This window comes from Scomber scombrus, chromosome 23 (genome assembly GCF_963691925.1).
Source record: "Scomber scombrus chromosome 23, fScoSco1.1, whole genome shotgun sequence".
NCBI lineage: Eukaryota > Metazoa > Chordata > Actinopteri > Scombriformes > Scombridae > Scomber > Scomber scombrus.
This window is the reverse complement of record NC_084992.1, coordinates 1,172,380-1,453,204: the sequence shown is the minus strand read 5'-3', so window position 1 is coordinate 1,453,204 and position 280,825 is coordinate 1,172,380. Positions and strand designations below refer to the sequence as shown.

Sequence of the window (280,825 nt, the reverse complement as noted above, 5' to 3'; positions counted from 1 at the left end):
CTCCTCAACGTGGGCGGGGTCGTCATAGCACGGCTCCGCGAAACTGCCGTGACTTCGTTTTATACGCGACACAAACAGATAAACAATGGAGGACATGGAGGCGATGGTGTACTTGCTGCTGTATGAGGCTTTCTGTCTCACACAAAGCAAGAGAAGAGAAACTAATCTCTGTAACGCTGTTGTTGGTATTTAAAAATGCCGGGTTTGATTCTTGTGTGGGACGGCTCATGACTCTTCCAGTGACTCTCTGACCAATCAGTGGCCGGCAGTCTGTTGACGTTAGATTTAGTATCGGCTCGGCTCGCTTGGAACCTCGGCAGAGCAGATACTAAAAAAGTACCAGGTACCAGGTACTATCCCTGATGGAGACGCAAGAAGTCGAGTCGAGTCGAGCCGAGTCGTGCTGGAACTGTGTAGTGGAAAAGCAGCATTAGTTTGACTTCGGCTCTTTATTGGTTGTAGGGTTACAATGTTGGACCATTATTTTGGTACAGAGTGAAATATATCAACAACTTTTCAATAGACAGACTTTAGTTCTGATATTATTGTTGCTAAAAGCATTTCATCTACCTTTGATAGTTCTGCCAGCACCTTAGTTTATCAGTGGATTCACTCACAGAAGTTCAATAAAATTTTGAGTTAAAGTCATTGACACTGTCCACATGAAACCTGACTATTAGATTCAAGCCAAATTTCTGCCAGATTGGTTGCTGTTTAACTTTCATTTTGACATCACAGCACCTGATTAATTGATCATTAACTGTTGGACTATTAGCTGGATTGATTTCAGGTCTAAGATCAGATTTCCACAAGTCTGTCTCCTAGAAATGATGTTTATGTTCTACTAACAGCAACCATAATACAGTCAGGAAGGAACCGTAATTCTGAGTATGAACCTGAACATCTTCTGCCAACTTAATGAGGAAATGCTGTTAATTAACATGTGTTGCAAGTCAAGACAATACTGTAAAATGTTAGGGTGGGGGGGGTTTCCCACCAAAATATCTGATCTTGCAGCACAATACAGCTAGTAAACTGTTTTATGGTTATGTTTAGACTCCTGCTTTAGCATAGAGAAAGATGACGGTGTTAGCTATTAAAGAAGTCGTCTGCAGTGACTTTGGGTGAGAAATCATGTGTTTATTGACATTTAAAGGACAAGTGTGTAGAATTTAGTGTCCACCATGTTTCTACAGTAGCCCAGAATGGACAAACCAAACACTGGCTCTAGGGTTAGAGAGTCGTTTACCATTGTTGTAACCTCCGTAGCTTTTCCTGCATCTAGATCTCACTGCTAGATACCATGAAATCCTACAAACTGGTCCTTTCACTAATGTTGTCTGAGCCTGAACACTCACTGAAACAGGATGTTAACTTCTCTGTTTTCAACGTCCCTTCAGTGAGATAGCACATAATAAAGATAATTGAGGAGACAGAGTTTGAACATTACAGCTGATTACAAAAACCTACATAACTCTCATCCTCTCCACCAACACTTAAAGTGGAGGTTTTAGGTTTCATGTTGGACTTCTTCTGGCAGATCTGACCTCTCCTTGAATCCTGAGACCTGAACTGAACCAGAGTTCACTAGTCGACCTCAGCCTCAGGTCACTGTGGTGGAAAAGTCCTGCGATCAAGAAATAAGAAAACATGAAAGGAGAGGAAGAGGAAAGGTAGCTCGAGGTAAAGTTAACAATTGGTAAACTGATATGTGAATAAAGTGATTGTCTCTAATGTGTGTGTGTGTGTGTGTGTGTGTGTGTGTGTGTGTGTGTGTTTGTGTGTGTGTCAGAGACGTTGTGTATTTTTCCGCGATGACTCTGATTAACCATTGGAGAGCACGGAAATGTTGGATTTTTTGGTGTAATGTTCTCTTAAAATACAGATTTTTGTTGTTGGGGGTTTACTCTAGTTTCACTTTATTTGACTTTATTTTTTACATCCATTTGGATTGACTTGGATTGAGGAGAGAAAAGTGTTAGATAGCTTTGTTTAAATCTGGAAGATGTTAAAGTGTACAATAAACACAAATACACTCACACAAAGCCGTCCACCGTTGTCATTGGGTTTCTTCTTCTTCCTCTTCCAATAAAATGCTTCTGCAACCATCTGTTCTGTCAGCGCTATGCCTCTACAAAGCCCGGTTTGTCCTGAACACACTACAACGTCAAGCCAACGCCTAGTGTTTTCACACTCTAAAAGCTCAGTTTTTATGAGGATAAAATTGCTACTTTAGTCTGGACGGAGGAACCAGCATGAGAGAAGAAGGTGCATATCTGAGAGTGAGATAAGAAAATGTTGAGTACATAGTTTCTTTGGGTTTGGTGAGGTTGTCGAGTTTTGGTATCATCATATCTTGGAATTAGCACCAAAGCTGGAGAAGCTATACAGAAGTACTGGGTGGATGGATACACTGTTGGGGTGGGGGCATTATCAAATTCTGCCTCTGGCCCCCTAAAGATCAGGTAAAAACTGGTCTTTATATTAACTTCTAATATTTTACAGTGGTAGAGATTAAGCCATTGATTTATTTTTACACACTGTGTTAAACGTTCGGTTCCATTTAACATCATCACAACACTGGCTCTGTTATTTTAATATGTTTTTAGTGCAAAATTGTCAGAAATGTTTTGATTCTTGTGCAAAAAAAATTGCATATGACATTCAAAAGACCAGACACCAGTTATTAACAATCAATAACAAATCATGATATGTAAGTTTAAAAAGAGCAGATTATAACAAGCTTCAGTTTGGGAAAATAACCCAATGATAAAATAAAATAACACTAAAACTGGTTCAAAACAACATTAACCAAGTACTGTCTTGGTGCTATATTGAAGCTAATTGGGTCAAACTTTAACCCTTTTATAGTGTGTTCTCAGCTGGTTACTCAAACACAGAACAGTGTGATGAAAATGAATAATGTCAAATGTTTAAAAATAAAGTGTTAAACCGGAAATAAAAACCTAAAATTGAATAAGACAGATGTAAGATATGAATCAAAAGCCTCAAACTGGATTTAAAAGAACTGAGAGTTGCAGCAGACCGGACTCTGGGGACAGAAAGCAGACCTGTCCCCAGACCACCTGAGGGGTCTGGATGGGTCATAATGTGGCCCTAAACTCGTGGAGACTCAGTATATGAAGAATAATTAAAAACAAACTACACACATAGTTTCAGCTCGTTTTTATAGGCGGGTTGTGTTCTGTTTAAATAAAAATGATTTTAAGTTGCACTTGGCTGTAAAGTTGTGAAAAAACAAACCGGACATCTTTTCTCTATCCCCCCTCCTCTCTGTATCGATGGCTGCAGGTGAGGGGGGGGGCGCGGGTATCGATGTGCACGAGGGGAGGGGAGAGGGTTGGACCGGGTGCGCGCATGGCAGTGGAAGCAGCCTATAAAGCGGATCAGGGTCCGCGTGCATCCTTCACCTGTCCTCATACCTGCAGTCAGGACGGGCTCGTGCACCATCTCACTCTGCTCACCTGAGAATCCACTTTTATATTTTGGTCTCTGAAACAAACGGCTTTGATTTACGTTTTTTTTTGGACACGAAAGAGAAAAAGGAATCAGAAACTGGACTTTAACTCAACAGCAGCAACAAGCAGGATTTATCTGTGAACGTTTATTCTTATTTCTGCGCCTTTTTAAACATATTTTAGGGGAAAATATCTTATACTGCAAACAACAGGTAAGACACTTTTCTTTTAGCCTTGTATTTTGATATTTTAAAGGAACTTCAGTTTAACTCTAATGTCACAGATCCCCAAACATGACTGTGAGATCACGTTTTTCACATCCCAGAATTATTTTTAAAGCTTTTAAAGTTTCCAGAAACATTTGGATTGTCTTTAGTTTGAATATTTCTGATTTTACTGATAAAGATATGATTCATTTGAAAATTGTTAAAACATAGTTTCAGTGAATGTGATGTTTATTTAAGAATACATTTCAAGGGGAAATGTTCTCAACAAGAGGAGTTAAAAAAAACATATTTTGGACTTTTGAGCACACTTTTTCAGTATTCTTTTAGGCCATATTTTGCTATTTTAAAGGACGTTAGACTTAACTTTAAAGTCACAGATACCCAAACAACATTTAAATGGTTGTGTGACATTACGTTTTTCACCTCCCAGAAAAGAATTTCTTTAAAGACCTTTAAGTTTCAGAAACATTTGTCACAAGAAAGGGTTGTCTTTAGTTTGGACAGCCTAGTTCTTAATTTACCGATAAAGTTACGATTCTCTGAGACTTGAAAGATGTTAAAACAGTATCTAATTCTCAGTTTTCAGTGAATGTGATGTCAATTTAATAATATATCTCTATCTACCACAACCACACAAGTGAAAGAGAACCAGTTTGAGGTTATAAACGTGTATTTTAATAGACTTCTGAGCCCGTTTTTCAGTATTTAACACGTGTTTTTCCCTCCATCAGCAGTGATGACCGGTCAGGTGGTGCTGATGGTGTGTTTCGCGCTCCTTCTGCTGGTGTTTTCCCGCTGCGGGGAGGCACGTGTCAGACTCAACTCCATCAGGACGGTGATACTGCGAGAGGGTCACGCGCTACCGATGAACAGGAGCACGTGGGAGCCGAGCGTGGACCTGACAGTGAGTGTTTCTGACTGTTTCTCTTGTCTCCATTCAGTCATTTTTAGACTTTTAGATGTATAATAACGGTGTTTGTGTTTCCCTGCAGCTCTATCAGTGTATGAGCGACCTGGAGTGTAGCGAGGGGAGCTACTGCCACGCCCCCACCAAAGGTCCCGCCCACTCCCGCTGCCAGACCTGCCGCAGGAGGAAGAGGCGTTGCCATAGAGACGGCATGTGTTGTCCCGGCAACCGGTGTAGCAACAGTAAGATGGTCTTTTACTTACCAAAAAAAACACACAAGTCCGAAACTTTCATTAAAGTCTGAAATGCAAAGTTTATTGTCCCCTCTTGGATTCAAGCTGATACATAAATAAATAACCTCACACACAAAAAACTAAACAAAAACAACACATAGAACATCCACATATTATATTGGTTAATGTATGGAAGTTCATTTCTGCCATGAAAATAAAAAAGAAAGATAAATTAAGGACAACAAAACTAAAAAATACTCATTAGAAGAAGAAATAGTATGCTTTTGTTAAAATTATCACTTAGCATCACTTGAAAAGTCAGAACTTTGAGTCGTTATTTCATAATTTTATCTTGACCGTGACTTTTCTTTTCATTCAAATCATGAGATACTGATTTTATATATATATCACAATAATCTCATACATTTAATTTAACAGCTGAATTAAAAGTAAGTCTCATAATTTTGATTTAGTGTTTCATTATCTTGATTGAGTACTTAATAAAACTGACATAGTAAATCATCATCGGGGCATAATATATCCTAATCTTGTTGTAGTATCTCATAATCTTGACATAAAATCTCTTAATCTTGATGTACTTGTTCATAATGTTGATGTAGTATCTGACGTAGTATTTCTTATTATCAAACTTCATATTACCGTCATCCAACACTCTTCTATATACACAGTTTCTCTGTTTTTGTATCAAACCTCGTTGCTACCAGTCTTTTTTTTTTGTCCATGGACTCAACTGTAAATTAATTCATTTATTCTTCCTTTTTCTTTCTCCTTCAGATATCTGTGTTCCTGACGTGAATAGTTTTGTGTCTCAGAGGATCCCGGACACAGATGAAGAGATGAATCCACTGTCTAAAAAGAAAGGATGGAGAAAGAGAGGGAAAGTGGACACCAAAGGGCCTTCTAGTAGAGGTGAGTCTAACACTTTCTGTTTCATCCTAACCAAATCATCAGTTGTACCTCAAGTCGTATTTTCTGCTCAGAAGAAAAAGTCTTTTTCATTGACGTTAATTAGATTTTTCGAAAACTTAACGCATCTCAACTTTGGCAAAAATATGTACTGAATGTTGCAGAGTTTTATAGTCATACTCTATAATAATGTATAGACTCATCTAATCCCCCGTCTTCATGTATTAATGGCATGTCTTCGGCTTTAAGAGCCAGTTTTGTGGCTAAAAGAAATATTTATAATATAAGTACGACTTGGAGTCAGAAACAAGGAACCACGAATTGAAAAATCACACTGTCCTCTTGTTAATAGATAGATAGATAGATAGATAGATAGATAGATAGATAGATAGATAGATAGATAGATAGATAGATAGATAGATAGATAGATAGATAGTACTTTATTGTCAGACAGGTCTGAAATTGTTCTTTCGTCCATCAGCAGCTCCATTGCAAACACAAACATGCAACACCAATACACAAAAACAGTGACAACAGACAAAGCGGTGACACCTCAAACTCTACAAAGAACATACACATTAGTGTCCCTTCACCTGGTCCTTGATCTTGACTTAGATTCAGTGTTTAGCATAAGGATCGATTGCTGTACAAAGGATTGCTTAAGCCTGATCTTATTGAATGAGGATAACCGTTGTTGTGTCTCTCTCTGTGTTTCCAGGTCAGGTCGGGGATCCTTGTCTTCGCTCCTCCGACTGTTCCGACAGTTTGTGTTGCGCTCGTCACTTCTGGACTCGCATCTGCAAGCCGGTCCTGCGGGAGGGACAGGTTTGCACACGCCAACGCCGAAAGGGAAACCACGGCCTGGAGTTGTTCCAGCGTTGCTCCTGCGGTGACGGACTCAGCTGCCGCACGCTTCGGGACCCCAACGCTCAGCCTCCATCATCATCATCATCATCATCATCATTGTCATCATCATCATCACTTCTCGCAGCGGCAGCAAAGTCCAAGTTTGCACCGTCTTCTTCCTCGTCTCGCCACTCTTCTCCTCACACGTCGCCGCTGTCTTCATCCTCCTCAGCTTCTTCATCGTCGTCAAAGTCATCGTCGGCAGTGGCAAAGACGAGACTTCATGTGTGTCAGAGAAACTGAGGATGGGTGGGAAGAAAGAGACTGATTGAAAGGACGGAAAGACTCTCTCTCTTTGCCGATGACCCACCCAAGAGGGAGTGAGAGGCAGACCGAGAAAGAAGAGAGAAAGAAACGGAGGGAGGGGTGAATTACCATGTCTGTGTACACCTGTGAAAGCTCCTTGCGACCCCTCCCCCTCCTCCTTTAAACTGCTAATTAACTTCCTGTCAAGCTGCATTCACACACAAACTCAGTGGATGTGAAACTCTTTGTGGTTCAGATCTGGTTTCCTCCTCCTGTGTCTAGACGGGCAGAAACTGCTTTGATATCCGGTTTGAACCCATTTACACCAACAGGAGACGCTTTTAATATTGAAAACCTGATACCTGTCTGTTTTGTAATCGTCTTTGGTGGGTTGTTAACGATGTGCTGTTGTTGTTTTCAACATCACAGAACAAGGTCTGACATAGATTGTTATTCTATAAACAAGAAGGAGTGCAAAATAGTTTCACTAGTCTCTACACCGAGTACATCAGTGGTTTTAATCTACTGTTTCAACATAAATTCAGCCCATTAATTGTCTAAAAAAAGAAGATATAAAGATATTTTGATCCATCTGTCCACTGATGTATGATGAATACAGAATGCTCTGTAAAAGCACCTCAAGCTAAACACCATAATTACAGGCAAGAAAGAAACACATGGATTCACTAGTTTTAAGTTAGCTTAAAATTGGAAGTTGATTTTACAAAGCAAAAAAAACAGACTTTGACTTATAGCTCTGTCAATTTTTGCAATCAGTAAAGACAAAAGAAAAGTTAAACAGCTCTGATGGGTGTTGTAATGATATAAGCTTCAGTTTCACTGCAACAGACAAAGGCGATCTTTGGCTTAGATGCTAAAAAGATGCTAATAACACAGAGGACTTTCAAAACTTCAAGGAGTCATTTAAATAAATGTAAACACTTTCTAAATGTATGTTTCTTTTAAATTCAACATCAAACATCTCTTCTTCTGTCAACACCTATCCTGCATTCCAACCAAAAGTCAGAAATCACAACTGATGCATTTCTGGTCCAGGTAAAAGAAATTATTTATTCAAGTGTTTTCTTAATCGGACACAAAAACAAAGGAAAACCGAGGATGAGAAACTAAGTAAGTTGGGATTCTGGTGAGGAAAAGAAACTGGGCTTCAATAGAAACTCGTTCACATCCTTAAACTGTGAAAAGCGCCTTTTTTAAACCAATACTGTCCTTTCTCTGAGGTTTGTCCAGACGTCTTGTTTGATTGCACTGTTGTTATTGTGATAGAGTTATTTTTCTATAAGTTGTTGATGTATTTCGGATGAATGTCGGTATAATTATTTACCTGTTTTTGTTATGCGTCACTCTGACAGTTTATTTTGGGGTTTATTTCCATCACGATAAGAAGGAATCTTCTGTTTCTGTAACGTAAGACAGTCTGTCAGTCAATCATCAATCTGTGTTTTTATGATTAAAGGATTTTTCATTCAAAAAAGTTTCCGTATGTCCGTTGTTGTTCTTATTCACTAGCACATTCAGCTAGCTAGTAAATAGCTAACGTAATTCCTTGTGAATTTAAGCAATGGTTATTCTATAGATTGCTGCTTATTTGATAAGTCTTCAGTGTTGCTGCAGCTTGGTATGCTAATCTTATTACGTGCTACAGTTGGGGCATAAATCACATCTCAGACCCTTTTTTAGGACTATAACGATGAAAGATAAGCTTGTTTATATTAAAAAGCTACCAGGATGGACGCCTGCACTAAAGCAGCTCTGCAGCAATTTCAAATAGTTTTTTTTGGCTCAATCATTTTCTTGAGATAACAACTCAACATTTATGATTTTTCCGTTTCTGTTTGTGGACAGATAAAACAAACAAGATACAACCATATTAATACGTGAGCATTAGAGGCATTGGTAAGTGTTTTTTTTAAACTTTGGAAAGAGCCAGAGGAGCCAAGAAGCTGTTTCCGCTTGTTTCTAGTATTTATGCTAAGCTGGGCTAACGTTAGCCTGAGCCCAGCTTCATACTTAACGCACAGACATGAAATTTATATCAATCTTCTCTTCTCACTCTTGGAAATAAAATGTAAGAAGCTTGTTTCCAGAAAAGTTGAACTACTCCTTTAACACAACTTCCCAAATTAAAGATTCAATATCTGAGACAGAGAGTCTTCCATCTGGTCGGACCACATGTAAACCAGGGGATGTTTTCCCAGTAGCCGGTGGTTGGTGATAAAATTAGCATAAAGGAAAAGACGTCCCCACAGGCCTGTAACGACACGGGGAAATGATTCCATCTGTGTAGATAAAAGTTATTTATGACCACAGAGTTAAAAACTCACCCACAGATGTTTTAATTGTTTGATGATTTAAATATCTGTCGTAGGGATAACAGGTGATTTCTTTCTTTGTCCCATAGTGAAAAACAGACTGTGGGACATTAAAAAGTCAATCTTGCAAACACCAGGCCTTTAAAAGCATCAGATTGTCTTGTATGTAAGTTCATGAGGTCTCAATTTCAACATTAACATTCCTCCTGTTCATACTGATTATTACTACTATCCTTCAAATGTGCTTCCAGTGTTCAGTGATGGAGGACTGTATCACAGTGTGTCCACACAGTCATTTAAAGTAGATGATCAGCTTCTATTGAGCTTCATCAGTGTGAGTTATTATATCAATGATATCTGACACATTTACAGTCTTTTTAGCATCAAATTCCCTGTTATTGTTTCCCTGTTGAGCTGTGGTGGAAGTATAGTAACACAAAGACTTTGGCACTAAAAACACTGTAACGTTCAAACATAGAAGACTTGAAGTTTAAACAGCAGCAACCACAGAGTTGTTAAAAACACTGCTGTAACCCCAAAAAATACATCCTCTTATAAAACAGTTTGAAAATGATAATTCATGTGAATCGGGTTACTCTGTTGGCACCTATACAGGTATAGGACCAGCAGGAACCATGATACCTTTATTCTTTGGTTTGCATTTGAGGAATAAACCTTAAGAAACACAAAAAACTTTGCATGGACACTAGGGCTGGGAATCGTTTAAAAATGTATACCAATGCCAATCCAAGTCCCCTTAAAGTGATCCTGATACCAACTGAGTACTTCATTAGATACTCATTAACACATGTAGGTCTCTGTCTTTTATCCGGTGTATCAGGCGTGTAGTGTAGACACACTTTAGAGCAGGCATGTCCAAACTATTCCACAAAGGGCCATGTGGCTGCAGGTTTTCATTCCAACCAAGCAGCAGCACACCTGACTTGACTTATTTAATCAGCTGATCTCAGTCTTCAGACATTTGTTGATTGGTTGGAACAACAACCTGCAGCCACACGGCCCTTTGTGGGATAGTTTGGACATGCCTGTTTTTGGGGCGTTTAGGTGGCATCTTGGCTGCTGAACTGCTAAGCGCGCTAACTCAAATTCACCACGACTTCACCACCACAGACGGGTCGTAGCTGCTGTGGCAGTGGACCAATCACATGTTGCATTAAAGAGAAGAATGCTTGCTGTTGATTGGCTGTGAGCAAGTCCATACAAATAGTCATATTTTCAAGTTCTGGGTGCAATAAGTATTGATTGCAGGTATCGATTGATGGGAGACGTTTCGATACTGATACCCAACCTTATAGACACTGGACTTGATGACTTAAGTTTGATTCTTGACAAATGGCCACTACAATGAGTCTTTGTCCAAGTCTTATTTTTGACACACAGCTTCACAGAGAGTCTACAACGAAGACAAAACCTCGCTGGGCATGTTGCTGATGAGTATAACTCTGTATGTTCATTGTTTGTTTCCCAAAACCTTTCTGACAAAAGCCTTCACAAGAGAGAGTGACTGTTTTCTCTCTGTGTGGCTGATAGCTGTTGGGCATCACTGTACTTAGTTTGTTTGTTATAAAAATAACCCACACACACACACACACACACACACACACACACACACACACACACACACACACACACATACACTGTGTTTTCCATGCTTGTGTCACTCCTCCATCCGTGTCCCCCATCCATGTTTCCTTGTTGCCGCGTGTTCATTATTGTATTACGCACACAGACCTACTCGCATCTGCATTATCGTCACTTTCCCATCAGTGTTTCCTCATTTCCTTGATGTCAGCATATGTCACCGCTTTGTTTAACACACTCACTTTTCCTTGAGGCTGTGACGGTGATGTGATTAAAGCAATAAAGTGAGTGAGTTTCTGCTCTCAGTCAATGTAAAAAATAATGTTGAATGAAAATCTGTGTGTTTGTGTGAAGTGTTCTGGTGTTTATTATTAAATGTGTTTCTGTACATGACTTCACAACCAAACTGCATCTCACTAAAGATTGGGAAACATCCACTAGGATCTCATTTCCCCCTGGTCCCAAGCTTATTAATGGAATCTTTTATTTATTTATAGATTATTGATTTTTGCTTTTTGTTGGTCAGGCTGGTTTTGAATGCTGCCTTTACATTAATATTAAGTTAGTGTAATAGGGAATGCATTATGTCCATGAAAGTCCTCTCAAATATGGTATGAACGTTTGTTTGTGTTCAAAAAGTGGAGGTCGTCACATACTTACACGACAGAAAACACATCCACATGCTGCTGATCGGCTGATAATGTGCAGGCAGTCTGTTAATGATAATAAAAGCTTCAGATTATCTTATCTCTGTGGTTTCAGACTCCGTCAGGATAAACTGTGAGCAGATGATATTTCTCTGCAGCAGCCCGAGGCGAGGACAGCTTTGACTCAAGCTTTATTTACACAGAGCGCGTTGACAGGGTGCCAGATCCGACATGTGTGATGATCCCAAAGATACTGACAACATCCCGGCAGGTTCAGGTGAACGTTGTGTTAAACATTATTATCTCATTTATATAAGAATATAATCATGAGATTAAATAATCATCCTGTTTCTCGTCATAGTGAGAATTATAAGAAGCTTATAAGAAGTACGAGATGTTATTTACCTTCCTCCCGGGTCAAATTGACCCCGTCTGTTTTGACTGTTCCTTCTTTCCTTCCTTCCTTCCTTCCGTCTGTCCTTCCTTCCTCCCTCCTTCTCTCCTTCTTTCCTTCTTCCATCCCCCTTTCTTACTTCCTTCCTCCCCCCCTACCTTCCTCCCTTCCTTCTTTCCTCTGTCCTTCTTTCCTTCCTTCCTCCCTTCCTCTTTTCCTTTCTCCCTTCCTCCCTCCTTCCTTCTTTCTGCTGTCCTTCCTTCTTTCCTTTCCTTCTTTCCTTCCTTCCTTCCTTCCTCCTTTCCCTCCCTCCCTTCCTTCATTATTCTTCCCTTCCTTCCTCCTTTCCTTCCTTCCTTCCTTCCTCCCTCCCTTCCTTCCTCCCTTGACTCGAGGACAACAGGAGGGTTAGAAACATTCTTATAAGTATGAGATACTTAATTATGAAGAAGCTTCTCTTGTAACCATGACTGAGTAAAACCTATTTATCATATAACTAATTATCTCAGTATTATGAAAAATGTATCTCTTAATTTTAAGATCATAATGTAAGTTATCATTTATATTAAGTCTTATAATTATTATGAATGTTACTGTTTTATTATTTATCTTATTCTTTAATACTTACGAGATGTTAAAGTTTCTCATAATTATAAATCTCATGAATAAAGCTTCTTTAATGAAGCATTGAACTTTAAACACTTTTATTTTGAAAAACTGGGTCATCCCTACTTTCCTGTTAACGTAGTCACTATTTGGGCTTTTATTTTGGAATGAAACTAAATTCATACCTAGTTTCCTTTTAACAAACATTGACCATAGGTGGGTTTTTATTTTGAAAAGACTGGCTCATGCTCACTTGCTCTAGGTTAAAGCTGCCATAACAGCTTTTATTTTGAAAATCTGACCAACCACAGGTTATTATTACTTCATAATTATGAGAATGTTGATACTGAGTTATAATTATTAAATTAAAATCCTGGTGGTGGATTTTATTTATGGCAGCTTTGGGCTTCCATACACACACACACACACACACACACACACACACACACACACACACACACACACATACACATATACACACACATACACACACACACACACGCACATTTATCTTTAAGGTCCTTTTAAATCCAAACTGCACGGATGTTTGTCAGTTTTACAACATAATAAAACTACAGAGCGAGAGACAGATGGACAGTACTGGTTACTGTTTAACCAGTAACCACCCCTTCCTTGTTCACACACACAAACACACACACACACACATTAACTTCCCATATCAATAAGTCCAGGAACTGTGTCTCTGTTCACGTCTAGAGTTCAGGTAAAGCAGGTAAGGATTTGCTGTTTTGATCATAATTATATTTTCTATCTTTAGATTTTCATAATGACCCACCTGTAAAGTCAGGCTTTAGGGTTTAATCCAAATAAACAAGAGTCTGTTGACTGTTTGATTTAGTTTAGCATTATTTCCATTTACACTATAGTGTAAAGTCTGAATGACAACAATTATTTTTACTACATAGACCAAAGAGTTGCATAAATAAATATAATTAAGTCTTTATTCTTCGCTAAGTTATCAGGTAATATAAACATTTATGTTCTGTTTCAATGTCAGGAAAAATATTTAAAAATTGATAAAACAACAGAAAATGTTCAGGACGTGAAGTCAAACTGCAAAACTTTAAATAGAAAAATTATTTCTTCCATTGTATCCTGAGATGGATCCAAGCACAGGACACGGTTACCATGGAAACAACCTCTTCAGCATCCTCAGCAGAAGCAGCAGCGAGAGGAAGGTGCTGACGCTGAACGTGCTGTTGCTAGGCGACAGACAGAGTGGGAGGAGCTCTGTGGGGAACGCTCTGATTGGTCGGTACTTCTACAGAAAGAAGTTGATTTGGACTAAATCTGCAAAATTTCGATAAAAACGGACATAAAACACAACATTTTTATCGGTAAAATTTGTGTTTACAAATTCGTATGTTCGGTAGGTGGACAGGAATTCCAAACGGGTGCCTGTATTTCTGGCGTTTCCATGACAACGGAGTGCCGGCTCCTCCGACGAAATTTCCCGGGGTATTTCAGGAGGCAGGGGGCGGAATCTGACCTCACGCTGAGGGTGATCGACACGCCCCCTCTGCTGCCCCAACCACAGAGGGTGCACGAGCTCTGTCCCGAGGGCGTGCACGTGGTGGTGCTCGTATTGAGAGCCGACCTGCCGCACCTGAACACACACCTGGAGGAACACCTGGAGGTAAAACACACACTGTACACACTGTGGTGGAGGTTTTGTCTGTGATTTTACGTATTCTTTGTGTGATTTCATTGTTTTTATGTATTTTCTGATGAGATTTTATGAATTTCTTTGTGTGTTCAGACCCTCTTCGGTCCAGAATGGTGTCGTCACACCTTGCTCGTCCTCACACATGCTGACCACCTGAAGGAGGCGGAGCTTCAACCGGCGGTTTACTTAACCCAGACCACTGATTCGCTGAGAGCTCTGGCCGAGGAGGTAGTGGGCGGGGTCTTATTCTTGGACAACAGCTGTGATTGGCCGTCGATCAGAGGGCAACCGCTGAGAGATCGACTGCTCCGCCTCTCGGCCAGGAACCATCACACAGTTCTGACCGTCAGGACGGAGGTCTCAATTTGACTCTGAACTCTGATTTTAAAGTTTAAGTTAAAATTTCAAATCACCAATTACCTCTCAGAATCTGTGAAAATGTGAAAATAAACGTATGAATAACTTGCACACATTCTTTTTTTGTGGACCCAGCATCAAATTTCTGCTTTTAATCCATTTTGAGAGAATATATTAGAGGATCAGGCAAAAATGTCTAAGTGGTGTAACCATAAAAACTTTGTACCAAATAATAATATATGCTTAAAAACAGTAAATTGTCAATAAAACACCATATCAACTAGTTTGGCATGATCTTACATTATAACTTTATATTAAATAAAGGTAATGGAATACAATTGTTCTAAATATCACATTATTTGATATTTATCATTCTTTTGTGGTTACACCATTTGACATTTTCAGGAGCATTCAGTCTTACTTTTGGTAAAAAAATGGTGCAAATGTCATTTCAAATGATATAAAACCAACAAAAATACTAAATGTACATTTTAACAAACCTGATGCTGCTTTTAAAACTATTTTAACTGATTCATAATTAATCATCTTACCAACCCTTATAGTCACTGACTCAATATAACAATCAAAACCTGGTAAGTGGTGGAAAAGTTTAACTCTCAGGTTAATCAGTGACTTAATTATCAATACTTTAATATATTTATACCGGTTTAAAGGTACAATACAACGTTTTTAAATTGCTGCAAGATTTAAACAGACTCAGTTGTTTTTTTACAGAAACTGAAGTCTGAGCAGAATTATGTCATCACTGCTTATTCTCTCCTGTCCAATGAGATGAAAGAGGAGGCGGGCCTTCTAGTCTTATATTAAATAATTGAGTCAGACACCAGAGGAAACAGATTATTGTTTTTAATCAATAAACAACAACTTTGAAGCATCTGAACTGAAAACAAGTTTTCAAAAACATGTTTTTCCTTCTTTGGCTTGCCGACAGCTGATTTTGCAGTTGTCTGTCAGCAGAGAAGGTTTTTCAGGTCAAACATGCACATCTTCAGACGGGGCCCTTTGCCGTGTCTATCTGATGATGCAGTTGGTGAGAGAAGGGGCCCTGCACAGACCCTTCCCCTTCACCTCGAACCCACAGCCTTTATAGTTGGCTACACCCTTGCTGTCCACCTGCAGGTCGGCCTGAAGAAGCTCCCAAACCCTCTGCTTGGCCTGCAGCTCTCTGTCCGGCTCGCCTGATCACACACAGAGAGAGAGAGAGAGATAGAGAGAGAGAGGGAGAGAGAGAGAGAGAGAGAGAGAGAGAGAGAGAGAGAGAGAGAGAGAGAGAGAGAGAGAGAGAGAGAGAATGTTAGAAAATCCCAAAAGTCACTTCTGCTGCTTTGTAGACAACCGACCTAAACTTTGATGATGCTGACCAATAGCAAGTTGTCCTAAAAGTGTTGAAATCTGAGGTAATGAAGATCTGGAGAGTCCCAAATGAAAGATGCTCCTATATTAGCTTTGTCACATCAATTAATTGAGGCTAAAGGACCTTAAAGTGCTGCTAGATGCTTCAACTGACTCTCAAAAAGCATCAACTTCTCTCTAGTAATACTGAGTCAATCATTGTTTTTTCAGTGAGTCATTTTGGTCTAAATCTATAAATTCAGCCCCTCTAATAAGTGTGCTAGTCGTCACTTTAACCCTTTGTAGGTCTACTCAACCGCTTGGCAATCTTTAGCACTTGTATGAGGTATGTAATGTCAATGATAAACGATATTAAATGTACAAACTATTGAGCGGTAGTAACGGTCAATCAGTGTAAACATGGTTACCGGGGTAATTGAGGAAAGTGACTCTGTCTCCGGGGGTGGATCCGGCGGGCGGGGCGAGCAGCTCGATGTGGTCGTCATCGTCGGAGCAGCACATGAGGCGAGCCTGAGAGACCACGCCTCTCAGTTTACAGGCCTTCACGTTACACAGCAGCACAGCGAGACCGCCCTGAAGCTGCAGAGGTAATTATATAACGTTAACAAGTCATGAAAGAAAGAAGAAATTCAGAAAAAGAAGGATTAGAGGCAGGAGAGAAGGAAGACTATGAGAGAGACCATTGACAAGGAAAGGTTACAGGAAGGTTCCTTTCTCCCTCAGATGTTCGCCCACTTTGAGTCTGGTTCTGTTTGAGGTTTCTTCCTGTTAAAAGGGAGTTTTTTCTTGCCACTGTCACCAAGTGCTGCTCATGTGGAAATGTTGGGTCTCTTTAACCCTTAAACAGGCAACATCCACCAGGAGATACCTTACCCTAACCCATACCATGATTAGTTAAGGTGGGTTAACATTAGTATGGGCCTTGAATTGGTAGAACTGAAGCTTGTGGTTGGTCTATACTTTGATATAAACTGTAAAATCAGGTTATAAACTGGTATTAATGAGCAAGAATGTATCACTTCTCATTCAATTGTTTACCATTATGACCTTTTAAGGGCAACATATCCTGGTGGAGATACAACTCATGAAATCCCCAAGTCTATTAAAAATATTTAGTGCCTTGAGATGACTTTTGTTTTGATTTGGCATTATATAAATAAAGATTGATTGATTGAAGAAAGAGGGAATGAAGGAGATCAGAAAAGACGAAAAGTAGGGAATGAGAGCAGATGATTTATTAAGGGAAGTGTTGTTTTTTTTCAAAATGTGAGAGCATTTTTATTTATTTTTTGGAAAGGTCAGGCATATTCGCCAACCGTGAATGTTCTAAAAATTCATGATTTTTTGGGGGGGGAAAAATAAAAAAATTCTTCAAAGGTTAATTCAGAAAGTAGGAAGTAAGCAGAAAAGTCAACAAAAGATTCAGGGTCCTCGTATGCACATGCTAACTCAATATCAGGGTTTCATGGTTTACGGGGACGCTTGAATAGAGCAGAACTATTGTTAATGTTATAAGTTGAACCTTTCTAAAGAGTAAAAGGGACGAGTTAAAGAGGAAAAGTGAAGAAGACTGAAACAAAGAAGGTCAAAGAAGAAGAAGAGAAGAAAGAAGTAAAAGTGAAAGATAGATACCTCCTCCAGGTCTGTTTTTCCTCCCAGCTTACTGACCACCTTGCGGGGGGCGTTTTCTCCAACGTCCACCTCCTGGACGGAGAGCGTTTCAGCCAGCGGGTGGCGCCGGACGCTGAGGATCCGACCGACCCTGAGGTCCAAGCGTGACGCGTTGACCTCAGGCTCGACCACGAGGCAGAAAGAGTCGGGACGAGCTGAGAAAGAAACGTAACATCAGTCTTTAAAGTCTTTTATTTTACTTTCTTTTACCTCATTACTCCCTCTTCCCCAAACTTACCCTTCTTATCTCCTCTCCTCCTCCTGCTATGTCTCTCTCTCCGGTCATGTGACGAAGAGGAGGAGGAGGAAGGAGACGCAGCTGTCGCACCAGCAGGAGAGGGAGCTTGATTGACAGCTGTGCCGGGGGCGGGGCTACACGTTGAAGGAGGCGGCACTGGCGCGAACAAAGCTTTGGCTAAAGATAGAAAAAAGAAAGATGGTAGGGCTTTAATTTAATGTATCTGGATTTTTTTGGGAATTATTTATCTTTGGACAAAACTCCAAAATATTTTGACTTAATTAAGTTCTAAGAAAAAGATTTCTCCCTGTAAGTAATCCACTGTGGTTTACTGTTATTTAAATCTGACCACAACCAACACTGAAGCTCAGAGGGAAAGAAAAACATCTGCAGTTGTGTGTGTTTGTACTTTTATATTTATGAAGACCAGTTTGAGTTGTAGACCATGTGGGGACTTTTTTTTAAAAAGAAAATGAGGAAAATTAAACGGCCTGAAACTGGAAACAAAATGAAATAAAGGCATTTTTCGAAATAGTAAGAATAGCTGTCAAAGTATGGGGATTTTGAAAATGTTTTTGGAAAGTAAGGATGAAGGAAAATATTCTGAGAGTAAATAATCAACTTAAAAAGGCTAAAAACTAGAAATGGAAATTAACTATACTAATTGGAAGCGGGAAACTTTTTGAGAAGTGAGAATAATTCAAAAAGTGAGGAGATTTTTTGGGATATTTTTTAGAAAGTGAGGAGATTTTGGAAAATTACATAACTTTTGACAAGTGAGGAACTGATATTTGAGTTTTTAAACTAGAATCTTGAACTGGAAACCAATGATATCAGTGGGAAAAGTGACCAAAAAAAATTCCCTTTTTTGGGAAGTGAAAATATTTTTCCATAAAGTAGATACAATTTTTAAAAAGTGAAAACATTTTATATCATACCGGTGCGTCTCCTCTGTTTGTCCTGAAGCTGGTTTCTCAGCTGCTCGATGTCTTTCTTCAGTTTGCCGTTTTCCACCAGCAGTTTCTTCTGATCTCGGAGTGACGACTGCAGGACTGAAAGAAAAACAAAAACCATGTCATGCAGTTTTCATCTCGTCCGCAAGGGGGCGTGTTACCAGCATTTGATTGCCTGGATAAGAATTAGTTGCAATTTCTTGTTTCTGGAGTCTTATAAAACATTATATTTAAGTTACAGACACATTATCCATGCATTAAAGTCAGAAATAAATATATTCCTTAACGTTAGTTGACTGATAATAAATCGGAAGTCAGTTATTTTGTGTCTTACGTGCTTTCTCTCTCGTCAGGAGGGCGTGAGTTTTAAAATACTCCATGATCTTCTCGCCATCTTCTGGATCGAGCTTCATCAGAGCTTCTCCCAGGCTGAGAAACAGACAGAAAAGTTATTAGCCACGGAAAGTCCAAATGAAACCAGAACTACGAACAACATATTCAAAATACCATTGATGTTTTTAGACATGGTGAAAAAAATAAAAATAAAAATAAAAATCCAGCCTTGAGCACAAGTTTTCTAAACATGATGATGTGTGATTTACTCCACATGTTCAATTAAGGATTGTAAATGAAAATAAACAAAATACCACATTTCAAAGACAATATTTATACATTTAAGTAGGACTTGCTTTACACTGAAATATAGTCATTTAAATTATGTTGAAACATCAGTCACATCTGATGCAGAAGTCCAAAATCTTTAACTTTGAACCTGTTTTAAACAACTAAACAATTAATAAAACACATGTTCTGGAAAAAGAGGTTATTAAGAAAGGAAGGATTTTTTTGTTTTCTAAAAGTGATAAAAGGCATTGTTTGGAAAGTTAGGACATATTTGCCAGTTGGGGATATTTTTAGATAATTAGAAACATTTATGGAAAGTCAGAAAATTCTTGAAATCAGGAATATAAATATAACGTCACACATATCTGAGTTATGTGTTTATTGACATTAAAACTTCAAATAAAGGGCTATAATGTGATGATCTGATCTGTTTACAGTGTCACTGCGGTGGGCGTGACTAAAGCAGTGACATGACTGACAGTATACAAATCAGACAGGCAGTGATGTCATCAACTCACTGATCAAATGTTTATATAGATGATATCTTGGGAGGAAAGGATGTGAATGTTTTTGTCATTGCCAGAGGGCAGCAGACACATTCAAACACACACGTTGTAAAATGTCAGAAATAATTTTGTAGCAAAACAGAAATGAAATGAATCCCGTTGTCTCACTTCACTTCAAAGCACTTCCTGTTTGACACCTGATTGGCAGGTGGATTAGAGCACACACCTGTATGGATGTTTAAATAAGCAGCTGTTCGCTAACATGGTGAACGTGTGGACTTAAAGGTGATGTCAGTGTTGTGTTCACTGCTTGTTTCTGGTTAAAACTAGTGAATGAAAAGGTTTAATTGTTAGAAGAGACTTTAAAATGTGGTGCCGCAACTCACAAAATTGCTGTTTGCACTTTCAAAAAATATCTTTCAAGTCAAATTAAATCTTTGTGACTCAAATGAGAACCTTACATCTACAGCTCAAAACTCTAAACAGTCGTATTATGTTCAGTAAAGACTGTAGTCAGTTGCATTACTAGTAGTGGAAGAAGTATTCAGATCCTTTACTTAAGCAAAAGTACTGCAGTATTATGAGTGATGTAGTATGCAGTATTACAGTAAAAGTACTGCAGTATTATGAGCGATGTAGTATGCAGTATTACAGTAAAAGTACTGCAGTATTATGAGTGATGTAGTATGCAGTATTACAGTAAAAGTACTGCAGTATTATGAGCGATGTAGTATGCAGTATTACAGTAAAAGTACTGCAGTATTATGAGCGATGTAGTATGCAGTATTACAGTAAAAGTACTGTAGTATTATGAGTGATGTAGTATGCAGTATTACAGTAAAGTACTGCAGTATTATAGTGATGTAGTATGCAGTATTACAGTAAAAGTACTGCAGTATTATAGTGATGTAGTATGCAGTATTACAGTGAAAGTAGTGGTTTGGTTCTCTGACTGATATATTATTATTATGACATCATTAGATTATTAATAGTGAAGCATCAGTGTTAGAGCAGCATGTTACTGTTGTAGCTGCTGGAGGTGGAGCTAGTTTACACTACTTTATATACAGTTAGCTAGTTTAGTCCAGTGGTCCCAACCTAGGGGTGGGGCCCCTCCAAAGGGTCAGCAGATAAATGTGAGGGGTGGTGAGATGATTAATGGGAGAGGAAAGAAGAAAAAACACAAATGTGTTTTCAGTTTTTGGATTTTTTCTCTAATCTTTGATTTTTGCTGAAATATTGGGTCATTTGAACATTTATTGAAATGAAAGCATGTGAGAAGTTTAGAGGGAAAAATCAGTATTTGGTGGAGCTGTTAACAACTCATAGACATCTGAAATGTGAGCCGACTACACACTGCTGTTTGGTTTCATCTTTAACAATGTGTTGTATTTATAAAGCTTGTTATATTATCCATTGTGTCAAATCTGCATCTGAAAAGTAACTAAAGCTGTCAAATAAATGTAGTGGAGTAGAAAGTACAATATTTCCCTCTGAGATGTAGAAAGTAGCATCACATGGAAATACTACAGTAAAGTACAAGTACCTCAAACTGTACTACAGTAAAGTACAAGTACCTCAGACTGTACTACAGTAAAGTACAAGTACCTTTTCACCCCTGTGTATTCCAAACTAAGCATTTAAAAGGTTACAGTAGTTTATATCTGATAGGTTTTGTATCTGATAGGTTTTTTAATCATACACAGAAAGACTGAACATCAGTGAAATGAACTGAGACATGAAAGCATAGAAAGAGCTGTCAGTGAAGTTTAGATAGATGTTATCTGTGATGAAGGAAGGTTGTAATACCATCAAAGGACACACACACACACACACAGAGACTATTTGAAACCAGCCTATTTGCATAACGATAAACAGAAACTTACTGACGCACCCGTCCGCTGGAAACCTGGTGAACATTTACATACACAAACACACTCGACTGTCACTGCCACACTTCTCTGTATGAGCTCATTATTAGAGTGAAAATCCCATTGAAACACCATCAATGTTTAAAAAGTAACAAACAATAACAAATGTGCTCCAAATTTTAATCTCTTCTGTTTCTTAGTTGAACACAAAAAGCAACAGATTTCATTTGTTCAATGATGAACAATTCTGGACACCAGGGGGCAGTAAACTAGCATGTTTCCAGGTCTTTATGGAACAAATCTTAGAGTCTTCAGCCATCTGCCAGAGCAAATAAAACATGAGCTTGCAGATTTGTTTGGTTCCCAGGTTAGTGGACATTTACTAATTAGTACATTCGCCAATTAACACGAAGTACAGATTAGGCTGATTGTAATGTCTTTGAGTTTTGGTATTTGGTAATAAATCAAAGCAGTGAACAAATTAAAAGTTTAACCAGATGATGGAATTACATTAAAAATGAGTTATTACAATTTATTTTATAGGGAAACATGAACATGTGTGCTACAATTCTTAGCAGGCTATCAAATATTTATTGAGATATTTCGTTTAAAAACACCATAAATGTGAAACTGATGGTGGTGTAACAGGAAAAGTCAAATTATTACCAAAATCTGTAGAATTCATCCGCTTGGGATCATGAATGTTTAAACAAAATTTCATAAAAATCTATCCAATAGTTGTTGAGATACTTCAGTCTGGACCAATATTAATATCGAATCACATGACGACGCTAAACTGGTTTTTGTCACTTAGGAAGACATTACATTGACTTACACTGATCCACTGGACACTAAAGCTCAAATTACATTAAGTGTAAATCATGGTCCTTCTCTATGTAGCTGTGAGAGTCCATGTGACAGAGCTTTCATCACCTGTTCATGTCATGGACGTGTTATTGGGCAGGCAGCCCAAAGTTTATTCCTGTGCACACACGTGAACACAAATTTACTGTGGGACAATGAAGACCATCTATCTATCTATCTATCTATCTATCTATCTATCTATCTATCTATCTATCTATCTATCTATCTATCTATCTATCTATCTATCTATCTATCTATCTATCTATCTATCTATCTATCTATCTATCTATCTATCTATCTATCTATCTATCTATCTATCTATCTATCTATCATGTCCATGTTTACAAACACCAAACGTAGTATATGTGACAGACTATACGAGTCTGTTTAGTAATGTATTTTGGGCCTTTATTTGGTGTCAGAGCCCAAAATATGTCCCTAAATTAAGGCCTGGTGTTTGGTCAACTCTATCATGTAATGGTTTGGTTTGGTTTGTGCAGACCTGTTCTTTGTCCCCAAATGGGAGTATAGTCCACACAATGTGGGTGTGTGAACAATTTATGTCCTTACAATGTGATTAACACACACGAGCAGCAGCTGCTACACCACTGACATGCAGAGAGAGATGCAACAGCTGCAGTCAGGCCTGCTGCTATAAATAACACGAGCTGCTTCGACACAACACAACACACACATAGGAAACACTGCTCTTTAATACTGACACCAAACCAAATGATTAAGAAGAAACTGAATCACACACAGAAACAATACATATATTATCGTTTCAAGTTAAAAAAAAAAATAAACACATAAAATAATAAAATATTAATATAAGTCCCTGTGTCTTTTCCTCAAGCAAAAATAAAAATGTGCACTCAATTCTCCACGAAATGTTCCCTTCAGCATATGAAATAAGAAGACCATGCTGCAAGAATGGGAAAAACAAACAAGAAGAATTTATCTTGGGGAGCAGAAATGACACGTCTGCCGCTGTGGAAGCTAAAAATCTCTAAAATTCACTGGAATAAAAATCTCCTGTACATCAATACAAATGATTCTTTTAGACAACTTGTGTAGCTTTAATAGAAAACTTCTCCAAGCAGACTGGATGTCTGATCTAACCTTGAAATGATCCTGTTATTATCTTCATTTAAAACTTCAGCTCAGCCCTTAAACTTCTCAATACAAAGAGAAGGACTTGAGTTTGTAGAATAATCAATAAAAGACGACAGCAAACACACACAGACACACATTTAGAGGTCGTACCTGGGATGAAACAGGTTGTCGATGTTGTCCATGTTGGAAGATGTTTGTCGGTCCGACGGTCAGAGACAGAAAGCTCAGAGTCAGTCTTCAGCTGAGACTCACACTCAAACTGTCAGCTGTCTGCTTCCATCTCCAGCAGGAGTCAGCACCGTTTGTGGTTGGAGGTCAAAGGTGAAAATACCTCCTTCTTAAAGACTCAGAACAAGGTGATGTGACTGATATGATATGATCACAATGTTTCAAATGTGTCTTAAAGTGACAGCCAGGAAACCCAATTGACATTTAAAGATTTAAAGCTGTTTATCTTGCTGTAATGATTCCTCCTGTTCATACTGACCATTAGAAGATCCCGTCATAATAAACTTACAATGAAAGTGATGGAGGACTAAATCCACAGTCCTCCTTCTGTGTAAACATGGATTTTATACGTTTATCTGAAGCTAATATGAAGCTTAAACTTTTAAAACATTTGAATAGGTACCCAACGAACACACAATGTTTTGGTTATATTTTATCTCAAATTTAATTAATTCTTTACTTGTGAGTTTTTATCACATTTTATTATCATTTTTATTATCATTATTTTATTATTATTATATTACAGGTGAAGAAAGGGAGGAAGAAATAAAATTCAGTGTAATTAAAAAAATTATTATGCAGAGTGTGTGTGTGTGTGTGTGTGTGTGTGTGTGTGTGTGTGTGTGTGTGTGTGTGTGTGTGTGTGTCAATAGATACATACTGTATATAAATAGAGAGACAGCACTGTGTTGGGTGTAATGTGTTTAGTTTTTCAGTAGATAATTAGCTTCCTCTAGTGGTTAAAAACAGGTACTGCAGCCATAAACACACTAATTTTACAAATGAATTTACCTGTTATGTTATATTTTCTGTAAATTGGACCTCATAAAATATCAATTAATATATTGTTGCCCATTTTTATTTTCTACTTTTTGTCTAAAACAGTCAAATTAAACTCTTTCTAGGAATCCAGAATCAGCCTTTTAAAAAAAAAACCTCACTACATGTAATTTAGGTGTAACTGAAGAATGTAAACTTCCCCTCAGGCAATATAAAACCACAGATTCTCAGAGACTGTATTGAGATATTTACCCTGGGCTATAATCCATTTGAAGATGCATTTAGTTGTGGGAGTTGTGGGAGTTGTGCCAGACAGGAAGTTGGTTTTAAAATTCAGACAGGTAAGTATTCCTCGAGTCATAAATATCAGAGCCATCAATCATCCTGTAGACACCGTTGACTCAAACAATGAAAGTACTTTGGTATGATGAAGACTGAGCCATCTGAGTTCACTGAAACTCAAACAAGAGGCAGAGTCAGTCTCTATATGATATCAAATCATGAGTAAGAGCAGAGCAAGAGAACAATACACCTGACATTTTTAACTAAAAACAAATGTTTCCTTTTGCTATTAGGACATCACGTAAATACAGATGTTTTAACTGTTGTATACTATATTTGTTTGGGTTTTTTTTTTTGCAATAAATGAAACCTTGAAAACTCATGGTGTAAATACAATTATTGATTTTTTAATATAAAGTCTTTGGTTCGGTTATAAAACACCTTACACATCACACACTTGTCAAAATACATATAAACAAACAAAATGATGCATTTTAAATCAAACATGACATACAGCGATACAAAAACACAAAATGCTAGTTTACTAAAACAAAATTATGTTATGGGAAGTTAACATAATGAGATAGTAAGTCATAAATGTTGACTTACTTTCATGATTCAGATTTAGTATCTCACTAGTTTCGATTTAAAAAAACAAAAGTTTGACTATCTTATAATTTTAATTAAGCCAACTTTACAATTGGTATCAACCAAAATCAAATAACTCTGATTTGAGAATTTGACTGACATATTTTTTGATTTAGTTAGTCTTACACTTTGGTTTTCAGTAAATGTATTGTTGTCAATTTGTCTTTTTCTTTATTTATTTTTTAGACATGTTGATCTTTTCACTTTTCCCACTCCCCTCCACTTAACGGGAACAGGCGACTCATCCCCGTGAGACCGGGAGGTGATTCAACAGGGCGGGACAGCGGGATCCAAATATGGGCGGGATGAAGCTTGTCGACGGAAGCTGCCGAACCATATTTGGAATGCAAATAGCCATTGGCGGTAAGCGCGAGGACGGACGGTTAAACAAACACACACACACACACACGTACACAAAGACGCTCGCGGCAACACAGAGGGTTCCACAGCGCGTGAGGAAGAGGCGACGTTCTAAAAGGAGAAAAAGAGAAAAGATTTGATTTAAAGAGGAGGAAAAAAGCACTTCTCCTCAAGAGGTGAGTTTGTTTTTATATGGCTGAACGCAGAGAACGAGGAGTTTATTAAAGTTTTCTCTCCTCTGTCCGAGAGCAGGGAGAAGAAAACCGGAAACGTACCTTTACCTTCTCACAGGTGTGTTACTGTCGAAAACAAAGATGAATTTCACGTTTACAGCCATTTATTGTGGTTATAAAGAAAACTTTCTAACGTTGTAGTGCTGCAATAATACGTCCCTTAACTGATCTATCGATATACTGAACATTTATTGGGCTGATAGCAGGTTAGATTCTGATAAACGTGTAAGTAGGTTTATTTGTTGTAAATCTGTGTAGAAAACTTTAGAAAAAGAAAATGTTAGTGCAGAAACGATCAGCTAATCAAATAATCCATAGCCTAAATAATAGAGTTGCTTTTCCTACATTTGTTTATATGTATTTTAGTTGGCACAGAAAACATTTACAACGTTTAGCTTCTTAAATGTGTAGTTTTGTACTTTTTCTGTTTTACATATTAAAAAAAGAATTGTGTTACTTCCATTTAACACTGAAACAATAATACAGGTTTGTCAGAAGATAAATCCACAACTCTGTTGGTAATCGATTAATCAACTTGTCAAGCAAAAAGACAGATTTATTGCTTTTCTTAGGTTTGGGAATGTTGGTTGGACAAAACATTTGTATTGTGAATACACCTAATGGACAAAATGAATAAATTCATAAGGAAAAAGATAAAAAAGTGAAGTGATAATGAAATAAAGCTAAACCTCAGCTGTGCTTTTACTATCAGTCAGACAGACCATGTGTTAAGCTCCAGCTTCAGCCCCCCTCTCTGTCTTGTGTTGACAAATTAGGGAAATTGAAATCCCATGGTCTTTAATTTAATTAAGTACATTTCTGTTAGGGGGCTGTAAACAGGGCGTGACGTACACATCATGCAGCAAACAGCCTAATGATGAATGATGGTCTTAACTGTGCAGAAAAAAACACTAAATATCTTTCAACAGTTGCTGTAATGAAAGTAAAAGTCAGCAGCTTGCAACAAATTTAACAACAAAAATTACAATTTCAAGCAGCCAGGTTATGTACTTTAAATACTTTTTTTAGTACTAAACAACTGAAAAAGAATAAAAAATGATAAAATACTGAAAGTTATTCCCTTATTTAACTCATTGTAGTTTAGTTTTATATTTAACTGCTTGTCATGTAGAAAAGACTATTTGAATACTTCTGACAAATTTTTAACGCCAGGTGTAGTTTTGACACTTATGTTTTTATAAATGATGAGTCTATCTGCAGGTATTTAAGACAGAGCTGTTGTAACATGCTTTAAACTGTGCAGCCAGTTTTCTCAGTCTTACACAAACAGACACATAAAGCTTGCGGTGAATAGTAAATCAAGTTTAGACACTTTTAAACTGACAGAAACAAATCTCAGGAGTTTACAGTTTATGAAGTGAATTAGTCTAAATATTCCCAGGTTGCAGGTTGTCTCTGTGACAAAACGAAAGTTTATTTATTTTCTTTGTGTGTTTGTGCAATGAGGTTTTTACAGTCCAACAAACACACACACGTATATGCACACACATACAAGCTTGTGTGAAATGTTGTGAGCGAGGCAGCAGGCAGTGGAGGTATTTAGCAGGAGACGGAGACTCGACTCCCAATTTAACTCCATCTGCAGAAGTTTGAACACATCAGTTCTGTCTGTGTCTGCAGAGACTTTCACTAAACATTCACAGATATGAGATGCTGCTGTTTCTCCACTGTTTGTGTCTCAATAAGAAACCAGACCAGAACTGTGTTCAGGGCTGCAACTATAACTCATCGGTTGATTAGTTTCACACCACATTGAATAGTTGTTTGGCCCAGAAAATGGTTAAAAAGGTCCAGAAAGTCCAAGAAGACGTCCTCAAATATCTCATTTTATCCACAACAAAGATATTCAGTTTACTGTCTAAAAAAACTATAAAATATTCACATTTAAGAAGGAATTCATTTATAAACCAGTTATTAGAATAGTTGGCAATTCATTCAAAAGTTGGCAACTAATCAATTAATCAGCTAATTGTTTCAGGTCTAAATGTGTCGTTCCGTCTCAGTTCTGTCAGTAAATCTTTGTTTCTTTTAACTTGATGTATTTCTTGTTAATGTGTTATTAGAGGTTCAACGATTAGTCCGATTAAAGGATTAGTTGTGTTTTTTTAAATTGTGAAAACAAATAAACCAAAATAAAGAAGACATCATAGATTAAACATGGCACCAAAAACATATTTAACACGTGATGAGTTTCTCACACAGGTGGAATTCGTTGGGAATTAGGTGCAGCTGAAACGAAGCTGAAGTAAAGGAGTGTCGCAGTTAAACTTCTGATAGGTGTGTCTTTATGAATGCCGTGTTTTTATATGCTGGAGAAACACTCTGCTATCTTTACTGTGGGAAGTTAAATATTTCCAGCCTGAAGTGGAAACAGCTAAATGTCTTCCACGTTAACGTGTCATGCTGTCTGACTGGTTTTATATCGGTGTGTGTGTTGTGTGTGTGTGTGTGTGTGTAGGTGTGTGTGTGTGTGTGCATGTGTAGGTGTGTCTGTTTGTCAGGTTGTACTTCCCTATGGTTACTGGAAGTCAAGCACTCAAGATTCAGCTCTCAATCGAGTGTATCAGTCAGTCTGTTAAAGCTGATGAAAGATGATTTTTGGGTCAGTGGTTAAGTTTAAGGTTAGGGTAAGTCTCCAGGAGGTGAATGTAAGTCTATGAAATGTCCCCACAAGTGATCATGATCTGATATATGTGGGTGTGTGTTTGCCAAAGGCTATGTTTAGGGAAAAATGTCAGAGTGAAAACCAGTTAATTGGGGACAACTTGTCCAATGGGGACAATAGCCTTATCTGCAATTGGGGGAAAGTGGATTTTTGGGTCAGTGGTTAAGTTTAGGGTAACTCTCCAGGAAATGAATATAAGTCTATGAAATGTCCCCAGAAGTGACCATGGTCTGATATATGTGCCCAAAAGTAGCCTATGACAAACACCACACACACATATCAGACCATGGTCACTTAGGACCAGTTGGGGACACAAATAATTTCCCCAGTTGAGGAAAAAGCAGAATTTTAGGTCAGTGCTTCATGTCTAGGTAAGTCTCAAGGAAATGAAGTGACCTACTGAACTGGATTTACTGCAGAGATAAGAGCATTCCTGCACACAATCATTAAAGATTGTGTGCATAAAGTGAAACTAATGAAAAACCACCTTGTTACAGGTTCCCAGAGTCCAGGGTGACGTCTTTAAATTGTTTTCCAACAGTGTGTCTGCAGGTGTTAATGTTGTTACTATTAAAGTTATTATTACGAATATTTAGAGGGTCAGATGACATGTCCACCAAGGATTTTAGTTTAGTTTTATAAATCAGAAGTCAGACAACATACAGTCTTTGAAAAGTAAATGTTTGCTTCAACCTGCTTCTGTGATGTTTATTTAACCTCAAAAAATTCCACTAAACTAAAAAAGAAGTTTAAATATTTAATATAATAGACCCCTGAACAATGTGGATAAACTTGATATGAAGCCGACAGTAAAAATGTGTGTTGTTGTTTTTCAGGTTTGTGCCGAACCATCCTGACCACACCTGATCGACCAATCACCTGCTGAGTTTCTGTTATTCATCGGATCACTGATCTGCACCAGACAGACCGATCAGTGATCCCAGCCAACAGCAAATCAGACGCCACCAGGAATATTTGTGAAACTTTAACCTGCAGAAACACAAGCAGCACATTAACGTTTATTTTGTGACTGTGGTGAACTTTTTCCTTATTGATCAGACAATCAATAAGTTTTCCTTAAGGGGGGAAATAAAGATAATCAATGGCGGCTTCCGAGCTGATCCGCGGCACCGACGATGTCCGCCCTCATGTGGAAGTTAACGTAACCGCAAGCACCCTGCCTTTGACTCCTCATCCTCCCAGAGTTGCCAACGGTAACCCGGCTGGCCACACGCACTCACCGCCGACCGCCGGCGACGCCCACGATGGCAAAAACAAGCACGAGCGCAGCAAACTGAGCAGTCTGCTACAGAACCAGCTGATCCACTCGCTGAGCAGCGGCCTGAGGCGACAATGCGACTACGTGAAGATCTCCGTTCCCGAGGAGCGAGCGGACCGCCTCCCCACAGAGTGGTGGAAGACAGCCGTGGCCTTCCTCTATGCCCTCTTCAACCTCGTCTTCACCACTGTCGTCATCACCATCGTTCACGAGAGGGTGCCGGACAAATCGGTGAGCCCGCCGCTGCCCGACAAGTTCTTCGACTACGTGGACCGGGTTCCCTGGGCCTTCAACGTCACCGAGGTCAACGGGCTGATCCTGGTGGGACTCTGGTTCGTCCAGTGGATCTGCCTCAAACACAAGTGAGAGCTGCTCCAGCTTCAGTACAAACAGTGTTGATTAGTCCAACAATCAGCAGATAATTAATCACCAACTAGGTTCACATTCAAATAATCGTGTTAAAATACCAAATAATCAGCAACTGCAGCTTCTCAAAGTTGAAATTTGAAGCTTTTCTTGTCAAAGTTATGTCGTAGACGAGCACATCCGGAATAAAGATAGATAGATGATAGATATATACTTTATTGTCCATGAAGGGAAATTTGTCTTGGACTCTGAGTGCTGAGGCAGCTGCCGCCATAGTTAAAAAGAACAAAGAGTAAAAGTAAAGTTGCACATTTGCACAATAATAAATTATACAATGCTACCTGTTGCCTCAATAAATACATAAATATAATAAGTACACATATTGCACATTCCCACAAATTTCCGTACAAGGTAACAGTAAGGGGATTACACTAATCATAGCAGACAATAATGCACCTCACACTGTTTACAGAGTCTTATTTATTATTCTAATGGAGGTAGGGATAAATGAATATTTAAATATGTTAAACTTGCATATGGGGATTCTGTAACGTTTACCAGATGGTAGAAGTTGGTATTCTGGATTGAGGATGTGGGCAGAATGGGAAGAAGCTCTCTGAAGATCCAGCTGCTGGACCAAAGAACTAAATCTGTAAAGGCAGAAAAAAGTCAGCACACTTTAGCTTTAATAGGATATCAAGAGTGATATTTCGAGCCTCTTGCTCTTCTTCAGACTAAAACAAGAATGTAAAGCAAACATCTTAAAAAGATAAATACCCAGGTCACCTGACAGGCACATGATGTGTCAATCCCACTCTATATTTACAGGTGTATCTATAGGTGTAAAGAAGATACTAGAAACCATAACAGTAGTACTACAGTATAACACAAAAGAAAGTTTCTTCTTCTATAGTATGCAGACTTTTTTCATGCCAAACTGAAACAAACGAGACATTTGAAGATGTTGCCTTGAGCTTTAATAAATTATAACATGTTTTTTTCTTTATACATTTTATCAATAAAACAATCAATTAGTCGTTAAGACGGTCGGCAGATGAATTGATAATTACTTCTTTCAAAGAAAACCAACTCAAATGTGTTTGAAGTTTTTCTTTTTCGTATGTGACAGTAAACTATTTGGGATTTGGACAGTTGGTCAGATAAAAGAGATAAGATTACAGCTGTCATGATAATTACGTCATCGCCTTATCGTACAACTCATGGACATGGCCTTGATCACGTTTGCAGACCTTGATATTACCCGTTGTGTTTACATGCGTGTTTATTTACTGAAGAGAAGTGTGAAAGCCTCATTTAAGGTGGATTATCTATTCTCATTGTAGTGACAATTTCAGCTGCTACTAAACTGAGAGAGGAGAAATATCTGGCTGCTGAGTCTCTCTTGAGATTTGTCAATTTGTTTTTCTTTTCTTTTTTTAAGACAAACAGAAATTGACTTATGTGTATGATGTTTGCTGTTTGATGATGTCTCTGTTTAATGTCTTCCTGTCTTGGTGACATTACTCCTCTGTTCATGACCAGCAAACACACAGAAAAACCTAAATGATCACTAATTAAAATCGACTTTTACAAAGCTTATAACTGTTTTGCTGATACTGTCAGAAAGGTGATAATTCTACTTTATTGAAGCACTGAAGATAATATTTACCAAGCTAACAGAACAGCAATCAGAAGGAGTCATTATTGTTCATTTTTATCAAAGTTTAATAAAGTTTTTACTGTTCTTGTCTTGCAGATCGATCATTGGTCGTCGCTGTTTCTTCCTGATCGGGACTCTCTACATGTATCGCTGCGTCACCATGTACATCACCACGCTGCCAGTGCCTGGGAAACACATGGTGTGCGCTCCCAAGGTAAACACACACACACACACATACACACACACACACACACTCACTCTCGTTTACAGTTCACCATCAGTAACTGTTTTATTGTTTCTCACCTGTGCAGCTTTACAACGACTCAACTGGCAAAATTTGGAGGATTCTGAGGCTGATTTCAGGAGGAGGTAAAAAAAACACTCAAAAACCAACATTAATTTAAAAAATGAATGCGTCTGTTACTTTATTTTTTGCTTGTTTTTGTTGTGAAAAAGATCATTAGTTCACATTTTATTGGCAAATTTAAAAACAGGGTGTCTGCAGGTCTTAGTTTTTTTCTTCTTTAAAAAATAATAATAATCGCAGATATTTAAAAATGTTAAGTTTCATCCACAAAGGTTTTTAAATACTTTTTTCTAGCCTTTCATAGACAATGTTAATTATGAAATGTTTTTTATGTCATTTAAGCAAAACTAAGCTGAAAAATCCACCTTTGTGTTGTTCCAAAGCTCACTTTAAATGAATTGGTTAATCCATCAATTCATTCATCTGTTATTAGTCTGCTGCTCCTGATTCATGAGTCATTAGTTATCTTATTAAACTGCTAGGAAGTAATGCCAAAAATATTAAACACATTTCACATTGGTAAGTAATTCTAGCCGTTATCAATACTAATAGTTTTTATTGATTTTTCATACTTTGACCATGTAACAGGTATTAAATTAAATTATATGTGGTATTAAACTCTTGAAATGTAACTTGAAACCTGCAGAAACTCTGTAAAGAATAAAGTTGAAGTCAGTTTACGTTGCATCATGTTGACAGTAACACCTGTGTGTGTGTGTGTTTGTGTTTGCAGGTTTGTCTCTGACCAGTTCCCACATGATGTGCGGTGACTTCCTGTACAGCGGTCACACGGTCATGTTGACGCTGTCCTACCTCTTCATCAAAGAGTGTGAGTGGATACTTCTACTGTTTAATCTGGTTGTTGGGTCATTAGTGGGAAAATGATTAATCCGATCTGACCTTTAATGAGACACTTTGGTTGGTATAGTTCATTATTATCATTTAAACTGTCCTGAAAAACTTGAATCTGTTAATATTTCCTCTGAATCTGTGTTGGATATTTTCTGAGATGATCTGAGTTTGACTCCCGGCTGTTTTGTTTTTTATGTGCTGCAGACTCTCCTCCGTGGATGTGGTGGTATCGATGGTTCTGCTGGTTTCTGAGCGCCTCGGGAGTCATTTGCATCCTAATCGGCCACGAGCACTACAGCATCGACGTGGTGATCGGATACATCGCCACCACCAGGACGTTCTGGTGGTACCACACCATGGCCAACACACACGTAGGTTCTTCTAAATGAGACTTAATGTCTGCTAACGTGTACATTCTCATCACTGTTATTCATGTGGTTGTTTTAGGTGCAACAAGTGTGAAGTAGAAGGAAAAAAACTTTAAATTTAATTATTTAATGGAAGTAAAAATGTATTACTTTTACATTAGTGTGGTCCCCGTCTTTGGATCAGCCTTCCTGAACACCCGAGGGCAGCAGAGAGTGTTGACATTTTAATCAAAAGCAAATTTAAGACCTACCTTTTTAATCTGGCTTTAAATTAGACTTTATTTTATATATTCATCTGTCTTTTATTTTATGTTTTACCCTGTGTTTACTTCATGGACTGTCCTTTTTATTTATTTTACACCTTTTATGTGTTTTCTTTTTAATACCCCTCCTCACATTTCTGGTTTTACCCACTTTATTTTATTATTATTATTATTATTTATTATTGTTATTTATGAGATTTTTTGTTTTATTTATGAGCGTTATGATAGCAATTAATCAGTTCCTCTTCTTTGTAGTTTTAACGGTTAATTAGTTTTAGTTCTTTAATTAATTGATTGATTGGATAATAGAAGCTTATGTACATTAATTTAATATTAATACTTTATTTTTCAAAGAAAAACCTTAAGTAATTATTTTGTGTGTTTGACCACGTTGAAACACTTTCATCAAGTTTTAAGTTACTTTATTCAAAACACTTTATTTTTAACTCAGCAGGAAAAAATAATATTGGATGTTAGTGAAACAGAATAACAGAAATAACTTATTTTTGGAAAAGCATTATCTTTTTTTTTAATTGGCTTAATTGGTAGTTTAACTTATAATATATATTGTGTAATTTCCTGCTAGTATAGAGTAGTTAAGTAAGTTGATTTGAGCATACCAACTGTAAAAACACAGATTTTCAAAATGTTTCATCTGTGCAAATAAATGTATTATTTCAGACTGATTAATGCTAAATTTGTTATTAATTTTATTTATTGTTTCCTGCTCAGACTCTGCGTGATGCGCCCAACAACTACCTGTCGAACACGTGGTGGAACGTGATCTTTAACTTCTTGGAGAGGAACGTTCAGACGAAGGTTCCCGTCGTGTTCTCATCGCCAGTGCCGCTGCCGTCCTCCTGCAGGCAGCGCTACAGGATGGTGGAGGGGGGGAGGGACGAGTGACAAAAGAAGGGGAAGAAGATGACTAAACTTCCCTGAGCTGAACAAGCCTCCATCCTGAAGAGTGGACCGAAGGATGGATGGACGGACCGAGGAGTTCAACAACAGTTTATTTATTAGAACTGGCATTTACACCTCACTCCTGGCTCCTGAGGAAGAGGAGCCACTGAGAGGTGGAAGAGGAGGAGGCACAAAAAAGGTGTTATCAAGTTTACATTATTATGACCACCTGGTGTTTATTTATAGCCAAAGTAGTACGAATGCAGCCAGTGGAGGGAAAAAAGAGGTAAATTAAATGCCTCCATCAGCTTTCAAAAAACATCAAAATCTATTTGATTGTCTTGGTTTGGACGACAGAAAGAATAAGTATTGTTGTTAATGTTAACTGTTGTGCATCAGCAGGCTACATGGCAACAGAAGACACACTTTTAAAACAGAACAAATGATAAAAGGAACCACGAATTTAACTTTTGTAAAAACATCTTCAAGATCATCAAACTCAATACCCGATTAGGGCTTGAAGCTTAGATTTGAAGTGTTTGATTAGTTTCGGATGCTATAAAAAGTCTCCAGAAAAGTGCCAGTAAAGCGATTTCCAAGGTGCGTAAAACCAAACTACTGTCCAGCAAGTTATGAAGGTCCACGATCTCCTATGACCTGCTGCAGCTTCTCAGATGGACTTCAGATGTAGATGTGACGAGCATCTCTCACATCTCACATCTCTCACACACGAAGCCAATTAACTTTCTCTTATCAGGAACAACCAACTTTGTTAACTTCAAATGTCCGTACAGCTGATTTTAACAAAACAAGAATGAATCAGAGTTACTGAGCGCTCACTAAGGCAATGAAACTCTTTTTGATACCTTTTGAGAATTATTAACAAGAATACATCCAGACGTGATTTAAATCAGGAACTAAATGATCAAATGAAATATAATAAATTAAACTAATTGATGTTAGATGATGCTTACAAAGTGCTAGCTAGCAGTTAAATAATTGCTGTCACTAAAAACAATAATGTTTACTTTTCTTTCCCTGTTTTTGATGTTTTGGTGCCTTCCTGCAAAATAGCCTAAATCTTACATGCTAGCAGGCAAATGGGAGATTCTGAGACCAGATGGGGTAAAGATGGATGAGAAGGGATCAATTTATAACTTTGATCCCTGTAGCGAAACCTCGACACATCTCAAATTAAAGTTCCTGTCAAAGTGCCAACAATTTTCTTGGGAGATTTGACCTAAATAATTGTTTTGATAAATGCTAAAAAATACATTTAGCATACATGAAAGGTACATTTGCTGCCTCCCAACAAAGAAAAATGTTTAAATATTGTTATTATTGCTGATTATTAGTATTATTATTATTATTATTATTATTATTAGTTCAACCATTTCGCCACAAACATGTTCGGTATCCATAAAAGTGAAATGTACCTTCAAACAAAGAAATATGAGAATAAATTTACTGTTTAGTCTGAAAGTCAGCCACATTTATTTTAGACCTTAGCTAAACCGCTCGTTACTTAACATTCATGATGCTAATCGCGGGTCTTGTGTTGCGTTATTAGGTTAAATTAACCACATGCTAGCTAATAATTCATAACCATTGTTTTGATCATACCAACTAAATAAATAAAACTTTAAGATGCATAAAAGGTAAATGAACAAACTTCCAATTAAGAAATGACGTAAATACATGATTATTATTATTATTATTATTATTATGTCTCGTGGTTCATAAGCTAGCCAGAGATTTACGATATTTATTGATTGCTAAACCGCGATCTTAACATTGCCAGTGCTAACGTGACTGTATTCTTCGTCAGTGTGAGAGTTCATGTGTGTTGTTGTGTGTGTAAATATCTTTCTATACTTGATTATTGTTGTTAAATTATATTTTTATGTTAAAATGTGTAAGTGAAACACTGAGCTCACAATGGTTTTTGTTTTTTTAAATTTTACACCATTGTTTATTGTGAAAGGAATCAATAAAATAACAGCATTTAAATTTTGGATTCCACTAAGAGTCCCTAAAAATAAAAATTTAAAAGTGCTGCTGATTTAAAGTCGGATTAATGAAGGCGGTCGTTCCATAAACCCAAAGTTACTTTCATGTTACCCAAAGTTCTCTACAACTCTGTGTTCTCACAGTCCCGATATGTCTTTGTTCATTATGTGACTTGAACACTGTTTCACATTCTGTTTCCTGCAATAATAAAAACATATATTTATTTTCAAGAGCAAGAGTTGATGGTTGTTGTAAGCAAGAAAACGTGTGTGTGTATTTATTACTGAGCAACAAACATTAGATAGATAAATATTTGATTTGTCATTAGGGAAATTCATGGTGCAGCAGATGGAAGTCGTCAGATAATTATAAAGCTACAAACATCTACGATCCAACAATAAACCCCTACGACAAACATCAATACCACCAACTACTCACATTACAACAGACCTTCCTCATAAAAAGGGAGGTTCAATTATTCATTTCACTGTTTGTTCATCAGTAACATTGTGGTCTGTGAGTCCTGTTGGTTCAGAGCAGGTTTATTATAGTTCACTTAAACTAGCAGTGAACAAATAATTTAGTTAACTGAAATAAAAATAAGAGTTTTGTAAAAAAAAAAAAAAAAAAAAGGAAGGAAAGGAGGAAGGAAGGAAGGAAGGATGGAGGGAAGGAATGAAGGAGGAAAGGAATGGAGGAAGGGACGAATAAGGAAGGAAAGGAGGGAGGAAATAAGGAAGGGAGGAGGGAGGGAAGGAATGAAGGGAGGAAAGGAAAGAAGGAAGGGAGGAATAAGTAAGGAAAGGAGGGAGGGAAGAAGGAAGGAATGAAGGAATGAAGGGAAGAAAGGAAGGAGGGAGGGAGAAAGGAAAAGAGGGAGGGAGAGGAAGGAAGGACAAAGGAAAGAAGGAAGGGAGGAAGGATGGACAGAAAGAAGGAAACAAAGGGGGATGGAGGAAGGAAAGAAGGAAGGGAGGAAAGAGAGAGAAGGAGGGCGGAAGAAACAGTCAAAACAGACGGGGTCAATTGGACCCGAGAGGACGATACCAGGGTTAATAAAGCCCATGATCGTTGAGTCATCTGCAAATTTAATAGTAACATGATCAGATGTGTTGCTTCTACTTTCATTGGTAGAGTAAATAAAACTGGGGAAATAGCGCCCCCTGGTGGAGGGTTAGGGTTAGTGATAATGGGACAAGACACTTTGACATTATTGGTGTTTTGGACAAAATTAGTGTAGTAAATATAAGAAGATAGAAACTAAAAAGTTATACAAGTTGTAAAGATTTTAGACCTAAAATCTGAAACTTTTTGCTCTGATCTCATTTGACAGATAAATGTGGCAGAAGTCAGGAGCGGTTTTCATAGCTGGTGATTTTTTATTCGCTGTGATTCAAGTTTGAGGCGTCGCAGCGAAACATTTCTGACAACTGTGCCGGAAAAATCCAGAGGCAAACTCACCCCTGACACACCCCCAAAACCTGGAGGGGGGGGAACAGAGAGAGAGGGGGGGAGGGGGGCAGTAGAGGTTAGAGGTCAGAGTGTAACAAGGACAGTAGGATGGAAGTCAGTAGGAACAAAGGAAACCAAATAAAACCTAAACTATCGGCCGATACACAAGCAGTCAAAGCTAATAGGCTGCCATTTTTGGGGAAATATCTTCGGGAAGTTGCTGTATTTGTAGTAAAATCAGTTTGAGATTACACAAAAAATGTACATAATGTGTAAAATGGTGATCTTTATTTATTTGCTGTCTCTTCTATTTGTATCTTTTCTATTATTTATTAGGGTCTACAGATGCAAATTAGCAGCTTTGATATAATCCAACATGTTTACAGAGATGTTTAACCCTCCTGTTGTCATCTAGTCAAGGAAGGAAGGAAAGAAGAAAGGAAGGAAGGAAAGGAGTAAGGAAGGAAGGAAGGAAGGAAGGAAAGGAGTAAGGAGGTAGGGAGGGAGGAAAGAAGGAAGGAAGGGAGGAAGGAAGGAAGGAGGAAGGAAAGGAGGAAGGAATAAAGGGAGGAAGGAAGGAAAGAAGGAACAGTCAAAAGAGATGAGGTCAATTTGACCCGGGAGGATGACAGGAGGGTTAATATTGATGTTCATAATGTGCATTGTCCCTATCCAAAATTAAAGCATTTATTATTATTATTCTTATTATTAGAGGTGGTCGGAGCCAGTTAACTACATCCTGGTATGAGATGGATATCCTTCTTGCTGTGTGAACACTGTAATGCAACTGTGTACTTTAATTTCAACACTTTACAGGTGAATGTACATTAGACCATAAACAGACGTAAATGTAAATGTACAAACCGTCTTTTACAACCAAACCCAACAGCAACACCTCCACCTCCTCTTTTATGAACATGAAGATCTTTTTTAATTATGACTATTTTAAAACATGACTTTTATCCAGGCCTACTCACTTTAAATTGCTATGCACTAATTTAATTTGTAGTATTTTTTCTCGTCTGTTATGGTAAACAATAGTTGTCTTATCTATAAAAGTCCATAATGAAAATGAAAATGACAAGATTCGAAGTAATATTACATCATCAAATGATACATTAATAAAATAGTTGTGAAATTTTGTAATATAATCTGTTTTATTATGAGCAGAGAAAAAAACCCAAGGCAGAAAATGACTGACTGACTGTGTGTGTGTGTGTGTGTGTGTGTGTGTGTGTGTGTGTGTGTGTGTGTGTGTGTGTGTGTGTGTGTGTGTGTGTGTGTGTGAGTGATTGTGTGTGTGTGTGTGTGTGTGTGTGTGAGTGATTGTGTGTGTGTGTGTGTGTGTGTGTGTTCATAAACATCATAAACATGAGTTCATCCCTCCAGTCTTTAGAGTCTGATGATGTGAGTCACTTCTTTCTTCCTCTCCGCTTGTTTTCAACCTACTTTTATATTTCATAAGTTATTTTATTATTATTATTGTTAGTAGTACTAAATAACTTTATTTTTTTTATTTTTTACTTTTTCTAGTAAACTCAGTTAAAGAGTTTTCTGTCTTTTCTTTCTCGTGATGAAGCAGATGCTCAGCAGAGCGGTAAGTATTTTTTTATAATCTTCATTAATATTTCTTTTTAGATAAAATCCAATTTAGTGTAAACATATTTAACATTTAAGACACAAAATAACTGGGGCAAAAATTATATTATTACTTATTTTATTTTGCATATTATTCTATAAAGTAAACAAAAATGTGCTTAACCAAAAACATGAAAAAAACATTAATATCAAATGTAAATATGAATATGTGCAAAATGTATTACTTTATACAACTTATCTGCTTTTACTTTTTAACTTTATAATTTTATTATTGTTTTTAATGTAGTTTTGTCACAACACTTTACAAAACTGCTGAACAAATACAATTATTAATATAATTATTAATGTGTTATTATTATTATTAAAAGACACATTTGTGTATGTTTACAGTTAACCTTGATACAAAGTGTTTGTGTTTTTATTTTAACTATTAGTAAATTAATAATTGTTGAGATTTACATTTTCATTTATATTGTCATGCAGCCTAAAAATTGTGTATATTTATTCTACATCCATACCATTTTTTTATTTAAATTGTCTGCTGATTTACTTTTGTTTTTGCACGGGTATTTCTGTATTGAATATGCAAAATAAAACATTTATATTATTATAACATTCACATATATCACATTGCTGTTGTCATTATTCCAAATGTACTTTTTAAGATTACTTATTATTAATGTCACAAATATGACGTATTATTATTAATCACCAGAAATCTGTTAATTAATTCAGTTATTAATTCATCATTCAGTTCTGTTTCTGGTTTCAGGAGATCGGACTGATGAGCGGACAGAACCAGAACCCTGCAGGACCGAGCTGCGGTACGCAAACTAAATATAACTAAAACTAATAAACTGACTAATAAAACTAATAACTAAATATCATCAATGTGAGCTGAAGGGTTTAAAACAATGAATCTGTCTTTATATTTATGATAATTCAGGTAAACTTCAGATGTTTGACTCGTGTCCGCCTCAGCTGCAGTACCAGAATCTGACCAGCGGGGGGCGACACAGCACGACAGACACTGCTGTGAGTGGACGGCTGTGTGTGTGTGTGTGTGTGTGTGTGTGTGTGTGTGTGTGTGTGTGTGTTTGTGTGTGTGTGTGTGTGTCCTGCTTTCCCTTCGAGCCAATATGTTCCCCTTCTAACAGGATCAGTGTTAAATGTGACCCTGAGAGTGTGAGGTCTCCACTACCCCCAAGGTGTGTGTGTGTGTGTATTTGTCTTATTATAGTACATTGTAGGGACATTGTGGGGACTCGCCTCCCTTTTGGGGACATAATGTAATTTAGGGTGAACACTTGATTTATGTGTAGGGAAGTAGTCTATAGTAATATACGTCAATGTAATAATGTCTTCTGACAACTTCTTAGTGTGTTAGCTTGTTTAACCCTCCTGTTGTCCTCGAGTCAAGGAAGGAAGGAAGGAAGAAGGAAGGAAGGGAGGATGGTAGAAAGGAAGAAGGAAGGAAAAGAGGGAGGAAGGAAGGAAGGGAGGAAGAAGGAAGGAAAAGAGGGAGGAAGGAAGGAAAGAAGGAAGGGAGGAAGAAGGAAGGAAGGAAAGGAGGGAGGAAGGAAGGAAGGGAGGAAGAAGGAAGGAAAAGAGGGAGGAAGGAAGGAAAAAAGGGAGGAAGAAGGAAGGAAAAGAAGAAGGAAGGAAGGGAAGAGAGAACGAGGGAGGGAGGGAGGAATGATGGAAGAAAGGAAGAAGGAAGGAAAAGAGGGAGGAAGGAAGGGAAGGAGGAAGGAAGGGTGGAAGGAAGAGAAGACAGGGGGAAAGAAGGAAGGAAGGAATGAGGAAGGAAGGAAAGGAGTAAGGAGGGAGGAAAAGAGAAAGGAAGTAAGGAGAGGAGGAAGGAAAGGAGGAAGGAAGGAAGGAAGGAAAGAAGTGAGGAAAGAAGTATGGAAGGAGGAGGGAGCAAAGAAAGAGGGAAGGAGGGGAAGAATGAAGGAAAAATTAGAGAAAGAGGGAGGAAGGAAAGAAGGAACAGTCAAAAGAGATGGGGTCAATTTGACCCGGGAGAACGACGGGAGGGTTAATCTATCCTAGATATTTGGGATGAATCTCTTCTCTTTCTTTCTCTCTTTCTCTGCAGTCATCCGTCCATCCTCTCATCCCTCTCCTCCTCTACAGCGACAGAAACTTCCCTCAGTCCTCCCCGTACAGCCAGCCAATCAGTGGGGCCAGTTGCAGGACACACCCGTGTCACCATGGTAACGGCGTCTCCAGGTGAGTGTTGTTCAGGTGGCTTTAAAAATCTGCTCCTTTCCTTCTTCTGTAGTACGACTTTAGTATTTGATCTCTCTCTCTCTCTCTCCCTCTCTTCCTCCCTCTCTCTCTCTCTCTCTCTCTCTCTCTCTCTCTCTCTCTCTCTCTCTCCCCCCCCCCTCGTCCCTCAGCAGCAGGCCAGGTGTGCAGGTGAAGAAGCCTCTGAACGCCTTCATGCTCTACATGAAGGAGATGAGACACAAAGTTCTGCAGGAGGGCAAAGAGAGAGAGAGCGCCGCCATCAACCGCATCCTGGGACGCCGGGTGTGTGTGTGTTCTTGTTTCACCACCTTTATGGAGACCTTATTGAGTTTTAGACATAGACTGTATATAAGAAATGGACGTAACATCCATGACGTCACCCATTGGTTTGTGGACTGCTGCTCGGAGGCCAATAGTTTCGGATCTGAGCAGCGCCATCTTGAAAATTTCAGGTGCATGCTGGGAAAAATAAAAACAGGGATTCTACTTATATGGGCATCAGGAGGAGCATGAGGCGCCCTCCTGAACCTGTGAACCAATCAACCTGTCAATCACCACGTAGCCACGCCCTAATGCATACCCTGCTTTATCGTCACATATAAAATCAGGGAGGCCAAAATGTCCCAAATGAACATCATACTGCATTGAAGAAGGCTTTAAACTAGCGATTGAGACCATAAACACATTTTGAAAACGTTTACTGAGGTTAGAAATCAAGTGAGAAGTTGGTGAATTCTCCATTGACTTGTATAGAGACGGAAGTCCTTTTGACACCAAAACGGTCGCCCCCTGGTGGCCTTTTGATAGAATGCAGTTTTAAGTTACTTCTGCGTTGGCCTCATTTCAGAGGACCGGAACTCCCCACCTGGTTTTACATTTTGGTCTCCTCCCTTTGTAGGTCTGCTCAACCGTTTGGTAGAAGTCACTTTGTGTCATGATATCTATTGAACCCATTTAACTTTTAGGTCAATCTTTAGCACTTGTATGAGGTATGTAATGCACAGACAGACCATCAGATTGTGTTATGGTTGCTATAGATACAGGTTGTTCTATGGTTGCTATAGATACAGATTGTGTTATGGTTGCTATAGATCCAGGTTGTTCTATGGTTGCTATAGATACAGGTTGTTCTATGGTTGCTATAGATACAGGTTGTTCTATGGTTGCTATAGATACAGGTTGTTCTATGGTTGCTGTAGATACAGGTTGTTCTATGGTTGCTATAGATAAAGATTGTGTTATGGTTGCTATAGATACAGGTTGTTCTATGGTTGCTGTAGATACAGGTTGTTCTATGGTTGCTATAGATACAGGTTGTTCTATGGTTGCTATAGATACAGGTTGTGCTTTAGTGTATAAACGAAGAATAACACAAATCACTGCTGACATCAGAGATCCTGCTGGAGACATTTTTGAATCATCATCTTGTACATGAACAGAATGAGTCTCTAACATGTTTTTTACAGAAAAGTTTAGAACAAATGAGGTGTGAATGAGTCATAAAACATCACATTTAGGCTCAATGAGACAATAAATCCATGTTTTATGTTGTCATGGCCTCAAAGAGGAAAAGCAAAGAAATGATTTTTTTAAATAGCACTTTCTTGGTGTGACCTACAAAGCGTTAAAGGGCTGTTTTAGGGCATGTGTGTGCTAATCTGACCTATAATATATGCTGCCATGTTCTCACTGTTTAAAAAAAGTACTGTCAACATGTGAAGCTGACTTCATATGATATATTAAACAATGGAAAAACAGTTAAATCTGCTAAAAACGAAGGTAACAGAATCAACCTCTGAATAACTCACCAATGAACATGTTGCATTTTGTTTGTTTTTAATATTAAAATACTAAATTCAGATTATTGTGCAGCCTTTGTGGAGATCTGTACTGTCTCCTTTTATATGATTGTATCTATAAATGTGTCTAATAATAAATAATGTGTTATTCGTCCACAGTGGCACGCTCTGTCGCACTCTGAACAGTCTAAATATTACGATCTGGCCCAGAAGGAGAGACTGCTCCACATGCAGCTTTACCCTGGATGGTCGGCCAGAGATAACTACGTATGTACAGATCATCCATCGTGTTTACTGCGTCTACAGTGTGTGTGACAGAAAGCAAGTTAGTTTCTTCTTTTCTTTTCTTTTCTTTCTTCCTTTCAGGGTAAAAAGAAAAGGAAGCGGAGCCAGCAGTCAACAGAAAGGTCTCCCAGGTCGGGTTAAAAGAAAGAAACTCTACGTTAACTTTAAATAAATGTTCCTTATTCACTCTGTGACTCTTTCTGGAGACTCTTTCTTTCTAATGTCTGTATGGTAAAAATAAAGCGACAGTCTCACTTGGTTTTTAACTATTTCTGCGTCTCAAATCACTTCTGATAGTAACTCTGTGTTTACTGTGTCTGCAAATATCAACAGGTTAGATCAGGAGGTCAAACTCATTTACATTCAAGGGTCACAAACAGACTGATTAGATCTCATGTGGGCAGGATTATTAAAGAGATGGAAGGAAGAGAAGACAGGAAGGAAGGAAGGAAGGAAGGAAGGAAGGAAGGAAGGAAGGAAGGAAGGAAGGAAGGAAGAAAGGAAGGAAGGAAGGAAGAAAGGAAGGAAAGCGGGAAGGAATGATGGACAGACAGAAGGAAGAAAGGGAGGATAGATGGAAGGAAGGACGGAAGGAAGGAAGGGAGGAAGGATAGATGGAAGGAAGGAAGAGAAGAAGGACAGAAGGGAGGAAGGAAGGATAGATGGAAGGAAGGAAGGGAGGACAGAAGGAAGAAAGGAATGAAGGAAGGAAGGAAGAGAAGACAGGAAGACCAGAAGGAAGGAAGGAAGAGAACACAGGAAGGAAGGAAGGAAGGAAGGAAGGAAGGAAGGAAGGAAGAGAACACAGGAAGGAAGGAAGGACAGAAAGAAGAAAGGAATGAAGGACAGAAGGAAGGAAGGAAAGAAAGAAGGAAGGACGGAAGGAACCAAGGAAAGATGGAAGGAAGGAAGGAAGAGAAGACAGGAAGACAAGATGGAAGGAGAGAAGAAAAAGAAAGGACGGATGGAAGGAGAGAAGAAAGGAAGGATGGACAGAAGGAAGAAAGGGAGGAATGACAGATGGAAGGAAGGAAAGAGGGAAGGAATGATGGATAGACAGAAGGAAGAAAGGGAGGATAGATGGAAGGAGGTAAGGAAGGAAGGACAGAAGAGAAGACAGGAAGACAATATGGAAGGAAGGAAAGACGGAAGAAAGGGAGGACGAATGGAAGGAGAGAAGAAAGGAAGGAAAGAAAGAAGGAAGGAAGGAAGGAAAGAAGGGAAGAAAAGAGGGAAGGAATATAAGTATAAGTGTTGTTAAAGTGTTTCCTGTGTCGACCTCCTGACTTCGTTGTGTATAAATCGCTGCGAGCTGAGACTAAAACGATCTGTTGTTGTTTTTCCTGCAGCTGGACTCTGAGCGCTGCGTGAAGAGACAACATGTGACAGACAACTCCTCCGCTTTGAGATCTCCGTCCAGTCAATCTAAAAATAAACGACAACACAAACACAGCTTTATGTTCCTCTCTGAATAAATCTGTTTTATACGAAATAAATCAAATATTATCGTAGTTTTTATTGTCTTAGATTCACTTCATCTTTACAAAACACTGACGAGGTTTATAACTAGAAGCACGAGTCTCATGTTTACATAGACGATGAGGTTTGTTTACATCAGGGGTCAAACATGAGGCCTGAGGTCCAGAACGGGCCGCCGAGGAGTCCAATCCGGCCCACTTTCCTTCCTGTCTTCTTTTCCTTCCATCTGTCTTTCTCTCCTTCCTTCCTTCCTTCCTTCCTTCCTTCCTTCCTTCCTTCCTTCCTTCCTTCCTTCCTTCCTTCCTTCCTTCCTTCCTTCCTTCCATCTTTCTTTCCTGTCTTCTCTTCCTTCCTTCCTTCCATCTGTCTTTCACTCCTTCCTTCCTTCCTTCCTTCCTTCCTTCCTTCCTTCCTTCCTTCCTTCCTTCCTTCCATCTTTCTTTCACTCCTTCCTTCCTTCCTTCCTTCCATCTTTCTTTCCTGTCTTCTCTTCCTTCCTTCCTTCCTTCCTTCCTTCCTTCCTTCCTTCCTTCCTGATTTGATGAATCGTTCTTTTAGAGACAAATGGATTTAAAAAATACTGTATAGTATACAACATGAACATAGCATTAAATAGCCTGAGTTTGTTTACAATGATACTAATAATAATAATAATGCATTATATTTAACTGAAGGATCCTTGCGACACATAACACAACAACAACAATACATCAAACAATATAAATCAGCTAACATTGATGTGGAAGTTCAAACTCAGCAATAACAGTAATATTAAAAAGGATTAAATCCAGAAGATGGAAATGTTTACAGATAGGGATTTTAACTCAGAAATAATGAATCACAAATTATTACTATTACTTGGGGCGGAAGCGGAACTATTGTGTGAACAGTGATGTTTTCTAATGGGGCGACATTATTGGTTGCACCGTAAACAAACTCACGCGGAAGAGACTCAAATTTAAGACTGTTTATATGTAAAATGGAGACTGAGAACAGGATGTATGAGTTTATAATGCCCAAAGCAGACATAGTGAGAGGAATCATCTCTGAGAAAATGACCACAGCAGCGCGGGAAATCTTAGCGGTGGTTGAGAGGATCGTAGCCGGGTATGATGAGGAGGCTTCGGGCTTCAGGCAGGAGATCGACCGGCAGAGGAGACAGCTGGAGCTCCTGCTGCAGCCTCAGGTCAAACTCTGCAGGATAGGTCTGTAAAATATATAAATACTGCAAGAAGAAAACAATCATTATATATAATAATATATCAGAGGGACCAAAACACTACTTTTACTGTAATACTGCATACTACATCACTCATAATACTGCAGTACTTTTACTGTAATACTGCATACTACATCACTCATAATACTGCAGTACTTTTACTGTAATACTGCATACTACATCGCTCATAATACTGCAGTACTTTTACTGTAATACTGCATACTATATCACTATAATACTGCAGTACTTTTACTGTAATACTGCATACTACATCACTATAATACTGCAGTACTTTTACTGTAATACTGCATACTACATCACTCATAATACTGCAGTACTTTTACTGTAATACTGCATACTACATCACTCATAATACTGCAGTACTTTTACTGTAATACTGCATACTACATCACTCATAATACTGCAGTACTTTTACTGTAATACTGCATACTACATCACTCATAATACTGCAGTACTTTTACTGTAATACTGCATACTACATCGCTCATAATACTGCAGTACTTTTACTGTAATACTGCATACTACATCGCTCATAATACTGCAGTACTTTAACTGTAATACTGTATACTACATCACTCATAATACTGCAGTACTTTTACTGTAATACTGCATACTACATCACTGATAATACTGCAGTACTTTTACTGTAATACTGCATACTACATCATTCATAATACTGCAGTACTTTTACTGTAATACTGCATACTACATCACTCATAATACTGCAGTACTTTTACTGTAATGAGTAACATAAAAATATAGAAATAAGTTCTTCATGTTTGGTTAAACAATATTTTTTTAAGCTTTCCATGTGCAGATACTCATTTACAGCATTTGTATTTTATTTCTTCAGACACTGAGGAAGAGGAGGGTGAAGATGATGATGAAGAGCCAACACAGTCCAGTCAACAGAGTCCCAGTCAGGACCAGAAGGATCAGACATCAAACACAAGGTTCTAGTATGATATAATATCACTTGTTAATATGTTTCCTTTGAAGTGAGACTGAAGTATTTTCTGAATAATTGGTCGATGTTTCCTTTATTTGTCTGTTTTCTTGCAGAGGTCTTTCTGTGAAGAGGAAGCACCGGAAACTAGGATCTGTAAAACTCAGAGTCTGTCTGATAGAGAACTCTGCGATCAGCGTGCAAGATCAAAGGTCTAAAGGTAAAGGCCTCAATTCTCATTCAGAACAAATAACATTAAAACTGAGTTCATATCTTCAATGTTTTCATGGATTTGTTTGCGTTTCAGTGTCGAAGTCGTCAGTGCAGGACTTGAACTGTACTCGTGGTCTGGAAGAAGCCGACTTCCTGAACCTGTTGAGATCCAAGTTCCCTCAGCTGACTGGACAGTTTGACGTCTTCACAGCCGACGCCACCAACAAAATGTCCCAGCTGGAAGTTGCAGCGCTGACGCCAGAAGCGATCCAAAAGTCCCTTCAGTCCAGCGGGAAAGGAAGATCAGTGCTGTACATCCAAGCAAAGGTAGACTGTCTGAAAACACTCAAACCAACAATGAATTCATCTTTTAACAAGTATTGTGTTTGACTCCAAAGTCTAAAGTATCTTCTTATTTCTCTCTATTTGATGACAGCAAGAAAGATATAGAGTTATTGAAGCTGGAACCTGTTGGAATTAGAGAATTTAGACACATTTTTCAATGATTAATTGGTTGTCAAAATTGTCGGTGATTGATTTGTTAGTTGGCAACTAATCATAGCAGCTTTAATATTGATTTATTTACTTTTTTCCAGGTTGGATGTGAAGAGCAGACGTGTGTGAAAGAGAGAGAACATGAACACACAGCAGAGATGACACAAACAAGCAATGACACCATGAAACATACAAGGTAACTCTAAAGGAAATCATCATTACTACCTGCTAACACATACTAACACTGGGTGGCGGTATGAGAGCATACACAAGATAATTACTAGAAATCAGATATAAAGACAACAGACCAAAGCATTGGTGAGTTTTATGGAAACGTTACCTGCACTGTCAGTAGTGCTGGGTATCGGTACTCAATACCTTTTAAGGTATCGACCAAAATAAATCGATACCAAGTAGTATTGAACCGTCTCTCGTCAAGCGATACCTGCAATCGAACCTTTTTGCACCCAGAGCTACAAAATATGACTGTTTGTATGGACTTGCTCTCAGCCAATCAACACAATGTGGAGCAGTGGTGGCATTTTATGCAATTTAAATGCTTCTGTTCATGATGGGTATCAAATGAAGTACTCAATTGGTATCGGTATTACTTTAAGGTCACTTGGATTGGCACTGGTATTGTAATTTTTTAATAGATACCCAGTGCTTACTGTAAGTAAAGCTTTCATGGGAGTACGTTGGATAAGTTGATAAGAAATGCTCATAACCATCAAACATTGTCCGTGTTTGTAATGAAACTTTCTTGTTCCTGCAGCGATCCTCTTTCAAGAGTAGAGATCAACAAAGAAGATGCAAGAACACAGCAGATGGAAGCCGAGGATGATGATGATGATTATTACGATTATGATTATGATAACAGTGATGATGATGTAGGTGGGCGTACTTTCCTAGACACCAGTGACCTTGATGATGATCACGTGGACCATGACATAAATATGTACCAGAACCCGACGAAACTCGACGAAAGCGCTACTGACGCCCCACCTCCATCTTTCATCTGTGCATTGGACAGCGAAGGGGAAGTTGATGATGATGATGACTGGAAGCCAGACGGGCGTGATGAAGCTCAATCGTCAAACACAAAAACACGACACTCGCTGCAACTCAGGGTCTGCTTACTAAAGGACATGCAGATCAGTGTCCTTTCAAAAAGAGGTAAACAGTTTAATTCCGCCCTAAAATTCAAGAAAAGTAAATTGAGTCTAATTTAGTTTAATGTGTCTCTTCGTCAGCTTACAAACATCGAGTGCAGAAGCTGAATTGTCCTCGTGGCCTAACGGAGGCTGACTTCCTGGATCTGCTGAGGTTCATCTTCCCTGAGCTGCCTGAAGGTGACCGACCCTTCGACGCCTTCTTGACTGACAAATGCAAGAGATTACAGCCGCTGAGAGTAAAGACACTGACACCCGAGGAGATCCTGAGGTCCATCAAGTCCACTGGGAAAGGAGGATCAGCTCTTTACATACAACTCAAGGTAGTTTGTCAAGTTGTGTTCCTATTTTGAGCAAGAGGTGAAGGTCCAAATGAGATGCTGAGTTTGTGGCTCATTCAACAAACTAAGCTGCAAAACGAGACCTACAGCTGGGTATCGGTACTCGATACCTTCAAGGTATCGACCAAAATAAATCGATACCAAGTAGTACGGAAACGTCACCCGTCAAATGATACCTGCAATTGATCCTTTTTACACCCAGAGCTAGAAAATATGACTATTTGTATGGACTTGCTCACAGCCAATCAACACAAGTGTTCTTGGATTTAATGCCACATGTGATTGGTCCACTGCCACAGCAGCTACAACCCGTCTGTGGTGGTGAAGTCGTGGTGAATTTGTTTAAAAATCTTATCATTTAGATGTGGAGGAGTGGTGGCATTTTATGCAATTTAATGCCTCTTTTCACATGATGGGTTTCGAATGAAGTACTCAGTTGTTATCAGTATCACCTTAAGGGTACTTGGATTGGTACTGGTATTAAATGATTTTAAATGATACCCAGCTTTAGTATCAGGATGCAATCAGGCTCAGTGTGACCGTCTGCTCTGCCTACAATAGAACAGCATGTTATCACTTAATTAAAAGTTTTGATTAAGTTATTACTTTATGAAATGATCTGTTTCAGTGTATGAAAGTAAGTACTGCAGCTATAAAAGCAGATAACTAACAGTATTTCATAGATGTATTGTAAAACTAGGGGGCGCTGTCATGAAACCAAAATGTTTCCCTTTTGGTTTCTGATTTTTTTTTGTCAAAAGAGAACACAGGCCAAGTGATTTACAGAGTAGGTATGTTGTGGTAGTAGAGAAAAAAAGTGCAATTTAATCTAATTTGGACTTTAAAATTCGACCCTTTACAGAGAAAAGACGAAGCCACCAATGACACTCTGTCCACCTCTCCAGCACTGACAGGAAGTGATGAAACCAGACTGCAGGCAAGGTGAGTCACAAAAGAAGCAGACGACCTCTTATCATTAAACAAGTATCTTCAGTAATGACGTTTTGATACTGCCAAAGATGAAGGAACATGTAGATAATCAAACTCCTTATTTTCTTATATCAGTTCCCACAACAGACGGCAACATCACATGGAAACAGAGGACGGTGATGACGGAGAAGATGGTGGATTATCAGAAGCCCTTTCTTCTGAAGACCTTGAAGCTGAGAGCAAAGGTGACGACGATGATGAGGAAGATGAGGAGGAGGATGAGGTGATGGTGGATGACAGAGATGGCGACTGGAAACCAGACAAGAGCGATGAGGAGCAGGAAGAGGGTGAACCTGAACTAAACTCATCCAAGACGACGAGGAAGCTACCAGTCAAAACTAAGAGAAGCAAACAGATGCGGTCGACTGAGAACAGTGACGCTCCTCTCTCTTGTAAAGTCTGCACAGTTCTGCAAAGGTCGACGAGCATGTTGGTAAAACATGCCTGGAGTCATGTGGACGATCCAGAGAGTGTTTGTGGAGTTTGTGGAGAACATTCGGCGTCTGCAGAGGAGCTGAAGAGTCACCTTCAAAGCCACCAGAAAACTCACAGCTGCGACATCTGCGGAAAGTCTTTCATCAACTTAAGCAGCCTCAAAGAGCACACAGCCGGACACACGGGACAGAAAACATATCAATGTGACATCTGCCACAAAGCTTTTCATCTGAAGAGAAAGTTGACTTTTCATCAGCATGTCCACATGGAGGATAAACCATTCAAATGTGACTTCTGCCCGCAGTCTTTTTGTTTCCAGCGCCAGCTGAAGATTCACAGAAGACGTCACACAGGCGAGAAACCATACCTCTGCAAAGTTTGTGGCACATCTGTTAGCGACTTTCGAGCTTTAAGCCGACACATGCTTATTCACACCGGGGAGAAACGTTATAGCTGTCAAGTCTGTGGAAAATGTTTCTTAAGTCCCGAAAAAGTGAAAGAACATGAGAAAATCCACACGGACAGAATCAAACCGCACCTCTGTGACGTTTGCTGCAAATCGTTCCCCACGGCAGGTCAATTAAATGCTCACCTGCAAACACACAACAAGAAGATGTCCCACACATGCAGCGAATGTGGGAAGGTGATGTCCACTCTGGGAGGTCTGAAGAGACACATGATAAACCACAGCGGGAAGAAACCATACAGCTGCTCAGAATGTGGACAATCCTTCCTCTTCAGGAATATTCTCATAGCCCATCAGAAGTTACATTTGGGCTTAAAACCGTTTGTTTGTGGGGTTTGTGGGAAAAAGTTTGCCAGAAAACACTACTTGACTGTTCACATGAGGACACATAACGGGGAGAGACCGTACAAATGCTCTCTGTGCGACAAAGCCTTCACTCAGAGCCACTGTCTAAAAACACACATGAAGATCCACAAGGAGGAAAAAGAGTCAGCAGTGGATGGCCTGATGCTCAGTTGATGGACGACTGTTCTACAGCTACAACTAACTATTGTTTTCATTGGCAATTTTCTCGATCAGTCAATTAGTTGTTTGGTGCATAAAGCGGTGAAACGTGTCACTGTTTCCCAAAGCGACGTCCTCAAATGTCTTTGTTTTGTCATCACCCAAATTTTACTGTCTCAGAGGACGAAAGAGACCAGAAAATATTCACAATTTAGAAACTGGAGTAAAAGAATTTGTAAGAGGTTTGTTTTCTTTAAAAAAACTCAACTTAGAATGGTTGTAGAAACTCATTATCTCATAATTGTACATAATTGAATTAACATTTTTTGATAAAAAAACGAATAAAAAGTGTAATAATGTTGACCCGTGCATGCCAACCATAGAGTTACCATTCAAATGCAAATCACATACAATTGTTCCTTTATGCGCATTTTCTGTGTTTTATGAACTGAAATGATGCAGACTGTTTTAGAACCGCAGGAAAAGATAAATTGGCATTAATTCATCTTAAAGAGAACAGATGCATTGCACCTGAGTATAGCCATTGTATAGTTTCCATCTGCAGTCAGACACAAGACCTACAAACACTAGAAAGAATAGACAGGCATCAGTATGAACGGATAGCTCAGGGTCGCTAGATAGACATGAGCAGAATACACATCAGGAAGCGTAGGAGAACAGATTAGTAGGCACAAAATGGCACAAACAGTACTGTAACAACAGCAATGGCAATAGACAATCAATACAACAGCAGCTAAACCATTAAATAGACTTGTAGACGCTAAAAACCCCACTGATTATTGATTGTTGTAGTGGAATAAAGACTCATATGTCCTGGTTGAATATTGTGAAATATGAGTATAAAGTATTGTAACGTCAGTCTAAAAGATAAACTTTGTAAGAAAATGTTCTGGTTCTCTACTGAACGTTAAATACAATTCCCAAGGTGCATTATAGCAAGAAAACTGCCGAGCTTAAATAGTTTAAACTTGTGAGCATCATATTGGACAATCGATCTGATCAGTTGTTCACAAAGTTTTCAGAGTCTCAAAAATCACCAGGAATCTTCAAAGCTGAAGGCAGTAGAGTTTTATTGCCGGCAACAAATCCTGCAATCAATACACACACAGACAACGTCCATGCAGCATGACACAGTGTTTCAATGTAAGTGTCACTACACCCAAAATAATGCTGAGGTCCGTGGGGAAGTGTCAGCTCCCCAACGGCCAGGTTGATTCATCCAATCATCGTTCTGTCAAAACAACTTTATCTTCTTAGCACCCAGTAATATCCTTGTGCAGCTTTTTCGTTTTTGTCTCAGCTGCACCTGGTCTCTAATTTTTTTGGAGCTATTTTAGAGCGTGAGATTCTTCATTCATCATCAGTTTTAGAGACTCAGACCTCAGTTGCTTTAAACTTCAATTTCTTAAGTGCTTTTTCATTTAGTAAGTGCAGAATAACACATCTCTTCCTTTAAATCTCCCTTCTTCAAAATACATCATTATGTTTCAACCCAGAAATATACCATTATGTTTTGCCTTTTCTATTACTGTATTTTTTAAGAATAAAGTAAAATGATGTACATTTGGTTATATGTTTCACAAACATTTCTTTTGTTTACGTTTCATATCTATGGGTTTCATTACAGAAAACTCAATCAGTAAGTGCTCTCTAAATCAGCAGGTGTGAAGTAAACATATTTCATCCTTAACATTTTATATTAATTTTTAGTATAGTCATTATCATATCTACTTATCATCATGAGTATAATTTTATAAATATATACCTGAGATACTATCTTTACTAATATTGAGGATATCACTGAAAGAAATGTTGAAATTAGTTTAGTTGCTATTATTCATTCATACATGTAATTAAGTATTTCATGTATTTGTGAGAAAGCCAAAGACTTTATTAATGGGAGTGTCTGGGTAACCCTAGATCTGTGATTGTGCTCGTTTTAACCAAATTCATGGTCCGTCTTTACTTAACCCCAAACCAGATACAGGATTTAGTTTTGTGCCTAAATTTAACCAGACATGAACCACGTTAAGTATTATGAGTGAAGTAGTTAAAGTATTACAGTAAAAGTACTGCAGTATTATGAGTGATGTAGTATGCAGTATTACAGTAAAAGTACTGCAGTATTATGAGCGATGTAGTATGCAGTATTACGGTAAAAGTACTGCAGTATTATGAGCGATGTAGTATGCAGTATTACAGTAAAAGTACTGCAGTATTATGAGTGATGTAGTATGCAGTATTACAGTAAAAGTACTGCAGTATTATGAGTGATGTAGTATGCAGTATTACGGTAAAAGTACTGCAGTATTATGAGTGATGTAGTATGCAGTATTACGGTAAAAGTACTGCAGTATTATGAGCGATGTAGTGTGCAGTATTACGGTAAAAGTACTGCAGTATTATGAGCGATGTAGTATGCAGTATTACAGTAAAAGTACTGCAGTATTATGAGTGATGTAGTATGCAGTATTACAGTAAAAGTACTGCAGTATTATGAGTGATGTAGTATGCAGTATTACAGTAAAAGTACTGCAGTATTATGAGTGATGTAGTATGCAGTATTACAGTAAAAGTACATAAGTATTATGAGTGATGTAGTATGCAGTATTACAGTAAAAGTACATAAGTATTATTATATGTGATGTAGTTAACGTATTGCAGTAAAAGTACATAAGTATTATGAGTGATGTACTTTTACTGTAATACTTCTAATACTGTAATACTACTTTTAATACTAACTACATCAATCTTATAATACTTTACTTTTACTTGTAATTAAGTATTTTTACATTGTTGTTTTTGGTGCTTTTACAGAAGTAAAGGTTTGAGTACTTTTTGTGTGTGTTTTGGCGCCATCTCTCGTTCCTCTCTCGTAGTGTTTTCCCGCCCTTTCATCCCCTCACTTTCTGTTTCTACCCGGACAGTGTTTACTGCTACACCGGTACCCAGCCAGTCCCCGCGCTGTGATGCTGCTGAGCTGGAGCACGATGGCGGCGGAGACAGTGGACAGCAGCCTTGGCAACAGCCTCGGTACCAGCCTGGCTAACATGTCCAAAGCAGACATAGTGAGAGGAATCGTCTCAGAGAAAATGACCACAGCAGCGCGGGAAATCTTAGTGGTGGTTGAGAGGATCGTAGCCGGGTATGAGGAGGAGGCTTCGGGCTTCAAGCAGGAGATCGACCGGCAGAGGAGACAGCTGGAGCTTCTGCTGCAGCCTCAGGTCAAACAAGAGACAACAGGTCTGATCGTCTCTGTTCATTATCATAAACACAGAGGGGAGAAAATGATGCATTAAAGATGTTAATTTTAAGAGTGAAACCTGCTGATATTAACCTTTAATATCAGGCCTGCACACAAACTCACTGTTGATAATGTGCACAAGTCAAACTAACTTATACTGACACATTTTAATGATATTTTGAGTTAGACAGACAGATAAATGCTCTAATGTCGTTGCATTTTAAATATAACAACACTAGATGAGGCAGCAGTCCACTTAGCAGCATGCATAAAGAATATATCATACAATAATAATAGTCATAGTTATATATCACACAGAATGAAAGCAGTAAACAAAACTGGAAAAATAATAATAGTAATAGTAATAATATGTTTAAATCACACACAACAGAAAGTTAATGCGGAAAAGTGAGTTTATATTAACCTTTAATATCAGGCCTCACTGCTGTTAATGTGCACAAGTCAAACTAACTTATTACTGACACACTTTAATGATAGTTTGACTGTTTTAATAACGTGAGTTCCTTCTGATTTTCTCCTTTTTTAATACAGATAGATGCTTTAATGTCATTGCATGTTAAATACAACATAATTTAGCATGTATTTAAGAAATCATATAATAATAATAATAGTCATAGTCATATATAGACACACAGAATGAAGGCAGTAAACAAAAATTAGGGAAAAAAATCATAATAATAACATTTAAATCATACACAACAGAAAAGATAAAACCAGTTAAGAGTTAATGCAGACAAGCAAGTTAATAAAAATGTGTTTTTAAAGTAAGTCGGCGAGGTTAGAAGGTGAATATCAGCAGGAAGGAACAGCAAAAGCTCATCAGTGTCCTTTAGATTTACAACGGACGTTTCGATACAACTTGGTATCAATTTATTTCGGTGGTATTGAGTACCAATAACCAGCTTTAATCACGTCTGATTTTCATTAATAATGGTGGTTATTTACATACGGCCAGTCTGGGCAACTGAAATCTAGTTTGTCCAACGCAAAAAAATATGAAGTTACGATGTTTCCACCCGACAGTTATCCAATCAAGATACTTAAAAGTTGTTTCCAAGATAGTTTAGTCTCATAATCGACTGTTTTATTTATCAATCTGTCGGCTGGGCAAGTGATGATTGGTTAGGAGTAGGTCTGGGCAATATATTGATATTATATCAATATCGTGATATGAGACTAGATTTAGGATATCGTAATATTGCGATATGTCATCAGAGTTGTCTTTTCCTGGTTTTAAATGCTGCATTACAGTAAAATGATGTAATTTTCTGAACTTACCAGACCACCACCTGCCTTTTTTGGACTGTGACATACACCCACACACACAGACCAATGCCTACTCTGTGACTCACACCACCCACTGGAGCACAAGCTGGGTGTTATCAGAACCCTACAGCACAGGGCTGATAATGTACCAACCACCACTCAGGCTCAAGATAAAGAACAAAAACACCCGAGGGGGGCCCTGAGAACCTTTGGCTATCCTAGTTGGACCTTTTTAAAAAACAGCAACACTGAGGCTGCTGAGGAAACATATTCATTCCATATGTGTCTCTGGGATAAACTCAGGAGGATTATTAACAAAGACCAAACCCCTGTATGTTTCAACCCCAGTAACACACTCAGACAGAAACCGCACACCCAGGAAAGTAATCCGATATGCTGTTTAATGCAGCGAGGAATGTAATTACTTGTATATTGGCGAAACTAATCAACCTTTGAACAAACGCATGGACCAACTCCTCAGGTCCTTGCTCAGCTGTCTACTTACACCTGAAGGAAAATGCACATTTATTTGAGGACAGGGAGGACAGCTGGTTTGAAAGAGGGGTAAAAGGAGCCATCTATGTGAAAGTGGAGAAACCATCTCTGAATAGAGGAGGGGGTCTACGACACCACTTATCCCCCATCTAAAAATCCTTTCATCTCTACCAGGAGGTTCAACAGCTCAGCCTCTAAGAACAATGGTCGTTCACTATTGGCCTCACGTGTCTCTCAACGACTGTCGTAGGAAGCATCACCTGAGCCACACCTGGAGCACTAACGACCACTCTAGTGGCTTTTGTGAACTCCTCCACAGAGGTTAAATACCTGGTTCCTCCACCAGTTAGTCAGACTATTTATATATATATATATATATTTTTTTGTCTTGGCCCACATGCGTCCTCCAACCTCCAGAGTCCTCCAACTCCTTCTGCCTCTCTTTCCGCCAACCAAGACCAAATAGGAAACAAGACCACCTACTATGGATAGAAAAGGGCATAAGCCCTGAGCTATCCCTCCAGGCCCATGATCTTCTAATGTAGTCTAGTTAGTCATACTAGCCCAGACTAGTCAGACGTGCATGAACTGATGAAGCCTCTTGGATAAGAGTCGAAACGTCTTCAAGTTATACTACTAGTCCAGTTGCTCTCGATTGAATTTCCCAGAGATAACTATGACCTGGACCAATGAGAACTTTCACAGACAGACTGTTCTAGCTGTTCTGTTATTTACTTTTTACCCACTTTGTCATTATATCCACATTACTGATGATTATTTATCAAAGATTTCATAGTGTAAATATCTTGTAAAAGCCCCGACAGCCATCTTTACAATATTGTTGCAATATCGATATTGAGGCATTTGGTCTAAAATATCGTGATATTTTATGTTGTCCATATCGCCCAGCCCTAGTTAGGAGGTCACAATGCACTGTGGGTGAGTTGAAAAACAATCATGTAGTGGAGAATGAAACCAAAAGCCGAGCACAAAGTGTTAGAAGAGGCTAAAATGAAGAAGGGATTGGAACATATTAGTATCATTTAAAGCATTTCATTGTCTAAACATGTTTTTCATTTTACACAAACAACAATCATTAAAAAACTAAATGTCCGTCTCGATATCCAGACGACGAGCAGCTGTTTCCTGTCTGCGAGCCGCTGCCGGAGGAGGCATCTGGAGGAGGTGAAGAGGACGAGGGGCAGTACAAATATGAGCCGAGTACGTCTTTCATTATCAGTGTGTAAACAGTTCATAACACTGTAATGTAGTTATCAATACTTGTTTTCTAAATCACAGCTATGTCTGGAATATGTCCTAAAATTGAATTTTTCAATATCTACAAATTACTCAGGATTCTAGTAAATCAGTATAAAGTTGAATCATATCATAGTTTGTGCTGTTTTCATGAATAAACACCAATTTTTGTGATAGAACAGAGTGAATGCCATGAACTGTTGGTGTGTGCAGGTGTGGAGGACAGCGAGAGTCTGGGCCTCGTCGTCTGCTACGCTGATGAACCGGAGGAGGAGCAGCGAGCAGAGCGGAGCTCCACAGAGGAGCACGAACATCTCACACCGCTGGAGTTCGATACGGCATCAAGGTAAAAAGAAAAAAAGGATGTTACAACCATAGACTGTATATAAGAAATGGACGTAACATCTGTGACATCACCCATTGGTTTGTGGACTGCTGCTCGGAGGCCAATAGTATCGGATCTGCGCAGCACCATCTTGAAAATTTCAGGTGCATGCTGGGAAAAATAAAAACAGGGATTCTACTTATATGGGCATCAGGAGGAGCATGAGGCGCCCTCCTGAACCTGTGAACCAATCAACCTGTCAATCACCACGTAGCCACGCCCTAATGCATACCCTGCTTTATCGTCACATATAAAATCAGGGAGGCCAAAATGTCCCAAATGAACATCATACTGCATTGAAGAAGGCTTTAAACTAGCGATTGAGACCATAAACACATTTTGAAAACGTTTACTGAGGTTAGAAATCAAGTGAGAAGTTGGTGAATTCTCCATTGACTTGTATAGAGACGGAAGTCCTTTTGACACCAAAACGGTCGCCCCCTGGTGGCCTTTTGATAGAATGCAGTTTTAAGTAACTTCCGGGTTGGCCTCATTTCAGAGGACCGGAACTCCCCACCTGGTTACAACTCAAAAATATGTGGCGACTGACTGAAAGCCAGATGTTTTTATACAGCTGTGAAAGGCAGGACAGTTTTAAATAGTCTTTGTTTCTTTCAGGTCTTCGTCTCCCTCAGTTCGGCCTGACAGGCGGAGCGCCGGCAGACGTCGGATCAGTGACCGGCAGGAACCCGTTGTCCTCCGTATCCGCATCCTGGAGGACTCTGAGATCAGCGTACTCTCGACCAACGGTAACAATCAGGAGCTTTAAAGCTTAAAGTTAAAACAGACGCATGAAAGAATGTGGAAATGTGGAATATTTGTGTTTCTTGTCTCTGCTTAATTAAATTATTTTCATTATTGATTAATCTGCCATTTATTAACTCAATTAATATCATAATATCAGAAACAGTCCAAATCTAAATAAGTTCACTTGACTGTCGTTTATTAAACAGTTTAAATGTTTTTGGACTCTGACTGAATGAATAAATCTTTCAGTGTTTCAGAAATACCCGCTGCAGGAGCTGCAGTGTCCTCTCGGCCTGCAGGAGGCAGACTTCCTGAACCTGCTGAGGTCCACCTTCCCTCAGCTGGCTGCTGATAAACCTTTTGACGTTTTCATCACCAACAACAGCAGGAGACTGCAGCCGCTCAGTGTGGAGACACTGACACCAGAGCAGATCTACAGCAGCATCAGGTCCACGGGACATTCAGCCCTCTACATCAAACTGAAGGTACCAGACTAGATCCTGTTTGTGGTTTTTATTAAACCTTACATATTATGCCCCATCACTGTATTAGAGATTCCTAATACACTGTATTAGGAAAAGAGGAAGGGAGGAAAGAAGGAAAAGTCAAAACAGACGGGGTCAATTTGACCCGGGAGGACACGAAGGTTAAGCATCTCTGTTTTTTACTGTTTTGAAACTTTCAGGCACCAAATGAACCGCCGGTCGCTGACAAAGAGCTTCATCTCTCACAGACCGAAGACGCTGCTGTAGATTCTCCGTCGAGCTCCAACATGATCACAACCAATAAAAACAAACAGCACAAAAGGTACAAACCTGCTCAGTATCATTATATTAACATCTAGTCGACTGCTGGCCAATCAGAACTCGTCTCTTATTCTGTGTTTAATCTCCATCTTCCAGGTTTTTGTCTCCCAGAGCTCGGTCTAACAGGAAGAAGCGTGTGAAGCGGCGGCCCAGCGAACCACAGCAGAACCGGGTCGACCTCAGGGTTTGCATCCTGGAGGACTCTGAGATCAGCGTTCTCTCGTCCGGTGGTGCGTTTAAACCTTCATGTCGAAGACAAATTGTCCCTGTCTGTTTTGACTGTTCCTTGTTTCCTTCCTCCCTCTTTTCCTTTCTCCCTCCTCCCTTCCCTCCTTCCTTCCTTCCTTCCTCCCTCCCTCCCTCCTTCTTTCCTTCCCTCCTTCCTTCCTTTCTTCCTTCCTACCCTTTTCCCTTCCTTCTTTCCTGCCTTCATCCCTTCCCCTACCCTTTCTCCCTCCCTCCCTCCCTCCTTCCTTTCCTTCCTCCCTCCTTCTCTCTTTCCTCCCTTCATACTTTCCTTCCTCCCTCCCTTCTATCCTCCCTCCTCCCTTCCTTCCTTCCATCTGTCCTTCCTCCCTCCCTCCTTCTCTCTTTCTTTCCTTCCCTCCTTCCTTCCTTCCTTCCTTCCTTCCCCCCTCCTTTCCTTCCTTCTTCATCCCTTCCTTCCTCTTTCCTTCCTTCTTCCTTCCTTCCTTCCTTCCTTCCTTCCTTCCTCCCTTCCTTCCTTGACTTGAGGACAACAGGAGGGTTAAAGAGTGACTCTGGCCAAAAGCAGCCAACAGTTGATCTTGTTTCAGGTTTCTCTGACTGGATGAATAAAAGTTTCTCTGTTTGTGTTTCAGTGTTTCAGAAATACCCGCTGCAGGAGCTGCAGTGTCCTCTCGGCCTGCAGGAGGCGGACTTCCTGAACCTGCTGAGGTCCACCTTCCCTCAGCTGGCTGCTGATAATCCTTTTGACATCTTCATCACCAACAAAGGCAGGAGACTGCAGCCGCTCAGTGTGGAGACGCTGACACCAGAGCAGATCTACAGCAGCATCAGATCCACAGGACAGTCGGCCCTCTACATCCGACTGAAGGTACACAACTCTTCACACAAACACCTCTGACCAGGACGATTGACAAACTGCACTTTTAATGGACACTACTGTCTGATATCAGTATTTCAGGTGTACGATTTCTTTCAGTTCAGAGATGTTCCGATACCATTTTTTCCCTCCCGATACCGATTCCGATAATTGTGCTGTGGGTATCGGCCGATACCGATACCATTGTGTTAAAAAAACAAAAATTCATACTACGCCTGCATGACTGTGATATGATTATCATAGTGGTAAGGCCTGGCTCAGGTTAAACCCTTTGTAAAACATGAATGAATACAGCAAATGGAAGCCATTTATTTTTAAAAAGAACGGTATAAAACAGTAGTGCAACAGCAACTTAACTAAATAAATATAGGAATAATTATTCACCGTCTTACTGGTGGGAACATCCACTGTGAAGTACATCCAAACCGCCGACATGATTTGCTAACGTTAGCTCCTTGTAACAGGTGTCAGGCGTCAGGTGTCAATTCTTCTTCGCCCCTTTAAAACAGCAGCTGCCGTAGCAGCACAGCGCAACTGTTTTAAGAGCGGCGAAGAAGAACTGTGTCGGAGCTAACGGAGCTAACCAGTAAATAGATTCCTATTTCTAATAAATTACGTGGTATCGGATCACTGCCTGGACTCCAGTACTCTCCGATACCGATGCCAGCATTTTCGGCAGTATCGGAGGCATTTCCGATACTGGTATCGGAATCGGAACAACTCTATTTCAGTTCACTTTGAAATCTCTACAATATCAATATTACACTCAGAATATTATCATTCTGACAACACCAATATTCCTCTTGTACAATTGTTCTTTTTGCTTGTTTACTTATTATTTATTGTTCTTTTTCAGTTAATGCTCTTTCTATTTGTACTAATCACTTTGCTGCTGTAACCCTGTAAATTACCCCATCGTGCGATTACCGAAGAATTATCATATCGTATTTTAATATTACTAACATGAACATGATATTATTTGGTGTGTGTTTGTTTCCGTAAAGAACGTGTCACTGAACGAATCGTCTGGATATCAGACTCTGCAGTCCGTTGATGAAGAGCTTCAGCCGGCTCAGACAGAAGCTGCTGACTCTCAAACTGGACACACGAGGTGCTTCAACCAGTCGACACTGTTAAACAACACATCGTTCGTCTTTACTGCTTCATTCTGTTATTAACCTGCTGACCTCCGTGTTTCAGGTTATTGTCTCCCAGAGTTCAGTCTGACAGGAGGAGCACTGGCAGGCGCCGGATCAGTCAACCACAGACCCACGTAGATCTCAGGATCCGCGTCCTGGAGGACTCTCAGATCAGCGTGCTGTCGACCAACGGTACATTTAAAGAGTTCATTCTGTGTTGAGATGTTCAGCCTTTGGGCCGTCTGAGAGACACTTGAAATCTTTGGTCATCAGTCACGTTGCAGAGCGCTGATACGACCCACAACTACACAACTACAAACCAACCAATCAGAACCATAGACTGTATATAAGAAACAGAGGACCGGAACTCCTTTTTTTCCCGGCATGCACCTGAAATTTTCAAGATGGCGCTGCTCAGATCCGATACTATTGGCCTCCGAGCAGCAGTCCACAAACCAATGGGTGACGTCACGGATGTTACGTCCATTTCTATACAGTCTATGGAAAAACTGTGAAAAGTCCCAAACTCTCTGAGTCTGTTAACTCTTTAAAATTTAGTTGTGTTTGACCAATAGTCCAAAAACCAAAAGATAATCGAAATATTATTAATATCATCATCTGCACATCTGTGAACAATAACGTCAAAATGTCCCCAAAAAGATGTTTCCTGTCAGTCAACCAATCAGCGCAGCTCTCTGAGTCAACACCTAAAATTATGCCAAACTATCTCAAAAAGTGAAGAATGTTTAGTGACCAACAATCACCTTCTCATTACTGTTCCCTGTTTGTGTTTCAGTGTTTCAGAAATACCCTCTGCAGGAGCTGAAGTGTCCTCTCGGCCTGCAGGAGACAGACTTCCTGACCCTGCTGAGGTCCACCTTCCCTCAGCTGGCTGCTGATAAACCTTTTGACGTCTTCACCTGCGACAGAAACAAGCGTCTGCAGCCTCTGACGGTGAAAACGCTGACGCCGGCGGAGATCTACGGCAGCATCAAATCCAACGGAGCCGGAAACTCAGCACTCTACATCAGACTGAAGGTTAGAGCTGGGCGATAATTGCAAAAATTTAAATTAAAATCACGATTAATTGAACTTTTAACCTCGATTATGATTAATGAACGATTATCTCCTCCCTTGATGAACAATGATGTATTTTCATAGTATCTTTAGTTTTGTATTTTACACTGCTGCCCTCACACATGAGGATCTTTAGGGAGTGAAGATAATGATGTTTTAAGGTGTGACGCTGTGGTTAATGTCTAGTTTACTTGATTAGAACTATGTAAAGATCATGGTTTGGGTTCAAATGATCTTTAAAGATATGCAACATTTACTGTCATGGCAACAGTGAACACCACCATTAATTGACATGAGCAAGATTAAGTCGAGAGTTTCTAAATGTCGGTTTCGATTATTTTTCGATTAATTGCCCAACCCTACTGAAGGTACCTGACTGCAGTTTTTGTCTAAAGCTCCATTCAGACGGTTTCTCTGTGTGTAGCAGAGATTGGGAGATTTGAACCTGCCACAGTAAACATTAGCTGCAATAAACAACTCTTCTAATTAAATCCTGCATGTAGTGACGTCCTTGGATTTGAGCTCCATTAAGGAATAACTGATCTAATGTGCTTTTGTAATATCAACTTCATCTTGTTGTTTTTTGCTTTGTTTACATTTGGTCAAATAGTTTCCATTAAAAGTGAGTTAGCTGGGAGAAGCTGCTGTCTGCAGTGTAACATGATGAACAACTCAAGACTGAAGAAAATGTGATGTGATGATTTTATTTTCTTCTCCTCCTCCACCTGTGATGTTCATCCTGTCTAAATGAAGCTTTATTCTACTAAACATCAGATTTAGTCCTGAAATATCACTCTTTGTCAGTCACAGATTTTCTCAAACTAATTTTCTTTTCAAAGTTTTGTCATTTGCTTTTTTAACCAGTAAAAGTCATTCAGTGTCACTGGTTTTGGTGAAGACATAACTTGAAATGTAAACTCTTCTTTCAGCAGCCGGAGGAGCTGAAGAACAACGATGCTGCTGCTCAGTTTTCTGCGTCTGCCGCCGATGAAAGCAGCCTGTTCACAAGGTCCGTCAAAAACAAAGAGATGGGCTTAAATCATGAGAATGAGCTTGTTATTTTTCTGATATTAAAATGTTTCCAATCTCCATGTTTTAGGTCATCATCTCCCACAGTTCAGTCTGACAAGAGGAGCGCCAGCAGACGTCGCATCACTGAACCACAGGATCACATAGACCTCCAGATCCGCATCCTGGACTCTCAGATCAGTGTGCTCTCGACCAACGGTACATTTAAAGAGGAAATATTACAACACACCGCAGACAGACCTTGGGAACCTAAACGTAGCGAGAGTAAACTGTCCAGGAGATCTTCAACTCTCACCTCCAGAGGAATTTCTCCTGCATCCTGGGGAAGGTTAGGGACATGGAGTGGGACATGTTCAGGTCACCAGTGTCGGTCGGGGTGGCAACCCGAGAACCAGCAGTACAGGAGGCCTTTAGGGCCTGGCGGGTTTGGGGTTCTCCTGAAGCAGCAGACAGGTTTCCTCGGGGGGCTGAGATTCACACTGAGATGCTGAAGGTTCTGGATATTGTTGGGTTGTGTGGATGACACGCCTCTTCAATGGTGCATGGAGGTCAGGGACAGTACCCATGGACTGGCAGACAGGGGTGTTTTTAAAAATGGGGACTGGAGGTGTGCTCCAACCATCGGAGGATCACCGTAATCAGTCAGTTCCGTCCTGGTCGTGGAACAGTGGACCAGCTCTTCACGCTTACAGGGATACTTGAGGGGTCATGGGGAGTTCACACATCCAGTCTACATGTGCTTTGTGGACTTGGAGAAGGCTTACGGCCGTGTCCCTCGGGGGACCTTGTGGGAGGTGTTGTGGGAGTTTGGAGTACCAGGGTCTCTGTTGCGAGCCATTTGGTCCCTATACAACCGCTGTGAGAGCTATATTCACATTCTCTGCAGTAAGTCAGACCTGGTCTCAGTTGGTGTTGGGCTCCATCAGGGCTGTACCTGGTCTCTGATCCTGTTTGTGATCTTCATGGACAAAGTCTCAAGTTGCAGCCGGGGGGGAGGAGAGAGTCCAGTTTGGGGACCTCAGAATCACCTCTCTGCTTTTTGTGGTTGATGTTGTTCTGTGAAGACCTCCAACAGGCTCTGGGACGGTTTGCAGCCGAATGTGAAGCAGTCGGGATGAGAGTCAGCACCTCCAATGGTCATGGTGCTCTGCTGGAAAAAAGTTGGATTATCCCCTCAGGGTTGGGGGGTTTCTGCCCCAAGCAGAGGAGTTTAAGTATCTTGGGGTCTTCTTCACAGTGAGGGTAAGATGGAGCGTGAGATTGACAGGTGGATCGGTGTAGCATCAGCAGTGATGCAGGTGTTGTACTGGACTGTCCTTGTGAAGAAGGCGCCTTGGGAGCCCCCAGGAGGAGCTGATGAGCTTCACTGAGGAGAGGCATGTCTGGGTTTCAGTGCTCAGCCTGATGTGACCTGAAAATGGATGGATGGATATATTGTTCTAATGTAGTATGTTAAACACGGTCAAAGTTTCAAAACTTGAGGTGAACGTTTGTAGAAATGCGGCCAAACAGAACAGAGTCAGCTCATCAGGATGGGGGCCTTAAAGAGACAGGAGCTAAAACGGCCTGTTTTAGACAGAGGCTGAACTGAGGGGCTGCATAAAGGACCAGTAGAAGATGCTACAGGTGTGGTGATGCAGAGACTTCTTCCAAGTTGATCTTACATCATCATGTTTTGTGTCTGTTTGTGTTTCAGTGTTTCAGAAATACCCGCAGCAGGCGCTGCAGTGTCCTCTCGGCCTGCAGGAGGCAGACTTCCTGGACCTGCTGAAGTCCACCTTCCCTCAACTGGCTGCTGATAAACCTTTTGATATTTTCATCACTGATCAAAGCAGGAGACTGCAGCCGCTCAGAGTGGAGAAGATGACACCAGAGCAGATCTACAGCAGCATCAAGTCCACGGGACATTCAGCCCTCTACATCCGACTGAAGGTACACTCTGATCCAGTTTTGTTTTTGTCTGAACCACAGACCACAGGAACCTTCTTTGTTCTTTTCTTCCATCCTTTAAAAAATGCATAATGTGTTTCAGTTTCTGTGTTCTTGGCTGTTTTATTAAAGATTGGGTCTTTGCTTTTGTTGGAAATACGATTTAAGAACAAAACTCTTGTTCCAGGAACAAAAAGAAACTCACCATCTGCATAGACAAATAGATTCTCCATCAACTTCTGATCAAACAAGCCTGAACACAAAGTAAGTACAGAAAACATCAGATTTGTCATATTTCACAGAAAACGCCCAAAACGTTAATCCCTTCTTACATATGTGACAATAAACTCTTTACTTCTGTTCCTAGTTCCCACAACATCCAAGTTGAACAAACACAAGAAGACATGCAGATAGAGGAAGTTACTGATTTTTCTACCCAGCCAGAATCCGCTAAAGACTTTATGGTTCTGTTTGAGAGTGAAGCTGAAGGTGAGGGAGACGATGACTGGGAGAAGATCTCAGTGAAGACAAAGAGACGGATCAAACGTTCTGGTGTCAAAACAAAAAGCAGGAAGTCGATCCCGTCGTCTCCGAAGGCGCCGATCGAGAAGAGTGACGTTCATCTGTCGTGTAAAGTCTGCAGCATCCTGCGTGGGTCGATGAACATGTTGATAAAACACGCCTGGAGTCACGTGGGCGACCTGCAGAGCGTTTGTGGAGTTTGTGGAGAACATTCAGAGTCTGCAGAGAAGCTGAGGAGTCACCTTCAAACCCACCAGAAAACTCACAGCTGTAACTTCTGCGGGATGTATTTCATCTCCGCCAGCGGCCTCAAAGGTCACATGGCTCGACACAGAGGAGAGCAAACGTACGGGTGTAAGATTTGCCGCAAAGAGTTCTTTCAGAAGTCGGCGCTGAAGAATCACAGCTGGGTCCATGTGGAGGACAAACCTCACAAGTGTGAGTTGTGTGACAAATCATTCATCTCGAACTTAAACCTCAAAGTTCATATGACCAAACACACGGGCGAGAAGCTGTACCACTGCAGCGTGTGCAACAAGTCCGTCCGCAGCTTTGAGAGTTTGTCGCAGCACATGAAGGGTCACTCGGGTTACGCGGTCCAGGAGAAAGTGTTCGAGTGCGACATCTGCAATAGGAAGTTTCACACGAAGCATCAGCAGCAAGCTCACATGAAACATCACTTCAGACAGAAACCGTTCGCCTGCAGCAAATGCAGCAAACAGTTTTCGGCCCGGTGCAGTCTGGCGACTCACATGAGGATCCACACCGGAGAGAAACCCTACAAGTGTCCGGTGTGCGACATGGCCTTCAGTCAGAGCCACTGCGTGAAGAGACACATGAAGACTCACGCAGTGGAAGAAAACATGTGGATGAAGAGCTAAAAAAAAAGAAATGTGTCGGGAGATTTCAGATCGTCACCGCTTCTGTTTGCACAAATTGTTTTGTTGTTGAATTTGTTTCATTTGTACCTTGGTGCCTGAAGCAACTTGAAAGTCAAGGTTGGTGTTAATTCTTCGTTTTTCTCATCATCTCTCGGTACTTTACCGTCTCTAAGCATGTTTATTCATTTACTATAACGGCCTCCAATTACCCAACATACAACCAAAAGTTCACTGACCCTGATTCATTGGTTTTAGTCCATTTTATATAAATGCGTGAGAAACCCGAGCTCTACGGTGGCAGCAACCATCTGCCTTGACTGGTTGGGGTTGAGCGAGAGAGAGAAAGGGATAAGGAGAAAAAAAGAGGACAGAAAAGGTTTTAAAAGGTTTTGATGTCTGGTGATTTTCTGTATAATTTTAGCAACACATCTCGATACTTTCGTCCATCTTTACTGTGTGTCATTGGTTCCTACTGACACAGCTCACAAATATGTAGTTTAATGTTTAAAGTAGTCCTTCAGATATCTACACGGAGGTCCAAACCCACGACTAAACTCCAAATCAGAGGCTCACTGACCCTGATTGTTTGGTTTTAGTCCATTTAGTTAATTTTTCAAGAATAATTCTGGTTATTTTAATCTGGGCAAGTGTCTGGAGCATAGACTGTATATAAGAAATGGACGTAACATCCGTGACGTCACCCATTGGTTTGTGGACTGCTGCTCGGAGGCCAATAGTATCGGATCTGAGCAGCGCCAATCTTGAAAATTTCAGGTGCATGCTGGGAAAAATAAAAACAGGGATTCTACTTATATGGGCATCAGGAGGAGCATGAGGCGCCCTCCTGAACCTGTGAACCAATCAACCTGTCAATCACCACGTAGCCACGCCCTAATGCATACCCTGCTTTATCGTCACATATAAAATCAGGGAGGCCAAAATGTCCCAAATGAACATCATACTGCATTGAAGAAGGCTTTAAACTAGCGATTGAGACCATAAACACATTTTGAAAACGTTTACTGAGGTTAGAAATCAAGTGAGAAGTTGGTGAATTCTCCATTGACTTGTATAGAGACGGAAGTCCTTTTGACACCAAAACGGTCGCCCCCTGGTGGCCTTTTGATAGAATGCAGTTTTAAGTTACTTCCGCGTTGGCCTCATTTCAGAGAACCGGAACTCCCCGCCTGGTCTGGAGGCCATGTCTTTGTCCTTTCTCTTGACGTTGATAATGATCTTTTCATGATCAAAATTGATTGTTGAAAATAAGGAGAGAAAAAAAACAGGAAATCACCAGATTTATCCTTGAAGGATTTTATAATTATGTTTTAGTTTTAGTACTTTTTACACCGAAATGTCCGAAAACTGTGAATTAGTTTGTTCTTGACTCAGTTTAAATACGGAGCTCGGACTGAATGTGGGGAAAAAAGGGTTTTAAAGGTTCCTAAGAAAAGAAAAATGCTGATTATGGTACTTTATTGAATCTTTACAAGTCACCAAACAAAGAAAATGACCGATAGTTAAATAGATTGTTGGGATGTTTGATTCATACATTGATGCATCTTTCATCAGTGATGGTGTTGCTATTAAGATAAAATAATACACCAAAACTGATAAATACTGTCATCATGTTGTTGAGTTGAATTATGAGAAGAAACATCGAACAATATAAACAAATGTTGCTTTTTCTTTTTAGCAAAATGTTTTGTCATTTTTACATTTGATCATGTTTCCGTTGTTTTAAAATACATGAAGGTTGTTTCTGAATTATGTTCAATGACATTTTTATAATGTAAATATATAAAAACTGGTGGTAAACTCAAACTGTGTCGATGATTCAATTTTGTTATTTTTTTCCACTTCATTATTCTGCTGCAATCAATATACATATACGTAGTAAGAAGTGAATTATTTGGTCCGAAATCAAGCATCTACTACTTGTACTTTACTGTAGTATAGTTTGAGGTACTTGTACTTTACTGTAGTACAGTTTGAGGTACTTATACTTTACTGTAGTACAGTTTGAGGTACCTGTACTTTACTGTAGTACAGTTTGAGGTACTTGTACTTTACTGCAGTATAGTTTGAGGTACTTGTACTTTACTGTAGTACAATTTGAGGTACTTGTACTTTACTGTAGTACAGTTTGAGGTACTTGTACTTTACTGTAGTACAGTTTGAGGTACTTGTACTTTACTGTAGTATTTCCATGTGATGCTACTTTCTACATCTCAGAGGGAAATATTGTACTTTCTACTCCACTACATTTATTTGACAGCTTTAGTTACTTTTCAGATGCAGATTTGACACAATGGATAATATAACAAGCTTTTCTGTGCTTATTATGTATTGTTGTATCAGCTGCACCTGGCACTTTTAACCCAAGACACATTTCCTTCAGGACAATAAAGTTCATTTAATCTAATCTAATAAATTTAGTTTCTCACTGTAAAGCACATTGAGCTCACATGCTATGAAATGTGTATTATAGATAAAAAAAACTGTTATATTTTCTAATATCTTTGAGGACCAGTGCAGAAACAGCTGTTTTTGTTTCTGGTCGGACACCATTGAGCAGCTGTTCCTGTAACCCGGAACAGCACAGTCTGCGGATGAAGCTGCTCTGCACAAAAAAAAAAACACAAAATAAACGGAATTAAAATGTTTTACAGCATGAGGAGGAGCTCAGGTAACTCTGAGACTGTGGACAGCATGGGGAACATGTCCAAAGCGGATATAATGAGAGGAATCATCTCAGAGAAAATGACCACAGCCGCGCAGGAGATCTTAGCGGTGGTTGAGAGGATCGTAGCCGGGTATGAGGAGGAGGCTTCGGGCTTCAAGCTGGAGATCGACCGGCAGAGGAGACAGCTGGAGCTTCTGCTGCAGCCTCAGGTCAAACTGGAGAGAAGAGGTGAGAGAGGGATTTAATTAAAGAGAAAGTCATTAATTACAACAAATCACAACTATTCTGTTAAAGGGAAAGTTGCAGGAAGCCGATCTTCCTTTAAAAAAAAGGTGATTTTAAAGTTTAATCGCTCTGTGAGAAACCTGCAAACACCTGAGAGCATAAAGTAAAGGTTTGCACTCATGTTAAAGATGTTATTTATAATTCGGCTTGAGATTAAATACAAAAAAATACAGCCAAGTTTTATAAATTCAGTGTTAAACTTTCGGTTTGATGTTAACTTTTGCAGGTCTTTAACTGCATTTATCATTATTTCTCCCTTTATTTGTGTCAATTTACATTAATTCTATAGTTTTTTGGATAATTTTTGAACCTTTTATCTATTTTTTTCTTTATTTTGGTCACAAATTACGTTCATTTTGTTAAGTGAAGTTGCAGGAAGCCAAACTTCGTTTAAAAAAAAGGTGAATTTAAAGTATAATCGCTCTGTGAGAAACCTGCAAACACCTGAGAGCATAAAATAAAGGTTTGCACTCATGTTTAAGATGTTATTTATAATTCGGCTTGTATTTAAAAGCCAAAAAATACACCAAGTTTTATAAATTCAGTGTTAAACTTTCGGTTTGATGTTAACTTTTGCAGGTCTTTAAATACATTTATCATTATTTCTCACATTATCTGTGTCAATTACGCTCTATTTACATTAATTCTATCATTTTTTGGGATATTTTTTGAACCATTTATCTATTTTCTTTATTTTGGTCACAAATTACGTACATTATGTTAAGTGAAGTTGCAGGAAACCGAACTTCGTCTAAAAAAAGATTAATTTAAAGTTTAATTGCTCTGTGACAAACCTGCAAACACAGAGGGCATAAAATAAAGGTTTGCACTCATGTTAAAGATGTTATTTATAATTCGGCTTGAGTTTGAATACCAAAAAATACACAAAGTTTTGTAAATTCAGTGTTAAACTGTCAATTTGATGCTAACTTTTGCATGATTTTAACTACATTTATCATTATTTCTCCCTTTATTTGTGTCAATTTACATTAATTCTATAATTTTTTGGATAATTTTTATAATAATCTATTTTGTTCTTTATTTTGGTCGTAAATTGCATTCATCCTGTTAAGTGAAGTTGCAGGAAGCCGAACTTCGTTTTAAAAAAAGGTGATTTAAAGTGTAATCGCTCGGTGAGAATCCTGCAAACATCTGAGAGCATAAAATAAAGGTTTGCACTCATGTTAAAGATGTTATTTATAATTCGGCTTGAGATTAAATACCAAAAAATGCACCAAGTTTTAATAATTAATGTGTTGAATATCGGTTTAATGTTAACTTTTGCAGGATTTTAACTACATTTATCATTATTTCTCCCTTATTTGTCTCAATTTCGTCAATTTATATTAATTCGGTAGTTTTTTGGATAATTTTTGAACCATTTATTTATTTATTTTTTCCTTTATTTTGGTCTCAAGTTACATTCATTGTGTTTAGTGAAGTTGCAGGAAGCCGAACTTCGTTTAAAAAAAGATGAATTTAAAGTGTAATCGCTCGGTGAGAAACCTGCAAACATCTGAGAGCATAAAATAAAGGTTTGCACGCATGTTTAAGATGTTATTTATAATTCGGCTTGAGATTAAATACCAAAAAATGCACCAGCTTTTATAAATTCAGTGTTAAACTGTCAATGTGATGCTAACTTTTGTATGATTTTAACTACATTTATCATTATTTCTCGCTGTATGTGTCAATTTACATTAATTTTATAATTATTTGGATTTTTTTTTTTACCATTTATCTATTTCTTTTCTTTATTTTGGTCGTAAATTACGTTCATTATGTTAAGTGAAGTTGCAGGAAGCCGAACTTCGTTTAAAAAAAGGTGAATTTAAAGTTTAATCGCTCGGTGAGAAACCTGCAAACATCTGAGGGCATAAAGTAAAGGTTTGCACTCATGTTAAAGATGTTATTTATAATTCGGCTTGTGTTTAAATACCAAAAAATACACCAAGTTTTATAAATTAATATGTTGAATATTGGTTTGATTTCAACTTTTGCAGGATTTTAACTACATTTATTGTTATTTTTCGCATGATTTGTATCAATTTCATCAATTTACATTTTGGGGCCATTTTCTGAAGTATTTTCCTTTATTTTTGGTTTAAAATGTGAAGCTCGCAACCCGGACCTAGAAGACCCTGAAATGATTGTTTTGGATGATGATGAGGAGGAGGAGGAGGAGGATGAAGAGCAGAAGCACAAACAGCAGCAGCCAGGTACATTTTTGACTTTAATTAAATGTGTTATAATGATGTGAATCTCTGTTTTTTAATCTAAACACATAAAGAAGGAATTAAACTTTATTCTATAAGTATTCAGGAGTTATTTATCACCTCTGATATGTAGGGAGAACGGGGTTGGTTATCACATTAATCAGATCTCAGTCCCTAGAGGGCGCTATTGTTAAAAAATGTTGACACTGAAAGTTTCAGAGTTTAGGTGAGAAGTTACTTCAGAGATCATTTCTGGAGTAAACTGCTTGACATTGAGGTGAGAGGACGTTTAGTGTTTTTCATGTGAAAATGTAAATATCCAACTCTTCAGTGTTTCTCTTCTTTTACACAATGAGTTTATAATAAAACATCAATACCATTAAAAAGTATGAAGAGAGAGCGATAGTTAGGTAAGTTTTTTTCTTAGCTACGCCAAAACATGTGGTTGGTAGCTTTACTGGTAGCAACAAATCCCAGTTGGGGATGTTTGTCACATGTTGGTATATATACATATATAGTGTGATATATCTAGTTCTTTCTTTGTTTTAAGATAGAATGAGCAGGAACTTTCTCAGGAAGACAAACAAGGGTCAGACTCCTCCAGATGTGAAGTTCAGAGCAGTCAGAGAGATAAACTGTATAATATTGTTATATAAGGACAAAAAAAGGCACTTGAAGGAATGATTGTTCCGGTTTATGTTCTCTTGGTGCAGAGGATGTATTAGGTTGTTGTATTTCAATGAAACTAATCATTTTAAATAATTTTTTTAGACTGTCTACATTTTTTATTTTTCTCCATTAAAATAACACTGAGACAACCAACATCCATGATGTCTTACTACCAACCTCCATGATGTCTTACTACCAACCCCACGATGGGGACGGTTGTCACAAGTGCACAAGACATATTAGACGGTTCATATCTTTAGAACAGAATCAGCTGAAGGAGAGTCAGACCTCTCTATTCCTACCTGACACTTTAGACTTCAATTACAAATTAAAAGAGAATCTATTCAGTATAAGGTTTATGAGGAATTAAAAGTAAAGTAAATAGTGTGACTACCAACCCCGTTCTCCCCTACAGATGTGTCAGATTATGACATAAAAAGACAAAATAAGTCAAATTAAACTGGAATTATTCTCCTGTTTTTGTCATTATCATGTAAATAAATGAGAATAATCAATCGTTGGATTCATGATGTTTGTGTTCAGGTGTTCAGGAGGAAACGGGAAGTCTGGGTCTGATGTGGTACGATGATGAAGAAGAAGAAGAGGAGGTTGAGGATGAAGAGCAGCGTCTGTCTGTACGACCGACGGCAAACTCCAGACAGAGACGAGACGACCAGAAGGATCCGGATTATCAAATACCAGCAAGGTTAGAAATCATAGTTAATAATTATTGATGGAGGTTTTTATAGAAGCAGGATCTCACTTCTTTTTCTCCTTCTTTGTTCCAAATGTTCAAACTTCCCAAATCACATCCGTACATGTTGGAGATGTGGAAAAAAACCTTAGTAACATTTATATCAGTGTTGGTAACGTTTAAAGAAACTTAGAGCAGGTTGAAGCTGAGTTTTGACTTGCAGGCAACATTTTTTACATATATTCACTTCAAGTTTTGGAAGTATGACTTTGTTTATTATCCAACATCATAACAGGATATTAATAACAGAAAATTGTTGATTATTTTACTATTTAACTTTTGTGTCGTCCTCCCGGGTCAAATTGACCCCGTCTGTTTTGACTGTTCCTTAATTCCTCCCTTCCTTCCATCTGTCCATCCTCCCTCCCTCCTTCTCTCTTTCTGTTCTCCCCCCTACCTTCCTTGCTTCCTTCTTTCCTCTGTCCTTCTTTTCTTCCCTCCTTCATTCCTTACATCTCTCCTTCCTGTGTTCTTTTCCTTCCTTCCTTCCTCCCTCCTTTCCTTCCTATTCCTTCCCTCCTTCCTTCCTTCCTCCCTCCTTTCCTTCCTTCTTCCTCCCTTCCTTCCTTCCTCCCTCCTTTCCTTCCTTCTTCCTCCCTTCCTTCATCCCTCATTTCCTTCCTCCCTCTTTTCTTTCCTCCCTCCTTTCCTTCCTTCCTTCCTCCCTTCCCTCCTTCCTTCTTCCTCCCTTCCTTCCTCTCTCCCTTCCTTCCCTCCTTACTTCCTCCCTTCCTCCCTCCTTTTTTCCTCTTCTTCCTCCCTTCCCTCCTTCCTATCGTCATTTTAAGCAGTCAGACCTGGTTTGTTATTGGTTGTTAACCTGCTGCTCGTCTTCCTCTTTCAGGGTTTCTTCTCCCAGAGTTCGGACTGACAGGAGGAAACCCGGCAGACCTCGGATCAGTGAACCACAGAACCACGTAGACCTCAGGATCCGCATCCTGGAGGACTGTCAGACCGACGTTCTCTCCAAAAGAGGTACGAGTCAAATATAACAGAACATCTCGAACATCTCTCGAATGTTTCAGGTTTCTGGACTTCCTCCTTCCTTCCTTCCTTTCTCCCTCCCTCCTTCTTTCCTTTCCTCCTTCATTCCTTCCTTCCTTCCTCCTTTCCTCCCTTCCTTCCTCCTTGCCTTCCTTCTTCCTCCTTTCCTTCCTTCCTCCCTTCTTTCCTTCCTTCCTTCCTCCCTCCTTCTTTCCTTCCCTCCTTCCTTCCTTTCATCCTTCCTACCTTTTTCCCTTCCTTCTTTCCTGCCTTCATCCCTTCCACTTTTCCTTTCTCCCTCCCTCCCACCTTCCTTTTTGCCTCCCTCCGTCCTACATTCCTTCCTTCTTTCTTTCCTTCCTTTCCTTCCTCCCTTCCTTATTACCTTTCCTCCTTACCTTCTATCCTCCCTCCTCCCTTCCTTCCTCCTTTCCTTCCTTCTTCCTCCCTTCCTTCCTCCCTTCCCTCCTTGACTCGAGGACAGCAGGAGAGTTAAAGAGCGACTCTGGCCTAAAGCAGCCATTTTAAAATGTTGACAGTTGAACTTGTTTCAGGTTTTTCTGACTGGATGAATAAAAGTTTCTCTGTTTATGTTTCAGTGTTTCAGAAATACCCGCTGCAGGAGCTGCAGTGTCCTCTCGGCCTGCAGGAGGCAGACTTCCTGAACCTGCTGAGATCCACCTTCCCTCAGCTGGCTGCCGATAAACCTTTTGACGTCTTCACCTGCGACAGAAACAAGCGTCTGCAGCCTCTGACGGTGAAGACGCTGACGCCCGAGGAGATCGACAGCAGCATCAGATCCATCGGAGCGGGAACGTCGGCGCTCTACATCCGACTGAAGGTACAGACTGAACCTTTAAATACTTTATATGACTGATTTTTGTTGTTTAATTTGAGTTTCACTGATGTTTTAAGACTTAAAGACGTTAGTTTGTCTTCAGCAGAGTTCTTCAGATGTTTTGTTTTTGCTTCTCATGAAGGAATGTCGAGTCTCTTTAATTTAAGTTCAGTCTGAAGCTGATCTGTTTGAAAAGTGCCTCAAGATAAGTTTTGGTGTCACTTGCAGCTTTATTCAGTTGGAGCTGAAACACGAGTCTGAACTACACGATCATAAAAACAACATCTCATCTTCTCATGTGATGCTCAAATCAGTTTAATAAACTATAAAACACTGAAAGATTCTTTTCATCTCGTCTATAAAAACAAAAGAAGGTTAAAAACTCCTCGTAGTCTTCATGTGTAGTCTTCCTCCTCTTCCTCTTCATCCAGGATCCTTGTAGCCGAAGTGAAGATGACGTCGTCAGAGACTCTCCGTCCGTCTCCACGACGACCAATCAAACAATCAACACGCTCACCAGGTGATGACATCACAGATCATTTATTAAAACAGGATTTTTAAATATCATCTCTAAACATTTTCCAAAAGCCTCAAAACTCAGTATTTTAAAACATTTACATCACATTTAAAATATATATATTTTTAATCACAGTGTCAGCTCAGACAATCAGATGGGTTTTTTTTCATGTGGCGCCATCTGCTGGCCAAAAGTTAACATGACGCTCCAGCTGCAGATGTTCCAGATGTTTAGATGTGAATAAAAGAAAGAAGCATGAAGAGGGAGCTGATGATGGTTGGTGCTGAAGACTAAATCAAAGTTATTAGCATCACACGCACCACGATCAGTCTCCAGATGCATTGTGAGTAATGTAGGCAGCAACACATGGGATTAAAAAAGGGGAAACCTGGTTCTGCTGCAGCAATTTGATCCATAAAAATACAAAAACTGTCCATCGTGTGAGATTCAAATACATTTATTTTACATAGGTTAAAATGTATGTAATTGTTTTTCATATAGATAAAAAGTTTTTATTGTAACCAACATACAGACTGAACGGCACATTTTACAGTAAAAAACAATCATTTTGTCAGCGCTCTCACCGTTAAACTGTATTTAACGGTGAAACTTCTAAACTTCCTCAAACCTGCTCTGAAATTTCTGATATTTACACTCAGTGATTAGTTTATTAGAAACATCTGTTTAACCTACTGTTAACCAACACAACCTGTTAAAAACTCAACTATTACTCTAGTGTGTGAAGCTTCATCAGTCTGGCTCATAAATCATCTTCTTGTCTGCAGAGATCTGTCTGAGCGGAGGCGGCGTGGCAGACCTCGACTCGGAGAAGAACCGAGACATCACTTCGTTAAAGTCTGCATGCTGGAAGATTCTCAGTCTGAAGTTCTCTCAAAACACGGTAAACCTCAAACATCTGAACAGACTCCTCCTGTTAAATATGTTTAATCTAAAACTGCAGTGATTTTATTCTCTCTTGTTTCAGTGTTACTAAAATCCCCGGTGCAGGACCTGAAGTGTCCTCGTGGTCTGCAGGAGACGGACTTCCTGGAGCTGCTGAGGTCCACTTTCCCTCAGCTGGCGGCTGATAAACCTTTTAACGTCTTCAAGTCGGACCGGAGCCGAAAGCTGCAGAGACTCCGAGTGAAGACGCTGACGCCAGAAGAGATTTACAGAGCGATGAAATCCACCGGAGTAGAAAAATCTGTGCTGTACATCAGACTGAAGGTAAATACTGCAGTAAAAGTACTAATACTGCAATATATAAATACTCCATTACAAGTAAAAGTACATAAGTATTATGAGTGATGTAGTTAGTAGTTGTGTAGAATGTTCTTTCATTCATGTCTTTATACTTTAAATTGGATCAAGATTGAGTTTAAATTTCAGCCTTTTGTGTTAGAAGTTTCTTTTATACACTGTAGACAGGAGAGGAAGAGGAGGATGAGGAAGAAGAAGAGCTTCACCTTTCACAGAGAAATGATGACGACACCTACGAGTCTCCAAAAAGTGACGAAGCCGAACTCTGTTCAAGGTAATTCATAAAGAAACTGAGAGTCAGGACTTTAAAATGTAGTTTTATTTCATTCAAATCAAATATTTTCATTTTAATCACAAGAAAAAGCCTAAAAACAGACTCTGATGTGTCCCTGCAGCAGTCAGCAGACAGACGGCAGCTCCACATCACAGCAACATCACCTGAAAACTGAGGAAGCTGATGATGAAGCCGACGTCAGCGGCGCCGACAACAAAGACGGAGATGAGGACGACTGGAAGCCCGACCCTGAGCCGCGCTCGCCAAAGACGAGGAAGCGACGAGCCAAACGCTGCGACGTGGACGGGAAGCTGGCGGAGAAAAGCAGGACGCCATGTAAAGTGTGCGGCATGTGGTACCGTCTGCTCGGCAGCCTCGTCAAACACGCCTGGAAACACACGGACGAGCCGCGGAGCGTCTGCGGTGTCTGTGGCGAGCAGTTTGAGTCCGTGGACGAGTTGAAGCGACACCTTCAGACCTACCAGAAGATCCACGAGTGCTCGTACTGCGGGAAGTCTTTCTTCACCGTCTCTGGATTGAACTGCCACACGACGCTGCACACAGGGAACCGACCCTACAAATGCGACGTCTGCCACAAAACCTTCGTCCACCTGTCGAGCCTGAACATCCACCGCTGGATCCACGTCGAGGACAAACCGCACAAGTGTGACGTCTGCCTGAAGGCGTTCGGTCTGAAGGCTCAGCTCACAGCTCACATGAAGGTCCACACGGGGAGAGACAAGTACCACTGTCACATCTGCGGGAAGTCCGTCTATGATGTGCGATCTCTAACCCGCCACAAAGCCACGCACTCCGGCGAGCGGCGCTACGGCTGCGAGGTTTGCGGCAAACGCTTCAAACTCGCCGACACGTTAAAGTCCCACGCCAAGATCCACACGGCGCGAGACCGGCCATACCTGTGCCACATCTGCTGCAAGACCTTCCTGTCGAACTGCGGCCTCACGGCTCACATGAGGACTCACGGCGATGAGCGGCCGTTCGTCTGCATCATGTGCGGCAAAGGCTTCCTGTCCAACGGCGAGCTGAAGGTTCACATGCGCGTGCACACGGGCGAGGCGCCGTACGGCTGCTCCGAGTGCGGACGCTTCTTCAAACGTAAGACTCACCTGACCAACCACGTCCGCACGCACCTCGGCATCAAACTGTTCGTGTGCGGCGTTTGCGGGAAGGCGTGTTCGAGGCAGGAACACCTGACGGTTCACATGAGGACGCACAACGGAGAGAGACCCTACAAGTGTTCCCTGTGCGACAAGGCCTTCACCCAGAGCCACTGTCTGAAGACGCACATGAAGAGCCACCAGAGGGACGAAAACATGTTCCTCAACGAGTCCACGTCCTGAAGAGACACCTTCAGACCTGAATGTTGTCTCACGGTACTCAAAGTTCCCCAATTTATCATCTATTAAAAGTATATAAACAGTTACAATGAAAAAGGTTTGAGGTAGACCGGAAGAAAGAACCAAATGCTGGACGAAAACACTAAATCTGTAAAGATAGAACGAAGTCTGCACGATGTAGCTCCCAATGCAGGTATCATTTAGATGATACCTCTCCCAATGCAGGTATCATTTAGATGATACCTCTCCCAATGCACCCCATCAGCCTTTTAAATGATACCTGCATTGGGAGAGGTACAATTTAAGTTATACCTGCATTGGGAGAGGCATCATCTAAATGTTTCCTGCATTGGAACCGTTGGGCCTTAACTATTTCGACAATCAAATCATCGCTTTAGACACCTTTTTAAAGCAAAAACACCCAAAAAATTAGTTTGTTCAAGCTTCTCAAATCTGATTTAAAAAAAAATGTTTTGGTCTTCTGCGACATTAAAACTGCAACTCCGAAATGAGACATATAAAGATGTCATTATTTTCTTACATTTTAAAGACTTAAAAAATGACTCGATAATGAAAATAATTGTTAGTCGCAGCTCTAATTTCTTAATAAATACTTAATAAAACACTATAATGCAGCTATAAGAGTATTTAAACAGATTGTAACGGTGTATTTAATGTAATCTGGAAATATATATAAAAGTTATTGCTTTAAAAAAGTCAATTACACCAAACTTTAATGAATATATTGAGATTTGTGGGTGAAGGTACATTTACTCAAGTGTAATTTTGAGGTACTCTGATTTCAATTTCATGCACTTTATATAATTCTACTTAAAATAGTTTAATAAACTATCAATCATACATGTGATTGCACATTATAATGCAGTTAAAAGCAGATATATCTGTTTATAACTACATAAGTGTGTTATAAATGATGATTATTGATGATAAATTGAGGAAATTAAAACGAACCTTTAATTCTTTTATTTCTGTTGAACCAAAAGTTTCAATCAGGTTTTTGATTTAAATGAAAAATGTTTAGTTTTGTATTTTATTTACATTTTTGCTGCTGGTGTTTAAACAATTAAGAAACTTTGGCATTTATTTTGTTTTAATGGGAAAAAAATGTTTTGTGTTTTTGCAGAAAAACGTATTTAAAGTTTGTTTTATTTGTGTTTTTTTGATACTCCAGCTCTACTTTTGGTTCACTTTTAATTTAATATGTTTGTTTTAATTTTGATAATTATTTTTTTTTTTGAGGCAAAAATACAAAACATGTCGACTAAACGATAATGAAAATAATTGTTAATTGCAGCCCTGATTTACAGAAAATAATTGTTATTTTTTAAATAATAATTATTAATTATTTATATTTAGTAATTTTAAGTTGCCAATATTTGCAGGTTTCAGTTTCTCTAATGTGAAAATTGTCATATTTTTTTCAGTTTTATATGATTGTAAATGAAAATAATACTTAATATAATCATCAGCTGCAGCCTTAAAAATAAAGTTTATTATGATTATTACAAGTTTAAAACATTGTGTAATTTACAGTTAAAGCAAAAAAAAGCTCCCATATATAAACGAGGAGATTGAAGTTAAAATATTAATCATTTTACATCAAAAATGCCTAAAAATTAAAATAAGTACGTTGGTTTCAGCTCCGATGCTAATTTTTGAAGTTACGGTTGTTTTATTTTGAAAGTGACGTCCTGTTACCAAACAGTTCTTTAGTCCGATCTCTACAGATCGGTCGTGTAGCTCAGTCAGTAAAGCAGCTATCCGTTTATATCGCGTTGTGTTCGTGTTTGTCGTGTTTTTCCGACGGCTCGTTAAATGTGTTAGAAACTGTTCAGACTCCAGACGTTAAAGTTGTTCATTAAGAATAAATCTGAAACTGTTGTGATGATACTTTAGTTGTTTCATTAGTTTCATTGTAGCTAATGTTGCATTCAAGGCTGGTGGGAAATTTCACAATTAGCCTTAAACTGTGGAATCAACTGCTCAATTTTTAAAAATGTAAATGTTTTGGTACATCGGTGGATTTAAAAACACTTTACAAATTCCCACGTGATCCTGAATGCAGCATTTGGTGCCTTAACGTGCATGTTTCTGTTTCTGTCTGTGAACCGGAGTTACAAACAAGTACAAAACACAAACATCCTGGTTGAAGTTGTTTTACTTGTGCAGCGTATGTAAAGAAAAGCAAACTGTTAACATTTCTGTACTTCAGTGTTTAAAAAATAATACAAAGTGCTCGTCTGCTTTGACATGCGTGACCAAAACATAATAAACGACTTTCTGAGAAAAAAAGTGTATCTGAAGCTATACTGTTGAGATTGCTGTGTAAAGTTCACTCACTGCTCTGTATTTGTTATCTAGTATTGTAACTTAGGACTTCTGGTTTGACTCTGTACCCAGTATAGCAATTTGCTGAGCCGTCAACAAGCTGTGTTCTGGAAGTACACTCCCCCTAATCGGTAAGTACTGTCTTTTGTGTGGGCGTGCTTTCGGTGCAATCAGTCCTTATACCAGAACAGCTGGAATCAATTACCGGTCAAGCTACATCTGGAGTGCAGATCCTTGAAGCGCAGCCCAGTGTGCAGACGGTCGAGGGTAAAGACAAGCACGTCCACCGAAGCACGGACACCGAACAAGGCAAAGGCAAACCTATCTTCCTTTTCTCACCCCGTACCATCCCTGACAAACGTCTTGTCACTTGGGTACAAGTTGATCATAAGTGCCCCTCAAATATATGTCTAATCCATTTGTTTTACAAGAAATAGCTAATTTCAATCCCAACAGCTTTTGAAATAATGTTTTGGTGACAAACGAAACTGCTGAAAAGCATCATAACATTCACAGCTTGGTAAAACCCACTGACTCAGTGTTTGCAAAGCAAAAGTCTTGTCGCCTTGTCATATGATGAACCCAATCCTAGATTACAGCCTCACCTGTGACCAATAACTGATCAATCAATTAGTGGGTGTGTATATGAAGAACCCCAGCACACCAGACCTCTGACAACATGCCTAAGATTCACCCTGAGACCAAAGCGTTGATTATCAAGAGGCTGAAGACCAGATCCACTGCTGAGGTGGCTGACACCTTCAATGTGTCTCAGCGTCAACTACAAAGAATAAGACAAAGATTTGAACAGACTGGAGATGTTTTTGACAAGCCCAGGTCCGGCAGACCCCACAAGACAACTGCTCAGGAGGACCGTTTGTTGGCCAGCCCTTTTTCCACTGCAGCAGAGCTCCACCAGGCCTGGTCACCTCAAATCCCCATATCAACCAGAACAGTTTGTAGAATTCTGTCTCGAAATGGCCTCCGTGGTCAAATCACTGCCCAGAAACCAGCACTAAACAAAAGGCAAGACACCTAATGGAGCCCGCATGGATCTGAGATTCACCCAGAAAACAGTTAAGTTTGGTGGCGGAAAAATCATGGTCTGGGGTTACATCCAATATGGGGGTGTGCAACACATTTGCAGGGTGGAAGGCAATATCAACAAGTATTAGCTACCTCTTACATTCCCAACCATCAAAGGGGTCACATTTTGCAGCAGGATGGTGCTCCATCGCATACTTCCATCTCTACATCAAAGTTCCTCAAGGCGAAGAAGATCAAGGTGCTCCAGGACCGGCCAGCCCAGTCACCAGACATGAACATCATTGAGCATGTCTGGGGTAGAATGAAAGAGCACTACTTAGCAGTATGTATTTATTTATTGTTACACTAATGTCTCTGTTGCAATGTAGCTTGAATGTTATTCTCCCTTGTGAGTCGCTTTGGATAAAATCGTCTGCTAAATGACTAAATGTCAAATGTAAATGTAATAAAGGGTAAAAAGTCTTATTTTATTCCTGCATTTATAAAGTTTCTTAAAAGTACAGTGCTTATAAAAAAAAAAGTGTATTGACACAGAAATGTAGCGTCAGTCAGTGTTCGTGGTTTTCCGACATAGTTCACTTCAGTTCGTACAGTCCAGTCGTTGATTCGTGGCGTTCAGGGAAGCTCCAGCATGTCGTACTCGCTCAGGATTCGCTGAGTCCGCGTGTGCACCAGCGTCAGAGCGTGGATGATGACGCGCAGGACGGGCGCCGCCTCCTCCGTGCGCTCCACACACACCAGCTGCAGGAAGTACTTCCTGTCCGGCAGAGCGAGGAAGACGAACTCTGCGGCCTGACGGAGCACCCAGGGGTGATGGGGGGCCAACGCCACCCGGTAGGCGTCTCTGAAGAAAGAGGCACGATGAGATTAAAACCAAACTGAGAACTTTAAATGTTAACATTCAGATTCGAATACAAACAGATGAAACACGGAAACAGACGTTAAACTCGAGAGTAGATTTACAAAATGTGCTGCTGATGAAATTAAAGTCAAATTCATACTTTTATTTTATTATTTCTGAGAATCTTTGAATAGACTTTGGTTGGAAGGAGAAAAGAAAGAAGAAAGTAAAATAAGACAAGAAGGAAGGAAGAAAGAAAAACAAAAAGAAAATACAGGAAGGAAGTAAAGAAGGAAGGAAGGAAAGAAAGAAGAAAGTAAAATAAGACAGAAGGAAGGAAGAAAGAAAGAAAGAAAAACAGAAAGAAAAGACAGGAAAGAAGGAAAGAAGGAAGGAAGGAAGGAAAATAAGACATGAAGGAAAGTGGGCCAAATTGGACCCCTCGTCGGGCCGGTTCTGGCCCACAGGCCTCATGTTTGACCCCCCTGCTCTAAAGCCTGTTACAGCGAATAAAAGAATGATGATTATCTAATGAAGAACTCAGCTGGTATCAGAATCACTTTAAGGATTCTTGGATTGGTTTCAGAACTTCTTTAACGAAACTCAGCTCTAGTTTAATTATCTTTTTTGCATCTTTCTGAAGATTGAGAGTCAAATTCCTCCAATAGGTAAACATATTTGGCCAATAAATCTCTTTTTTATATAAATGTCTCTTAACAGGCTCTGAAGTAAAGTCACTATTTATTGTTTTGTTTCTGCATTAATAGAAATATAATAAAATAATCAGACAGTTCAAACTGAACTAACTCTGTCTCGGTCTCACCTGCTCAGCTCTCCGGGGGTTTTGAAGCGTCCGTCAGCGTCGGGTCCTTCAGACAAACCCTCCAACATCAGCTTCAGCCACAGCAGCGAGCGATGAAGCCGCAGCAGCGTCCGGCAGCCAGAATCTGTTCGGCGAGAGAAGTCGACCAGGCCGGCTTTAAGCTCCGCCCCCACCATGGAGCGAACCGAGAGGTACGCCTGCAGAGGGAAGAAGATCAGGGAGGAAGTTAAAGGCACGATGCCAACAACTATTAACAAGAGGGAAGGAGGGAAGGAAGGAAGGAAAGAGAGAGGGAGGGAGGTAAGGAAGGACAAACAGAAGAAAGGAATGAAAGATGGTAGGATGGAAAGAAAGAAAGAAAAAGAAATATAAGACAGGAAGGAAAGAAGGAAGAAAAGGAAATAAGAAAGGAAGGAAGGAAGAACAAACAGAAGGAAGAAAGGAAGGAAAGAAGGAAGGAAGAAAGGAAGGAAAGAAGAAAGGAAGAAAAGAAGAAAGAAAGAGACACAAGATGGGAAGGAAAGAAGGAAGGAAGAAAGGAAGGAAAGAAGGAAGGAAGAAAGGAAGGAAAGAAGGAAGGAAGAAAGGAAGGAAGGAATGAAAGATGGTAGGATGGAAAGAAAAGAAAAAAAGAAATATAAGACAGGAAGGAAAGAAGGAAGGAAGAAAGGAATAAAAGAAGAAAAAAAGAAAGACAAGACGGGAAGGAAAGAAGGAAGGAAGGAAAGAAAGAAAGGATGGAAAGAAGGAAGCAACAAAGGAATGGAAGATGGTAGGATGGAAAGAAAGAAAGACATAAGACGGGAAGGAAGGAAGAAAGGAAGGATGAAGGAAGGAAGGATGAAGGAAAGAAGTAAGGAAGGATGAAGGAAAGAAAGAAAGAAAGAAGGAAGGAAGAAAGGAAGGATGAAGGAAGGAAGGATGAAGGAAAGAAGTAAGGAAGGATGAAGGAAAGAAGAAAGGAAGGAAGGAAAGAAAGACAGAAAGAAAAAGAAAGAAGGAAGGAAGAAAAGAATGAAAGAAAGGAAAATAAGGAGAAAGGAAAGGAAGGGAGGATGAAGGAAGGAAGGAAGAAAGGTTTTAATAAAGTTCATCTAGACTAAACGTGCTGCTCAGATTAGAGATTAAACATAAATTAGACGAGTTCGTATCTAACTGGGTTTTTACGTCTCACCGGCGTTTTTGGTCCAGAGAAGTCAGGCGGACTACGTTTCCCATGAGCCTCTCTGCTGTGTTTGAGTGACAGCTCTCGTATCACCACCATCTTTTCTTTCACCTTCTGAGAGAATAAACTGACCATCGTCCCCAAAGACTCCATGAAGCTGAAAAGAAGAAGAGAAGAGACGAATATCAGAGTTTCTGAAGTTTTAGAGTTTAAGGTTTTAATACTTTATTTATTATTTCTATCGGTGGTTTCTTCTTTAAAGGGTTGGACAGTCAGATATTAGTTAACCCTTAAATACTGTTCAATTCTGACTCATTATTAGTCTCTATACACCAATTCGGATTCATTCATTCCTCATCAGTCATTAATAGATATTTGATTATAGATATTATGGAAAAAAGACAAAATCAATCACTGTTTTATAGTCCAGGAGAACATTTTATACAAAATACAACAAAAATATTTTAATGCTGATTTTTGTTTTTTTTCTAAAAAATAAACACAGTTAAAACTTACATATTACAACTAACATATTAAAATGTGTATCAGCTTTACATAAAATAAAATAGTATACTTTGGGTCCTATCTGGAAATGTGTTTAGGAGGTTTTTACTGCTCTTTAATTTTAAAAATGGGACAAATTTGACCCTGAACAGTATTTAAGGGTTAATGTAATTAATGGTCATCATCAAAACAAAAAAATGCAGCCTGGGAAAATAACCTTACAAAAAAAAGTAAATTAAAAATTTAAACAATAACGGTAAATTAAAAATATTAATATTTACTGTACATTATGAGGTTATCGTCATAGTTTGAGGAAAGAAGTGAACTAACTTGTTTACGGAGTCCTATTTAAGTATATTAAACAATCATACTTTTGAATTATTTGTAAATTATACACTGCAGCAGATGAGTTATTATAAATGTGCTCAATGTTAAAATAAAAAGGGTTTTGTGTTCGTACTTGATGAGTTGGTCCCAGCTCTGGAGGTACGGCTCCAGCAGGATGTCGTTGTCGTCGTCCGACAGGCTCGACTTTAAATAAAGCAGCAGACGCCAGGCCTGAAACGATTGGCCGGGACACTCCTGGATGATGGGCGGGGCTTTGCCTGGCCCCGCCCACTCCGCAGGGACCAATGGAGGCTCGGGCTGAAAGCAAAGAAAAACATGAGTTACTGGAAACAAGTTTTTTAATATAACTTTATGTATGTGTGTGTGTGTGTGTTCCTGTTTATGTATCAAAGTGGGGACCATAGATTAAAACCACGAGTGAGGACATTTTGCCCATTCAAGTGATTTTGTAGCTGCACTATATATTAAAATAAATAACATAACTATATTAAACAAGAGTAACAAAAAACAAAAAAAGACAAGTCAGAAACTAGCTACTCACCACTATATTATAAAAATATGAAGTTTATAAATTAACAATTATAACAATACACATGTATTAATAAGAGACATCTGCATTCCTCTACAGACTTACAGTATATCTTTGGTAGCGTGGAGAAGGTTTTTTATTTAAAGAAGGGTACAGTTCTGCTTTAAAAGGCTTTTAGAAGGTTAAGACTTGGTTTCAGAGTTTAGGTTGTCAGTGGGAGTCCTCACTAGTACAGAAGGACTCAACTTTAAATGGAACGTCTATGAACATCCTTTTAATTAAGACCAGGCCTGTTCATTCTAGATTGCCACTTACTTATTTTAATTAGCACTTTTTTTCTCTTTTCTTTTAAGGTAAACTTTATTTAGTTTTCTTATATATGGAGGTGCATAATGAAAAGGACAATGTGTGTGTGTGTGTGTGTGTGTGTGTGTGTTTGTGTGTGTGTGTGTGTGTGTGTGTGTGTGCGTATGTGCGTATGTGTGTGTTAGTCTTACTGCTTGGCGGTCAAAACTCAAACATGGCTGCCAGGCGCTGCCACACTCTCTGACTCCACCCTGAGCTGAAGAGAAACAGAAACAACAACAACTACAAATACAGAAAATGCATTTATAACTTAACATTGAGTCAGATTTCTAGAATAAACTTTCTGTTTTCATTAAAGCAGCTGTTATTGGTTGTTGACATCCAGAACTTTGGCTAGCGACCAGATTTCCATCAGTGTTTTTTCTCTTATCCAGTAAAAAATATCTTACATGTACTTCATAGATTAGCAGAACATTTTATAGACATTTAAGCTTCCAAAACAATGAATCTTAATGAATATGGTGAGGCACTGACTTCTCCTTTAATGCCACCAGCATGTTCACACTTCGGGTTTTACAATATTAAAAAAAAAAAACAACTCTACCTTTACTCACCACTAGGGGGCGATGGCGGTACAACTCATGTACTTTATAACATAAACCTATAAAAACTATTATTTTATCAATCAATCAATTAGTTGTTTGGCCCATAAAATGCTATAAAGTAGTTAAAAATGTCTTGTTTTGTCCACAATCCAAGAAATATTCAGTTTACTGTCATAAAGGATGAAAGAAACCAGAAAATATTCACATTTAAGAAGCTGAAATCAGTGAATTTTACCATCTTCCTCTTACAACATGACACCAAACAATGAATTATCTACACTATTGGCAATTAATTTAATAGCTGGCGACTGATTGATTAATCGACTAATCGTCACAGCTGTAAAATTCATATTATCTCCATGGTAACGGAACATGGCCGACCAGTTTCAGCAAACACTCACGTAGCCAGATGGAGCTGATGAAGAGGAGCAGAGCCAACATGGCCGACAGCAGCAGGTAGCGAAGCAGTCTGGTCCGTCTGAGGAAAACCATTGTGACCGTAACACACACACACACACACACACACACTTTCTAAACCCTAATACACATAAATAAGAGTTAAAATACACACATTGTCCAACATGCCGGTACAGAGCGCAACACTCATCTGACTACAAACTTTGACCTTCGTCCCCCTGGTGCTTATCTCAGCTCGCTTTATCTCTCTCACACACACACACACACAGTAAACATGGTAGTATAAAGTGACGTCTTTGATTTGAGGGTTTCCGAGTTCGGAAATCGTAATTTGGGTGAAAGGTCAGATTGAAGCTGAGGTTTCTGTCTCAGTTATTATAATAAAAAAGTTCCTGATTTCCTGATGATCAACATTCAAATAAAAGCTAAAATAAATCAGACTTGGTGTTTTTAATAAAGAGCCTAAAAAACAGACAAATATATATATTTTTTTTGTTGTTGAAGGTCTTTTAACCCAGATTTAAAGTTTGTACTGTTATATATTCAATGGTGAAAACACATTTGCTCCAGTATTTGTATTTTAATTTAGTATTTAGTACTTTATAATTATACTCCAGCTGTTTGAAAATCCAGCTTTTACATAAAATCTCTGTGGCGGTCACTAAAAAATCCCAGAACCGTGGTTACATCAGTGATTCAGCACATAAAGAGGTAATAAATCATTTATAACACACTGTAATGCAGTTAAAAGCAGATATAATGAAATGTTAAAGTCCTTATTAATGTACAGTATATGTCAGAAATTATAATTTGACATGTTTTATATGATTACAGCTGTGTAATCTATCTGTATATAGGTCAGGGGCCACATACAGCTGAATTTGATCTCAAGTGGGTTAGAAAAGTAAAACCATTGCATAATAACCTATAAATTATATATATATAATATGTAATATAACTTTACTATAATAAACCATTTATTTACAGCCTGGTATGTCTTAGAAAAATGAGCATTTCCAATGATATTATGTCTCTAATCTGTCTTTTTTCAGATTATTTTGCACAGAAGCTGATGTTCAATATATAAATGTTTTAAATACCTCATTAAGGGAAAAAACCCTCTGAAGCAGCATTTTATATGAAGTAGGATCCTCACAGTTTAACTTTAGCTCCTGAAACCTGGCATCATTCTTCTTATCAAGTGGGCCGGGTTAGACCTCTTTGGCGGGCCGGTTCTGGCCCACTGGCCTAATGTTTGACACCTTTGATCTAAAGAATTACCTTGACTCTTGTTTAAAAGAAACCTTAAGATTGATATTGTATGACCAGCAGAAAAAGACTGACTTAAGTATTATGCAATGATTATAAGCCAGACACATTTGATCTCCTCTAATTAACATTAACATTAAACTATATGATGGTTTAATTATCAGGACAGTCGTGAGTCTGTTCAGCAACATTAAGGAGGTTTCTATTAAGTAAAAATGGGATTACTTCAGGCGGGGAGTTCTGGTCCTCTGAAATGAGGCCAACGCGGAAGTAACTTAAAACTGCATTCTACCAAAAGGCCACCAGGGGGCGACCGTTTTGGTGTCAAAAGGACTTCCGTCTCTATACAAGTCAATGGAGAATTCACCAACTTCTCACTTGATTTCTAACCTCAGTAAACGTTTTCAAAATGTGTTTATGGTCTCAATCTTCTTCAATGCAGTATGATGTTCATTTGGGACATTTTGGCCTCCCTGATTTTATATTTGACGATAAAGCAGGGTATGCATTAGGGCGTGGCTACGTCTTGATTGACAGGTTGATTGGTTCACAGGTTCAGGAGGGCGCCTCATGCTCCTCCTGATGCCCATATAAGTAGAATCCCTGTTTTTATTTTTCCCAGCATGCACCGGAAATTTTCAAGATGGCGCTGCTCAGATCCGATACTATTGGCCTCCGAGCAGCAGTCCACAAATCAATGGGTGACGTCACGGATGTTACGTCCATTTCTAATATACAGTCTATGGATTACTTACGTCCTTTGTTCCTGTATTATATCTGGCAGAACGGCGCCCTCTGCCTGTTCGATCATTAATGACACAAAAGTCTCCAAAAACTGAAGAGAAATACGATTTATTGATGGTAAACGACACATGTAGCACCTGTAGGTTTCATGAGGACAATGATCTCCAACACATCTGCAACTCTGATCGATCGATTGATTGATTGATTGATAGACTGATTGATTGATGTCTTTGGTGTAAATGAGTCAGTGTGCAAAAATACTTGTGCATATGTGTGTGTGCATTTTTTTTTAAAAAGGTAAAGCTAAAGATTAAAGGGGGTTTTCTACAACTTCAGGACATCAATTAGGGAACCCTTTGTGCTGTTAAGGGTAAGTTAGTAAAAGTAAGGGTCTGTTAAGAGAGAATTAAGGGTTATTTTAAAGTTTAGTAGATCTGCGTTTCAGAGAATTTAATTCTGTTAAACAACAAAAATGTCTTGAGGTTAAATTGGATTCATTAGCAGAAATTGAGGGATTAGTAAAGGTTCAAAAGTGAGTAAAAACGTGATAATAAAAGTGGAATAAAGAAATTGTATTAATAAATTTAGGCAAAGGGTCGTGTTAGAGGAGAATAGTGCAAATCAACACTTAAATGTGGAAGAAGAGGTTGTGTGAAACATTTAAGTGTAAAATAAAGTGTTTTTCCGGCTTTCGTAGAGGTTTCTATGTTCCTGGAAGTTCAACTCTCATAACTCGAACATTTCTGTCAAAGAGCAGCAAAGAAAACCGGCGACCATCTGATGAGTTCATACTTTCTTCACTTTACCCGTAACAAATGTTATAACCTGCTGAGTGACTGAAATGTCAGAGTTTTGGGAGTTTTATTTCCATCTTTGTGAGGTGTAGTTTGAGTTTTAGACCTTTGTTAGAGAGGACATTGTGTCTGGTCCTCACTGTGGCTGTTTAAGGGTTTCACACACTAGGCTTTAAAGGTTGGATTTACAATTAAATGTCAGATTAGTGGTTTAAAGGTTTTCGTGTGTTGAGGTCAGCAGCATCCATCAGCTTTAACCTGCAGAACGTCACACAGGCCGGGACGCTTCTGAAGAACCTGAAGAACAAACATATATAAATGGGTCAGTGACAAATAAGGGTTGGTAAGATGAGCAATTCAAAAATATGTTAAAAATAATTTTAAAAGCAGCATCAGGTTTGAAATGACATTTGCACCATTTTTTTTAACCAAAAGTAAGACTGAATGCTCCTGAAAATGTCAAATGGTGTAACCACAAAATAATGATAAATATTACATATTTTATCCTCCTAGAGAGAAAGAGAAAAGGGAGGAAGAAAATAAATGATGAAAGAAAAGGGAAAGAAAGAAAGAAAAGAGAGAAAGAAAGAAAAAGGTGAAGAAAGAAAGAAAGAAAGAAAGAAAGAAAGAAAGAAAGAAAGAAAAAGAATGAAAGGAAAGAAAAAGAGAGAAAGTATGAAAGAAAGGAGGGTAGAAAGGAAAGAAAGAGAAAAAGGAGGAAAGAAAAGAGAGAAAGAAAGAAAGAAAGAGAAAAAAAGAAAAAGGTGAAGAAAGAAAGAAAGGAGGGAAAAAAAGAAAGAAAAAAAGAAAGAAAGAAAAGGAGGAAGAAGACAGAAAGAAAGAAAGAGTAGAATGATAAATATTACATATTTTATCACCTACAGTGTATTTAAGTGGACTTATACTAATAATGACTTCATTTAAAACATGTAAATGTCTCCTGATCTCCATGGTAACCAGAGTAAATGTAATATTTAGAACAATTGTATTCCATTACCTTTATTTAATATAAAAGTTATAATGTAAGATCATGCCAAACTAGTTGATATGGTGTTTTATTGACAATTTACTGTTTTTAAACAAGATGAATTATTTGGTACAAAGTTTTTATGGTTACACCACTTAGACATTTTTGCCATAATCCTCTAATATATTCTCTCTAAATGGATTAAAAGCAGAAATTTGATGCTGGGTCCACAAAAAAAGAATGTGTGCAAGTTATTCATACGTTTATTTTCACATTTTAACCCTTTAAATTTAAACTAAACCACATGGACACAAACAACCTCATTGACCCCTGTATACACAACATAAAACACAGTATGATGTCTTTAATCTTATGTGTTATAAAGGTTTTATTATATAACACAAACTCACCTTCAGAGTGCCGACAATCTCTTCAAACAGGTGTTGAGCTTCCTGAGTGTCCGGCTCCTCAAAGTAATCAGCCACTGAGACCTCGACCACGATGGACCTGATGTTCTCACACACACCTGCAGACACACACTCTGTTAATCAGTTACCTGTCGGGATGATAATCAGTACCTGTGTGTGTGTGTGTGTGTGTGTGTGTGTGTGTGTGTGTGTGTGTCTCACTGTGGAAGTGCAGGATGGCTTGCCCGCTGACAGGTGTGTGTGTGTGTGTGTGTGTGTGTGTGTGTGTGTGTGTGTGTCTGTGTGTGTGTGTGTATGTGTGTGTGTGTGTGTGTGTCTGTGTGTGTGTGTGTGTCTCACTGTGGAAGTGCAGGATGGCTTGCCCGCTGACAGGTGTGTGTGTCAGGATCAGCGTCTCCAGACTCTCTAGTCCAACTTTGCACAGCTCTGTCGCCGCCTGCAGGCCGAGGTCGGTAATACGCTCCAACTCCAACATCTGGAGGTGAGCACAGCTACGCACTGCTCACAGATAATAAACATAATGTGTCCATTATTTTACACATCGCTACCTTCTTAAATAAATGTGAAAAATCAAGAAGGAATCACTTAAATTTATCTGCTTTTTTTTTTTACTTTTTAACTAAGATTTACCTTATGGAGGATTTTATTTAAACTGTGTCTGTTATGCAGTTGTTTTATTTGTGTGATTGTCTTTTTATACCTTCTGTGTACAATAAATAAAAATTGACAACAATAAAATTATTATTACTATTATTTTATAATTGTGTCTGACCATTACTTTGACTGTTAACTGTACTGTTATCGCTGAAACTGGAAAACCTACTATACTATATAAAATATCACAATGTTTTAAAGTCAAATTAACCCTCCTGTTGTCCTCCGGTCAAGGAAGGACAGGAGGAAGGGATGAGGAAGGGAGGAAAGAAGGAAGGAAGGAAAGGAGTAAGGAGGGAGGGAGGGAGGGAGGGAGGAAAGGAGGGATGGAGGGAGGAAGGAAGGAAGGAAGGAAGGAAGGAAGGAAGGAAGGAAGGAAAGGAGTAAGGAGGGAGGAAGTCAGGAGAGAAGGAAGGGAGGAAGGAAGGAAGGAAGCATGGAAGGAAGGATGGAAGGAAGTGAGGAAAGAAGTATGGAAGGAGGAGGGAGCAAAGAAAGAGGGAAGGAGGAGAAGAACGAAGGAAAAATTAAAGAAAGAGGGAGGAAGGAAGGAAAGAAGGAACAGTCAGAACAGACGGGGTCAATTTGACCCAGGAGGACGATAGGAGAGTTAAACAGTATGAAGAAGATTAATTATACTCATGATTTGTATTTGAATAGAATATACAGACAAGTGTGACAGAGAATAAGTATGAGTAAAAAATCTCAGCTGTCACTCACCAACAGCAGCCAATCCCTGAGTGCCACAGCCGCCTCCGCCCACACACAGCGAGCGGAGGAGGGGCCAGCATCGACCAATCGTCTGCAGGCAACGGTTTCCGAAACGAGTCGGCTGTTGGCTAAAAAAGAAAAGAAACACTTTGAGAACTGATAACTTTAACTAAAATGCACAATAAATGGTTAAAATCCAGCAATAACAACAGAAGTGTATCTGCACTGACCAGGGGTGAGCCGGCGCCACCTGCAGGCTGCTGATGTTCCTGCAGCCTGCACCCAGAGCCCAGAGGACCTCATGACCGAGAGGGTCTGAAGAACTCCTGTAAACACACAGGTAGACAGAAGGGATGTGCATGAGCTCATGTTTTCATGGTGGGTATAACCGACGAATAACCCAATATTCATGCCGACATTCACAAGAGCTAAACAGATAATGCATCAAAAAATACCTTTTAATATTCATAACAAACAAGCTTTAACTGCTAAACTTATATTAATTTAAATGATATTCAGCCTTCATTTCTTTACAGAAACACAATAATTAAAAGAATAAATCTTACAGGCTTACAAATATAACAGCGTGGAATTTTTTCTCCCCGTCATAAACAACGCTGAGCATTTCCTTTACCATCATGTTAGCAATGAGAGACGTAACGTTAGCTTTTTCTCTGAGACTTTTGTCACATTTTTGAAAAGCTGTTCAAAATGTTGACCTGACTAGTTTGGTGATTAGCGTCAGGTCCGTCTCCCTCAGTAACCATCACAGCAGTTTTTTGTCCATGTGAAACCACCATAGCTCAACTCTGCTCCACATATTTCACACCTGACAACATTATCCTTTACTTTCTGGAAGTTTCTCTGAGAACAATTATTTGGCTCTTTGGTTTTAATGCCACATCCCCAGTAAACAGACAAGTAACTCACCTGTATGTCAGGGTGTTCAGGTTCCTGCAGTAGCAGCTAGCGAGCCACATCGTCCTGTCGGTGAGGATGTGAGGACACTGAGTCACGGATAGGTGGAGCAGACTGCCACCTGCTGACCTCAGGAGGGCCTCCACCCCCGGCTCCACACTGCCTCTAAACACACACACACACACACACACACACACACACACACACACACACACACACACACACACACACACACACACAGTTCAACTACAATACCCACAATGCAACCTGTCCAACCTCAGTAACGTCTTCATTAATGCCTTCAGCTTCACATCTTTATCTACTCAGTTCTGACCAATCAGACGACAGCCAAACTGAAATTAGATGCAGTTGCCACAGCAACACGCATATTTTTGTCATTTTAATAAGATAAGAAAAGCTGTTAAATTCCCCGCTTCTGAGCGTTAATCCCTGAGAACTGTGTGTGTGTGTGTGTGTGTGTATGTGTTTTTGTGTGTGTGTTTTACCGTGTGTTTCTGTGGTAATCCTCTCGCGTCTCATCGGCTCGTCTGCTTCGAGGTTTCAGGTTGTCGAGAACCACCAACTGAGTCTGAGTGCACCACTGAGAAAGGGTGGTCAGGAACTACACACACACACACACACACACACACACACACACACACACACACACACACATTTAGATTAAACTGTAAAAACCTGATGTTATAAGTGACAGCTTTATGATGACCATGATGATGATGAAGATGAAGGCTCCTCTACCTCCGATGACACTCTGGCGTTCTCCAGGCGGAGTCGCGTCCAGACCGCCGGGTGACGGGCGACGAACCGCCAATCGGAGCACACCTCGGCCGCACGCAGCAACGAGCGCACGTCCAAATACGGGAAGACGCAGAAGAGCCCCGCCCTCAGCCTCAGGGTGTCCGCGACCAGCTGACGGTTACCGTGACAACGGGAGGGGGTGGAGTTGAGGGAGGAGAGGATGTCCGATCCAGGTGTGTGAGTCCTGGCGAAGACGAGCTTCCTCATCTCAGTGCTGCTCCATAAACCCTCCTCGTCTTCATCTTCGTCGTCTTCCTCCTCCTCTTCTTCTTCCTCTGTGCTGTAGTGACGTCGGCCTCTTTTACTCCACGTACCCCCCCATCCTCCCTCCCCAGGCCTGAAAGACAACAAAGGAGAAAAAGGACAATGATGTAAAAGACGATGATGCTTCTTCTACTTCAAAACCTGGTGCCTACATTTCCAACAATGCAGCTCTGTGCTTCATTTGGATTGGACTATATTTATGTATTTAATCTCTTTACATACCACTGCCTCTCTCTCCTCACGTCTCCTCCTCTGTCTCTCCGACACCAGGAGGACGGAGCGAAGTGATGGTGTTGGGAGTGGTGGAGGTGTTGGGCCGACCCACCGTCTCCGTCCCACCCCCCCGAACCCAGAGACAAGGTCCTCATTCGACCTGAAAGACTGCTGGAGGACAAGGAGATATGTGTTAATGTAGACTGTAGGTATGGGTGTGTGGACCATGTATGTAGACTGTATGTATGGTGTAAATGATTAAGGTGAAACTAGTGGTCTTGGCACCTCTCAAATAGGAAAGTATTTATGGTATTTAAACCAATATTACCACATTAACTGCAATTGTGGCATAAAATAGTCTAAAAATGACAATAATATCGTTTATCACCATTATTTCTGGGAGAATATATCGTCCAACAGAAGTAGTTATGGCCTATGTTATTGTACCTGTAGTGATGGTGGCTGTACAGCTGCTCTCCCAGTTTGTAGGAGCCTGAAACACTGTAACTCCTCTGGAGGAAGAACAGGAGGGCGAAGAAGAAGAGCAAGAGCAAGAGTGAGAGAGAAAGGAGATAATAAGGAGAGTTAGAGTTAATTCTGATCGGCCATGGACCATTTTATATGTTTCAGCCAATCAGCCCCAACTTACACATATTTAACATCACAATCAACCATTTTCCTAAATCACATCATCACTTTTTATTTATTTTATATTATTTTTATATTCCAGATGTTAAGGTTTTCTTCTTCTCACCCGGTTGCTGAACGTTCCCTGCATCTTGTTCGTGATGATGTCGTCGGTGCTGCCGTCCAGACTGCGTCCCACTCGGCCGGGTGTGGGTGCGTACGGGTCGGCGTACGCATCCGGGTGTGTGTGTTTGTCGTGGCGGTGTGTGTAGTGATGGTTGTGTTGGTGTGTGTCAGAGCTGAGCAGCAGTAAGTGTTGCTCGGCTCGGTCGGCGCGCTCCAACAACGTCTCGATGAAAACCTGAAACCAAAACAAAACGCAATGATATTTAAAACGTATAAATAAATATGATGCGCTGGCTCCAAAGACTCCAGGAACAAAAAGTAGCGTTGCCATGGAAACAATGTGGAAGTCGAATAGCTTTAAAAGTTTGCTAACATGACTCAATCTGTTGTAGCCACTAAACAAAACACTAAAAACACGACTCACCTACCTCAAACCAAATTATATTAACTGCTAAATGGTATTTGCTATCCCTCTGTCATACCCAGTAAGATTTACTGTTAGCTAACCTGAAACTGTTAGAGCTGCTAAACTTTATACTTGGCTATACTGAACCAATCTGTATTTGCTGTTAGCTTAACTGTACTGTTAGCTAACGTGAACCTTATAATTTTAACTGCTAAACTGTTCGATTAAGCTAAAGAACATTTAACTCACTAAACTGAATTGTTAAACCAAACTGTTTATGTTGTTTATCCTAACCGTTAGCTAATGTGAAACAATCTGTCGTAACCACTGAAATGAACTGTAAGCTGAACCAAACTAATTTACTTGCTAAATTAAACATTAAATATTACTTCTATTAAGATTAATTATTCAAATAAGTTGTTGCCACTAAATTGAACATTTAGCTAACCTAAACATATAAATGATATATACCACACACATATAAAATCAGGTAAACAAGATATTGAAGTTTGATATATAATTTCTTTGTAATTAGTTTATATTTGGGAAGTTATAAATCACAATGTGTTGTTGAAGTTAAATGAGCCACGTATCTCTGGAGAAGTGTAAAAGCTGAATTTCACTACTTTTGAGAGCTGTTGTTATTTAAAGCTAAATTAAGCTAATCTGACATCCATGAGTTTGTCTCACGCTCAGTAATAATAACAACAACAACAACAATAATAAAAAAGCATTTTGCCCTTTAAGTAACCAGTATTAGAGGATCTGCAGCTTCACCTGCAGTCTGGATTTGGCTGCAGCTTCTTTCTCTGCCGTCTCTCTCAGAAAATGCTCGATGTCCACCATCTCTCTGTAAAACACACACGTCAAAATGTAAAATACACTAACACATACACACAGAATCACTGATAAATTAACATGAAGGGGAGGACAAAATAATAGGAACACCTGATAATGTGTGGTGATTCTGCACAAACACACAAAACAGCTGTTTAATAATAATAATAATAATATATGTCTTATGTTACATAATTCATTATTCTTGTACAGATAATAACAAAACACAGCACGAAATGTCAACAACAACATTTAGATGCATGCAGATACATGAAACCCGCTGACCTCACAAACACACACACACACACACACACACCCCCCTCAGGGCCAGTGTGCCTCACTGTCATCTTATATTTATCATCACAGCAGACCACAGCTGACAGTGTGTGTGTGTGTGTGTGTGTGTGTGTGTGTGTGTGTGTGTGTGTGTGTCCAGTGAGGCAGACTAAACATGACGTGTCCTCTGTCTGCATCATGTTGTGTTTCTCTGTTCGGTTCATTAGGAGCTGCAGATCGCTGAATATTCATACTGCATAATGATCCAGATGTTATATAAAGATATTATACTGTTGACTGTTGTTATTATTATTCAAATTAAATGTGGTGCTGTAGAACAATCCAGCATATTTTCAGTTGTGCCGCTGGCTCATAATCAAAAGGCTGATTATTCTAATTATATTAAACAAAAATGAACAGAACATTGGATCCAGTGGTGAGTTACTGACTGTTGTCGTTCAATCAGCTTCTTTTCTTTTCCCTCCAGGTCGTTCTTTAATCTCTCCATCATCTCCATGGCAGCAGAGACCTGATGGAACAATAATCACAGTGTTTTTTAAATATTATCTGTCCAGAAACATGTATTTATATTATTTCTCACAGCTCCTCCCACCTGTCTGAACAGGAACGTCGCCCTCTCCTCCACTTCCTGTTTCTCTCTCCTCAGTCGCTCTCCGTCTCTCTTCTCTCTCTCCAGCTCCGTGTCCCTCCTCTGCAGCTCCACCCTCAGTCGGCCCACGCGCCGGGTCACCCTCTCCTCCACCTCTGCGAAGGTCCGGGCGATTTTCCGATCCAGTCCCAGCCCGAGCCTCTCCTCCAGCCCGATCCCCACCGACAGCCCGAACTCCAGGCCCAGCTGGACTCCCAGCTCGCCCAGATTCTTCCCAGTAAAAGGCTCCAAAGAGCCGGGGAGAGCCAGAGCAGTGGAGGGGTCCTCTGTATGTCCTGAGGAGGTAGGAAGAGCGCGATCTGACGGGCTGAACATTTCCCTGAGCAGCTGAACCGAGGCGGATGACGAGGCCAGATCCAGGCAGGCCAGCGGCAGGGGGAGGCTGTGGGGCTCCATGTCCAGAGAAGAGCTCTGATTTTGGGATACAGCAGGGCCGGGGAGTGGGAGGAGAGTTCCAGGTCTGGAGCTCCTAACCCGAGTCTGAAATGTGACAAAGGTTAATGCTGAGAGGTCTGTGGTTGGATTAAGGTTCAGTTTGGTGAATTGATTTATTCTCCTACTGTGTATTTACTGTTTAAACAGAGACATGGTTAACAAATACATAACAGATACAAGACATATAATCATTTGATTGTCATGGTAGGGGCTGCACAAATTTGAATTTGCCAACATAATTCAATATTTAAAAAACATTTTTTTAGATTATTTTGAAGGATATTTTTGCCTCCATTTACTATTTAATAAGTGGATTAATAACAATGTCTAGTGTCTTATAACAAAATCTGAGCAGGTCTTAAACAGTACTAGTAACAAGTTAACTAGCCTCTAGTGTTTGAATACTGACCTCAATGATCTTAGTATTTATTTGACTTTATTTATTTACATTTTTATCACTCTTATTTTTAATTATTTTTGCTTATTTTCTTAATGTTGTCACTTGTTCTGTCTTATTATCAGCTTGTCAATCAACTGTGAAGCACTTCAAATACAACATCGACCTGTATGAAAGACGCTATATAAATAAAGTTTGATTGATTGATGTGACCCATATTTTAAACAACAATAAACGCCACATTGTATCATTATTATCATCAATATGAATCAGCTGTGGGAACCGGCTCACCTGTGAAAGCACCAGCAGGGTCTCGTAGGTGTGTCGGCTGACCAGGTGAGCGCGAAGCTCAGGTACGGACGAGAACCGACACTCGTCGCCACAGCGAGGACAAAAGTAGGGCAGCTCGGCGGAGGAGGAGGAGGAAGAGGAGGAAGTGGAGGAGGAGGAGGAAGACATGATTCACCAGGGAAAACAGAAGATGAAGAAGCACAAAAGACCTGAAAGATAAAAAAGAAACAGAAAACAATAGAGGCTCCAGTTAGTGATACAATAGAAGAAAAAAACAAAAGGAAATTGTGTTTTTATTCAGGTTTCTCTTTGACGAGGCGCATGATGTTCAAGAAGGAGGAAACCTGAGTTAAAACTGGGTCAGTGGGTGTGTGCTACATAATTGATTTTGTGGATATAAAGATTTAATGAGACATGAAATCTTTAGATTAAAAAACAGTCAGAATGTTATGTATAATTATTGACATGTTTGAATAAGATGCACACACATGTCCCACTAATGTCAAATCCAACAGGCGAGGGTCCCCGCCTGTTGGATTTGACATTAGTGGGACATGCGTGCGTGTGTGTATTTTTGTGAAGATAATTGCTAACTGAAGCATGCATGTTCCACCCCAATGACTGGCTGACACAGGATATAAATATAAAAACACACACTTGCTGATGATGCCCCCATCCAACCTCAACCCCCACCCCCACCCATGCAGAGGAATTTAAAGTATGGATGGATGAGCAGGAAGAAAGAAATGTCTGGGGTGTGGACACATCATCGCTCTCTATGTTTACCTTGTTCAACCCTCGAGTTATTACACGGTTAAAGAAACAAATAATAGTTTTAAAAAAGGTAAGGTAAAGGAGTACATTGTAGATATTTAACAGTTAACATTGTGAGAAAAAACTTGGGTTAAGTTGGTGCTTTTAAACCTGCGTTCTCTCTGATGGCCAGCAGGGGGGTATACTACTACTACTACTGGCTATAAAAAAGAAGTCAATATGATCAAGTGACCCAACTTCTCATTGGATTTATTAGCTCAGTAAAATACTTTTTTAATCAGTTTATGGTCTCAATTGCCAGTTTTAAGTCTGGGTCAATACATCGTGATGTTCATTTTTGTAAATTTTGTTCCCATTTAGAGTAAAATAGACGTTAAAGGAGGGTATGCTTCAGGGTGTGGCTATGTTGTGATTGACAAGTCAGTACCACAGCTATATATAGCTGTCGCTATTTCAGTGTGTTTTTAGTTCATAATAGTTATAATATTAATATAATAGTCTATCCATCCATCTATATCCAATAACATTCATGTACTATTAATGCATTCAGTAACCTACACTTCTTCCCCGGAGTTGTTGATAGTTAATTGTGACATTTTGGTCGCCTAAAAAAGGTCTTGTTAAGTGTTTGGTTGAACTATAAGATAGTTTTTCCATTAAGCCTGTTTTTCGCTAGTGAAAACTAGCATAAGCATTATCACAATTAACCATAGAATGTAAATGCACCATGATAACCAATCTAGTACTTGGTTACTACCTTCTTGTCCAAATATGGACACTTCTGGCTACAGAAATCCAATATGGTGACAGTCAAGTCACCAAACTCGAAGCTTCAAAATGGGGCATCACAGTGGCTACGTCCATTATTTCTGTTACGATCTGTGGTAAGTGTTGACTCTTTTTATTAGGGTTCATACGCAGGTGTTTGCAAAAATAATTTATTCATAAGATTCATTCAAAATGATTTAACAAATAGTTTTCAGTGCGTAGTTTTGTCAATCTACTAGTATATTAGGTTTTCTATAATGAGTGCACTTCCCGTATAATAGAAATAGTTACTATTACTTAAATGCTAAATATGTGTGAAAAAAGAAATTAAGTATTTTTTAGAGCTGCAACAATTAGACAATTAATTGATTTGTTGATTGATAATTTTGATAATCAAATGGTGAAAAATGTCTGTCGATCCCCGTTTCCCAAAAGCTCAATCTGGTGTCCTCTAATGTCCACAACCCCAAAAAAATCTGTTTACTGTCATAGAGGACAAAATAAATGAGAAAATATTCATATTTAAAAAGCTGGAATTGGAACATTTTTGCATTTTTTCTCAAAATGGCTCAATACAATTAAATCGATTATTAAAACAATTGGCAATTAATCTTCTGACCAGCAACTAATCGATTAATCAACCACATTTTAATCAGTAATGCCCCACAACGTACTAGTTACAGTTACTCAAATGTGACGATTTAATGCTTCTTTGTCATAAATACAGTGACTCCTGGGTGGTAAAAAGACATTTGAGGGCAGAACCTTTCACTCTAGGAAATGATAACTACTAGAAATAATATTAGGACTGATAAAACTTTGTGCTTACAGTCTATTATTATTGTGATATGAAGCACAACAAGCTAATGAAGCTGTAAACAGAACAGCGTTACTGCACATTCTCAGTAGTGTCTGCTTTAAACAGAATTATTTTCAGAGACTGAAAACATGATCACTGTTATTAGTTTTTGGAGCCATTTCTAAACAACAACAATATTTTTTGGACAACAGCGGAAGAATAAGATAGTAGAGATGTAGAGGTGGTTTTGGACTAGAAATCATCAGTATTACAGCTAATCTGTTATTTAACATCTGATTTTAAATGATTGTTTGCAGTTTTTTGCAGCTACCTTTAAGAAAAAACATTTCCCACCAGCCTGCAGACAGTGTCAGGTTAAAGGTCAGCAGCTCCACAGACTGAGATCACAGTAAAGACCACCAGCTATTAAGATTTTAACCTTTCTAACAGACATTAAAACATTTAAATAAAATATGTTTTAATTAAGTGGACTTAATGTAGTTAATTCCAACAGGAGCATCAGTGTGACTGTATGTAAAAGGAGGTTCAGTGTTATAAAAGCATTAACAAGCACAATCTGCACATATAAACTATTTATTTTATTGTATTAAGTCAAATTTAACACATTCAAAACAAACTGTCGCTTATAAACAAGCCTGCGATGCTGTTACATCACGTGACCACTCATCCTGTGGGTGCACCGGGTAAAAACACCGGTAAAATAACCGGTAAACAACTTAACTGTTACCTGTTCAGGATGGTAACGTGTCGGTGCGTCACTCAGGTCAGCAGCAGTCTAAAATCCGTTGCCATGGTGTCACGAGCCTCCCGCCCATAGAATAGAATCCTGCTCTCGTGCTCAGAACGTTCGATCGATCCTGTACTGTAACTGTCTCGTGCAGCAGCCTCGGTAACGTTCTATGCGCGCGCCTGTGTGTGTGTTTCAGCTGCCACACCGCGCGCCTCCTCCCCAGCCTCAGCGTGCTGCTGCTGCTGCTGTTGCTGACGTAAGCGTCGCGTGACGTGGAGCAGAAGAGGCGGGTAAAATCTGTTTGTTTATCAGTTAAATATTAATAATAATTTCCCTTTTAATGATATTATATTTTTAAATGTATTAAGAGGATACAGATCAGTATCTGTTAGTTTAATTTGTCACAAAGTCTCATGTTTTTATCTGTAAAATATCAATGTTTATTTATAGTAGGGTGGAGTAGTGTGATCAGTGCATTTATCCCTTTTTCTACAACATTGAAGTGAACATGATTGGTGTTGAATCCAAACAGGTGTGTCATGTAATAGAAATCATGTGACTTTGTGTCTTATATCATAAATGGGGGCAAAAATAGCTACACACGAAGTACCCCTTGTGAAGTCCACGTATAGGTCAGTGACATAAGATTTATACAAAATCAATATTAAGGATATAAACCTTTCATGAATAAAACAATGTTCCTAATTTTTAAATTATGTTTGAGGTGTATTTGTGCATCAAATGATGCATAAGCCTAAAAACTAGTGCCCCAGACTTCAGCGCTAACTGTCCCACATCAGAAAATCCACAAATTCTGAAACCATTTGGCACAAGGAACACTAATATGTGTCACTTTCCCTTTGAGTACAACATCTACCAATTACCTTCTGATTAAACAAGGAAACATCTTGAGGATTTCGTAATGATATAAGGTGTTGATATAATGTATTGGATTCATATATAAATATAGTTCACAAGTCAGAATGGCCAAAAGTGTCCCACATTACCGTTCTCCACCCTATTATTATTAACATGAATATTATAATACCTGTTTATATAATTATTATTTTATATTTATTCATTTACAAAATAAAACCAAAGTAAACTATTTAAGTTAGACACAAGAGTAAAAGATACACATTTAGTGTAATAAATAGCCTACATGCGCCTCAAAATTATACTTAAAGGATAAATTCATAAAATAATACTCATGTACTAGATATTTTTTGCTAGAAGTTTCTCTGAAGAATCACAGATGACGGAGTGATGAATCTGTCTCTCTTACTCATGCCAGCATGGAGAAGGACACACAGTCATTCTACTGAACAACAAACAGTTTCAGCTTTTATACTGTAACTCCTAGTGGTCATTTGAATAAGAGCGGGTAATAAAGTAATAAAGTAAAACAGTAACAAAGTCATAAAGTAATAAAGTACAGAAACCAACCAATGAACACTGCCAAACCCTTGCTGACCCCCTACGAAATTAGTCAATTCTAATACTGGTTGTCTTGTCTGATTTAACAAAACCCGGAGGCTTAGGCGTTTACAGTAGTTAATACACAGACATGACACAATAAACCCCTCACACTCACATGTGTCTGTAATCATCCTTTCAACTGGATTAATGACACATAAGAAGTATAAGAAAGTAATGTTCTTTTCTATATATATATGTTTACAAACCATTGGATATGTATAGAAGCACATAGTATTGACCAGTGAAACAACTATAGGCCTTATCTCTCACAATTTAAAGATAGTAAAGTCATAGTTACAGTTTTTCTCGATATCTAAACACATTTCTTGACCCATTTCCCAAAAACTCCAAACACAAACGTTTACCTGCATTCATCTTTTATAAAAAAAACTTCAAACTTCCCTGACTCAAAACCAAAGTAAAAAAGAATCAAACTTTGCCTTCAGACATCACACAGAAATCATCAAATAAACAGAAACACTACAAATCAGTCGTCACACCCCGCTGAGATCAATTCAGAACACAGTCTGTACATAAAGAAAGAAAATCACATTTATTCTGCTTCATGTCTTTGTGGAGAAACAAGTGAGTGACCCATGTTAACCTTTGTTATCATCTATCCTGAGGTCCTGATTGGTGTGTAGATGGCGTCATGGTTTGGATGTTTAGTCAACAGGCCCAGTTATAGATCATCAGTGATTGAGAAGAACAGTTTTGTCATAATAATGAGATAATAGGGCTGGGCGATTATGGCAAAAATCTAAATCACGATTAATTGAACTTTTAACCTCGATTATGATTAATGAACGATTATCTCCTGCCTTGATGAACAATGATGTATTTTCACAGTTTCTTTAGTTTAGTATTTTACACTGCTGCCCTCACACATGAGGATCTTTAGGGAGTGAAATTAATGATGTTTTAAGGTGTGACGCTGTGGTTAATGTCTAGTTTACTTGATTAGAACTATGTAAAGATCATGGTTTGAGTTCAAATGATCACTGGAGACAAGTTTTCAAATTCCTTAAAGATATGCAACCTTTACTGTCATGGCAACAGTGAACACCACGATTAATTGACATGAGCAAGATTAAGTCGATTAGAGTTTCTAAATATCGGTTTCCATTATTTTTCGATTAATTGCCCAACCCTATGAGATCATTTTCTTTAAGTTGATTGAAGTGTGTTTATATGGTTGACTTTATCCTAATATTACAATAGACAGAAGCTACAGAGGTCAGCTGTGACCCAGAATACCATCTGATTGTTCACTGGCTTTAATTTAAAAGGAAAATTCTGGTTTATTTCAACCTAATGTATTCCCCCATAAAAGTGGTCATTGTGTCTCAATGCTAACATGGAGACACAATGCAATCATCAGCTTACATTCAGGGAAACAAGGACTTGGGCTCAATCTTAGGGCCGTGTTATTCTTAATTTATATTGATGGTCAATGTTGTGTTTTTTGAAACTGGCATCTAATATTTTATTTGGTGACAACACAAACATGTTGCTGTCTGACGGCCATAATGATGTTTGAGCTTAATCATATATCTAAATAAGCTGAATAAATAGAGAAACAGATGATGTAAATGTTTAATTATATAATGTGCTTTTTAGGTTTATAAAGGATGATAAACAGGATTTCCATAAAGACCATCAGCACACTTATAATAGAGATTAAAACCATTATAACTCTTTTATTATTATTAACTAACCTGCTGAACTACTACTGTGACCTTTGACCCCTGTGATCAGTTATAATGATAAAATATATAAAACAGGAAAGAAGATGATTCAACAGTGTAAACTTACTTCTTCCCTCTTGGCCTGTTGTAGTTGTAGTTCTGCATTATGACCACTAGATGGCGCCAACAGCCTGCAGAATATAAACAAATGTGTGTTTATGGACAGTTTGTTACTGCAGCTAAAATCATCTGTAACTCTGATGATATCTCCTCCAGAATTATACACAAGAAATTCAGAGTATAAAAACTAATAATACATAAATAAAGGAAAGAGGCGTAATTAGTAAACCTGCTTCTGTATTTGATTTGATAATATGGTTTAATTTAAGTTATTAACTGAAAACTGTCTATTTCAAATAAGATGTTTATGTTGATCATCTCATTTCATTAGTGTCAAAATTCCACATTTAGACAAACATCCAACAAATATACAAACGTAATGTTTTCAAGTGAGATTTAAAATCCAACCTGGATGCACACAAAAAAAGTGTGTTTTCTTTTTAGTACTACCTGTCCTGTGTGCTTTTTTCTTCATGCTGTTCTCTTATTATCTGCTATATGATGGTTTTTATTCATATATAAAGCTTTGTTACAGTTACTGCTTCTATATATTTCATCTGTTAACCCTGAAATCTTACACATGGAACAATCTGTAAAACCATCAACACAGCTTCAAAAGCCTCATTTCAGACCTTGTTTAATTTGATTGTAAATGTTTTTAACTTCACAGCATCTTGACTATTTAACTGTATTTATTCATTGTTTTATTTTTCCTAATATTTTCTTTTATTCCTTTATTTCTTTTGTTTTCTTTTACCTGATATTATTTTGTGTTTTGTCGTGTTGCTGTAAATGTTGTAAATGAGGACTCGAGGTAAAATAAAGGTTAATAAAATACATTTTGACCTACTGATGAAAACCAAATGGTAACATTTATGTTTAATACTGTTCATGGTCCCTTATAAATTAAATAAAATAAAATAAAATAAAATAAATACATAAATAAATAAAATAAATACTGCATCTAAAATCTAAAGCTGTGAAAACTTGTGGAGTGAATTGTAATTTATTTGTATTATATTTTAATTATTTTTGCTCTTTCTTGATATATTATGGTCTGTTCACTGCCTCAGTCTTATATTATACTGCTTTTTAATTATCTAATTGTCAAAATAACGACTCAAAATACTTATTTTTATCCTTTTATAAAAATAAAACTTAAACTTGAAATCACTCACGGCTGAAACTTCAGCCTGCCGTTGCCATGACGACGGAGCCTTCACAGCTCACAACACTGGACGAAGCCAAAGTGACAGGAACAAATCTGACCACGTGTTGCCTGGCAACAGCAGCTTGTTGATGAATGGGACAGGAAGTGCAGAGAAATCTGCGCTGCTGCTCTCGGTGAGGAAGAGGAGGAGGGGGAGGAGGAAGATGGAAAAATGTTTGTGATAAAGGCGACGATGATGAGGAGGAAGATGAAAATGAAGAAAATGCTGCTCTAGTAAATGAGATGAAGATGATGAAGATTCACAAAATGATGATGATGAGGAAGATAATTATATAATGAGGAAGATGATGGTGATGATGACTCTTAATATAGCTGATGATGATGATGATGGTAATAGTGATGATGATGCTCAGTGATGAAGATGACGCTGTTTGTGTTGACCACGAGAACGCTGATGCTGTACTCGATGATGAAGATAATGCTGGCGATGAGGAAGATGATGGTGATGATGACTCTTAATATAGCTGATGATGATGATAATGATGATGAAGGTAATAGTGATGATGATGCTCAGTGATGAAGATAAAGCTAATGACGATGATTAAAATGATGAAGATGATGCTGTTTGTGTTGACCACACGAACGCTAATGCTTTACACGATGATGAGGAAGAAAATGAAGATGATGGTGATGAAGATGATGCTGGTGATGATGCTCACGGTGATGAAGATGATGGCAGTAAAAGATAAAGATACTGGTCTGTGATTCTCCTGACAATGATGAAGGATGAAGATGGTGAAGATGATGCTCACAGTGATTCTCCTGACGATGATGAAGGATGAAGATGATGAAGATAAAGTCACTCATGAAGACAAGAGTGGTAATGTTTCACAATGTGATGAAGATGATGGTGATGCTGATGAAGATCATAAAGAAGCATCAGTCTGGACTCCATGTAGTTAATATAGCTGATGATGATGATGATGATGCTGATGATGGTGATACTGATGAAGAAGAAGCATCAGTCCGGACTCCATGTATTACTTGTAGTTATTTTATTGACAGCAGCCTCCATGCAGCAGAATGAGGGAACAGCCACGTGTGCTTTAACACTACAAATCCCACAATGCATCAGGGCAGCAACCCGCACTGTCATCAGAACCACGTTTATATAAAGTTCATTCGATTTACAATCATAGAAAAAGTGACATCATCGCTCTATAAACATAAACACTGTGATAATAAAGGTAAACAAACATTTAGAAAAATAGAGATATATATTTTTACAAACATAGAAAGACGTAAAAATATGTAACAACATTCAGTTTCTTCTGTTTCATGCAGAGAAGTGAAGATTTTACAGACTGCTCCTTTAAAACTACAGCTCCCACAATGCACCGCTGCAGCACACATTCAGAGTCACAAGCATACAGCTGTTCCAGGATCAGCTGTTCCAGCATCAGATTGTCTCTGTTTCCCCAAAATCCTTCCTGTAGGTGAGGTGCACATGCACCTCCAGAGATGACCTCTGACCCATTCCTGTTCAGGCTTCATCATGACGTCACATGGAAACAGACGGTTTCCGGTTGACGGTTCAAATCCCGAAGCTTTAAACTTTACTCTTTAGCAGCCTCATCGGCCGGGTTAACGTGCACGCACTGCTGTTCAGACTCCAGGCGCGTTCAGGGCCAGCGAGTACGCGGCCATCATCTGTGCGCGCAGCTGCTGCTTGACGTGCACGCGCCCGTGCCTCTTCCTCTCGTCGCTGCGCGCGAACCTCTTGCCGCACACATCGCAGGAGAAAGGCTTCTCCCCCGTGTGTGTGCGCGTGTGCGTGGTCAGGTGGTCGCTGCGGCTGAAGCTGCGTGCGCAAATGGTGCACTGGAAAGGCTTCTGTCCGGTGTGGATGCGCACGTGCCTGTTGAGCTCGTCCGAGCGCGAGAAGCGCCGGTCGCAGCCTTGCACCGAGCACGTGAACGGTTTCGCCTTGAGGCCCTTGGCGGGAGATCTCCTGCCCCCGCGTGACAGTTTGGGGGCTCCTGTCGCGTGCACGCTGCTGAGGTTGACTATCGGGAACGCGCCCTGCAGGAGGGAGGACAGGAGATGCGCGTCCAGGGTGGAGGGTAGGGAGGGGAGGGAGGAGGGGGGGCTCCCGGTCTGCACGAGCTCCGTCTTCACTACAGGTCTGCTGATGACGTAGCTACCGGAGTCTCCCCCGGTAACCGGAGCCGCCGCTAAGCTCTTCAGCCAATCCTCCAGCCCCACCGGCTCCTGCTTGATCTCACAGCCGGGCTTCAGCTCTCCCAGGCCGGCCTCAGAGCTGAGCAGAGAGTCGATAAAATCAGCCACATCCACCTGTTGCTCCAGAGCAGACAGCGGGAGGAGAGAGTCAGAGTTGGCCGGGTAGAGCGCATCATTCCCGGTCACTGCAGAGTGTCCACACCCGCTGCTGCAGCTGGAGGTCACAAACTCGCTCTTCACCACCACCATAGGCTGAGAGGTGGAGGCTGCGGGCAGGGAGGGGGGGCTCATGTCGGTGGAAACCACTGCTGGAGATGGAGCGAAAAGCGGGGGCGAGATGGAGGCTGCGGGCGGGGAGGGAGCCGCAGAGGCTGGGCTTGACTCGCTTTGCTGCTCCATCTCGGTGCAGATACCGACGATCTCAGTGATCATGTTGAGGATGGCGTCCGCAGTGCTGCTCAGACCCGCCGGTACCGTCTCCGGCTCGGTGAAAAAGCTGCCGGTGTAACCGAGGGAGGGGGAGAGCGTGTCCGAGGAGCAGTCGCTGAAGTCGGAGAAGAAATCTGAGTCAGAGGCGTCAGTTCCCGGAGAGAAAACTGTAGAGAGAGAGAGAGAGGGGAGAGAGAGAGAGAGAGGGATGGAGAGAAGGAGGGAGGGGGTGTTATTGTCATTGCATAATCTCTCCTCAGTGGGCAGCAGCAGCCTACACAGATAACATCTAGTTCATATGATGAAGATAAAAGAGCAGCTGCAGCTCCAGACATGCAAACAGCTGCAACATGCACCAGTTACATTAGTATTAATCAATAATTAATCACATTTATTATTATAATCATCATTATTATTATCATTATTAGCAGGTGCTGGTTCACTTGTCCTGCAGCCACCAGTCATGCAACAGATGCACATTTTGCACCAATTATCATAATCAATACTTTGTTAAATTAGCCTATAAGCTCATTGATTAACGAACACACACCTTGGCAGAAAGGTGATCCCACGTCAGAGTCAGCTGCGTCGCTGGGGCTCGAGCCCACGCTGTCCACCCAGGCGCTGCACGCGTCCTCAAACTCCGACATGAAGCTGTCCTCGCGCTCCAGAAGCATCGTTATTGATAGGTGTGTTTGTGTGTTTGCAGCGCGTGCCAACAGTGGCAGGTATGTGTGTGTTTAAAGCTGGGTTGTTGTTTTTTTTTTAAAGCTCTGCAGGTGTCAGGGATTCCCTTCCTCGCGCTGTTAAAAATCCCGTTAATAATCCGCTCGTGGTGCTGCCGGTGTGCTCGGTGAGAGATGCTCGTGCTCCCTCTCTGCTCTCCGCCGGTTTTTATACTCTCCGTCTCCTAGGTAACTCCCGTCCCCGTCTCATTGGTCGACACCGGCGCGAGGGATTCCCCCCGCCGCGAGCTTCGTAGCAGCCCAAACATGGGCAACTTCCGGTGGTGACGGCGGGTATCCCCATACCATACAAGGACTGGCGGGAGAGAGACGTAAAGCGCGAGAGGGGAGCGGGGTTTCCTCCACTGCGGCAACCGAGACTCAGATTATACAACCAGGTGAGCTGATGGCTGAGGAGGCTTTCACACACTTATCCTAAAGGTTGACCCCCAAATACCTGCAAGTGATCGATTATTGGAGCCGATCAGAAAGGATCAATCAGTGATAATCTGCAGTCTGAGAGCATCTTCATGTGAGAGCTCCTCTAGCACAAATGTTTACAACACCTGTAGAGCTAAAAAAAAAAACATGTTCAACTTTTACATCATGTTTTTTTAGCCTTTTATATAAATTTATATTTTTGCACATATTAATTTATTTTAAATCATTTGTGTTTTGTAGCTGTGCATGTTTGTAATGCACCATTTAATTAGCTACATAAATAACATTATTATCATTATTATTGACAGTATCTGGAACAGTATTTGATCAGGTTTCCATTGAATAATTAATTTAATGTAAATTTAAGATCAGAATCACACTGGAGTAAAATATACAAACATTTAATGACATTTAAAGGAGAACATGTAGAAAATATGCTGCTTTTTAAGCTATTTTTGAACATAATAAATCACGTGTTGATGGAAAGAACGACAGAAAAACAACAACAGTCTCTCTCTCTTTTTTTCACAGCCAGTGTCGCACTGACAGACTGTCGTCGACAGTTTCAGCACCGCGGACAGATCTGCAGTGCTGCAGAGAGAGAGAGAGAGAGAGAGGGAGAGAGAGAGAGAGAGAGAGAGAGAGAGAGAGAGAGAGAGAGAGAGAAGAGAGAGAGAGAGAGAGAGAGAGAGAGAGAGAGAGAGAGAGAGAGAGAGAGAGGAGAGAGAGAGAGAGAGAAAGAGAGGGAGAGAGAGAGAGAGAGAGAGAGAGGGAGAGAGAGGAGAGAGGGAGAGAGAGGGAGATGAGAGAGAGAGGGAGAGAAAGAAAGAGAGAGAGGGGAAAAGAGAGAGAGACAGAGGGAGAGAAAGAGAGAGAGAGAAAGAAAGAGAGAGAGGGAGAGAGAGAGAGGGAGAGAGGACAGAGGGAGAGAAAGAGAGAGACAGAGGGAGAGAAAGAGAGAGAGAGAAAGAAAGAGAGAGAGGGAGAGAGACAAAGGGAGAGAAAGAGAGAGAGAGAGAGAGAGAGAGAGAGAGGAGAGAGAGAGAGAGGGAGAGAAAGGAGAGAGAGAGAGAGGGAGAGACAGAGGGAGGAGAAAGAGAGAGACAGAGGGAGACAGACAGAGGGAGAGAAAGAGAGAGAGAGAGAGAAGAAAGAGAGAGACAAAGGGAGAGAAAGAGAAAGAGAGAGAGAGAAAGAGAGAGAGAGAGACAGAGGGAGAGAGAGGGAGAGACAAAGAGAGAGGGAAGGAGAGAGAGAAAGAGAGAGAGAGGGAGAGAGAGAGGAGGAGAGAGAGAAAGAGGGAGCGATAGAGAGAGAGAGAGAGAAGTGTGAGTAGTATACTCTTATCTGATGTGTTTACTGATATTTGAATATTATATTTATTTGTAATCGTAGCTCGATGTTAATAATCGTCTGATCTGTTCATGTCAATAAAGGTTATTTGAAGAAAAGGGGAGGGAGGAGGGGAGGGGGTTACAGAGAGATCAGACTGACAATAATATAAATAAACTAAAACTAAATATCATAAATTCATTTATTCCAGTAAATGACTTTTCTTTTTATTATAATTAATATGTGAGCAGATTATCATCATAACACCAACATGTCATCAGATCCTCAAACTATTCATGATTATATGAAGTCTGAAATCCAGCCGTACTTTCACTTTCACATGATCTGTTATTTAAAGTTTATAAAAATAAAACTTCATACTGGACTAACGTTATTTTCTCACTGTCTCACCTTTAAACATTTCCTTCATTCCTCCCTTTCTTCCTTCCTTTAATCCTTCTTTTCCTTCTCTCCATCTGCCCTTCCTCCCTTTCCCTTTATTCCATCTGTCCTTCCTTCCTTCCTCCCTTGCTTCTCTCCGTCTGTCCTTCCTCCCTTTCTTACTTACTTCCTTCCTCCCTTTCTTACTTCCTTCTCTCCATCTGTCCTTCCTCCCTTTCTTACTTCCTTCTCTCCATCTGTCCTTCCTCCCTTTTCGTCATTCCTTCCTCCCTTCCTCCCTTTCTTACTTCCTTCCGTCCTTCCTTGCTCCCTCCCTTTCTTCCTTCCCTCTTTTACTTCATTCCATGTCCTTCATTCCTACTTTCCTTCCTTCCTTCTCTCCATCTGTCCTTCCACCTTTCCTTCCTGTCTCCTTTTCCTTCTATCCCTCCATCTTTTTAATGATCCGGCCCTCATCAGATCATATTGGGCGTTTGAATGAAGATGAGTTTGACTCCTGATCTACACTGAATCTGTTTATTGCTTTTTCCAGTTTAACCTAATAAATCTGAAGTCTCAACATATTTAGATTCAACTTCTGGTCCAGTTAGTCCCAGTTCAGGAAAAGTAGTTTCTCTACGACTACGACTATATGTTCCTGCAGTGTTTCTACCGACCTGAAACCAAACAGAGATACCACTGAAGACCAGGACCTGCAACATCCACTATTATCCACTACACTTCAGTCCTGTACATCCAGTCTGGATTCCAGGCGGGGAGTTCCGGTCCTCTGAAATGAGGCCAACGCAGAAGTAACTTAAAACTGCATTCTATCAAAAGGCCACCAGGGGGCGACCGTTTTGGTGTCAAAAGGACTTCCGTCTCTATACAAGTCAATGGAGAATTCACCAACTTCTCACTTGATTTCTAACCTCAGTAAACGTTTTCAAAATGTGTTTATGGTCTCAATCGCTAGTTTAAAGCCTTCTTCAATGCAGTATGATGTTCATTTGGGACATTTTGGCCTCCCTGATTTTATATGTGACGATAAAGCAGGGTATGCATTAGGGCGTGGCTACGTCGTGATTGACAGGTTGATTGGTTCACAGGTTCAGGAGGGCGCTTCATGCTCCTCCTGATGCCCATATAAGTAGAATCCATGTTTTTATTTTTCCCAGCATGCACCTGAAATTTTCAAGCTGGTGCTGCTCAGATCCGATACTATTGGCCTCCGAGCAGCAGTCCACAAACCAATGGGTGACGTCACGGATGTTACGTCAATTTATATACAGTCTATGGTCTGGATCCATGTGTCAAGGTTCTTCCAAAAGCCACAAAATTAGAAGCTGTAGTCTAAAGATGATTTTTTTTTTTTTTAAACACAAAAACAAAACGTTCAATGCTTCAAAAAGTCCCTGCTGGTAATACAAAGGTAAACCATACAACCATCCAAGCCCAGGAGTAGATCTAACCTGAAACTGTCTGTTTTTATTAAAGTAATATCTACTAAATCTGTCTATAAGGTAACGTTGAACAAACTGTAATCTAAAAGGTTGGTGATCTCCTGGAAAGATACACTAAACCATGTCCTACTTCTTCCTTGGTAATAAAAAGTAAACTCAATGAAACTCATCCCAGAAAAACTTCAAGTTCAAGTGATTAACAGGTTGTACTTCCTGCAGTCCGCCTGTAGGTGGCTCCATACAAACCAGTTTATACCACAAACTAGAAGAGAGACAGTTATGTTCTAATCACTTTCACCCTCTCTAATCATCCTTCACAGTTTTTCTTCACTACATCTTCAACTCCCAGAAAAACCTCAAGATATTTCAAACCTTTCTCTTCCTCCTGGGACACAAACCAGGAAACCAGCTTCACACTGTCAACACTTATTTTTTTAATTTATCAACTTCTTCCAACAAAAAGATCATCAGCTTAAGCCAATAATTATCGGTTATACAGAAAGGTAATGTATTTTTGATCATTTTTCTTATTTCAGGTTTAATATACATGTACATTTTTTTGTGTCTTTTTGTCATTTAGTTAATTATAGTTATCTATAACTCGAGTCAAGGAAGGAAGGATGGGAGGGAGGAAGGAAGCATGGAAGAGAGGAAGGAAGGATGGAAAGGAGGGAGGAAGGAAGGAAGGGAGGAAGGAAGAAGGAAGGGAGGAAGAAGGAATGAAAGGAGGGAGGAGGGAAGGAAAGGAGGAAGGAAGGTAGGAGGGAGGGAGGAAAGAAGGAAGGGAGGAGGAAAGAAAGAGAGAAGGAGGGAGGGAGGAAGGAGGGAAGGAAGGAAGGAGGGAGGGATGAAAGAAGGACGGAAGGAAGGAAGGGAGGAAAGAAGGAACAGTCAAAACAGACGGGGTTAATTTGACCCGGGAGGACGACATGAAGGTTAAGGGTTCATTGAAAAAAATGTATGTTCATATTCTTTACATAAAATGATCTAGTATTCATCGATAGACATTTTTTTACTGCTTAATATCGGTATCGGCTCCAGCCCCAAAAAATCCAGTATCAGTCGGGCCTTATATGCTTTGTGTTAAAATAAAATAAAACCAGACCATCGATACAAGAACATGTTTTATGTAACAGTGGTTCTATTGAAATGTTATACAACCCTCCTGACATTCAATAACCCTGCTGTATATCTCTACTCACTTTAAAAAGGTCTACTAAACACTCTCAGTGTCCTCATACATTTATTTGATCGTGGTAATGAAGACAAACCTTAAGCTTCCAACGGTCAAACACCTTTTCACAATCCAATGACAAGAGACTAGTTTCTACACTGAAAGAACTTCAAAAATATCTCTGATTAATGATATATAATCAAAGATCAACTAATTAGTCACACAGTATGATTGGTCTCCATGGATGATGTATGTGATCACTTTTCTTGGACAACAGTTTATAATCAGCACACAGTCCGTAGACGGGTCACCAGTTCTTTATATCCTGAATGTCACTTCTTTTTTTGGTGGGTAACGATCAGGCGGGGAGTTCAGGTCCTCTGAAATGAGGCCAACCCGGAAGTAACTTAAAACTGCATTCTATCAAAAGGCCACCAGGGGGCGACCATTTTGGTGTCAAAAGGACTTCCATCTCTATACAAGTCAATGGAGAATTCACCAACTTCTCACTTGATTTCTAACCTCAGTAAACGTTTTCAAAATGTGTTTATGGTCTCAATCGCTAGTTTAAAGCCTTCTTCAATGCAGTATGATGTTCATTTGGGACATTTTGGCCTCCCTGATTTTATATGTGACGATAAAGCAGGGTATGCATTAGGGCGTGGCTACGTCGTGATTGACAGGTTGATTGGTTCACAGGTTCAGGAGGGCGCCTCATGCTCAAGATGGCGCTGCTCAGATCCGATACTATTGGCCTCCGAGCAGCAGTCCACAAACCAATGGGTGACGTCACGGATGTTGCGTCCATTTCTTATATACAGTCTATGTTAACGATGCAATGATCACTCTGCTGCAGCTCTGTGACTATGAAGTGTCATTAAAATGTTGTCACAAAGCCCAGAAAGTTTTAAAAATCTCCACCAGAAGTCTGTTAATTTGGGGGCTCGTCCGTGCTGGACAAAGACTTTAGAGAGAGTACTGCAGAAAGAGTCAAACAACACGTCATCTTCCTCATATTCATACAGCTGACTGTAGATATTCACAGCTCTCTGTCGTATATCAATAAACTGAGTCAGCATCTGTCCTGTTTCAGAGCGCAGGGCGTGGATCTGCCTGCTCGGCCCATTTTTCTTTTTCTAAATTGAAGAAAAACTTCAACGTGAGGATCTCAATTTGTCCTCGTTTTCCTGTGGACTGTATTGAACTTTGAATTTCCACTGTTTCCATCTCTGAGTTATTTATACGTCTAATAATATTACAAGCGATCCTCAGCCAGATTGTTGGTGCAATTTCAACTTTTCCATAATCCCCACCGTTGTGTTAAAGATGCAAATTCAAATTTTCTGGATCTAAAGTCTTTCCAAAAGAATATAAAAGTGTCTTTATAAGTATCACCCATAAGAAAGGCAGTGTTAAAATGCAAATATCCACTTTTATGTTTTATATTTGCAACAAAAACATGGATCCAGTCTAGCCACATAAATGATACCACCCCTGCTGTGTAACCATGTACGTCAACCAGAGACTGTTTTTACAAACTGAGTCATTGTACGTTTTGAAGCAGCATGACATCATTTTCTGAACAAATAAAATCTCCTCAGCAACATTTCTACAGAGGAACAATCATTTAAAATGGTGCCAATTTCATTTAAAAATGTACCCTTTCAGACTCTGAGATAGAGCTTTAACTACCACCAGTCCACCATTTATCACCTCCTCTACAATACAAGACTGTGATAGAAAGTCTTTGTAAGAAAGAACAACCACTCCTCCACTATTTTTCTACTCAGATGACTCAGAATAACTTCATCATCATCCTCTCTTCCACTCCATCTCATTTGAAGCATCACTTAGTTTTTTCTTGTAAAAAAATTCACACTCGAATGTCTCAGCTTTAACAGTTCGAATAAACGTCTTCCTCACGTCTTTTGCTCCATTAAAGGTTAAGTGTCGTAACCAAACATTTGACATCTGGGACTGAAAAATGAAGCCAAAGCTCAAGAGCCTGTGTTTTAATAGTCGGTCAGAAAGAATAACCGAATATTGGCTGCATGCCGACGAATATTCATAACAAACAAGCTTTAGCTCCACATATTTCACACCTGACAACATTATCCTTTACTTTCTGGAAGCTTTTAAACCATGCTGGACTTTAGTGTGGCTTTGTCTGCATCATGTTCCCTCCATTCAGCTAGCTAGCAGGCTAACTTACTACCAAGCCAAAGTAGTAAAAATTCACTCACAACACAAGAACCTTAAAGCTCCTCCTAGTGGCTAAAAGCTTAAAGCTCCTCCTAGTGGCTAAAAGCTGTTGTTAATGAACCCGAATACTAGACTTCACAGCTCAACTCTTGATAAAAGTCTTTCAATTAAAAAATTAAATGAAAAAAAAACGCACAAAAGGTCAAAGTTAGTCCTGCGAACGATTATTCAGTTGTTCGGTTTTAGTGAACCATTCCTTAACTTAAGTGACAAAAACTGCAGTTCCTCAAATGACCACTCGAGGCTCCAAAAGCGAGTTAGTCCCCATAAACCCCTTCACCTCCACATTATAGTTACTTCACTATTCAGTTAATTTTGTACATATTCTTATGTCACATATTCTTGTACGTCAGTGTTTTGATAATTATTAGTGATGTTAGCTACTTAGTTTAGCACCAACGCAGATCTTCGCAGTTTTAAGGCAGGACCACTGTGGCTCTTTATTCTTTTCTTTTTTTACAGTGTGTTTCTAAGAGCTGCTAAAACTGAATAACTGAATATTCTACTAGAATGAAGAACTACGTAAACATTTCACATTTTAAATCTGTAGTTTAAAAATTATCTTTTTTAAATAGTTATATACATATTTTTAGTATTATATACATTTTTTTAAACAGCAAAATCACAATTCTTGTTTGTAATCTTAAATAATTTAACCTATTATTTAGTTACTGACTACAGTGTTGTAATGTTATATGTTTGTGCATTTCTTTAAACAAGTCTTTACCTACACTTTGCACATTTTTGGATTTTATTTCACATTTGCTTCGTTGATGTAAATGTACGTTTCTTATGTCAAAGCCTTTGAACTGAACTGAGAGAGATTATCACATATTAGTGCCTCACATCTGACACTCATTAATGCATACATACAACATTCAGCTGCTGTGATATTGTTGCCATGGAGACGGGAGGAGATTCAGGTCAGGCGTTATGTAGAATGCAGTCAGGAGTCTTTGAATATTTTTGTCACTTATTCTAATTGTTTTGTTTCATTTTACCCAAAATCAAACAAACATTTTTATTGTAGTATATATTTTGCTTAATTAATACATGTAAATGACAGAGTTTTTCTAAATTGAAAAGAGGAAGATTTAGAGGATATTTATTTTAGATTTGCAAGAAACAAAACACTTTAAAAAAAACTAATTTGGACAACTGGAGAACCAAAAAAGCTTCAAATAAAATTTAAAAATTCAAATTTAAAAAGTATAAGTAGACCAAAGTTATTACAATTTGTCATCTGGGGAATAAAAACGCCTGAACCAAATTTCACAGTAATCTATCCAAAAGACACATTTAACTCAAAACTATAGTAGTTAACATCATGGTGGTGCTAGAGGAAACGTAATTTGTTGAGATATTTCAGTCTGAACCAAAATGACCGATCCACATTTTCATCCTTTCGAGCTCAAAACATTTTTAAGAAAATGTTTATGTCTCATCGAGAATTTAAAGATAATGCATGTGCAGGTTTCTTTGAGTTTCAGTCGGTGCGCCCTCAAGTGGTCGACTGAGGAACTGCAGCTTTTAAACATCTCACTTTTCTGTTGCATCTTTGTGTTTTCGTGCTGGTTTCTCTTTACGGTCATCTCACATCATCATTCAGGTGGTGATGACGTGTTTATTTGCGGTCAAACTGACAAAAATAGTGTCAGACCAGTCAGGCTCGGATCAATCACAACAACATGTGATCAATCAAAAGGAGCAGGTTGTAATTTGTGCCGTCAGTTGATGAATGACGACGCAGCACAGAGAGAAACCCCCCCTCTCTCGGTCTTTCATCGAGAAGCCAGAATGATGGGATTGAATATGTGGGGGCGAGGTAAGAGAGGCTGTTGCCATGGCGCTGTGCCACCTTCTGTTCCCTCCACCTGTTACAAGCACCAACATTGCCGCTCTCGAATACAGCTACAGGGACGCCATGAGAGCGCTGTGGCGTCAGAAGCTCTCTATCCTTTAGTTTCTATCATCTGCGGTCACTGATTCACACTTTATATATAAATAAATGATAAATATCTCCCAGATAAATAAATGAGACAGTCAGGGATGATGAGCTTCATGTAAAAGGCATTTAAAGTTGATAAGATGGCAAAAATGTTGTATTGTACCCCTAAAATATTGTCAGACCCTTGAAAAAAAGAATAAAAAAGAAGCAGCTATTTTAGATTTGAACCCCCAATAAAGTTCAGCATTAGTAAGTAAAGTAAAACATTTAAAGCAGGGCTGAACAATTAATCCACCAGCAAAAATCACACCATGTTTTTTTTCAATAAAAATGAGAATAATGGTGTAAAAATGATCATTCCTTCTAATATTGCAATTGTAATGAGTCTAAATAATTGCACTTAGATATCTTTTTAAACATGTTAAACCCTATTTTGAACTATGTTCTGTAGGACTGAAGAACCGCCACTCCAAGAGGTTCAAATATTAACTTAAACTAAAATAAAGTTCAACAATGGTTCCTTCAGCCCAGATAAAGTCCTCCAAACAAAAAGGGAAGTGAGGGTCAAAGTGTCTTTCAATGAGCTGACCGACCAGAAAGGCTTCAAAAATCAAACCAGACGAAAACATCATCAATGGGAGGAAAGAAAAGAGAACAACTGTGTGTATTTCTAAAAGCTGAATACAAGAATAGCTGTAGGTGATTTATTGAAATTAAACCATGTGAGAAGTTTAGAGGGAAAAATCAGTATTTGGTGGAGCTGTTAACAACTCATAGACATCTGAAATGTGAGCCGACTACACACTGCTTTTTGGTTTCATCTTTAACAATGTGTTGTATTTATAAAGCTTGTTATATTATCCATTGAGTCAAATCTGCATCTGAAAAGTAACTAAAGCTGTCAAATAAATGTAGTGGAGTAGAAAGTACAATATTTCCCTCTGAGATGTAGAAAGTAGCATCACATGGAAATACTACAGTAAAGTACAAGTACCTCAAACTGTACTGCAGTAAAGTACAAGTACCTCAAACTGTACTGCAGTAAAGTACAAGTACCTCAAACTGTACTACAGTAAAGTACAAGTACCTCAAACTGTACTGCAGTAAAGTACAAGTACCTCAAACTGTACTACAGTAAAGCACAAGTACCTCTAACTGTACTACAGTAAAGCACAAGTACCTCAAAATGTACTACAGTAAAGTACAAGTACCTCAAACTGTACTGCAGTAAAGTACAAGTACTTCAGTATTGTACATAATTACAGGACTTGAGTAAATGTAATAAAACGGTTTTATTATTCAGTGCTGTTCTCTTTGACCAGAAACTGACAGATGGAGCGTTGCTGAAGAGTTAAAATTGGACCAGGCTGATGTTGTCTTTAAGGTTTCCACGGCAACCGGTGACATACAGGCTGATAACACCAAGGTCGGTTGATAAACACACACACACACTCACTCACACACACACACACACACACACACACACTCTCACGAGTAACAACAACACACACTCGTGACCTCGGACTTCTCCAAGGCCTCTGTGTGCGTTAGAGAGAGATTCAAATCCAGAACTTCAGTGTCTTCAGTGTCTCTTCATCGCAGCCATGTTCAGCTTCATCTTTCCTTTCTCCTTCCCTCCGTCAATCCTCCTCATCATCTTCATCGTGGTCTTCGTATTGCTCATGGTCACACGTCGGTCCCTTCCTGGCACCGACCCCCCGGCTCAGGGCTCCATCCCCTGCCTGCCTCGGCTCCCCGTCCTGGGCAGCCTCCCCTGGCTGGGAGGAAGCGTCCCTCCGCACCTCCTCTTCACCCAGCTGGCTCGTAGGTGAGAAAAACAAGACTCTCAAAAACTCCTGAACTGAACAGAAGATGGTGTCGATGTGTTTTAGGATTAAGTCTTTAAAGTTTTAGTCCCTGCTGATAATCTTTGAATGAGAAGTTGAACCTCTTTCCACCCGGATGCTGATCAGGTGACTGTGAGGTGAATATAAAGAGTGTATTTGTTGACGTGTTTGTCAGGTACGGGCCTCTGTTCGCTCTCTACCTCGGTCCTCACTACACCGTGGTCGTCAACAACCATCAACACGCCCGAGAGGTTCTGCTGCACAGAGGGAAAGACTTCGCTGGACGGCCGAGCATGGTGAGAAATACACGTTAAATATATCTGTGTTCATTAAGACTATTCGTTAATTTAAGACTTGATTCGGGCCCAACTGATACTGGTCCTTTGGGTTAATGCCGATATTAGGAAGTAAAAAAATTATGATAAAGATATAGCAGCTGATAATCTTATAGGATATAGGGCTGGGTGATATAGACAAAATCAAATATCACAATATTTATGACCAACTACCTTAATATCAGGATCGCAGGGGTGACTATTGGTGAGGGTTTTGATAATAATCATCAGTAATGTGGATATAATGATCAATAATATATGTGGGTACACTCATAGTTCACCTGAAAATAAGAACTGTGTGTTTTCGTGACCCTAGAGAGGAGCTTCAGAACCAAAACTCATTAAATATCTTACTGGCACCGACATCAAATTAGTTTTAAATGAATCAGACTTCAGTAGATGGACATCAGGTTGTTTAAACATAACAGCTTTCAGGACAACTTTAAAAACACATCTTGTTGGTTCGTCCTCAGGTGACGACCGACCTGCTGACCAGAGAAGGTAAAGACATCGCCTTCTCAGACTACTCTCCTCTCTGGAAGTTACATCGCCGCCTCGTCCACAACTCCTTCACTCTGTTTGGAGAAGGAACGAGCCGACTGCAGGACATCGGTACATCTGCTCCATCCATCCATACATTTACCTATTCTTTATCTCTCCACCTCTACATATAACTCAGTTTCCTGTTGAAGAAGAAAGCCTCCTCTTAGGATCTCTGCTGTTCCTTCTTCAAACAGGACAAACCAACACTGGTACCTCCTCGCATTACTGTAATTATCTGCAGTCACCAGTAACAATCCATCTCTTGGCTGTCACCAAATCAGCTACTTGAACATATTTACTATTTAGTAACCTTGTGAACTCTAAATATTACCAAGCAGCCAGCTAACAGCTAAATCACAGAGCTTGGCATGTTTAAGGGACTGTTTCTTTGAGCCTCTCTGCACCATTAAATAACCAGATTTTAAAACCAGACATTGTGGGAAACATTATGTTTAATAGCAACTCTGACTTCTGACCTCTCATCAGGAAAAAAATAACCAAACAGCCCAACTCCAAAAGTTACCTGTGAACATTATAGCTCTCAAACTAACATAATAAGTAAACTTCTTCCAGTAATGTAACGAACAAAATTGCACCTTATGCTTACAAATAATCACAAACTGTGTTCACTTCATCAGAATAAAGGTGCATGACAGCAGCTCAACCACACAAACAGCCAACATTATCAACATGTGCACATCAATAACCGTTTGCACCACATTAACAGCAACATACACAGCAGCAGCAGCAGCAGCATCTGGCACGGCGGCCAATATTAGATTAAAAAACGTACCTTCTAATTATCACATTGATGAAAGTTGAAGCCTTTTATCTCTGGTGGGTTGATGGGGTTTCTTTTGCCGACTAGCTCCAACTTTTAATGACAAATTAATCTTGAAAAAGGCGTTACTAATCCTTTCTATCCACGTTTACTCCCGGTTTGTTTATCTGATTTATTTCCCGCTCGTTTGTGGTTGTGTTCGCTCCATTTGAGGACGCCGCCCTACCGATGAGCACGTGACATTACCGGCGAAAGTCCGGTGAAACTGTTAACAGTAACGTTAATCTGTCAGCTGACAAAACAAACAATAATGTCGACCTGCAGGGATACAGCCATGTTAACTTGATTTTAATGTAAGCCTCATTTCTGTCTTATCGACCTAATTTGACCTGTTTAGGTCAGTGACTGAATCATTGACTGAGCGACACGCCTCCACTTGTTCCTACTGCTATAAAAAAAAGGTGAACTGAAGACAAAATATCTTTTATCTCGGAGCTGACATTTTGGTTGTGTGAGGTAATTTGGAGCCAGAGTCCATCAGCTGCCCCAACAACCTGATGGAGAGCGGTTACATGACAGCAACACATAACTAATTAAAAACGTATTAATAAAAAAAAAAAAAGGTTATATTTCCCATTGGTTAATGTGGAGGGGCGGGACATTACGTATACTGCAGCCAGCCACCAGGGGGCGATCGAGATGTTTTGGCTTTTCTTTTTTGGAGTTGTCACAGTTTTTTGTTGTCTACTTCCATACTGTTTGTCAAACATCAACATTTAGATCTTTTATGGAGTTGTATGCCATTACTTCAGTGATTTTACATAATAACACTTTTTCTATATGTCCTCTCAGTTTTGTCCTCGGTGGACAGTCTGTGTGCTGAGCTGTTGTCCTGTGGGGAACATGGCTTTGACCCGTGTCCTGCAGTGACCAGAGCCGTCACCAACGTGGTGTGCATGCTGGTGTTCAGCGCTACCTATCAGCACGGTGATGCTGAGCTGCAGGAGGTGATCCGATATAACGATGGCATCGTAGAGACGATCGCCAGAGGAGGACTGGTGGACATCTTCCCCTGGATGAAGGTACAAGGACCTAAACTTAATTTAACACTTAACCCTTTAAATAAACCTGAAACAGCCGTTTGTAGAGATGAGGACATGCAACAAAATAAAGTGTCTTTACTTTAATAAAATTCCTCACTTCCTGAAAATTTTATGACTTCAAAAATGTTTTCTTTTCTAAAACACCCCCAATCTTCTGAAATCAGAAATATCCTTACTTTATAAACATGTTGTCCATTTTTTCTGACTTTTAAGATTTTTTTATTTTTCTAAAAAAAAATTCAGAAATATCTTCACTTTATAAAAAATGTCCCCAGTTTCTAAAATATCCTTGTTTAAAAAAAATACTAACATTTTCTAACACTTCCACCATTTGCATAAATATCATAACTTTATTAAAAAAAGATCCCAGTTTTAAAAAAATGTCTTCAAGTTTCAGAAACAAAATTCTAACATTTCCTCAATTTTCAAAAATGTCCCCACTTTATAAACATGTCATCCATTTTTACAAAAAAAATAAAAAATTCTTTATTTCCAAAAATGCCCCTAGTCATCTTGTAAAAATGTCCCCAGTTTTGCTTTTCAAAAATGTTCTTTTTCTGAAATTTCCTCAATTTTCACAAAGGTCCTTACTTTATAAAAAAAATGTTTCCACAATTCAGAAATGTCCCCAATTTTTAGAAGTGTCCTTACTTTATAAGAATGTCCCCAGTTTTTTTTTTTATTTTTTTAAATGTCCTCATTTTCAATTTCAATTCATTTTACAGTGTAACCCCTCTCCAAAAAGTCTTTGTTTTCCAAAAATATATTCACTTTATAAAAATGCTCCCACAGTTCATGAATGTCCTTATCTTTCAGAAATGTCCTCACTCTCAAGTTGTAAAACACACATTTGTCCTCACAAAGACAGAAGTTCTTGAACCCACACAGTCATTAAAAGACTCAGATACTAACATCTGTTTCTGTCCTTCAGGTCTTTCCTAACAAGTCTCTCAGTAAACTAAAGGAGTGCATCACCGTCAGAGACCGACTGCTGACTCGGAAACTGGAGGAACACAAGGTGAAGTAAACACACACGAAGCTTTGAACACTCTCACAAACATAAACTGAGTGATAAAGAAACATGTGACGTACCAGCAGATGGCGCCATCTTCCCCAACAACCACAATCTGACAGTGTTACACTCAACTAACAACATCCTGATGATTCAGCTTTTTCTTAGATAATTACCAGAAGTGGAAGTTAAAATGTAAAGGAACACTCAACAGGGTCAACAAAATAATTAGGATTCAGCTTCTGGAGATCCTGAATTCTCACAGCATGTTTTCTGACAAGATATCTCACTCTGGACCAAAGATCTGGGCACACTTTTTAAATTATTTGCATTTATTTGTGTATATTGATCTTGTACTGTGTTGATCGTACAAATTCATTCTGAATAATTGCACAAAAATCCAAGTTTTCTTTATTTGTTCCGTAAACTAAAAATGTTTAAGTCATAAATATGAGCGTCCAACTGGAGAAAAACATCAGCCCCCCCTGGTGGTGATTACAGGTAGCACATGTGTTGGACTCGCAGGTCAGTCTCTGAACACTTCACACATACAGACATATAGAGGTCTCATTGTTAAAACTGGGTTAAACAAGATATTATCCTGTTGTCCTCAGGTCAAGGAAGGACAGGAGGAAGGGAGGAAAGAAGGATGGAAGGAAGGAAGGGAGGGAGGGAAGGAGGAAAGGAGGAAAAGAGGAAGGAAGTAAGGACAGAAGGAAGGAAAGGAGGAAGGGAGGGAGGGATGAAGGAATGAAGGAAAGAGGAAGGAAGTAAGGAGAGAAGGAAGAGAGGAAGGAAAGAGGAAGGAAGTAAGGAGAGAAGGAAGGGAGGAAGGATGGAAAGAAGGAAGGAAGGAAAGGAGTAAGGAGGGAGGGAGGAAGGAAAGGAGGAAGGAAGGAAGGAAGAAAGGATTAAGGAGGGAGGAAGGAAGGAAAGGAGAAAGGAAGGAAGGAAGGAAAGAAGTATGGAAGGAGGAGAGAGCAAAGAAGTATGGAAGGAGGAGGGAGTAAAGAAAGATGGAAGGAGGGGAAGAACGAAGGAAAAATAAAAGGAAGAGGAAGGAAGGAAGGAAGGAAGGAAGGAAGGAAGGAAGGAAGGAAGGAAGGAAGGAAGGAAGGAAGGAAGGAAGGAAGGAAGGAAGGAAGGAAGGAACAGTCAAAAGAGATGGGGTCAATTTGACCCGGGAGGACGACAGGAGGGTTAAGATAAACCTGTTAAACTTTGAGTCCACCTCTCTGACTCGTATTCAGGCCTCGCTGGGTGACGGTGACCCCCGTGACCTCCTGGATGCTCTGCTAAAGGGCAAGACGGGCAGCGGTCGGGGTCAAAGGTCGTCGGGGTCGGAGGACGAAGGGATCACAGACGACCACGTCTTGATGACAGCAGCTGAGGCTTTTGGAGCCGGAGTGGAGACGACGTCCACCACGCTGCTGTGGATCCTGGCCTACCTGCTGCACCACCCAGAGGTCAACACGCCGTCAATACTGATAGACAATAATAATAATAATTAACCTTCGTGTTGTTCTCCACAAAGCTTGTGTGTCAGTTGTTTCTCTGGTATTCATAAACTACTGCTACCACTTATATATTTACAATTCGAAATGTTCGAACACATCTAAAGATTACTGCTTTTGGAAAGTTACAAATGGGAAGTTTCAGATGTTGTTCGACTTTGGATGAAGTGTACCGATTTATGAGATCTTTCAATCATGAGATAGTTTTATCAATTACAAGAAGCAGATTTCAGACTTAGAAGAAAAAACCTCTTTTTCTTTACTGGATGCAACATGCTTCTGTAGGTCTTGATGATTATAAATGATCACTGTCTGAATGTGTTGGTCACTCGATGCCCCCCCCCCCAGGTCCAGGAGCGTGTGCAGAGGGAGCTGGACGAGCACGTGGGTAGCGATCGAGCGGTGTGCATGTCGGACCGCAGCCAACTGCCGTACCTGGACTGTGTCATCAACGAGGGCATGAGGATCCGACCGGTCAGCCCCGTCCTGATCCCCCACACCGCCATGACCGACAGCAGGTACACCTACACCTTCATACTTCAATACACAACTATATTATACACATGTGAACATAAAGTATTTATATAATCACACTTATAGTAGATAAACATTATATATTGGATACTGGCAAAGTTACTAAATACATATACTCAAGTACTGTACTGTAGTACAGTTTGAGGTACTTGTACTTTACTGTAGTACAGTTTGAGGTACTTGTACTTTACTGTAGTACAGTTTGAGGTACTTGTACTTTACTGTAGTACAGTTTGAGGTACTTGTACTTTACTGCAGTACAGTTTGAGGTACTTGTACTTTACTGTAGTACAGTTTGAGGTACTTGTACTTTACTGTAGGACAGGTTGAGGTACTTGTACTTTACTGTAGTACAGTTTGAGGTACTTGTACTTTACTGTAGTACAGTTAGAGGTACTTGTACTTTACTGTAGTATTTCCATGTGATGCTACTTTCTACATCTCAGAGGGAAATATTGTACTTTCTACTCCACTACATTTATTTGACAGCTTTAGTTACTTTTAAGATGCAGATTTGACACAATGGATAATATAACAAGCTTTATAAATACAACACATTGTTAAAGATGAAACCAGTGGTTAGTTTGGTACTTTTACTGCAGTAAAGGATCTGAGTAATGGATTTTATGACTAAATTAAACAGCTTCTTTCATTCTGCTGTAGTATCGGAGGTCACTCGGTCAGTCGTGGGACTCGTGTTTTGGTCAACATGTGGTCGATCCATCACGACCCGAAACACTGGGACAAACCGGACCTGTTCAACCCAGGTAATTATTATTTATGATAACTTAATTTTGTGTATATTTGGACTGTTATTCACCTCAACACTAGGGTGAGTACAAACCTATTCGGCATAACATGGTCCTGATTCTGATTTTCAAATGAACACCTGTTTTCCTGCCTCTCCAGATCGTTTCCTTGACGACCAGGGTCAGCGCGTAACACCCTCCTGCTTCCTGCCGTTCGGGGCGGGGCCTCGGGTCTGCGTTGGCGAATCATTGGCCAGGCTGGAGCTGTTCCTCTTCCTGTCCTCTCTGCTCCAGCGAATGAGCTTCAGGCTGCCGGACGGTGCTCCCCCGCCCAACCTGAAGGGGCGGCTGGGTGTGGTCTTACAGCCTTTACCTTATAAGGTTGTCGTCTCGCCGAGGTCAGGGTGGCAACGAGGGGCGAAATAAAAGACGGGAGACAGATTGACAGCAAAGCTAAAAGCTAGGAAAGAAAACCTTCAATTAACATACAATAGGATGTAATCTGTGAGTTGGTTATTCTACAATATTAAACTGAGTTTTAAAGGTTTAAAGTGGTCACATGTTTTCTAAGACTCTAAGTGTGTAATTGACTTTCCTACTACTAGATATTAATCAATAAATGATTGATCTTCAGTACAGTATTGGTGTTTTGTGTTGTTTTAACCTGTTGGATGATTGTGGTTCTGCTGTATGAACGGACACACAGGTGGCAGATTTGACGGTTTTATTCAGTATATCGTCACACACTTTTAGAACAGGCTGGTTTAGTTAGGTCACACACACATCCACACGTACACACTCACTATTAATTCAGTAATACTAATAATTAGCATCGTAATCATCATAATATTACGGGAGTTTAAAGACCGATCTCTTCTCTGCTTCCTTCCACTCGTCCTCCGACAGAAACCTCATGCAAAAACAGGAAGGACAGAAGAGAAGAGAAGAAGAGAAAAACATTCTTTAGACAGAGGGAGGGGCTCCTACAGTAGAAGGAACAGACTGACGTTTTAGTAAATTAAATAATTTCGTCAAACATCACAGGTGGAGCTGCTTCCAATCTCCTCATGGAACAAATGAAAGTTCATCAAAGAAAAACCAAATAAAAAAAAAATCTTGTTGAGGCCAAAGTTTGACTGGGTTCATGTCTGAGGGTCAGCGCTGGTTTTACAGAGCAGGAAGATTAATTAATTAATTAATTAAAAGACGAGTTAGGGCTCTGAAGTGATTATTGGTTGCCCATGGGACCAGGATTTGGCTGCAATTTTGCCTCACCTAGTGTTTTTTCTGAGTGAAGGACTAACCCAAAAATTAAAATACAGTTTATTGTCTACTCATCATCACAGCTTTATGTCTAATAACTGAACTTAATACAGTTCACCCTGATGTGCAGCTCTTCTTTTACAGCAACAAAAAGCATAAAGCGTCCATCAAATCTCTTCAAGCAGCAGCTGCTGCAGATCTAATGATGGATTTCCATTTATAGCCCAGATACCTGCAGTGTGATGCACCACTGGCAACCGTGACCAGAAGTCATCATGCAGTTCTTTCCACATGACAAACAAGTGAAATGCTGTTGCTTGTCTTGATAATGAACTCTCTTGTGTCAATATTCACATTTCTCTTCAAAACTGTTGAGAGGGTGACTTGGCAGAAAAATCCCAGAAATCTAGACTTTGACCAGTTTTATTTTCAGTCGCTGACTTTTGTGTCTAAATCATTATTTTCTACAGCTGCTTCACAGTAAAAACCCTTCCAACTGTTCACTAATGGGCAGCAGATATTGGTGTGAGTAGAAAATAAAAATGTATTTAATTTCCGGGAGAATCAGTTCCTTTAAATGTTAGTTAGTACAGATTTATGTCTGAAGAAATCACCAGAAGAGGACGATAGACACCAGTTTGAGTAGTTGATGCTACTTGAACTTTCCCAAAGAAAATACCGAAACTTTATTTGGCGAAATTTAAAAGGTAATTTCAGGATTTACACATTTAAGGCAGTACGATATAGCTTTTAAAGTATAAAGTACTGCAGTCAATTTTGGGTTAAAACCAAACCTCTGACCTGTTGATATGAATCCAGTCAGTTTATCAGTGAGGATCATTTTTGAATATTTTGATCCACCAACATTTGAGGAAAAACTAGACCTGTTCAAAAAAACAAAACAACAAAACCCAAACCAAACAAAAACAAACAAAGAAAAAGAGATAAAGACAGAGTCCCCAAAAGTGAATCTAGCCCTAAAATCAGCCAGGAGATCGTCTGAGCTACTATTGGTCATTTGGTTGAAGATTTTACCCGCAAAACGCCTCACAGCACCAGGAGTGTTGACATCTTTACTGTCAGGGACATCCAGTGGAAATTGAACCCCCAACCTCTGGCAGTGCTGGTGCCTTACTGGATCCACTGAGCTGAACAGACACTAACAAACCTCCCTCAACCCAACTCTTCTACGTCAGTCAGTGATTGATTAAATGTCCAATGATACTGATATTGGTGTTGGTGAATCTGTAGATATGGTTTACTTATTATTGATGTGGTTTTACTGGTTTAGTGGTAAAACAACACCAATGGCAAGACGGCAATCATTCATTCTGCGTCGACTCCTTCAGACAATGTCAACACTCTCCTGGTGATGTGAAGAAATGTGGATAAAATTTTCAATGAAATGTCAGAAGCAAAATCAAAACGGTTTGCTTTTCCCTCCACAAGGCTGATCTGAGAGCTGCAGAGCCTTTGGGAACCTGAGCTACAGACAGATTTTCAGACATTTCTCCAGTCATTCTGGTCGAAAGTCCACACCCACACAGAGCAAGAACAGCTCAATCTAATGCTAAGTAGTAACAGTTGTCAAGTAGAAATGGCACTCTGTAACCATGGAGATATATAACCTTATTAGTTCAGATAAACAAAAAACACCATCAACCACAACATCAACCACAACATCGACGGCTCGGTGTCACCCTTGAGCTTTCTTGAGGAGGTCCTTCAGCCTCTAGAAATGCTTCATTCTCGGTCCTCATGCTCAACTTTGGCCTCAATCGAACAAGGCCTGGTTTTTGACCTCGTGTCTGAGACGACTCACAGACGTCATCAGTAAATCTGTTTGAGCTCTGTCCAGATGGGCTCCAAACCAGATTAGTATTTCTGTGAATTTAACCACAAAGGCTTAAAAAAAAAGACCGGATCATGTTTGTATCCTTCAATGTATGAATCCAATCTTATGCATGTTGGTTTCCAAACTGAATACCGCGACTTCTGGAAGTCCAGAAAACATCCAGCTGTCAATCAAGTTTGAAATGAAACTGTCCGCTCTGTTGCTGCCATTTTATGCTAGTCACATCCTGACCAGGGCAGCCATATGCTCTTCTCCCAATGATGTCTTGAGTCCAACAAAGGTTTGTCCATCATGGGTATCTGTATGGATACCACTGTCAAAAAAGCTGTACCCATCATCCTTTGCAACAAATGGGTACATGAAATCCTTGTTGTAATGCAGCATGGACACAGGGTTTAAGGATCATTCAACCAGACTCAACATTTTCCCGTCTGAGAAAGTTGAGATAATGATATATGTGACTGAAACAATCGTCAGGTGACCTGTTCTCATAGTTACACAGGTACCTGAAAGCATCACTTTCTTCCAAGATGATATTGCCTCAAGCTCTTCTGTCTTTATCCTCAGTAAAGACAATATTTGAAGATTCCCACTTTGAAGAGTTCTATTTCCACCAATCATCTGCCTTTACAATCTGATGATGTCACTGCACACTCTGCTTATCATTGGGTAAGGCTCAGACTTTACTCCTTCTGGTATCTTTTCCAACATGCTCCAACATCAAGGCCCATGTTTTTCAAACTGCTAACAGTATAATTTTGAGCTTAAGTGAAAGATAAAAGCACTACTCACAAAATTTTTAATTTAAAAAAACTCTCAAATTCAAGAGATGCTTCCAGAAGACAGAAACAGAGGTCAGAACATACTAGTGGATTAGGGTTTTATTAATTTCACTTGCAAATTGATGCAGGAGATATTAAGAATCTCCCAAAAAAACATAAAAAGAATTAACAATATGGGATATGTAGGATAAATCCCTGTCTCTGATTGGCTGTTCCTGTTCTGAGTATACATTGGGTCAATCACTTTTTTTAAACTGTTGTTGGCTCTTATGAAAACTCTTAAGTGTAATTCTTAAACAGAAAATTCTAAGGTTTGATGAATATGGGCCCTGATTTGGACGCCTACATTAACAGCTGTGAAAACAAGTGCACTTTGTAGGAGGAGGTGTAAGATAATCTGACAGAAAAAATACTTTTCACTTTGACAATCCGGCCGACTCCAGTGTTGAATTTGAAGTTCTAACAAAGTGCGAACTCACAATATCGAAATATCACAAATGTGTGATACACTTCGGTCAAGCATTGGAAATGACACTTCTCTTAAAAACTGCATCAGTTACAATCATTTAATTGCTGTTGTTGAGTGGAAAAAAATCTTTGTTTTCCTCCTGACAACAACACATATTTTAGTTTATCTAGAACCAGATTTTTGTCAGGCAAAGACGCACAGGAATCGCCCAAACCATAGAGGATGCTCTTATCTTTCTTCCCAAATTAAAACATGACAATCACCTAAAAACTTCACCAAAAATGACTCCTTACTTTGCTTCTTAAAGCAGTTGTATTTTCGGGGGCTTATTTACACACAGACTCTTGCTGATGAAAAATATTGCTCTTCACTAATTTCAGATTTTAAGGTGGATTGAAATACACCAAAAGGTACTATACAAATGTTACTAATGCTCTGTCATTGACAAAATATACTCTACCTTTATGTCTTTCAGTCACAAAATATCAATCACAATAATGTCTATTACCTGACAGTGTACCGAACATCAATATGTTACAACAGTGGCCTAGAAATTAATGCTAAATGACATAGTTTCTTCCATTTTAAGGCCCTGAAATAGCTTGGCTTGTTTAGTGAATTTTGTGGGGATAATGTAATTGATCAATGTGTCATTCAATAGAATTTAGGGATTTCTAAATGGTAAAGGAGAAGAGGTGTCTATGAATGGAGAGATGCACAAAGTAAAGGGTTTAGACTTGGACTGAAAGTAGCTTGTGTGGTGTCTGCAACGTACTGACCTCAAATTCAGGGAAAGAGACAGAAAAACAGGGACGGTGGTGATGACGCGTTCAATGTTCTGTTTGATGCTTTGTTCTGCCTAAAAGTCTCCATTGTTGATTCGTAATTATGTAAAAGCTTTTTTTCTGCCGAAAGACCGACGCACAGGAAGCCAACTGTTCCATCCACCATGAAACCTTCCCATACAGGATCAACTGGTTACCCAATTGCCATGAATGCATCTAATTTGATAAACTGCTTTTCCTATTTCATAAACTACCCACTTAATTCCGCTCTCCTGACAGACTTCTACATCAAATGTCTCCCCTACTGAATGAATCAGTCTTCCCTCTGTCAGTCAGAGTGAATCATCCTCCTACATCAGTCTCTCTTCATTTCCAAAACACCCAAATTGTCCCCGGCACGTTTCCAAATCTCCGTCATCACCCGAGACAAGCGAGGTGTCTTCTGCTAAATGTTAAACTATTTTAAGTTGCAAAAATTGATCATAAGTGACTTGAGATTCTGGGTGAGATGAGGCGCACAAGTTTGTTTGCTTTTTAAGGCATTCCCTTCTTGTTTAGCGTCTTGTTTGATATATTAGGCTTGAAGACAAAACTTGGCTCTCACACAGTATGGACTTTAAACATCTAAATCAACTGTTGGTGGCAGTAATTTGCCACAAACAAAGCAATGTGCCAGCAAACGTAAAATGTAAAATAGTATAACAGTTTAACAAGGAAGGAACTGGACTGAACACATTTGTCTCTCCACATGGATACAAGTGTTTTGGTGAGAAAAACATAATCTAACGCAATTGTATGCCTTTAACTGACGAACGAGACACATCACAACAAGCTGCCCCAGCTACCTCTCAGTTCTTAGCCAATGATAAAGATACTGACATTCTTCACAAATAGACAACTCTTCAATGTTATATGATGGCGGATTGCTAAATGTTTTTTGAGACAACTGTAAAACTTATGTTGGAATCAAAATGGGGAAAGGGTCCTGTTTTTCTTGATATCCTGTAGTGCAGTAGTTGTTAAACTTTGCCAACCCCGGACACAATCTCAGTAGATGCTTCTCCTCTTATTAAATCACACAAGTACTCGCCATGCAGACACTTGGACCCATGGCTGATTAAAAGTCCATCTCATACTTGAAGAAACCACGTAGTAATGAGCTAATGCCTTCTGTTGCATCGCAACCTAGGAAACATCCTATACTTGTGCTGGTCTGACTAACAGCTGTTGAACAAGTGACATTTATTAATGTGACTTAGCTCCAAAATCAGGACCATATGCATTCATATCCACCCCAGACAGAACGATCTTCAAAAACAGTTTTAAGAGTGGAAGCCACCTTTCACTTCCTGTTCATCCCTTGTCTGGATGGATTGAACTGCCCACTTTTGTAAATCACACTCTCTCCATGACAATGACGACTTCAGCACTTTCTTCAGACGTTGGCGTAGTGGTGGAGGTGGGGTTACACAGTGTGAGTCCTTCCCCTGTGGTAATCTGACCTCTGGCAGGGCAGTCCACACTGTCATGAAGATCAGTGTTTCCACTTCCTTTTTTATCCCTCTCCGCTACCCCTCCTCTCCTGTCATCCTCCTTCTCTTCCACCTCCTCCTCCTCTTCGTCCTCTTCATCCTCCTCTTCCACCCGACACCTGCACACCTCAATCCCAGAGTCACCGGTTAATCGGCGGTGTCTATACTGACTCTCATCGGCTCCCATGTCCTCCTCTTCATCATCCTCATTCTCCCCCACCTCCTGGTCTTCTTCTCCCTCCTCCCAGCTGGGAGGTCCTGGTTCAAAGATGTCAACACATGGGGAGAAGAGAGTCTGTTTTGGTGGGGACTGAGTAGCACGAGGAGACGGGGAGAGGGAGGAAGTGTGGCCAGAGGAGGATCCACCTTTTTCGGACTGGTGCAGAGCAGTAAGGGGGTCCAGGAGTAAAGCAGGAGCTGGTAAAGAGGTGGAGGTCAGGGCTGAAGGGGAGGGGAGGGAAGGATGAATGGGAAGGGATTGTGGTGAGGATGGGGAAAGTCCTGCACGGGGAGACTGAGTGGGAGCAAAAGAAGATGCAGACTCTATGGTTATGGCTGGGCATAAGGAAGAGGGGGAGGAGGATGCAGGTGTTGGGGTAGGAGAAGACAAAGGAACTGATCTAGAACCAACACCAGATCCAGAGCCAGGACTAAAACTAGCCTGGACATCTGATGGCACTTGACTGATAAGGTCAGACTCTGGAGATTGAGACAGGACCAGAGAAGGACCTGAATTGGCTGGTACAACAGCCTGATGTAGACAAGATACAAGAACAGCAACAGCCTCTGGGTGTTGGGGCAAGCTTGACCTTGGGCTAGGGGGAACCAGGGTTAGACTTGACCCAGGAGACAGTTCTGGGTTCTGGCATGGGGACAATATAGGTGAATTAGGTGCTGTATCTGTAGCTAGGGTAATGTTTGAATGTGCAGTTTTTGGACTTAGAATAGGGCTAGGTGTGGTATCTGGAATTAGGTTGATTTTAGGTAATGAGTTTGGCACTAGGGTAAGGTTTGAAGATACTGGGTCTGGAGCTTGGGTAAGGTCTGTCGGTATTGGGACTGAAGCTTGGGTATGGTTTGACTGTACTGGGTCTGAAGCTTGGGTAAAGTCTGTCGGTACTGGGCCTGGAGCTGGGGTAAGGTTTGTAGGCACTGGGACTGAAGCTTGGGTAAGGTTTGACAGTACTGGGATTGAAGTTTGAGTAAGGTTTGTAGGCACTGGGACTGAAGCTTGGGTAAGGTTTGAAGGTGCTGGGTCTGGCGCTTGGGAAAGGTTTGACAGTACAGGATCTGGAGCCGGGGTATGGTTTGTAGGCACTGGGACTGAAGCTTGGGTAAGGTTTGAAGGTGCTGGGATTGGCACAAGGCTAGGATTTGGGTCATGGGTTGGGACACCAGCAGAGCCTGTAATCAGGGTCAAAGTTCTGCCATCTCCTGGGGATGGCACTGAGGTTGGGCTACTAGGGATATTAGCTGTATCAAAAGTTCTTGTTAGATTGAGGGTTTCAAGGGTTTGGGTGGCTGTAAGGCTCTTAGAAATGGTAGTTGTTGGCGTAGAGGGGCCTGATGTGGAGCCCTCAGCTGAGCCCTCAGTGCTCATTATCTGGATGGAGGGGACTATTGTGTTAACAATAGTTAGATCAGGATGTGTACTTGGGCTACAGGCGCTGACTATCGAGGAACATGGTGATAGGTCAAGCTGTTGCTTTATGGGAGATGTAGATCCAACAGGAAGAACCACCTCTGAACCAGGAGAGGCCAGAGACTGTGGGGAAGCTGCCCTGGTAACTACAGCTACAGTAACAGTCTGGTTGGGAACCGATGAATCCGTGGCACTTGGTTCTTGTCCTCTTGCAGCATCTGCATCCTCAATGTCAATGGCCACAGTGGCAACCATCCTCTCAGAAGCAAAACGTGTCTCATTTACCTCCAAGCAGGTTGCTGCAGCAGCAATGGTCTCCATGGTGACATCAAGAGTGAGGGGCGCAGCTTCGCTTGGCGTGGAGGCGTGGCTCGTGTCAGTCTCGTAGGTGACAGGTGCTGATAGGGAGGAGCTACACGGAGAGGAGGGGCAGCAGGAGTCGCAGGAACAACTGGAGCTACAGTAAAAAAGTGCATTATTCATCTAAATGCTAAATGTGTATGACCACACTTCAGTTTCTTCTTACTCTACAGCTTAACATACACCAACATTTCAAAGAAGCTTGCTGTCATCTCTTTGAGTATTTTTCATACATACCAGAAGACTAATCAGTACTTGTAGCAGAAGTTGAAGCAGGATTACTAGTAATCAATGCAGCAGTAGTGGCCTTAGTAGTATAAGTGTCTCATTTATCAGTCTTCACATCAGTATTACCAGTGTTTCTAGTTGTCCTAGTGATTTTCATTAGTAGTATCCCAAGTAGAGTTACCAGCATTACCAGTAATATCATCAGTGTTTCCTGTACTGCTAATATTTCCCAATATAACGAGTACTCTCAGTAGTGTTAGCGGCATGCTTACCTGTTGTCGGAGCTGAGGGAGGAGGGCCCGTCGCTGAGTGGCCTGTGCAGCAGCGGGCCATGCTGCGTGAGCAGGTGGGGGTCAGCGGCGCGGGGGGGCTGTGGGTATCGTGGGGTGGTGAACACAGAGCTGTAGGGGGGAGGTGGGGTGGAAGGCTGAGCTGCCACCTCCTCATAGGACGGCAGCTTCAGAGAAGCTAGGAAACCTGAAAGATGGATAAAGAGTGAAGTTGAAGAAATGCTGACCCAGTTGATTCTTGTTGTACAATATTTGATTTATTGCATTTAAATATTTTCCATGCAGACTCATGAAAGCTGAAATATTCAGGGGAAATTCCCCTTTAAGACTGAAGCTGAGCTGTATTTTTCCACTGGCTGACAAAACAACTGGCTGCATTGTGTGGACAATGGTTTTAATCTGTCCACGAGGGAAATCTCATTCAGGAGGGCTCTAGGGAAGGCTGTGTTTGTCTGTCCACCTCTTTGGTCCACGCTGAAATATCTCCACAACTGCTGGATGGACTGCTATCAAAAAATGTGTGCAGAAATCCATTGTCAAAAGATTAATACTACAAATAAACTGTTTCTATAGTACCACCATGAAGTTGATATTAATGGTTCAGAGTAAAATATCTTGAGTATCTCATGGATTGACATGACATTTACAACATATATTCAGTGTTCCCACAGGAAACACTAACTACTTTGGTGATCCTCTGACTTTCACTCTAGTGCCACCAGCAGTTCAAAGCTTTTACTGTTACACTTGATGGATTGGTACAACATTTAGTTCACATGTTCATGGTTCTCTGTGATGTTTTCAACTGACTTTCCCTGTCAGTGCCTGTTTAGATGCTAACATGTTTAACCACAACGATGAACATCATGGTGAACATCATACATGCTAATACATTATAATGTGCAGATGTGAGCATTCTCTTCTTTTGAAATCAGTAAAGTTATGACAAACCACTGATTATAATTGTGTGCATATATTTGAACTGTGATGGTGATATGAATGGTTGCAGGACATAAAAGGAATAAACATGTTGTCTGCCTGAAAATCTGAGAAATTCCCTTTTAAGGCGAACGCCTCTGCTGTAAATTTCCACTGCTTTGTCACAGCGACAGATTAGAAAAGAGGCAGATCGCTTGACAGTCGAACGTCAGTCACTTACAAAACAAATCAAAAACTGACTTCATTGTGCTGACGTTGGAAGAGGAGTTTAAAATGAGTCTTAGACAAACACAGACAGAGAGACAGGTAGGTGTCTTACTGAGGTCCAGCATGGAGGAGGGATATGAGTTGGCTCCATGGTAGGCAAGCAGGCTGATCTCTCGCTGTCTCTGCTGCTGCTGGACTCTCAGTTTGGCTCGACGGTGTCGGTAAGCACAACAGCAGCTGAACAGGATGAGGACGGTCCACAACAGCCAGAACCCTGAACATACAGGCTCAGTAAATATTACACTTTACTCAGATAAACAACTACTTTTACAAGAGGCGCTACAAGTACCTCTATCAATCTAGAAAAATCTGTAGCCGGACACTTTAGTCTTCTTCTAATTTCTTTCAGATCTTTTATTAAAGTACCTTTTTATCATCCTTCTAGATTTTAGATTTTAACCTAGAGTGAGGTACAAACAACCAGTCCTGGTCCCAAAACCTCAGTAACCCGGTGATGTACTAAAGGAAGTAGTACCATGTAGAGTAAAGATGTCAGTGGGACCTTTTACAGACTCATCTGGCCTTGCACAACCCTGCTGTTCATCTACAACTTTTTAAATATTTAATACTCTCTGTAGTGCTGTAGTGGTGCTTAATGCTGCCTGGCTTATGTTTTACATCAACATTGATCTCACCATCTCGATTTTGGCTTCCCACAATCAAATTAACGTGATTGAGCGATATTGAAAATGCAAATAAAGCGTTTTCTTAAACCCATCCAGCACACAAACACTCGCATTTCATTCTGCCAAAGATATGTGTCCAATAAACACTGAGGATACTGAAGGCTTCAGGAAAATGGTAAAAACACTGGACAGAAGATATGCTATCCCCTCACGCAATTACTTCTATTTATAAATTCATTATTATAAATACATTTTAAATATTTATATTTTTCTTTAAAGAGATGCACTAAATGTTGGTGAGTAGGAGGACTCATTTATTTTGATGTAAAGATTTGCACATTCAGTCGCATAAGGACCAATATGGATGTGAAAGCATTTACATTTTTTGTCATTAAAATCAATGAATAATCATTTCTACAATATCAGATCCTGACAACTAAAGTATGATTAACATTTTGATTGCAATATTTGGCCAACTCATTGAGGTCTTGGATGGCGATTAGTTTAACACTTTTTACAATACTTAACCCCAACTATGATATTTCTTTAACCTCAATCAAGTGGTTTGAGTCATCTAAACCTAACATCAGGTGTGAACCTTCATTATCTGGTGTCTGTCCATCCTGACCACCGCCACATGTCTTCTGTGCAGTATGGGCACTTTCTGGGTTGCAAAAAACATTTCTAGTGAATGTAATCTGTTCCCACATGGTCTAATAAAGGTCTGACTTGGTCTGTAGACCATAACTAGAGACGAATCATACAAATAATGATCAGAGTGACAGGAAAGCACCAAAAAAATGAAATTACACTCTATACCTCTAAGATCTAGCATAATTACTGCAAACCACATTCAAAGAAAACATCAGCACAACGAGCTCACAGGAAGTTAAAACCAACTTACACCAGAGCTCGTAGTAGTAGGTGCAGCAGCCGGTCTCTCCGCAGCAGTGTCCCGTCTCACACAGGTATCCTCCGTTAGCGTTGGCCCCGGGGCAGTACCGCGGTCTCCCCAGCAGGGGCAGGCTGCCACCGGAGTGGTACTCCATCGCACCCCTGCTCTGCCCGGACTTAGCCCCGCGCCACCGCTACCTGCTAGCCACTAGCGCTAACTAGCTGTTAGCCGCTGAACACGTAGTCCTTGTCAGAGCCCAACTACATTTTCAAAGTAAATTGTTTCCAATTGAACTTTTGAAGCAGGGTTTGTTTGGTTTGATTCAAACTGCTATGCTAGCTGTTAGCTGCTATCTGCAAGTAGCTTCAAAGTGAAGCTAATCTACATTTTCAGAGCAGCTGAACAGTTTCAGAGTCATTTTTATGACAACAAATAACTGAACTCATCACCTAGCAAGATTACTAGGAAGGATTCAGGGACCCCGAATTTTAAGGGGCCCCCAGAAGTCCCTGTAGCACTCAAGCTAACAAGCTACGGTTGTCATTCCAGGTGCTTGGTGCCAAATTGTGTCCATACACAATTAAAAGGGTCTTCAAATCAGATAGAAGAATGTTAACAGAGCGGTTATCCTCCGCAGCCTCAGAGGTCAGAGGTGAGCTGCAGGGTGGCGCCCCCTGCTGCTGGCTCAGAGTCTGAAGCTGCAAAGTCTGGTTTAAACCTCTCTGATGTTTCACTGCACCTCAACTAGCATCACAGGTAATAGTGCTGACGACTGCCACTAAACCCTGCTGGTGCTGCAGCTGTGGTGGTGAACCGGCTGGTGGACTGAGACAGGACGGCAGCCAATAGGAGATCCTGAACTGTAGAGAGAGAGCGAGAGAAAGAAGAAAAGACAATAGTTTATTGATAAACAGCTCGACAGTACGTCACACACACAGCTGAAGCGTCCACTACTACAGGCCTGTTTGATATTCATCACTGCACCGGCTCAAACCACCAGCCGGCACAATGCTCCCTCTCTCTCCATGTCACACACACATATCTGCACTTCTATCCCTGTGAGGACCGACACTGACATCACACCTCGAAGTTTAACCATCACAACGAGGAACTGCTTCAAACCCCAAAATCACCAAAAGATCAATTCCAGTTGGTGACGTCATTGTATGTCATATTACTCTCCTTATTTCCTGTCTGCAGGGCTGAAAAGTAACTGAGTACATTTACTCCAGTACTGTATTAAAGTACAATATTGAGGCACTTGTACTTTACTGTAGTACAGTTTGAGGTACTTGTACTTTACTGTAGTACAGTTGGAGGTACTTGTACTTTACTGTAGTACAGTTGGAGGTACTTGTACTTTACTGTAGTACAGTTTGAGGTACTTCTACTTTACTGTAGTATTTCCATGTGATGCTACTTTCTACATCTCAGAGGGAAATATTGTACTTTCTACTCCACTACATTTATTTGACAGCTTTAGTTACTTTTCAGATGCAGATTTGACACAATGGATAATATAACAAGCTTTATAAATACAACACATTGTTAAAGATGAAACCAAAAAGCAGTGTGTAGTCAGGCTCACATTTCAGATGTCTATGAGTTGTTAACAGCTCCACCAAATACTGATTTTTCCCTCTAAACTTCTCACATGCTTTCATTTCAATAAATGTTCAAATGATCCAATATTTCAGCAAAAATCAAAGATTAGAGAAATCTGCATACTACATCGCTCATAATACTGCAGTACTTCTACTGTAATACTACATACTACATCACTCATAATACTGCAGTACTTTCACTGTAATACTTTAATTACATCAAGCTCATCAGCATATTTATGTTCTCCACTGATTTCTAAGCAGATTAATGGAGGTTTTATTTGCGATGCACATCAGAGATAATGATATCCTCGGGAAGTGTAAGTGACGCTGAATCTATAAATATGTTTATTGCGTCTGTGAGTTCAGATTTGACTGAGTTATTATGACTCAGAGAAGGAAAGCACAGAATTGGCGCCAATTGCAGCAATCTGGCACAAAGCGTTTAAAAATACCTTAATTGCTTCCATGAGCTGCTCGAACTGTTAAAGCAGCAGCCAGACGACAATAAACTTTACCTTTTATTTCACAGTGTCTTTATCTCACATCCTGAAAGCCTTTAACTGTAATTAGAGCTTCAGCTAATATTGTTTTTAATTAATTGATCACTTGATTTGTTGTAATGAGTGTTTGCAGATCGTGAAAGATACACCTAGCTTTACCAAAGCCAACGTTATCGTAATCAAAAACCTTCAAGTTATTTCAATAGAGGACTAAAAATACAGCAAATATAACATTTTGTAGATCAGAAACCAGCAAGTTTTTGAGATTTTTGCTTAATAAATTAAATAAATAATTTATAGATTTTCTAAATAGCTTTTACTAACTACTAACAATTTACTAACGAGATTATATGTGTCAGTTTAAGCTCATGTTAAACGATGATTAATCAATCATATCATACATTTGCTTTGTAGAAAATTGTCCGAGCAGAGCATCACAACATTGGGGAAAAAACAGGCGGGGAGTTCCGGTCCTCTGAAATGAGGCCAACGTGGAAGTAACTTAAAACTGCATTCTATCAAAAGGCCACCAGGGGGCGACCGTTTTGGTGTCAAAAGGACTTCCGTCTCTATACAAGTCAATGGAGAATTCACCAACTTCTCACTTGATTTCTAACCTCAGTAAACGTTTTCAAAATGTGTTTATGGTCTCAATCGCTAGTTTAAAGCCTTCTTCAATGCAGTATGATGTTCATTTGGGACATTTTGGCCTCCCTGATTTTATATGTGACGATAAAGCAGGGTATGCATTAGGGCGTGGCTACGTCGTGATTGACAGGTTGATTGGTTCACAGGTTCAGGAGGGCGCCTCATGCTCCTCCTGATGCCCATATAAGTAGAATCATGTTTTTATTTTTCCCAGCATGCACCTGAAATTTTCAAGATGGTGCTGCTCAGATCCGATACTATTGGCCTCCGAGCAGCAGTCCACAAACCAATGGGTGACGTCACGGATGTTACGTCCATTTTATATACAGTCTATGGAAAAAAACAAAAAAACGTTTGATCCAATAAACACAGACTGATATCTGCTCCAACGACTTATTGACACAATGGGTATCATGTGATCGATCTAGTTAATATTTACATTAAGCAAAAGAAATAAAAAACGGTTACAGAGACGAACTACGATAATTTTACTGAAGTACGATTTTTAATGTACTTGATTATTTCCATTTTATGCGACTGTACTTCTACACCTCTAAAATCCAGAAGGAAATATTGTACTTTCTCAAATTTCACAGATACAAATTTTACAAGTAAAACACCTTATCATTAACACACTGTCTATATGTGTAATTAATGTAAGTCACTTAGTAGGAATCTGTTTTCACTTTGACATTAAAGGTGACACATTGTACTTCTTGTGGTTTTCTGTTATTTATAACCTGTTCTGATGTTGGATAACAAACTTGGTCAAAGTTCACAAACTTAACATGAACATATATAGAAATGCTGCCTGCAAGACAAAAGTCAGGGATCAAACCCGCCCTTAAACACTCAGGCTGTGTCCGAATATTTCTCTCTATTATATATATACAGCGCTCTACATTTAACCTCTGCCATTTCATCTGAGTGTCCACATGCTGAGTGTGTAAATATAACCACTATATAACATTAGAGCCTTAGATATTCCTCCAGTGCTGCCCAAGGCATGTACACTCCCATGCTGCACATTTTAAAGATGTGAAAACGACCGTCACATGACTCTACAGCTGATGGTGACGACACACAATGATGATGATTAGTTAGTGTCTGAAATCTTGATTTGCTGAAGAATGAGTGAAATATTCAGTGTTTATTATACAAGAAGAAGTGATGGGTGAATAATGGAGAGATTTGGGACACAAGCGTTAGTTTACAATATTCTAGCAAAGCCCCTGAATAAAAATACACTTGGAGATGTGCAGAATGTGTCGTATATAAAGGCTCATTTTCTGTTTAAATACCTTTCTGTTGTAAAGCAATGAAACAAGCAGAATTTCAAGGGTCGTGAATACGTTTTATAGTGATGTATAATTCAGTATAATAAATATTCCACTCTGTATGATGAGTTCTTCTATTTTGCAACTAAAACTTGCACATGTTATTTCTACTTTTACTAAAGCAACAGGTCTCAGTAGTTCTTCCATCACTGAGTATTAAGTGTGAGGTTCAGTAATCACTTAGCATCTACAGCTGTTAAGAGGGTCTTTAGTTCACATGGTGTTCTACCTCAAGTACTCTTTACTCATTGGACGGCACGTATATGAACACAGCAGGAGCCAATCAGCTGCTTTGGCTGGTTAATCAGTCCCAACTGGAAACTGCAATTTTGTCCTTGAAATCTCCAAATCAACAGACGCTGGTGATTTTGACCAACTGTTGCATTTCATATTGTAGAAACTTTGATCACTGCAGCTCATTCATGTGGAAGACGGACAAATCTCACCTGAAACTAAAATCACCACCAGAAACCTGAGCTAAACAAGTCAATGTTTGGCAAGAAAGTGGAAGGAAACTGTTTTTTTTACTCCTTGTAATATTGTGCAGAAATCTTCACTTTTCAACCACAAATCTCATGTTTAGAAAATAATGTAAAAATCAACAAGTTGTTTGTCATATGCAGTATTTTCCTCAAAGGAAGTGATGACACATGAACCTTCATTGGTGGCATCTTTTTAAAAATCGCATTATTTTCTAAGGGTGCAAATGTTTCCCCAATTCCTGCAACTTTACTGCAAAAAGAGAAAACATCATGAAGCGTGTCAAAGTTTCTGAGAAAAATGTGTTAAGTATGTTCATTGTGAATAGAGGCAGTAGTGTCTAAACGTTTAGAGGATAAAATCACTATTTGGTGGAGCTGTTAACAACTCATAGACATCTGAAATGTGAGCCGACTACACACTGCTTTTTGGTTTCATCTTTAACAATGTGTTGTATTTATAAAGCTTGTTATATTATCCATTGTGTCAAATCTGCATCTGAAAAGTAACTAAAGCTGTTAAATAAATGTAGTGGAGTAGAAAGTACAATATTTCCCTCTGAGATGTAGAAAGTAGCATCACATGGAAATACTACAGTAAAGTACAAGTACACACAGTACTTAAGTAAATGTACTCAGTTACTCTCCACCACCTGCTGTGCTTCATCTCTCTGTTAACCGACCAGTCAAACAGGCGACTGGTCTAAATGTCCTCATCACTGACCAACAGTCGCTGCTGCAGAGTTCAGCTGGGCTCACAGGAAACGGTGGTGGTCTGTACAGAGTTTCTCATTGGGCCAAGTTCTGCCTGCATGCTGCAGTGCTGCACACACACACACACACACACACACACACACACACACACACACACACACACACACAAACACATGCACGCACACACGCACATCAGGGGTACTGCTATCTGCTATGCAATGACAGCCTTGTGGTAAACATGTTGGCTTATGGTCAGTGAACGCAACACACAAACACACATATATAAATAAATATAAATATATAACATTACAGCTCAAACAGGCTCTGTACTGTTTATAATACTATGAACATATTTATCTACACAGCCTCCATTTCCTCACAAATACACACAGACGTATTATTGTAGACAGCAGCAGTCTGAACACACTGACTGGACGTGTGTGTGTGTGTGTGTGTGTGTGTGTGTGTGTGTGTGTGTGTGTGTGTGTATTCTCAGCTAACCAGCCTGCAGACGGACCCTCCAGCTGCCGTTAACGGTACAATCCTCCGGTAACTACACAGCAGAATCAGCCGTACCGTTTCATCCCGCTCCGTGGTGCTCAGTGTGTCGGTGTGTCGGTGCTCGCAGCCGCCGGGGCCTCCTCTCTCTGTCTGTCCGGTTCCCCGCCTCCTCTCTCGCCCTCCTCGGTGCGACCCTCCGCGAGCCCCGCCGCCATCAGCGCCAGCGGCACGTCAAGCACGCGACACCATAGCGCGCGCTGCCGCCTCTCGCTCGTGCCGTTTTCAACATAAAAGCCCACTACCTTTAATTTAAAGAAAACAGGTTCACAGTTGTGTCTTAAAGCAGCCGGGAACCCAAATGAACTTTATTCTATCCATAAGTAACACAATGACAGTATAAATGATTATGTTGCTCTTTGGTTTTCAATTTCTGTAATAAAACATCTCAAAGTAAAAATCTTCTCAGATGAGGCTCTGTGGTCTGAGATGGACCATCACAGGTGAGATGGACCCACCAAATTTGGGTCAAAGAGCACCAGACCTGCCTTCAGACAGGTTTCATCATCGTTCATCAAGGGAGGAGATAATCGTTTATTAATCGTAATCAAGGTTAAAAGTTCAATTAATCGAGCAGAGCATCACGACGTTGGAGGGAAAAAACACCCAAAAAACGTTCGATCCAATAAACACAGACTGATATCATTAAGAAAAATAAACCGGCTAGTCCTAATCATATCATACATCATCATTAAGAGACGAGCCGGCCTTCAATTTAGCTGTCCGTGAGACTCTTCTAGACTTTCCAAATGTTATCAGACTGAATGGAGAGTTTGATAGTGAACCAGTCATTTCGTTGGGGTTGTGATCCTCAAAAAAATGTATCAGATGCTTCTTTGACCACTAGCCACATCCTGGGGGCTTGAGTGAACCCATAGATCTACCTTCAGAGTCTCAATATCTACACATCACATCCTCTTGGTAGGTTTTAGTCATGAGCAGTGAGTTTTAGGGTTGGGGGGTCGGGGGTGTGATGTGTAGATCTGCAAGACTTCAAATTGACTCTTCTTGAGTAAACAGCTTTTAAACCTCATCAGTTAGAGAGACGCCTTCAAGCATGAAGCCCCGTTGTAATGTAGATTTAAAACATCCCTGCAGCTCTGCTCCACGTTATGTGCTTTTATTTTGTAAAGCAGAAACAGAATTCACTTCAACCGGAAAGTCAGTGCGTCCCGGTGTGTTCACACTTAACACCCCCGCCATTACAGCCACCAGCCAATAACAGCACCGAGTCCCCTGCAGAAAACACTGGATTTTATTATTAATTATTGTGTCATTGTAATGTCCACGCTGCTTTTCCTTCACTGCTTAAATTCACATGTTTAAAGTCAGATATGTGCTCACAGGTGGATCAGCAGGTATTGATCAGTGAGAGGATCAATAATGAAGTGACTGAGCAGCACAAACAGCCGCAGACTCATAATAACGCGGTGTTGATAATAAATCGTAGTATAGTGATGATAATAAAAAAAAAGGGGGGGGGGGGGGATTATGGATTCTCATGGCGGACGCACTGGTATCTGATTGGCCCGAGGTGACAGGCTGCGGGCCAATCAGAGCGCACGTTGCGACAGGCTGCCGCTCCTAGCAACAAGAGGGAACTTTTATTTTTTATTTTTTAAGCTGCCGGAAACGATAAATGTGGACAAACCGCCACATTAAAGTTCAAGGTACTTATACTCCAGTATTTCCGTTTTTTTCCACTTTTACTTTACCACATTAAAGAGAAACTATACTATGTTTATGTGTCTCCTATTTTACCAGCAGTGGTTAAAAAAAAAAGAAAGTACTCAGATACGCTACTACAGTAAAAGTACTGCAGTATTATGATGTAGTATGCAGTATTACAGTAAAAGTACTGCAGTATTATGAGTGATGTAGTATGCAGTATTACAGTAAAAGTACTGCAGTATTATAGTGATGTAGTATGCAGTATTACAGTAAAAGTACTGCAGTATTATAGTGATGTAGTATGCAGTATTACAGTAAAAGTACTGCAGTATTATAGTGATGTAGTATGCAGTATTACAGTAAAAGTACTGCAGTATTATAGTGATGTAGTATGCAGTATTACAGTAAAAGTACTGCAGTATTATGAGAGATGTAGTATGCAGTATTACAGTAAAAGTACTGCAGTATTATGAGCGATGTAGTATGCAGTATTACAGTAAAAGTACTGCAGTATTATGAGTGATGTAGTATGCAGTATTACAGTAAAAGTACTGCAGTATTATAGTGATGTAGTATGCAGTATTACAGTAAAAGTAGTGGTTTGGTCCTCTGACTGATATATTATTATTATGACATCATTAGATTATTAATAGTGAAGCATCAGTGTTAGAGCAGCATGTTACTGTTGTAGCTGCTGGAGGTGGAGCTAGTTTACACTACTTTATATACAGTTAGCTAGTTTAGTCCAGTGGTTCCCAACCTAGGGGTGGGGCCCCTCCAAAGGGTCAGCAGATACATGTTAGGGGTGGTGAGATGATTAATGGGAGAGGAAAGAAGAAAAAATTAAGTTATGATATGCAAAGCTATCAAATACATGTAGTGGAGTGGAAGTATGTAGTAGCATCACATGGAAATACTACAGTACAGTACTTGAGTAAATGTACTTAGTTACTTACCACCAATCTTCAGCTCTCTATGGTTGTTCAGCAGTAGGCAGGTGTCGCCATCTGGTGGCAGACAAAGAACTGCACATTAACTACAGAGTGAGAGAGACACAGAGAGAGAAATACATTCATTCTTTTCATTTAATAACATGTGTTCACTGATTACTTAGTCAGGGTTCTTGATTTATGAAGTTAGACTTTATCTCTAACATCAGTCACTTTCTGATTCATGGTAAATAAAAAACATCTGAAACTTGATTGAATTATTTCAGGTTTGCAACAAACTTTGTTTATTAAAGTTATTTTTTTTCTGATTCAGCAACTTGGTTTCTTTGAGACATACACAAAGGGTTAACTAAAGCTTTCATGTGACTGCTAATAATATGAACTACGGTAAGTTAGTTTCCAGCAGAGTAAACCACACAGCAGCATCACACCTACAAAGGAAGGAAGTCGTGTTTAACTGCAGTGAACAACCAAAGTCATTCTCACATCACCGAGAGGCCGAATGGACCAAACATCTCTTCTGTGGCTCTGTGAGTACAATCTGTACAATCTGTACTGTCCAGGTTTAAATAATTATACTTATAACACCTTAGCTGAGTTATAGAAGAGAGGATGAGTTATTCATTTAAATTACTTTATAATTATCTATTAATATATCACATCTGTGTAAGTTTAGTGATGATTTGATGTGTTTCTGGTTGGTTCTTTTGTCTCTTTAGTTGTGAGCTCTCTGCTGTTCTGCACAACAAACCAAGGTTAGTAAACTTCTTATCTGATGATGTAAAGCTGTTGAAGGGTCACTCTGCTGATGAATATCAGTTAGTTAGTCCTCCTCAGCCTCTGGAAACAGCTGGATAATGTCTTATATGTGTATAAAGGTCTGGAAGTAAAGTTTAGATTGCAGGAAACAACTAATCACAGCTTTAGAATCTGGTCACATGTGCTGCTAACAGCGAGCTGAAGCTGAGAAAACTGATTTTACATCTACAGACTGAATCAGTTCAGCTTCAGTTTCTTTGAGTTTTTTTAATGAATTCAGTAACTTTGGTGACTCGTTTCCTCTGAATTATGAAAATAAAGTGTCAGATTATTACAGGATGTTCTACGTTTATGTGGCCAGACTGTTTTTCTTACAGCAGAGGCATTACTGTGCACACATACTGTAAATGTACCCTGATGACTTAAATACAACCTTTAAATCAACTAATTAATAAATATGTCAAACAGATTTAACCTTAAATCATAAACACTGACGTTGAACATCCTTCCTGCATCAAGTAAAACTAGCATCTTCACAGACTCTCAACAGTTGACGAATTTTTATCTTTATTCATTAACATTAAACAACTATAACCCTAACCCTTAAGTGTAAATATGGTGACAGCTTCTGGTCATGCTTCACTGCAGCATTGAGAAACATTAACTGTATAACAAGATTCATGTTGTTGACCTACTGAATGTTTCTGTGTTACATTAAATGACTCCTCATGTTGTTTCCTAAATATAATAAATCTCCTCTCAGTCTCTCTGACTGTGAGTCCCAGCAGATCTCAGATGTTTAAAGGACAGTTTGTCTATCTGAGCTGTGAGGAGGACGACAGCTCTGCTGGATGGAAGCTGAGGAGGAACACAACCAAAGAAACCAGGAAGGAGTGTGGAGACGGCTGGGGAAGATCAGCTGGTTCCTCCTGTGACATCAGCTACATTCAGACATCAGACAGTGGAGTTTACTGGTGTGAGTCCAGAGAGGGAGCAACCAGTAACAGCATCAACATCACTGTCACTGGTAAGATCAGACTGTGGAGTTAGTATTGATGAAGCTGAGTGTAAATGATGAAATGCTGTAGTTTGTCTCTGTGTTGAGGTGGATCAGTGATCCTGCAGAGTCCTGTCCTCCCTGTGATGGAGGGAGATGATGTCACTCTGCGCTGTAAAACAAAGACCTCCAACCTCCCAGCTGGTTTCTATAAAGATGGCTCCCTCATCAGGACTGAGCCTGCAGGTCACATGACCATCCACCATGTTTCCAAGTCTGATGAAGGCCTCTACAAGTGTAACATCAGCAGTCATGGAGAGTCTCCATCCAGCTGGATCTCTGTCACAGGTGAGGAAGTTAAAGCTTCAGCAGTGATTCATAGTGAGAGAACATTTCTAACTCTACTAACACTGACTAATGAAACTGTGACATTTATCAGCATTTAACCCAAAATTTAACATGTGATCAATTTTGTTTGATTTTAGAGAAACCCACCACATCTCTACCTCCCCTCCCCTCCACCTCTCCTCCTTCAACATCCTCCTCTCCTCATCTCTCTGTGCTGTGGTTTGTTCCACCTGTCTGTGGTCTGGTTCTACTGGTTCTACTGGTTTTACTGGTGAGACGATGTGTTCAGAGGAAACCTGAAGGTCAGACACAGACGTTTAAACTTCACAGTAAACATTTAACTTTTCACTTTTTAGCATTTTAAAGTTGTGTTTTACATCCATTTACTACAGTTCATTGTGACATTTTTGTATTTATTAAGTTATAATTTCTGTTGATTTGTATGTTAATTTTCATAAATTAAATGTCATTAATATTCTTATATTAATGACATTTTGGTTTCTTCCAGCTGCTGAATTACAAGTTGGAGAAGATGACATCACTGATGACATCAAAAAGTCAAACAGACTTGGAGGTAATGTGTTAAATTTGTATCTTTGTGAGGACCTGTCTGGGTTTACAAAGTGGGGACATTTAGAATTACGGGGACATTGTGAACACTGAGAAAGTTTAACATTTTATTGCATTCATATCAACAATTGATACGTTTTCATTTATTCATAAGAGCAACAGACCAGTTTGGTTTCTTCTGGTTGATGACAGAGTGTGATGTGCTCTCGGTGTGTTTTGTACTTTGTGGTGAATCAGTGAACAGAAGCTAGCAGCTCTGTGGTCGTCCAGCTTCCTGTTTCTGATGGAGACAGTTTGTCCTGCAGCTGTTCTACATGCTTTATAAATGTGCATATTTTAATATAACTGAACATGAATATTTTTACACTAAGCTATTTTACTTTTATGTGTTTTACTGAAACATTGTTATTGACATTAGGTCAATTCATACTGTAATCTAACATTAATGGTATCACCTGTATTACTGTCAGTAATGTATTTTATATGTGTTTTATCTTTCAGTGTATTATTCAGTTGTAGTTTACTCAGCAGTGAAAACAACAGAAGACGTCAGTGATGGACAAAGAGTCGTCAAATCAAACAGGACCAGAGGTACAGCTGCTCTGCTTTGTGGATCAATCAGTTTTTTTGTGGTTGTCATTAGTTACAAAAAGAAAAACATCTTAGTCTTGCTTTTTACCAACTATACACACAGACAAAAGCAGATCGAGTTTATAATTTAGGCGTTCTTAAAACTGTGCATATTAAACCACAGCAACAACTTCCTCATTGATTCCAGTGAAGTCTGAAGCTGGTGAGGTTTTTCTCACTACAGTGCAGCCTGGTTTCAACTTTAGTTTTTCTGTTTTGTACGTTGTGGTCAAAGTGCAAACATGTTTTAACAGCAGCGAGCAGCTCTGTGGTCGTCCAGTTTCCTGTTTCAGATACACACAGGCTCAGTTAGCTGCTATTTGTAATGTCCATAATGAATCTTATTATAATGCTACATGAAAAAAAGACATTAATTTGCCATAAGAGTAGTATTAATATTTATATTCCATTTGCAACATTACTACTAACAGTACTGGTTAACATGAATGTGTTTTATGTTACAGATTATGATCCAGCTGCAGCTCACTCAGTAGTGAGAAGAGCAGAGAGGAGAGAGGTAGGTTTAATGTTGTCTCTACAATATTGATACAATCAGTCTGTTATACATTTAAATTAATAAATTATGTTTAAAGAAAAGAAAAATACAACTACAGTACTAAAAAAGAGAGGTAGTATCATCATATAAATAACATTTACAATTAAGAATTAGTAAATGATCAAGCATTGAAACATCTCTGCAGCTGCTAAATATCATCAGGAGTGATTTCCTGAGTTAATCCTTCTCCTAAAACTAGGACCACAAATGTGTGAATGATTGTCCAGTTAGGAGAGATTTCCTGCTCTGAGAAGCTTCATGAATTCAGGTCCAGAGTTCACATCTCATCACAGACCTGCAGTGAAACTTTGTCTTTACATGAACTGTCACCAAGATCTTCCCTGACCTCAACCCAACTGTAGTTGCCATCAGTAGATGTTGGAAAAGACTTGTTTTTTCTACAACTGTGTCTCAAATTGTTTGAACTGTGTGTGTTCAGTGTCTCCATTAGAGCCAGAGGTTGTCTACTCTTCACTGAGGTAGACCTCCACACCTTCACACCAGTCCAACCACTGACGTCCAGCTGGCCTGTTACTGGTCTCCAGAGCCCCTCAGACAGTAGTACATTCATTTATATAGTTTATATAGTTCATGTTGTTCACTAAATTACACTCATGCAGCAACAGAAAAACAAACCGCAGATTTATTTAGTGAATAAAACAGTGAAATGTAAAAACTTATATTGATACATTTGTTGAAATAGTATCCATTATGATAATAATATTTTAACTTCAACAAGATGTTTCTGATCTCATGATGACCAGTTAGTTGCTTTGTGTTGAATGTCCTCATTAACTTTACTGTTATTAATGTTTATATAATATATAATATATAATATATAATATATATTTGTAACATGCTGTTGTTGCAGCGGCATTAACTTGTTTGCAGGATCAATAAACTTTGTTCTAGTTTCTTTTGTCCGTGTGGTTCTGTGGGTTTCATAAAGCTGTGAGATGGAACATTTGACTTGTTCAGGTTTGGTTGTGGGTAACCAATCAACACGTATTTCTCACTATCTGCTTGTTTGCAGCTCTGCAGAGCAACAAACCACAGACTATAAACAGCAGGAGCGCCATTGATGCTCAATGATGATGCTGATAAAGTGAAGCAGAGCAAAGTTAGAGAGGTTTTAGTAGAGGCGTGTTTAGGCAGAATCTCCAAATTAGCTGTTTGTAATGATCTCAAATGTGATGTGAATCTAATGTAATGTGAGTAATGATCTCAGCTAATAAGCATCAATATCTCAGGATCACATTGTTTAATTTGGACAGTTCATCCCTCTATTGAAAGGGTTCAACCTTCATTAAGAAACGTCTTTGGGTAAATCTGTGTCAGTACTACACTTCAACCACTAGATGGCGACATAGACAGTGTGTTCACATTGATGGCTGGATGGAGCCTGACTGCAATAATCTGGACTGTAGTTATTGTTAACAGCAGGTGTGAAGTTCAGTTCATAGTTCATTATAACAGCTCTGGTTATTCTTACAAGTCTTATGGAGTTATATATGTTGGCATCCTGCCTTTGATGGTGCATTTCTGTGTTTCATGGTGTGTTACAGTGACCTGTGTCAGTGGAGTAATGTAAACCATCAGCAGGACTGTGTATCCAGTACAATCACAACAGAAACCCTCCAGTGAGAACGCTGCTCTCTAGCACTAGACCAGATTCCTGTTTCTTTCCTGTAACATGGTGACTACAGGAGGTTAGGACTGCTGACAGTGTGGAGAAGCAGAATCACCAGGCTCGGTTTATAGGCTTTAAAAAATGATGCTTCACACAGCATCAAGTTTGAAGTCATCTGAATGTAATGCAGGTCAGACTATGAGCTTTTGTTAGCAGCAGCACAGCATTCATGAACCAACTGAGAGAATAGATCAACTTTGTAGAAAAGTCACCATGATGATGTCTTTAAATAACAGCAGACTGCTTCATAGTAGCTCTGTGGTTGTGTGACTGTGAGAGCCACAAGCTGGCCTTCACACATGCTCTGATAGAGAGCCAATGGAAGAACAGAGGAAGCGGGCTTTAGGCTGCTACAACCAATCAGAAGCTGTCTGAAAACAAAATATATGGATATATTTTCTAAAATGTGTTTGATGGCTTAAATGCAGGTTTGCCAGCCTCTGTCATCACTGATGAACCCAGCAGTAAAGTTTCTGTTTCTATGAGTTAAAATGGACTTTAAAGTTTGCCTCCACTGAAAAAACAGTGTTTTAGTTGTTGCTGACAGTGAGGTTGATCTCTTCACAGATGAATCTGCTTCCCTGCAGAATGAAACAGTGTAAATACAGCAGTAGTCTTCTGCTCAGTAAAGACAAACCTTCACACTGTCACTCACAAAGTAAATGAAACATCATGTTAGCAGTAATCTCTGAGATGTTGGAGCCAGCAGACTTTTAGTAACTTCATGTGTTTGCTGCTGATGTCTCATTGTTTCATTGAGAATACATAAAGGGTTAACTCAAGCTTTCATGTGACTGCTAATAATATGAACTACGGTAAATTAGTTTCCAGCAGAGTAAACCACACAGCAGCATCACACCTACAAAGGAAGGAAGTCAGTTTAACTGCAGTGAACAAACAAAGTCATTCTCACATCACCGAGAGGCCGAATGGACCAAACATCTCTTCTGTGGCTCTGTGAGTACAATCTGTACTGTCCAGGTTTAAATAATTATACTTATAACATGTCAGCTGAGTTATAGAAGAGAGGATGAGTTATTCATTTAAATTACTTTATAATTATCTATTAATATATCACATCTGTGTAAGTTTAGTGATGATTTGATGTGTTTCTGGTTGGTTCTTTTGTCTCTTTAGTTGTGAGCTCTCTGCTGTTCTGCACAACAAACCAAGGTTAGTAAACTTCTTATCTAATGATGTAAAGCTGTTGAAGGGTCACTCTGCTGATGAATATCAGTTAGTTAGTCCTCCTCAGCCTCTGGAAACAGCTGGATAATGTCTTATATGTGTATAAAGGTCTGGAAGTAAAGGTTAGATTGCAGGAAACAACTAATCACAGCTTTAGAATCTGGTCACATGTGCTGCTAACAGCGAGCTGAAGCTGAGAAAACTGATTTTACATCTACAGACTGAATCAGTTCAGCTTCAGTTTCTTTGAGTTTTTTTAATGAATTCAGTAACTTTGGTGACTCGTTTCCTCTGAATTATGAAAATAAAGTGTCAGATTATTACAGGATGTTCTCCGTTTATGTGGCCAGACTGTTTTCTTACAGCAGAGGCATTACTGTGCACACGTACTGTAAATGTACCCTGATGACTTAAATATAACCTTTAAATCAACTAATTAATAAATATGTCAAACAGATTTAACCTTAAATCATAAACAACGTAAAACTAGCATCTTCACAGACTCTCAACAGTTGAGGATTTTTTATCTTTATTCATTAACATTAAACAACTATAACCCTAACCCTTAAGTGTAAATATGGTGACACCTTCTGTTCCTGCTTCACTGCAGCATTGAGAAACATTAACTGTATAACAGGATTCATGTTGTTGACCTAATGAATGTTTCTGTGTTACATCAAATGACTCCTCTTGTTGTTTCCTAAATATAATAAATCTCCTCTCAGCCTCTCTGACTGTGAGTCCCAGCAGCTCTCAGATGTTTAAAGGAGAGTTTGTCTCTCTGAGCTGTGAGGAGGACGACAGCTCTGCTGGATGGAAGCTGAGGAGGAACACAACCAGAGAAACCAGGAAGGAGTGTGGAGACGGCTGGGGAAGATCAGCTGGTTCCTCCTGTAACATCAGTGTACCAGCCCTCTGGGACAGTGGAGTTTACTGGTGTGAGTCCAGAGAGGGAGCAACCAGTAACAGCATCAACATCACTGTCACTGGTAAGATCAGACTGTGGAGTTAGTATTGATGAAGCTGAGTGTAAATGATGAAATGCTGTAGTTTGTCTCTGTGTTGAGGTGGATCAGTGATCCTGCAGAGTCCTGTCCTCCCTGTGATGGAGGGAGATGATGTCACTCTGCGCTGTAAAACATGGACCTCCCACCTCCCAGCTGATTTCTATAAAGATGGCTCCCTCATCAGGACTGAGCCTGCAGGTCACATGACCATCCACCATGTTTCCAAGTCTGATGAAGGCCTCTACAAGTGTCACATCAGCAGTCATGGAGAGTCTCCATCCAGCTGGATCTCTGTCACAGGTGAGGAAGTTAAAGCTTCAGCAGTGATTCATAGTGAGAGAACATTTCTAACTCTACTAACACTGACTACTGAAACTGGGACATTTATCAGCATTTAACCCAAAATTTAACATGTGATCATTTTTGTTTAATTTTAGAGAAACCCATCACCACATCTCTACCCCCCCTCCCCTTCACCTCTCCTCATTCATCATCCTCCTCTCCTCATCTCTCTGTGCTGTGGTCTGTTCCACCTGTCTGTGGTATGGTTATACTGGTTCTACTGGTTTTACTGGTTTTACTGGTTTTACTCGTGAGAGGATGTGTCCAGAGGAAACATGAAGGTCAGAAACAGACGTTTAAACTTCACAGTAAACATTTAACTTTTCACTTAGTTTTTATTTAACATTTTTAACATTTTAAAGTTGTGTTTTACATCCATTTACAACAGTTCATTGTGACATTTTTGTATTACGTTATAATTTCTGTTGATTTGTTCATTTTTCATGAATTAAATGTCATTAATATTCTTATATTGTAAATTATGTTTTGATCATTTTGGTTTCTTCCAGCTGCTAAATTACAAGTTGGAGAAGATGACATCACTGATGACATCACTGATGACATCAAAAAGTCAAACAGACTTGGAGGTAAAGTGTTGTAGATGTGATGCTAGTAGAGTTAAACTTGTATCTTTGTGAGGACCTCTCTGGGTTTACAAAGTGGGGACATTTAGGATTATGGGGACATTGGGAACATGGGGAAAGTTTAACATTTTATTGCATTTATATCAACAATTGATACGTTTTCATTTATTCATAAGAGCAACAGACCAGTTTGGTTTCTTCTGGTTGATGACAGAGTGTGATGTGCTCTCGGTGTGTTTTGTGCTTTGTGGTGAATCAGTGAACAGAAGCTAGCAGCTCTGTGGTCGTCCAACTTCCTGTTTCTGATGGAGACAGTTTGTCCTGCACATGTTCTACATGCTTTATAAATGTGCATATTTTAATATATCTGAACATGAAGATTTTTACACCAAACTATTTTACTTTTATGTGTTTTACTGAAACATTGTTATTGGCATTAGGTCAATTCATACTGTATACTAACAGTAATGATATCACCTGTATTACTGTCAGTAATGTATTTTATATGTATTTTATCTTTCAGTGTATTATTCAGTTGTAGTTTACTCAGCAGTGAAAACAACAGAAGACGTCAGTGATGGACAAAGAGTCGTCAAATCAAACAGGACCAGAGGTACAGCTGCTCTGCTTTGTGGATCAATTACTTTTTTTGTGGTTGTCATTAGTTACAAAAAGAAAAACATCTTAGTCTTGCTTTTTACCAACTATACACACAGACAAAAGCAGATCGAGTTTATAATTTAGGCGTTCTTAAAACTGTGCATATTAAACCACAGCAACAACTTCCTCATTGATTCCAGTGAAGTCTGAAGCTGGTGAGGTTTTCTCACTACAGTGCAGCCTGGTTTCACCTTTAGTTTGTCTGTTTTGTACGTTGTGGTCAAAGTGCAAACATCTTTTAACAGCAGCGAGCAGCTCTGTGGTCGTCCAGTTTCCTGTTTCAGATACACACACGCTCAGTTAGCTGCTATTTGTAATGTCCATAATGAATCTTATTATAATGCTACATGAAAAAAAGACATTAATTTGCCATAAGAGTAGTATTAATATTTATATTCCATTTGCAACATTACTACTAACAGTACTGGTTAACATGAATGTGTTTTATGTTACAGGTTATGATCCAGCTGCAGCTCACTCAGTAGTGAGAAGAGCAGAGAGGAGAGAGGTAGGTTTAATGTTATCTCTACAATATTGATACAATCAGTCTGTTATACATTAAAATTAATACATTATGTTTAAAGAAAAGAAATATACAACTACAGTACTAAAAAAGAGAGGTAGTATTATCATATAAATAACATTTACAATTAAGAATTAGTAAATGATCAAACATTGAAACATCTCTGCAGCTGCTAAATATCAGCAGGAGTGATTTCCTGAGTTAATCCTTCTCCTAAAACTAGGACCACAAATGTGTGAATTATTGTCCAGTTAGGAGAGATTTCCTGCTCTGAGAAGCTTCATGAATTCAGGTCCAGAGTTCACATCTCATCACAGACCTGCAGTGAAACTTTGTCTTTACATGAACTGTCACCAAGATCTTCCCTGACCTCAACCCAACTGTAGTTACCATCAGTAGATGTTGGAAAAGACTTGTTTTTTCTACAACTGTGTCTCATATTGTTTGAACTGTGTGTGTTCAGTGTCTCCATTAGAGCCAGAGGTTGTCTACTCTTCACTGAGGTAGACCTCCACACCTTCACACCAGTCCAACCACTGACGTCCAGCTGGCCTGTTACTGGTCTCCAGAGCCCCTCAGACAGTAGTACATTCATTTATATAGTTTATATAGTTCATGTTGTTCTCACTAAATTAGACTCAGACAGCAACAGATAAACAAACCGCAGATTTATTTAGTGAATAAACAGTGAAATGTAAAAACTTAAACTAGAAATAAAGACATTTGTTGAAATATTATCTTATATGATAATAATATTTTAACTTTAACAAGATGTTTCTGATGTCATGATGACCAGTTAGTTGCTTTGTGTTGAATGTCCTCATTAACTTTACTGTTATTAATGTTTATCATATATAATATATAATATATATTTGTAGCATGCTGTTGCTGCTGCAGCATTAACTTGTTTACCGGATCAATAAACTTTGGTCTAGTTTCTTTTGTCCGTGTGGTTCTGTGGGTTTCATAAAGCTGAGAGATGGAACATTTGACTTGTTCAGGTTTGGTTGTGGGTAACCAATCAACACGTATTTCTCACTATCTGCTTGTTTGCAGCTCTGCAGTGCAACAGACAGACAAAAACCTCAACCACAGACTATAAACAGCAGGAGCTCCATTGATGCTCAATGATGATGCTGATAAAGTGAAGCAGAGCAAAGTTAGACAGGTTTTAGTAGAGGCGTGTTTAGGCAGAATCTCCAAATTAGCTGTTTGTAATGATCTCAAATGTGAGGTGAATCTAATGTAATGTGAGTAATGATCTCAGCTAATAAGCATCAATATCTCAGGATCACATTGTTAAATTTGGACAGTTCATCCCTCTATTGAAAGGGTTCAACCTTCAGTAAGAAGCGTCTTTGGGTAAATCGGTGTCAGTACTACACTTCAACCACAAGATGGCGACATAGACAGTGTTCACATTGATGGCTGGATGGAGCCTGACTGCAATAATCTGGACTGTAGTTATTGTGAACAGCAGGTGTGAGGTTCAGTTAATTTATAAAAGCTCTGGTTATTCTTACACGTCTTATGGAGTTATATATGTTGGCATCCTGCCTTTGATGGTGCATTTCTGTGTTTCATGGTGTGTTACAGTGACCTGTATCAGTGGAGTAATGTAAACCATCAGCAGGACTGTGTATCCAGTACAAACACAACAGAAACCCTCCAGTGAGAACGCTGCTCTGTAGCACTAGACCAGATTCCTGTTTCTTTCCTGTAACATGGTGACTACAGGAGGTTAGGACTGCTGACAGTGTGGAGAAGCAGCAGCACCAGGCTTGGTTTGTTTATAGGCTTTAAAAAATGATGCATCACACAGCATCAAGTTTGAAGTCATCTGAATGTAATGCAGGTCAGACTATGAGCTTTTGTTAGCAGCAGCACAACATTCATGAACCAACTGAGAGAATAGATCAACTTTGTAGAAAAGTCACCATGATGATGTCTTTAAATAACAGCAGACTGCTTCATAGTAGCTCTGTGGTTGTGTGACTGTGAAAGCCACAAGCTGGCCTTCACACATGCTCAGATAGAGAGCCAATGGAAGAACAGAGGAGGCGGGCTTTAGGCTGCTACAACCAATCAGAAGCTGGCTGAACAAAATATATGGATATGTTTTCTTAAAGTTTGATTGAAGGCCTTAAATGCAGGTTTGCCAGCTTCTGTCTTCACTGATGAACCCAGCAGTAAAGTTTATGTTTCTATGTGTTAAAATGGACTTTAAAGTTTGCCTCCACTGAAAAAACTGTGTTTTAGTTGTTGCTGACAGTGAGGTTGATCTCTTAACAGATGAATCTGCTTCCCTGCAGGTGTCTCCTTCAGTTTCCCTGCTGGTACAGATTGATCAGAGGGAAGACGGCATTAAGGAAGTAGAATAAAGACTCTCTAACACACATGTAGCACAGACGTCTCCACAGTGAATGAAACAGTGTAAATACAGCAGTAGTCTTCTGCTCAGTAAAGACAAACCTTCACACTGTCCCTCACAAAGTAAATGAAGCATCATGTTAGCAGTAATCTCTGAGATGTTGGAGCCAGCAGACTTTTAGTCACTTCATGTGTTTGCGGCTGATGTCTCATTGTTTCATTGAGAATACATAAAGGGTTAACTCAAGCTTTCATGTGACTGCTAATAATATGAACTACGGTAAATTAGATTCCAGCAGAGTAAACCACACAGCAGCATCACACCTACAGAGGAAGGAAGTCGTGTTTAACTGCAGTGAACAAATGAAATCATTCTCACATCACCGAGAGGCCGAATGGACCAAACATCTCTTCTGTGGCTCTGTGAGTACAATCTGTACAATCTGTACTGTCCAGGTTTAAATAATTATACTTATAACACCTTAGCTGAGTTATAGAAGAGAGGATGATTTATTCATTTAAATTACTTTATAATTATCTATTAATATATTACATCTGTGTAAGTTTAGAGATGATTTGATGTGTTTCTGGTTGGTTCTTTTGCCTCTTTAGTTGTGAGCTCTCTGCTGTTCTGCACAACAAACCAAGGTTAGTAAACTTCTTATCTGATGATGTAAAGCTGTTGAAGGGTCACTCTGCTGATGAATATCAGTTAGTTAGTCCTCCTCAGCCTCTGGAAACAGCTGGATAATGTCTTATATGTGTATAAAAGTCTGGAAGTAAAGGTTAGATTGCAAGAAACAACCAATCACAGCTTTAAGATCTGGTCACATGTGCTGCTAACAGCGAGCTGAAGCTGAGAAAACTGATTTTACATCTACAGACTGAATCAGTTCAGCTTCAGTTTCTGTGAGTTTTTATGAATTCAGTAACTTTGGTGACTGGTTTCCTCTGAATGATGAAAATAAAGTGTCAGATTATTACAGGATGTTCTCCGTTTATGTGGCCAGACTGTTTTTCTTACAGCAGAGGCATTACTGTGCACACGTACTGTAAATGTACCCTGATGACTTAAATACAACCTTTATATCAACTAATTAATAAATATGTCAGACAGATTTAACCTTAAATCATAAACACTGACGTTGAACATCCTTCCTGCATCAAGTAAAACTAGCATCTTCACAGACTCTCAACAGTTGAGGATTTTTTATCTTTATTCATTAACGTTAAACAACTATAACCCTAACCCTTAAGTGTAAATATGGTGACACCTTCTGTTCCTGCTTCACTGCAGCATTGAGAAACATTAACTGTATAACAGCATTAATGTTGTTGACCTACTGAGAGTTTCTGTGTTACATTAAATGACTCCTCATGGTGTTTCCTGAATATAATAAATCTCCTCTCAGCCTCTCTGACTGTGAGTCCCAGCAGATCTCAGATGTTTAAAAGAGAGTTTGTCTCTCTGAGCTGTGAGGAGGACGACAGCTCTGCTGGATGGAAGCTGAGGAGGAACACAACCAGAGAAACCAGGAAGGAGTGTGGAGCTGACTGGGGAAGATCAGCTGGTTCCTCCTGTAATATCAGCTACATTCAGACATCAGCCAGTGGAGTTTACTGGTGTGAGTCCAGAGAGGGAGCAACCAGTAACAGCATCAACATCACTGTCACTGGTAAGATCAGACTGTGGAGTTAGTATTGATGAAGCTGAGTGTAAATGATGAAATGCTGTAGTTTGTCTCTGTGTTGAGGTGGATCAGTGATCCTGCAGAGTCCTGTCCTCCCTGTGATGGAGGGAGATGATGTCACTCTGCACTGTAAAACAAAGACCTCCAACCTCCCAGCTGATTTCTATAAAGATGGCTCCCTCATCAGGACTGAGCCTGCAGGTCACATGACCATCCACCATGTTTCCAAGTCTGATGAAGGCCTCTACAAGTGTTACATCAGCAGTCATGGAGAGTCTCCATCCAGCTGGATCTCTGTCACAGGTGAGGAAGTTAAAGCTTCAGCAGTGATTCACAGTGAGAGAACATTTCTAACTCTACTAACACTGACTAATGAAACTGTGACATTTATCAGCACTTCACCCAAAATTTAACATGTGATCAATTTTGTTTGATTTTAGAGAAACCCACCACATCTCTACCTCCCCTCCCCTCTACCTCTCCTCCTTCAACATCCACCTCTCCTCATCTCTCTGTGCTGTGGTTTGTTCCACTTGTCTGTGGTCTGGTTCTAGTTGTTCTACTGGTTCTACTGGTGAGAGGATGTGTTCAGAGGAAACATGAAGGTCAGAAACAGACGTTTAAACTTTTCACTTTTTAGCATTTTAAAGTTGTGTTTTACATCCATTTACTACAGTTCAATGTGACATTTTTGTATTTATTAACTTATAATTTCGGTCGATTTGTATGTTAATTTTCATAAATTAAATTAAATTAATATTCTTATATTATAAATGTTTTGATCATTTTGGTTTCTTCCAACTGTGGAATTACAAGTTGGAGAAGATGACATCACTGATGACATCACTGATGACATCAAAAAGTCAAACAGACTTGGAGGTAATGTGTTGTAGATGTGATGCTAGTAGAGTTAAACTTGTATCTTTGTGAGGACCTCTCTGGGTTTACAAAGTGGGGACATTTAGGATTATGGGGACATTGGGAACACTGAGAAAGTTAACATTTTATTCCATTCATATCAACAATTGATACGTTTTCATTTATTCATAAGAGCAACAGACCAGTTTGGTTTCTTCTGGTTGATGACAGAGTGTGATGTGCTCTCGGTGTGTTTTGTACTTTGTGGTGAATCAGTGAACAGAAGCTAGCAGCTCTGTGGTCGTCCAGCTTCCTGTTTCTGATGGAGACAGTTTGTCCTGCAGCTGTTCTACATGCTTTATAAATGTGCATATTTTAATATAACTGAACATGAGGATTTTTACACCAAACTATTTTACTTTTATGTATTTTACTGAAACGTTGTTATTGACATGTTTATGTAATGTGATTCTTACATTAAGTGAATTCATTTATAAACACGTTTAAAGTTACAAATGTTATGATATGATGCACAAACGGTGTTTTTATTGAGTGTAGCAAAGGCATAAATAATCTCACAGCTATTTGATTTAGATACTGTAAACTAACAGTAATAGTATCACCTGTATTACTGTCAGTAATGTATTTTATATGTATTTTATCTTTCAGTGTATTATTCAGTTGTAGTTTACTCAGCAGTGAAAACAACAGAAGACGTCAGTGATGGACAAAGAGTCGTCAAATCAAACAAGACCAGAGGTACAGCTGCTCTGCTTTGTGGATCAATCACTTTTTTTTGTGGTTGTCATTAGTTACAAAAAGACAAACATCTTAGTCTTGCTTTTTACCAACTATACACACAGACAAAAGCACATCAACTTTATAATTTAGGCGTTCTTAAAACTGTGCATATTAAACCACAGCAACAACTTCCTCATTGATTCCAGTAAAGTCTGAAGCTGGTGAGGTTTTTCTCACTACAGTGCAGCCTGGTTTCACCTTTAGTTGTCTGTTTTGTACCTTGTGGTCAAAGTGCAAACATGTTTTAACAGCAGCGAGCAGCTCTGTGGTCGTCCAGTTTCCTGTTTCAGATACACACACGCTCAGTTAGCTGCTATTTGTAATGTCCATAATGAATCTTATTATAATGCTACATGAAAAAAATCATTTGCCATGAGAGTAGTATTAATATTTATATTCCATTTGCAACATTACTACTAACAGAACTGGTTAACATGAATGTGTTTTATGTTACAGATTATGATCCAGCTGCAGCTCACTCAGTAGTGAGAAGAGCAGAGAGGAGAGAGGTAGGTTTAATGTTGTCTCTATAATATTGATACAATCAGTCTGTTATACATTTAAATTAATAAATTATGTTTAAAGAAAAGAAAAATACAACTACAGTACTAAAAAAGAGAGGTAGTATTATCATATAAACAACATTTACATTAAGAATTAGTAAATGATCAAACATTGAAACATCTCTGCAGCTGCTAAATATCAGCAGGAGTGATTTCCTGAGTTAATCCTTCTCCTAAAACTAGGACCAAAAATGTGTGAATTATTGTCCAGTTAGGAGAGATTTCCTGCTCTGAGAAGCTTCATGAATTCAGGTCCAGAGTTCACATCTCATCACAGACCTGCAGTGAAACTTTGTCTTTACATGAACTGTCACCAAGATCTTCCCTGACCTCAACCCAACTGTAGTTACCATCAGTAGATGTTGGAAAAGACTTGTTTTTTCTACAACTGTGTCTCATATTGTTTGAACTGTGTGTGTTCAGTGTCTCCATTAGAGCCAGAGGTTGTCTACTCTTCACTGAGGTAGACCTCCACACCTTCACACCAGTCCAACCACTGACATCCAGCTGGCCTGTTACTGGTCTCCAGAGCCCCTCAGACAGTAGTACATTCATTTATATAGTTTATATAGTTCATGTTGTACTCACTAAATTACACTCAGACAGCAACAGATAAACAAACAGATTAATTTAGTGAATAAACAGTGAAATGTAAAAACTTATATTAATACATTTGTTGAAATATTATCTTATATGATAATAATATTTTAACTTCAACAAGATGTTTCTGATCTCATGATGACCAGTTAGTTGCTTTGTGTTGAATGTCCTCATTAACTTTACTGTTATTAATGTTTATCATATATAATATATAATATATAATATATAATATATATTTGTAGCATGCTGTTGCTGCTGCAGCATTAACTTGTTTGCAGGATCAATAAACTTTAGTCTAGTTTCTTTTGTCCGTGTGGTTCTGTGGGTTTCATAAAGCTGTCAGATGGAACATTTGACTTGTTCAGGTTTGGTTGTGGGTAACCAATCAACACGCAGCTCTCACTATCTGCTTGTTTGCAGCTCTGCAGAGCAACAAACCACAGACTATAAACAGCAGGAGCTCCATTGATGCTCAATGATGATGCTGATAAAGTGATGCAGAGCAAAGTTAGACAGGTTTTAGTAGAGGCGTGTTTAGGCAGAATCTCCAAATTAGCTGTTTGTAATGATCTCAAATGTGATGTGAATCTAATGTAATGTGAGTAATGAGCTCAGCTAATAAGCATCAATATCTGAGGAACACATTGTTAAATTTGGACAGTTCATCCCTCTATTGAAAGGGTTCAACCTTCAGTGAGAAGTGTCTTTGGGTAAATCTGTGTCAGTACTGCACTTCCACCACTAGATGGCGAGATAGACAGTGTGTTCACATTGATGGCTGGATGGAGCCTGACTGCAATAATCTGGACTGTAGTTATTGTTAACAGCAGGTGTGAGGTTCAGTTCATTTATAACAGCTCTGGTTATTCTTACAAGTCTTATGGAGTTATATATGTTGGCATCCTGCCTTTGATGGTGCATTTCTGTGTTTCATGGTGTGTTACAGTGACCTGTATCAGTGGAGTAATGTAAACCATCAGCAGGACTGTGTATCCAGTACAATCACAACAGAGACCCTCCAGTGAGAACGCTGCTCTGTAGCACTAGACCAGATTCCTGTTTCTTTCCTGTAACATGGTGACTACAGGAGGTTAGGACTGCTGACCGTGTGGAGAAGCAGCATCACCAGGCTTGGTTTGTTTATAGGCTTTAAAAAATGATGCTTCACACAGCATCAAGTTTGAAGTCATCTGATTGTAATGCAGGTCAGACTATGAGCTTTTGTTAGCAGCAGCACAACATTCATGAACCAACTGAGAGAATAGATCAACTTTGTAGAAAAGTCACCATGATGATGTCTTTAAATAACAGCAGACTGCTTCATAGTAGCTCTGTGGTTGTGTGACTGTGAGAGCCACAAGCTGGCCTTCACACGTGCTCTGATAGAGAGCCAATGGAAGAACATAGGAGGCGGGCTTTAGGCTGCTACAACCAATCAGAAGCTGTCTGAACAAAATATATGGATATGTTTTCTTAAATTTTGATTGAAGGCCTTAAATGCAGGTTTGCCAGCCTCTGTCGTCACTGATGAACCCAGCAGTAAAGTTTCTGTTTCTATGAGTTAAAATGGACTTTAAAGTTTGCCTCCACTGAAAAAACAGTGTTTCAGTTGTTGCTGACAGTGAGGTTGATCTCTTCACATATGAACCTGCTTCTGTGCAGGCGTCTCCTTCAGTTTCCCTGCTGTTACAGATTGATCAGAGGGAAGACAGCATTAAGGAAGTAGAATTAAGACTCTCTAACACACATCTAGCACAGACGTCTCCACAGTGAATGAAACAGTGTAAATACAGCAGTAGTCTTCTGCTCAGTAAAGACAAACCTTCACACTGTCACTCACAAAGTAAATGAAGCATCATGTTAGCAGTAATCTCTGAGATGTTGGAGCCAGCAGACTTTTAGTCACTTCATGTGTTTGCTGCTGATGTCTCATTGTTTCATTGAGAATACATAAAGGGTTAACTAAAGCTTTCATGTCACTGCTAATAATATGAACTACGGTAAATTAGTTTCCAGCAGAGTAAACCACACAGCAGCATCACACCTACAAAGGCAGGAAGTCGTGTTTAACTGCAGAGAACAAACAAAGTCATTCTCACATCACCGAGAGGCCGAATGGACCAAACATCTCTTCTGTGGCTCTGTGAGTACAATCTGTACAATCTGTACTGTCCAGGTTTAAATAATTATACTTATAACACGTCAGCTGAATTATAGAAGAGAGGATGATTTATTCATTTAAATTACTTTATAATTATCTATTAATATATTACATCTGTGTAAGTTTAGTGATGATTTGATGTGTTTCTGGTTGGTTCTTTTGTCTCTTTAGTTGTGAGCTCTCTGCTGTTCTGCACAACAAACCAAGGTTAGTAAACTTCTTATCTGATGATGTAAAGCTGTTGAAGGGTCACTCTGCTGATGAATATCAGTTAGTTAGTCCTCCTCAGCCTCTGGAAACAGCTGGATAATGTCTTAATGTTTATAAAGGTCTGGAAGTAAAGGTTAGATTGCAGGAAACAACCAATCACAGCTTTAGAACCTGGTCACATGTGCTGCTAACAGCGAGCTGAAGCTGAGAAAACTGATTTTACATCTACAGACTGAATCAGTTCAGCTTCAGTTTCTTTGAGTTTTTTTAATGAATTTAGTAACTTTGGTGACTCGTTTCCTCTGAATGATGAAAATAAAGTGTCAGATTATTACAGGATGTTCTCCGTTTATGTGGCCAGACTGTTTTCTTACAGCAGAGGCATTACTGTGCACACGTACTGTAAATGTACCCTGATGACTTAAATACAACCTTTAAATCAACTATTTAATAAATATGTCAGACAGATTTAACCTTAAATCATAAACACTGACGTTGAACATTCTTCCTGCATCAAGTAAAACTAGCATCTTCACAGACTCTCAACAGTTGAGGATTTTTTATCTTTATTCATTAACATTAAACAACTATAACCCGAACCCTTAAGTGTAAATATGGTGACACCTTCTGTTCCTGCTTCACTGCAGCATTGAGAAACATTAACTGTATAACAGGATTCATGTTGTTGACCTACTGAGTGTTTCTGTGTTACATTAAATGACTCTTCATGTTGTTTCCTAAATATAATAAATCTCCTCTCAGCCTCTCTGACTGTGAGTCCCAGCAGATCTCAGATGTTTAAAGGTCAGTTTGTCTCTCTGAGCTGTGAGGAGGACGACAGCTCTGCTGGATGGAAGCTGAGGAGGAACACAACCAGAGACACCAGGAAGGAGTGTGGAGACGGCTGGGGAGAATTAACTGGTTCCTCCTGTGAAATCAGTGTAACATATCCTTCAGACAGTGGAGTTTACTGGTGTGAGTCCAGAGAGGGAGCAACCAGTAACAGCATCAACATCACTGTCACTGGTAAGATCAGACTGTGGAGTTAGTATTGATGAAGCTGAGTGTAAATGATGAAATGCTGTAGTTTGTCTCTGTGTTGAGGTGGATCAGTGATCCTGCAGAGTCCTGTCCTCCCTGTGATGGAGGGAGATGATGTCACTCTGCACTGTAAAACAAAGACCTCCAACCTCCCAGCTGATTTCTATAAAGATGGCTCCCTCATCAGGACTGAGCCTGCAGGTCACATGACCATCCACCATGTTTCCAAGTCTGATGAAGGCCTCTACAAGTGTCACAGCAGCAGTCATGGAGAGTCTCCATCCAGCTGGATCTCTGTCACAGGTGAGGAAGTTAAAGCTTCAGCAGTGATTCATAGTGAGAGAACATTTCTAACTCTACTAACACTGACTAATGAAACTGTGACATTTATCAGCATTTAACCCAAAATTTAACATGTGATCAATTTTGTTTAATTGAAGAGAAACCCACCACATCTCTACCTCCACCCCTCTCTACTTCTAATCCCACTTCCACCTGTCCTCCTTCAACATCCACATCTCCTCATCTCTCTGTGCTGTGGTTTGTTCCACCTGTCTGTGGTCTGGTTCTACTGGTTCTACTGGTTCTACTCGTGAGAGGATGTGTTCAGAGGAAACATGAAGGTCAGAAACAGACGTTTAAACTTCACAATAAATATTTCACTTTTCACTTTTTAGCATTTTAAAGTTGTGTTTTACATCCATTTACTACAGTTCATTGTGACATTTTTGTGTTTATTAAGTTATAATTGTTGATTTGTATGTTAATTTTCATAAGTTAAATGTCATTAATATTCTTATATTGTAAATGTTTTGATCATTTTGGTTTCTTCCAGCTGCTGAATTACAAGTTGGAGAAGATGACATCAAAAAGTCAAACAGACTTGGAGGTAAAGTGTTGTAGATGTGATGCTAGTAGAGTTAAACTTGTATCTTTGTGAGGACCTCTCTGGGTTTACAAAGTGGGGACATTTAGGATTATGGGGACATTGTGAAAACTGAGAAAGTTAACATTTTATTGCATTTATATCAACAATTGATACGTTTTCATTTATTCAGAAGAGCAACAGAACAGTTTGGTTTCTTCTGGTTGATGACAGAGTGTGATGTGCTCTCGGTGTGTTTTGTGCTTTGTGGTGAATCAGTGAACAGAAGCTAGCAGCTCTGTGGTCGTCCAGCTTCCTGTTTCTGATGGAGACAGTTTGTCCTGCAGCTGTTCTACATGCTTTATAAATGTGCATATTTTAATATAACTGAACATGAAGGGTTTTACACCAAACTATTTTACTTTTATGTGTTTTACTGAAACATTGTTATTGACATTAGGTAAATTCATACTGTAAACTAACAGTAATGGTATCACCTGTATTACTGTCAGTAATGTATTTTATATGTGTTTTATCTTTCAGTGTATTATTCAGTTGTAGTTTACTCAGCAGTGAAAACAACAGAAGACGTCAGTGATGGACAAAGAGTCGTCAAATCAAACAGGACCAGAGGTACAGCTGCTCTGCTTTGTGGATCAATCAGTTTTTTTGGGGTTGTCATTAGTTACAAAAAGACAAACATCTTAGTCTTGCTTTTTACCAACTATACACACAGACAAAAGCAGATCGAGTTTATAATTTAGGCGTTCTTAAAACTGTGCATATTAAACCACAGCAACAACTTCCTCATTGATTCCAGTAAAGTCTGAAGCTGGTGAGGTTTTCTCACTACCGTGCAGCCTGGTTTCACCTTTAGATGTCTGTTTTGTACCTTGTGGTCAAAGTGCAAACATCTTTTAACAGCAGCGAGCAGCTCTGTGGTCGTCCAGTTTCCTGTTTCAGATACATACACGCTCAGTTAGCTGCTATTTGTAATGTCCATATTAAACCTTATTATAATGCTACATGAAAAAAGACATTAATTTGCCATAAGAGTAGTATTAATATTTATATTCCATTTGCAACATTACTACTAACAGTACTGGTTAACATGAATGTGTTTTATGTTACAGGTTATGATCCAGCTGCAGCTCACTCAGTAGTGAGAAGAACAGAGAGGAGAGAGGTAGGTTTAATGTTATCTCTACAATATTGATACAATCAGTCTGTTATACATTTAAATTAATAAATTATGTTTTAAGAAAAGAAAAATACAACTACAGTACTAAAAAAGAGAGGTAGTATTATCATATAAACAACATTTACAATTAAGAATTAGTAAATTATCAAGCATTGAAACATCTCTGCAGCTGCTAAATATCAGCAGGAGTGATTTCCTGAGTTAATCCTTCTCCTAAAACTAGGACCAAACATGTGTGAATTATTGTCCAGTTAGGAGAGATTTCCTGCTCTGAGAAGCTTCATGAATTCAGGTCCAGAGTTCACATCTCATCACAGACCTGCAGTGAAACTTTGTCTTTACATGAACTGTCACCAAGATCTTCCCTGACCTCAACCCAACTGTAGTTACCATCAGTAGATGTTGGAAAAGACTTGTTTTTTCTACAACTGTGTCTCATATTGTTTGAACTGTGTGTGTTCAGTGTCTCCATTAGAGCCAGAGGTTGTCTACTCTTCACTGAGGTAGACCTCCACACCTTCACACCAGTCCAACCACTGACGTCCAGCTGGCCTGTTACTGGTCTCCAGAGCCCCTCAGACAGTAGTACATTCATTTATATAGTTTATATAGTTCATGTTGTTCTCACTAAATTACACTCATGCAGCAACAGAAAAACAAACTGATTCTTTTTCAGATGTTTTAGTGAATAAACAGTGAAATGTAAAAATGTAAACTAGAAATAAATACATCTGTGGAATATTATCCAATATGATAATAATATTTTAACTTCAACAAGATGTTTCTGATCTCATGATGATCAGTTAGTTGCTTTGTGTTCAATGTTCTCATTAAGAAATATTTTTGAATTTGTTGACATTTCATCAAATTGAGTCATTTATAATCCAACAGCTCTGATGTAATTCCACCTGTAGCCACCAGGGGGCAGCACACAATCCCAAATTTGATTAAAAACTTAACTTGAATCAGTAGAGTTCCTCTTGTGTAAATAATGTCATCATACAACAAATAATTACACATGAATTATTATTACAAGATAATATTGTTATTATTATTATTATTAGTGGTAGTTTAAACAGTATTGTCCTTTTTTGTGTACTTTGTTAATTTTTTTATTGAACTTTATTGTATAAAATGACTGCACTGATTCATTTTAATTTTGCCGTTCATTGAGTTTAAGTAAAGCTATAAAGTAATATACTGAGCATGTATTACCTCGAGATAAGTGCAAAAAGTTGGCTTTATGAAAAAGCAAAAGCGGACTTTCTCTCCCGTCTAGCGAAGACAGAATGAATAGCGGCGCTCGCGCTCCTCCGTGTATTATTTAAAGCGCTGACTGAGGGGACTTTGGGCCAATGGGCGCTGAGGAGGCGGGACTTGCTAATCGGCGAAGCCAGTCACAGCAGCACACCCTAGTCGGCACCGACCAATAACAGCCCGCCCTCGTTGACGGACAGGTCTCCGCCGACTGGCAGCCAATCAAAGCAGCAGAGTTTTCATCCCTAGTCGGCAAACACCAATCCGGCTGTACGTGAAGTCGGCGAAAGTCGGCGAGACACTTTCCCGAATTACCACAGACCTGAAGTGTCCCCTCTTTATTTCTGTCACAGTTCAGCTGCTCCTTTAATACGACTGCTGACACTTATTAATGTGAACTGAAATAACTGAATGAACGTACTGTGTTTTAAAGCTGTTTATGAGTTACTTGTTAAAGACGTCAACTTGGACTCTTGCTCGTGATCACCAGCAGAGGGCAGCAACAAGCAGAGAGAGACAGAGCTGTTAATAGAGAGTTCAGACAACTCAACAATAGCAACCATGTTGTCTACATAAAGTTCTGAGTACAATTAAAGGAGGTAAACATGCTATGACAGGCTCATAAATGTCATTATCATTAACTCACAACATGGAAAGGATCCCTACAGAAGTACCTCCGTGTGTGTTTCCCACAATAACTGTTTAAAACGGTAAAATCACCATCAGTAGTCAGTCATCAGTCAGTGTTTACCTTTCTCTTCTTCCTCTCCCTGTAACACCGATGATCGTAGTTCATTGAAAATAAATGTGCAGATACAAATATAGTCTCGCATATATCAGCATTAATACCATTATATTTAAAAGATCTCTCTCTCTGTCTCACACACTCATCTTCAGAGTTCACTAACCGAAATGTGTTTTATATTTACTGATACACTAAATGTAATTCTACCTGTAGCCAGCAGGTGGCAGCACACAATCCCAAGTTTGATTAAAAACTCAAATTGAATCAGTAAAGCTCCTCATGTGTAAATAAAGTTATTATACAGCAAATAATTACACATATTATTATTACAAGATATTATAAAATATATTTTCTATTGATCTTAATTGTATAAATGACTGCACTGACACAGAAACTTCACTGATAAACTGATAATGATAAATTACTATAAAATAAGAAAAGGGTCAAATATAAAGACTTTAGACTAATGTGAAGGTAAACACACTCATTGATTGTATCTGCTGATTATAGATCTCTGACTGAATAGAAATGACAACAATAAACAGTTCAAATAAAATACTGAAAGTCTACATTCAGATATTCATGTTTAAACTAGAACCTGTTAAGTATTTATTAATTAAAATTATGGTTTATGAAAGGCTGCAGGATGTGTTTCAGGTGTGTGTCTGATATTAATAACAGCTGTGACTGTGTTGAAAGTAGAAAAAGATGAATTACATGATGATTAAACAGCTTCTAAAATAAACCAGATGTTTTACAGACTGAATTTTCTTCATGTTTCACTGATTAAAGAATCAAAACTCTTCACACACTCTGTGCTGCAGCTGCTGAACGTTGCTCCTGCTGTTTATAGTCTGCGGTTTGTTGCTCTGCAGAGCTGCAAACACAGATAGTGAGAGCTGCATGTTGATTGGTTACCCACAACCAAACCTGAACGAGTCAAATGTTCCATCTCACAGCTTTATGAAACCCACAGAACCACACGGACAAAAGAAACTAGAACAAAGTTTATTGATCCAGTAAACAAGTTAAAGCTGCAGCAACAACAGCATGCTACAAATATATATTATATATTATAAATAACAGTAAAGTTAAAACGTATTAAACAAATGACTTGTTATCATCATAAAGTGTTTCAAACTATTCAGACATTATTTGTCTACTGCAGCTGAGCCTGAATGTTCTCGATCAATAGATTTTATATTTTATTAAATAGATTAAATAGAAACAACCTTTATAAAAGTCCTCCATGCATTCATTATCAGACTTTGTTAACTTTGTCAGGAAGGAGATAATTCTACATTATGTTTATCACTGAGGTCATAGTGAGTGATGGAGGTGTATTAGGATGTATTATATTGATTGGTGTTTCTAATATTTTGTCCACTCCATTAACACACATGAGGGGGGCAAAATATTAGGAACACCAGTCAATATAATGCACCTCAGTCCACCATCACATAGCACGACCTCAGTAATAAACATAGTAGAAAGTAAACTTATTATCACCTTTTTTCACAATATTAACAAAAACTGAAAATGTATAAACTTCATAAATGTAGAATATAAAGCAGAACTGTTGTATTAGATTCCACAGTATATAATGAAGAGGCCGGTGAGTGTACATGTGTATCATATGGAATACAAACATAGTACATATTTACTGGATTGCAGCATTTATTGTATAAGACTGTTATGTAGTTATATTGTCTAAAGTTAAACTGAATTACAAACTCTGAATCGCTTCTTCATCTTTGCTCCAGTCGGGTATTGAACTCACGACCTTCTGCTCTGCACTAGATACACAGTTTAACACCGGAATACTTCTCTACCTGTGAGTCTGTCTACGGGCTCAGCCAATCAGGTTGCTGTATTTGTTCCAATTTTGAGAATCCAACTTTTGGCAGCCAATAGGAGAGCCGGATTTGTTCCAATTGTCCTCCATCTTTTCTTCACGCTCCGCTCCGTTTACCGTCTGACCGACAGCAACCAGCCAGTAAGTTAAATATTAACTTTATTAACTTTAATTAAAACGCCTCAATTTACAATGTGGATGTTAATGTTTAATAAATAAACAGGATTTAATGTTGTTGTATTTCATCTTTCCTCTGATGTCTCTAAAATGGCGGAGCTGCGGTATTATTGACAGATTGTGGAAAAAGATGATATAAGTTTAGTCAAATTGAAATCATTAATAACTCATCACTTTATTGTATTGTTGTCTGTCAGTGTTAAACACAGTGAGGAACATTCTGCTGCTCAGACTCTCAGTGGACTCTGTGTGACCCCAACCCCTCCCCCCCTCCCCCCCTCGTTGAGTGGCCTCAGCCAATCAGGAGCCAGCTACTCTGCAGTAACTCAGCAGCTTGTTAAGTGTGTGTGGATGTTACTTTCTGACTGTTCACTTACTGTTTTAATGAATCTAATGAACCAGGAAACCTAAATACTGCTGAACCTGGCTATTTGCTGGCAGAGTTGTTTCTATGAGTAAAAGCTTTGTTGTTACTGTAACAGATTTATTGTGGAGTGCAGGTCAAACGTACTCAGTCGTGTTATTTGATGACGTTTCATGCTTTATTTGCTCGTTGTAACTTTCTCTAAATGACCCAAAGAAGACCAAACTTTTAAGTATCCCTGTAGTTTTTATTTTTATTTAGTTTTTCAGTTTGCTTTTTTATTTCAGTTTAGTTTTAGTGAGTTTAACAAGTGATGAAGTAGTTTTATTTAGTTTATATTTAGTTTTAGTGTTTCAGGTATGAAGAGGAAAGCCTTGATCAGGATGAAATAATGCTGACACTGAGGTTTGCTGTTGAGTAGCGCTTCATGTTGTTCTTCTTTGTCCCAATTCCTCACACTTTTGATCAATAGCCGTTCGCGGCTGCTGTCCCGTGACCAAAACGGGCTCAGCCAATCAGGTAGCTGTATTTGTTCCAATTTCGAGAATCCAACTTTTGGCAGCCAATAGGAGAGCCGGATTTGTTCAAATTGCCCTCCATCATTTCTTCACGATCCGCTCCGTTTACCGTCTGACCGACAGCAACCAGCCAGTAAGTGAAATATTAACTTTATTAACTTTAATTGAAACGCCTCAATTTACAATGTGGATGTTAATGTTTAATAAATATACAGGATTTAATGTTGTTGTATTTCATCTTTCCTCTGATGTTTCTGCTTTGCTGGCGGTAATTTGGCCTCTAATGGCGGCGCTGCAGTATTATTGAGAGATTTTGGAATAAGATGATATAAGTTTAGTCAAATATCATCAAGTTCTTTAAAGCTTGTGTGTGTTTGTAGCTGCTCCGTTTTTACTTTAACGACATGACAGACTCAGAAAGTTATTTATTTAGTTATAGTTACCTTGTTAAAGTCCGTGTAAAGTAATAATAAATATGTGTTCTGAGTTTGACATACCACATAAAAGCGTGTTGTTAACCACCCTGCCAAATTTGAATGATTAAACAATCGCCAAATATATGAAATTAGGCTTCAAAGTTGTGTAAAAATCCTTCTAGAACTCTCTCCGTGCGGCAGCCAATCAGAGGCTCCGTTTGTGTCACCTTCTAGAACTCTCTACGTGCGACAGCCAATAGGAGAGCCGGATCCGCCTCACCTGTCTACCGTCAGTGCTCCTCTTACCGTGTGACCGACAGCAGCGAGTCAGTAAGTCACATTTTAACTTTTATTAACTTGGATTGAAACGGATTAATAATGTGGATGTTAATGTTTAAACATATTCAGAGTTTAATTTTCCTTCCCGCCTTCGTCTCATTTCTCTTTATTTCATCTTTCATCTGACGTCACCGCTGTGCTAACGGTAGTTTAGCGTGTAATGGCGGCGCTGCACTACGCAGTTTAATTAATGATGAACAACATGATATAATTATTCATTGTGTTAAATATCCTCCAGAAGCTCTTTAAAGCTCCGGTGTGTTTGTAACTGCTCCGTTAACGTGTAGTTACCGACTAATGGCGCCGAGACATTAACGGCAGGACAGGCTCAGAAAACCAACAGTTAGGCTACTTATTGATTGATTGTGTAAACTCCTTTACGTTAAGTTATTAAAACCTTTAATGTCTCTTAATAATTCAGACCAGATATCAGTAACTGTTTGTAGGTTAATAAATAAATAAATGAATATATGATAAACTTTCTACACATTAATTGGACATTTTCTTATTTTCCCCAATTATCTCCTGTTCAGTCTGTTGTTATTATTCTAGTTAGAAACTCATTTTAGTCTTTAAAAAAAATAATAATTTAAATGAATATTTCAGTCAATCTAGTCTAACCAAGAGATGTCATTTTAGTATTTTTATGAGTCGGTAACTCCACTCATCTCACAATATTAATGTTATCATTTCCCCTAAATATCTATTAATTTCTGAATAAATGATGTAATTATAAATATTAATGTCCAGGTTTGTCATATTTCATCTCTGGAGCAGCTGAGTTGTGTTCAGTGACTGAGTCTAGTAGCTGGTGACTGCAGTCTGATTATTTGTTGGTAATTGGCATAAATAAGATATAAATAAGAAACTAATATTAATATATATGAACTGAACTTAGTAAAAATCAAGCTACTAATAATCATGTTGTTCTTAGTTGTGTTTATTTGCTTTGTAAACATTGAGTTGTGTGTTCATGGAGTCAGTAACAGATAAAGACCTGCATGTGTTCATTGCTCTGTACTCTACTGTGTGTTTAAGGAGATCAGTGTTTGTGTTGGAAGTGAAAACCTTCTGTTGTGTGTCTGCTGCCAGATGTTTCTGACTCCAGATGATATTTGAATTGATTGTTGAAACTTTCCATGTTGAGAGAAGTGTTCATCTTTCAGCCAGTAGAGACGTTAGTGTGTGTTGTTGATGTTACTGTGGTGTGAACACTGGAGAGTCTTGTTCTCTACTAACTGAAGTTTATCATATTATCTGACAGTCATCAAATAAAAGTGGTTTAGTGCTGCTAATAAAGTCATTAGAGCCACTAAATGATGTTTTCCTGAGGACACATTGATAGTTTCATGCTGCTGTTTAATATGTGACGAGTTAGTTTAGCATCTTATTATCAACGCTGCTTGTTTTCTCATCACATATCAACTGTCTTCATTTCTACTTTGACTTCACTGAGCTCAGAATGACAGAAATCATCCACCATGTTAAACATGCTGATCATTCTCTTTCATTTCTACACTTTGCTTGTGAAGTCATGATTTGAGTAGTTTGATTAGTGAAGTCAATAAATGGAGGTAGTTGTTCTATTATTGAGAGCAAAGCTTTGTGCTGTCTAACTGTAGAGCTTTATGTTTAGTGACATCATTAATAACTCATCACTTTATAGTATTGTTGTCTGTCAGTGTTAAACACAGTGAGGAACATTCTGCTGCTCAGACTCTCAGTGGACTCTGTGTGACCCCAACCCACCCCCCCCCCCCCCTCGTTGAGTGGCCTCAGCCAATCAGGAGCCAGCTACTCTGCAGTAACTCAGCAGCTTGTTAAGTGTGTGTTGATGTTACTTTCTGACTGTTCACTTACTGTTTTAATGAATCTAATGAACCAGGAAACCTAAATACTGCTGAACCTGGCTATTTGCTGGCAGAGTTGTTTCTATGAGTAAAAGCCTTGTTGTTACTGTAACAGATTTATTGTGGAGTGCAGGTCAAACGTACTCAGTCGTGTTATTTGATGACGTTTCATGCTTTATTTGCTCGTTGTAACTTTCCCTAAATGACCCAAAGAAGACCAAACTTTTAAGTATCCCTGTAAAAAAAAAGGCACCATTCACTTAGATCTCTAATTTCCGACGCTGTCCTTTGCACTTGAAGGCATCATGCTCACTGCTCAGACTCTCAGTGGACTTTGTGTGACCCCCCGCCCCTCCCCCCTCGTTGAGTATCCTCAGCCAATCAGGAGCCAGCTACTCTGCAGTAACTCAGCAGCTTGTTACTTTCTGACTGTTTCAGGGTTTTTATACTTCTGAAATATTCATTAGCTTTTATTTTTATTTAGTTTTTCAGTTTAGTTTTTTATTCCAGTTTAGTTTTAGTGAGTTTAACAAGTGATGAAGTAGTTTTATTTAGTTTATATTTAGTTGGAGTGTTTCAGGCTTGATCAGGATGAAATAATGCTGACTCTGAGCTTTGTTGTGTTTGTGACTGTGAGCTTTACGTTAACTGTCTCCTGATTCTCTGTTACAGCTTCAAGCTGGATTTTAGCTTTTATCCCACAAATGTTCCATCACTCTTCATCATCATCATCACTCTTCATCTATCTATACTTTGATCTACCACGGGGTCGTAGTATAATGATATAAATATATATTAGGGGTGTAACGGTACACACAAGTCACGGTTCAGTACAACAGGGAAAAAGAAAGAAAAAAAATCACATGTAAACGACTCGCTTTTTTTCATTTATTTTGAACAGACACCAATTGACTCCAAAATAAAAGAAACGGCAGGTCCACTTAGGGCTGGGCGATATGGATAAAATCTGATAATTTAGACCAAATACCTCGATATCGATATTGCAACAATATTGTAGAGATGACTGTCGATGCTTTCACAAAATATTTACACTATTAATCATCAGTAATGTGAATAAAATGACAAAGTGGGTAAAAGACGATATATAGTCTCATATCATGATATCGATATATTGATATATTGCCCAGTACTAGGTCCACCCATCAGCTGTGAGGGCAACAGCTTGTGCAGTACACAGCTGATGCTCCACCACTGCTCGTGCACGCTTGTAAATGGCAGGAACCACAGACTGGCTCAAGCACTGTTAATAAATACTTTCTGCCGGGCTCCTCTACTACGGCATAGCCCGTATGCTATGCTATGCTATAGATGTTGATGTGTATAAGCCAATTGCTTCTGTGATGTTTTTGGCCCTGTCAGTGTTACTTTTGACATTACATTACATTTAGTCATTTAGCAGACGCCTTTATCCAAAGCGACTTACAAGGGAGATTAACATTCAAGCTACATTGCAACAGAGACATTAGTGTAACAATAAATAAATACTGCTAAGTAGTGCTAAGTAGTGCTAAGTAGTGCTAGTGTTAATGTCAAGAGGTGGCTTAAAGCAGCGGGGTTAGTTGTTGCACCAGTGACAGATATGTTGTTATGTGTGTTAGCATGTTTGAGGTGTTGCTAGCGACATACCGCACCTCCGTGAAACATCTCCGGCAGAAAGTCTTTGTCCGGTCCACCGCCAAGCCAAAGTTCTCCCAAACAGCTGATTTAAATGAAGCCAGCGGCTCCTCCAACTCCACACTTTTCTTCTTCTTCCTTTTTTTGTAACTACTTCTTCTTCTTCTTCTTCTTCTTCTTCTGTAATGACTGTTTCTGGCAGCTTTTAGGCTCATTACCGCCACCTGGATTAAAGTGAGATATATATGTATCTTCTGGTGCACGTTGCTATTTAAGGGTTAATGTAGCCTGTAGTAAATGTACTGTGTCTCTCTCTCTCTCTCTCTCTCTCTCTCTCTCTCTCTCTCTCTCTCTCTCTCTCTCTCTCTCTCTCTCTCTCTCTCTCTCTCTGTCTCTCTCTGTCTCTCTCTCTCTCTCTCTCTCTCTCTCTCTGTCTCTCTCTCTCTCTCTCTCTCTCTCTCTCTCTCTCTCTCAGGTTTCTTCCAGTTAACAGTTTTTTTCCTTGAGTCTCTTTAAATTTAAGAGTTTGGTCTCGACCTGCTCCATGTGAAAAGTGCCTTGAGATAACATTTGTGGTTATTTGGCGCTATATTTACACATATATTTATTTATATATATATATATATATATATATATATATGTAAATAAAGATTGATTGATTGTTATCTTGTCTACCAGCCTCTAACCTCTATTGTTTCTGTCACTCACAGGTTTTCTACATCCGTCCATCTCCAGCTGCAGGCCAGATGTTCAGCTTCCCCTCCTCCTCTCCTGCCTCTACCTCTCCTGCCTCCTCCTCTCCTGTCTCCACCTCTCCTGCCTCCTCCTCTCCTGCCTCCTCCTCTCCTGTCTCCACCTCTCTTGCCTCCTCCTCTCCTGCCTCCTCCTCTCCTGTCTCCACCTCTCCTGCCTCCTCCTCTCCTGTCTCCACCTCTCCTGCCTCCTCCTCTCCTGCCTCCTCCTCTCCTGTCTCCACCTCTCTTGCCTCCTCCTCTCCTGTCTCCTCCTCTCCTGTCTCCACCTCTCCTGCCTCCTCCTCTCCTGCCTCCTCCTCTCCTGCCTCCTCCTCTCCTGTCTCCTCCTCTCCTGTCTCCACCTCTCCTGCCTCCACCTCTCCTGCCTCCACCTCTCCTGCCTCCTCCTCTCCTGTCTCCACCTCTCCTGTCTCCTCCTCACCTGTCTCCTCTCCTTTCAGCGAGTCAAAGGTTTTCTAATCTTTATTCTTTTCTTCTCTTTAATAAATCTTTGTAAAGTACATTTTTCTTCTTACATATATTCAGTATCCCCTTAGTGAGCCATGGCTGTTCATCAGATGTCTTTATTGTTTTCTTACTAGAGGACAGTTTATGTCATGTAGAGCCGTTCATGTTGACAGGAATGAGTCACATGCTTCATTTACATCTTCCACATTGACTTTGTGCCAATCTTGCATCATGAGATCCTTTTTCTAAAAGAGTTTATTGCTTCTACTGTTTATTGTCTGGTTATTTAATAGGTTTAACATCTTTATTAGTCTCTGTACAGATCTGAATGACTGCAAACACTTATGATTAACCCACTTATCATTTTCTCTATCAGTTACATTCTTAAATATATTATCAGTTACTGTAGCACTGTGTTGTTATTGTGGTTGGTCATGTGATTAAGGGATATAAACTCATGCTGTATATTGATGAACTCTGTCGTGGAATGTTGTTTCAATGGATTTAACAAATCAATATTGATTTATATCATTTATATTTTCATACAATCCCAACAGTTCATCTCTGAATGTCTCAATACTTGATCCATCCATACGAGTTCTGTAAACACAACTTATTAGTATGTTTTCTATTTCCACTGTAATGCTTTCCATTATATTGTTACATCCTTTTAATAGATTTACTATTATATTTTCTGTCATTGTATAAGGCAACCCCCCCCCCCTCCTTTTTATTGATTTCTATTGGTATAATACATCTCATATCCCTCTATGTTAACTGGGCCTGTTTGTTCTTCACTAAGCAAAGTCTCAGATTGTTATTGCTGTGAATTATTTGTTTAGTTGAGTTAAACAGAAAGATTTAAGTTCAGGCTCCTACTGTTGAAACGTATGATTGATATTAGTTTTTATATTTCTGTTGAACTGTTCTTCTGTGTAGAATCAACAATGGTTGTGTGTGTTAATATAGAAACTGTCCTTTATGATCAGTGTATTCAAAGGTTTTTAGTCTGATTGCTTCATAATGTGACATCAGTATCTCCATTTATAGATAGATAACATGTATTATAACTTGTCATGTGTTGTGTCTGTCATGTTGTTTCTTACCTTTCCTGAAGTCATAGGTTGTCATCGCTGATACTTGTCCAGCTCTGTAATGTCTCTGATGGCACTTTGTCCTCCTCCAGTGATCCATTTAGTTTGATGAAGAACTTACAGTTTGTATGTCTGGTGATGTCATTGTTTCCTGGTCAGATGCTCGTTGAGATATACGTTGGTTCTCTTCAGCTTTCTTCCTGTTTGAGCAATGCTGTTTATTGTTTTCTGCTCACAAAGCGGATTTAAGGATCTAGTTTTACTTCAAAACTCCTCAAATCACGTACAGAGTTAAAAACCAACAGCTGCCAAATAATATCTAAAGGTTGTTTTAAATGATTTGGTACAGTGTGTCTTTTTGACTTGTTCATTTTATTATTATAGTTTTAAATGCTGTTAATACTAAAAAGGTTCATTGCGCCTTTTTAATCATTGAATGATTTTTCTACATCTGCCCATCTCCAGCTGCTGAGCCAGATGTTCCACTGAGGGAGTGTAAGGAGCAGGGGCAGCACCATCATCACCACCAGCAGCAACATCATCTGTAGCACCACCACCAACTCCTACAGCAGCATCACCACCATCATAACCACCAGCAGCACCATCACCACCACCAGCACCATCAGCAGCAGCAACACCATCACCACCACCATCAGCAGCATCACCACCAGCAGCAGCAAAAGCAGCAGCAGCACCACCACCAGCAGGGTTGTGGTTGTTGGTGTTAGTGTAGAGCTCTACATTAGAGGAGCTGAGAGCAGACTGTGTGTGATGTTTTTCCATGTTGTTCATAAATGTTGTAACTATTGTCTTCTGCTACAGGAAGGAGGTCCAGACTCTGTGAGGAGCAGCGGCAGCCCTCCTCCACCACCACCACCACCTCCTCCTCCTTTGCTGACAGCAGTCTGTGCCACATTTTACTCTGGTGGAGTTTCTATAAGTTGGTGTAACATGTATTCAGCTCATATATTCACTATAAGTCATTGGAACTACATCAAGGAAAATGATGTCATAATAATACAAATAGTTCACTGTGCTCTCAATGTTCTCTCTCTCTCTCTCTCTCTCTCTCTCGCTCTCTATCTCGCTCTCTCTCTTTATCTTTATATGGAGTTAAAACATTATCTTTCACTCTCTCAGCTTTCTCTCTCTATCTACATTGTTGTGTTTCCCTGCCTTTGTATTGTATTATTTTTAAACACGTTTGAATATATAAATAAACTGAATAAATAATAAAAGTTCTCCGAATTCGGGCGCTCCAGCAGCGTCCCTGAACGCCTCACACAGAGCAGCCGGACAGCGACACTCAGCGGCGGATCGGAGCAACTGCAGCTGGTTCCTGATCAAGTTTAATGATGTTTATGATCCTTTTAAACTGTTAACGTGAGATATTAATGATGTGGATTTAACTTTAATGACTTATTGTACATATGAGAAGTTGTGTAATGTAATAAAAGACTCAAGTTGTTGCAGTTTTTATTTCTCTCCACAGAAAGACGGAAAACAACCTGCTCATCAGACAACAGCTGCAGACACATTGAGCCTGGAGATGAAGAAAACTGATGTTTTAATATAATAAAAGGCTTCTTTACTGCTGCTCATGATCAGAAACTGTTTTATACAGAAAAATATATGATAAATACGAAAAGCGTGTTTTTAGGAGTTTTAATTGTAGTTTTTAATGATTTTTTAAGCAGCTTATATTAAAGTTTTACATTTCAATGAAACTCCACATTGCTTCACCATCCTGCCGCCGCCACCAGAGGGCGCTGTGTCCAGGTTTGTAAACTGAATAAGAGAAATTTTTTTTTGAAAATAAGTGAGAAATTAAGTGAGAAAATGAGGAACGCTTCACGAATTTGCGTGTCATCCTTGCGCAGGGGCCATGCTAATCTTCTCTGTATCGTTCCAATTTTAGTATATGTGCTACCGGAGTAACACGAAATAAGAGAGTATCCGGGCTCTTATTTATACCACCTCCAGACCGAATGCTTTTCACTTGCGGTGTTGCCTTCAATGACCGAAATGTTAGTCGACATAAAGCATTTCAACGGTTTTAATACGGGTGAAAGTTGGAGCGTTGGCTGCAACAGTACTTACCGTATTTACAGGTAACATTTCGGTGCGTTTATGGTATCGGGAAGCTCGGTTCAGACGATTCTGCAGGACGTAGTTCGAGGCCAGATGCATTATGGGAAATTTATGTAAAGCAGTGACGTCACTGAATACACCGCCCCCTGACGGGGTTCACCAGCTCTACTCTACAGCAGCAACGACAGAGACTTGCCGACGGGTTGATTTAAAGGATCTTCCATCAGGTTTTGGTGGACTGAAGTTTAAAAGACAATTAAACAAGAAGCTGCAGCTCATCTGAACGTCTGCAGCCACAAATTAGATTATGTAATTATACGTGTTAAAACTGATGCAGCGACGCCGAAAGACAAACTTTATTCAGTTCAATACGTCAAAGATAACAGAGAATAATTAATGAACCCATCAAAAAAACAAACACACATACATTACAGCAGGCGTGGAATAAAGAAATCTGCTTTGTTTCCTGCTCTCTCCGTTTCGTTTTTATTCAGCTGCAGTTGCTCCATTCCGCCACCAGACGTCGCTGTCCGACCGCTCTGTGGGAGGCGTTCAGGGACGCTGCTGTGGTGTTTGAATCCAGAGAACTTTTAGTTTATTTATCTATTGCAACACGTTAACAATAACCAAATAAGTACATATATGCAGGGAAATATAACAAATTTAGATAAACAACAACATTAACCATTCATTGTTCAAAAAGGATGCAAGTAACTTTTGTAGTCCTACTCCCCCCTTTATAAAACAAAAAACAACAATCATTCAAAGCCCAACACATTCAAAACATAACAGAATAATATAATAGTAACTAACACACATTAACAGCTTATTCTGCTGCAGACAGTTAAAAAGCTCATAAAAATAATAAAAACTTGATCAGGAATGAGCTGAAGACGGTGAAACACACAAGTGCAGAAACCAGCTGCAGTTGCTCCAATCCGCCGCTGAGTGTCGCTGTCCGACCGGTCTGTAGGAGGCGTTCAGGGACGCTGCTGTGGTGTCCGTATCCAGAGAACTTTTAGTTTATTTATCTATTGCAACACGTTAACAATAACCAAATAAGTACATATATGCAGGGAAATGTAACGAATTTAGATAAACAACAAAATTAACCATTCATTGTTCAAAAAGGATGCAAGTAACTTTTCTAATCCTACTCCCCCCAACCCTAACCCAACAAAAAATAACAATAATTCAAAGCCCAAAACACATTCAAAAAACAACAGAATAATATAATAGTAACTAACACACATTAACAGCTTATTCTGCTGCAGACAGTTTAAAAGCTCATAAAAATAATAAAAATTTGATCAGGAATGAGCTGCAGACGGTGAAACACACAAGTGCAGAAACCAGCTGCAGTTGCTCCAATCCGCCGCTGAGGGTCGCTGTCCGACCGGTCTGTGGGAGGCGTTCAGGGACGCTGCTGTGGTGTCCGAATCCAGAGAACTTTTGGTTTATTTATTTTTTCCAACACATTTAAAATGACAAAATAAATATGTTAAAATGACAAAAGCACAATATATAGACAATGACACATACCAAAATAGAAATAACAACAAAATATTAACTTTTCAATGATCAAATCAAAGCCAAAAAAACATTCAAAACAACACAAGAGAATAAAGACATAATAAAAGTCAAAAATAAACACTACCAAATCATTTAAAACAACCTTTACATATTATTTGGCAGCTGTTGGTTTTTAACATGAGTTGAGTTTGAAGTTTTGAAGTAAAATTAGATCCTTAAACTTTAGTGCTTTTATTTTGGTGAAGATTGGGTCTGTTAGTTCTCTGTTAAAGGTTTTAGTTATAATTCTTACAACTCCTCATTTCATTACAGGATGAAAATGTTGGATCTGTTTGTTTGATGTGTTCCTCTACACTTCCACACAGTAGGAATAAAGTAGTATAAAGGAACAGTACTGTAGTGATGGTTCATTTAGAAGATCTTTGACTCAGTTAATATGAAACAATGACAAAAAAACAACTAGAAATGAAAAGCATCGTCTGATGGAACAGCACAGAGAGAATTAAACATTTTCATTATAGATGATATGGACATGTTGGTTAAGAACATTATTGACTGTGTAGTTATATTATATATATATTCAACCAATCCCTGAAAACCGAAGTATTTCCAAATAAAATGAAAACAGCAAAAGTAAAACCCACATAGAAGTCTGGAGACTACAGACCTGCTTCTATTCCCCAAAATACTTCAAAACATTATCTATTTGAGATTAGATTAAAAGCATCGTCTACTGAAACAGCACAGAGAGAATTAAACATGTTCCTCTTCACTAACTCGTATAGATGTTACATGAAGCAAAAACCAGTGTTATAGAAGTTATAATGAATTAAAGGAAAATAAAACTGGACTTCATGTAGTTAGAACAACTGAACCATCCCAGTAAAACCAGGACTACCATCACCACATGTTAAATACCACATGTAATGACTTCATATTGATACTATATATGAGCTGAATGTTGGAAGACAGTGAAAGCAGAGAATGATTTATCAAACTATCAATCAATCAACTGTTTTTCCTTCTTTACCAAACAAGGTGGAGACAGGAGAGGAGGAGGGGAAGCTGAACATCTGGCCTGCAGCTGGAGATGGATGGATGTAGAAAACCTGTGAGTGACAGAAACAATAGAGGTTAGAGGCTGGTAGACAAGACAACAATCAATCAAACTTTATTTACACAGCGCCAAATAACAACAAAAGTTATCTCTAGACATTGTTCACATAGATCAGGTCTAGACCCAACATTCCTCCCACTGCAGCAGAATCACTTTTAACAATTCAAAAAAAAGGTCTGCAAATGGGTTTTTTTCTCCAGACCACATTTCCATAGTTAATGGTTCCTATTGTTGGTCCTCAAAATGCTGTTGGATAGGAGAAGTGTTTAGAGGTCCGCTCATCATGAACTCACTCTACCTGTAAACTTCCCGTTGAGCTAATCTGCTTCATTTTGAACAACTGGATTTGTCAATATTCAAGTAAGTAAAATTCCTGAGATATTGTTTTTTGTGTTCATTACAATGTCTAGAACATGTACATACTTAGTTATTATAGAAAACATTCATCACATTAGACTTAGAGCTTGTGATGTCTATGTTGTAATAATACAGCGTTGGGCCAGAGTAGTAAACTAGCTGAGCTCCTTACACTGTACATGAGGACTCTGCACATTTAAAGTGTTCGATGATTCATTGTAACTAAGTTCTAAATGTGCTTTTCTCTTAATTTTTTACTTAGACCATAATTAAACACATGACTAAACTGTATGAGGTATTTGAAACTCTCTGTATCTTTGTAGTTTTTTACTTCTATATGATCCTGAGCTTTGTCTCTGAGCTTTGTCTCCAGCAGCAGTTTGTAGCATCAGATAGAAAAACAGGCTCTGAATGTTCTGCAGCCTGTTTGCATTGTTCAGGGACGGGTGTGAATGGTCTTGAATGTGAACCTCTAAGTGCTCGGGGGGATGAGGGGGGGGGGATGCATGTGTTTCTTTTAGTATGATAAGTAGAGAGCAGAATCACTGCTAGTCAACATAGACTGGGACTGAGACAACCTTCATTCAACCCACATTCAAAGTGAACATTGCTAAGAAGTGCAAAAAAAAATAAAATTTTGTAAATACAATTTTATCCAGTATTTTTATTAAAAACGGCTTATTCATAAAACCATGATTGTTGTGTGGTTATTACTCATGATATTTACTATTATAGGGCCAAGTAAGAGAGAGAGAGAGAGACAGAAAGAGAGAGAGAGAAAGAGAGGGAGAGAGAGAGAGAGAGAGAGAGAGAGAGAGACAGACAGGGAGAGAGAGAAAGAGAGAGAGAGAGAGAGAACTGGAGGAAATATCACAGCCCAATACAGGAATATTATATATATATATTATTATACTGCGACCCTGTGGTAGATCAAAGTATAGATAGATGAAGAGTGATGATGATGATGAAGAGTGATGGAACATTTGTGGGATAAAAGCTAAAATCCAGCTTGAAACTGTAACAGAGAATCAGGAGACAGTTAACGTAAAGCTCACAGTCACAAACACAGCAAAGCTCAGAGTCAGCATTATTTCATCCTGATCAAGCCTGAAACACTCCAACTAAATATAAACTAAATAAAACTACTTCATCACTTGTTAAACTCACTAAAACTAAACTGGAATAAAAAAGCAAACTGAAAAACTAAATAAAAATAAAAACTAATAAATATTTCAGAACAATAAAAACCCTGAAACAGTCAGAAAGTAACAAGCTGCTGAGTTACTGCAGAGTAGCTAGCTCCTGATTGGCTGAGGCCACTCAACGAGGGGGGGGGGGGGGGGGGGGGTCACACAGAGTCCACTGAGAGTCTGAGCAGCAGAATGATCCTCACTGTGTTTAACACTGACAGACAACAATACTATAAAGTGATGAGTTATTAATGATGTCACTAAACATAAAGCTCTACAGTTAGACAGCACAAAGCTTTGCTCTCAATAATAGAACAACTACCTCCATTTATTGACTTCACTAATCAAACTACTAAAATCATGACTTCACAAGCAAAGTGTAGAAATGAAAGAGAATGATCAGCTTGTTTAACATGGTGGATGATTTCTGTCATTCTGAGCTCAGTGAAGTCAAAGTAGAAATGAAGACAGTTGATATGTGATGAGAAAACAAGCAGCGTTGATAATAAGATGCTAAACTAACTCGTCACATATTAAACAGCAGCATGAAACTATCAATGTGTCCTCAGGAAAACATCATTTAGTGGCTCTAATGACTTTATTAGCAGCACTAAACCACTTTTATTTGATGACTGTCAGATAATATGATAAACTTCAGTTAGTAGAGAACAAGACTCTCCAGTGTTCACACCACAGTAACATCAACAACACACACTAACGTCTCTACTGGCTGAAAGATGAACACTTCTCTCAACATGGAAAGTTTCAACAATCAATTCAAATATCATCTGGAGTCAGAAACATCTGGCAGCAGACACACAACAGAAGGTTTTCACTTCCAACACAAACACTGATCTCCTTAAACACACAGTAGAGTACAGAGCAATGAACACATGCAGGTCTTTATCTGTTACTGACTCCATGAACACACAACTCAATGTTTACAAAGCAAATAAACACAACTAAGAACAACATGATTATTAGTAGCTTGATTTTTACTAAGTTCAGCTCATATATATTAATATTACTTTCTTATTTATATCTTATTTATGCCAATTACCAACAAATAATCAGACTGCAGTCACCAGCTACTAGACTCAGTCACTGAACACAACTCAGCTGCTACAGAGATGAAATATGACAAACCTGGACATTAATATTTATAATTACATCATTTATTCAGAAATTAATAGATATTTAGGGGAAATGATAACATAAATATTGTGAGATGAGTGGAGTTACCGACTCATAAAAATACTAAAATGACATCTCTTGGTTAGACTAGATTGACTGAAATATACATTTTTTTTTTTTTTTTAAAGACTAAAATGAGTTTCTAACTAGAATAATAACAACAGACTGAACAGAAGATAATTGGAGAAAATAAGAAAATGTCCAATTAATGTGTAGAAAGTTTATCATATATTTATTTATTTATTAACCTACAAACAGTTACTGATATCTGGTCTGAATTATTAAGAGACATTAAAGGTTTTAATAACTTAACGTAACGGAGTTTACACAATCAATCAATAAGTAGCCTAACTGTTGGTTTTCTGAGCCTGTCCCGCCGTTAATGTCTCGGCGCCATTAGTCGGTAACTACACGTTAACGGAGCAGTTACAAACACACCGGAGCTTTAAAGAGCTTCTGGAGGATATTTAACACAATGAATAATTATATCATGTTGTTCATAATTAATTAAACTGCGTAGTGCAGCGCCGCCATTACAGGCTAAACTACCGTTAGCACAGCGGTGACGTCAGATGAAAGATGAAATAAAGAGAAATGAGACGAAGGCGGGAAGGAAAATTAAACTGTGAATATGTTTAAACATTAACATCCACATTATTAATCCGTTTCAATCCAAGTTAATAAAAGTTAAAATGTGACTTACTGACTCGCTGCTGTCGGTCACACGGTAAGAGGAGCACTGACGGTAGACAGGTGAGGCTGATCCGGCTCTCCTATTGGCTGCCGCACGGAGAGAGTTCTAGAAGGTGAGATAAACGGAGCCTCTGATTGGCTGCCGCACGGAGAGAGTTCTAGAAGGGAGACAAACGGAGCCTCTGATTGGCTGCTGCACGGAGAGAGTTCTAGAAGGATTTTTACACAACTTTGAAGCCTAATTTCATATATTTGGCGATTATTGTAATCATTCAAATTTGGCAGGGTGGTTCACAACACGCTTTTCTGTGGTATGTCAAACTCAGAACACATATTTATTCTTACTTTACACGGTATATAGTTAACAAGCTAATTATAACTAAATAAATAACTTTCTGAGCCTGTCATGTCGTTAAAGTAGAAACGGAGCAGCTACAAACACTCACAAACTTTAAAGAACTTGATGATATTTGACTAAACTTATATCATCTTTTTCCACAATCTCTCAATAATACTGCGCACTGCAGCGCCGCCATTAGAGGCCAAACTACCGTCAGCAAAGCAGAGACATCAGAGGAAAGATGAAATACAACAACATTAAATCCTGTATATTTATTAAACATTAACATCCACATTGTAAATTGAGGCGTTTCAATTAAAGTTAATAAAGTTAATATTTCACTTACTGGCTGGTTGCTGTCGGTCAGACGGTAAACGGAGCGGATCGTGATGAAAAGATGGAGGACAATTGGAACAAATCCGGCTCTCCTATTGGCTGCCAAAAGTTGGATTCTCGAAATTGGAGCAGATACCGCAACCTGATTGGCTGAGACCGTTTTGGTCACGGGACCGCAGCCGCGAACGGCTATTGGTCAAAAGTGCGAGGAATTGGGACAATTGGGACAGAGAAGAACAACATGAAGCGTTACTCAACAGCAAACCTCAGTGTCAGCATTATTTCATCCTGATCAAGGCTTTCCTCTTCATACCTGAACCACTAAAACTAAATAAAAACTAAATAAAACTACTTCATCACTTGTTAAACTCACTAAAACTAAACTGGAATAAAAAACTAAACTGAAAAACTAAATAAAAATAAAAGCTAATGAATATTTCAGAACAATAAAAACCCTGAAACAGTCAGAAAGTAACAAGCTGCTGAGTTACTGCAGAGTAGCTGGCTCCTGATTGGCTGAGGCTACTCAAAGAGGGGGGAGGGGCGGGGGGTCACACAAAGTCCACTGAGAGTCTGAGCAGTGAGCATGATGCCTTTAAGTGCAAAAGACAGCGTCGGAAATTAGAGATCTAAGTGAATGGTGCTTTTTTTTACAGGGATACTTAAAAGTTTGGTCTTCTTTGGGTCATTTAGGGAAAGTTACAACGAGCAAATAAAGCATGAAACGTCATCAAATAACACGACTGAGTACGTTTGACCTGCACTCCACAATAAATCTGTTACAGTAACAACAAAGCTTTTACTCATAGAAACAACTCTGCCAGCAAATAGCCAGGTTCAGCAGTATTTAGGTTTCCTGGTTCATTAGATTCATTAAAACAGTAAGTGAACAGTCAGAAAGTAACATCCACACACACTTAACAAGCTGCTGAGTTACTGCAGAGTAGCTGGCTCCTGATTGGCTGAGGCCACTCAACGAGGGGGGAGGGGTTGGGGTCGCACAGAGTCCACTGAGAGTCTGAGCAGCAGAATGTTCCTCACTGTGTTTAACACTGACAGACAACAATACTATAAAGTGATGAGTTATTAATGATGTCACTAAACATAAAGCTCTACAGTTAGACAGCACAAAGCTTTGCTCTCAATAATAGAACAACTACCTCCATTTATTGACTTCACTAATCAAACTACTCAAATCATGACTTCACAAGCAAAGTGTAGAAATGAAAGAGAATGATCAGCATGTTTAACATGGTGGATGATTTTTGTCATTCTGAGCTCAGTGAAGTCAAAGTAGAAATGAAGACAGTTGATATGTGATGAGAAAACAAGCAGCGTTGATAATAAGATGCTAAACTAACTCGTCACATATTAAACAGCAGCATGAAACTATCAATGTGTCCTCAGGAAAACATCATTTAGTGGCTCTAATGACTTTATTAGCAGCACTAAACCACTTTTATTTGATGACTGTCAGATAATATGATAAACTTCAGTTAGTAGAGAACAAGACTCTCCAGTGTTCACACCACAGTAACATCAACAACACACACTAACGTCTCTACTGGCTGAAAGATGAACACTTCTCTCAACATGGAAAGTTTCAACAATCAATTCAAATATCATCTGGAGTCAGAAACATCTGGCAGCAGACACACAACAGAAGGTTTTCACTTCCAACACAAACACTGATCTCATTAAACACACAGTAGAGTACAGAGCAATGAACACATGCAGGTCTTTATCTGTTACTGACTCCATGAACACACAACTCAATGTTTACAAAGCAAATAAACACAACTAAGAACAACATGATTATTAGTAGCTTGATTTTTACTAAGTTCAGCTCATATATATTAATATTACTTTCTTATTTATATCTTATTTATGCCAATTACCAACAAATAATCAGACTGCAGTCACCAGCTACTAGACTCAGTCACTGAACACAACTCAGCTGCTACAGAGATGAAATATGACAAACCTGGACATTAATATTTATAATTACATCATTTATTTAGAAATTAATAGATATTTAGGGAAAATGATAACATTAATATTGTGAGATGAGTGGAGTTACCGACTAATGAAAATAGTAAAATGACATCTCTTGGTTAGACTAGATTGACTGAAATATTCATTTTATTTTTTAATTTTTTTAAAGACTAAAATGAGTTTCTAACTAGAATAATAACAACAGACTGAACAGGAGATAATTGGAGAAAATAAGAAAATGTCCAATTAATGTGTAGAAAGTTTATCATTCATTTATTTATTTATTAACCTACAAACAGTTACTGATATCTGGTCTGAATTATTAAGAGACATTAAAGGTTTTAATAACTTAACGTAACGGAGTTTACACAATCAATCAATAAGTAGCCTAACTGTTGGTTTTCTGAGCCTGTCCCGCCGTTAATGTCTCGGCGCCATTAGTCGGTAACTACACGTTAACGGAGCAGTTACAAACACACCGGAGCTTTAAAGAGCTTCTGGAGGATATTTAACACAATGAATAATTATATCATGTTGTTCATAATTAATTAAACTGCGTAGTGCAGCGCCGCCATTACAGGCTAAACTACCGTTAGCACAGCGGTGACGTCAGATGAAATAAAGAGAAATGAGACGAAGGCGGGAAGGAAAATTAAACTGTGAATATGTTTAAACATTAACATCCACATTATTAATCCGTTTCAATCCAAGTTAATAAAAGTTAAAATGTGACTTACTGACTCGCTGCTGTCGGTCACACGGTAAGAGGAGCACTGACGGTAGACAGGTGAGGCTGATCCGGCTCTCCTATTGGCTGCCGCACGTAGAGAGTTCTAGAAGTTGACATAAACGGAGCCTCTGATTGGCTGCTGCACGTAGAGAGTTCTAGAAGGTGACATAAAAGGAGCCTCTGATTGGCTGCCGCACGGAGAGAGTTCTAGAAGGATTATTACACAACTTTGAAGCCTAATTTCATATATTTGGCGATTTTTGTAATCATTCAAATTTGGCAGGGTGGTTAACAACACGCTTTTCTGTGGTATGTCAAACTCAGAACACATTTATTATTACTTTACACGGACTTTAACAAGCTAACTATAACTAAATAAATAACTTTCTGAGTCTGTCATGTCGTTAAAGTAGAAATGGAGCAGTTACAATCACACACAAGCTTTAATGAACTTGATGATATTTGACTAAACTTATATCATATTTTTCCACAATCTCTCAATAATACTGCAGCTCCGCCAATAATATGAAATACAACAACATTAAATCCTGTATATTTATTAAACATTAACATCCACATTGTAAATTGAGGCGTTTCAATTAAACATAATAAAGTTAATATTTCACTTACTGGCTGGTTGCTGTCGGTCAGACGGTAAACGGAGCGGATCGTGAAGAAAAGATGGAGGACAATTGGAACAAATCCGGCTCTCCTATTGGCTGCCAAAAGTTGGATTCTCAAAATTGGAACAAATACAGCTACCTGATTGGCTGAGCCCGTTTTGGTCACGGGACCGCAGCCGCGAACGGCTATTAATCAAAAGTGTGAGGAATTGGGACAATTGGGACAGAGAAGAACATCATGAAGCGTTACTCAACAGCAAACCTCAGAGTCAGCATTATTTCATCCTGATCAAGGCTTTCCTCCTCATACCTGAAACACTAAAACTAAATAAAAACTAAATAAAACTACTTCATCACTTGTTAAACTCACTAAAACTAAAATGAAATAAAAAAGCAAACTGAAAAACTAAATAAAAAAAAAATAATGAATATTTCAGAACTATAAAAACCCTGAAACAGTCAGAAAGTAACAAGCTGCTGAGTTACTGCAGAGTAGCTGGCTCCTGATTGGCTGAGGACACTCAACGAGGGGGGAGGGGCGGGGAGTCACACAAAGTCCACTGAGAGTCTGAGCAGTGAGCATGATGCCTTCAAGTGCAAAGGACAGCGTCGGAAATTAGAGATCTAAGTGAATGGTGCCTTTTTTTACAGGGATACTTAAAAGTTTGGTCTTCTTTGGGTCATTTAGGGAAAGTTACAACGAGCAAATAAAGCATGAAACGTCATCAAATAACACGACTGAGTACGTTTGACCTGCACTCCACAATAAATCTGTTACAGTAACAACAAAGCTTTTACTCATAGAAACAACTCTGCCAGCAAATAGCCAGGTTCAGCAGTATTTAGGTTTCCTGGTTCATTAGATTCATTAAAACAGTAAGTGAACAGTCAGAAAGTAACATCCACACACACTTAACAAGCTGCTGAGTTACTGCAGAGTAGCTGGCTCCTGATTGGCTGAGGCCACTCAACGAGGGGGGAGGGGTTGGGGTCACACAAAGTCCACTGAGAGTCTGAGCAGCAGAATGTTCCTCACTGTGTTTAACACTGACAGACAACAATACTATAAAGTGATGAGTTATTAATGATGTCACTAAACATAAAGCTCTACAGTTAGACAGCACAAAGCTTTGCTCTCAATAATAGAACAACTACCTCCATTTATTGACTTCACTAATCAAACTACTCAAATCATGACATCATCACAAGCAAAGTGTAGAAATGAAAGAGAATGATCAGCATGTTTAACATGGTGGATGATTTCTGTCATTCTGAGCTCAGTGAAGTCAAAGTAGAAATGAAGACAGTTGATATGTGATGAGAAAACAAGCAGCGTTGATAATAAGATGCTAAACTAACTCGTCACATATTAAACAGCAGCATGAAACTATCAATGTGTCCTCAGGAAAACATCATTTAGTGGCTCTAATGACTTTATTAGCAGCACTAAACCACTTTTATTTGATGACTGTCAGATAATATGATAAACTTCAGTTAGTAGAGAACAAGACTCTCCAGTGTTCACACCACAGTAACATCAACAACACACACTAACGTCTCTACTGGCTGAAAGATGAACACTTCTCTCAACATGGAAAGTTTCAACAATCAATTCAAATATCATCTGGAGTCAGAAACATCTGGCAGCAGACACACAACAGAAGGTTTTCACTTCCAACACAAACACTGATCTCCTTAAACACACAGTAGAGTACAGAGCAATGAACACATGCAGGTCTTTATCTGTTACTGACTCCATGAACACACAACTCAATGTTTACAAAGCAAATAAACACAACTAAGAACAACATGATTATTAGTAGCTTGATTTTTACTAAGTTCAGCTGAATGTAGGGTGTTCAATCTAAGCAGGGAAAATGAACGTCAGCTTTATGATAAGTACAGATATGAAATACTTATGGTGATGAAGACACAACATGTAGCACTTACACTCATTCTTTCAAAAATGATCTGTATAAAATAAGACAACACAGTTACATTAGTGTTCAGCTGTACTCATTTATCTCGTGTCACTGTGTGTGTGTGTATGTATGTGTGTGTATGTGCGTGCGTGTGTGAAAGTAATACAGTAACTTACAACATTGGTTTGTATATATTTTAAGCTTAAAAAACGTCTGTAGAGGACTGATATGTGACAGATGTAAGAATATAATGCTCTGAATAAATAATCATTGATTTTTTTACATGGTATTCAGCGCCTGTCATATCGTCTGTGTGTCAACGCGGCCGCTATTAGCCGCCAAGTACACATTTATAAACCCGTTACAAACACACGTGAAAATTAATAAATACATTTATTTACAACATAGGTTTATATAAATTAATTTTACTGAAGGAAGTAAGACATTATGTGCACTTTACTAGAAATAGCGGGACCTAGCGAAACCGCGCCGTGATTAGCGGCAAAAACTCCGCTAGCAAACAAGCTATTTAAGAGAAAAGGTTTAAATAAAGGTGGAATAATGTGACGGTGGGAAGCAAAACTAAATGTTATGTTTTTATTTAACACGGCCTAATATTCGGCTAATAAATGAAGTACTGCAGAAAAGTATTAAGTGATTTTTATACTTATCAATACTCTCCCGTCAGGTCTGAAGGCAGAATGACAGCAGCGGAGCGAGCAGGCAAGATGGCGCAGAATTGGAACAAATCCAGCTCTCCTATTGGCTACCAGAAGTTTGATACTTGAAATTGGAACAAATAGAGCCGCCTGATTGGCTGAGCCCGATTTGGTCACGGGACCGCAGCTGCAACCACCCATTGGTCCAGGAATTGGAACAATTGGAACATAGAAGAACACGTTGATGGCGCTTACTGTTCATTCTTCTCTGTGAGAGGAGGCGGGAGAAAGGGGGGATTTTGCTCCTGTGTGATGTGAGCAAACCTCAGAGTCAGCATTATTTCATCCTGATCAAGGCTTTCCTCCTCATACCTGAAACACTCAAACTAAATAAAAACTAAAGTAAAACTACTTCATCATTTGTTAAACGAGCTAAAACTAAACTGATTTAAAAAAGAAAACTGAAAAACTAAATAAAAATAAAAGCTAATAAATATTTCAGAAGTATAAAAACCCTGAAACAGTCAGAAAGTAACAAGCTGCTGAGTTACTGCAGGGTAGCTGGCTGCTGATTGGCTGAGGACACTCAACGAGGGGGGAGGGGGGGGGTCACAGAAAGTCCACTGAGAGTCTGAGCAGCAGAGTCTTCCTCACTGTGTTTAACACTGACAGACAACAATACTATAAACTGATGAGTTATTAATGATTTCAATTTGACTAAACTTATATCATCTTTTTCAACAATCTCTCAATAATACTGCAGCTCCGCCATTTTAGAGACATCAGAGGAAAGATGAAATACAACAACATTAAATCCTGTTTATTTATTAAACATTAACATCCACATTGTAAATTGAGGCGTTTCAATTAAAGTTAATAAAGTTCATATTTAACTTCCTGGCTGGTTGCTGTCGGTCAGACGGTAAACGGAGCGGATCGTGAAGAAAAGATGGAGGACAATTGGAACAAATCCGGCTCTCCTATTGGCTGCCAAAAGTTGGATTCTCGAAATTGGAACAAATACAGCAACCTGATTGGCTGAGCCCGTAGACTCACAGGTAGAGAAGTATTCCGGTGTTAAACTGTGTATCTAGTGCAGAGCAGAAGGTCGTGAGTTCAATACCCGACTGGAGCAAAGATGAAGAAGTGATTCAGAGTTTATAATTCAGTTTAACTTTAGACAATATAACTACATAACAGTCTTATACAATAAATGCTGCAATCCAGTAAATATGTACTATGTTTGTATTCCATATGATACACATGTACACTCACCGGCCTCTTCATTATATACTGTGGAATCTAATACAACAGTTCTGCTTTAAATTCTACATTCATGAAGTTTACACATTTTCAGTTTTTGTTAATATTGTGAAAAAAGGTGATAATAAGTTTACTTTCTACTATGTTTATTACTGAGGTCGTGCTATGTGATGGTGGACTGAGGTGCATTATATTGACTGGTGTTCCTAATATTTTGCCCCCCTCATGTGTGTTAATGGGGTGGACAAAATATTAGAAACACCAATCAATATAATGCATCCTAATACACCTCCATCACTCACTATGACCTCAGTAATAAACATAAAGTAGAATTATCTCCTTCCTGACAAAGTTAACAAAGTCTGATAATGAATGCATGGAGGACTTTTATAAAGACTGTTTCTATTTAATCTATTTAATAGAATATAAAATCTATTGATCGAGAACATTCAGGCTCAGCTGCAGTAGACAAATAATGTCTGAATAGTTTGAAACACTTTATGATGATAATAAGTCATTAGTTTAATACGTTTTAACTTTACTGTTATTTATAATATATAATATATATTTGTAGCATGCTGTTGCTGCTGCAGCTTTAACTTGTTTACTGGATCAATAAACTTTGTTCTAGTTTCTTTTGTCCGTGTGGTTCTGTGGGTTTCATAAAGCTGTGAGATGGAACATTTGACTCGTTCAGGTTTGGTTGTGGGTAACCAATCAACACGCAGCTCTCACTATCTGTGTTTGCAGCTCTGCAGAGCAACAAACCGCAGACTATAAACAGCAGGAGCAACGTTCAGCAGCTGCAGCACAGAGTGTGTGAAGAGTTTTGATTCTTTAATCAGTGAAACATGAAGAAAATTCAGTCTGTAAAACATCTGGTTTATTTTAGAAGCTGTTTAATCATCATGTAATTCATCTTATAATATCTTGTAATAATAATATGTGTAATTATTTGTTGTATAATAACTTTATTTACACAAGAGGAACTCTACTGATTCAAGTTGAGTTTTTAATCAAACTTGGGATTGTGTGCTGCTACCTGCTGGCTACAGGTGGAATCACATCAGAGCTGTTGGATTATAAATGACTATAAATATTTCTTAATGAGAACATTGAACACAAAGCAACTAACTGGTCATCATGACATCAGAAACATCTTGTTGAAGTTAAAATATTATTATAATATTGTATTTATTTCTAGTTTAAGTTTTTACATTTCACTGTTTATTCACTAAATGAATCTGTTTGTTTATCTGTTGCTGCATGAGTGTAATTTAGTGAATACAACATGAACTATATAAACTATATAAATGAATGTACTACTGTCTGAGGGGCTCTGGAGACCAGTAACAGGCCAGCTGGACGTCAGTGGTTGGACTGGTGTGAAGGTGTGGAGGTCTACCTCAGTGAAGAGTAGACAACCTCTGGCTCTAATGGAGACACTGAACACACACAGTTCAAACAATATGAGACACAGTTGTAGAAAAAACAAGTCTTTTCCAACATCTACTGATGGTAACTACACTGTTAGACATTTTCCTGTAAAAAAACAGTAAACAACTGGCAGAAGGGTTGCCATTATGTTACTGTAAAATTAACATGTTTTTACTGTCGCTAAATTTGACATTTTTGTACTGTTAATGAAAAATACAGCATGGACTGTTTTTAAAATTACTTTCACAATATTTTACAGTTAACCTACGTGTTTAAAAATACATTGTCAGTCTTCACAAAATCTACAGTATAATCACAACAAAATGTGCTTTGTGAATCAAGAACAGAGCTAAATCACTGATTGTTCATCATGTAATTACAATGTGAGAGAAAAAAAATCCACAGCTTCTTATTGCACTTTACTTTTTATTTTCATGAACTGTACATGCAGGACAATTGCATGTTGAAACACGTGCAAACAAAACCAAAAAATTCAGAGCCTTCTCTCTCAAAACATTTGGCGTTTTGCTGAAAATGGTGCAATACACGGCACTTAGGCTCAGAAATATTGACATGCTATATCACCTTTTTTGACTTTTTTGACGTAATATATTGAAAAATATAAACCAGGTGACCAGAACATAACAGTTTAGTGGAGTACCCAAAGTTACAGACAGTTCAGCTACATCATACATACATTACAACAAAACTCTCAGACATGTGTGCCCCTCATATCCACTTGTTGTAATGTGGACTATAAACATAAACATCCAAAGAAAAATATCCCAAGTCTTGAACTTAACCTGTAGCATTCAAACACTTGTGTAGGTTCAGAAACAGAACATAAATGCCCTTTACCCTATATCATGTAACATCTCAATATACTGAATATATTGTTCAGCATTAAATCAGTGGCACAAATAATAAAGAAAAAGTTCATTTAACAAAAAATGTTCTGTCAATATACTGTAATGCTGTCTGTCAAAAACAGTTTAAATAAAAATAAAAATACAATGAACACCACTAGACATGTTACATCATGTCCACATTCAATCCAGCCTGAGTATGTGTGTGTGTGTGTGTGTGTGTGTGTGTGTGAATGTGTGTGTGTGTGTGTGTGTGTGTGTGTGTGTGTGTGTGTGTGAGAGAGAGAGAGAGAGAGAGAGAGAGAGAGAGAGAGAGAGAGAGATGAGTTCCAAAATAATTTTCTCTGCATCTTCTCAAATACAAAATCAACGTGTGTACCCCTCATTTCCTGTTATTATAATGTGGACTATGAACATAAAAATCCAAAGAAAAAATATCCTAAGCCCTGAACTAACCCCTCAGCCAGCCAAAACATCCTAGCCTGGAACATTCAAACAGTGGTATGTGTAGGTTCAGAAACAGAATACAAATAACACGGAGAGAATGACAGAAATAATACAAAGTGTGAGTAAAGGAATGATTGAGAGAATAAAAAATAATATAGTGAGAGAATGGAAGATGGATTCAGACTTTCTACTCTATCAGAGTTAAAGGGATGACACAAGCTAGTTTTTGATAAATATATGTGAGTAATGGGATTGAGTAATCTCACCATTTTAAATGAAGTCCCATTGAAAGTCCATGAGTCTCCTCAGCAGAGTGGATACATGTGGGTTGACTGGTGTAGTCTTTTTGCTGGTGACTTTGCCAGTTTTCTTTGATAAGACTTTGCCCCGTCCAGCCTTGGTGCCTCTCTGAGGGTTTATTCCAATGAAGCGCCTGGAAAATGATAGTATTTCTATAGACACTGTGTAAAAATCAAGTTGTGTAACTCACTCAGATTAACAGAAATGATGGTACTCAACTGCTGTAACAAGTCTTAATGTTACTTCAACTGTTGAAAATGACTTCCATAGACTATTTAGCAACACTATTAAGGCATCATCATTATTATAACTTTTTATTTATATAGCATTATTAATGAATTCACTGGCAAAATACTTGTGGTTAGTTAATTTAGATTGAGTTCCTTGTGTTGTCTGATTATTTGACAATCATCTATGAAAATCTAGTTAGCTGCTGAATCCTTCTATTATGACATGCACATATTCAATAGGCCAATGCAAACAAACTTTAAACATCACTGATATACTTAGCACCAATTTATAGATGAAATAAAACTGCTACTCACCAAATAAGTAGCAAGATGGGGATGGATGAATAAAATAACAGACCCAGCTTCCCATGTGCTGTTCAGGTGAATTGCCTTTCCCAGAATTATAAAAAATACTGCATGATACTGTAGTTTAGATACTTTGGATGTTTTATTAGCGGTAAAGTGCTGTATTTTAGGAATACATTATAGTTCTTCGGTTTTTGATGTGTTGAGGACCAAATTGTTTTCAGCACACCACCCCACCAACCTCTGGATTTCAGTCCTGTATGGCGTCTCATCCCCCTCAGAGATGAGTCCCACCAGTGTGGTGTCGTCAGCAAACTTAACGACGACGTTGCTTGGGTGGGTGCAGACAAAGTCATATGTGTACAGGGTGTACAGAAGAGGGCTGTTGTACACACATGTCACATCCACTGTTGCTCTGAGGTCTGGATCTGCCACTGTCCATGGTGCTAAAGATCCACAACGGCACATCATTCCAACTCTAGGCAGTAATCAGATCATTAGAAAATGTTACAGTCAAAGGACTTCAAACTATACACAGAGCTACTTAGGGAGATGTAGAACAAGAATGCAGTGGAGTTTGCTGAAAACAATTTGATAATTATTTTAAATGAATTTTTAAAAACTGCTTGTTTAGCCATACAATGTGTATTGGGTATGATTTCAGCATAGGATTATTAGAAAATGGCACAGTCAAAGGACTTCAAAATATACACAGATGTACCTGGGGACATGGTTTTTTATAATGTAACTATGCAGACTATGACAGATGACTGTATTACAAAAAATGAAAGGATAAAAAGCAACTTCTGCGTTTACGATGTGCACTTGAATGCACCTTTAAGCCCCACACGCTTTACCGTACAAGCGATGTGACTGCAGTGTCAGACACCGGAGCAGCAACATGACTAAATAATCAGAAATCATGGTCAACTTCCAAACTTATAACTGTGTAATTATCTGTTTAAAGCGTCGCTGGTCTGGATTAATCAACTAATGAAGTTTGTTGAGGAAACTAAGAAGAGAAGAAGAGAAAGATGTCTGCTTTAAAATCTACTTTATCCGTGTTTCTCCTCATATGTTTCCTGTCCTGTTCTGTCTCTGAAGGTAAGCTGTGTGATATTTATATTTACTGAAAACTCTGTAACTCTGCTTCACTTCCTGTTACTGATCAATATTAAACTTACTGTTACTGATCAATATTAAACTTACTGTGGTGGAAAAAACTAGTTTTATCTGCTCGCTGGCAACTTTCCAGACTTTTTGTCTCACCGCCCTGTAACGGCGGTGAGACACGCTGTTTGACTTCCGCATCGGTATCAGAGTCAGTATGAGCAGACAAACATCAGGCTGCTGCTGTCTTCAGCTTCTTTTGGTTTAATGATGTTTGACATCGTCACTGAAGTGAAGAACACAGTTTATTTATCAGTTTGTTACCTTTTACCTCAGAGGTTTTTACAGTGTGTACAGTAATACATCATCCTGTACTCAGACTCTTTACTCAAAGAAAGAAAAACTACCTAAAACTATTTGAACAGAACTGAAGCAACAAGCAGAGCTACTGAATCATTAAAATACTGACAGATCAAAGTTAAATATGATCAAATACAATAAACACCCAGAGCTATTTCACTTTTTAACTTCTTCATCAGAACTCAGTGAACTGACTTTACAGTAACATCACTATAACATTTCATTTTTATATTCTTACTGCATTAAGTTATATTTCAGTCATGTGTTAGTTTTAATGTGTGACAGTAAGTCAACAGTGTAATACCACAGGACTGTCAGTAGGTGGTGCTGTTGGTTTGTGTCGCAGCTGTTAAAGCTCAGCAGAACTCAGGCTGTCAACACTTTACTGATCATCACATCTACACTTACTGTCTTTAATCTAGATATCAATATAACACATGCTGATTGGTGAAATGTCACAGTTGTAGGCATGACGTCACACAGCGGTCGTCATGGTGATCTGATGTTCAATTATTAAAAAACAATTAATTCTATTTTACACAATATTCTGTTAATGTCTCAATATATACATTTACGACTTAAATGAAGAATTTTAAAGCTGATTTTTCTCCTCTGGATGTTTTTATTGTTCTTTAGATCTACAGGCACAACCGATAACAGCACTTCATGGACAGACTGTCACTCTGCCATGTAAAGCTCCAAACAACGTCAACATAGTAACTGTTGAGTGGATCAGATCTGACCTTGATAACTACGTCTACTTGAAGTTAGACGGGCACCTGAACACAACACACCAGGATCCATCTTATGTGAACCGGGTGCAGCTGAAGGACGATGAGATGAAGAACGGTGAACTGTCTCTGATTCTGAAGAACGTGAACAACAACGATGGAGGAACATATGAGTGTCTCTATGTAGAAGAGAGAGGAGGAGATGTTCAGATTAAACTCAGCAGCATCGTCGTCCTGAATGTTGAAGGTGAGTTTGTAGATGTGAGAAATGATAGTTCCACATCTGGACAGGAATATGATCACATGTTCACAGTTAAACACGTTTTGTTCTTCAGGCTTCAGTACACACAGATAGTTTCTGTTACAGTTTTAATGACACCGATAACTATATATAGCTATTACTGTTAAATGAGTATTCAAATCACCTGACACATGCTGGCCATTAATAATGAATGTATTTATTACTTCATTAAGTAAATAGAATAAACTTTTGTGGGCTAATGAATGTAAAATGCAGGAAGTTTTATAGAAATACTAAATAATAATAAAATAAATGATTGAAATATAAATAAAAAACGAAGGCCATAAATGAAAAATGAATTACCAACAACATAAAACGAGCATGTATGTGTGTGTGTGTATATATATATACACACACACACACACACACGGGCTAACATGCTAACAGCTCTGAAAGCTGACCTAAGTTGTTGTTTTTCCGTCCTTTGTACTGTCCGGCTAACTTAACACAACTTTTCAAGCGAGACTGCACCCCCATATAAAGAAATACAGTGTTTATATACTTTCACTAGACTACAGTTAACAAGCCGTTATTTTAATGTTACCTGAATAAAAGCAAATCACTATTCAAAGAGAGCTAGCATTAGCTAGCTGGCATACTAAACTTGCCTTTGTGTTTGCTGAAGCTATTTTATGATGCAGATTCATATTCAACAATTACTATACTAACAATTTAAGCCTGCATTAAAAACATGTTTAGTTTTACCAACATCAGAGTTGAACCATCATTAACTTCAGTGGACTGAGATCAGATTCTGCTGCCTGTGTTTGGTTTGGTGGCAGACGCGCGAAAAGCGTCAATGACTTGAGTCATTAAGGCGCACTCACACTAGGGCCAGTTGTTCTGTACCGTGCTGAAGCACGGATGTCCCCCCTCCCCTGTCCCCTGCTGTCCTGCACTCACATTATCCCAACCGTACCGTACTCAAGCACGGTTACCTCCCACACATTGCGCAAAAACATGCTGTGTGTCAGTAAAACACAACACGGCTGATCAATTAACACAACGATGATTAAAAAGTGCAAGCTTGTTCTTCTGAGTCATACCTGTGTAGTATGCAGTACTAGATACTTGTATAAAAAAGACTCTAGTAAAAGCAGACTTCCTGATTCAACTCTTTACTCCAGTAAAAGTAAGACTTAGTTTAATGACTTAGAAATCGCCAAATGACTTTAACGAATTTCGTTAGTTTATATAATGCAGATTTGTAAAATATTACTTTTATGAGTCACAGTCACAGACAATAAACTAAGCATTTCATAATTGTGGTAGCAGCAGTGCAGCAGATGTAATGAAGTCCCATATATGCATAATGTCTCCACGTTGCATTGAGTGTTGCTTGTGAAATGACCAGTGCTCAGCTAGTGTCAGGATTCCCTGGAAAATTCAATTCCCGGGATTTAAAATGTCTTATTTTCGGGAAAAATATGAATCCCTACTGCGCTGCGTGACCAAGTGTACCGTGCCTAAGCACACCTCTTCCAACCGTACCGTACCAGGGAAGAACTTGCACTCACACTAGCCAAATAATCCGGATTTTAGGGGGCAAACGTGCTTGGGCACGGTACGATTGCCTAGTGTGAATACGCCCTTAGTCTCTGATACTAATACTAAGTATTAGGCTACACACTCAGAAAAATAAAGTACACATTATTAAATAAAAAAGGTAAGCCAGTAAAAAGTACAGAAAACTCAACGTTAGCAAGTAAAAGTAAAAAACTGCCATAAATTAAGTTTATTTAAGTAAGGTCAATGTTTGCATTTATATTATATATATATATGTGTGTGTGTGTATATATATATGTATATATATATATATATATATATATACACACACACACATCCACATATATATATAGATTGATCACCATGAGTCTGTGGAACCATCTCATTCACACAGGTTTGATTGTTCTAACAGCGATGGCACAACATGAGAGAGAGAATTATTTCATTACATTTCATTTGCTCATGCAGGGACGAAATACGAAAAGGTTGAGATTTGCTAACGTTAACCAACATATTAATATAAAAATACACATTCAAATAGTAATTACAGCATTTGATTGTTATTATATTTACAGTTTGAATTATATTAAACCAGAAATTCGTTCCAACAGCTTTAATGTAAACTTGTAATGAAACGTTTAAACTATAAAAACAAACTTCAGATTCTTCTGTTCATCACAGACATTAGCAGTGATCATCAATATGTACAAACATCATATTAGATTCATCATTATGAATAAATATCTGATTATTATGACCTTTATTGTAATTATGAGATATTTTCTCTTAATTACAATATACTGATTCGTAATTAAGTGACACTAAGTTGTGATTGCGAGAGCAGATCAGATTTGTCTGTTGCTTTGACAGTTTATATTTAAAGATTAATTCATGGTGGTGAGGATCTGTTATTGTTTCTGAATTTACTCACCAGAAAGACAATGTTGTGTGGGTGGGCGTCGGTCCTCAAGTGTCATGTCCCCCGCTTCTCTACCCTCTTTGACAGGGAGGTTTGAGGTTTTACAGACTTCTCGAACGCCGACTCACAGGTGATCCTCAGACAACACCAACTGTTCTGGCAGTATTTTATATTAAGAAGCACAAAGTCGTTCGTTGTCTTTCTGATAGTTTATTCAGTCATCTGCAGACAGACTCCTTGCTGTCTCAAGTGTGAGATGGCACGAGTGAGCCCAGAGCAGAGAAAGTTGTCAGATTATATACAATACATTATCTTGTAAAAGGATGATCTTGTTCTACCATCAGAACAATGTAAGCACAATAGTCATAATGTGTGTACAATCAGGCCAATGGTTAGTCAGTAGATTATAACATACATGATGTTCACTCAATCAGCAGACTATGACACACACACACACAAACACACACACACACATACACCTAATCATATGACATAGTTACTCATTTGTATCAAAGGAGATGAATAATAAGAATTCCCATTACACCCTTATGCCCCCTTTAAAAAAAGTTCCTTTGAGTTTTTTAGGGAAAAAAATGTCTGCATGAAAACATCAGTCCTGATAATAAATATCAAATATTCATTTTCAGGATTTTAACCTTTTAAATGCCAGTTTGTTTACATATAACGGCTTTTTTTTAAATGAAAAAAACACAAAAAAAGCTAAATGCAAAGTGATTTATTTTGGGGGGATTATCACATGTTCTGGGCTGTGATTTGGAAGACGGCTTCAAAATGTTTGTTTTATTTGTTTTTTAACTGTTGTAGCACCCGACCCATGTAACATGAGGGCATGTGCTACATGTATTCCCTCACCTCTACACCAGTAAGTCAGTTCCAGCTGCGAAAGGCTATTCATACTTGCCATGTTTCCAATAAATTAACTTTAAATAATAAGAGAATAGCTAAGGTCTGATTTTGAAGAAGTTGAGGTTAACGTGTTTTATACAGAGTGTACTTTTTGTTCAAAAGGAAACTTTTAATTACGAGAATCCCAGCGGTGCCTCCATTTTATGTAGCACCGACCCGTGTAGCTATTAAGTTACTATTTACATAACCAGGGTTGTAGTACTATGGGCAGGGCCCTGGGTACTTTACCTGTGGCTTACCGTTTTACCTGTGTAACCAAATTATATACTCAGTTTGAAACCCCTTTTTTTCCTTTATACTTATTATGAATTTCCAATGTATGGCGGTGCCTCCACTTAGCAAGAATATAATATAAAGCACTACTTTTTTTAATCTCACTAAAAATGTTGAATCTTGAACATGTTTCTTCCCTCAATTCACACCTTAATGAAATATAAACAACACACTCACAATACTTTAAATCCAAATAATGAATTTAGTTATAGAAACAAATATTTAAATCTGTAACAAAAATAAAACAAGTATAATAATATTACACCACAATCAAAGGTTTTTTTCTTTAAATTCTTGAATTTGAACTAAAGGGCCCACACTCGCACACACACACACTGCAACCAAAATAAAAGTGTCCTTTAATTAAACAAAAACCCCGTTGCAGGCCTGAGTCGTTGCTTGGGAGCGGTGAGACCTAAAACAAATGGTTGCTTCAACTTGCTACTGCAAGCCACAAATAAATGCAAGTGCACTGTTTTTTGTTACTCACAAAATCCTTCAGTTGGAAACATGGATGACGTCTCCAAGGAGTTTTTCCTGACCCTCAGTCTAACAAATATGACAGATTTTCTCAGTCACATATCTCATTTCAAACTTCAAACTAATGAAAACATCAACACATAAGACACAGTAACATTAGCTGCTGCTACAGTGAAACATGTGCTAACATAGCTAGCGCGCTAATCCGCTAATCACGATTAGCATCCGATTTTTCCACACTACATCATGATGAAGTGTCATAAACATTAACACAGAGGTATTTACCTTCTGCAATCTGTAATATATCCTTTACGCTTTGGTAAACTCTGTATCCACTGCTGTAACGGACATAAACAATCTCCAGCAGCTTACACAGCTATCACACAGCTCTTCTGTTGTCTTCTGACGTGTCCGTGCCTGCCTGCTCCGGGGTTACCTCTACATCCCCCCCTCTACCTTTCCGATTGGATATTAAGTTTTAACAACCAACGCAACTAACAACATGACAAGACAGACAGCCTTATCTCTCTGAGGTGTGGTTGGGTCATGACCACGTTTCTCTTCTGTGTACCTCAAACAAACTATTTCAATTTCATTGAACTTTATACACACTGACACAGATTTGTTTATCTGCAAATAGCATTTTAACTCACTATGAACTATTTTTAACATTCCACTTAACTCATTGGAAAACATGCTTCTTAACAGTTACAATTATTATATTTATTTGCATATTTATTTATTAGGTCTAAATTACGTAATTTAGACTGGGCTACACTGTATTTTACCTTTGGGAGAATTCACCAGTCCTGCTCGTCCTGTTTTATGAAGCACAGCAGACCAACATGATGTGTTGGTGTCAGAGTTTAATTTATGTGTGTATTGAAAAATAAATGTGTGTATACACACATTTCCGTACACACACTCACACACACACACTCTGACACTCATACCAACACATCCAGGTCACCTTCTTTAATTCTATGACTGATGGAGGTTAATCAGACAGTTTGGTTATTGTTCTGGTTTTCTTGGTGGTGCCCCATATTAATCATTAGAAGTGATTATTCTTTAATTTGTTATTAGTCATTAATAATTATTTAAGATAATTATTAGTCATTAATAATAACCAAACGCATTCCTTTCTACTCTTACATGTATGGTTGCCTTGTAGCAAAGCTATCACCTACATTATAGTGGAGCTGCTTCTTAGTGAGACCCTGATTCTCAAAATCTAACATCTACACACTGTATTATAGACCTGTTATAAGTGAATGATTAAAATAATACATATATATATATATATATATATATATATTAAAAACAAAGTCCTTGGATAATGTGATGCCATAAACATGAACACAGCCCAAATAATCAAGAAAATAAAAACTGAAAAGCCAAAAATGTCCTTAAGGAGGCATAAGGGTTCATTTAAAGATGAAAGTATCACTGACTTTTGTTTTCTTTATTTTTAGTTTTTGTTCTTTCAGAGAAAACAGTGAAGTCTGGAGATGATGTCACTCTTCACTGTCAGAGTCCCAGAGATGAAGACATCAGATCATTACAGTGGATCAGACCTGACCTGAAGACAGAGACAGATGGATACGTCTTCTTCTTCAGAGACAACCAAACATATGAAGACTACCAGCATCCATCGTTTCATGGTCGAGTGCAGCTGATGGATCCACAGATGAAGAACGGAAACGTTTCAGTGATTCTGAAGAACGTCAACATCAACGACACTGGAACATACGAGTGTCGAGTTTCAGTGAGCAACACAAAGCCTGACCTCATGAACATCATCATCCTGACAGTCACTGACTCAGGTGAGTTTGTACAGGTGAGACTGTAGAGGTGAAACATCATCTGTCTGACAGCTGATAACTCAAATCTGTTTCTGCTCTACAGGTCAAACATCTGGAAACATCCAGACTGAAGGAGAGAAGGAGGAAGGAGACAAGGATGGAGGAAATCTTGGACTGACAGTTGGACTGTCCGTTGCTGTTGGGATTCTTCTTGTTGCTGTTGGTGGTTTTATATTTTATATAAAACATAATGGACGTCCTTTCCAACGTGTTCTCCGTAGAGAAGCTGTTCCCGAACCAGTCAGAAAGCTCTCTGCTCTCTGAACTCTTGAATCTTTCTGCAGCTTTTACAGCAGCTACATGGTCTGAATTAGAACTGAGTCTAAATGTTTAGAACTCAGTTCTTTCATCAGAACTTAAAGAAAGTGGAGAATGTGGTTTTAGTGTAATTAGTGATCAGGCTGCAGCTCCTCCTCTCATCACATCATTTATTCACAATGTGAGAACAGCACTGAACTGTGAAGACAATCAGACACAGCAGTCACACTGTGTCATTAACACTTCCTGTTTGTCATGTGACCCACACTGGTCCATAAAAATCATTTTGATCTAATTTGATCATTTAAAAAAGCAGCGTCTGTATAAAACGACTCATTTTATTATCAGAATTTGATCCATTTAGAACAATAATATGCAGCCTAATAATGTGTGTGATGTGGTTTTCCCATAAAAATGATTATTATCACTTTAAAACCCTTAAATAATTCTTCTGCCTCATTAAAACCCAGAATCTATAATGATGTAAATACACTTAGATGTTTCCTCCTTCACTCTCAGTGTTTGTGATCTGGCTCAGTGCTGGACAGTAACTAACTAGATATGGATTTATGAATGATGGTCTGACAGGCAGCTGTTGCTCTGCTAGAGCATGTTTGAATGTTGTTAATACATTCATATTTATTGAAATGTGGTGATTATTGTAAATATTGAGCCCTGGAAATTAGACCTAAGAGCGTGAGGACGCTTAATAAAAGAATAAATGTATGTTTATGTAAAGCTGGTGATATCTGTACAGAGTCTAGAGGCAGCTGTTGTTCTGTCCAGTAAAAACATGAAGCTTCACTTTACATTCAGACAAACATGTGCTGCTACAACTGTTATAGATTATATCTGTGAAACCAAAGAGAATAATATCATACATTTGATATATATCAGGAGCCCAGAGTTCAGTTATTTTTTGTTATTATTTAAATAAAGCTGCCTTGGCTTGCCATGTCTATATCTATGAATGCTGAGTTTGTTTGTGGTCCAAACCAGAAAAGCTTCCAGAGGTTTAGTTAAAGAGTCAGACTGTGTTTCAGCGCCATCTGCTGGTCATTAACTGCAGCTGCTGCTGTTCCTGCAGGTTCAAGTCTGTTCTTCATTGTTTTATCTCTGTTGGACAGCAGATGTTTCCTCAGCAAGGCTCCAGATTTATTCTGTTTTTTCTTTCTTTTTATGTGTTTTTTTTGGTACTGTGAATGTTTTGACACATTAAAGATTATTTTTTAAAGGCTTGTTTCCTTTCTATGAATTCAGTCTTTATGAATGTAGACAGTTTGGATTCTCTTCATTTTAAAGTATCTGAATGTCTGAACTTGAACCAGTTGTCTGTTGCTCTTATGAATAAATGAAAACGTATCAATTGTTGATATGAATGGAATAAAATGTTTAACTTTCTCAGTGTTCACAATGTCCCCATAATCCTAAATGTCCCCATAATGCTAAATGTCCCCACTTTGTAAACCCAGAGAGGTCCTCACAAAGATACAAGTATAACTCTAAATATAATTTACAATATAAGAATATGACGCAAATCAACAGAAATTATAACTTCATAAATACTGAAATTACATAATGAACTGTAAATGGATGTAAAACACAACTTCAAAATGTTATTAATTAATGAAAAGTTAAATGTTTACTGTGAAATTTAAACGTCTGTGTCTGACCTTCAGGTTTCCTCTGAGCACATCCTCTCACGGGTAAAACCAGTAGAACTAGAACCAACAGAACCAGTAGAACCAGGCCACAGACAGGTGGAACAGACCACAGCACAAAGGGATGAGGAGAGGTGGCGATGGGTTTCTCTAAAATCAAACAAAAATAATCGTTAAAGTACATTTTAATATTCACTTATTTCACTGTTCACAAAGTAATAAGATTACTGAGACTGGTTCAGTTTTTAGACATTAAGCTTTGTTTGGGTAAAATGATCACATGTTCAATTTTGGGTTAAATGCTGATAAATGTCACAGTTTCATTAGTCAGTGTTAGTAGAGTTAGAAATGTTCTCTCACTATGAATCACTGCTGAAGCTTTAACTTCCTCACCTGTGACAGAGATCCAGCTGGATGGAGACTCTTCATGACTGCTGATGTTACACTTGTAGAGGCCTTCATCAGACTTGGAAACATGGTGGATGGTCATGTGACCTGCAGGCTCAGTCCTGATGAGGGAGCCATCTTTATAGAAATCAGCTGGGAGGTTGGAGGTCTTTGTTTTACAGTGCAGAGTGACATCATCTCCCTCCATCACAGGGAGGACAGGACTCTGCAGGATCACTGATCCACCTCAACACAGAGACAAACTACAGCATTTCATCATTTACACTCAGCTTCATCAATACTAACTCCACAGTCTGATCTTACCAGTGACAGTGATGTTGATGCTGTTACTGGTTGCTCCCTCTCTGGACTCGCACCAGTAAACTCCACTTTCCATTGGAAGGACTCCACTGATGATACAGGAGGACCCAGATAATCTTCCCCAGCCGTCTTCACACTCCTTCCTGGTTTCTCTGGTTGTGTTCCTCCTCAGCGTCCATCCAGCAGAGCTGTCGTCCTCCTCACAGCTCAGATAGACAAACTGTCCTTCAAACATCTGAGATCTGCTGGGACTCACAGTCAGAGAGGCTGAGAGGAGATTTATTATATTTAGGAAACAACATGAGGAGTCATTTAATGTAACAGAGAAACACTCAGTAGGTCAACAACATGAATCCTGTTATACAGTTAATGTTTCTCAATGCTGCAGTGAAGCATGACCAGAAGCTGTCACCATATTTACACTTAAGGGTTAGGGTTATAGTTGTTTAACGTTAATGAATAAAGATAAAAAATCGTCAACTGTTGAGAGTCTGTGAAGATGCTAGTTTTACTTGATGCAGGAAGGTTGTTCAACGTCAGTATTTATGATTTAAGGTTAAATCTGTCTGACATATTTATTAATTAGTTGATTTAAAGGTTGTATTTAAGCCATCAGGGTAAATTTACAGTACGTGTGAACAGTAATGCCTCTGCTGTAAGAAAAATGGCACTTTTACACTACACAGTTACAGCACGACTCGACTCAACTCTACTCGGTTTGGTACCAGGAACGACCTTTTCCATTACTATAGTTCCTCCTCAACTTGAGCGGGGTCATCATAGCACGTTAGCACATTAAACTGCTGTGACTTTGTTTTCGCGACACAAACACATAAACAATGTAGGACATGGAGGTGATGGTGTACTTGCTGCTGTATGAGGCTTTCTGTCTCACACAAAGCAAGAGAAGAGAAACGAATCTCTGTAACGCTGTTGTTGGTATTTAAAAATGCCGGGTTTGATTCTTGTGTGGGACGGCTCATGACTCTTCGAGCGACAACTCTTCTGACCAATCAGTGGCCGGCAGTCTGTTGACGTCACATTTAGTATCGGCTCGGCTCGCTTGGAACCTCGGCAGAGCAGATACTAAAAAAGTACCAGGTACCAGGTACTATCCCTGATGGAGACGCAGAATAAAACCAAGTCGAGTCGAGCCGAGTCGAGTCGTGCTGGAACTGTGTAGTGGAAAAGCGCCAAAACAGTCTGGCCACATAAACGGAGAACATCCTGTAATAATCTGACACTTTATTTTCATCATTCAGAAGAAACGAGTCACCAAAGTTACTGAATTGATTAAATAACTCACAGTCTGTAGATGTAAAATCAGTTTTCTCAGCTTCAGCTCGCTGTTAGCAGCACATGTGACCAGATTCTAAAGCTGTGATTGGTTGTTTCTTGCAATCTAACCTTTACTTCCAGACCTTTATACACATATAAGACATTATCCAGCTGTTTCCAGAGGCTGAGGAGGACTAACTAACTGATATTCATCAGCAGAGTGACCCTTCAACAGCTTTACATCATCAGATAAGAAGTTTACTAACCTTGGTTTGTTGTGCAGAACAGCAGAGAGCTCACAACTAAAGAGACAAAAGAACCAACCAGAAACACATCAAATCATCACTAAACTTACACAGATGTGATATATTAATAGATAATTATAAAGTAATTTAAATGAATAACTCATCCTCTCTTCTATAACTCAGCTAAGGTGTTATAAGTATAATTATTTAAACCTGGACAGTACAGATTGTACAGATTGTACTCACAGAGCCACAGAAGAGATGTTTGGTCCATTCGGCCTCTCGGTGATGTGAGAATGACTTTGTTTGTTCACTGCAGTTAAACACGACTTCCTTCCTTTGTAGGTGTGATGCTGCTGTGTGGTTTACTCTGCAGGAAACTAATTTACCGTAGTTCATATTATTAGCAGTCACATGAAAGCTTTAGTTAACCCTTTATGTATTCTCAATGAAACAATGAGACATCAGCAGCAAACACATGAAGTTACTAAAAGTCTGCTGGCTCCAATATCTCAGAGATTACTGCTAACATGATGCTTCATTTACTTTGTGAGTGACAGTGTGAAGGTTTGTCTTTACTGAGCAGAAGACTACTGCTGTATTTACACTGTTTCATTCACTGTGGAGACGTCCGTGCTAGATGTGTGTTAGAGAGTCTTTATTCTACTTCCTTAATGCTGTCTTCCCTCTGATCAATCTGTACCAGCAGGGAAACTGAAGGAGACGCCTGCAGGGAAGCAGATTCATCTGTGAAGAGATCAACCTCACTGTCAGCAACAACTAAAACACTGTTTTTTCAGTGGAGGCAAACTTTAAAGTCCATTTTAACACGTAGAAACAGAAACTTTACTGCTGGGTTCATCAGTGATGACAGAGGCTGGCAAACCTGCATTTAAGCCATCAAACACATTTTAGAAAATATATCCATATATTTTGTTTTCAGACAGCTTCTGATTGGTTGTAGCAGCCTAAAGCCCGCCTCCTCTGTTCTTCCATTGGCTCTCTATCTGAGCATGTGTGAAGGCCAGCTTGTGGCTCTCAGTCACACAACCACAGAGCTACTATGAAGCAGTCTGCTGTTATTTAAAGACATCATCATGGTGACTTTTCTACAAAGTTGATCTATTCTCTCAGTTGGTTCGTGAATGTTGTGCTGCTGCTAACAAAAGCTCATAGTCTGACCTGCATTACATTCAGATGACTTCAAACTTGATGCTGTGTGATGGATCATTTTTTAAAGCCTATAAACCGAGCCTGGTGCTGCTGCTTCTCCACACTGTCAGCAGTCCTAACCTCCTGTAGTCACCATGTTACAGGAAAGAAACAGGAATCTGGTCTAGTGCTACAGAGCAGCGTTCTCACTGGAGGGTCTCTGTTGTGTTTGTACTGGATACACAGTCCTGCTGATGGTTTACATTACTCCACTGATACAGGTCACTGTAACACACCATGAAACACAGAAATGCACCATCAAAGGCAGGATGCCAACATATATAACTCCATAAGACTTGTAAGAATAACCAGAGCTGGTATTAACCCTCCTGTTGTCCTCGAGTCAAGGAAGGAACAGAGGAAGAAAGAAGGAAGGAGGGAGATGGAAGGAAAGGAGGGAGGAAAGAAGGAAGGAAGGAAAGAAGGAAGGAAAGGAAGGGAGGAAGGAAGGAGGGAGGAAAGGATGGAAGGAAGAAAGAAGGAAAGGATTGAAGGAAGAAGAAAGTAAAGGAGGGAGGAAGGAAAGAGGGAAGGAAGGAAGGAAAGTAGGGAGGAAAAAGGAAGGAAAGGATGGAAGGAAGAATGAAGGAAAGGATGGAAGGAAGAAGGAAGGAAAGGAGGGAGGAAGGAAGGAGGGAAGGAAGGAAGGAAAGGATGGAGGAAGGAAAGGAAGGAAGGAGGAAGGAAAGTATGGAAGGAAGAATGAAGGAAAGGATGGAAGGAAGAAGGAAGGAAAGGAGGGAGGAAGGAAGGGAGGAAAGGAAATAAGGAAGGGAGAAAGGAAAGGAAGGAAGGAAGGATGGAGGAAAGAAGGAAGGCAGGAAGGTAGGAGGGAGGAAAGAAAGAGAGAAGGTAGGAGGGAGGGAAAAAGGAAAAGGGGAAGGAAGGAAGGAAGGAAGGTAGGAGGGAGGAAAGAAAGAGAGAAGGAGGGAGGAAGGAAGATAGGAAGGAAGGAAGGAAGAAAGGGGGATGGAGGAAGGAAAGAAAGAGAGAAAGAGAGAGGGAGGAAAGAAAGAGAGAAGGAGAGAGGAAGGACGGAGGGAAGGAAAGAAGGAACAGTCAAAACAGACGGGGTCAATTTGACCCGGGAGGACGACACGAAGGTTAATGAACTTCACACCTGCTGTTAACAATAACTACAGTCCAGATCATTGCAGTCAGGCTCCATCCAGCCATCAATGTGAACACACTGTCTATGTCGCCATCTAGTGGTGGAAGTGCAGTACTGACACAGATTTACCCAAAGACGCTTCTTACTGAAGGTTGAACCCTTTCAATAGAGGGATGAACTGTCCAAATTTACCAATGTGATCCTGAGATATTGATGCTTATTAGCTGAGCTCATTACTCACATTACATTAGATTCACATCACTTTTGACATCATTACAAACAGCTAATTTGTAGATTTGTGCCCTAAACACGCCTCTACTAAAACCTCTCTAACTTTGCTCTGCTTCACTTTATCAGCATCAGTCTTGGCACAGGTAATGTTCAGATGTTGTTTTATGGTTTTCTGGAGGTTTCAGGCTGCAGCTGCATCATTACAAAGAGGATATTCACTCTAATATGTTACCTATGGGTTTGTTAATTATTAAATTATTATTCCAAAGCAGGAAAGACAGCTGAATGAAACATGGCACACTGAGAGCAATAAATCAACATCATTGACAATATTTTTCAACAACACATTAATTATTACTATATTTTCCCATTTTTTCTGCAATTAATGTGATTTAAATAATCTTGTATTAAACACCTTTGATGGCATTTATTCATTCACTTCACATGTATTCACACTTCTATTGTCTTTAATACTATATTGTGGACATTTACGAATCATTTCTTACATGAGAGATTATTATAACATTATTACCACTACGACTAACAACAATCGATTTAATTCAGTAACTATGCAGACTCATACTTTATAATTTTAACTTAAGAAACACGCACATTTCCAAAGAGTAAAGTAATATTAAAGTTAGTACTAACGTTTTTCATTACATTGACAGATTTGAGGAGATTCCCGCTCAGTTTCACAGCTGAAGTGGAGCCTTGTTGGATCAACTACTTTTAACTTGTTGATCTGACCCCCTGAACAAACAAAGAGATCAAAAGAAACTCACTGACTCCTGTGTTCCCGACAGGTTTCGAGGGCCCCCACACACCTGACCAAAGGCAGAGATCTAAAGAAGCCAATTGAGTCCTGAGGTTTCGAGGGCCCCCACACACCTGATCAAAGAAAGTGAACCAAGGAAGCCCAACTTTCCTGAGAACAGTCTCGAGGTGCCCCTTACACCTGATCTGCTGATCGGCACCTGAGAGCTGAAGGGTCAGAGGTATATACAGTAGATATAAAAAGTCTACACACGCCTGTTAAAATGCCAGGTTTTTGTGATGTAAAAAAAAAAAAAAAAAATCATGGTCCACAAAGAGCTTACAAAGCATCTCACTGTTGAAAGGTATCAGTCAGCAGAAGGGTACATTAGATACTATGGGACACAGTGAAGACAGTCATCAACTAGTAAGGAAAATATGGGACAACAGTGATGTTACCAAGAACTGGACGTCCCTCCAAAATTGATGAAAAGACAAGAAGAAAACTGGTCAGGGAGGCTGCAGAGAGGCCTACAGCAACACTGAAGGAGCTGCAGGAATTTCTGGAAAGTACTGGTTGTGTAATACATATGTAAAAAATCTCCTGTATTCTTCATATATCTGGACTATGGGGTCGGGTCACAAGACCACATCAAGTCTCTCAAAAGCATTGTGAGAAAATGTGTTATGGTCTGATGAGGCCAAGGTTGAACTTTTTGGCCACAATACCAAAAGAACACCAGACCCACGGTGAAGCATGGTGGTGGCAGCATCATGCATGAAATTTCAACTTTCAGCACAACGATGACACAAAGCACACATCCAAATCAACAAACCAAGTAAATGTAAGTTTTGGAATGGCTCAGCCAGAGCCAAAAGAAATCCAGTTAAAAATCTGAGGTGATCTGAAGAGGACAGGACAGGAGATGCCTTCACAATCTGACAGATTTGAAGCTTTTGCAGGTAAGAGAAGGCAAATATTGCAGAGTCAAGATGTGACATGCTGATAGACTCTTATCCAAAAAATACTGAATGTTGTAATAAAATCAAAAGCTGCTTCAACAAAGTATTAGTTCAAGGTGTTTTTCCCCTAAAAGATTTGTTTGTTTGGGTTTACCAGTTGAATTGTACAGGTTATAGGTCATATTAAAGGTGGGAAAAGTTCTGAAATGATTTATCTTTGTCTCTTTTCTTCTTTTTTTTTACATCACAAAAACCTTGGATTTTAACCAGAGTGTGTTGACCTTTTATATCCACTGTATATACTTCACCTGCACAACGAGCAACGCCAAGAGCCACACAACCTGGAGAGGGAGAGAGAGAGAGTGAGTCACCTGGAGAGAGTTGTCTTTGTATTTGTCATTATTACATATTTTATCCTTCAATGGAATGGATCGCCTGGGACAGAATGAAATGACGGTACGTGACGATCAAAATTCACTTAATGCATTTCAGATGGTCACCTGACTGGAGAGTTGTTATTCCTGTTACTTTGGTAGTGTCTTCAGACTTGTTGGATCACTCAATCTTCTGTGACAAGGAATACACCTATCCACTGTCACCTCTGTCCTCCTCCTCCTCCTCATCATCACCGCCACCATCACCCACTATGACCTCAATAATAAACATAAAGTAGAATTATCACCTTCCTCACAATGTTAACAAAAACTGTATATCACTGTTGTCAGTCACAGTCATGCAACCAGTGTGATGTGAACTTTGGACTGGTTGCAGAGAGCTCCTCGCCTAACACAGCATTATTTTAAATCGTGTGCGTTTGTTTAAAAGATAAAAAGCAGAATATTTTTGAATAACTTTTTGTTCAGATTCATGTGTTTGTGAAAAATAAAAATATTTTTGCAATATTTGATCTCTGACTGGTTTATGCTATCATAGCATTTTCCCATATTACCATGATCACAAGTGAACAGTTCATAACTGGTCCCTTTAAATATGAAATGAAAACAAAATAACAGGTAAGTTCAAAGGCCTCTGACCAATCAGCTCTCAGATCATGATTGGCTGATTGGCGTCTTTTGTTTTCTTTGTTTGTTCAGCTGTGAGGGGAACTTTGAAACCGATCAACTCTGTGAGGGGCACTTTGAAACCGATCAACTCTGTGAGGGGCACTTTGAAACCTGCTGCTGAAATAGGCTGCTTGAAGCCTATTTCACTGTCTCTGTCTCCCCCTGTCGGCAGGTCGAGGGATTACAAGGGACCTGATGTTTGTGACTGCGATACCCTCAATTAAGTTTAGGACCACAGTGACACGCTGCTGGGCACTTGTAAACAGGGTTACAGCGTGATAACTTTCCAAAGTATTTAAAACTGAACCTGAAATAACTCCACTCTGAAGCGCCTCTTCATATTTGTCCCGGCCGGGGATCGAACCGGGGACCTGAGATACTCTCGGCGTCCGCACATAGAAAGTCCGGCCATTGCCAATTGGTCCATCCCACTTGCGGATTCAAACTGTGCTGTTTTCATTGGATGTTTCAGAAGCCCCGCCCCTCCACTGCGGCGGTGTATATATAAATACATTTTAAAAACTTACGCAGAATATTTTTCCTTCGGACGTCTTTGAGCGGTTTTTCTTCATCTTAATTTTGCATCATTTTTGCGTGGTTTGTTTCTTTGTTGTGCTAGGTAAGATACGCTCAGTGTTATAATGTATTCAGTCTGTCTGTTTTCTCGTAGAAATTGTGTCCATAAAGTGAAACAAACTGTGTTGTAATTGTACATTTTTAATCATAAATCATCCCAAAAGTGGAGGTTGTGGACATTTAATGTTATATTTTAATGTCCGTGTTCAGAATAATTCCGTTTTAGTTGAAGTTTTAAGAATTTAAGATTAAACTAAAATTGACTTTGTGTTAACATTTATATGCACCATGTGGTCAGGTGATTGAACTAAATCGACCCATTTTGGTTGTGACGGCAATAATGTTGCTGTTAAAAAGAAGAAATTCCGTCTGCTAGAAATTGCTCCGAAATGTTAATAACACAGGTATAAAGATAATATAGTAATATATGTCAAATGTATATGGGCCAGTGACAAGTAAGGGCTAGGGTTATTAGTTTTATATAATTTGAAATGGCATTTGCACCTTTTTTTTTGTTTTGCCAAAAGTAAGACTGAATGCTCCTGAAAAGGTCAAATGGTGTAACCACAAAAGAATGATACATATTACATATTTTATCACCTACAGTGTATTTAAGTGGACTTATACTAATAATGACTTCATTTAAAACATGTAAATGTTTCCTGATCTCCATGGTAACCAGAGTAAATGTTATATTTAGAACAATTGTATTCCATTACCTTTATTTAATATAAAGTTATAATGTAAGATCATGCCAAACTAGTTGATATGGTGTTTTATTGACAATTTACTGCTTTTAAGCAAGTTGAATTATTTGGTACAAAGTTTTTATGGTTACACCACTTATACATTTTTGCCATAATCATCTAATATATTCTCTCTAAATGGATTTAAAGCAGAAATTTGATGCTGGGTCCACAAAAAAAGAATGTGTGCAAGTTATTCATACGTTTATTTTCACATTTTAACCCTTTAAATTTAAACTAAACCTCATGGACACAAAATACTTAATTGAACTTAAAGTAAATGATATCACCAGTGGCGGAAAAAAGTTGAAAAGTAATTATAAATATGTTACTGTAAAAGTTTTATTAAACATATTGATGTCATCAGAGGTTTCAGCTGTCCTTCCAGCATTGGATATAAAATGGTACTAAAAGATTGAACTTAACTTGTAAGTGTTAGTTATGTTGACTGTCAGCTTCTTACATGCTCTTGTTGACATTTTGTAGGAATGGATGAGCCAGCATTTGATTTCCTGCCTGCTTCAGGTGAGTTTGTGTTTGGTACAGTTGGACATAAAGGCAGCATCACCTTTGACTTTCATTTTAATATGGTCAGTACAGTGGGGAGTAACAGGTGGGATAGTAGGTGGACTTATAATATCAGACTTGTACAACAGTTTACTGTTTCATTATTTACTGTGCTACTTTATTTTTATAATGTTTTAATGATGTTCTCCTTCTAGCTTCCCCTCCCATGCATGTTCCTGACAGGCCGGCTCCTCCAACTCAGGTTTGTGGGGTTGTGAACGTTGTACATTTGGCAGCAGAGTGTTGTTAAAAGCTTCAGCTTAATAAACTCAGTGTTGATGTTTCAGGTCCTCCTGCCTGAGGCATGGAAACGCAGCCTGCCCCGAGAGCAGCATGAGTGGGTCAGCAAGGCCCTGTTTGTTCAGGACCAGGCAGGGAGGGCAGTGTTGTCCCCTCAGCTCCAGCTATGGTACCACCCACCTGGGCCCCAGATGGTGTACAGGCAGTGTCCTTCCAACCCTGACCCCTTCTTCCACCGGCCCTTCTTCCTCTGGGTTCCATACCGCATGTGGCAATACCGCCTCAAGTGTCCTACCTGTGAGCTCAAGCTGACTGGCTGCGGCTTGTACAAGACCGTGCGTAGAGTCCTGGACTTTGATGGATGGTACTACATGGCGACAGAGTACCTGGAGTGCAGGTACTGATGAAAACATTTAACGAAAGAAAGAAACCACTCACAGATGATGTATATTTAATATACAACAGTGCATGAACAGTGTGTTGATGGTTCTTAATAGTTTACTGTCTTTTCTCCCTCAGGTTCTGTAGGAAGAAGGTGGCCAGCTGGTCAGAGTGTGTAAGGACGCAGCTGGATTTCGTCCATCAGCAGCTCTTCCCTGCCGTGATGATGTACAGGTAAATACAATGAACTACACCGGCCTCTGTACAGCCCAGTATGACACAGTGATGTTCAAAGGAGAAGTATCACATGTCAGTTCAGCCACATGAGATGAGTGTGTGTGTGGTTTAACTGTGTAACTGTTTTGTGCTGCAGGCTCTCCTGTGACAGAAAGGTGCTCGGTTTAATGAAGGAGCGCACACTGGGCAACAGCGTCAGCCGCCTGCGCTCCTTCTTAATTGAGCAGCACACAGCAGAGTGGGTGAGGCGCAGCATTCACTACCTGGACACCTGCAACAGATTAACGGTCCTGCCTCCTCCCTATGTGCCAAAGTTGGAGCCTGTACCCAGCAGCAGCTGGCTGCTGGCAACCTACGCCAGGGAGTCCTTCAGCAGGAGAGAGGAGCTGAGGGCAAAGGTGACCTCGACCTTCGGCTCCATCTTGAAGATGGACTCCACCAAGAAGGTAAGAAGATTTGAATTGGTGAACAAGACGTTAATGCATATGATGTTCTGATGCTGATGGTTCCAGAGGTTTCACACCTGTGACAGATGAACTCTTTTGTTCTCTGCAGGTGACCAGGAAGCTTGCTGGGGCAGACGCTGGTACCGCTCATTGTATGACCAGTGTAGGCAACGAGCTGGGTCAGGTCCTGATGTCCGTCCTGACGTCTGCTGAGGAATTTGGACTTATGGACATGGCAAGGGGCCTACAGGAGCGGTACCAGCAGGCAGGGCGTGATCCTCCTCAAGTCCTCTATGTGGACAGAGGCTGTTGCAGCAGGGACGGAGGAACCTGCACAGCAGCAGCTCTGTTCCCTGAGTGGCCGCAGCTGTTGGTTAGGCTTGATGTGAGGCGCTTCATGTGTAGGCTGGCGGCAGGAGTGACCTCACAGAGCCACCGTCTCTACCAGCACTTTATGCAGCGTGTCTTGGTCTGCATCTTTGAGTGGGACTCGGAGGACTTGTCCCTCTTAAGGGAGGCCAAGCAGGCTGACCAGTCCAGGAGGGGTAACGCATTGACCGTAAAGGAGATGTCTCGACACTGTCGTCGACGCACACGTGGGGCGCAGGAGACCGAGCATCTCCTTGAAGAGACTTTGCAAATGTTAATGGATGCTACCGATACCAACGGAGTCCCACTCCTGCAAAGGGACCAGATGGAGGAGATCTGGAGCACCCAGAGGAAACATATCGCCTGCATCCAGGTATGGCTGCATCCCTCCTGACAGTTTGAAATGAAGATTTTAATAGAGATAATCAAGTATAAAAGTCCAAATATTTCTGTCTCTGCTATAAAAACATTTGCACAGAATTATATTCTCAGACCAAAACTGACTCTCCATGTCACCACATCCAGGATCCTCCAGGTGTCCCCTTTTACACCAGGACTGGAGAGGTGACCAAAGGTGGGGTGGTTCTCCCAGTCTACCGCTGTGCCCGTGGTGCATCGTCTGTGGCGTCGTTCCACATGCACCTCAACAGGTTCATCCCTGGTGAGTCTCAACACACCTAAACTACACACTGTTTTTCACTGTTTTTCTTCTTGTGTTAAAAATCCTGACGTTCCTCTCATGTTGCAGGTAGCGCAGCCAGTGGCTACCATTTCCAGGTGTACCTGTTAGAGGGGCTGACGCGGTGGAATGAAGACCGGGCACAGGCGGCAGCGGGCAGAGCCAAGTCAGGGACAATATCCTACAATGGCCCGGCAGTGCATACTTTAAACCAGCTGACTGAGTATTTCTATGGGTATCAGCCGTTTGAGAGTTACACAGACCCTCTGCCTTATACAGGTACAGTAAAACAATGGAGAAGGACAAATATTTAGCAGTTCTAATATAAATCCAGTGTAAGTTACAGTGTGCAAATGAAATCACCACAGTGACTCCAGACAGATATACAAATGCTAAACTCTTCCATCGCAACAGATGACAGAAATGGACAGAAGATAATTAAATGACATTAAATGTATATATGTAATTAACAATATTCCCATTATTTGTTCTTGTAGGGGAGCTGATTGGGATGTCTTACCTCTATAACCAGAGTAATCAGATGCTGCAGGATTTCCCTGATGACCTGTTTGAGCTTGATGGGGGTGAGGAGCTTGAGATTGAGGAGGAGGAGGAGGAGGAGCAGGATGAGGAGGACATAGCTGATGAGGGGATTGATGAGTTAGTCTTCGACTCATTAGTTCCCTTGCAGTTGCCACACCATGTGCTGTCCTCCCAGCTGATTCCCAAGTCATCGTCTGGTGACCAGGAGGGAGCAGTCAGCAGATCCACGGTTAGTAGATAATAATTAGTGACACTACATTCTGGCTTTGTTCAGGTTGTTATTGTTTAAGCCTGAACTGATTAACTTTATTTATTTACCTCTGATTTCTGTGTGCTTCAGATCAGTGTTGACGCTGAGAGAGACCCAAGCACCTCCGTTTACCAGGACATGCCACCACTGGAAGGAGAGGAGGAGGAGCCCATCGCAGGCCCATCTTGGGCTTTTCCTGCCCCAAGCACCTCCATCACTGCCGCCACAGCCGCCGCCGTCACCTCCACTCCCCTTGCTGCCACACTTCCTCCTACCACCACCGCCCCCACAGATGCTCCGACAACATCAACGATGTACAACCGCAAGAGGATGATGGCCAGGCAGGCGGAGGCAGCGAAGAGGGGGAAGACTCTTAAATTCAGAGCTCCCTCGATTGTTCACTGTGGGTCGTGTGGCAAGAGGAAGATCAAGGAGACTGGCCATAGACTGTTGACGAAAGCCAACGGGCAGCGGGTGAACTACTGTCCTGTAGCTGCAGGGGGACAGCGGCCCGAGGACTGGCTGGCTGGATTGGAGTGAAAGTTTGTAAATTGTTTGTTTATTGTAAATAGTTGTTTTATTTGTGTGGGTTTTTTTGTATTTCTTTTGTAAATAGTTTGTATACATCTGACTATTGGCCCTTCTATGTACAGTTCATGTAAATAGTTCGTATACATCTGACTATTGGCCCTTCTATGTACAGTTCATGTAAATAGTTCATATACATCTGACTATTGGCCCTTCTATGTACAGTTCATGTAAATAGTTCATATACATCTGACTATTAGTACTTCTATGTACAGTTCATGTAAATAGTTCATATACATCTGACTATTGGCCCTTCTATGTACAGTTCATGTAAATAGTTCATATACATCTGACTATTGGCCCTTCTATGTACAGTTCATGTAAATAGTTCGTATACATCTGACTATTAGCCCTTCTATGTACAGTTCATGTCAATAGTTCATATACATCTGACTATTGGCCCTTCTATGTACAGTTCATGTAAATAGTTCATATACATCTGACCATTGTCACTTAGAAAAAGGAGAGCAACAGCCTCAGGGCTGCTCTGAAGTTGCAGCTTGGTGAAGCCAAGCAGGAAGAAAAATCTGGGCCTGAAACTCAGTTCTATACAATGTGTGTGTAAATAATGTTATTATATGGATGAATTATATACAAGATGATGAAACTGGGCCTGTAAATTTCACTCAAGATGGACAATGTGTGTGTGAGGCTGCTGAGTGTTAACTGTCTCCAAATGCTCTGATATCTTTCAAAGTTCAGATGTGTTTCTATTTTAATTAGCTCTTAGAAAGTTGTGGTAATACTGAATACCATATGATTATTCTCTATAGCGTTGTTCAATATATATGATTAACTGGTGATCATCTTGTGTGGCCCAAATTAGCACTACGCACTCACTGTGATTGTTGGGTGATTTACATGTGTGACTATGTTCAGCACTGCTCTCTGTCCTAATGTGTGTCTTAATGAATGTTGAATATGTTACAGTTCTGCTTTGCACTCTTTATTTGGTGCATTTATTTCTGTGAAAGCCTGAGGTTAATAAGGCTCCACTTCACTGTGACACCAAACCAATGCTCTTGTTCACTTGCACTGATCATTAATAATGTTTTATTGTAGCCTTCCTGCACTTTAATTGAACTATTGTGACCTTATTCCTGAATGTTGAATATGTTGCACTTTACATTCTCTGTTAACTGACTTTTATATAATCATGTGGATTTGCACTGACAGCGGTTTTGTGAACATCTTGTGAAACATGTTCAGTACTGGACCTCAGTAACACTGAGCACCTGATACCAAACTCTGTTGCTCTGCCTGAAATGTTCTGTTCAGAGTCACTGAGTTGACACAAATAAAATCAGTGTTATTTTCAAAGTAAGATTTTCTTCCATTATTACTTGCTTGATCTTTACACTGTGTACAAAATACAATTAACAAAGACATCATACAGAAATCAGAAATAATTTAAGTCTAGTCTAAGAGTAAACTTGTTACTCAATGTTTATTTTAACATAATCTTGTCTTTAGGACTAATCTTAATCTCTGTCTGAGAAACTGTCTTTATATGTACATTTATAAAAAGCGGAAGGGTTTAAGGTCTTATCTGAAGTAGGTCTTTGTAAATATTAAAGTATTTTTATTGAGCAAGTGAAGACGGTGTGTAGGTTACTCTTTGTCTTTTTAGTACCTGGCTTCTTCACCAACTCAATTCATCAGTTCAATTTTGGCACAAATGCATCCAATCACAGTTCTGATGGAGGAGGTGGGGGGTGTTGGCTGCTCTCAGGTGATTGGTGGATGATTGACAGAGCTGACAACTGACTGGATGTAATTATTTAGCACATATTACCTTGATCACAAGTGAATGAATTGTATGTAAAACAAAAGCACTTATAACAGTAACATGTATTCTCAACATTTTGATCATATATACGATAAATATGAAGCTGTAGACATGAACATGTGGTGACCAACATGAAGTAAAAGTATGCCATAATAACAATAGCCTCAAATAATCTGTTGCTAATGCAGGTTTTACTTTCCCTTCCACGTAGCCTCAAAAATCAAAAGTCACTGGTGTTAATATTGGATGGTTTTACATGTTCTGACCACTAGGTGGCAGTAGCGGCTCGTAATTAACCAACAGTAAATAGTGAACTAGGAGATAGAGTAAGAAGACACATGAAGAGTCATGCAATAAAGGAGTTACATGTGGAATAAAACCTCATCCTTCCAAACACGAACTGGTAATGGTCCTCATGGTTTACTGGGTTCAGTTCCCTGCAGTGTCCTTTCTTATTGTTGTAGCAACGACTTGATGTCCAATAGTGTTTACCTTTAATTTACTGCTTTTACTTCATGCAATAACATGCAGTTAACCACTCCAAGTACTTTTACACTTCATGTCACATTCACACACTTCTCTGGATCATTTTGGGGTTAAGTATCTTGCCAATGGAGCTGGGTATTAAACCGCTGATCTTCTGATTAGTGGACGACTGCTCTGCCTCCTTTGCCACAGCTGGCCCGACCTCACATCTGGATGAGTGGATAAACTTCTCTGTATCGTTTAAATGTTAGTACATGTGCTACTATTGTGTTACTCGGTAGCACATTTACTAAAATTGGAACGATACAGAGAAGTTTAGCCAGGCCTCCGTTAAGGATATTACTTTTGTCAAGTGGAAGAAATCGGCTGCATGTGCTGCTCAGGATCACCAGCAGGAGGCAGCAACAGGCAGCGAGAGTGGAGAGGTGATTACACACACACACAGAGGAAGCTAAATCACAGGTTTAACTCGTCTCATGTATGTTCTGTGTCTATAAACTGAAGAATCTGTCGAGCTCGCAGTAAAACTACAAATCAGGTTTCCTGCCGCTCCGCCCAGAGAGAGAGAGTGTGTGTGTGTGTGTTTCTAAAGCAGATGTTAAACACACAAATCACCAGATGTGTTACCGCCCTCCTCCTCCTTCCTCTTCCTCTCTCTCTACCTGCAGGTGAGGTTGCAGGTTAAAGGTCAGAGGTCAAGTATTGGGGTGGAGCGTCTACACCTGAACTGACAGACGCTGCTTTGTTTGTAATGAAGATTAAAGGATTAAATTAGTTGATTTTAAATTAGTAACTTTTGATAATATGATGATTATTTTTGGTTCAATCATAAACAAGTTGAATATTAGCTGCTGTTCTTGTGTCAGGTGGTTTTAATCCAGACTTTCTCTGTTTGTGGCTCATTTACGAAGCTCCTTAATAATGACAGCAGCAGTGAGACTGTTGCACCTCCTATAATTTAAACCCTCGGGTCAAATTTGACCCATTTTGACATTTGAAAGCAATGAAAACACCTTTAATTACTTTTTTTAAGCCTGAAATGTTACATTTTACTTGATTTTATATATTGTATTTATTCTATGTTTTAGCTAGTTTTTCCATGTACTATTTTTACTATTACTATTTTTTATTTTCCATCTTATATTACGTCAATGTTTAATATGAGGCACTCGTTGGATGTAATTTCTTCTGTTTTAAAGCACTTTGAGCTGCATTTATTGTATGAAACGTGTTATAAAATAAAGTTATTATTATTAAGTCACACTGAATTATATCAGTATGTGTTTTAATCTTGTTAATGACACAAATAACTTAAAACGTCAGCAACAGTTAGCGATGTTATTTATATGTCTAGATAATGTGGTAATATTAAAGAAAAGATGTGAAATCATTGTTTCTGTTCTTGCATCCTGTAATGAACACCATTTCCCATGAGCCCGCAGTGAAGCAGCTGAAAGAGAAATAAGCTGTTAACAAATTCATTATAATAACAGACAAACTTATAATAACAGTTATTTATCTCAGAATATGGAAAGTAAACAACATGTTTACTGAGTCAGAGACTGAAGAAAGAACTTTGTTAAACAATAAAAACCCTCTGAGAATATTTCACTTACAAAAATAAAAGCAAAGTTCAGTTTCAGTGAATGTTTGACTTCATTTCCATCTGAACGCTGAAGGGTCAAAGGTCACAGGAGTTCCTCTGTCGCTCTGCTGAGTTTGTACTTTTAGTCTTTTTGTTTTTTTCCTCCTTCTCAGAAAGAGTTTAAATAACGAAGCAACGAGAAAATTCATCTAAAAACTGCTGAAAACGTCAAACAGTTTACAGGATTTATTTTTATATATAAAAAAACAGCAGCATCTTCCTTTAAATTATCCGCGATTCGTCAGATTTGAAAAGTCTTAAATTGTCCGTCTGTGTGAGGACGCTCTGTGATGTCATCGACACGCCCCCCGTCTCAGTCTGACATCATCGACGGCGATTTGTCCTCGTCGTCCTTTCCGCCGCTCGGCCTTCAACAACACCTGCACACACACACACACACACACCTGTAATCAACGACGACACACGCTAACAGAGGAAACTCGACTTTAGCTCACGTGTGTCTCACTCAGGTGGGGAGTTCCGGTACCCTGAAATGAGGCCAACGTGGAAGTAACTTAAAACTGCATTCTATCAAAAGGCCACCAGGGGGCGACCGTTTTGGTGTCAAAAGGACTTCCGTCTCTATACAAGTCAATGGAGAATTCACCAACTTCTCACTTGATTTCTAACCTCAGTAAACGTTTTCAAAATGTGTTTATGGTCTCAATCGCTAGTTTAAAGCCTTCTTCAATGCAGTATGATGTTCATTTGGGACATTTTGGCCTCCCTGATTTTATATGTGACGATAAAGCAGGGTATGCATTAGGGCGTGGCTACGTCGTGATTGACAGGTTGATTGGTTCACAGGTTCAGGAGGGCGCCTCATGCTCCTCCTGATGCCCATATAAGTAGAATCCGTGTTTTTATTTTTCCCAGCATGCACCTGAAATTTTCAAGATGGCGCTGCTCAGATCCGAAACTATTGGCCTCTGAGCAGCAGTCCACAAACCAATGGTTGACGTCACGGATGTTACGTCCATTTCTTATATACAGTCTATGGTCTCACCTTGTCCAGAGCGTGCGTCGTCAAGGTAACCTGCGTCTGTCTCCAGCCGTGTCCACCTGTCCTGCTCCAGAGGGCGGGGCTATACCTGCAACAGCCAATCAGGAACAACACTCCACCGATCAGAGGAAACAGATTCAACAGTTTATTTTTATTATTTTTATTTGAATTATTTTCTCCGCTACCTTTGGTTTCGTCCTTTTTTTTGGATAAACAGCTGCAGCACGCCCACGTGATGCCCCGTCAACCAATGAGAGAAGGAGAAACACAGGTCGCCGTGGTTCCAGGGCGGGACTATTTGGACGGCCAATCGAGCGCCACGGATGCTCCTTTGTCCCGCCTTCAGCTCTGGGACGGACAGGTAACGTCCACCTGAGTGACAGAACACAACAATATACATAAATACAAGAGTTTTTATGTCTTTTGACCCTTTTTGTTTACTTATTAAGAAGAAAATGATGAACTATGTTGTATGAAAGGTGTTTGTTACCTTCAGAGGTGTGAACAGTTTCCCACTGCAGGTCACCGTCTCTGTCAGACATCCAATCACAAATTCCGTGATCGAAGGAACAGTGAAGTACTCCGACATCTGAAACACACCAAGTATTGAATAGATAACTGACAGAGGACTTCACACAGGACACCAAATTAAAACCAGACAAAAATAATAAAATAATTACATTAAGACTGAGTACAATGCTAATGGCCAGTCAATGAAGATCAACAAATCCTATCAAATCTATAAGATTGGGGAATCAGAGCAGTCCATCAGTAAGATTCATAAAATCCATAAAAATCTATCAAATCAACAGTCCATGCAGTAAATAAGATCAAATATGATAAATAAAATGTATGAAACCATCCAAGAGTTCAACACAAGCCGTCAAAACTATTGTTACAGGATAAGAACATTTGAGATTTTTGATTTCTATAAAAAAAGGGAGAGAGAGAAATAAAGACGCTCACCAGGATCGTCTTTGGCCTCGTCTGCCGTGTTTCCCAACTCGATGTCAAACTCCCAGACCTGGTTCTGACCCGGGTTACGAGGGACTGCAACACACACACGATTAAAAAAAGGATAAATAACGATTATTTTTTATCATTTATCACATAATCTTTTGTTTTGTTGTTGAAAATAGTGAACATTTTCCCAGAGCTCAAACTTACGTCTTCAAATGTCTTGTCAATAAGAGAGTCAGTTTATAATGATAGAAAACAGCAAATATTCACCTTTAAGAAGCTGTGTGACTTTAAAACATTACTTCAATAATTGATCACTTATCAAAATGAATGATAATTGATTGTCATCTGTTTTTCTGTTACTCACTGTGCACGTCTCCTCTCTGTTTCTGCGTTACGTCCTTGTTGATCTTGTTGTTCACTGTGGTTGTTGCCATGGACACGGTGGTGGTGGTGGTGGTGGTGGTCGGGGCGACCGTGGTAGCGATCGTTGGTGTTGTCGTCATTGCCGTAGTAGTTGTAGTAGTATCCAGTTCGGTTGTAGTAGGCACCGGAGCAAATGTACTCACAGTGGTGGTAGGTACAGGTGGTGCAGTACTTGGAACAGTACTGGATGGAGTAGTAACAGGTGTTGTTGTAGTACTAGTAGTAGTAGTAATAATAAGAGGAGTGGTTTCTGATGTAGTAAGAAGTGTAGTTGTAGATACAGGTGTAGTAGTACTAACAGGTGTAGTAATAACAGGTGTAGTAGTAGTAATAAGTGTAGTAGTAACAGGTGTAGTAGTAGTAACAGGTGTAGTAGTAACAGGTGTAGTAGTAGTAGGTGTAGTAGTAGTAACAGGTGTAGTAGTAACAGGTGTAGTAGTATCAGGTGTAGTAGTAACAGGTATAGTAGTAGTAACAGGTGTAGTAGTAATAGGTGTAGTAGTTACAGGTGTTGTAGTAACAGGTGTAGTAGTTACAGGTGTTGTAGTAACAGGTGTAGTAGTAACAGGTATAGTAGTAATAGGTGTAGTAGTAGTAACAGGTGTAGTAGTATCAGGTTTAGTAGTAGTAGGTATTGAAGTGGTGGTTGCAGCAGCCAGAGAAGTTGTTGCTATGGTGATGGTCGTTGTGGGGACCGTAGTGGTTGGCTGAGCCGTAGTAGTCGTAGTTGTAGTGGTGGTGATGGGAGTTGTAGTTCTTGTAGTTCTCGGTCTCGGCGGCTCCAGAGGGACTTTGGGTATCGCTGGGAGAAAACAGACATAAAGTTTCAACCAGGCGGGGAGTTTTGGTCCTCTGAAATGAGGCCAACGCGGAAGTAACTTAAAACTGCATTCTATCAAAAGGCCACCAGGGGGCGACCGTTTTGGTGTCAAAAGGACTTCCGTCTCTATACAAGTCAATGGAGAATTCACCAACTTCTCACTTGATTTCTAACCTCAGTAAACGTTTTCAAAATGTGTTTATGGTCTCAATCGCTAGTTTAAAGCCTTCTTCAATGCAGTATGATGTTCATTTGGGACATTTTGGCCTCCCTGATTTTATATGTGACGATAAAGCAGGGTATGCATTAGGGCGTGGCTATTATTTAAAGTTACAAGGACTTGAATTTGTACATGTAGATATGTAGGAAACGTGACAAAAAATCAATCAGTGCCCTGAAAGACGATGAGGAGACGCCGTTACCTTTACAGCTGCCGTCTTTACAGCGGCACTTCGGAGAAGACGGATTCAAAGAGCAGAACGGCCGAGAGTCTTTATCTGAAACCAGAGAGATTATTATCACTGTTATTGTTATTGTTAGAATATTAGAAAAAAGACATTTCTAATCCATGTTTGTTTCCATTCAATCCAGTTATTTCAGCCTCACCGATGCAGCTGTAGCGTCCGTTGATGTACGTGAGTTTGAAGCCGAGGTGACATTTACACAAGAAGCTGCCGAACGTGTTCATGCACTTCCTGCGACGAGGACACACGCCGCCGCCCGACACACACTCATCGATGTCTGCAGAGAGAGAGAGAGAGACAGAGAGACAGAGAGAGAGAGAGAGAGACATAGAGAGAGAGAGAGAGGATATGTTGGAGGATAAACTCGACTTCGGTATCAACCTCTACAGACAGAACGACTGACTCACCCACACAGGTGCGTCTGTCGGGTCCCAGCCGTAACCCCGGCGACGGACAGGTGCACCGGACCGCCCCTTTGATGACCTCACAGCCGTACTGACAGTTGGCATGGTAACATGTTCGAGCATCTGGAAGCAATTATAAAACTTTTTCACTTCATTCTGAATCTGTTTGGACACTCGTGGGTTAAAATAAATAAATACATGTGTGTGTGGTTGCGTGTATGTGTGTGTGTGTGTGTGTGTGTGTGTGTGTGTGTGTGTGTGTGTGGTTTCATGTATGTGTGTATGTATGTGTGTGTGTGTGGGTGTGTGTGTATAAACTCACTCCTGCAGCTACCATCCGGTTGCAGCATGTATCCGTCCATACAGTAACACTTGTAGCTGCCCGGCGTGTTCATGCAGCGATGCTTACAGGGCCGAGGCTTCAGACCACACTCGTTCAGGTCTGACACACACACACACACACACACACACACACACACACACACACACACACACACACAAACACCATTAAACATTAAACTGGAGGCACATCTCTGCTTTCACTCTCCTTGTCAAATTGTTGGATTAACCTTTGACACTCTGCTCCACAGGTCACAAAGAGCATTTCAAGTGTTTGTGTGTGTGTGTGTGTGTGTGTGTGTGTCTGTGTGTGTGTGTGTGTGTGTGCACGCGTGTGTATGTGTGTGTGTGTGTGTGTGTGTGTGTGTGTGTGTGTGTGTGTGTGTGTGTGTGTGTGTGTGCGTGTGTGTGTGTGTGTGCAGTGTTATATTACAGAGTGTGTGTGAAGGCTCCAGTTTAAAGCCAGATGTTGTTTTATAGTCAGGATATGACTCATAATGTAGTCTCTAATCAGGAGATTAACACTGTATGTATGTGTGTGTGTGTGTGTGTGTGTGTGTGTGTGTGTGTGTGTGTGTGTGTGTGTGTGTGTGTGTGCGCGTGCTTGTTTGTGTGTGTGTGTGTTGGTGGGTGGAGTACGCCTGTGTGTTTGTGTGTCTTGGTCTTGGTTTGGAAACAGCAGTGTGTGTGTGTTTTGGGGGTCTTTAGGTAAAACACGCCTTTGCAGGTCAAACAAGCATGACAAGAATGTGTCTGCTCTCTTTTTCTCAGAGGCATGATGGGAAATCAAACGTCTGTGAGGCCGGCACAAACCCGAACGTTTGTCCCTGTATACCTGTGAGGAAACTGAATCTAATCTGAACTCTAAATCTTAGTCTGAACCTTCAAACAGACCAACATGTCCCCACAGAGGCTTCAAACAGGTCCCCACAAATACAGCAAAAAAAAAAAGCACACACACACACACGGTTACCTTGGTTACAGGCCTTGCCGGTGTATCCTGGGTGACATTTGCATCGGTCCGGTCCGACACACTCTCCGTGTTTACAGCCCTGCTGACAGTAAGCTACACACGCACACGCACACACACACACACACACACACACACACACACACACACACACACACACACACACACAGTTAATATACATTTTAGGTATATCATCATCAGTATAAACGATAAATTAACTATTCTTTTCTCCCTTAAGCTGAGAATATTAATATAGAGCTTGAGATGTAAAGATGATGTGTCCGTTTAATAAGTGTCCCCTATTTCTTACAGTGTAGTCTTGTTCAGAGCGATATCTGCAGTGTCAATGTGAGTATATATAAGTAAAATTGTCTGTTTATTAATCTGAATCTCCTCCTTTTAATATAAAATACTTCTCAAGTGAGTTTAAAGTCTCTCTGAGGTGATTTTAATGATTTTAAAGTTGACAGGATTTATAATAACTCGCCTAAATCTCGTTAAACTACATTTTTTATATTGTGTGTTTTGTGTCCCTCACGTTGACAGCGTCCCCAGTCCATCGGTCTCCAGCCCCAACAACACTCCACGCTGTTGCCATAGCGACAGAGACCATTGGATAACACCGCCTGGTTCGCCCAGCTACAACACACATTAACACACACACACACACATATATATATATATATTTACATCTTCTTGCCACAGTTGAGACATTCAGAGTTCATGTTTGTTCTTTAGTGGCCGACATCAGCTGATCTATTTAAAAACAGAGTGTGAAACTGAAATAAGTGGAGGGTGAAATCTTAAATTTCATGTTTATGAAGTTTAGAAACAGTAAAGCGAGCAGCTGAGTGTTTGGTTAAAGTTCCAGTTCAGACCGGCTGCAGAGTGTCTGAGTGTCTGCTCGCTCTTCATCTCCTGTTTCCACCTGCCTGTCTCAACATGAATTATATCAGCGGGGGGACGGAGGTGTACTCTGCTTTTTCCACCAACCCCCCCCCCTCCCCCCCTACATATTTTCTTTCTTTCCCGTCACGCTTTACACCACTTTTGTCCTCAGTCTGTCTCAGTTTTTCCATCATTATTTCCTCTCTTTGCTATTTCGTCCAACCTTTGACACCATGATGCTCGTTCTAACTTCAGTTTCGATTTCCTCTTTAAATAAAAGGGGATTTGATAACGCAGGTACTCTCCATCTTTCTTAATCCTCCTCCAGTAACAGCACTTAATGACTCATGATTCACTGTGTTTGTGCAGCTCAGCCAGCATCAGTGTCATGAGTCACATGTAAAGCAAACTAAAGCAGTTAGAAGAAGAAAATCTCAATAATTACACAGTTGATGCCTGTAAAACAGCAAAGTATTCAGACCATTTACTTCAGTGAGAGAACTAAAACCACATGTAAAAGTAGTAATTACAGCTGTCAGATAAATGCAGGAAAAAAATTAAAAGCTGCAAAAAATGAAGTAATAAGTACTCAGAATTGCAGCATTCTACTACTAAGAGGTTTCATTTTCCATCTGAGGTTAGATTTATGTGTTTAACATGTTTTTAACTTCATTTTATGTCCTTTTTTAACGTGAAGCTTGAACTTGGTGCTTCTGTGTCTTTGTTAAAAAGCACTTGGAGCTGAATTTCTTGAATGACAGGTGTGATACAAATATAGATTATTATTATAACAACTTGAATACTGTAATAATATTCAAAATATTGTGAGTATGCAGTGAAAAACAACAAATTACATTTCTCCTTATCATTAGTGTTACAGATAATTAATGTAAAACACTATAAATCACGTGATTCATAGAACAATAAACACTTATAATAAAGTCCCATATTTATATTCAGTATATACAGTACCAGTCACAAGTTTGGACACATTTTATTATTCATGTTAATGGTAAAGTGTGTCCAGACTTTTGACTGGTACAGTATTTTACATTTATCTCTGTTTTTGTTCATATTCAGAGGTAAATCCTGACCTGTCGTAGTCCTGGCCCCGGCTCCCCGAACAGAACCAGGACAGCAAAGCAAGGCTGACCCGGATCAGCAGCATCCTTTAACCCGGGACACCAACAGAGTCGGTCCGGTCCTACCCGGGACAATAAAACAAAACTAATATCCACCTCTGGAAACGGTCTGGAACAACATCACAGCACGGCGGCAGCGCACGAGCAGAAATATGCCATTAAATAATCCAGTAAATGAAGGTTAGACGGTGAAAATACGTTAAAAAACACGCAGTTATCACATTAAATTAGTTTTTAAGGTGGAAAAAAATGAGTTAGAATATTCTGAACTAGAATATAGATGAAGTGAGAAAAGACGCGCCGGTAAGTTTCGGTCAAACACGTGATTTAAGACAATAAGACGTTCAATTAAAGTCGACAAAAAGACCCTGCGGTGACTGACGTAGAGCACGAGCACACGGCGCGCGAACACGAACGTTCTGAAGGTGAGCGAGAGAAAGAGAAGAGAATCCTCCGCGTGCGCTCCGTGATTGGTCCTTTTGGGATTCGAACGTCTGGTGGTGTCGCGTGCCGGTGGATAATAGTGGGAGGCACGAGGGGAAGTTCTTCATCCACACACACACACACACACACACACACACACACACACACACACACACACACACACACACACACACACACTGACACTTTGACGTAAACACACACTGACGGTGGGCGCGTGTGTGTTTTTGCTCGTGTTGACTGTAAACAGCTCGAGCTCATTTGTCAGGAAATTAAGTCAAACTAACCTGCTGACATGTTTGCTGTCTGTGAGTAACTAGACCCAAGTACATTTACTCAAGTACTGTATTAATGTACAGTTTGAGGGACTTGTACTTTACTGCAGTACAGTTCTCACATGCTTTCATTTCAATAAATGTTCAAAAGATCCAATATTTCAGCAAAAATCAAAGATTAAAAGTCCAAAAACTGAAAACACATTTGTGTATCAGAACTTAGTTTGTTCTTCTTTCCTCTCCCATTAATCATCTCACCACCCCTCACATTTATCTGCTGACCCTTTGAAGGGGCCCCACCCCTAGGTTGGGAACCACTGGACTAAACTAGCTAACTGTATATAAAGTAGTGTAAACTAGCTCCACCTCCAGCAGCTACAACAGTAACATGCTGCTCTAACACTGATGCTTCACTATTAATAATCGTATTAATAAATGTGTAGACAAGGAACAGAATCTTAAAACCATTTCTATGACTCACTGCAGAGGTTTTATATACTGTATTTTTTTGTTTCTGTTAGAATTGATTGTTATAATAGTCATACCTTCACAAGATGAGTGAATTTAAATTTTTAGAAAACGGTGCATTAACAGTAATCGCCACTAGATGGCAGTGAAACATTAATCAGCTCTCTCTCTCTCTCTCTCTCTCTCTCTCTCTCTCTCTCTCTCTCTCTCTCTCTCTCTCTCTCTCTCTCTCTCTCTCTCTCTCTCTCTCTCTCTCTCTCTCTCTCTCTCTCTCTCTCTCTCTCTCTCTCTCTAACCCTAACCCTAACCCTACCTCTCTCGACCATCCTCCAGCTCTGCACATCACTCAGTCAGAAGCTGCAGACGTCCACAGTCACCCGTCTCCGTCTCAGCCCGTCTGTCCATCAACAGCAACATGAAGACGAGGCAAAGACTCTGGTTTCTGCTCTGGGTAAGACTGAGAAAAAATATCTGTGAATTTAAGATTTATTGGGATGTTAAGTTAAATGTCAGATTAGTCACAGACATTAAAAACATTAAATTATTATTCCTGTATTAAAGAAAACATTAACTTTTGTAAACCGACTGTATTTCATGTTTTTTCAGCTGAAATACAACTCAAATACTTAAATACTCTTATTGTAATTACATTATAAAACCATTTCAGATTGAAGCAAAACAGATCTTTTTATACTGTTTTATCATCCTTATCATTATTTTTATTTTTCTACATAAATAAAGATGTTTTATTTTGTTGATAAAAGCCTTGCCTGTCTTTTTTGTTTATCCTGAAAACAATTAATATGATGTAGCTATTAACTAAGGAACTAAAAATGAATCTTTATTGGTTTAATTGCAATTTTGTTGATTTATGAGTTGTCAGTTCTTTGTTCCTGCTCATTGATCGTGTGTGTGTGTGTGTGTGTGTGTGTGTGTGTTGTTTTCAGGTGTGTGTTTGCTGCGTTGGTCCTGTGTGTTGCTGGCACGATCTGGATAACAGCGAGTACGACTGCTGGCCTCTGGACAAACCCAACGAGTACAATATGATCAACTGTGGAGGTGAGAAGACATCTGTTAGATAGTAGTTTGAATTTTATGTTTTATTTCTTTATTATAATATCATAACATCATTTAGCATAAAGTATTGCATCTTTATCAAGGAAATTATAGGTCAGGTTGATCTTTAAGTGACGATATTCTGTATTTTTCCTCCAGTGTAGAGTCAAACTGATCTACTATCAGGTATTGTGTGTAAAATAAGAAATCCTGATGTGCCATAGACCTCCACTGTTGTCTAAAAATGATAAAAACACGTCAGTGTATCTAGTAACTTTGCTAATGCATTACTACCACGGAAATAAGGCTAATTTTGTCTCTTTGAACCTCAGTTGTACTCTTGGAGCTAAAGTTTTAACATGTACAGTAGATACAGATGTTTTATAACCATAAACACTGGTTATCTGTCTGATTGCTGGTTAATCTCTCTCAGGTCTGGAGATGGCCTGGGTGGTTCGTCCTCCAGAGCTGATTAAGAGTGGGGAGGTGTTCAGTGTCACATACTTGGTAACAGCCCAAGACTCGTTCTACCAGTGGGCGGTTGAAAACCAAGTCTTTACTCAAAGGTTAACACAAGCATTTATTCTCTACTACTGTTTAAGATTATTTTAAACTTGACAGACCGGCTTAAACTTCTCTACATTGTAAAATCTAGTTCTAACAGATGGTCTGCTGTGTTTATGTGTTTAGTTTGATAGAAAATGCCGAACAGGCTCGAAGCTTCTGCGAACATCACGACTGTCCTGCCAACTGGAAAGATGCCGATGGAGAAAACTGCTGCATTCATCACGCTAACATCCACTCCTGTCCGCTGGGACACATGGTACAAACCAGAGATAACTCCAAATTATAATGTAATGCAACGTTAAAGGTGCAATAAATTACATTCAGATGTCGTTAAACAACTATTTGCTATGTAAAGATGTAGTGGATTATGGTGTCCTGAGCAGAGAATGAAGTCACACTCAATTACCATCATTTCATGGAATTAGGGAATATTAAAATTCTCAATAAAGCCATTCAAAGCATTCCTAAATGCAAGGATTTCTGGAACAAGTAGCTGTTTCCGGAGAAGTCCTGTTCACTGATTTTTATTTACTGGCTCTATTTATTTTATATGCTCTGAAAATACTCGACTTAAGTACCAGAACCTCTCAACTGCACAGTAAAGGACAGTCATAGAGTAAATGTACTCAACGTTAATTTCATCTTCTACATGTCAGCAAATATTTTATCAGGTTGTATTTATTTAAAGTGACACTGTCTAAATAAATGACATTTAAAAAAGAAATTAAACCAATGATCATTAAATAATCTAAACTGTGAGCAGTTTAAAAGACAACAAATGTTAAGTTTGAACATGGATCCACAATGTTTCACTTCTATCAGAGCTCAGAGAGCATCTGTGGTCCCTGGATTCCTGACGATGGAAAAATCTTCACACACACCATCTCTACCTCGGGCAAGATGACCCAGAACAACTGGACCTCCAAGGTAACACAGTCCAGTTTATTTAGGTATAACCTTTTATCACATACACTTTCTATATAGGATTCATGAGCCTCAACCAAACAAAGCTTGCTAAAAATTCTCCTCAAAAAACTCATTGCTCTGTCTTACAGGTGGTCCTTTTCCATGCTGGCCTCACCTCACTCATCGCTCATATACGAGTTGGTAACATGCAGGTTGCTCTGGAGGCCAAGAGCACAGTGCTGCCTGCTGTTGGTACGTTATATCTACGTATATGTGTGTCGTGTCCCTTGAAATCCACTTTGGTCAGCAACTTGTTCAAAACACACAGAGGGTAATTTTATGTGGGTATGTTTAAGTGTTATGTGACTAGTTTAGCAAAAAGAACAGAAATGGTATATTAGACATCAGAAACTATTATCTTTGGGTTTAAGGGTAAAAGAGGAGGGCAGACAGGTATTACGTTTTTTCCGGCTATCTTCAACAGTTTACCATCGTTATATCGTTCCAGTGCTCCAAACATAGTGTTGATAATAATGGAAATTTCAACAAGTAGATACTTATTCCTCTCTCCCCTCTCTAAGTTTGTGGTGATGGATTGTGTGAGGAGGCAGAGCTTTGTTCCACCTGTCCAGCTGATTGTGGTGATTGCCCTATGACCCCGACGACAAAGCTGGCCATCGGCCTGCCGCTGAGCCTGCTGTGCCTCTGTGTCATACTGACCGCTGTGGTGAGAACTCACACATCACATCACAACACAACACAACACAACACAACACAACACAACACAACACAACACAACACAACACAACACAACACAGCACACATACACTGACAGAAACCCAACTAACCCAGTAATAAATATCAGTCACTTCATCTGACCTGTATGTTTGTAGTGGCTGCGGTACCAGAAGCAGAAGCTGTTGTGGGACGAGAGCTGGATCATTGACTTTACAATGATAAAACAAGGTACTGCACCAATCCAGATCAAACTGGTTTAAACTGCTTGAAACTAGTTTATTCTGCAGGAAAGAACTCTGAAACTGAAACCTGGCCAGAAGAGATGTGGAACTGATCTAAAAAGGGCAAAAACACATCTGAATTGATCAACATTCGTCTGGACAGGTTTGGCACTGGTCTGAGTGGATCTGATTCAGATGATCTTCAACTGGTTTAAACAGGTCTAAAATGGCCCAAAATTGGTTTAAACCTTTCTAAGTGTGTTTGAAACACGTCTGAAACCAGTCTAAACATATCTGCAACTGCAAAAACCTTTTCTATAACTGTCTGTGAGCATAACAAAAGAAGGAATGCAACAAAGGTTTCTTCTTTTTCTGTTGATATTTGTTGTTAAACATATTCCAAATGGTTTCATGATGTTGGTATGAAACATGAATTCACTTTCTCTACAGATCAGGAGGCTCGTTTGACCATGGGCAGTATAATGAGTGTCCCAGTGGGCAACAGTGACAGTAACACCAGCTGTGTGAGTGCTCTCAGCTCCTGTATGGGACAACCAGGGAACCGAAAAACACCTTTCACCTGCACTGGGATATAGTATGCCTACCTGTTTAACTACCTACCTGTCTATTTAAACCACATTCATGCTGTCAACACAGTTCATGCTGCCAGTTAGGAGTTATGTTTTACTGGGAATAATGCAGGAACAACTTTGCTTTCCAACCTGTGGTACCAGCAAGGGATTATTATTTATCAAACAAACCCAAATTGCTCAGACTGAAGTTTTGACCGAGGATGTTACTAGTTGGTTTAAAGATTTACAGACAATTCTCAAATGTTCCCGAGTATTTACGTGTTAGAAAACATTATGTGTTCAAAATAATTTTCTTCTTCAGTGATGGCAGGACGGTGGCCATCAAGAGGATCCAAACCAAGTCTTTTTCTCTCTCCAAAACCATCAGACAGGAAGTCAAACAAGTCAGGTAAAGACTCACATACACTCAGCATCCTTTCAAAATATGAGCCTGTCATATAACACATATACTGTTTCGACTCTCTGTTTCTGCCTTCAGGGAGCTCGATCACCCCAACTTGTGTAAATTCGTCGGTGGGTGTGTTGAGGTGCCAAATGTTGCTATAGTGACGGAGTACTGCCCAAAAGGAAGCCTTAACGACGTCCTTCTTAACGACGAGATCCCGCTTAACTGGGGCTTCAGGTAGGCACATAAACAGACAAACATGTTCATTTCATTAAAATGATAACACTATAATTCACTGTAATGAAACTTTACTTTATTATTTTATTATTTAAATAGAGTGAAAAAGGTTCATTTGGGTTTACTTTTTACATGATTAAATCATATTCTGCTTGCCAGGTTTTCCTTTGCTACTGACATCGCCAGAGGGATGTCGTACCTCCACCAACACAGGATCTGTCACGGCAGACTCAAGTCTCTTAACTGTGTCTTAGACGACCGCTGGGTCTGCAAAATCACTGGTAATATAAATGTGTGCTGTAGTTTACCTGTATATATGGATGTTCATTGGTTTTAGAATATCTGAAAAATCCAGATACAAAAACAAAGGAGTAGGGCTAAAAAGTGTTTAACCACACAGGACATCAGAGATAGACTGTCTGATGTCAATGGAGTGCTGGACACTGATAGGACAGTTTTATTGTCTCTCTTGTCAGATTATGGGCTGCAGATGTATCGCAGGGACGACGGGGGGGAGCCTGTTTCCACCTATCAGCAGAGACTCATGGAGGTGTACATGCCGCCCGAGTTTCACAACTCTAATATTGAGCCGTCGTTGGCTGGAGACGTGTTCAGGTATCAGACTAACCACGCTATGCCAAACCTCCACCAGGTCTTAATCCTAAAATGTAATCCTTTACCTTGTGTGGATGCTTCATCAACTCTGTGCACATTCTGCAAGTTTAAATATAAATACAGGACTTTGATTAACCCTCCTGTTGTCTTCGAGTCAAGGAAGGAAGGGAGGGAGGGAGGGAGGGAGGGAGGAATGATGGAAGAAGGAAGGAAAGGAGGGTGGAAGGGAGGAAGGAAGAAAGAAGGAAAGGAGGGAGGAAGGAAGGGAGGAAAGGAAAGAAGGGAGGGAGGAAGGAAGGTAGAAGGGATGGAGGGAGGAAAGAAGGAAGGAGGGAGGGAGGGAGAAAGGAAAAGAGGAAGGGAGGAAGGAAGGAAGGAAGGAAGGACAGAGGAAGGAAGGAAGGGAGGAAGGAAGGACAGAGAGAAGGAGGGAGGGAGGAAGGAAAGGAAGGAAGGAGGGAAGGAAAGAAGGAAGGGAGGGAGGAAAGAAAGAAAGAGAGAAGGAGGGAGGGAGGAAGGACAGATGGAAGGAAGGAAGGGAGGAAAGAAGGAACAGTCAAAACAGACGGGGTCAATTTGACCCGGGAGGACGACACGAAGGTTAAGGACCTCACTGATCAGAATCAACAACGGTTAACAAATGGTCAGTCCAGTTTGGATCTGAACTCAGAAACTGATCATAACAATGTTACTGGACACACTCTCTCACACACACACACACACACACACACACACACACACACACACACACACACACACACACACACACACACACACACACACACACACACACACACACACACACACACACACACACACACACACACACACACACACACACACACACACAAACACACACACACACACAGTAACCTATGTATGTTTTTTCCAGTTATTCCATCATTCTTCTGGAGATAGCTACTCGCAGTGATCCCGTCCCTGTGAGTCACAATCTGGTTAATCTGCATAATGTGATTTAGTTTCATTGAAATAGTCTTTATCAGTTTATCTAAGTTGATGTTTCTTTGGTAATTGATTAGCCTACATGTACTACCTTTTTGGTCTTATCTTGAAAAAGACGTTTATAAATACATTTTAAAGTATTTTGCTGTGCAGGTAGAGGAGTCTAACCTGGAGTGCGCCTGGTGTCCTCCTCTACCTGAGCTGATCTCCTGTAGAGCCGACAACACCTGTCCCTGTCCTGCTGACTATGTAGAGGTGTGTTCAGACTGTTTTCTGCTGCTTTCAACCAACCTTTATTTAATCCTTGTTTTATTATTTAATTCTCATATATTTTGTTTTACCATTGTTATTTTAATGTGCATTATTCTCCAGTTGCTTTATTGTTTATGAGTTGCACTGACCTCTATGAAAGATGATATTTAGTAGGTATTATAAGTTTGACCGATTGATGGACGAGTCACAGCTAATGTTTTTGTTTATTTGTTTGCATGACAGGTTAAGCTAACTTATTGAATGCTTTTCAATATCATGCAATGACTGAAATTTAATTGGTCTTCAGCTTTGACTATGATATGCTGGAGACTACAGTGAATTACATTTTTTTTGTTTCTCCACAAATACATGGAAGTGGAGAAGTGTGTTTATGTACTTTACACATGGAAATGTTACCTTTTCCACTACAAAGTTGACAAATGTTTCAATCTTTTGTCCCGTTTGTATTTCTGAAGCTGATCCGGCGATGTCGCTCTCATAACCCCGCCCATCGTCCCACGTTTGAACAAATCAGGAAGTTTGTTAATCGAATCAACCCCATCAAAGTCAGCCCAGTGGACATGATGATGAACCTGGTAATACCCATGTCATGTCTTACATTATGTACTATATCATACTATATTATAGAAGTTATAGATGTGTACTACATGTCACATCACATATAAATTATAAGCATGTGACAATATCAAATCTTGTCCTAATGTGTCATATAGTATCACACACATACAGTGTATTGTATTCTCTTCATATGTTTAATATCTATTATACTCTGTTGTATTTAAGCATATGAACTTTTATTCAGTATAGTACAACTCTGTGTTTCAGATGGAGAAATACAGTAAACATCTGGAGGTTTTGGTGGCTGAGAGGACTCAGGATCTGATGCACGAGAAACAAAAGACTGACAGGCTGCTATACAGTACGACACCAATATACTGATGTCATCTTTTATGTTAATCAGCTCAAACATTGGGTCACATGTTGACAATAATCATTTACAGGTTTTGAGTAGCAGGTGATAATATAACCAATGATGTTATAAGTTTAAAATCACAACTCTATGCTACTAAATCAAAATCATGTGGTTGTAACCTTTCAAAATGTGTCCAGAAGAAGCAGAAAAATACTAAAGATGTAAATATAAGAATGTACGTGCATGTGTTTGTGTTGCAGGTATGCTTCCTCGGCAGGTAGCTGATGACCTGCGGCAGGGGAAACCGTCACAGGCTCAGAGCTACGTCAGCGCCACCGTGTTCTTCAGGTAATGACTGTCTGATGTCTGTCTGCTGACCATACAGGTAACTGACTGACTGACTGACTGACTGTGTGAATTTGTGTGTGCAGTGATATTGTGGGCTTCACCCACCTGTCCAGCAGCAGCACTCCCTACCAGGTCGTGGACTTCCTCAACAAGCTCTACACGACGTTTGACGACATCATCGACATCTACGACGTTTACAAGGTGGAAACCATCGGTGATGCCTGTGAGTCACATACAAACTGTTACCATTAGCTACTGCTGTTACTACTATCTACATATTTTTGTCTCAATCATATTTTCCAGTCTACTTTTCGGCTGAAGTCAGAACAAAATCCACTTTGCAAAATTTACTTAATGCGTGTAGGTATTTACAGTACCAGTCAAAAGTTTGGACACAAACTCATTCAAGGATTTTCTTCATTTAAACCAGTTTCTAACTCAAACTAACTCAAACTATAAAATAACACATATGAAATCATGTAGTAAACAAGAAGTGTTAAACAAAAGCCAAAATATCATCCACACTTTAGATTCTTCAAAGCAGCCACCTTTCGCTTTGATGACAGCTTTGAATGATCAGTGTATCCAAACCTTTGACTGGTATGACTGTAAATGTGGTTGAAAAGAATACCAGAAACATCTCTCAGTGTAACATGAAACTAAAGCCTCCGAAAACCCGATAATCTTCATAAAGCTAAGCGGTCTGTTTGTGTGTAGACATGGTGGTGTCCGGTGTGCCCCTAGAGAACGGGATCCTCCACGCAGCAGAGATCGCCAGCATGGCTCTGGATCTGGTGGGCGTCTGTCGCACCTTCAGGATCCCTCACAAACCCCAGCTGCAGCTGCAGATACGAGCTGGGATACACTCCGGTTGGTAAACACACTAATGGCGCTTTTCCACTATACAGTTCTAGCACTACTCGGCTCGACTCGACTCAACGAGGTTCCAGGAACCTTTTCCATTACAAAAAAGTACCTACTCAACGTGAGCGGGATCGTCATAGCACGACTCTGCGAAACTGCCGTGACTTCGTTTTATACGCGACACAAACACATAAACAATGGAGGACATGGAGGCGATGGTGTACTTGCTGCTGTATGAGGCTTTCTGTCTCACACAAAGCAAGAGAAGAGAAACCAATCTCTGTAACGCTGTTGATGGTATTTAAAAATGCCGGGTTTGATTCTTGTGTTGGACGGCTCATGACTCTTCCAGTGACTCTCTGACCAATCAGTGGCCGGCAGTCTGACGACGTCACATTTAGTATCGGCTCGGCTCGCTTGGAACCTCGGCAGAGCAGATACTAAAAAAGTACCAGGTACCAGGTACTATCCCTGATGGAAACGCCCTTGAGCCGAGCCGAGCCGTGCTGGAACTGTGTAGTGGAAAATCGCCATAACTTATACAAGCTGCAAATCTAAATCTATTATTACATCAGTTTTTCCGCTACATTTATGTCTCTGGTTCTCTTTAGGTCCGGTGGTTGCAGGGGTCGTAGGGACAAAGATGCCTCGTTACTGTCTGTTTGGAGATACAGTCAACACAGCATCCAGGATGGAGTCCACCAGCGTGGGTAATGCAGAAACATCTTATACCACTGACTGTAGATGCTAAAAAGCTCTTAAACTGTGTGTCCACTAGCCGCTGCATTAAAGGACGCTCCGACATTTGAGATTTGAAAGTCAGTGTCTTTACAGCTCTGAAGATCCAGTGCAGCTCCAGCACCTTTTACCTGCTGGAGGAGATCGGCGGCTACGTGTTGGAGTGCCGAGGGATGATGCAGGTCAAGGTGAGCAGCCGAGTCCCACCACAGTTCAGTTCTGTCTGGCGCTGGGAGCACTGGGAGCACTGGGAGCTGCCCTGTAACACTCTGTCATCTGTCTGTCTCTAACAAGGGGAAAGGTGACATGGTAACATACTGGCTGGAAGGGAAGAAGACATCTCTGGTCTCCAAGGATGTCAGTCCTGGCGCCAAGACGACCAAACACGTCACCATGGAGACGGAGAAAGGGGTGGAGATGGAGACGGAGAAAGAACGAGAGCTGTATTCATCCATGCCGGGGTTCCTGAACCACGACTCTCTCCTGGACCCGGCCTGATCCCCTAACTCTGAGATCTGATCTCTTCAGTTGTCTTCAGTGTTTGTTATGCAGAATGTGTTCTGTGTTACATGTATGAATCACTCTGCGGCTTTATGTATTTAATTAGGTGCCATTAAACCACTTGAAGTTAACAAAGTGAGCATCCATTAACAGATTAAAGTCATTACCACGAACTAAACTAACAATGATTGTTATAAATTAGGCCTCTATCAGAGTCAGGCCTTTATTTATACTTTCTTGCTTTTTAAGTCTATTCTGTTTTATTTTAGTTTGTGGTATGATCCTGTTTAATTTAAACAGTTTTCATTCCCATTGCTCCCACTTAACAGGTTTTTGTTTTCCATTAAGATACCATCATAGACTGTTAAAAAAATATAAACGTAGTCACTGTGACGTCAGCCTTGGTTTAAGACTTTAGTTTAATGATTTGACCGTTGGCATCTTTGATTTTTTGGAGCCAGAAATGACCATTTAGACGAGAGAGTGGATCTGACCCTCGCAGTAGCTGCTAGCTTGGTTGGCACAGTGCATTTACAGTTTATGGTTAACTGTAAAAATGATAATGACAATCTTTGCAGTTTTTAGTTGATCATTTCTTAAAATCCTTAAACAGATATTTTCATCTTTGCCTTTTCTGTCAGAACATGTGGACATTTTGCTGCTTGGTCGCTTTTTGATGTTACCGTTTTATTTTTTTTTTACCATTCGTCTGTTTTGGTCTACAATTATGTAAAAGGAAAACAGATGGCAAACAATTTTAAGCAATTTGATATTAGTGTCACTAGCATTATTAAATTGGGTCCCCATTGGCAAACATTACATCATCACGTGAAACAGAAAGTGTGATCAATGATCAATAACAATAAAACTACTAATTATAACAACTACAATAACAACTTAATGATTAAGTGTTAAAGGGACATAAAGTCAGTAGATTTTTGCTACAGCTTTAAAATGGTAAAACTGAAAACAGCATATGACTAAGAATAGAATGACTAAGAAATTCACCCTTAATAATAATAATAATATTAATATTAATAACAATCAGAGAGAGTACGTAACTGAGATGAACAGGAATCAGCAGCTGGTGTTTTGGACTATTTGGTATTTCTTTAACCCTCCTGTTGTCCTCGAGTCAAGGAAGGAAGGGAGGAAAAGAAAGGAAGGACGGAGGAAAGAAGGAATGGAGGAGGGAGGGAGGGAGGGAGGGAGGGAGGGAGGGAGGGAGAAAGGAAAAGAGGAAGGGAGGAAGGAAGGAAAGAAGGACAAAGGAAGGGAGGAAGGAAGGGGGCAGGAAAGAAAGAGAGAAGGAGGGAGTGAGGAAATAAGGAGGGAAGGAAAGAAGAAAGAAAGGGGGATTGAGGAAGGAAAGATGGAAGGAAGGAAGGAAGGAAGGAAGGAAGGAAGGAACAGTCAAAACAGACGGGGTCAATGTGACCTGGGAGGACGACACGAAGGTTAAACTCCTTTTACAACAGTTGTGCTTGTTAAATGTGTCTGATGGCCAAAAACAATCCTCTTGATGTCTGCTATTAAAGAGTTCATGTCTGAAGTTTTGTTGGTTGCTTTGGCAGAATTTGTACTTTTACACCAGTATGAACAATAATGGAGCAAATATATATTAAAATTTCAGTGGTCTGGATTCTTCAGATCAATAATCACGGGTAGTTTTTGTTTTTTTTAACTGGCTGCAGTGTGAATGTAGTTCATTAACATCTCTGCTGGCAGGGATGTCCTGTATAAATATTCATGTCACATTGTTGAGCAGATGGAAGACTTGAAGAGAGACGAGGGAATTCATTTACCTGTTAATGGAGGACATGACAACAGCAGGATGAGGAAGAGGAAGAGGAGGAGGAAGAGGACCTGTGAGAGCTGATGAGAGGAGATGGACAGAGAGAGACGGATGATGTAACTCTCCAGATTCTGCTTCTGAAGATGAGAAATAGACAGTATCGATGTCAGCTGGTGACTAAACATCAATTCCCCCCAAACTCAACTCTCCTGTTTAGTGTTTAACCCTCCTGTTGCCCTCGAGTCAAGGAAGGAAGGGAGGAAGAAGAAAGGAAAGGATGGAGGAAGGAATGAAGGGAGGGAGGATGGGAGGAAGGGAGGAAAGGAGGAAAGGAAAAAAGGAAGGGAAGGAGGGAGGAAGGAAGGATGGAAGGGAGGAAGAAGGAAGGCAGAGAGGGAGGAAGGGAGGAAGAAGGGAGGGAGGGAGGAAGGGAGGAAAGGAAAGAAGGAAGGGAAGGAGGGAGGAAGGAAGGAAGGATGGAAGGGAGGAAGGACGGAAGGGAGGGAGGAAAGGAAAGAAGGAAGGGAGGGAGGGAGGAAGGAGGGAAGGAAGGGAGGGAGGAAGGAAGGAAAGATGAAAGGGAGGAAAGGAGGAAAGGAAAGAAGGAAGGAAGAAAGGAAGGAAAGGAGGGAGGAAGGAAGGAGGGAAGGAATAATGGAAGGAAGGAGGGAGGAAAGAAGGAAGGAGGGAGGGAGGGAGAAAAGAAAAGAGGAAGGAAGTATAGAAGGACAGAGGAAAGAAGGAACAGTCAAAACATACGGGTCAATTTGACCCGGGAGGACGACACGAAGGTTGAATGTATTTGTAAATGTGATTAAGAGCCGAGCAGCACTGCAGCATGACTGTGTGTGTGTGTGAGTGTGTGTGTGTGTGTGTGTGTGTGTGTGTGTGTGTGTGAGTGTTATATAGACTCATCTACATAAGAGGTTTGAATACGAGCACAGCTGCAAAAGGCAGCTCGCTTCTCCTTTTCATAACAAACAAACAAACAAACACACACACACACACACACACACACACACACACACACACACACACACACACACACACACACACACACACACACACACACACACACACACACAAGTCATGTGGAGTTTTCTCCAATAATAATCCAGTTAATCTATTATTTTCTTTGGCTGAACCTCCAGAACTATGAATTAAAATATGAGAAACAACATTTTTGAGATGTTAAAATGATAAAGGGATCGGATCATTTCTATCTGGAGAAATCCTTCCTGTGGCCTCAGAGAGCGAGATGCTAACCTGGTTTTTAATTACAGATGAGAGAGAGAATGTGTGTGTTTGTGTGTTTGAAGTGTTTTGTTAATAGGATGTGTACTCAACTATAAGAGCCTATCCGCTCTCTCTCTCTCCTGCTTTCTCTTTAGCTCGCTCGCCCTTGTTCACCCATTCTGTTGAAAGAATTTACATATGAGAGAACACACACACACACACACACACACACACACATACACACACACACACACTCACACACACACACACACACACACATCAAAGACAGCGTCTCATCGTTACAGAATGTGTTTCAGAGGTTTTAGTTACTGAATACATCAGAGGACGGACACACACACACACACACACACACACACACACACACACACACACACACACACACACACACACACACACACACACAGCTGACGTGTCTCTATTGATTCGTTGCTCTTCAGCCTGCGTCGACTTTTTTTAATCACAGCAGATGAAATGAAGCTTTTAATCTGAAACATCTTTAATGTTTAAAACTTTTCACACTGTAGAAAATATAAATAAGTTAAACATGTTGAACATAAAACACAGAAACACTGTAGTTCATATCTGAGACCTGTAAACATGTTGGTCCTTTAAAAATGTTTGTTTTTAAAATGATTACATCATCTGGAAGGAAGGAAGGGAGGAAGGAGGGAAGGAAGGGAGGAAGGGAGGAAGGAAGGAAAGGAGGAAGGGAGGAAGGAAGGAGGGAAGGAAGGAAGGAAAGGAGGGAGGGAGGAAGTTACTGAGTTCTTAGAACGATAAAAGATGATCGATCATTACACAGATTCATTTGTCTACACGTCTCATTTCATTTGATTCGATTAAATCAAATCTAAGAATTTTCAGTTTACTGTCAGAAGTTTGACATTAAATAATCATTAATAGACACTTTCTTGTCAAAATGGCACCAAAACACATTAAATCTCACTCTGAAACATCTTCTAGAACATTTTCTCGGTATAAAATGTAAAAGTAGGCTTTAAAACATGACGTTTAAGCTCCTTTTAACTATGAACTTTGAACCTAGTAAACATGCAGCTCTTCTAAATGATCTTTATTTACAGATAAACCATCGAAGCTTTAACAGAAACTAACTTCCCTTAATCCATCTACAAAGATTCTGTTTAAGTTTTTACAACAAACAAAAAGACTAATATTATTATTTGTGTGTAGAAATATTAGAACAGTACAAACTGATCTTAACTAGTTTCATCTTCAAATGTTTTCTCCCAAACTTATTGTTTCATTTTCTGTTTAAAATGACAGAAAAACAACAGATTCTTATTTTTCTGCTCATCGTCTAATCGATTAATAAACTGATTGTTGAAGATGGACGGAAACACAGAGAGTGAATCTGAAACTAAAAAGAACGAAAAGTTCGGAGGATCTTTGTTTTGTTTTGTTTTGTTTGCTGAAACTTTAGAAAACTTTGTAAATTGAAGAAGTTTTAACAGCCAATAAGAACCAGAGGAGCGACCAGAGAAGATCATAAATCATCAATAATGATCGACCACTCTGCATCCACGTAGTGATGACATCACCAAAACAGTCCAATCAATGAGCTCCCTGTCAGTCATGTGACATCATCATCTCGTCTGGTGCAAACTGGACTTCTGGGTAATGAAGTCCTCGAACGCGACAAGTTTATATCAATGAAACCCAAAAAGTCCTGAAGTTCCTGAAGGCATCATAATCTTCTTCAGGTTCAGCAGAAAGAAACAGAGGAGACATTATTAGTTAGACGACACTCAGGAATGAACTCCTCTCTTCTTCCAGGTGAGGAACCAGAACCAGCTCACCTGGACCTCCAGCCGTCAGTCCTGCAGCAGAGCAGCGGTTCTCTTCTCCAGCAGCCAATGAGACGCGATCCTGCTGGCGTAGATCACATAAGACCAGGACAAGACCACCACGGCCAGCAAGACCTGACAGACAGAGACAAGAAACGTGAACTGTTCATGTGTACTATCCATAGACTGTATATAAAATGGACGTAACATCCGTGATGTCACCCATTGGTTTGTGGACTGCTGCTCGGAGGCCAATAGTATCGGATCTGAGCAGCGCCATCTTGAAAATTTCAGGTGCATGCTGGGAAAAATAAAAACAGGGATTCTACTTATATGGGCATCAGGAGGAGCATGAGGCGCCCTCCTGAACCTGTGAACCAATCAACCTGTCAATCACCACGTAGCCACGCCCTAATGCATACCCTGCTTTATCGTCACATATAAAATCAGGGAGGCCAAAATGTCCCAAATGAACATCATACTGCATTGAAGAAGGCTTTAAACTAGCGATTGAGACCATAAACACATTTTGAAAACGTTTACTGAGGTTAGAAATCAAGTGAGAAGTTGGTGAATTCTCCATTGACTTGTATAGAGACGGAAGTCCTTTTGACACCAAAACGGTCGCCCCCTGGTGGCCTTTTGATAGAATGCAGTTTTAAGTTACTTCCGCGTTTGCCTCATTTCAGAGGACCGGAACTCCCCGCCTGGTACTATCGGAATTTAATGTTATTTCAGATCATTTAATGTAAAACTTTACAAATATAAGCTACTTTATTGTTTATTCTGTCAACATTAAATTAATTGATTGATTATTACAGATGTTTTTTAAGCAAAAATGCAAAATATTCTCTATTCTAGCTGCACACTGAAACCTGCAGACTCAGAAACACTTTATGTACTTTTACTGTAATACTGCATACTACATCACTCATAGTACTGCAGTACTTTTACTGTAATACTGCATACTACATCGCTCATAATACTGCAGTACTTTTACTGTAATACTGCATACTACATCGCTCATAATACTGCAGTACTTTTACTGTAATACTGCATACTACATCGCTCATAATACTGCAGTACTTTTACTGTAATACTGCATACTACATCACTCATAATACTGCAGTACTTTTACTGTAATACTGCATACTACATCGCTCATAATATTGCAGTACTTTTACTAATATCAGGAATATTAAACGTACCGTGGAGTAAATCCTGTCCAGAGTTCTTCTGCTGAAAGTCAACATCTTTTCATTTCTCAGGTTTTGATCATCAGAGGAGAAACTGTGATTCCGGTTTGTTTACAGTTTGGTGTTTTTCTCCTTCTTCCTACTTCCGTTGTGCAGAGCGCGGGATCCCGCCATCTACTGGTCCGGAGTCTGTTTGTGACGTCATACAATAAAATAACAATAGAATTAGGTATTGATGTGTTTTATTTGTTTGCTTCAATAAATATTTATAATTCCGTATCCATAAATGTAAATTTACAGGTAAGAAATATAAGATATTACTTTATTAGTCCAATGATTGAGAAATTTTACAGTGGATTGAAAAAATAGAAAGAGCTTCAAAAGCATGAAGGACGATAAATAATAAGTACACAAGCAATACAAACAATAGTAGTAAAACATTTAGAAATATTAATAACAGCATTGTGTACAAGAGTAATATTGGTGTTATTTGGTCAGTAAAACATCCTTAAGATCAAGATGACGTCTTTAAATGTTTTATTCTGTCCGATCAGGAATCCAAATTTAAAGATTTATAAAAACAAGAAAAGCAACAAATACAAACATTTTAAAGCTTTTAACCAGTGAATGTATATTTGTTTAATTACTCAAACCGTTGATGGATTATGAAAAACGTTGTGGATTAATTCATTAATCAACTCGAATCATTTTCATTACTATACTATATTAAAGAACACTGTGATTAAAGCATCATAAATAGCCCTCTGCATTTAGCAAAGAACACATTTATTAATTTCAACACTCTTTAAAAACAAAAAGCAATTAAAAACTGAACAGCTTATATTGTGTTAAAACATTTGATATAGATCCTCTTAGTGTTCATTTATAGTAGTTTCTTTACATTTGTTGTGCTCATAATGTTTCTATTTATATGTTCTGTTCATATAAACAGTTTGTTGCTAATAAATCTCTTTTGTTCTCCATACTTGTCTCTATTTTCACTATAATTCATAATAACTTGTTAAACACAGGCCGGTTGGATGCCTGCTGTTCCCACCGTCACCACTAGGCGGCAGCACTGAGCGCGTCTCAGTTAGATTGTAACCAGAACTGAAGGAGATGATGTCTCACTCTGCCTGAGAATTGAGTCAATGTTTAATAATTTATCAGTGTTGAACAGCGATGGAAGAAGTATTGAGATCCTTTATTCAGCAAAAAGTACCAAAACAGCAATGTTAAAATACTTAATTACAAGTATCCTGTAACAGTAAAAGTACACAAGCAGTAAACTGTAGTTAAAGTATTAAAGTTAAAGTACTGGTTTGGTCCTTCTGACTGATGTAGTATTATATATTTATCTATTTGCACATTGATACCACAGAGGGACAGATGTTATCAGTCCTGTTTAGTTGATTTCAGTTCTTTATTTAACAGCTTTCAGCCCCACATGTGTGTTTACCTGCTGATTCAGTAGCTAAGTATTAAGATAAGATCAGATATTCCTTTCTTTGTCCCACAATGGGGACATTTGCATTGTCACAGCAGCAAATGGACAGTAAATACAATATAAGAGCAGCAATAAGAAAAGAATAAAGAACAATAAATAATAAGTACAAAAAAACTATAAGAACAATAATAGTAAGAAATATGTAGTAAAATTTACAAGAGTAATATTGGTATTGAGTGGTAATATACCAGATATTCTTATATGTTCTGTACTTATATAGCGCCTTTCTAGTCTTTGCGACCACTGAAAGCGCTTTACACTACATTTTTATTCACCCATTCACGCAGGGTGCCAACCTGCTCATCAGGGGGAAGTTAACCATTCACTCGCATTCGTACACCTTTGGCATAGCAACGGGAGCAATTAGGGGTTAAGTGTCTTGCCCAAGGACACATTGACATGTGAACTGGAGGAGCCGGGAATCGAACCGCTAATCTTCCAATTAGAGGATGACCGCTCTACCTTCTGAGCCACAGCCACACATAATATATATAATTATATATTATATATAATGTATAATACTGAATCAGCTCAGTGTCAACCCAAAGTCACCATTAAGTGGAACCATTCACTCCTTACCAACCACACTCAGCATGTCATGGTTCAGATCACTTGACTTATACAGACAGCCATGAAAATCATAGGATTCTGTCTTCATGTTATATTCCAGCTAACTATAATCACACAGGCCCAAACATAATGTCAGACTGACCCAGAGTATCAGATCCTGCTGCAGGATTCAGACGATGTAGATGAGCATGTGCAGTCGATGGATGAAGGTATGGGTTGGTGTTGTTGTTGTTGTTGTTGTTGTTGTTATGCAGCAGACGGTGTGATGCCCAAGGCCAGTTTCCCCTCTGAGACAATAAAGTCTACATAATCTTATATATGACGTCATTATATTATTAATACTGAAGCATCAGTGTGTAGCATGTTACTGTTGTAGCTGCTGGAGGTGGAGGTAAAGATGAAAGCCATCAAAATGAGTCAAATCAAGTCTTCTATGTTTCAGCGTTACAGTGTTTTTAGTGCCTCTTTTTTGGACATGTTAAAGACTCATTCTGTTTGTGTACAAGATGAAAAAATGAACCATTTGAACCTGTAGCATAATTGTTTGTCCCATCTCTAACAGGCAGTCCAGTAGGTGGCGGTTTCTCCTGAAATACACCTGAATCAGGGGCGATTCTAGGATCAGACCTTTATGGCGCTTTTCCACTACACAGTTCCAGCACGACTCGGCTCGGCTCGTTTTTCTTTGCTCCTCCATCAGGGATAGTACCTGGTACCTGGTACTTTTTTAGTATCTGCTCTGCCGAGGTTCCAAGCGAGCCGAGCCGATACTAAATGTGACGTCAACAGACTGCCGGCCACTGATTGGTCAGAGAGTCACTGGACGAGTCATGAGCACGACATAGTAGGAAGTAAAGATGGAAGAAAGGAAAATAAGACAAGAAGCAAGGAAGGAAGGAAGGAAGGAAGGAAGAGAGAGGGGGAGGAAGGACGGAAGAAAGGAAGGAAGGAAAAGAAGTCAGGAAGGACAGAGGGAAGGAAGGAAGGACAGACGGAAGAAAGGAATGAAGGAAGGAAGGAAAAGAAGACAGGAAGGACAGACGGAAGAAAGGAAAAGAAGGAAGGAAGGAAGGAAAAGAAGGAATGAAGGAAGGAGGGCAGGAAGGAAGGAAGGAAGGAAAAGAAAAGAAGGGAGGAAGGAAGAGAAGACAACAAAGAAACTGGGCCGCCGTCCCACACAAGAATCAAACCCGGCATTTTTAAATACCAACAACAGCGTTACAGTGATTGGTTTCTCTTCTCTTGCTTTGTGTGAGACAGAAAGCCTCATACAGCAGCAAGTAAACCATCACCTCCATGTCCTCCATTGTTTATGTGTTTGTGTTGATATGACAACCCCGCCCACGTTGAGTAGGTACTTTTTTGTAATGGAAAAGGTTGTTCCTGGAACCGTACCGAGTCGAGGCGAGTCGTGCTGGAACTGTGTAGTGGAAAAGCGCCATTAGAGGGGCTCAGCTCCTAATGAGAATGTGACCTGCAAGTGTTCAAACCCCTCTGATAAACTACTAATTTCACTGGATAACGTAAGTTACAACAAGAAATATTAATACATAATAGAGTGGTCTACTATAGTGTATAATAATAATAATAATGGTTCCGAATAATCACAGATTTCTACAGAGAGGACTCTAAGATAGTTAATGAACCCTGAGAGAAAGAAAATATTAAAGACAGAACCATCCAACGTACATTAAAGCTGTTAAAATAAAACCATTACATTTTTTAGAAAGAAAATATAATATTATTTATTTATTTTTAGGGGAACTTGATCACCTCTAAACAGGTTCTAAAATCGCCCTTGAACTACATAAAACATCAGTGAAATATTGTCCTGTAGTCCAAACTTAGTAACCGGTTTATATTTCGCGGTGGGAGTGAGTCATCTTTCTTCACACACGATCTTTGCCGGTCCCTTTTTCTCTCCCATCATGCACCGCGGCACCTCTCTAGCTCCAGCTGCGGGGACACCGACTCTAATGTTTCTAATGTTTCCGTTTTAACGGGGAGTTTTACGGTGTGAACGGGGATCGGAGCAGCGGGGAGCCTCGGTGGACCGGCGGGCTGGACGGTGGATGCCGGTCACGGTTCGCAGCTCTGTGCGGTGCAGCAGAAACTACACAGAGTGAGTCTCCTGGTGAGGCTGCAGCCCTGCTAACATGCTAACACCCTAAAAACAGCCTCATGCAAGATTTAGACATTCAGCACGTTATTACGAGCACGAGCTGAGGTCTGCTGCAGCGAGGACAGATTATAGACATAGTTTATATTATTAGTTTAAAGCTAAAACTAGTAAAACATCAACCAGGCCTAGTAGCAGCAGGCAGATGTCGCTTCTTCTTTGAGGGTTTTAGGCTCAGCAGGAACAAAAGATAAACTCTGAGGGTTAAAGTTAGACTCTGAACTGAGAGTTTAAATGTTGGGATGTGATTCTACATTTAAAGGAGTTAAATCTGAGCTCAGGTTAGTTAATGAACCCAACAATGACAGCTTTAGTAGAGCTACACCACCACCATCTACATGTCTAACATTGGAGCCATTTTGGTGCAATGGTGACTTTTATTGTGACTATTTAAAGTAAAGAAGTGCAGCTAATACTTCTGGAGTTTAAAGTGGATTCTCAGATGAAGGTTTGACTCAATGGATGTAAATATAACAAGCTTATTAAAATCCAACACGTCAGTCTGGTCCAACTTTAACTCTTCAACTTCAGCATCTGTCAAAGAGAACAGCTCTGAATAATAATAATAATAATAATAATAATAATAATACTGTTACTACATTTACTCAAGTCCTGTAATTATGTACAATACTGAAGTACTTGTACTTTACTGTAGTACAGTTTGAGGTACTTGTACTTTACTGCAGTACAGTTTGAGGTACTTGTACTTTACTGTAGTACAGTTTGAGGTACTTGTACTTTACTGTAGTACAGTTTGAGGTACTTGTACTTTACTGTAGTACAGTTTGAGGTACTTGTACTTTACTGCAGTACAGTTTGAGGTACTTGTACTTTACTGTAGTACAGTCTGAGGTACTTGTACTTCACTGTAGTACAGTTTGAGGTACTTGTACTTTACTGTAGTACAGTCTGAGGTACTTGTACTTTACTGTAGTACAGTTAGAGGTACTTGTACTTTACTGTAGTACAGTTAGAGGTACTTGTACTTTACTGTAGTATTTCCATGTGATGCTACTTTCTACATCTCAGAGGGAAATATTGTACTTTCTACTCCACTACATTTATTTAACAGCTTTAGTTACTTTTCAGATGCAGATTTGACACAATGGATAATATAACAAGCTTTATAAATACAACACATTGTTAAAGATGAAACCAGAAAGCAGTGTGTAGTCGGCTCACATTTCAGATGTCTATGAGTTGTTAACAGCTCCACCAAATACTGATTTTTCCCTCTAAACTTCTCACATGCTTTCATTTCAATAAATGTAGACATTTTAGAAAAGCAAAACTTTATTAATGGTTAATAAAGTTTTCCTTTTCTAAAAGTGTCGCTTTAGAAAAGAAGGAATAAACTCTTCTCTCTGTTTTCCTGTGTGTCTTTTTTTTTTAGGCGATGGCTCCCACACGGATGAAACTGCGCGTTCGTCGCCGTGACAACACAGCAGGAAGCGTCCAGCAGCCGGAGGAGGAAGAGGAGAGGAGGCGAGAGAGCAGCGGGCGCAGCAGCAGGAGGAAGAACACCAGCAATGCTTCGACTACAGCAGCAGCTGCCGCCGCCGCTGCTGCCGCTACCGCCGCTGCCGCTGCCTCCTCATCTCCTCCCGCCGCCTCCACCTCGGCGCGGGCGGTTCTAGCAGCCGAAGAGGCGTCGCCAGACTCGAAATGTCCGATCTGTCTGGACCGCTTTAACAACCTGGCGTATCTGGACCGCTGCCTTCATCGCTTCTGCTTCCCGTGCATCCAGGAATGGTCGCACAACAAGGCCGAGTGTCCGCTCTGCAAGCAGCCGTTCGCCTCCATCCTTCACTCCGTCCGCGCCGAGGACGACTTCAAGGAGTACACGCTGCGGCCGCCGCCCGCCAACAGCAGCGTGGCCGCCACCGTCGCCATGGTGGCGGCGATGGCGTCGGCAGCGAGGAGCGACCACCAGATGAGGCTGATGCTGAGGAGGCACCGCGTGGCCGACGGAGGGGAGGCGGCGACCACTAGGAGGCGCAGGAGGGAGAGAGGGGGGAGGGGCGGGGGAGGCAGGAGAGCTGCGGCGGCGGAGAGGGCAGGCGTGTGGGAGTGGTACCTGGACTCTCCTCCTCTTCCTCTCCCTCCTCTTCCTCACCACCCCGCCGTCTCTCCCATGGTGGCGGAGGACAGCGAGGAGGGCGAGGACGTGGGGCAGCAGAGGGTGAGCGGCGGGGCGGACATGGCGGAGCGTGGGGTGATCTTTGAGGGTCTGACGGGGTTGACGGGGGCGGTCGCTCCCGTGGCGTCGAACGACCGGGCGTCACGGCGACTCATGAGTTGCCTGGCGACGAGGCAGCGGATGCAGCGGCTGCAGCGCGAAGGAGGAACGGTGCGGAGGCTGAGGGAGAGAGAGACGGTGGCATTCCGCCGAGCCCTCTACCGCAGCGGGATACGGGTCCGCGGGGTTGCCGGGGTCAGCGGTAACCAGGGGCAACAGCAGCGTGACATCACAGCAGAGAGCTTCCGCCGGACGCCCTCCCACCTGAACAGGCTCCGCCCCTGGCTGCGGCGGGAGCTCACGGTGCTGTACGGCGCCCACGGCTCGCTGGTCGACATCGTCCAGCGCATCATCATGGCGCGCCTCGCCCGCCACGGCCTGGAAGACACGCCCACCATTGAAGAGGAGCTGCGACCGTTCCTATTGGCTCGCACCGACCACTTCCTGCACGAGCTAGTCAGCTTCGCCCGCTCGCCACTCAGCCTGGACAACTACGACCTGCAGGCGGTGTACGAGCCGCCCTCCACCACGCTGGAGCTCGACGGGCTGAGCAGCTCCAGCGACAGCAGCTCCGTCATCGCCATCTCCGAGGGCGAGGAGGAGGAGCGAGTCGGCGCCGCCCACGATGACGTCATACAAACAGGAAGTTGTCTCAGTCTGTCGGCCTGGGACGACGAGACACCGGGACCGTCGTACTCCACAGCCGAGCCGTCGTGTTCGTTGGCGTCGCTGTCGTTCAGCCCGGCGCCGCACGAGGCGGCCAGTGAGGAGCGAGGAGAGAAACGTGAGGAGGACGGCGAGGAGGAGTGTCTGATCGTCGGCTACAAGAAACCAATCGCAGAACGAACTCCGGAGCTGGTTCAGCTCTCCTCCGACACCGAGGATGACGACAAGGAGAAGAAGGAGGACTCCGCCTCCAACGAGAAGCCCGCCCCCCTCCCATATTTACCCACAATCCCTCCCTCCACATCCAGCGCCTGCAGGGAGGAAGAGGAGCCGCCGAAGGAGAAAGACGCGGAGGCGGCCGTGCTTGGCGCTCACGCCTGCTTGTGGTCGGGCAGCTCCGCGAGGAGTCGGGACTCTGTGTGCACGCTCAGCCCGGCGACGCCTGGTGAGGTTGAGCTGCAGCAGGAGACGGAAAGCTGGACGGACAGGAAGCAGGCAGGCGGCGAGGCGGTGAAAGAGAAGCGGAGGAAGAAGAGGAAGCGGCAAGGGCGTGAGCAGAGTTGTGAGCGGGTGAGGAAGAGCGGCACGCTATACAACCCGAACCGCTCCATCTATCCCGCCATGATGCGCCGCCACTCACACTCACCCTCGCCGTTCCACACCAGCGCGGAGTCCGGCTCGCCGCTGCCGCCGAGCCCGCCAGACTCCAGCTGGGAGTTCTGCTGCTCTCCGCTCACCTCCTCCGTCTCCTCACCCTCACTCTCCTCCTCCTCTTCTTCCTCGCCCCTCCTCTCCTCCCCACTGGCGCAGACGCCACCGCCGCCCTCGCTCTCCCCCGGCGACCGCAGCGGCGAGCACCACGGAGAGAAACCCGGCGGGAAGAGGAAGTACAAGAGCCGCCACCTGGACAGCAGCGACAAAGACCCGAGCTGGAAGCCGGGAGGCAGCCGGCGCCGCGAGAAGAGGAAGGAGAGAGGAGAGAAGGAGAGCAAGAAGAGAGACAGAGGAAGGAAGAGGGAGAGAGCGAGGAGGGACACACACAGCGGAGAGAGGTAACCATCGATTACCTCGTTAATCGTTCAAGCCCAATGATGTCGTTGGTTTGTTACAACGAAGAAAACGAGAGAATCGTCACATCTGAGAAACTAATCAGTAAACATTTGTTAGTGTTGCTTTTTAAAAAAAACAAAACAATTATTTCAATTATCAAAATAGCCAATTAACTTTAATCGACCAATCACAGCAGCTCTGTGCAGTTTGTTGTTAATGAAGAAAAGGGTCAAGTCAGAGTCGAGCTGTTTTCTGACATTTTATGGACCCAAATGTGTCTTTTAGTGTCACGTGATGTAGTTTGTGTTTTAATCATTAATTCAAACTTAACATAAAAACTTTAAACACAAACAGCAGCTCACAGAGTTAAATGCTTATAAACATATTAAGAATATTTTCAGATATGACGTTTTTCATGAACAGCAAAATGATCAAAAATCACCTAAAAAAACCAATTTATTTAGTTGTTTACTGCAACAAATGTAATAATCATCTGATCAACCTGATTAATGGTTTATTGTTTTTTAAAATATGGCGCTTTTCCACTACACAGTTCCTGCACGACTCGACTCCTACATTCAGTAGGTACTCAACATGGGTCGTCATAGCACGGCTCCATGAAACTGCCGTGACTTCGTTTTATACGCGACACAAACACATAAACAATGGAGGACATGGAGGCGATGGTGTACTTGCTGCTGTATGAGGCTTTCTGTCTCACACAAAGCAAGAAAATTGAGCCGTATGGCTGTAACGCTGCTGCCGGTATTTAAAAAATGCCAGGTTTGATTCTTGTGTGGGACGGCTCATGACTCTTCCAGTGACTCTCTGACCAATCAGCGGCCGGCAGTCTGTTGACGTCACATTTAGTATCGGCTCTGCTCGCTTGGAACCTCGGCAGAGCAGATACTAAAAAAGTACCAGGTACCAGGTACTATCCCTGATGGAGGAGCAGGTACCAGGTACTATTCCTGATGGAGGAGCAGGTACCAGGTACTATTCCTGATGGAGACACAGAAAGAACCGAGGCGAGTCGTGCTGGAACTGTGTAGTGGAAAAGCGCCAATAGTGATGAGTCCACAGTGACGCCTGTAAAACGTTATCAACAAACTAAAACTCAAAAAAAGCAGAAAATAACAGAATCTGCAGCCATCAAAACGAATCAATCAACTGATTTTAACAGTAGTGGATAAAATAAGATCAACAGTGAAGCTTTATGAGGCAGAAATTCAACATAAATCAGAATCAGAGTTATTGTGATTAACAGTTGCAGGTTTTTATGAAGCTGTTTTCTGTTTTCTGTCCCGCAGCAGCAGCAGGAAGCGCCGAGACGACCGCAGTCCGAGCGTCGAGATCATCTACGAAGGAACCATCATGTCCGACGCCGCGCAGCCGCCGGCACGCAAACGCCGCAGGAAACACCGCAAACCGCAACACAGCAGGTACGGCAGGAATATAACCAATAAATAAATAAATACAGGACTTTTTAACTTTGATTCAGATCAGAATCTCGTTGCAGCAGCTGGATTAAAATCTGATTACAGTGACGTTGTGTTTACAGACAGTAATTATATTCTAATAATTAACTATTGATCCGTCAGTCTATTGATCTGAAGCATCCTCCAAAAAGTCTCAGATATAATTTAAACTAATCATTTTAAACAGTTTGTCATGATTACATATTTCCATAACTAACCTGTAGTTTTAAAGAACGGCCAGCAGGAGGCGACGTTTCTTTTGTTTCATGGAGAAGAATAAAGTCAAAGAAATACATAAAAGTCAAATTCACTGATTTAATTTTTTTTAAGCATATAAATGATCCTGTTACTGCTAATTGAATGTTTGTTATATGATTGGACTATCAAGTAAACGTGTAATTAACCAAAAAACCTGCAGAAAGATCAGTTATTGTTTATACACTGAAATATTTGAGGCTTCATTAAATCAAATGAATCCATAAAAAAACAGCAAAATGCTTCAGAGAGAAATTTAAAACAGTTAAATAATTAAAACAAACATGTATAGATAAATAATATAGTATATACATAAATATATGTGTATATGTGATTATTAACACTGTCTGTGTCTCCCTCTCAGTTCTCCGGTCATCATCACCCTCGACAGCGACAGCAGCCACGACGACGCCAACCACAAAATCAACAGCAGCAGCAGCAGTCCACTCAGCAGCCAGCAGACCGTCGACTTCTCAGACCTTCCTCCTCTCCCGTTGGTGCATTCGGCCGGCGTGGGCGGGCCCATGGACGCGGACATCGGCGATCTTCCCGTCGACATCCTGGACAGAGGGTCTGACGGGTCGGAGATGGAGCCGACAAGCCGATCTAAGGCTGCACGTCGCGTTGGCAGCGACAACAGCGATCTAGACGTGGACGTGGAAAACGTTGAGGAGAGCGGTTCGCTGCTGGGATGCGACGATGATGACGATGATGATAAAGAACCGTCGTCTGTGATGCATGGACTAATAAGAAAGGCCGAATCAAAGTCGACCGCAGGGGAGAAAAAAGCACCTCCGACTGTAGATGGAGGAACGGAGGCGGGGGTTCGGGTCCCGACCTCCGACAGCCATCTGCTGGCGTCCATCCTCAACGAACTGGAGGGAATCTCTGCTCCTAAATGTGACCTTTCATCAAACTTTGAGCCCAAATATAAACCGAGTTTTAGGGATCAGTGTGACGGACGCCAGGCTGAGACCAGACTTCCTAGTTTGGGTTTTCCTGAGGAGGGGCGATGGTGTAACGACAGCAGGGACCAAAATCAGGGTTTTGACTTGCAGACATGTCGCACCGCTTTCCCCCCGCCACCTCCTCTGCAGCGGCTGAAGGAGGATCGGGAAGTCCCTGCATTCCTGAAACAGCCCCTTCCCGTTCAGTCGTTCAAACGGAACACGCCGCCGCCGTTAAAACACAAAGATGCTGGGAGTCCACACATGTCCCCCATCTCACCTGACACCGACACGACTGGTGTAAATTCTCCTGCTGACACAAATACAAACATCTCCCACGTTGGCTCCTCTTTTGCTGCTAAAGACGACCAGACCATCCCTCCGATCTCAACGCTGAAAAAACATTTCACGAGCGCTTTGGCTTTGAGGAGAGACTCCGCTTCTACTAGCAGCGCCGCAGCCGTTGACGTTCATTCATCCTGTAATTTAGAAACCATTGAGCCCAGTTCAGCTGCTTCTTCTACCGCTGGCATCCATTCCACTAGTCACAAATCTCCCGTTGACATTCATTCCTCTTCTTCTGGGTCAAACGCCGACTGCTTACCACATTTTGACTTCAATTCTTTTCCCGCTTCACAGCTACATTCCAGCCGTGTTAACACAAAGGAAATACCTTCATCTGGTCACAAGGCATCATCATCCTCTGAGTTGCATCCTATGAATTCTTTATCTCCCGTTGGTTTCCATTCAGCCAAAACTGGCTGGTCCAAAGAGAGGCCAGCTCACACTGACTCTACCTCCGGAGGTCACAGGAATAAGACTATCAGCTCAAATTTCTGTCGGGTAGCGCCTGTTGACCTTAATCCTTCCAGCAGCGTCTCTGCTGATGACACGCCGGCAGGAAGTGATGTTTTCTCAGGAGCCAACTCTGACACATCATCTCCTGTTTGTGTTTCACCCGTTGACTACAGGACTCAGAATCCCTCCTCGCCCGTTGACTCCCACTCCTCCCGTAATGCTGCCAACAGAGAGAAACTGTCAGAAAGGCTTTCACCCTCAACAGTGCCACCAATGACTCCCAGAGGCAGGTCGTCACCGAAATCTGCTGTTGACCTTTACCCAGAAGGACTGAAGGTGTCATCAGTAGTCAATCACGAGGAGCGATCACCTCGTGGTCACCTGCCACCCACTGATCTACATAGCAGAAGTCCTTTGCCGCCTGTTAGCTTTCATTCTTCTAGCCTTGTCCGCACTGCGATTGACGGACGCTTGAACCACACAGCCTTATCCTCGTCTCCCACTGAAAAAACCTCGCTAACGTCACAGGGAAAGTGCAGTTCTGAGTCTGAACCCATCGTTGAATCCCACTCAAAACTTGTGCACTCCACTGACTCCGATTCCAAACCTCACAACCACTTCGATCCCAGTTCCTACCCACAGTTCCCCGTTGACTCCCGCTCAAAACACCGTCTCCCCATCGGCTCTCAGCATGAACCTCAGCCATCCGTTGACTCTCATTCAAAAAACTTTCAACTCCACACGGACAATCACGTCACATCTTCCCCCGAGTCCGTGGAGAACCAGTGGAGCTCCTCCGTCGACACCCAGTCGCCCATTGACGAACACTCGACCAACAGTGTCTGGAACACACATACACACTCCGCCACGTAAAACGCCTGAAATTAAGAGACTAAATTAAGAACAAAAAGTTAAGTCTTTTTTTTTTACCTCCTTTTACTATTTTTGTTTTATTGTTTGGAAATTGATAGAAAAATTGTGTTCATTTAAAATGTAACCCCCCCCCCCCCCCATCCCATCCATTTCATCCCTATGGCCAAGTTCATAACGTGTGTGTATGGGAAGAACGTAGTTGAAATAATTATTTTCAAATGTAACGTGGTTTGTCTTTTCTGGGGCTGGGACGATTAGAAATTTTAAGAAATTTGGTTAACAATGGTTCAAAGATATTTATATTTTTAATTATCTTAAATTGAAAAAAGGAGGAGCAATGAAGCAAAATCTTTAAAGTAATCCTGTTTAATTCAAAAATAATTACATATGTTGAGAATCAAGATGTTTTTGTTTGTTTTGATGGAGATTTGTCGTTCATTCATGTGACTGGAGGAAAAATAAACTGCCAGATTATCTAATTTTGCTTATCTAAATTACTGATAAACTGAGTAGTCCCAGCCCTAGTCGAGTCACTTCAGCAGGTTAAAACAAGCATTAAAGGACGATTCCAAAGTGACGCCTCATATTGTTCCCGCATTTCATTGCTTTAAGTTTTCTTGGTTAATTAAAAAGTCAATGGGATTTAAATTTTCTAAGTCTATTTTCAAAAAGTGTGATAGGAAAAACATCTGCCAACTTTATCGAAACATGGAAAGTTTGTGGCAGTGATGAAGCATTGTAGTAGAAAAGTCAAGACACTGAAAATATCCTTAAAAATTGATTGAATCTGTATTTGTGTTCATGTTCTGTCAGAAAACCTCACAAATAAACAGAATTATGAATAAAGATTTGGTCGGAAAGTCAGCCACTGTTTCACATTTGGTACCTGAGTGTTTAATACACCTGCAGCTACACTGATATGATGGTAACACCCCTGTTTATCATTAATAATCAGTGTATAAGCAGTTTAGGCATGGTTTATCACACTATTTTGTTCACAGATATAAGTATAATGCATTTTTCAACCAGTATAACTCGTCCTGTGGGAGCTGTTATTAAAAGATGAATGATAATATAGTAAAACATATTTGTAATAATATAAAATATGTCTTTGTTCTGGACAGCATTTTAACTAGGAGGAAATAACTGGATCTGGTCTGTAATAGATATTCAAGCCAGAGAGGCAGACATATTGCAAGTGGTGAATTTGAGTCAAAAGTCCTCCTTGGAGTCATAATTCAGTCAAATCTGAACATTGATATCATTCAGTGTGACTTACACTTCCCAATGATATCATCTCTGATGTCCATCAACAGTAAACCTCCACAAATCCACTTAGAAACCAGAGAAAAAGGAGACTGCAGAACCTGCCTGACATCATGTTACACTGCAAACAGCTGATTCACGACTTTTAATGGACACTATTTGATTAAATATGGTGTAAAAACAAGTCTGAAAGAGAACCGCAGCTCCTGCCTGTAGCTGACATTAAACCAGACTATCTGATGAGCTTATATGTTGGTGTTCACATGTTCCCATCTGTCCGATTAGCAAAAACATTTCTGTAGTAGAAGAAAGACGCTCAGAAATCAACCTCTAAAGTCCAAAAAGAGCTTTCCAATAAATCTTTTGGGTTACCAGGTTGTGAATTTAACTAATTTAACTGGATAGGAACACTTGATTCATCTTTCTATATAAATCTTTAGGTCATCAAGTCTAAACTCTAGAAAAAATATATTAGCAGAAACCCATTTATCAATTATCTTATTAACACAAACTTGCTGGTTTATTAGAAAATATTAAAAAACGGATTACCAACATTTACAGCTGCATTAGAGACCAGCTGGAGGTTTTTCACAAGCTGGCAAACACAACAATTGATCCATTATGAGACAATAAGTCATAATTATGATATATGGCCTCCATTTATTTCTAAAGATGAATGATATGCACTGCTGTAATGAAGCAATTCCTTATTAAAAACTCTTATTTCAACTCTGTACCATGTGATCATTTACATACATCTGCTCAAACTTATGCATCAAATCCCAATCAATCACTTTCATGTTTAAAGATCAATTTCTTCTATTTAGCATCAAAATTACCTTTAATTATCTCATAAGAAAGGTTGTATGTTCATTAAAAAAGGTCCCAGTAACTGAAGATAAAAAGCAGTTTTCATATCAAACTGTTTTTCAGTAGCTGGAATTTCTGGTTGTCAGATGCAGTTTGTATTTCCAACCACTAGATGGAGTCAGAAGAATCCTGAATTGTCAAACATTCCTTTAATCTTCCACCTCCTCCTCTTTCCCCTTCTTCTGTCTCTTATCCCCCTCTCTCCATCTCCATCTTTCACTTTGTCCTGCCTCCTTCCTTCTCTTACTCCTCTTACTCTTCCTTCTTGCCCTCCAAAGAAGAAAACTAAGCGGGATAATGAGTCCCTGGGGAGAGACTGAGACAGAGACGAAGAGGCTCTCCCACACTAATTAAGACTATCAGGGTCCGATTAAATGGCTGTTAAACACACACACTGTGTTGGATCAGTGCCAAGTCCTGACTCCAGTCGAGGGAAGTGAAAGAGGACAAAGGAGAGGGTCAGAAACAGGAAAGGATAAGGAGACAAAAAACAGGAAAAAGACTAAAGTCTAAAAGAGAACAAGGCTAGACTGTGTAATAAAAAGTGTTGGACGCATTGAACATACTGTTGAATTAGCTGTTCTTAGAGACTTGAAACTCCACAGATTCATCATTGTCACTCCTATAACAATGTTGGACTCAGGATGGACAGTTTTAAGAGAAAAAAGGAACAAAAATCATTGTTCCAAACCTTCTTTTTCCTTGTAATACTACAGACTATGATGGATGTAATGAGGTGTGACGTTATCCATCGGTTTGCATTGGAGCCAGTTTGAAGCATAGCGGGTCCTGGTTGGAGCCATCTTTTCTGTTTGGAGCCAAGACCTTTCAGATAAGGAGTTCGGGGTGTTCGCTTTCATGCTCTGGAAATACGGCCCGCTACCTCGGACCCAAGCTAACGCTAGCTAACCAGGAACACTGCTCTGCACTCTAGGGCTAACGATAACTAACACGACAGACATCGTTATCAAGTAACATTAAACTTAGCTGTGATTGACAGTTGGCTCACCTGCGTTGGACTGTTGTCATCTCCGACAGAGAGGAGCGGACTACAAAGGTCTGGTAACTTCACTCCTGTCTAACTCCACACACCCAGATTTTCATTTTCAGACTTGTCGTCGTCAGTAGTCCGAATTGACGCTGACTCAGATGACATCATCAGCTCCCACTGGAGGCACAAAAGGTGGAAAACGTGGATTTCTCCTTTAACATCTGACACATCTGACCAATGAGAGGAGAGAACATTCATTTTTGTGTGTTTTTGTTCAAGAAACTGAACCAAGTTTAGCATCTCATCCACTAATTAAGACGAGAACAAAAACCTTTTTTTTTTTAATTAATTGGTAGTACACTAATCAATTGTCTATTTTCTCTGTAATTAGTACTAAATAACTGCTTGTTTCAGGTGTCATATGAGAAAATTATCGGGACAAAATGGACCCACCCAAAAGATCTTAACTCTTAGTTCTTCCTTTTTATTGTAACAATGTTTAATCTCCGTTTGGATGTTTATTATTTTGAATTTTTAACTTATATTTCGATGATTTCAGAGTCGATTTAATGAAACCTGCAGATTTATGACACAGTGACAAACATCAATCATTCACATCAGAGCTGTTTGTGTCAAAATTACTGGGTTGAAACTCGACCCCCCCTCCCCCTCCACCCTCTCAGGCCACGCCCACATTCTAGAACACTGGCAGTGGGCCATTGTTAGCACTGTTGCCAGGCAACACGGCTCACCGTCGTCAGGGACAACCAGCCTCTCTGACTTTCTCTGCCTCTCTCTCTCTGATAGCAACACCATTACCGAGATGACAAGCCCACACACACACACACACACACACACACAAACACACACACACACACACACACACACACACACACACACACACACACACACACACACACACACACACACACACACACACACAGCTTCCATCTTGTGGCACACAGGCGGAAACATTTTCACACAAAAACATATTGCTCATTTAAATGCAGGGTTTGATTTACGGGGGGGGGGGGGGGAGCTAAAGGGAGCGCAACTCCCCTGATAAGGACACAATCTCCCCTAAAAGCCTACTTTAAATCATCAATATCATCATTTTTTATGTCACAGGTTATTTAAATTTTCTGCACATTAAGGTTCCTGAAATAAATAACAGTAAAAAAATATGTCAGTGTTGTGTTTATTCGTCTCCACTGTAATAAACACAATGATGTTTCTGTGGCTATCCATGTATGACGGTGCACTCAAATAGAGAATAGTGACTTTTTTTTAAATTTTTGTGTGAGACCAACAGTTGAAGCTGTTGGCATGTCCCCCGTGCTTTCACATGACATAACGTAAGTCTGGTCTGTTTAAAAGTGAAGCGCAAACTATTGGTCGACTCACTGTGTGGAGTTTTTGTTGTTTTTGATAAAAAACATTAAAACTGTGATTAGTTTTTCTGTCTGTTTGTTAGGGCTGGGTATCGGTACTCAATACCTTTTAAGGTATCGACCAAAATAAATTGATACCAAGTAGCATTGAAAGGTGTCATGTCAAACGATACCTGTGATCGATCTTTTTTGCATTTACATACTATTTGTATGGACTTGCTCACAACCAATCAACTCAAGCGTTTGGGTGGAGAACTGCACTGTGTGTTCTGAAGTGGACACACCAAACAACGTTACTTCAAGATAAATGGTTTGTAGACTTAGTTACTCATCTTTTGTGCGTTAAATCTTGGATTTTATTGAAACTAAAGTTGCTTTGGGCATGCTTTAGTGGGCGGGGTTGGTGTGCTAGTTTGTCAACTTTTCCCTTTAACTAGCAACTTTCAGCAGAATGTAGTTGTCGTAGTTAAGGCAGCTATTAAACAGTGAGAGTGAAACATTTCGCCAAATAACAGTTCAAAGATGAACCAGTTATGTTTTGACATTGCAGTGAAAACTAAACAAAGAGGCATTTAGGAGAACAGGATATTTAAAATTTGTGTAAAAATCAAATCATTTAGATGTTTAATGCTTCTATTCACATGATGGGTATCCAATGTAGTATGAAAGAATTGGTATCAGTATCAATATAAGGGTGCTTGTATTGGATACCCAGCCCTACTGTTTGTGGTACCTGCATGGCTAGATTTTCTCTGTATAATGTGAAATGTAACTGAGAGTATGAACTGTATCTAGTAACCGCAGCAATTCTGCAATTGTCTGCTGATGTCCATGCATGGTTAATAGTGCACCGGAAAATAGGGCTCCCCCGAAAGCCACGGTGTAATTCAAAACCTGTTTAAATGCCTGCACACACACACTCTCTCTCTCTCACACACACGCACCATTACACAGGGTACTGTATGATGCAATAACCTGACATCCATATTCTCGCATTCAATCACAGCTAATCTTTGAAATGCTTTATTATAATTCAGCACATGAGGAGCTCACAGAGACAGAAAACATGAGGAGGACGACAGACATGGAAAACAAACGTCCCCTTCCCCCTTTTTTTTTTTCTTTCTTTCACCCCACCCCTGCACAGGAGGAAGGAGACGTTTGGTTTGAGTTCCCACAAAGAGGTGAGGGGAACGTTTTCCTCATGATGCTCAAAAGATTTTAAAAAACAACAATAAAAAACAAAATAATAAATATTTCCAACACGTCTGCGAGTGAAGAAACTTTGACATGATGAGTGAATAGTATAATTATAATTGTGCGAGGATAATGAAGGTCTGCACCAAATTTGATGACAATATATCAAATAGTTGTAGAAATTCCAAGACAAAAGAGACGACTGTAATCTTTGTCGTGCTGCTCCGATAAATTATATTTTTAAGAAACGCTTCAATATCACGTTCAAATCCTCCAGCTGTTGGAGACAGAGTGGATCCTCTGAGGGAAATCATTATCATATGTTCTGCCCATTATTAAGTTCTGTCTGGCTGGAGGTTCATGAGGAGCAGAACTGATCCCATTTAAACTGGATGGGATGGTTCTCAAAAATGGTCAAGTTACACTTGTTCATCCATTAACCCTCCTGTTGTCCTCGAGTCAAGGAAGGAAGGGAAGAAGGAGGGTTAGGAAAGAAGGAAGAAGGATGGAGGAAAGAAGGAAGGAAGGTAGGAGGGAGGGAGGGAGGAAAGTAGTAAGGAAGGAAGGAAGGAAGGAAGGAGGGAGGAAAGAAAGAAGGTAATGGGGAGTAAAGAAAGAGAGAAGGATGGAAGGATGGACAGAAGGGGGATGGAGGAAGGAAAGAAGGAAGGGAGGAAAGAGAGGAAGGAAAGAAAGAGAAGGAGGGAGGGAGGAAGGACAGACAGACAGAATGAATGAAGGGAGGAAAGAAGGAACAGACGGGGTCAATTTGACCCGGGAGGACGACACAAAGGTTAAGTGAATCTCACTAAGATATACCCCAATGATCTGGTTTCACTTCTATATCATGACGTCTCATTTATATACCCGTATATTGTATTTTATTTTATTTACTATTTAGTCTAATTAGTCTTATTTTAATGTTAGCAATAGATGATAGTTATCCTTTGTTACCTTTGTATATCCAAAAAGAACAACTTTCCATAGCTATATTGCAATCACTGGCTGACCGACCTCACTCAACAGTTTTTATTGGGACTATTTTTTTGTGATCCCACTAAAAATCAGGAGAAATATAAAGTGGCCTTGTGCAAAAATAAGTGCAGGAATGTTTTATGAAGGAATTTTCTACTTCAAACTTAACATCATTAAGCCCAAACTTTCTTCGGAACAAGCCAGTAGAAATCTGGAGAATGTCTTCGCAAAATAATCTGCATAACAAGATCTTATTAAAAACGCAACCAGACTTTTAATCAGCGGTCAGTCTGAAAGCACCTGAACACAAAGACGGCATCTCTGGTCAGCCAACAATAATAACGCATTAATTAAAATTACTGTATTCAATTCAGTTTGCTCAAAGAGAGGTTGGGTTAGGGTTAGACTTCTCAACATTCGTTGAGTTAATATTTCAAAACAAGACTTGGTGAGAATGTCTTTAATCTAGAGGTCTAAAGAAAGTTGAGCTTTCATGTCGGGAAATTGTTTTGTAACGGAAGAGTTTTTGTGATTTTCAGAAACACATTTTAGACTTAGAGCGTTTTCAAACCTGTGTAGTTCAGTCTGGTTGCTATTCCTCCTTGGTGTGATTCCTTTAAACAGATCCGAACACAGCAATCATACTTTGACCAAAACAATTGCAAAGAGACCCTTTAGAGGCAGCTCATGATCCGACCTCCATGTGATTGACTACAAAGCTGCAAGTTTGAGCTAAACTGTGGAAACAGTAAGGTCCAACCTGGACTGACAAAAAAGTAAGTTGCCTTCTTGATATTTGGGCAGATAGGAACTTCTTCAGGACCGTCTCCTTGTTACGTTCTCACTGTCTCCCTAAACATTTTTGCTGTGTTAAAAGAAACTGAAACAAGGAGAAAACACAAGCTACTAGACCAGTGTAAACCAACTGTAGGTCTGAAAACGCCCTAGATGTCTTGGTTTAAAAGGTAACACAGAATATGACGGCACACAGACGTGTTGGAAAAGATGTGTTTTTGTTAGTGTTGAATGTTCTGATCTCTTTCAGTTCAGTTTCAGTTCCTTATAAATCCAGTTTTCAGTTCAGAGCTTCCCGAAGATTCAAAGGTTCCCTTTGAGTTTCCTGGCGGCATCGAAACTGCAGCTGGATTCTCTTGTTCTGTTCCCCGTTGGTCACCATGTGGTACAATCTGCATTGATGCAAGAACAGAGAAACTGGTTCTGAACTCTCTTTGTGGTCCTGTTGAAAGTTTGACCGATACAGACCTTAGAAATTTTGAGTTTGAAAGTGAGTTTTTTTCCAGCTTTAGTGCGTATAAAACCAACCGGAAGTGTGACTGCGCCCTGAGAACTTTCCATTAAAATCCAGACAAATACAATAAATTCAGACGTTTCGTCACTCCTTTAGGAGTAAACTAATAAATAAAAATATTTAAACACCAGATTCCTTGAGAAGTATTACAGCTCTGGACCATCTAGAGAGTTAAGAAGCAGCTCATTTCGTTCCAGCGTGAGCACAGCCCAGTAAAAATCAATCAAGGTGCCTTTTAAATTCTTGAGGAGGAGGTAGACAGAAGAGACGGATAACAGTGATGTGGTAATTGTAGTCCTGCTGTGGTGGAGTTTTAGTCCTTAACAAGAGTCCTGAATCACTTCCTGCTGAGGTCAGTTTGTACTCCCTCTGTATTGAAGTTATTCCTTTGAGGTTAAATTGTCGTCAGGTTTTGGTCAAACTAATCGTTTACGTAGTGACAGCAGCACTCCACTTGAGGCCTGAATGGTCCTGGTTTGGCTACGATGTGGTTTGTGGGTCTTTAGGAAGAGGAGGTGGAGGATAAAAGAGGAAGGAGGAGACAGTTTGATCACAGATGGTGAAGCCTGTAGGAGAGGAGAAAGGCCCTGTGTTTTTGTCATATGGGAAGGATGGTAAGTTTACGCCATCAGACAATTCATGATGGTTGTATGAATGCAGAGTTGGTCAAAATACTGTGCACTGACAATATAACACTATTTAATTTGGGTTTAATTACCTTGAACGACAGACTCTGACTGACAGCAGGCATCCATATTTGTATTTCTGTATTATTTAGTGCAAAGTCAGAAGAGTTTACTATGAACTGTTGGAAACTGGTAATTACAGTATATTTTCTTTTTCTCAGCAGAAACAAGTAGTGAACACAACTCTGACACATCATCATATTTTAAGTTGAGATGTTGAACTTTAATAGTTATTTCCATGGTGCAACATTACCATTCATTGCCATTTGCCAATTTCTTGTTGGTGGGGTTTTTATTTTTTAATTTGTATTGTTTTGTTCTAACCAATCAGAAACCGGTGACACATCTGTCCAGTCAACATAAGTTTTAGTTAATTTTGTTAAATTTTTCTGTCACTAGGTAACTCGCTAGCTATGTAAGAATATGACATTCCCATTCTTAATAGCACCTAGGAAGTTCTGGGCAGTGAACCAGGTTATATCTGATGTCTCTGATGTCAACACTACTTTTAAAATTGTAGCCTTTTTTCTGGTAGTATTTCTAGCTAGTTAGCTCAACCTGTGTGCATCCGTTAATGAGCTGAATTTGAAACAATTTGAAACAACTTGTAATTGTAAACACGTTCAGGGAAAAGATCAAATTCTGATTGGCTGTGACCAAACTGTCCCGTCTTCCTCTGTCCTCCCAGCTGGTTTCCTGTTCCAGTTGAGGTGAGATTCGTAGATTTAAACTGTCATCCACACAGTGTGAAATTGTAATCCTGTAATCCAGCTGTAGTCCCTTTTTATTAAAAATGTGTCAGAGTCTAATTTGTAGTCCGTTAGCGATGGTGACCTCCGGTTCAGCCTCTAGCTGCCACTCTGTTGGCGGAGAGGGAAGGCTAGAAGAACCAACGAAAAGCCTCGCCGGTCGGGACGGAGGGTGGCCGCTACGGGGAAGAAAGTGAGAAAAAAGAAGTGAAAAAGAGAGAAATATATGTGTGTCTTTATGTGTTAACCTTTGTGTCGTCCTCCCGGGTCAAATTGACCCCGTCTGTTTTGACTGTTCCTTCTTCCCTCCCTTCTGTTTGTCCGTCCTCCCTCCCTCCCTCTCTCTTTCTTTCCTTCCCTCCTTCCTTCCTTCTCTCTTTATTTCCTCCCCTCTTCCTAGGTCATAGACCACAAGATTATCAGGCTTATTTTTTCCTTCAATATCTGTCATCTGTCTGCTGTCCACTATCAAATAAAGGCTTAAAACAATGCTCTGAGGGCAATCAATGTTTGTCCAACCAAAAAAAAGTGTTTCCTTGTCTGAGGTATGAAAATTGTGTAGATCAGTGGTCTCCAACCGGCTCCTGGAGAGCTGCTGCCCTGCATCCTTCCGGGTCAAATTGACCCTGTCTGTTTTGACTGTTCCTTCTTTCCTCCCTTCCTTCCTTCTTTCCTTCCGTCTGTCCTTCTTCCCTCCCTCCTTCTCTCTTTCTTTCCTTCCTCTCTCTTTCCTCCCTTCCTTCTGCCCTTCCTTCCTCCCTCCTTCCCTCCCTCTTCCTTTCCTCCCTCCTTTCTTCCTTCCTCCCTCCTTTCCTTCATTCTTCCTCCCTTCCTTCCTTCCTCCCTCTTTTCCTTCCTTCCTTCTTCCTCCCTTCCTTCCTTCCTCCCTCCCTCCCTTCCTTGACTCGAGGACAACAGGAGGGTTAAGTATCTCCTCACTCTAACACACCTGATTCTATGAATTAAATTGTTATCAAGAGCTTGATGAGCTTCAGCTGCTTGATAACGAGTTCATTATTAGAATCAGGTGTGTTAGAGTGGAGGAGATACCTGAAACATGCAGGGCAGCAGCTCTCCAGGAGCAGGGTTGGAGACCACTGATGTAGATAAAGGCAAATGTAAACAGACTGAGTGAATAAATGATGACGTACATGAATGAACTAGCAGAACTGTCATATTTCAAACATGTTTTCCATCGTTTGAGCTTCGACTGACGCTCTTTCAATGATCTCGTTGTGTTTATTCTTCTGTGACGGTTTAATGGCAGGACTAGAGAACTAGCACCAAGACAAACTTTAAATGAACATTTTCTTTGGCAGATTTTCTCGAAATGTGGTTAAACTGAGCTACGTTTGGATGGTTTTGTGCTTTAATCAGTCCAGCAGTTTAATGGATGCTGATGGATGGCGAGTTGTGTCTGAACCACCTGTTAAAACTACAGGTGGTGAAATGTGTTGTTTGATGTCTTTAAACGCAGCCTGGCTCTACTTTGAAGTTAGTGGTCAGTTTGTTCTGGACTCAGCAGGACTGATATTCTGTCAGAGGAGACGAGGTGTGAACATTTTTTATTTTTTACAGCCAGGAGGCTTCGCTGCTGATTTCACAAGATAGAAACTTTCTGATTGGCTGAGAGTCTGTCAGGTCGACATCAAAGAGAACAGAGCAGGATGAGGCAAGAGTGTGAAACCACCTGCAAACACACACACACATACACGCTGAACATACACACACACGCTCACACACACACACACACAGACGCTGAACACACACACAGTGCTGTTACTTGCCGTTAGCCTCCACAGGTCCAATTAGCGCATAATTGAGGAAGATTATGGCTGCTAATTCACTGTCTTACTAACACACACACACACACCAGCACACACACACACACACAAACACACTGGCACACACACACCAGCACACACACACACACACACACACACACACACACACACAAACACAGAAGCTTATACAACATGTGTGTGTGTGTTGATGTTGAGAGAATAATTAGTGATAGTTTGCGGAGACTCAAACAGGAAGGTGTGTGTGTATGTGTGTGTGTATATGTGTTAGAATGTATGTGTGTGTGTGTGTGTGTGTGTGTGTGTGTGTGAGATGTATAGAGTCATCAGTGAGGTCGAACGCTGGTGTCAACGAATTATTGATCTACACTAATTCTTATTGCACACACACACACACACACACTCTAACACATACACACACACACACACATCGATAACATAAATATTCTTCTTTCCCTCCCGGTCTCCAGCTTGCTTTATCACTGTGAATCGGTGGAGAGTCGGCCTGTGTGTGTGTGTGTTAGAGTGTGTGTGTGTGTGTTAGAGTGTGAGAATGTGTGTGTTGGCAGCCCGCCAGACCTCAGCAGGGACCAAGCTCTCGCTTTTCACCACCCACCATCTGCACAGCGCTCACACACACACATACACACACAAACACACACACACTCAGCAGGGTGAGTGATGCCTTGCAGCTCATGCCTCACTGGCAGTGATCTGGGTTAAGTGAGCCAGGACTCACACACACACACACACACACACACATTTATACTGCGATACTTGTGAGGACACTAGTGGATATCATACAAACCTGAACCTAAAGCGAAACTCTTGGAGGTTCAAAGCGAGGACGGACTTTACAAAATTGTCCTCAATATAGGTCCTCAGAAAGATGCTTAACAAGAACACACACACACACACACACACTAATATTGACTTATATTAATTCCCTGCAGACTCTTAAATCAAGTCTTTGCCGCAAAAATTTGATGATTAACATAATGGGGACTCGAAAAGGAGGCGAGTCCCCACATGTGACCAAACTTACTAATATCCCCAAAATATCAGTAATACATGTACACACACACACACGTTAAAAATTGTGTAAAAAGTGTTTAAGATGTTGCTAAATCTCCGACTCCGTCACCATGAGTGTGTGTTCAGGTGTTTGTGTTCAGGTGTGTGTGTGTGTGTGTGTGCCCCCTCACCTCAAGCGCCCCCCCTCCTCCCCCCGGCTTCTTCTTCAGCTCTTCGCACTTCCTGAACTTGCAGATCTGGTGACCCGTCTTCCTGTTGCGACACGACGAACAGACGCCGCAGTTGATCAGCCGCCTGCATGGCCCACACACGCCACACCGCTTCCTCTTCCTCTTCGCCACCGCCCCCGACGACGACGATGACGACGACAACGCCACGCCCCCTGCCGTCACCCCTGACGACGAGGGCGAGGAGGAGGAGGGGCAGGGGGAGGAGTTGGCGTGCTGCTGGCAGTCCGTTAGCGCCCGCTGGCCGCCTGTCATCTGGAAGGCGCTGCCGGCGTCTGAGATCCCGCCTCCTGCCGACCCCATCGCCATGACAATAACCCCAGGGGGTAATCCAAGCCCCCCCAGGAAGCTACCACCCATCACCCCTCCCCCGTTGCAGCTCCCTCCCTCTGATAGGCCCATCATGTCCGGGTGGGCGTGTCCCTGTTTGTTCATGACACCACA

The 280,825-nt window shown here is 39.8% G+C and overlaps 20 protein-coding genes, 2 long non-coding RNA genes, 2 other non-coding genes and 1 pseudogene across 28 annotated transcripts; 16 read left to right on the top strand and 9 right to left on the bottom strand.

Annotated features, from left to right (window-relative positions):
• Positions 1–4,451: 4,451 nt before the first annotated feature.
• LOC134006277 (dickkopf-related protein 2-like) lies at positions 4,452–6,951 on the top strand (the record flags this gene model as incomplete). The annotated part of the gene is made up of 5 exons (XM_062445363.1): positions 4,452–4,646; positions 4,699–4,855; positions 5,642–5,776; positions 6,492–6,705; positions 6,852–6,951. Coding segments are annotated over 5 exons (801 nt in total), but the record flags the coding sequence as incomplete, so codon positions are not given.
• Positions 6,952–13,628: 6,677 nt separating this feature from the next.
• Positions 13,629–14,620, top strand: LOC134006276 (GTPase IMAP family member GIMD1-like). Its single transcript, XM_062445362.1, has 3 exons — positions 13,629–13,779; positions 13,902–14,164; positions 14,288–14,620. Exons 1-3 carry the CDS (start codon positions 13,629–13,631, stop codon positions 14,561–14,563), a joined length of 690 nt encoding a protein of 229 aa, XP_062301346.1. The 3' UTR covers positions 14,564–14,620.
• Positions 14,621–15,408: 788 nt separating this feature from the next.
• On the bottom strand, positions 15,409–24,002 carry aimp1b (aminoacyl tRNA synthetase complex interacting multifunctional protein 1b). The gene is made up of 7 exons (XM_062445220.1): positions 23,919–24,002; positions 19,122–19,216; positions 18,773–18,886; positions 17,835–18,011; positions 17,558–17,751; positions 16,333–16,504; positions 15,409–15,750 (listed from the first exon to the last, which is right to left on the bottom strand). Exons 1-7 carry the CDS (start codon positions 23,948–23,950, stop codon positions 15,584–15,586), a joined length of 951 nt encoding a protein of 316 aa, XP_062301204.1. The 5' UTR covers positions 23,951–24,002; the 3' UTR covers positions 15,409–15,583.
• Positions 24,003–26,128: 2,126 nt separating this feature from the next.
• On the top strand, positions 26,129–34,986 carry sgms2b (sphingomyelin synthase 2b). The gene is made up of 7 exons (XM_062445210.1): positions 26,129–26,242; positions 29,822–30,626; positions 32,387–32,504; positions 32,602–32,659; positions 33,331–33,426; positions 33,654–33,820; positions 34,813–34,986. The coding sequence occupies exons 2-7, from the start codon at positions 30,088–30,090 to the stop codon at positions 34,984–34,986; spliced, it is 1,152 nt and encodes a 383-aa protein (XP_062301194.1). The 5' UTR covers positions 26,129–26,242; positions 29,822–30,087.
• Positions 34,987–48,155: 13,169 nt separating this feature from the next.
• LOC134006095 (zinc finger protein 250-like) lies at positions 48,156–52,883 on the top strand. Its single transcript, XM_062445162.1, has 7 exons — positions 48,156–48,269; positions 48,357–48,589; positions 48,859–48,953; positions 49,533–49,933; positions 50,011–50,252; positions 51,133–51,212; positions 51,336–52,883. Exons 2-7 carry the CDS (start codon positions 48,491–48,493, stop codon positions 52,678–52,680), a joined length of 2,262 nt encoding a protein of 753 aa, XP_062301146.1. The 5' UTR covers positions 48,156–48,269; positions 48,357–48,490; the 3' UTR covers positions 52,681–52,883.
• A 2,770-nt stretch (positions 52,884–55,653) lies between these two features.
• On the top strand, positions 55,654–68,571 carry LOC134006275 (uncharacterized). The gene is made up of 16 exons (XM_062445361.1): positions 55,654–55,929; positions 58,841–58,933; positions 59,183–59,315; positions 59,973–60,103; positions 60,351–60,586; positions 60,787–60,908; positions 61,004–61,137; positions 61,750–61,985; positions 62,999–63,105; positions 63,195–63,325; positions 63,930–64,171; positions 65,143–65,219; positions 65,310–65,437; positions 66,936–67,171; positions 67,356–67,432; positions 67,536–68,571. The coding sequence occupies exons 1-16, from the start codon at positions 55,656–55,658 to the stop codon at positions 68,569–68,571; spliced, it is 3,393 nt and encodes a 1,130-aa protein (XP_062301345.1). The 5' UTR covers positions 55,654–55,655.
• Positions 68,572–71,238: 2,667 nt separating this feature from the next.
• On the top strand, positions 71,239–80,906 carry LOC134006092 (zinc finger protein 250-like). Of its 2 annotated transcripts, none has more exons than XM_062445159.1 (10): positions 71,239–71,485; positions 73,660–73,761; positions 74,971–75,133; positions 76,026–76,156; positions 76,765–77,006; positions 77,435–77,523; positions 78,306–78,421; positions 78,506–78,747; positions 78,945–79,054; positions 79,179–80,906. In XM_062445159.1, the coding sequence occupies exons 1-10, from the start codon at positions 71,245–71,247 to the stop codon at positions 80,413–80,415; spliced, it is 2,673 nt and encodes an 890-aa protein (XP_062301143.1). In that variant the 5' UTR covers positions 71,239–71,244; the 3' UTR covers positions 80,416–80,906. The 2 variants fall into 2 exon arrangements, with proteins under 2 accessions (XP_062301143.1, XP_062301142.1); XM_062445158.1 differs by having other exon boundaries at positions 79,176–80,906.
• A 3,353-nt stretch (positions 80,907–84,259) lies between these two features.
• On the bottom strand, positions 84,260–89,542 carry LOC134006131 (ceramide-1-phosphate transfer protein-like). Its single transcript, XM_062445221.1, has 6 exons — positions 89,331–89,542; positions 88,516–88,580; positions 87,602–87,786; positions 86,647–86,794; positions 85,473–85,669; positions 84,260–84,652 (listed from the first exon to the last, which is right to left on the bottom strand). Exons 1-6 carry the CDS (start codon positions 89,419–89,421, stop codon positions 84,424–84,426), a joined length of 915 nt encoding a protein of 304 aa, XP_062301205.1. The 5' UTR covers positions 89,422–89,542; the 3' UTR covers positions 84,260–84,423.
• Positions 89,543–92,387: 2,845 nt separating this feature from the next.
• On the bottom strand, positions 92,388–101,330 carry si:ch73-290k24.5 (F-box only protein 41; the record flags this gene model as incomplete). Its single annotated transcript, XM_062445190.1, has 15 exons — positions 92,388–92,450; positions 93,531–93,646; positions 93,888–94,046; positions 94,923–95,041; positions 95,144–95,239; positions 95,844–95,996; positions 96,338–96,453; positions 96,591–96,987; positions 97,137–97,298; positions 97,575–97,639; positions 97,882–98,115; positions 99,064–99,136; positions 99,849–99,928; positions 100,013–100,549; positions 101,193–101,330. Coding segments are annotated over 15 exons (2,508 nt in total), but the record flags the coding sequence as incomplete, so codon positions are not given.
• Positions 101,331–110,407: 9,077 nt separating this feature from the next.
• Positions 110,408–112,089, bottom strand: egr4 (early growth response 4). Its single transcript, XM_062445207.1, has 2 exons — positions 111,963–112,089; positions 110,408–111,579 (listed from the first exon to the last, which is right to left on the bottom strand). The coding sequence occupies exons 1-2, from the start codon at positions 112,087–112,089 to the stop codon at positions 110,408–110,410; spliced, it is 1,299 nt and encodes a 432-aa protein (XP_062301191.1).
• Positions 112,090–122,820: 10,731 nt separating this feature from the next.
• Positions 122,821–131,326, top strand: LOC134006120 (steroid 17-alpha-hydroxylase/17,20 lyase). Its single transcript, XM_062445206.1, has 10 exons — positions 122,821–122,966; positions 123,161–123,281; positions 123,794–123,932; positions 125,497–125,726; positions 126,679–126,765; positions 127,986–128,225; positions 128,622–128,791; positions 129,471–129,574; positions 129,717–129,956; positions 131,322–131,326. Exons 1-10 carry the CDS (start codon positions 122,821–122,823, stop codon positions 131,324–131,326), a joined length of 1,482 nt encoding a protein of 493 aa, XP_062301190.1.
• Positions 131,327–135,619: 4,293 nt separating this feature from the next.
• si:ch73-290k24.6 (mucin-2) lies at positions 135,620–142,046 on the bottom strand. The gene is made up of 4 exons (XM_062445153.1): positions 141,499–142,046; positions 140,021–140,182; positions 138,745–138,949; positions 135,620–138,341 (listed from the first exon to the last, which is right to left on the bottom strand). Exons 1-4 carry the CDS (start codon positions 141,641–141,643, stop codon positions 136,106–136,108), a joined length of 2,748 nt encoding a protein of 915 aa, XP_062301137.1. The 5' UTR covers positions 141,644–142,046; the 3' UTR covers positions 135,620–136,105.
• Positions 142,047–150,330: 8,284 nt separating this feature from the next.
• Positions 150,331–152,878, top strand: LOC134006274 (Fc receptor-like protein 5). Its single transcript, XM_062445360.1, has 6 exons — positions 150,331–150,340; positions 151,476–151,739; positions 151,818–152,057; positions 152,195–152,359; positions 152,566–152,631; positions 152,865–152,878. Exons 1-6 carry the CDS (start codon positions 150,331–150,333, stop codon positions 152,876–152,878), a joined length of 759 nt encoding a protein of 252 aa, XP_062301344.1.
• A 248-nt stretch (positions 152,879–153,126) lies between these two features.
• LOC134006171 (uncharacterized) lies at positions 153,127–154,432 on the top strand. Its single transcript, XR_009927918.1, has 3 exons — positions 153,127–153,218; positions 153,722–153,774; positions 154,253–154,432. It is a non-coding gene; the product is annotated as an uncharacterized LOC134006171 (long non-coding RNA).
• Positions 154,433–156,432: 2,000 nt separating this feature from the next.
• Positions 156,433–158,897, top strand: LOC134006273 (Fc receptor-like B). The gene is made up of 7 exons (XM_062445359.1): positions 156,433–156,460; positions 156,641–156,676; positions 157,417–157,680; positions 157,759–157,998; positions 158,136–158,240; positions 158,550–158,627; positions 158,884–158,897. Exons 1-7 carry the CDS (start codon positions 156,433–156,435, stop codon positions 158,895–158,897), a joined length of 765 nt encoding a protein of 254 aa, XP_062301343.1.
• A 3,504-nt stretch (positions 158,898–162,401) lies between these two features.
• LOC134006272 (Fc receptor-like protein 5) lies at positions 162,402–166,013 on the top strand. The gene is made up of 6 exons (XM_062445358.1): positions 162,402–162,600; positions 162,790–162,825; positions 163,590–163,853; positions 163,932–164,171; positions 164,309–164,442; positions 165,984–166,013. Exons 1-6 carry the CDS (start codon positions 162,573–162,575, stop codon positions 166,011–166,013), a joined length of 732 nt encoding a protein of 243 aa, XP_062301342.1. The 5' UTR covers positions 162,402–162,572.
• Positions 166,014–168,751: 2,738 nt separating this feature from the next.
• Positions 168,752–177,813, top strand: LOC134006271 (Fc receptor-like protein 5). Its single transcript, XM_062445356.1, has 7 exons — positions 168,752–168,833; positions 169,023–169,058; positions 169,824–170,087; positions 170,166–170,405; positions 170,543–170,725; positions 170,938–170,991; positions 177,683–177,813. Exons 1-7 carry the CDS (start codon positions 168,806–168,808, stop codon positions 177,811–177,813), a joined length of 936 nt encoding a protein of 311 aa, XP_062301340.1. The 5' UTR covers positions 168,752–168,805.
• Positions 177,814–185,455: 7,642 nt separating this feature from the next.
• Positions 185,456–185,561, bottom strand: LOC134006359 (U6 spliceosomal RNA). Its single transcript, XR_009927932.1, has one exon. It is a non-coding gene; the product is annotated as a U6 spliceosomal RNA (small nuclear RNA).
• Positions 185,562–204,136: 18,575 nt separating this feature from the next.
• LOC134006149 (uncharacterized) lies at positions 204,137–212,464 on the top strand. 2 transcript variants are annotated; one of them, XM_062445241.1, is made up of 3 exons: positions 204,137–204,353; positions 211,347–211,682; positions 211,765–212,464. In XM_062445241.1, the coding sequence occupies exons 1-3, from the start codon at positions 204,284–204,286 to the stop codon at positions 211,983–211,985; spliced, it is 627 nt and encodes a 208-aa protein (XP_062301225.1). In that variant the 5' UTR covers positions 204,137–204,283; the 3' UTR covers positions 211,986–212,464. The 2 variants fall into 2 exon arrangements, with proteins under 2 accessions (XP_062301225.1, XP_062301224.1); XM_062445240.1 differs by having other exon boundaries at positions 211,332–211,682.
• A 1,236-nt stretch (positions 212,465–213,700) lies between these two features.
• LOC134006270 (Fc receptor-like protein 5) lies at positions 213,701–216,311 on the bottom strand (annotated as a pseudogene).
• Positions 216,312–229,372: 13,061 nt separating this feature from the next.
• On the top strand, positions 229,373–229,477 carry LOC134006360 (U6 spliceosomal RNA). Its single transcript, XR_009927933.1, has one exon. It is a non-coding gene; the product is annotated as a U6 spliceosomal RNA (small nuclear RNA).
• A 1,128-nt stretch (positions 229,478–230,605) lies between these two features.
• On the bottom strand, positions 230,606–239,778 carry LOC134006102 (nephronectin). Of its 2 annotated transcripts, none has more exons than XM_062445182.1 (13): positions 239,664–239,778; positions 236,675–236,775; positions 236,140–236,232; positions 235,150–235,269; positions 234,831–234,950; positions 234,566–234,700; positions 234,382–234,456; positions 233,081–233,941; positions 232,720–232,803; positions 232,244–232,342; positions 231,939–232,125; positions 231,757–231,841; positions 230,606–231,130 (listed from the first exon to the last, which is right to left on the bottom strand). In XM_062445182.1, the coding sequence occupies exons 2-13, from the start codon at positions 236,694–236,696 to the stop codon at positions 231,044–231,046; spliced, it is 1,968 nt and encodes a 655-aa protein (XP_062301166.1). In that variant the 5' UTR covers positions 236,697–236,775; positions 239,664–239,778; the 3' UTR covers positions 230,606–231,043. The 2 variants fall into 2 exon arrangements, with proteins under 2 accessions (XP_062301166.1, XP_062301164.1); XM_062445180.1 differs by lacking the exon at positions 239,664–239,778 and adding an exon at positions 238,119–238,480.
• On the top strand, positions 239,766–249,274 carry LOC134006269 (atrial natriuretic peptide receptor 1-like). The gene is made up of 23 exons (XM_062445355.1): positions 239,766–239,801; positions 240,298–240,409; positions 240,840–240,972; positions 241,097–241,229; positions 241,796–241,900; positions 242,029–242,131; positions 242,461–242,606; positions 242,773–242,845; positions 243,289–243,433; positions 243,733–243,819; positions 243,910–244,053; positions 244,213–244,334; positions 244,530–244,668; positions 245,561–245,609; positions 245,785–245,886; positions 246,360–246,479; positions 246,730–246,823; positions 247,078–247,165; positions 247,249–247,388; positions 247,883–248,035; positions 248,641–248,739; positions 248,864–248,955; positions 249,062–249,274. The coding sequence occupies exons 1-23, from the start codon at positions 239,766–239,768 to the stop codon at positions 249,263–249,265; spliced, it is 2,619 nt and encodes an 872-aa protein (XP_062301339.1). The 3' UTR covers positions 249,266–249,274.
• Positions 249,275–252,750: 3,476 nt separating this feature from the next.
• On the bottom strand, positions 252,751–255,426 carry LOC134006170 (uncharacterized). The gene is made up of 3 exons (XR_009927917.1): positions 255,334–255,426; positions 254,138–254,260; positions 252,751–254,035 (listed from the first exon to the last, which is right to left on the bottom strand). It is a non-coding gene; the product is annotated as an uncharacterized LOC134006170 (long non-coding RNA).
• A 3,947-nt stretch (positions 255,427–259,373) lies between these two features.
• LOC134006085 (uncharacterized) lies at positions 259,374–268,014 on the top strand. Of its 2 annotated transcripts, none has more exons than XM_062445148.1 (4): positions 259,374–259,520; positions 260,971–263,534; positions 264,843–264,974; positions 265,630–268,014. In XM_062445148.1, the coding sequence occupies exons 2-4, from the start codon at positions 260,974–260,976 to the stop codon at positions 267,881–267,883; spliced, it is 4,947 nt and encodes a 1,648-aa protein (XP_062301132.1). In that variant the 5' UTR covers positions 259,374–259,520; positions 260,971–260,973; the 3' UTR covers positions 267,884–268,014. The 2 variants fall into 2 exon arrangements, with proteins under 2 accessions (XP_062301132.1, XP_062301133.1); XM_062445149.1 differs by having other exon boundaries at positions 259,374–259,532.
• The last annotated feature ends 12,811 nt before the right edge of the window (positions 268,015–280,825 follow it).

Excerpts from the sequence above, each read along its gene's own strand:
- LOC134006276 (XM_062445362.1), top strand. The coding sequence starts at position 13,629 with ATGGATCCAAGCACAGGACACGGTTACCATGGAAACAACCTCTTCAGC. Across the intron at positions 13,780-13,901 it reads TGTGGGGAACGCTCTGATTG|GTGGACAGGAATTCCAAACG; the intron begins GTCGGTACTTCT and ends TATGTTCGGTAG. Across the intron at positions 14,165-14,287 it reads ACCTGGAGGAACACCTGGAG|ACCCTCTTCGGTCCAGAATG; the intron begins GTAAAACACACA and ends TTGTGTGTTCAG.
- aimp1b (XM_062445220.1), bottom strand. The coding sequence starts at position 23,950 with ATGGACAACATCGACAACCTGTTTCATCCCAG. Across the intron at positions 17,752-17,834 it reads GAGGAGAGGAGATAAGAAGG|CTCGTCCCGACTCTTTCTGC; the intron begins GTAAGTTTGGGG and ends TTTCTTTCTCAG. Across the intron at positions 15,751-16,332 it reads CACTTTCCTCAATTACCCCG|GCGAGCCGGACAGAGAGCTG; the intron begins GTAACCATGTTT and ends GTGTGTGATCAG.
- sgms2b (XM_062445210.1), top strand. The coding sequence starts at position 30,088 with ATGGCGGCTTCCGAGCTGATCCGCGGCACCGACGATGTCCGCCCTCAT. Across the intron at positions 32,505-32,601 it reads ACATGGTGTGCGCTCCCAAG|CTTTACAACGACTCAACTGG; the intron begins GTAAACACACAC and ends TCACCTGTGCAG. Across the intron at positions 33,427-33,653 it reads CTACCTCTTCATCAAAGAGT|ACTCTCCTCCGTGGATGTGG; the intron begins GTGAGTGGATAC and ends TATGTGCTGCAG.
- LOC134006095 (XM_062445162.1), top strand. The coding sequence starts at position 48,491 with ATGTCCCAGCTGGAAGTTGCAGCGCTGACGCCAGAAGCGATCCAAAAG. Across the intron at positions 48,954-49,532 it reads GACACCATGAAACATACAAG|CGATCCTCTTTCAAGAGTAG; the intron begins GTAACTCTAAAG and ends TTGTTCCTGCAG. Across the intron at positions 49,934-50,010 it reads CAGTGTCCTTTCAAAAAGAG|CTTACAAACATCGAGTGCAG; the intron begins GTAAACAGTTTA and ends TCTCTTCGTCAG.
- LOC134006275 (XM_062445361.1), top strand. The coding sequence starts at position 55,656 with ATGCTGCTGAGCTGGAGCACGATGGCGGCGGAGACAGTGGACAGCAGC. Across the intron at positions 55,930-58,840 it reads GGTCAAACAAGAGACAACAG|ACGACGAGCAGCTGTTTCCT; the intron begins GTCTGATCGTCT and ends CTCGATATCCAG. Across the intron at positions 60,909-61,003 it reads AAAAACAAACAGCACAAAAG|GTTTTTGTCTCCCAGAGCTC; the intron begins GTACAAACCTGC and ends TCCATCTTCCAG.
- LOC134006092 (XM_062445158.1), top strand. The coding sequence starts at position 71,245 with ATGAGGAGGAGCTCAGGTAACTCTGAGACTGTGGACAGCATGGGGAAC. Across the intron at positions 73,762-74,970 it reads GCACAAACAGCAGCAGCCAG|GTGTTCAGGAGGAAACGGGA; the intron begins GTACATTTTTGA and ends GTTTGTGTTCAG. Across the intron at positions 76,157-76,764 it reads CGACGTTCTCTCCAAAAGAG|TGTTTCAGAAATACCCGCTG; the intron begins GTACGAGTCAAA and ends TTTATGTTTCAG.
- LOC134006131 (XM_062445221.1), bottom strand. The coding sequence starts at position 89,421 with ATGGTTTTCCTCAGACGGACCAGACTGCTTCGCTACCTGCTGCTGTCG. Across the intron at positions 87,787-88,515 it reads TGAGTTTTGACCGCCAAGCA|CCCGAGCCTCCATTGGTCCC; the intron begins GTAAGACTAACA and ends CTTTGCTTTCAG. Across the intron at positions 86,795-87,601 it reads AGCTGGGACCAACTCATCAA|CTTCATGGAGTCTTTGGGGA; the intron begins GTACGAACACAA and ends TCTTCTTTTCAG.
- egr4 (XM_062445207.1), bottom strand. The coding sequence starts at position 112,089 with ATGCTTCTGGAGCGCGAGGACAGCTTCATGTCGGAGTTTGAGGACGCG. Across the intron at positions 111,580-111,962 it reads GGGATCACCTTTCTGCCAAG|TTTTCTCTCCGGGAACTGAC; the intron begins GTGTGTGTTCGT and ends CTCTCTCTACAG.
- LOC134006120 (XM_062445206.1), top strand. The coding sequence starts at position 122,821 with ATGGTCACACGTCGGTCCCTTCCTGGCACCGACCCCCCGGCTCAGGGC. Across the intron at positions 128,226-128,621 it reads ACCTGCTGCACCACCCAGAG|GTCCAGGAGCGTGTGCAGAG; the intron begins GTCAACACGCCG and ends CCCCCCCCCCAG. Across the intron at positions 129,575-129,716 it reads ACCGGACCTGTTCAACCCAG|ATCGTTTCCTTGACGACCAG; the intron begins GTAATTATTATT and ends CTGCCTCTCCAG.
- si:ch73-290k24.6 (XM_062445153.1), bottom strand. The coding sequence starts at position 141,643 with ATGGAGTACCACTCCGGTGGCAGCCTGCCCCTGCTGGGGAGACCGCGG. Across the intron at positions 140,183-141,498 it reads CTACTACTACGAGCTCTGGT|GGTTCTGGCTGTTGTGGACC; the intron begins GTAAGTTGGTTT and ends CTGTATGTTCAG. Across the intron at positions 138,342-138,744 it reads TCCCTCAGCTCCGACAACAG|CTCCAGTTGTTCCTGCGACT; the intron begins GTAAGCATGCCG and ends TTTTTACTGTAG.
- LOC134006274 (XM_062445360.1), top strand. Across the intron at positions 151,740-151,817 it reads CATCAACATCACTGTCACTG|GTGGATCAGTGATCCTGCAG; the intron begins GTAAGATCAGAC and ends CTCTGTGTTGAG. Across the intron at positions 152,360-152,565 it reads TGTTCAGAGGAAACCTGAAG|CTGCTGAATTACAAGTTGGA; the intron begins GTCAGACACAGA and ends GGTTTCTTCCAG.
- LOC134006273 (XM_062445359.1), top strand. The coding sequence starts at position 156,433 with ATGGACCAAACATCTCTTCTGTGGCTCT. Across the intron at positions 157,681-157,758 it reads CATCAACATCACTGTCACTG|GTGGATCAGTGATCCTGCAG; the intron begins GTAAGATCAGAC and ends CTCTGTGTTGAG. Across the intron at positions 158,241-158,549 it reads GTCTGTTCCACCTGTCTGTG|CTGCTAAATTACAAGTTGGA; the intron begins GTATGGTTATAC and ends GGTTTCTTCCAG.
- LOC134006272 (XM_062445358.1), top strand. The coding sequence starts at position 162,573 with ATGGACCAAACATCTCTTCTGTGGCTCT. Across the intron at positions 163,854-163,931 it reads CATCAACATCACTGTCACTG|GTGGATCAGTGATCCTGCAG; the intron begins GTAAGATCAGAC and ends CTCTGTGTTGAG. Across the intron at positions 164,172-164,308 it reads CAGCTGGATCTCTGTCACAG|AGAAACCCACCACATCTCTA; the intron begins GTGAGGAAGTTA and ends GTTTGATTTTAG.
- LOC134006271 (XM_062445356.1), top strand. The coding sequence starts at position 168,806 with ATGGACCAAACATCTCTTCTGTGGCTCT. Across the intron at positions 170,406-170,542 it reads CAGCTGGATCTCTGTCACAG|AGAAACCCACCACATCTCTA; the intron begins GTGAGGAAGTTA and ends GTTTAATTGAAG. Across the intron at positions 170,726-170,937 it reads TGTTCAGAGGAAACATGAAG|CTGCTGAATTACAAGTTGGA; the intron begins GTCAGAAACAGA and ends GGTTTCTTCCAG.
- LOC134006149 (XM_062445240.1), top strand. The coding sequence starts at position 204,284 with ATGTCTGCTTTAAAATCTACTTTATCCGTGTTTCTCCTCATATGTTTC. Across the intron at positions 204,354-211,331 it reads GTCCTGTTCTGTCTCTGAAG|TTTTTGTTCTTTCAGAGAAA; the intron begins GTAAGCTGTGTG and ends CTTTATTTTTAG. Across the intron at positions 211,683-211,764 it reads CCTGACAGTCACTGACTCAG|GTCAAACATCTGGAAACATC; the intron begins GTGAGTTTGTAC and ends TCTGCTCTACAG.
- LOC134006102 (XM_062445180.1), bottom strand. The coding sequence starts at position 238,192 with ATGCTGCTGATCCGGGTCAGCCTTGCTTTGCTGTCCTGGTTCTGTTCG. Across the intron at positions 236,233-236,674 it reads GGACTGGGGACGCTGTCAAC|CTTACTGTCAGCAGGGCTGT; the intron begins GTGAGGGACACA and ends GTGCGTGTGTAG. Across the intron at positions 232,343-232,719 it reads CGAGGCCAAAGACGATCCTG|ATGTCGGAGTACTTCACTGT; the intron begins GTGAGCGTCTTT and ends GGTGTGTTTCAG.
- LOC134006269 (XM_062445355.1), top strand. The coding sequence starts at position 239,766 with ATGAAGACGAGGCAAAGACTCTGGTTTCTGCTCTGG. Across the intron at positions 245,610-245,784 it reads CTCGCAGTGATCCCGTCCCT|GTAGAGGAGTCTAACCTGGA; the intron begins GTGAGTCACAAT and ends TTTGCTGTGCAG. Across the intron at positions 248,956-249,061 it reads GAGGGATGATGCAGGTCAAG|GGGAAAGGTGACATGGTAAC; the intron begins GTGAGCAGCCGA and ends GTCTCTAACAAG.
- LOC134006085 (XM_062445148.1), top strand. The coding sequence starts at position 260,974 with ATGGCTCCCACACGGATGAAACTGCGCGTTCGTCGCCGTGACAACACA. Across the intron at positions 263,535-264,842 it reads GACACACACAGCGGAGAGAG|CAGCAGCAGGAAGCGCCGAG; the intron begins GTAACCATCGAT and ends TCTGTCCCGCAG. Across the intron at positions 264,975-265,629 it reads CGCAAACCGCAACACAGCAG|TTCTCCGGTCATCATCACCC; the intron begins GTACGGCAGGAA and ends TCTCCCTCTCAG.